This window comes from Eumetopias jubatus, unplaced genomic scaffold (genome assembly GCF_037043125.1).
Source record: "Eumetopias jubatus isolate StellerSeaLion01/CBP00866 unplaced genomic scaffold, mEumJub1_p1.0 scaffold_7, whole genome shotgun sequence".
Taxonomy (NCBI): domain Eukaryota; kingdom Metazoa; phylum Chordata; class Mammalia; order Carnivora; family Otariidae; genus Eumetopias; species Eumetopias jubatus.
Window position 1 is genome coordinate 81265084 of NW_028274813.1, and position 277417 is coordinate 81542500.

Sequence of the window (277417 nt, forward strand, 5' to 3'; positions counted from 1 at the left end):
AATTCCTCCTATTTGTTGCTTGGGGGATTATATTTCAATTCATCAGTGATTTTTAGAGCATATTTTCCAGAAAAAGTACTTTTTGATGATTCTCTCTTCCCTTAACCAAAATAACATCATTTTTTCCTATCTTGCTAATCCTTCCTTTCCTTCTCTCCTAGTTTTATCCTTCTCTACCTGGCCTTTAGATTTGGGGGGGCTGCAAGCTCAATCCTAGGTTTTGTTCCCTTTCTATTCTATCCTCTCCTCCTAGGTGACTAGTTATGACTATAATTTCCTCTAAACCAGTCCTCTGAGTGTCATCATCCATTTGATTCCTTCTCTGAGTCTCAAAGACACCTTGGGCTAATTATATCTAAACACATGATCTTTGTTTCAAACCTGGTTCTTTTCTAGAGTTCACCTTTTTTTTTAATTTCTCATTACTATTTTTATTTTTATTTTTATTCTTTTAAAATTTTTATTGTTATGTTAATCACCCTACATCATTACTTTTTGATGTAGTATTCCATGATTCATTGTGCATAACACCCAGTGTTCCACACAGAACGTGCCCTCTTTAATACCCATCACCAGGCTAACCCATCCCCCAACCCCTCCCCTCTAGAACCCTCAGTTTGTTTTTCAGAGTCCATAGTCTCTCATGGTTCGTCTCCCCATCTGATTTCCCCCCCTTCTTTCTTCCCCTCCGGCTAACTTCTTCTTTTTTTTTTTTTCTTAACATATATTGCATTATTTGTTTCAGAAGTACAGATCTGTGATTCAACAGTCTTGCACAATTCACAGCACTCCCCATAGCACATACCCGCCCCAATGTCTATCACCCAGCCACCCCATCCCTCCCACCCCCCACCACTCCAGCAACCCTCAGTTTGTTTCCTGAGATTAAGAATTCCTCATATCAGTGAGGTCATATGATACATGTCTTTCTCTGATTGACTTATTTCACTCAGCAGAACACCCTCCAGTTCCATCCACGTCGTTGCAAATGGCAAGATCTCATTCCTTTTGATGGCTGCATAATATTCCATTGTGTATATATACCACTCTTCTTTATCCATTCATCTGTCGATGGACATCTTGGCTCTTTCCACAGTTTGGCTATTGTGGACATTGCTGCTATAAACATTGGGGTGCACGTACCCATTCGGATCCCTACATTTGTATCTTTGTGGTAAATACCCAGTAGTGCAATTGCTGGATCGTATGGTAGCTCTATTTTCAACTGTTTGAGGAACCTCCATACTGTTTTCCAGAGGGGTTGCACCAGCTTGAATTCCCACCAACAGTGTAGGAGGGTTCCCCTTTCTCCGCATCCCCGCCAACATCTGTCATTTCCTGACTTGTTAATTTTAGCCATTCTGACTGGTGTGAGGTGGTATCTCATTGAGGTTTTGATTTGGATTTCCCTGATGCCGAGCGATGTTGACCACTTTTTCATGTGTCTGTTGGCCATTTGGATGTCTTCTTTGGAAAAATGTCTGTTCATCTCCTCTGCCCATTTCTTGATTGGATTATTCGTTGAGTGTTGAGTTTGATAAGTTCTTTAAAGATTTTGGATACTAGCCCTTTAGCTGATATGTCATTTGCAAATATTTTCTCCCATTCTGTCGGTTGTCTTTTGGTTTTGTGGACTGTTTCTTTTGCTGTGCAAAAGCTTTTGATCTTGATGAAATCCCAATAGTTCATTTTTGCCCTTGCTTCCCTTGCCTTTGGCAATGTTTCGAGGAAGAAGTTGCTGCAGCTGAGGTCGAGGAGGTTGCTACCTGTGTTTTCCTTTAGGATTTTGATGGACTCCTGTCTCATGTTTAGGTCTTTCAACCATTTCGAGTCTATTTTTGTGTGTGGTGTAAGGAAATGGTCCAGTTTCATTCTTCTCCATGTGGCTGTCCAATTTTCCCAACACCATTTGTTGAAGAGACTGTCTTTTTACCATTGGACATTCTTTCCTGCTTTGTCAAAGATGAGTTGACCATAGAATTGAGGGTCAATTTCTGGGCTCTTGATTCTGTTCCATCGACCTATGTGTCTGTTTTTGTGACAGTACCATACTGTCTTGATGATGACAGCTTTGTAATAGAGCTGGAAGTCCGGAATTGTGATGCCGCCAGCTTTGCTTTTCTTTTTAAATATTCCTCTGGCTATTCGGGGTCTCTTCTGGTTCCATACAAATTTTAGGATTCTTTGTTCCATTTCTTTGAAAAAGGTGGATGGTATTTTGATGGGGATTGCATTGAATGTGTAGATTGCTCTAGGTAGCACTGACATCTTCACAATGTTTGTTCTTCCAATCCATGAGCACGGAACGTTTTTCCATTTCTTTGTGTCTTCTTCAATTTCTTTCATGAGTATTTTATAATTTTCTGAGTACAGATCCTTTGCCTCTTTGGTTAAATTTATTCCTAGGTATCTTATGGTTGTGGGTGCAATTGTTAATGGGATCGACTCCTTGATTTGTCTCTCTCCTGTCTTGTTGTTGGTGTATAGGAATGCCACTGATAACTGTGCATTGATTTTATAACCTGCTACTTTACTGAATTTCTGTATGAGTTCTAGCAGTTTTGGGGTGGAGTCTTCTGGGTTTTCCACATACAGTATCATATCATCTGCAAAGAGTGAGAGTTTGACTTCCTCCTTGCTGATTTGGATGCCTTTGATTTCTTTCTGTTGTCTGATTGCTGTGGCTAGGACTTCTAATACTATGTTGAATAGCAGTGGTGAGAGTGGACATCCCTGCCGCATTCCTGACCCATTGAGAATGATATTCGCTGTAGGTTTTTCATAGATGGCTTTTATGATATTGAGGTATGTACCCACTATCCCTATACTCTGAAGAGTTTTGATCAAGAAAGGATGCTGTATTTTGACAAATGCTTTTTCTGCATCTATTGAGAGGATCATATGACTCTTGTTCTTTCTTTTGTTAAAGTATTGTATCACATTGATTGATTTGTGGATGTTGAACCAGCCTTGCAGCCCAGGGATAAATCCCACTTGGCCAAAGTGAATAATCCTTTTAATGTACTGTTGGATCCTACTGGCTAGTATTTTGGTGAGAATTTTCGCATCCATGTTCATCAAGGATATTCGTCTGTAATTCTCCTTTTTGATGGGGTCTTTGTCTGGTTTTGGGATCAAGGTAATGGTGGCCTCATAAAATGAGTTTGGAAGTTTTCCTTCCATTTCTATTTTTTGGAACAGTTTCAGGAGAATAGGTATTAATTCTTCTTCAAATGTTTGGTAGAATTCTCCTGGGAAGCCATCTGGCACTGGGCTTTTGTTTGTTGGGAGATTTTTGATGACTGCTTCAATTTCTTTAGTGGTTATAGGTCTGTTCAGGTTTTCTATTTCTTCCTGGTTCAGTTTGGGTAGTTGATACATCTCTAGGAATGCACCCATTTCTTCCAGGTTATCTAATTTGCTGGCATAGAGTTACTCATGATATGTTCTTATAATTGTTTGTATTTCTTTGGTGTTGGTTGTGATCTCTCCTCTTTCATTCATGATTTTGTTGATTTGGGTCATTTCTCTTTTCTTTTTGATAAGTCTGGCCAGGGGTTTATCAATCTTGTGAATTCTTTCAAAGAACCAGCTCCTAGTTTCATTGATCTGTTCTACTGTTCTTTTGGTTTCTATTTCATTGATTTCTGCTCTGACCTTTATTATTTCTCTTCTCCTGCTGGGTTTAGGCTTTATTTGCTGTTTTTTCTCTAGCTACTTTAGGTGTAGGGTTAGGTTGTGTATTTGAGACCTTTCTTGTTTCTTGAGAAAGGCTTGTATTGCTATATAGTTTCCTCTCAGGACTGCCTTTGCTGTATCCCAAAGATTTTGAACTCTTGTGTTTTCATTTTCATTGGTTTCCATGAATTTTTTTAATTCTTCTTTAATTTCCTGGTTGACCCATTCATTCTTTAGTAGGATGCTCTTTAGCCTCCATGTATTTGAGTTCTTTCCGACTTTCCTCTTGTGATTGAGTTCTAGTTTCAAAGCACTGTGGTCTGAAAATATGCAGGGAATGATCCCAATCTTTTGGTGCCGGTTGAGACCTGATTTGTGACCTAGGATGTGATCTATTCTGGAGAATGTTCCATGGGCACTAGAGAAGAATGTGTATTCTGTTGCTTTAGGATGGAATGTTCTGAATATGTCTGTGAAGTCCATTTGGTCCAGTGTGTCATTTCAAATCTTCATTTCCCTGTTGATCTTTTGCTTAGATGATCTGTCCATTTCAGTCAGGGGTGTTAAAGTCCCCCAGTATTATTGTATTGTTGTCAGTGTGTTTCTTTGCTTTTGTTATTAATTGCCTTATATAATTGGCTGCTCCCATGTTAGGGGCATAGATATTTACAATTGTTAGATCTTCTTGTTGGATAGACCCTTCAAGTAGGATATAGTGTCCTTCTTCATCTCTTATTACAGTCTTTGTTTTAAAATCTAATTTGTCTGATAAGGATTGCCACCCCAGCTTTCTTTTGGTGCCATTAGCATGGCAAATGGTTTTCCACCCCCTCACTTTCAATCTGGGGGTGTCTTTGCGTCTAAAATGAGTCTCTTGCAGACAGCATATTGATGGGTCTTGTTTTTTAATCCAATCTGATAGCCTGTGTCTTTTGATTGGGGCATTTAGCCCACTTACATTCAGGGTAACTATTGAAAGATAGGAATTTAGTGCCATTGTATTGCCTGTAAGGTGACTGTGACTGTATATTGTCTGTGTTCCTTTTTGATCTATGCTGCTTTTAGGCTCTCTCTTTGCTTAGAGGACCCCTTTCAATATTTCTTGTAGGGCTGGTTTCAAGTTTGCAAATTCCTTTAGTTTTTCTTTGTCCTGGAAGCTTTTTACCTCTCCTTCTATTTTCAATGACAGCCTAGCTGGATATAGTATTCTTGGCTGCATATTTTTCTCATTTAGTGCTCTGAAGATATGCCAGTCCTTTCTGGCCTGCCAGGTCTCTGTGGCTAGGTCTGTTGCCAATCTAATGTTTCTACCATTGTAGGTTACATATCTCTTCTCCCGAGCTGCTTTCAGGATTTTCTCTTTCTCTCTGAGACTCATAGGTTTTACTCTTAGATGTTGGGGTGTTGACCTATTTTTATTGATTTTGAGAGGGGTTCTCTGTGCCTCCTGGATTTTGATGCCTGTTTCCTTCCCCACATTAGGGAAGTTCTCTGCTATTATTTGCTCCAATATACCTTCTGCCCCTCTCTCTCTTTCTTCTTCTTCTGGGATCCCAATTATTCTAATGTTGTTTCATCTTATCGTATCGCTTATCTCTCGAATTCTGCCCTCGTGATCCTGTAGTTGTTTCTCTCTCTTTTTCTCAGCCTGTTTATTTTCCATCATTTGGTCTTCTATATTGCTGATTTTCTCTTCTGCCTCATTTATCCTAGCAGTTAGTGCCCCCATTTTTGATTGCGCCTCATTAATAGCCTTTTTGATTTCGACTTGGTTAGATTTTAGTTCTTTTATTTCTCCAGAAAGGGTTTCTCTAATAACTTCCATGCTTTTTTCAAGCCCAGCTAGTATCTTTAAAGTCATGATTCTGAACTCTAGGTCCGACATTGTACTAATGTCCGTATTGAGTAGGTCCCTAGCAGATGGTACTACCTCTTTTTCTTTTTGCTGAGGTGATATTTTTCATCTTGTCATTTTGTCCAGAGGAGAATAGATGAATGAGAGAACAAAATGCTAACAGGTTAACAACGTCCCCAGCAAATATACTCTATACAAATCTGAACAGACCTGAAACCAGGGGAAAAGAAAGGGAAAGAAAGAAAAAAGAAAGAGAAAAAAAGAAAAAGATAAAAAGAAACAAAAACAGAACAAAACAAAAAACCAGAATATGATCAAATATGATCAGGCTAGTGCATAGATCAGTGCTGCACACTAGATTTTGGGTGTATTTTGGTCTGTTAGAAGAAAGTGCCTCCTAAAATTTTAAAGGAAGAAAGACTTGTATATGTACAAAATAAGGTTGATACAATGAAGGGATGGAAGATGACTGTAAAGATGAAAATTATAAAAGGTTTTTTTAAAAGGAATTGATAAGATAAGAAGTTGTTCGAAAAAAGAAAGAAGATTTAAAAAAAAAGAAAAGAAAAAAAGAGAGAGAGTGTGATCAGGCAGGAGACTAGAACAAAGCCATACACTAGTGAATAGGGTATATTTTGATCTGTTAGAAGAAACTGTATCTCAAAATTTTTTTTAAATTTTTTTTTAGTAAAGATATTTATTTGAGAGAGTGAGAATGAGAGAGAGAGAGAGAGCACATGAGAGGGGGAAGGGTCAGAGGGAGAAGCAGACTCCCTGCTGAGCAGGGAGCCCGATGTGGGACTCGATCCCGGGACTCCAGGATCATGACCTGAGCTGAAGGCAGTCGCTTAACCAACTGAGCCACCCAGGCGCCCTGTAACTGAAAATTTTAAAGAGAGTACAACATATATATATATATATATATATGCCAAAAATAAGGGTAACTACTATGAAGGGATAAAATATGAATCCAAAAATGAAAAATAGAAAATGTTTTCTTAAAAAAGGGATTGATAAGATGTTGGTTGAAAAAGGGAAAAAGAAAAATTTAAAAAAAAGTTAAAAAAATTAACTTTGAATAACTAATGAATCATGGTAAAAAAAGCCATGAATTCTATGTGCAGTATTCCCCTAGCGCTGGAGTTCTCCCATTCTCCTTGATCGGTAAACTTGGTCTTGGCTGGATGTTCGTGCTGATCTTCTGGGGGAGGGGCCTCTTGCACTGGTTCCTAAATGCCTTTGCTGGAGGCGGAATTGCCCCGCCCTTGTGGGTCAGTGCTAAGCAATCTGCTGGGGTTTGCTCTCAGGAGGTTTTGTTCCCTGCAAGCTCTCGGTACAGCTTTGGAGGACAAGAGTGAAAATGGCAGCCTCCCAATCTCCCCCCGGAGGAGCTGAGAGCTCGGGGCCCCGCTCCTCAGTGTGCCCCCAGAGAAAAGCAGTCAGTCACTCCCGTCTCCCCGGTCTCCGGCCGCACTCCCTGCTCACCCAGCCTGTGATCGAGCGTTTCTATCTCTGGCACCCGACCCCATGTGGAGTCTCCAAACCCAGCAGATCCCCGCGGTGTGCTCCCATGCCGCTCCTCCCAGGGGAGGAAGGGGAGTCTCCCCGGATCTGCCACTTGTTGGGTCCTGCTGGAGGAGCAGTGGCCCGACTGGGCCGCGGATCACAGTTTATGGCCACACCGAGCTGAGAGCCCGCGCCTCGGCTCCGTCTCTGCAGCCGGCTTCCCCGCTCCGATACCTGGGAGCTCTGCCACACTCAGGCACCCCAGTCTTTCTGTGACCCCGAGGGTCCTGAGTCCACACTGTCCCGTGGGGGTTCCACCCCCAGCTTAGCCACTGGAGTGATGTCCCTCAGCGGAGCCGACTTCTAAAAGTTCCGACTTTGTACTCCACGGTTCTATCACTTGCCAGCAGCAGCCGACGGAGTCCCCCATCCCTGCCGTCTATCCTCCCGAATATTGCCTCGGATTCAGTTCTCCGCACGTCCTACCTTCCAGTAAGTGGTCGCTTCTCTGTTCAGAGAGTTGTTGCTACTCTCTTCTTCGATCTCCTCCTGAGTTCGTAGGTGTTCAGAATGGTTTGATCCCTATTCAGCTGAATTCCTGAGACCAGACGAAATCCAGGTCTCCTACTCCTCCGCCATCTTGCCATATCCTCTAGAGTTCACTTTTTCAATGAATCACACCATCTCCCATCTATTTGCACAAGCCAGGAAAAGTAGTGATCCTTAACACCTCTCTTTTTCTGGGCCTAATTCATCTCCAAGGCCTACTGATTTTAAATTTCTGGAGTCAATCTACTCTCAACCTCCATCATCTCTTTAGACCAACTGATCTTTATCACCTGCTGAAACACTGAAGTTCCCTAAATGCTCTTTTGAATTGCCCAACACCTGCTGCAATTCACATTTAACCAGTGATTAAAAAAAAAAAGTAAGTTAGACCAAGTCATATTGATTTTTGCTGTAATACAGAAAAACAACTGACCATATGTTCTTTTCCCTTGCCAAATTCAAGCTCAAATACCTGTTGGAGATTTTTTTTATTTTCTAGATGTACAATCATGCCATCTATGAATAAACAATTTTACCTCTTTCACAATTTGTATGTCTTTTATTTATTTTTAACTTGTTTTATTGCAGTGGTTAGCACATATAGTACAATGTTGAATACATATTGTAAGAATGGACATTCTTGCCTTGTTCCTGATCTTGAGGAGTGAAAGAAATTAGTGTTGCGTGATTACATATAATGTTAGATACCTATTTTTTGTAGATGTCCTTGATCAGGTTGGGAAAGTTTTCTCTGAGTTTATTGAGAGTTTTATTTATTTATTTTTTAGTCATGAATGGGTACTGAATTTTGCTTTTTCTATTTCTAAGGAGTTCATCATATCATTTTCTTTTTCAGGATGTTGATATGAAGAAATACACTGATTAATTTTTGAAAGTTGAAGTGATCCTACATTCCTTAATAAACTCTAGTTATTCATGATGTGTTATCTATTTTATGTGTTGATGGTTTCAATTTGCTGGTAGTTAAGAATTTTTGTGTCTATGTTCATGAGAGATATTGGTTTACATTTCATTTTCTTTTAATGTCTATGGTTTTGGTATCAGGTAATATTGCTCTCAAAAATGAGTTGGGAATTGTTCCCTTCTCTTCTATTTTCTGGAAGGGTCTATGTAGACATTTTTTCCCCTTAAATGTTTGGTACAACTCACTAGTAAAGTCATCTGGGCTTGGAGTTCTATTTTAGTTTTTGTTTACTGTATTATAATTGATGTATAATAAATAGTACAATATTTAATGTGGGAAGATTTGTTCCTACAGTTTAATAGATACAAGGCTCTTTAAGTTATCCATTTTTTCTTAAGTTTTATAGTTTGTGCTTTCTAAGGCTTTGTCCACTTCATCTAAATTATCAAATGTATTGGCATAAAGTACTTCATTATATTCTTATTATTCTTTTAATATCTGTAAGATCCATGGAACTTCTTCCTCTTTTAATAGCAGAAATTAGTAATTTGTGTCTTGTATCATTTTTTTCATCAATCTGACTAAAGAGTTGATCAATTTTATTTATCTTTTCAATGAACTGGTTCATTCCACAATTGAGCTATGCTCAAATTTATCTGACTGTTATAATGACTTTGAAGGAGAGAAAAGGAACATGTATTTTAAGTGAGGCTTTGTAACAAAAGAAATTTTAAACAAAAAAAAAATCTCCTTTGTTGAAGAAATACAGCAAGTCCACACATATATTCTGTGTATAAATGAATTACTCACAATGGGAAATTTGACATCCTTCTGATATTAAATCAAAGATAGTATCAATTAAATAGCCACCTCAATAATTTCCTACACTTTGCTAAAGACACCCTGTTATCATGGATCTGGGGTAACAGAGTAATTCAATATCACAACAGTAAACTCAATTCCATTTTAGGTTTTATGCTCTGCCTTTCAGCTAATTTCATACATTAAAAAATTGCTTTTTCCTCTTGAACTAAAATTGGAGCAAACATGAATTATACTAATTATAAACATATTGGGTTAAATAATATGGTACATATTTACCTATATGATCAACAAAAATAAAAGTACTATGATTCTCAACTTTTGTGAGGACACGGTAAAACTGGCACTCTTTTATATAATCAAGAAGACCATAACTTGCTACAAACTCTTTGCCAGGAATTTCAAAATAGGTGCTAAGAGCCCCCATGGTTGTCCTACCTTCTAAATTAATTCTTTCTTTTCCTGGAAATTATTCTGAGGAGATGGTTAAATATGTGAAAAAAATATGTATATTCAGAAATGTTCATAGGTCAGTTATTTAGCAGTTTAAAAAAGCTAGACATGATGTCCAATAACTGGGGATCAAATTTCAAGTAAATTCTACTAGGTTGAACCATGTCACACTGTCACTTCTGTGTAGATTAAAAAGATTAAATGTCAGCAATTTCATATACTTCAATCTAGTACAAGGAATAATGGAATATTATATGGCCACTCAACATCATTTATATAGTTTTTAATGATGTGAGTAAATGCTAATACAATGGTATATTATATAGGATTCAAATCCTATTTTCTGTAGGTCTTCCAACACACACACACACACACACACACACACACACACACACACACTCCCTCCCTCCCACCCTGAGTGGCCTGCTGTCATTCTTGGGTGGTGGGAAGTTTTTTTCTTGCTTATGTTCAACAACAGGATGGTGTTATTTTTACAATTAGGAATGGGTTATTATTAAACATAAATACAGAAACTATAACTTTCCCAAATAAAGAAGAAGCACCTGTAATCTCCCATTTCAAAGAACTTACAGAGTTAACTAATTCTTGACATTTTTGATCAGGTGCAAGGTAAAAGAACTGGGACCAAGCAGGATATATGGGAAAATTTGCTAGTATGTATGGAAAGGAGAAAATTCAGAGATTTCCAGTGGTGTCAGGTGACAAAACTCCCTAAGGAAACAGCTTAAACCCTGCCTCCCGACGTGCAGACTGAGCCACACTGAGATCAGCTGTGCCCCTGAATGCTGGAGAGCCCTTGGCATGCCAGCTGAGCAGTCTGAGGCTACTTCTGGTTCTTTCCCTCATTCAATAATCAAAGTCAGTAGTACCCAACTTTACCTGATGAGAAAAATAAATGATAGTGAGGAAGGATGGCACACTGAATAAAGAAAAAGAAAGACACCCCTTCTGTGAAAAGCATCCTGTTGCCAGCCTACTTTCAGTTTGTCCATTTTATCCTCCCAAATGCTTTGGAAAAAGTCAAGAACTGCATCAACCTTAGATGACATACGCTTTTTCATTCAGATGTTTTCCTTCTGTACATTTCCTGGGCTCACTCACTTGTATATAGTGTTATGACACTTGTGTGTTTCTGGATCCAATGGCTATAATCACCATTCCAATCATTTAAAAATGCCATTTGGGCATTGAGATGTGTTTCTAAGAAAATACCATAAAGGATTTGAATGATCAAATTAAGATTTCTAAAACTTCTGTAGGCAAACAAAGCTGCCAAATAGATTTTCAAAACCAAATCTATTTATTTTTGAGCTGGAAACTTAAATATTTTTGAACCCTAGAATGCCAGACCTATAGACAAGATGCTAAAGGATGCTGAGTTTACAATCTGAGAACAAGCATCCACTTATTTCCTTTAGGGGAGGTGTGCAGTAGGGGCTACCATGTCTGACTTTTTGGCACATTGAAAACTAAGAGGGAAGTTAGTTTCTTGAAAGATTTTTCACACTGGTGCAGTCTTAGAGAAAAATAATGTTTATTTTCAATTGACTTGGCTTCAGGTTTCCTTCATTTTCAGCCTTTAAACACACCAGCACAATTTTCTCCTCCTTCAATGGGAGCTAGAGCATGTAAGGACAAAGAGTTTGCATCGGCCTTAAAAATGGCCCTTTTGCTTAGCAGGTTTAGAAAGTTGTGCTAATGAGCCCAAAGCTGTAGGTTTAATTCCTACATGGAGCTTCAGCCTTCTCTATTACCTGTCTTTGAAGAAGACCTGAAAGGCAGTGGAAATTGGATAAATAACGTGTGAATGGAGAAAGCAGCTATGGAATTCCAAACTAAAAGATGTCGCCTTGAGTGTGACATGGTGGCAGGAAGACCCGTGTGGGCTAAGGATGGTACAAGATACCTGAAGGTGGTATCAGAAGAGGAGAGATGGACCACTAAGGCAAGGAGAAGGGGTAGAGTGATTGCATGATGTTTGCCTAAGGTGGTTGCTGTGGCTGGATCAGAACAAACCCATTCTTGTTACTAAGTAAACAACTCAGAGGGTGGCAGGACAGGGGCATCAGCGTGGGATTCAGAATTTCTTTGATTGCTGGGCGGGAAGGCCAGAAATCAAATGCTTATATAGGTACCCAGGCTATTGTTCTAGTTTTGAGAAAACATACAGTGTGGCATAAGCCTCTTGGAGTTGTAATCACAATATCATGGTGTCTTCTCCATTTGGCTCTGCCCTGGACAACACAGGGCAGCTACAGCTGCACATTCATTCAGGCCAGACTTACTCTTGGGCCCCTTTTCTGTCCCTAGTCCATGAGGACAGATTCTGCATGTTTTACATCTTGTTCAAGAGGACATGTTTTAAGCAATATTTGGTAAAAATTAAAAACAAGAATGAGAACATCCTCCCATTGTCATTTCATAATCCTGTTCGAGCATCATAACAACTTTCATCTCATGAAGGTGGGAATGGGGATTATGAAGAGTAAAGGGGTGAAGGTACCCTCTGTGGGACCTTTACATATTTCCCTGCTGTCAGATTCCATCCTCTTGGCTCTGTACTTGGATGCTCCTGGGTTCCCTGTCTCCTGAGTTATTGCCTAGTCTTCAGGGTACCCTGTCCCAAGCCAGATTTTGCTTGGATACGGCATGCCCATTAGAAACCAGCCCACCCAGACTTGTACTTCCCCGAGTGGGTCAACTGGATGCTAGGGTTGCTCCTAACACATCGCCCCACGTCCTACTAGACAGGAATGATTTCAGCTGGAGGGAGAAAGAGGACAGCCTAAACTAGATTAGTTACTAAGATTATTAGCACCAATAATACTCCTTTCCTTGGTCACCATGGCCTCTTGGCTGTTTTCAGGGTTGTGCAGGGAAGGCAGAGGTAGTAATGAAGCCATGATGCCTGACAGTCACTATTTGTCAGTAGAAGCTAATGCCTCCTTCTACTGCCATTCATAATCCCATTCAGCCACCTGAATAACCCACACTTCATGATGAGGTACAGGAGTGGGGTAAGAGAAACAGAACCATGTACCTGTCTGAGGAATCCTGCTTTCCATTTGAAGATGCTTCTCCTTGGATGTCTTCAATAATAGTTTTGGTCCAGTGGGCTCTTGACATCCTGTGACACAAAACGTAAATTAATGGATCAGAGGTGTATATGTGTTTCTTGATAGTTTAACACCAGACAGACCGCATTTGCAGCACCAGTATCATCAGATCAGTTAAATATCAATTTTATAAATCTTACATATTATCAGGGTGAAGGCAAAGCATTCTAAGTCATAACACTAAGTTATCACTGGGAAGATCTAACTAAGAAGATAAGAAAATTAAGAATGATAAAAATACCGAATCTAACAAAGAAAATCTCTTATTCACCAAATCAAATTTGACTCTTAAGTATTGAAGCCTTTTTCAAAAAAGAGTCACATGATTATTACACTTGCTCCCATCTCCTAATGAAAAATTTTACCTGTGAAGAGACATTAACAGTGAGTAGTCAGTTGAAAAGGAGATCTATCTACCTATAACTTAGTAAAACAACTTAACTTTCATGGGACCATATAAGTACACTTTTAGTGAATTATTTTATTTGTTTATTTAAAAACTCTTCCTTTACATTAAATCTCCAGCTATTTTTTTTACATGACCGTGATTGCACAATACCATAAAATACATTCGACTTCACTTTATTTACTAGATGCATTTCCAAATATTACCAGTGGAGGAAACTCATGTGTAATATTTTGAATCAAATATTCATCTCCATTTATATGTTTTAATTTGGGAAATACCGTGGTACAGAAACCATATCTACCCAGGCATGTAATAAAGACTGCAGATAACATTGATTCTAAAGAACTTTCTGAATTTATTTTTTTCTCATAGTTGTGTAGGAGAGTACAATAAAGTCCACACAAAGAAAATAATCCACAGTAGATTAAAACCACAGTATATTAAAATGCACCACACATATAGCATATTTGCTTGGGTTTCTCATAAACTCAAAGAGGCTTAACTGTGAGGTTGTCAGAGTAGTGAGTCCATTCTCTTAGGGACAGAGCAGTACTGTTTCAATAGACATTTTTTTTCTCTTCTTTTGAAATGTGTGGTTTTTTTGTTTTATTTTTTTTTTTTTTTGGTTTTTACCTATTGGTATTGGAAAGTGTTGTTCACTTACTTCCAAAGAAATATTGTTATTTTAAAGTAGCAGGTAGAAATGTAAATTAATTCAATATGTTTTTCTCCTGAAAGCCAACTAGAAATGTTGGAAGAATTTTACTTCACTGTTTACAAAGTGGTCTTTTATTTTTGTTTCTTTGTTTACCACCACTGGAGAGGAAGACAGAATAGACAGAGATGCAATGCAGGCTGGAGTCCCAAAGTCTGAGAAGGTGTAGCCCTGACATGCATATATTTAAATCAAGCTACCGCTATGAATCATAAAACACAGGAAAACAAAATCATTCTTGAAGGATATGTACCCAAGGTAATATTTATTTATGCATATATTTCCTGTGAATGCCTTCAGTATATGGGTTTTTTGAAAAAATATAATTTTTACCAAGAATTTAGAAAATTATCTCCAATTAATTGACATGAAGCAATTTAAGCTTCAGATTGGTACTTTAGATTCCAACCTGGGACTCCATGTTCAATGAAACCTCCTGAAAAACAAAAAGGCATTTTTTAAGCTTTTATTTGTTTTGTAATTTTGAAAACACTGTTTTAGGGCAAAAGACTCCTTGGTTCAGTCTAGATAAGCAAATAACCTAATTAATAAAATTACCTTCTGACTATAACATTTCTCATCCTACCTGTCCTCATCATTTTGAAAGAATGGAAGCCAGCATTTAAAAGCCAATGTAAACACCAGAAGTAAATGGAGTTATTCAGAAAGAGCTTCTGGTCACTTCTAAAGATGCAACATTTTTTAAAGATTTCATTTAGTCTCCCTGTTATAAGCAATTTAAAATTTTCTTATTCTTCTTTATGTGGAGTCACAGCTTCTGACTAAATACTTTTTTAAACAAAAAGTACACTTCATTAATGGGCAATTTAATTAAAAACATAGCTCCACAGTATACTTATGAACCACTGGACAGGAATGATATAGTCTAGTTTAGGAAGGAAACATTTATCTAACCTTTAAAGGTTTTCTTTCCTAACTATATTTACAGTTTGTATTTTTTTCATTAAAAACAATTAAGACAGGGTGAAGATTTCCCTTTATTTTTGTGTATATTTTATACAGAATATGTATACATATATTTAACACATTACAAGTAAGTTTGCTACATTATCTATCACTAATCATATAGGTATGATCTTAGATCTCCTTTCCAAAGTCTAATGCATAAACTCTTCCTGTCTTCACACCGATAAAATGAAAGGAAGAAACTCAAAATCATCAACTATTTTTTTAACTCATATGATCTCTATTTTAATAAAACTCAATCATATATATCTCCTTTAAATCTTGCAAAATAGTGACCCAGACGATCATCAGTTGCACTTGTACAATGGAACTGTAGATTAAGGTACTGGTTTCAAGCTTTCTGATGGAAACATCTAATCCCCAAGTCCCCCAATTTAAACCAAAACAAACACAGCAAAACAATGGGGCCAAAAATGTGCAGTTTTTCTATACACCAACAACAAGACAGAAGAGAGAGAAATTAAGGAGTTGATCCCATTTACAATCGGACCGAAAACCATAAGATACCTAGGAATAAATCTAACCAAAGAGGCAAAGGATCTGTACTCAGAAAACTATAAAATACTCATGAGAGAAATTGAGGAAGACACAACGAAATGGAAAAACATTCCATGCTCATGGATTGGAAGAACAAACATTGTGAAGATGTCAATGCTACCTAGACCAATCTACACATTCAATGCAATCCCTATCAAAATACCATCCACCTTTTTCAAAGAAATGGAACAAATAATCCTAAAATTTGTATGGAACCAGAAAAGACCCCGAATAGCCAGAGGAATGTTGAAAAAGAAAAGCAAAGCTGGCGACATCACAATTCCGGACTTCCAGCTCTATTACAAAGCTGTCATCATCAAGACAGTATGGTACTGGCACATAAACAGACACATAGATCAATGGAACAGAATCAAGAGCCCAGAAATGGACCCTCAAGTCTATGGTCAACTCATCTTTGACAAAGCAGGAAAGAATGTCCAATGGAAAAAAGACAGTCTCTTCAACAAATGGTGTTGGGAAAATTGGACAGCCACATGCAGAAGAATGAAACTGGACCATTTCCTTACACCACACACAAAAGTAGACTCTAAATGGTTGAAAGACCTAAACGTGAGACAGGAGTCCATCAAAATCCTAAAGGAGAACACAGGTAGCAACCTCTTCGACCTCAGCCGCGGCAACTTCATCCTAGAAACATTGTCAAAGGCAAGGGAAGCAAGGGCAAAGATGAACTACTGGGACTTCATCAAGATAAAAAGCTTTTGCACAGCAAAGGAAACAGTCCACAAAACCAAAAGACAACCGACAGAATGGGAGAAAATATTTGCAAATGACATATGAGATAAAGGGCTAGTATCCAAAATCTATAAAGAACTTCTTAAACTCAACACTCAAAGAATAAATAATCCAATCAAGAAATGGGCAGAAGACATGAACAGACATTTTTCCAAAGAAGACATCCAAATGGCCAACAGACACATGACAAAGGGCTCAACATCGCTTGGCATCAAGGAAATCCAAATCAAAACCTCAATGAGATACCACCTCACACCAGTCAGAATGGCTAAAATTAACAAGTCAGGAAATGATAGATGTTGGCGAAGATGCAGAGAAAGGGAAACACTCCTACACTGTTGGAGGGAATGCAAGCTGGTGCAACCACTCTGGAAAACAGTATGCAGGTTCCTCAAAAAGTTGACAATAGAGCTACCATACGATCCAGCAATTACACTACCGGGTATTTACCACGAAGATACAAATGTAGGGATCTGAAGGGGTACGTGCACCCCAGTGTTTATAGCAGCAATGTCCACAATAGCCAAACTGTGGAAAGAGCCAAGATGTCCATCGACAGATGAATGGATAAAGAAGAGTGGTATATATACACAATGGAATATTATGCAGCCATCAAAAGGAATGAGATCTTGCCATTGCAACGACGTGGATGGAACTGGAGGGTGTTCTGCTGAGTGAAATAAGTCAATCAGAGAAAGACATGTATCATATGACCTCACTGATATGAGGAATTCTTAATCTCAGGAAACAAACTCAGGGTTGCTGGAGTGGTGGGGGTTGGGAGGGATGGGGTGGCTGGGTGATAGACATTGGGGAGGGTATGTGCTATGGTGAGCGCTGTGAATTGCGCAAGACTGTTGAATCACAGATCTGTACTTGTGAAACAAATAATGCAGTATATGTTAAGAAAAAGAAAAAAAAGAAGATAGCAGGAGGGGAAGAATGAAGGGGAATAAGTCGGAGGGGGAGACGAACTTTGAGAGACTATGGACTCTGAAAAACAAACTGAGGGTTCTAGAAGGGGAGGGGTGGGGGGATGGGTTAGCCTGGTGATGGGTATTAAAGAGGGCACGTTCTGCGTGGAGCACTGGGTGTTATGCACAAACAATGACTCATGGAACACTACATCAAAAACTAATGATGTAATGTATGTTGATTAACATAACAATAAAAAATTTAAAGAAAAAAATGTGCAGTTTTCAGGTAATCCACTTCAATAACTAAAACACTGGTGGCTAAGGAAAGAAACAAAATTCTCAGAAGGAGCAAAGCACTGTAACAGAGTGAAGCTCCTAAGAGAGTAAAAGAGTAAAATAAATTATATATTATATAATTTACATATTATTATATATTTAAGACTTTCTTACATATTTAATATAATTGATAATACCTGTACTGCATACTACTACTGTGTATTATATATCATACCCTGTATATATCATACCTTATATGTGTATGTATATATAATATATATAATTATATAACATATAATTTAGAGAATAAGAAAGACCTATCGGAAATGAAGAATTGACTGTAGAAATGAATAATTCAATAGAATATTTAGAAGATAAAATTCTTCTTAACAATAAATGACAAAAAGAAAAAAAACCCACCAGACTGATGACACAGTGAGAAAGAGTTAAGCTAACACGAAACTTTCTCTTTTGTAACCAACCCTCCATTTTTTCTTTTTTCTAATTCATACTGAAACAAATGTGACAAATATGACTTAGTATTTTTTGCCGATCCTCAAAACTGGGCCAAACTTTATGATGCCGACCAGCCTTTATGAATTAGAAATTAGAAATTTTGAAGCACTGGCATAAAACATAATGCATATTTATGTCCAGCGAAATAAAGCACATCACATAAAAAGGGTCAGGATCAGAATGGGAAAGAGTTCTCAATGCAGGACCAGAAGCTAAAAGAAAGTGAAGTAATGCCTTCAAATCTTGAGTGAAAATGATTTTCATACCTAGCCAACCCTGTTAATCAAACATAAAAAAATGAATACATTTCCAATCTAAAAAAATCTGAAAAATCAACCACCAATACATGTGTTAAAGCAAAAAAAAAAAAAAAAAAAAAAGACAGGAGCTCCAGTGTAGGAGAATGACAAAATGGAATTCCCAGTCTGATCTTAATTTGCCTTTTCTTGAAAAATTGTAAGATCAAACCACACAGGTCATATATTCCAACATGGCTACAACTGGCTAAAGCCAAGTAGTGATATGGCATATTCTTTCCAACTTGCCACAGCTCACACACTCCTTGCTGTCTCTTACCTCTCACCTGTCTCATTCATTTATGTAATTTCCCATCCTTGTAGGTATTTGGGTTTAAAACTTGTTCCAAAGCCTGATTTCTGCACTACAACTCTACTGGAGCAGCTCGCTTAAAGGTTAACAATGGCTTTTTTTATTATTATTATGTTATGTTAACCACCATTCACTACATCATTAGTTTTTGATGTAGTGTTCCATGATTCATTATTTGCATATAACACCCAGCTCTCCATGCAGAACGTGCCCTCTTTAATACCCATCACCAGGCTAACCCATCTCCCCACCTCCCTCCTCTCTAGAACCCTCAGTTTGTTTTTCATAGTCAATAATGGCTTCTTTTTTGTTATCACTAGTGGCCTTCACAGAGAAGTCTTCCTTATATTTTTTGTGCTGGTTGAATCTGGGGCCACTTAAATGAGATTCCTGTTCTCTGAGAGGTAATGTACCTCCTATTATCCCTGGACCATCATCCCACAAATTTCTATGTCAAAGCAGTTCTGGTTGTACACCCTTTTGCTTGCCATTGAACTCGACCCAAGAATGTTAATTTTGCCCTCTGTAAATGTTTGATTTTTAAATATTTATTTAAATATTTAAATAGTGGTTTGTGGCTATTCCTTGATTTCACTTTGAGTTCCATTAAGGAACTGGCCTTCTGCCAGTCATTATAGGGATGTGGAGTGTGTGAGAGAAGAGGGACTGAAATGGTGACTAGGAGACATGTGAGTGTTTCTCCTTCACTGCCTAGTAGATGTGTGACTTTGGAAATGTTGCAACCTTTCTGAGATGTAAAATTGGGAGAAATAATTTCTTCATGGGGTTAAGGCTTTATCATTTTCAAGGAAATTTCCTGTATATTATCTCATTTTATATTGATATTTTACAAATGAGGAACATTCATGATAAAGTGATTTGCCCTGGATCATGGGACTAGTCCATGATAAGTACTGAATATTGATCTTGTTTCTCAAGTGCCTTGCAAAAGTAAAAATTTGGTGGGTGACAGGTTACTCAGTCTTCAGTGGGCTCCATTTTTCTCTTTTCACCCAGTGAGAGGCTTGCCAAAATAGAAACATGCCTGCCCATGCTGAGAAGTAGAAAACAGTATTTTTTATCCTGTTCCCATACCCATTGCCATCTCTTGGCTTTTCTGACTAGGGAATTGCAAAAGTGACTGGGATCTTGGTTTTCTAGTTACCAGATCTCTCTTTATTCCACCGGGCAACATGGCATTCCCCTAAAGACCCTGCCTTCTTTGAGGTGAAATGTTCTGTTTTTTAAAAAAGAGTGCATGATCTCTTTTATTTTCTGTTATAATGTATTTTTTTGGAGTTATCAATTTTTTTATTTTATGTTAATCACCACACATTACATCATTAGTTTTTCATGTAGTGTTCCATGATTCATTGTTTGCATATAACACACAGTGCTCCATTCAATACATGCCCTTTTTAATACCCATCACCAGGCTAACCCATCCCCACACCCCCATCCCCTCTGGAACCCTTAGTTTGTTTCTCAGTGTCCACAGTCTCTCATGGTTTGCCTCCCCCTCTGATTTCCCCCGTTCATTTTTCCCTTCCTGCTATCTTTTTTTTTTTAAACATATAATGTATTCTTTGTTTCAGAGGTACAGGTCTGTGATTTAACAGTCTTACACAATTCATAGCGCCCACCATAGCACACACCCTCCCCAATGTCTATCACCCAGCCACACCATCCCTCCCAACCCCCACCACTCCAGCAACCCTCAGTTTGTTTCCTGAGATTAAGAATTCCTCATATCAGTGAGGTCATATGATACATGTCTTTCTCTGATTGATGTATTTTGCTCAGCATAATACCCTCCAGTTCCATCCATGTCCTTGCAAATGGCAAGATTTCATTCCCTTTGATGGCTGCATAATATTCCATTCTATATATATACCACTTCTTCTTTATCCATTCATCTGTCAGTGGACATCTTGGCTCTTTCCATAGTTTGGTTATTGTGGACATTGCTGCTATAAACATCGGGGTGCACATACCGATTTGTATCTTTGGGGTAAATACCCAGTAGTGCGCTAAGTTGTAGGGTAGCTCTATCGTCAAATTTTGAGGAACCTCCATACTGTTTTCCAGAGTGGCTGCACCAGCTTGCATTCCCACCAACAGTGTAGGAGGGTTCCCCTTTCTCCGCATCCTCGCCAACATCTGTCGTTTCCTGACTTATTAATTTTAGCCAGACTGGTGTGAGGTGGTATCTCATTGAGGTTTTGATTTGGATTTCCCTGATGCTGAGTGATGTTGAGCACTTTTTCATGTGTCTATTGGCCACCTGGATGTCTTCTTTGGAAAAACGTCTGTTCATGTCTTCTGCCCATTTCTTGATTGGATCATTTGTTCTTTGGGTGTTGAGTTTGATAAGTTCTTTATAGGTTTTGGATACTAGCCCTTTATCTGATATGTCATTTGCAAATATCTTCTCCCATTCTGTCAGTTGCTTTTGGTTTTGTTGACTGTTTCTTTTGCTGTGTAAAAGCTATTTATCTTGATGAAGTCCAATAGTTCATTTTTGCCCTTGCTTCCCTTGCCTTTGGCGATGTTTCTAGGAAGAAGTTGGCTGTGGCTAGGTCTAAGAGGTTGCTGCCTGTGTTCTCCATAAACGTTTTTCCATTTCATTGTCTCTTCCTCAATTTCTTTCATGAGTATTTTATAGTTTTCTGAGTACAGATTCTTTGCCTCTTTGGTTAGATTTATTCCTAGGTATCTTATGGTTTTGGGTGCAACTGTAAATGGGATCGACTCCTTAATTTCTCTCTCTTCTGTCTTGTTGTTGCTGTATAGGAATGCCACTGATTTCTGTGCATTGATTTTATATCCTGCCACTTTACTGAATTCCTGTGTGAGTTCTAGCAGTTTTGGGGTGGAGTCTTTTGGGTTTTCCACATAAAGTATCATATTCTCTACAAAGAGTAAGACTTTGACTTCTTTGCTGATTTGGATGCCTTTTATTTCTTTTTGTTGTCTGATTGCTCTGGCTAGGTCTTCTAGTACTGTGTTGAATAGCAGTGGTGATAGTGGACATCCCTGCCATGTTCCTGACCTTAGAGGGAAAGCTCTGTTTTTTCCCATTGAGAATGATATTTGCTGTGAGTTTTTCATAGATGGTTTTTATGATATTGAGGTATGTATCCTCTATCCCTATACTCTGAAGAGTTTTGATCAAGGAAGGATGCTGTACTTTGTCAAATGCTTTTTCTGCATCTATTGAGAGGATCATATGGTTCTTGTTCTTTCTTTTATTAATGTATGGTATCACGTTGATTGATTTGCGGATGTTGAACCAACCTTGCAGCCCAGGGATAAATACTACTTGGTCATGGTGAATAATCCTTTTAATGTACTATTGGATCCTATTGGCTAGTATTTTGGTGAGAATTTTTGCATCCATGTTCATCAAGGATATTCGTCTGTAATTCTTTTAGATTGGGGTCTTTGTCTGGTTTTGGGATCAAGGTAATGGTGGCCTCATAAAATGAGTTTGGAAGTTTTCCTTCCATTTCTATTTTTTGGAACAGTTTCAGGAGAATAGGTATTAATTCTTCTTCAAATGTTTGGTAGAATTCCCCTGGGAAGACATCTGGCACTGGGCTTTTGTTTGTTGGGAGATGTTTGATGACTGCTTCAATTTCCTTAGGGGTTATAGGTCTGTTCAGGTTTTCTATTTCTTCCTGGTTCTGTTTTGGTAGTTGATACATCTCTAGGAATGCACCCATTTCTTCCAGGTTATCTAATTTGCTGGCATAGAGTTGCTCATAATATGTTCTTATAATTGTTTGTATTTCTTTGGTGTTGGTTGTGATCTCTCCTCTTTCATTCATGATTTTGTTGATTTGGGTCATTTCTCTTTTCTTTTTGATCAGTCTGGCCAGGGGTTTATCAGTCTTGTTAATTCTTTCAAAGAACCATCTCCTAGTTTCGTTGATCTGTTCTACTTTTCTTTTGGTTTCTATTTCATTGATTTCTGCTCTGATCTTTATTATTTCTCTTCTCCTGCTGGGTTTAGGCTTTATTTGCTGTTCTTTCTCCAGCTCCTTTACATGTAGGGTTAGGTTGTGTATTGAGACCTTTTTTGTTTCTTGAGAAAGGCTTGTATTGCTATATACTTTCCTCTGAGGACTGCCTTTGCTGCATCCCAAAGATTTTGAACAGTTGTGTTTTCATTTTCATTGGTTTCTACGAATTTTTAAAATTCTTCTTTAATTTCCTGGTTGACCCTTTCATTCTTTAGTAGGATGCTCTTTAGCCTCCATGTATTTGAGTTCTTTCCGACTTTCCTCTTGTGATTGAGTTCTAGTTTCAAAGCACTGTGGTCTGAAAATATGCAGGGAATGATCCTAATCTTTTGGTAGTAGTTGAGACCTGATTTGTGACCTAGGATGTGATCAATTCTGGAGAATGTTCCATGGGCACTAGAGAAGAATGTGTATTCCGTTGCTTTGGGATGGAATGTTCTGAATATGTCTGTGAAGTCCATTTGGTCCAGTGTGTCATTTCAAGTCTTTATTTCCTTGTTGATCTTTTGCTTAGATGATCTGTCTATTTCAGTCAGGGGGGTGTTAAAGTCCCCCACTATTATTGTATTGTTGTAGATGTGTTTCTTTGCTTTTGTTATTAATTGCCTTATATAATTGGCTGCTCCCATGTTAGGGGCATAGATATTTACAATTGTTAGATCTTCTTGTTGGATAGACCCTTTAAGTAGGATATAGTGTCCTTCCTCATCTCTTATTACAGTCCTTGTTTTAAAATCTAATTTGTCTGATATAAGGAGACTGGGGTGGCCCCCAGCTTTCTTTGGTGTCCATTAGCATGGTAAATGTTTTTCCACCCCCTCACTTTCAATCTGGGGGTGTCTTTGGGCCTAAAATGAGTCTCTTGCAGACAGCATCTCAATGGGTCTTATTTTTTAATCCAATCTGATAGCCTGTGTCTTTTGATTGGGGCATTTAGCCCATTTACATTCAGGGTAACTATTGAAAGTTAGGAATTTAATGTCATTGTATTGCTTGTAAGGTGACTGTTACTGTATATTGTCTGTGGTCCTTTCTGGTCTATGTTACTTTTAGGCTCTCTCTTTGCTTAGAGGATCCCTTTCAATATTTCTTGTAGGGCTGGTTTCGTGTTTGCAAATTCCTTTAGTTTTCGTTTGTCCTGGAAGCTTTTTATCTCTCCATTTTCAATGACAGCCTAGCTGGATATAGTATTCTTGGCTCCATATTTTTCTCACTTAGTGCTCTGAATATATCATTCCAGTCCTTTCTGGCCTGCCAGGTCTCTGTGGATAGGTCCATTGCCAATCTAATGTTTCTAACATTTTAGGTTACAGATCTCTTATCCCAAGCTGCTTTCAGGATCTTCTCTTTGTTGCTGAGACTCATAAGTTTTACTCTTAGCTATCGGGGTGTTGACCTATTTTTATTGATTTTGGGGGGGTTCTCTCTGCCTCCTGGATTTTGATGCCTGTTTCCCTCCCCAAATTAGGGAAGTTCTCTGCTATAATTTGCTTCAATATACCTTCTGCGCCTCTCTTTCTTCTTCTGGGATCCCAATTATTCTAATATTGTTTTGTCTTATGGTATCACTTATCTCTCGAATTCTGCCCTTGTGATCCAGTACTTATCTCTTTTTCTCAGCTTCTTTATTTTCCATCATTTGGTCTTCTATATCACTAATTCTCTCTTCTGCCTCATTTATCCTAGCAGTTAGAGCCTCCATTTTTGATTGCACCTCATTAATAGCCTTTTTGATTTCAGCTTAGTTAGATTTTAGTTCTTTTATTTCTCCAGAAAGGGTTTCTCTAATATCTTCCATGCTTTTTTCAAGCCCAGCTATTATCTTTAAAATCGTCATTCTGAACTCTAGTTCCGACATCTTACTAATGTCCATATTGATTAGGTCCCTAGCAGTCGGTACTACCTCTTGTTCTTTTTTTTTGAGGTGAGTTTTTCCATCTTGTCATTTTGTCCAGAGGAGAAGAGATGAATAAGAGAACAAAATGCTAACAGGGTAACAACAACCCCAGACAAATATACACTAAAAAATCAGAAGAGACCTGAAACCAGGGGGAAAGAAAGGAAAAGAAAGAAAAAAGATAAAAACAAACAAACAAACAAACAGAATATGATCAAATATGATCAGGCTGGTGCATAGATCAGTGCCACACACTAGATTTTGGGGGTTTTTGGTCTGTTAGAAGAAAGTGCCTCCCAAAATTTTAAAGAAAGAAAAGCTTATATATGTACAAAAATAAGGGTAAATACGATGAAAGGATGGAATATGACTGTAAAGATGAAAATTATAAAGGATTTTATAAAAGGAATTGATAAGTTGGTTGAAAAAAGAAAAAAGAGGATTTTAAAAAAAAGGGGGGAGAGAATGTGATCAGAAAGGAGACTAGAACAAAGTCATACACTAGAGATGTAGGGTATATTTTGGTCTGTTAGAAGAAATTGTATCCCAAAATTTTAAAGAGAGAACAACATATATATATATATGTTGTTAGTTAGAATTAGTGATATATATGTAACAACATATATATACATATATATATATATAATAAGGTTTACTACTATGAAAGGATAGAATATGACTCTGAAAAAGAAAAAAAGATTTTTTAAAAAAGGGATTGATAAGATGTTGGTTGAAAAAGGGTAAAAGAAAAACTCAAAAAAAGAAAGTTAAAAAAATTAACTTTGAAAGACTAAAGCATCATGGGAAAAAAGCCATGGATTCTATGTGCAGTATTCCCCTAGTGCTGGCGTTCTGCCGGTCTCATTGATCGGTAAACTTGGTCTTGGCTGGATGTTCTTGCTGATATTCTGGGGGAGGGCCCTGTTGCCATGGTTCCCAACTGTATTTGCTGGAGGCTGAATTGCCCCGCCCTTGCCGATCCCGGCTAAGTAATCTGTTCGGGTTTGTTCTTGGGAGCTTTTGTTCCCTGCAAGCTTTCCGTATAGCTTTGGAGGATCAGAGTGAAATGGCGGCCTCCCAATCTCTGCCCCAGAGGAGCCGAGAACTCGGGTCCCCGCTCCTCAGTGCACCCCCAGAGAAAAGCAGTCAGTCACTCCCGTCTCCCCGGTCTCCGGCTGCACTCTGTGCTCACCTGGCCTGTGACCGAGTGTTTCTATCTCTGGCACCTGACCCCGTGTGGAGTCTCCAAACCCAGCAAATCCCTGCGGTGCGCTCTGGCGCCGCTCCTCCCAGGGGATGAAGGGGAGTGTCCCCGGATCTGCCGCTTGTTGGGTCCCTGCTGGAGGAGCAGTTGCCCAACTGTGCCAGGGATCAGGGTTTATGGTGACCCTGAGCTGAGAGCCCACGCCTTGGCTCCATCTCTGCAGCCGGCTTCCCTGCTCCGACACCTGGGAGCTCTGCCACACTCAGGTCTTTCTGTGACCCCGAGGGTCCTGAGAGCACACTGTCCCAGAGAGGGTTCCACCCCCAGCTTAGCCACTGGAGCAACATCCCTCAGAGGAGCAGATTTCTAAAAGTTCTGATTTTTGTGCTCTGCTGCTCTATCACTTGCCAGAAGTGGCCGACGGAGGCTCCCTTACCCCCTAATCTATCTTCCCACATATCACCTCAGATTCACTTCTCCACACGTCCTACCTTCCAGAAAGTGGTTGCTTTTCTGTTCAGAGAGTTGCTGCTATTCTTTTCTTCAATCTCCTGTTGAGTTCGTAGGTGTTCAGAATGGTTTTATCCCTATCTAGCTGAATTCCTGGGATCAGACAAAATTTAGGTCTCCTATTCCTCCGCCATCTTGCTCCTCCCCCTCGCATGATCTCTTTTGTACCAGCCTTGATCTAAGCCCAAAATGACCTTCACCTACTGAATGAGAAACTTCGTGAGGAACATGGCCTTTATTCACCCAATTTTTTCTTCTTCCATTTTTCTTGGTCAATTTCATATTCTGGACCTTATCAGGGTTCACTCTATCACCACTGGTTGAACAATTAGTTAATAACATACCCACACCCCCAATCTCTGAATTAATTATATACAGCTGAGCAGAAAATTTATCATCCAAACCTGGTCCCTTTGGAGAAAAGAAGTGGCATTATTTATTACTCTTAAACAACATGTGTAAATTGGAACAATGTTTCTCTTCACTATATAAAGCATTTAAACAGTGCCTAGTACATAGGAAGTGTTCAATAAATGGTCATCTTTAAAAGGAATTTTATTAAAATAAGTGAAAAGTGTTGATAATTTATGAAAGAGCATACTTAAGAGTGGTTGCCTTCAAAAGTAAAACAGAGATCCCAGCGGACCAAGATGGCGGAGGAGTAGGAGACCTGGATTTCGTCTGGTCTCAGGGAGTCAGCTGAATAGGGATCAAACCATTCTGAACACCTACAAACTCAACAGGAGATCGAAGAAAAGAATAGCAACAACTCTCTGAACAGAGAAGCGACCACTTACTGGAAGGTAGGATGTGCGGAGAAGTGAATCCGAGGCAATATTCGGGAGGATAGATGGCAGGGGAGGGGGCCTCTGTCCGCCACTTCTGGCAAGTGATAGAGCCACGGAGGACAAAATTGGAACTTTTAGAAGTCAGTTCCACTAAGGGACATCACTCCAGTGGCTAAGCAGGAGGTGGAAACCTCACGGGACAGTGTGCCCTCAGGGTCACAGAAAGACTGGGGGTGCCTGAGTGCAGCAGAGCTCCCAGGTATCGGAGCAGGGAAGCTGGCTGCAGAAACGGAGCTGAGGCGCGGGCTCTCAGGTCGGGGTGGCCATAAACTGTGATCTACGGCCCAGTCGGGCCACTGTGCCTCTAGCAGGGACCCAACAAGCAGCAGAGCTGGGGAGACTCCCCTCCCTCCCCCGGGAGGAGCGGCATGGGAGTGCACCGCAGGGATCTGCTGGGTTTGGAGACTCCACATGGGGTCGGGTGCCAGAGATAGAAACGCTTGGTCACAGGCTGGGTGAGCACGGAGTGCGGCCGGAGACAGGGGAGACGGGAGTGATTGACTGCTTTTCTCTGGGGGCGCACTGAGGAGCATGGCCCCGAGTTTTCAGCTCCTCCAGGCAGAGAGTGGGAGGCCACCATTTTCACCCTGGTCCTCCAGAGCTGTACCGAGAGCTTGCAGGGAACAAAAGCTCCTGAGAGCAAACCCGAGCAGCTTGCTTAGCCCAGACCGACAACGACAGGGCAATTCAGCCTCCCGCAAAGATATTTGGGAACCACGGCAACGGGCCCCTCCCCCAGAAGATCCGCACGAACAGCCAGCAAGCCAAGACCAAGTTTACCGATCAAGGAGAACGGGAGAACTCCAGTGCTAGGGGATTACTGCACATAGAATTCATGGCTTTTTTTTACCATGATTCATTAGTTTTTCAAAGTTAATTTTTTTAACTGTTTTTTTTTTAAATTTTTCTTTTTCCACCAACATCTTATCAATCCCTTTTTTAAAAAAAACATTTTTTATTTTTCATTTTTAGAGTCATATTTTATCCCTTCATAGTAGTTGCCCTTATTTTTGGCATATATATATATAAGGTCTTCTCTCTTTAAAATTTTGATATACAGTTTCTCCTAACAGATCAAAATATACCCTAAATCACTAGTGTATGGCTTTGTTCTAGTCTCCTGCCTGATCACAGTCTCTCCCATTTTTTTCTTTTTTTTTAAATCTTCTTCTTTCTTCTTTCAAACAACTTATCAATTCCGTTTATAAAACCTTTTATAATTTTCATCTTTACAGTCATCTTCCATCCCTTCATTGTATCAAGCCTTATTTTCTATATATATAAGTCTTTCTTCCTTTAAAATTTTAGGAGGCAGTTTCTTCTAACAGGTCAAAATACACCCAAAAATCTAGTGTGTGGCATTGATCTATGCACTAGCCTGATCATATCTGATCATATTCTGTTTTTTGTTTTGTTTTGTTTTGTTCTCTTTTTGTTTGTTTTTATCTTTATCTTTTTCTTTTTTTCTCTTTCTTTTTTCTTTCTTTCCCTTTCTTTCCCCCTGGTTTCAGGTCTTTTCTGATTTGTATAGAGTATATTTGCTGGGGACGTTGTTAACCTGTTAGCATTTTGTTCTCTCATTCATCTGTTCTCCTCTGGACAAAATGACAAGACGAAAAAATCACCTCAGCAAAAAGAACAAGTCTGCGTGGGACCTACTCAATACGGACATTAGTACAATGTCGGACCTAGAGTTCAGAATCATGACTTTAAAGATACTAGCTGGGCTTGAAAAAAGCATGGAAGTTATTAGAGAAACCCTTTCTGGAGAAATAAAAGAACTAAAATCTAACCAAGTCGAAATCAAAAAGGCTATTGATGAGGCGCAATCAAAAATGGGGGCACTAACTGCTAGGATAAATGAGGCAGAAGAGAGAATCAGCAATATAGAAGGCCAAATGATGGAAAATAAAGAGGCTGAGAAAAAGAGAGAGAAATAACTACAGGATCACAAGGGCAGAATTCGAGAGATAAGTGATACGATAAGACGAAACAACATTAGAATAATTGGGATCCCAGAAGAAGAAGAAAGAGAGAGAGGGGCAGAAGGTATATTGGAGCAAATTATAGCAGAGAACTTCCCTAATGTGGGGAAGGAAACAGGCATCAAAATCCAGGAGGCACAGAGAACCCCTCTCAAAATCAATAAAAATAGGTCAACACCCCAACATCTAAGAGTAAAACTTACGAGTCTCAGAGACAAAGAGAAAATCCTGAAAGCAGCTCGGGAGAAGAGATATGTAACCTAAAATGGTAGAAACATTAGATTGGCAACAGACCTAGCCACACAGACCTGGCAGGTCAGTAAGGACTGGCATGATATCTTCAGAGCACTAAATGAGAAAAATATGCAGCCAAGAATACTATATCCAGCTAGGCTGTCATTGAAAATAGAAGGAGAGGTAAAAAGCTTCCAGGACAAAGAAAAACTAAAGGAATTTGCAAACACGAAACCAGCCCTACAAGAAATATTGAAAGGGATCCTCTAAGCAAAGAGAGAGCCTAAAAGCAGCATAGATCAGAAAGGAACACAGACAATATACAGTCACAGTCACCTTACAGGCAATACAATGGCACTAAATTCCTATCTTTCAATAGTTACCCTGAATGTAAGTGGGCTAAATGCCCCAATCAAAAGACACAGGCTATCAGATTGGATTAAAAAACAAGACCCATCGATATTCTGTCTGCAAGAGACTCATTTTAGACACAAAGACACCCCAGATTGAAAGTGAGGGGGTGGAAAACCATTTGCCATGCTAATGGACACCAAAAGAAAGCTGGGGTGGCAATTCTTATATCAGACAAATTAGATTTTAAAACAAAGACTGTAATAAGAGATGAAGAAGGACACTATATCCTACTTGAAGGGTCTATCCAACAAGAAGATCTAACAATTGTAAATATCTATGCCCCTAACATGGGAGCAGCCACTTTTATAAGGCAATTAATAACAAAAGCAAAGAAACACATAGACAACAATACAATAATACTGGGGGACTTTAACACCCCCCTGACTGAAATGGACAGATCTTCTAAGCAAAAGATCAACAAGGAAATAAAGACTTGAAATGACACACTGGACCAAATGGACTTCACAGACATATTCAGAACATTCCATCCCAATGCAACGGAATACACATTCTTCTCTAGTGCCCATGGAACATTCTCCAGAATTGATCACATCCTAGGTCACAAATCAGGTCTCAACCGGCACCAAAAGATTGGGATCATTCCCTGCATATTTTCAGACCACAGTGCTTTGAAACTAGAACTCAATCACAAGAGGAAAGTCGGAAAGAACTCAAATACATGGAGCCTAAAGAGCATCCTACTAAAGAATGAAAGGGTCAACCAGGAAATTAAAGAAGAATTTAAAAAATTCATGGAAACCAATGAAAATGAAAACACAACTGTTCAAAATCTTTGGGATACAGCAAAGGCAGTCCTGAGAGGAAAGCACATAGCAATACAAGCCTTTCTCAAGAAACAAAAAAGGTCTCAAATACACAACCTAACCCTCCACCTAAGGAGCTGGAGAAAGAACAGCAAATAAAGCCTAAACCCAGCAGGAGAAGAGAAATAATAAAGATCAGAGCAGAAATCAATGAAATAGAAACCAAAAGAAAAGTAGAACAGATCAACGAAACTAGGAGATGGTTCTTTGAAAGAATTAACAAGATTGATAAACCCCTGGCCAGACTTATCAAAAAGAGAAATGACCCAAATCAACAAAATCATGAATGAAAGAGGAGAGATCACAACCAACACCAAAGAAATACAAACAATTATAAGAACATATTATGAGCAACTCTATGCCAGCAAATTAGATAACCTGAAAGAAATGGGTGCATTCCTAGAGATGTATCAACTACCAAAACAGAACCAGGAAGAAATAGAAAACCTGAACAGACCTGTAACCCCTAAGGAAATTGAAGCAGTCATCAAAAATCTCCCAACAAAAGCCCAGTGCCAGATGTCTTCCCAGGGGAATTCTACCAAACATTTGAAGAAGAATTAATACCTATTCTCCTGAAACTGTTCCAAAAAATAGAAATGGAAGGAAAACTTCCAAACTCATTTTATGAGGCCACCATTACCTTGATCCCAAAACCAGACAAAGACCCCATCAAAAAGGAGAATTACAGACGAATATCCTCATGAACATGGATGCAAAAATTCTCACCAAAATACTAGCCAATAGGATCCAACAGTACATTAAAAGGATTATTCACCATGACCAAGTGGGATTTATCCCTGGGCTGCAAGGTTGGTTCAACATCTGCAAATCAATCAACATGATACAATGCATTAACAAAAGAAAGAACAAGAGTCATATGATCCTCTCAATAGATGCAGAAAAAGCATTTGTCAAAGTACAGCATCCTTTCTTGATCAAAACTCTTCAGAGGATAAGGATAGAGGGTACATACCTCAATATCATAAAAGCCATCTATGAAAAACCTATAGCGAATATCATTTTCAATGGGGAAAAACTGAGAGCTCTTCCCCTAAGGTCAGGAATGCGGCAGGGATGTCCACTCTCACCACTGCTATTCAACATAGTATTAGAAGTCTAGCCACAGCAATCAGACAACAAAAAGAAATCCAAGGCATCCAAATCGGCAAAGATGAAGTCAAACTCTCACTCTTTGCAGATGATATGATACTGTATGTGGAAAACCCAAAAGACTCCACCCCAAAACTGCTAGAACTCATCCAGGAATTCAGTAACGTAGGAGGATATAAAATCAATGCACAGAAATCAGTGGCATTCCTATACACCAACAACAAGACAGAAGAGAGACAAATCAAGGAGTCGATCCCGTTTACAATTGCACCCCAAACCATAAGATACCTAGGAATAAATTTAACCAAACAGTCAAAGAATCTGTACTCAGAAAACTATAAGATACTCATGAAAGAAATTGAAGAAGACACAAAGAAATGGAAAAAGGTTCCATGCTCATGGATTGGAAGAACAAACATTGTGAAGATGTCAATGCTACCTAGAGCAACCTACACATTCAATGCAATCCCCATCAAAATACCATCCACCTTTTTCAAAGAAATGGAAGAAAGAATCCTAAAATTTGTATGGAACCAGAAGAGACCCCGAATAGCCAGAGGAATATTGAAAAAGAAAAGAAAAGCTGGCGGCATCACAATTCCGGACTTCCAGCTCTATTACAAAGCTATCATCATCAAGACAGTATGGTACTGGCACAAAAACAGACACATAGATCAATGGAACAGAATCGAGAGCCCAGAAATGGACCCTCAACTCCATGGTCAACTAATCTTTGACAAAGCAGGAAAAAAGGTCCAATGGAATAAAGACAGTCTCTTCTACAAATGGTGTTTGCAGAAGAATGAAAGCCACATGCAGAAGAATGAAACTGGACCATTTCCTTACACCACACACAAAAATAGCCTCCAAATGGTTAAAAGACCTAAACGTGAGACAGGAGTCCATCAAAATCCTAAAGGAGAACACAGGTAGCAACCTCTTCAACCTCAGCCGCAGCACTTCTTCCTAGAAACATCGCCAAAGGCAAGGGAAGCAAGGGCAAAAATGAACTATTGGGATTTCATCAAGATCAAAAGCTTTTGCACAGCAAAAGAAACAGTCCACAAAACCAAAAGACAACCAACAGAATGGGAGAAAATATTTGCAAATGACATGTCAGATAAAGGGCTAGTATCCAAAATCTATAAAGAACTTATCAAACTGAACACCCAAAGAACAAATAATCCAATCAAGAAATGGGCAGAAGACATGAACAGACAGTTTTCCAAAGAAGACATCCAAATGGCCAACAGACACATGAAAAAGGGCTCAACATCGCTCGGCATCAGGGAAATCCAAATCAAAACCTCAATGAGATACCACCTCATACCAGTCAGAATGGCTAGAATTAACAAGTCAGGAAACGACAGATGTTGGCAGGGATGTGGAGAAAGGGGAACTCTCCTACACTGCTGGTGCAACCACTCTGGAAAACAGTATGGAGGTTCCTCAAACAGTTGAAAATAGAGCTACCATACGATCCAGCAATTGCACTACTGGGTATTTACCCCAAAGATCCAAATGTAGGGATCCGAAGGGGCACGTGCACCCCAATGTTTATAGCAGCAATGTCCACAATAGCCAAACTGTGGAAAGAGCCAAGATGTCCATCGACAGACTAATGGATAAATAAGAGTGGTATATATACACAATGGAATATTATGCAGCCATCAAAAGGAATGAGATCTTGCCATTTGCAATGACATGGATGGAACTGGAGGGTGTTATGCTGATTGAAATAAGTTAATCAGAGAAAGACATGTATTATATGACCTCGCTGACATGAGGAATTTTTTACCTCAGGAAACAAACTGAGAGTTGTTGGAGTGGTGGGGGTTGGGAGGAATGGGGTGGTTGGGTGATAGACATTGGGGCGGGTATGTGCTATGGGGAGTGCTGTGAATTGTGCAAGACTGTTGAATCACAGATCTGTACTTCTGAAACAAATAATGCAATATATGTTAAGAAAAAAAAAGAAAAAGATAGCAGGAGGGGAAGAATGAAGGGGAGTAAGTCGGAGGGGGAGAGGAACCATGAGATACGATGGACTCTGAAAAACAAACTGAGGTTTCTAGAGGGGAGGGGCGTAGGGGGATGGGTTAGCCTGGTGATGGGTATTAAAGAGGGCACGTTCTGCGTGAAGCACTGGGTATTATGCACAAACAATGACTCATGGAACACTACATCAAAAACTAATGATGTAATGTATAGTGATTAACATAACAATAAAAAATTTTTAAAAAAGTAAAACAGAACAAGGTGTTTCTGTGAAAAAAAATGTTTTCTTTCTTGATGTGGTGTGGAATGTGAAGTCTACTAGACTTTCCACCTAGGAATCAAACTGGGATAGTGAAGAGTTTTTAAAGGCAAACATACAGGTGAAGATATTTTCTAAGGAGATGAACTTGGGAGACTAACAGCCAGCGCCATAGTAAAATAATCATTATACAAGCAGGGAGAGTGGAAACACCTTACAATAAAATACTAGAATTCTGAGGTTCTATTTGTTTTTCAGGTTCCTATTTAGTCTTACTTTGTGAAATTGAGAATATTTTTAAAGTAGTTGGCTCCGAGTGATTTCCCAGGATTAGAAGACAGTGCTCCCAATTCCCGATGCCATATCTGGAGAACACATAACTTACTTTCTTACTGATGCTCTACAGGATTATCTGTAATGCCGGGCTGCCTTTGCAGACTATCGTTTTCCTGGGGAGCAGGCGTGCTGAGAGGCAATCCATCTTACTCCCTTCTTTCCAAGATGAGACTTGACCCTCAATTGCTGAGGTCTGATCTCTAGTGTTTCAGCACCAACTGCAACCCAATCCGTCGGTGAGCACAGCTGAGCTAAATTAATCTAATTTTTTTAGCCTTTGCACCCCAGATATCAATCTCCTGGGCAGTTAGCGCTCCCTGAGCCAGCCCTGGATTCCACAACTCCTTATCACTGCCCCCTTTGTACTTCAGCCCCCAAGCCGCAAACAGCTTTGTGGGCACCACAGAGCTACACAAACATTTGTCCCCACAGCCGACTGGCTTCCTCAGGCCAGTGCGCCTAATGAGCTGGCAGTTGCCCGTAAATCAAGTCAAGCATACACAGTTCGGGCTTTCATCAGGTGAGCCCCGTTCAGCAATGCCTTTGAAGGAGGGGCCCCTGTGGGCTGCAGAGGCTGTGTGCTGCCCAGATAAACACCCCATCTTAAAGATGTTGTTCTGTTTTGCAGACAGGCTTGTCGTTAGTGGGAGGAAGCGTGCTGGGTTGCCAAGTACCAGGAGCAGCAGACTGATGTGACTTGGGAGCCAAGGAAAAGAAACACACACACACACACACACACACACACTCACACACTCACACACTCACACACCCTCCCGAAGAGCCCAACTGGAGACATGAGGAAAACACAAGGCGTGAAAGACTCATACCCCATCTTCTGAGCCCCGGATGTACCATTACCAGGCAGTCAGTGGAGATGTCGCACGTGTGACTTAGATGAGACCTGTCGTGACGAACTCCAACAGTGCTTCCGACGGACGGCTGGCCAGCGTGGGGACCCTCCTCCTCCAGTGCCTTCCCATCTTTTCTCGCTGAAGCCTTCCCAGGCTCCTCTGTGTAGTGCCTTCTCCGCATTTGCCCTGTCTAAAATGTTCCACTAATTAGCTTCTGATCACAAAACAAGATGAAATTAGTATGTGATGATTTCTTATGCTTTTAGGGCAAACCATTTTTTACATTGGTTTAGAATCTCTCTCCACTTAGGATTTAGCAAGTGCTCAGTAAATTCTGTATTGATTTTTCAAAATTCTTTCATAATTGCTACATTTTATTTATTCATTAGCAATGATAATATTCAGTAAATATTTACCGAGTACCCAAAATACATCAGACATCGTTCTAGAGGCCAGGGATATATTGATGAACAAGACAAACACCTGTATTCTATGGGAGAGAACCAATCAACGGAAAAGCAAATAAAAACAGGATGCAATTTCAAGCAGTAATCAGTGCTATAAATAAAATCTAAGTGGGAGAGGGGATCAAGATTGGTGGTGGGGTTGATGGCAACGGGAGTGTTTTCAATAAGCCCTTTCAATAAGGGCTCTCTGAAGAGATCATGTTTAAGCTGAAGTTTCTTTGAGGTGAGGAAGCAAGAGACCTGAAGGTCTGGGTAAGAGCACCCCGGTAGAAGAGAATGCAAAATGTCCCAACGTGGGATGTGAAGGTGACTCTAGGGGGAGGAGAACAGGGAGGCTGAGTCACAGGCAGAGGAACTCACTGTAGGACATGGGGTCAGACAGGCAAGGAGGAGCCGTACCAACATGAGTGCTAAGGGGAGAGGGTGGGCATGGGATGCATCCTCTCCATGAAGGCCATGATCTCTCTTATCTCCTTTAACCCTCAGATAACCCCACAGAGATTGCATTAGTATCCTCTCTGTACTTATACAAACCAGGGTTCAAGGTAGCCAGGTGACTTGCTGGAGTTCATGCAGATGGTTAGTGACAGAACCAGGATTTGAAGCCAGGGCTCAGTTCTACACTCTTACTTTATCCACCATGGCTTCTGCCGACCCTAGCCTTAAAGAGATGACAATTTTGCTTGTGTGACAAAATTTAATCTTAGGAATAATGTGAAAACAGAAAATATAATTTATGCTAATCTGAATTGTACAGGGATGACAGTGGCTACTTTACCTTTTGTTGTTGTTGTTCCTCACTGACAGCCTCATGTTAGATGTGAAGACTGAGCAGATGGTATCAGGATCGCTGCACAGACTGGGCATTGTGCATGTAATACTAGGAGATATTAAAGTTAGTCTTGTTTACCTAAATCAGGGTTTTCCAAACTTTAGTCATTTGAAAAGCAGCTTGAGTTTTTTTTTTTTTGGCCATATTCTTGTACTATTATTTATCTAATATCTTCCTTAAAATTGACTGGACTTCTTAAATAAATTGGTCTACAAAGGAAATTTGGCATTTCTATTAGAAACATCAAGCCAGAATAGTTTGTATAAAAAGAAAGTATGTATCAATACAATTAAATAAATGGTATCTCCATTTTGTCTAAAATTATCCAGAGTCCCCTCAGCAGTGTGGGGTAAAGCCGTGGGCAACGCTGACCTGAATTATCCCTTTCTATAACAACAACAAAAAAAGGTTACAGCTAAGTATCTCTGTATAGAATGGTTAATGCTTTGTCCATGTACTTTATTTCATTTTTAACAACTATAGTTCCGGAGTTTAGTAAAATTTACTTTGCTGCCTTTTCATTTATGCAAAATATTAGCTCTATATCTGCACAATAATGGTAGTCGAGTGTCACGGTATGAAACACTGTGATCCAGTGTGGTATGCTTTCTTCCCTCTCAGCTGGTTTTAGTACAACTGCTCAAGACAAGGTGGAACTCAGTAATTAATAAAAGTTTACTACTGAAATCTTCTTCATCCACTTTCCTCCTTTTATATTCCTTTTTTCAAGACCCCTCCTATGGTTCCTTTAGTTTTCCAATTTTAAGCTACAGAGCTATCTGTGGAGGCAGAGAGGTAAAGGAAGGTATGGATCAAAGAGAGGAGACAATGACATATTTTTATTCTATAACTGTTCAGATCTATGTCCTTTCCTTCTCATTTCCTTTGTTCCCATCTTAATTCAAGTCCTGATGACTTCTCAAATTATTTCAAAAGACCTTAAAATGAATCTCTGGCTATTGCCTTTTCTCCCCCTGTCTACTCTGTGGTCACCAACATGTAGTAACACCACCAAAATATCACTCTTATTTTTATTTTTTTTGGGAGGGGCAGAGGGAGAGGGAAAGAGAGAATCTTAGGCAGGCTCCACGCCTAGCACAGAGCCCAATGCAGGGCTCGATCTCACAACCCTGAAATCATGACCTGAGCCGAAATCAAGAGTCAGAAGCTTAATCAACTGAGCCACTCCGGCACCCCTCACTCTCTTATTTTTAAAGGATTCATTAATTTCCTGCTGCCTCCTGAGGAAAAAACTGCCTTCTCTCTTAGACATTCAAAGACTTCCACAATGTTCTCCAACCTCCTTTTATCTCACACCTCTATACTCTGTCCTCATGTATACTGGGTGTCCTGAATCAAATAATTCCTGTAATAATAACTCAATAATCTTGATTTTATTCTCATTTATATAAATCCCTCCTTATCATCATTAACTCTCAAAATCCCACCCATGCCTTAAGGCCGATTCCAACTACTGCCTCTTCCATAATACATGCACATGGATTCAGATGTATACTGGGATATAATGCCTGCATTCTTCACCTTGTATCAAATTTCACTATGTGTTATAAAGCAGATTTTTTAAATGAGTGAAAGGACGTCAGTCTGTACACACATTAGTTCTACCGTCATGACTGCTATTACATAGGGGGCTGGTGTGTATTATTCTTCTCCAAATCCCTTGTAAGACCCAACAGAGCATTGGTAACAAGAATTTGAATGGCTGTGTTCTGTTCTGTTTTTACTAGGAGAGAAGTCAATGATTGAGAGAGTAAAATTTCACTGTTAGAGGAAAGTCACTGACCTCATTACTAACTCTCCTGAGAAAAGAAAAGAAATGGACTTCATTGGCCTCTGTTCTACTGCTCCATTAATCACTTTTGCTGTCAAATATTATTTCCTTTTGTCAAATTTACAGGGACTCTCATTAGAGACTTTCTAATGACAACTCCTTCCTTGTATATATTTCTTAGGACCATGAAACCCTCAATAATAGCGAGTAAATATGTCACTATCTTGAGATTGTCATCTGTATGAAGAGACTTGTGTAAGTGATAAACATTTTCTGTCAAGGGAAAGAACTGTGCGTGTTTCTCTGAAGTATGCCCCAGCCTGGATGCATGTGACAGTCAGTCAACTTTTCCCTGTGCCTCCAGCAGTAAGATGAGAAAAGACTGGCAAAAGTATGGAAGCTGATGTGAGGAGAACCAGGGGCTCATATGCTCCTTGAATCACAGTATCAGAGGCTGAATAGGTTTGATTTCTCTTAATAATGTCCTAGGGCTAAAACAGGGGGTTCGAGAAATATGAATGTTATTGTGTATTAAAAAAGAAAGTATGCTAAAACACAGTTATAATTAGGGATTATACTTAAGGCTTATATTTAACAACTTAGTTCTTTTTTTTAAAGATTTTATTTATTTATTTCAGAGAGACAGAGAGAGCAGGAGCAGGGGGAGGGGTAGAAGAAAGGGGGAAGCAGACACCTGGCTGAGTGGGGAGGCCAGTGTAGGGCTCTATCCCAGGACCCTGAGATCATGACCTGAACCGAAGTCGGAAGCTTAACCGACTGAGTCACCCAGGAGCCTCTAACAACTTAATTCTTAATTAAAAAAAAAAAACACAATCAATTGTGCTAGTCATAATATGCATACACGCAAGGGTGCAGAATTATTATCAGAATCGTTGGTAAGAAAAATTTGCTAAATGTACCAAGTATGGTACTTAATACAGGTATGACATTAGGTATCACTGTACCCATTAGATAAAAGGCATATTTGGAATTTTAGAGAGAGGAAACACACTTAGGGAAATATTCCCCTATTACAAAAATTGGCCACTTGATTGGCTGGAATGTCATGGAAATCAATGTAGCTCTTGGACAGAAGCTGAGGTGTAAAGAGGCTTCTGTGACCTGTCGTTGTGCTCCCCCCAGCTTTGTCCTCTCTCCTAGCAGTACTTGCCTTCTATTCCAGTCACGGATGTTTGTTTGTATCCTGAAAAGTGGCCTTTCTCTGCACATTCTAGGGAACAGTCACTGGCTGCTTTCAGACGGAATCCCTTTCTGCCCCCTGTCTTCAATCCCCAAGGCATGTGGCACCTCTGGTGGGAACCAGCTCCACTAGTTCTTGCTCAGACCTTCTGGGCGCCTCTCAAAGACCATTTGTGACAAGACTTGAGAAAAATAACAAAGCAGCTCTCCCCTGAAACTCTCTGAGGAATGTGAAAACCAGAGTGCGGACACATAGGCTCTTTGTAACCTCAGGTACACAGTGTCAGTTGCCGTCTCTGGCTGGCAGGGCTAAGTGACAGAATACAATGAAATGCTCAATGGGGCTGCATCAAGCTAGTCAGGACAGAGGATGCATTTTATTAAAGAAAGTAACATTGTGCCTCCTGCCAAACTGAGGTAATTTCCTTCCCTTTTCTATATTTCCCAGCATTCCAGATTTATACATTTTTACAGTGTTTGCCAGAGCTCACCTGAAGAAAGCAATTCTCAAATAAAAAACTTAAAGAAATATTTTTGTTCAGAGCCCAGACCCATAAAGAATAACTACCACAGGCTTAAAAAAATCCCAACCTAATTTTACAACTAATTACTTAAACAAACCAAATAAACAGACCAGGTTTGTCTCACTGAAAAAAAAGACGATAAGCATATAACCTGCCCCAGAGTTCGATAGATTCAAACGAATCCTCCATCTTCTTGTTGGACTTACATTTAGTCAGTTCTTTTGTCTCTGAAACCAAGATGCTTGTGTACATTTGAATACATATGTTTAATCATCAAACAAAAAAAACATGATCACTTTTCAATTATTAGAACTGCTAGGGATATTTATAGATAAAATCAGATCTTTCTTGTTAATGACATATGAGCCAACAAGAACTTTAATTTGATTCTGGATGTTCTACTAAAAATCAGTAAGGGAACACACTGCTTTCAGGTAAATTGTCTGTTCAAGAGCAACAAACAAGACCAAATAATAACTAACATGTAGCACAGGAGAGTCAGCATTTCTCTCAGGGTTACTCAGGTGGTGCAAAGTCACCAACTCATGAGTGCTGTTGATCCAGAAAACAAAGGGATGAGGGTGTTCGTTACCCGTATCATATCTATTGTATATTGGGCCCTTTGATGGGAATTTCACATACATAATCTCACTTGATTCTCTCCACACTCAATAAAACTAGCTCATATTACAGTTAAGGAAACTGAGGCTGAAAGAGATAGCCCCAAATTCCCAAAGCTAAAAACTGATCCAATATGTAGTAATACTATTGTCTATTTTATCGATCAATGTTCAATCAATTCAATTCAACATGCATTCACTTTTGTATTCTCTGGAGCCTAACATATATGATACTCTGTCATGAGAAATCACAGGAACATTCATTTATCCACACATGGTTCAACACTATAATTAATGATAAATTTCAATACTACTGTGAAGTAGGTCCTGTGTTGGTGCAGAAGAGAATGATTCATTCTACAATGAGTGTGTTCAGTTTAAAGCAGTAGCTCCAATCTTTTCCAGGTAAAGACCTCTTTTATTTGCCAAAAAGATTTGGGTGCCCCATGATAGGAATTGAGAATTACCTGAGAAAATACATACCTACCATAACTTGGTAACCATGTGATACAAATTTTTTTTATTTCAATAACCTCAAAATTTACTAATATTGGTAAAACTTAAATCCATGTATCAGATATTACATAGTGTCTAGAAAGAGTCTGGAGACATGGCCATAATAGCATTCTCCACCAAAGCATCCATGACCCACAGGTTCAGAACGATTGTTTCAAAGATCAACAAAGAAGGCAAATGTGGGGAATCAGGAGGCACTGATCTGTAGGTAGACTTGGAGAGGAGCAGTTCTAAGGAGATAGCTGCTTTAAAAAAGAAGACAAAGGGGGCTCACTCGGGATTGATGTAAAGTCATTTTATGGAGTTAATTTCCTCCTATAACAAATTACTACAAACCAGGAGGCTTAAAAGAGCAGAAATTCATTCTTTTACTCTCTAAAGACCAGAAGTCTTTAGAAATCAAGTGTCGGTGGGGCGGTGTTGCCTCCAAAGGCTCCAAGGGAGAATCTTTCCTTGCCTCTTCCAGCTTCTGGTGGTGTCAGGTATTCTTTGGCTTGTGGCTGCATCACTTCAGTCTCTGCCTCCATCTTCACATGGCCTTTTCTTCTTTATTAGTGTCTTCTTTGTCTCTTGTCACTTGTCATTGCATTTAGGTGAACCCAGATAATCCAAGATGATCTCATCTTGAGATCTTTACATGTGCAAATAACATTTTTTCCAAATAAAGTCATATTTATAGGTTCTAGGAGTTAGGATATAGACATATCTTTTTGGGGGGACCACCATTCAACCTGCTACACAGCCCAACACATCACTGATGGTTCCTGGTTTAATATAAGGAAAACTATGATGTCAAGAGGGTTAGAAAGTGATGACTTGTAAATTAGGGACAGTGCCGGGGACTGAGTTCAGGTGTGCTAGTGATCACTAAGCATCTCAATTCATCCAGCAGCTACTTTATGAGGCCTATAGAAAGGTACCTTATCTAGAAATACACTTTAAAACATGAGATAATTTCAGTTGCTTTTTAAAAAATTATGGAGGTCATTAAATATTCTTGAAAATATAAAAAAAAATCACAGAAAGAAAAGTGAAAATAAAAGAAGTTATTCCATAACTTAGAAAAAAGATATTCTGGAATGTTTCCCACTTCTGCTCTCTCTTACTTGATCCCTCACTACTAATATTAGACTCCATCAGTTAGACTCCACTTATCTAATGCGGTTAAATTATTTAAGTTTGATTTTTCAACATGTTTATTTTAAAATAAGATATTAACATTTCAATATATAATGACATTAACATCTATTTATGGGGTCAAGATTTATAAATTTTGATTTATTCCATCTATAAGATGGAATGACATTTTTTCATAAAACTTTCCATACTTGATCATGTCTTCATTATACTGATGCTCTCTAGTCATATATATGAGAGTATATATAATCTCATTTAATCATTACCATAGTACTCAGAGCTAGGCAGACTCTTAACAAATAAAAATAAAGCTTGAAAAGAATAAATCAATTTACTGTAGACCACAGAGCTGGCATGTCACAGAGGTGGGGTTAGAACACAGACCATATAATCTCAAAGGCATTAAACAATCTGGCTTCTGGGAATAGTAGTTACTGGGGTTTTTGATGCTTGGTGTTTCCAGACAATGTACACGAACATTCTCTCATGACTTACTGTATTCTCTTTATATACTTACATGCATACATTCTAACTTTACATATATTCTCCCATTTAATTTTTTGACTTAGTTTACAAAGTAAAATTTTTTATTCTCATTTTACTGCAAAAGAAACAATTTTTCCCAACCCTCATAACCCTGGAGATGCTGAGAAGAAATGACACTGTGAGATTGCCATTTAGGAGCCCAGTATAGCAAACCAATCCCCTAGGGCTTGCTTTTCTTCCATTATTCCTTTTCTCTCCTGATATTTCCCAAATGGTGGCAAATGCAGCTAATCTCACATTAGACTCAGAGGAAGTGTAAAGTAATTGAGTATTGATTTTAAAAAACATTTGATGAAAACATGTTATAGGGATACACAACATGCATTATATAAACATGCCATTATTTCATTTAAAAATTAAATTTCTTCAGTAGATAGCAGGTGTAGTTTCACCTTCCTAATAATTGACATCATTAAGAGTAAGAATCAGGAATGTTGCTTTGGTACATTTTCCCAAAGAGTATACATACATATAAAATTTGTAATTTATATATTACATATTAATAATATAATTAATATATGTTAATAATACAACCTATATATTAATAATATATTATGTTATATATACTATATATTAATTCTATACAGTTTGTTATATAATGCTTTTCTGTTACACATACCTCCTTTTTTTTTTACCAAATACTAGATTATGGACATTTCTTCATGTGTCTAATTTTTTAAAAAACTGTACATGACTAAATCACATTTCCTTTTATATAATTAACAATATTTATTTATCCACTTCCTATTGCTGAGCATTTAGGCTTTTTTTTTTTTTTGGTATTATAAACAATGAAGAAGAGGACTTTTTTGGACTAATCTTTGTCACCATCCCTAATTAGTTCCTTAGCATAGATTCGCATAAGTTAGATCTACTGCATCAAAAATTATAATCATTTTACAGCTATTTTTTTAGAGGAGGGGAAAGGGGATGGACAGAGGGAAAGGGAGATAGAATCTTAAGCAGGATCCACACCCAGCACAGAGCCAATTGTGGGGCTCAGTCTCACAATTCTGAGATCATGACCTGAGCCACAATCAAGAGTCCGTTGCTTAACCAACTGAGCCACCCAGGCACCTCTCATTTATAGCTCTTAATAAAAGTTGCATACTTGCTTCCCAGAAAGAGTTTACAAATTCACATTTCCAACAGCTCTTATATTCCATGTCCTTGCAAGAACAGAGTATTATCTTGTTTTTTAAGTGCTTGCTACTGTTATTGGAAGGAAGTGATACTTAGCTTTATTCAGCATTTATTATTTTTAAAAATAACTGTTTCTTAATGTTTTGCCTGTCCTCTTCTTGTGATTTGTTCATGTTCCTTGTGACATTTTCTACTGGGGTCTAAATGTCTTATTGATTTGAACTCTCTCCTCTGTCAATAGGCAGAGTGCTGTTTTAATACATACGTATGTTTTTACAAGGAAACAGTTCTCCATTTTTGCATGATGATAAAATGTTCCCTGTACTGCATTTGGCTTTCCCATGACACTTTGTGAGAAAACATCTTACAAATGATAGAGGTCCTAAAGGGCAATATTATGATGTAGGCTGTTGTTGATAATTTGAAAAATACAATAATAAAATGACAAGGAGCTTAGGCACCTTGAATTCATCCTGAAATAGTGTAAACAAACACTTCCTCCAAAGGAATTAATCCCAAAGAATATTTTCCAATATTTAGGCATTTCTTTTTTTAACTAATTTTAGGACATTCAGAGATGGTTATTTAATGGGAGACATTTTCCTAAGTGTTCTATGTATTTCCTCTAAAATTACAAATGCGTCTTTCACCTTCCGGGTATGGTAATAAGGAACATCACCCCCATATTAGTACTGTTTTTGGTATATGAAGCAAACTTTCTTATCAATGACACTTATTATTGTAATTCTGCACCCTGTATACTTTTCAAGTCTTAAGCTTCCATATATATTCAAATGTGAGGCCCTGGCAGTGGGACAAACTGGCTCCATCATCTGGGTTACTCATTACTCCCTAGCTCCTTCACATGTTTATAAGTCTGTCTTTTGTCACGGAGTCACAGGAAATCCCTCTTCTGTAAGCATGGAAATGGCAGTGTAATATATGAAATCTCCTCCTAAGCTAACAGTCTTCATTTCACAGGGATAAGCAAGGAATTAAACAAATATTGGTTGCTTTAGAACAAAGGGAAGACCTAAGACAGCATCTGGAATGGAATGAGACTGGCAAGATTGGGACCTTCCCAATAAAAGATTCCATTGTGGGGTCATAGGGCATGGAGATATGGATCACAGTACAGGGAATCGTAACTGTGGACCTGCCAACAGAAAGGCTCCTCTCTGGAGGTGGATTAGAAAGGCCCAGGAGGAGAAATTCCCTGAGGTAGAGCTCCATAGAATCTGCTCCTTTTAATAGGGGCTCAGTTTCTACTGTGGCTGAGCTGGATAGTAAATATGACAATTGGTCACAATGCTGACTTTGAGACTAAAATACTGAAGTGCTTTTTCAATCATTATAAATATATTTTATTACTATGCTTTATATTATGACATGTGGAGTTAAGACTATATTTTTATTTCAAAATCTTTAAACATACATGGATTCTTGACCACAATATATGGTTGTCTAGAACTCCTTACCAACCATGAGGGATAATAGATTTTACTGCATAGCTTCTGTCTCTTGCTCAGATTTTAATCAATTTAAGAGCAAAGGACTGATTTTTCTGCTTCCTTTGGTCTCCCAGCAGGCTGCAATTGAAAATGGATTCTGATGGCTTGGAAAAGTTAATCCATCTCTGAAAGGTACTGGAGACCAGCTCACTAAGCAGGAGCTGGCCCAGTGTGTCAAATCCTGTGGTGACTTGGTTCACCTTAAACTAAGCATACCTTTGGCACTAGTCTTAGTAACAGCACCTATCAATCAAGTCTTTGTGTAGCTGAGTCAATGATTTGACATGTTAAATGAATAATTATGGATTGGCTGACCTAGAGTGCATTTCAGGAGCCAAACTTCAACTTACTAATAGCCTTAGGATCAAGCTTCATACTGCACAGAGAAGCATGTCTGCAGACAATAAATGATGCCATTATTCTTGGTTTGGTATGATATTTATGATTGATCTTAACCCTTTGGTGAAAATGTGTTTTATATCCTCTCATTTGTTTTCAACCTACTTTAGGTATGCTAAGTTGCAAGACTCCACAGTCATAGTCTAACGTCTTGGTTAATTATGTTTTCTTTAAAACAAATCTGGGTGTAATTTTTAAGGGTTCATTTGTCAAACTGTATGATCCTTTAAAATAATATCCTGTGTGCCTAAGAAAGTTCTACATTAAAAATACCAACTTTTAAAAAGCAATAACAATCTTTCAAGAAATACTTTGTTTTTAAAGGCTTATTAAAATGTGTTTGTCTTAACTTTTAAGAGGGAAGGTGACTTTTGATAGTGGATTTGCCCCTAAAACATTGAGAAAAATAGGCTTATATCTTAGTAAGTAAGGTCTGAATTGGGAAAAGGGGAGTATTTTCTGGAGTATCCTTAGCATTCTCACACCTTTTAAACCACCTCCTAAGGAATATGCTCATGAATTTGCTCATATTTCCTTCATTACTCATGAAAATATTTTCATGGAAATTTCACCATATGAAATTACACTTGCCTCAAAATCTTATTTTGGCCTTGCAACATTTCTCTTTCAGACATGAACATTTCTGGGGAAATTCTGGTATATAGAGAAAACGTAGTGTTTTATTTAATAATTACTATGAACACTTCAGCAGGCAAAAGAAATACTTTGAGGTCAATCTTGAAAGTAGACAAAAAACCCTACTCACTTTATTATAACTGGAAAATTATACACATGATGGTATTTGTAATCTGGGTCCCACTCCAAGTCAAATTAAAACGGGTCATTTTGTTCATTTGGCTTACATTTAATTCCAGAGAAAAAGTTCTGGCATTTTGTTAAACAAATATTTGTGTTGTTATAATATATGTCTATATGCTATTAAAAATGATTGGAAGTCAAGAATTCTGTCAAAATTTGTCACTTTCTTTTTTAACTTCATACTGGACATTTAGGGTGATAAACAAAAGTCTATTATTGAATTAAAAATATTATTTTAATTTTTAAAATATATATTAGATTGAAATTAACCCACACAATAATTAAAATTATATAAATATATACATATATTTTTAAAAATTGAGATATAATTGACTTAGGACATATTATTTTCTGGTATATGATGTGATGATTCGATATTTGTATACATTGTAAAATGATTACCACAAGTCCATCACCATACATAGTTAAAATACATATATTTTATATAAATATACTCTACAAACATCTTAAAATAAATTCTCTAAGATTGTAAAGTAAAGGTTTCCCTATATTTAGAGATTAGAAAAGAAAAAATCTTCTTTTATTATTTTTTAAGTATTACAACTCAAACTTTAAACTGTATCAGTTCATTACCTACTAGATCATTTACTTCCTAGAATCCTTCCTGTGTTTTTCCAAAGCTATATATAGCTCAGGAGAAAGGAAACTTGATACCAATTACTTTAGCGTAGTGCTCTCTAACTTAGGTAGGCTCCAAAGTAGAATAAGAGAAAGTACAAGGGGCAACAGTAAACATAATAAAATTTGATTACAGATTAAACTGAAACAAATGTAATTTGAGAATGAAATTATACTGTAATAGCCTTTGAACACTGGCACTATGAGAAGTCCGGTGACATGGAGATCAACGTGGGGCACAAGAGTATAGGAAAGGGATGATGGCCTTAGACATTGAGAGAAACAAAGAAGAATATACTGTTGTAGGGTTCTTATATGAGAAATTGTAAAGAATTACTTACAGGTAGACTGTGATAAATAAAAGATGTATACTATAAATTTTAAGGCATTGACTAAAATAAGCCAAAGAGTTATAGGTAATAAGTCAACAATGGGAAAAACAGAACAAAAAAATACCTATGCAATTAATCTAAAAGAACACAGAAAACAAATAGCAAAATGATAGATGAAACTAAACTTTAATCAATAATCACATTAAGTGTAAATGGTTTAAGAACCCCAATTAAAAGGCAGATTGTCAGACTGGATTCTCAAAAAAGAAATAATTATATGTTGCCCATAAGAAACTCATTTTAAGGGCGCCTGGGTGGCTCAGTTGGTTAAGCGACTGCCTTTGGCTCAGGTCATGATCCTGGAGTCCCGGGATCGAGTCCCGCATCGGGCTCCCTGCTCAGCAGGGAGTCTGCTTCTCCCTCTGACCCTCTTCCCTCTCGTGCTCTCTATCTCTCAGTCTCTCTCAAATAAATAAATAAAATCTTTAAAAAAAAAAAAGAAACTCATTTTAAATATAAAGGCACATAAGTTTAAAGTAAATGGACGGAAAAACATCTGCAACTCCTATATGTTGCTGGTTGGAATGAAAACTGTTTGAGCCACTTCAAAAACAATGTAACAATTTATTAAAAAGTTAAACATATAATTACCACATGACCCATTAACCATACTCCTGGGTATTTATCAAAGAGATACAAAAACTCATGTTCACAAAAACAATAGTATGTGAATGTTTGCAGCAACTGTAGCAAATTATACAAAATTGATCCAAACTGAAAACAAACCAAATGTCCTTCAGTGGATGAATGGATATGAATGGTGGTATATCCATCTGACACAATGCTACTCAGCAATAAAAAGGAACATACGATTGGGAAATGCAAATTAAATCTATAATGAGGTATTACTATATACCTATTAAAATTACTAAAATTATACCTAATCATATCAAATTTTAATAAGAATGTATAACAAGTACAACTTTCCTACAATAGTAGTTGGACCATAAAACAATACAATCATGTTAGCAAACAGTTTGGCAGTTTCTTAAAAAGATAAGCAAACACCTGCCATATGCCCTGAACCATTTTACTTCTAGGAAACTATCCAAGAGCAATGGTCCACAAAAAATCTTCTACATTATTGTGATGGCTTCACAGGTTATACATGAACATCAATTATATCAAATTGTATTTGTTAAATATTATACATGTTAAATATGTGCAATATATTTTATATCAAATATGCCTTAAATAATACTTTAAAATTAAGTAAACCATAAAAACTTGAAAGGTATCTTGTGAGATGCAGCTAATGCAGTACTTAGAAGGTAATTTACACTCTTCGATACAAACATTTTAAAAATGCTGAATATCAGTGATCTAAACATTCATCTCAAGAACTTAAAGAATAACAAAGTAGATGCAAAAGAAAAGAAATAAAGATGAGAATAGAAATTAATGAAATACAAAAATACAATAGAGGGTATGAACAAAGTCAAAATGTCTATCTTATGAAATCTTTATAAAATTGATAAACCCACAGTGAGACTGATTTAAAAAAAAGAAAAAGGAAAAGGACCACATTAATTACCAAATTCAGGAATGAAAAAGCATCCAGTAGTATGCTATAGCAGGCTTGTACTGGTTCACTACAGCTGATTTTTTTAAATTTTATTTATTTTATTATGGTATGTTAGTCACCATACAATACATCATTAGTTTTTGATGTAGTGATCCACGATTCATTGTTTTTGTATAACATCCAGTGCTCTATGCAGTATGTGCCCTCCTTAATATCCATCACCAGGCTAACCCAACCCCCCCACCAAAACACTTAGTTTGTTTCTTGAAGTCCAGAGTCTCTCATGGCTTGTCTCCCACTCTGATTTCCCCCCTTCATTTTTCCCTTCCTTCTCCTAATGTCCTCCACGCTATTTTTTGTGGTCCACAAATAAGTGAAACCGTATGATAATTGACTTTCTCTGCTTGACTTATTTCACTTAGCATAATCTCCTCCAGTGCCATCCATGTTGATGTAAAAGTTGGGCATTCATCCTTTCTGATGGCTGAGTAATAAAAACCACATTGAGATACCACCTTACACCAGTTAGAATGGCAAAAATTGACAAGGCAAGACACACTATAGCTGATGTTTAAATTTTCAATCCAATTTTTAAGAACAGCTTTTACTGTTTTTAAGAACAGCTATTACTAAGTTAAATTATATACATTATACATTATATACATATACATTATACATATTATATACATGTATATAATATATAAATTATATATATTATATACATTTTCAACTAAGTTAAATTAAATAAAGGTAACAAATACTTAAAACTCATTGCTTTCTATATTTTACTAGTATCTATACTCCTAGATATCTATATCCTTTGTATCATGGAAACACTATATAATGGGGTGCTACCTACATATCTCTTACCCACAAGCTTTCCAAACTATCATCCAATTCAGCAATAATGTTGTTCACATTACGAAGAACAAGTGAAGTTCTTATATACAAAATGCTGAAGCTGAAAAAGGATTCAGTTTAATGAATATAATTTGTATAAAGTTGAGAAATGCTTTAACAGTAGATAATGTTAGATTTAATGACAATATATAATTTTGGAATAGATACAGCACATTAGAGTGCAACTCCATTTGCCAAAACAAGATTGATGTGTATTCATAGATTTGATATGGATATGGCAAAAAATCAAATAAAGCATTTAGCAAGATCAAATTTAAATCTGATTTACTACAATAAAGAATATTATGTAACTTCTGGGAAGATGGTGGACTAGAAAGATCCTAAACTCACCTCACTTACGGATGCACACAGGTAACGGCCACGTTAGTGCAACTAACTCAGAAAATGACCTAAAGAATGGCAGAGACAGTTAATCAAAGAGATGAGGCCACATTAAAAAGGGCAGGAGGAGCAGAAATGCAGCTGGGAACCAAACTCCCAACAAGACTAAACACAAATGGCAGGGACACCACAAACACGGAAAAGGGAGAGGAGCAGACCCCACATCAGGCACCCCAGGCATGGGGGACCTGCACTGGGAAGACTAGTTCCCATAAAATTTGGCTTTGAAGGCCAGTAGAGCTTAACATCATGAATTTTCACAATCAGCAGAGCGTACATAACCCCGAGTACTTTGAAAATCAGTGGGCTTAGCTCTGGGAGAGCCAGAGGATAAGCCAGCATAACAAACAACCCCACAGCGATGCAGCATAGATGCAGAGGTTTGAAAAGCGTCTGGAGTATATATAAAGGAGATATATTTACTCATCTCAGAATGTGCTGGAAAACAGGGATCTGGGAGAATTCTCCAAGAACAAAAGTGCTGGCAGGGGCCATTTTTCTCCTCCCTCCTCCCCTAGCCTACAGCATGAACACTCTCCACCTACTTTGCTAACACCACTGTACCTAGTGTGATTGCAACCCTACCAGATGGACTGAGGACAGGCATTTGGTCTGACAGCTGGCCTGGCCCACCAACAAAAACCTCTCAGGGGCAGCACAAGGTGAGAGCCCTGCACTTTGGTGTGAGTGCCGCCCTGGCAGATGGACTGGGAATAGACATTGGATGTGACTGCTAGCCCCACCTGCCAATGAAGGCCTCTCAGAGGGCACTATGAGGAGAGAGCCCTGAAATTTGGGGGACTGCAGTCCCAGCAGAGGGATAGAGCAGTCATCTAGTCTGACTGCTGACACCACCCAACTATAAGCCCACAGTGGTCCCAGATTGGCCCCTTAACAGCACAAGGATAAACCTTGCCCACAACAGGCAAAGTTTACACTGTGTCCAAGTGGACTAAAGGCAAACACAGCTCAGCCACAACAGTAGAGTGCACATAACCCACATATGAGATACCCCCAAACACCTGATTCTGGTAAACAGGGGGCATGGTGTTACAGGGGACTGCAGGAACTCTTCTTTTAAGGTCACTACATTCAGCATCAGGAGACACACCTGATACACAGAAATAAAAACAAAATGAGAAGACAGAGGAATATGTACCAAATAAAAGAACATGACAAAACCACAGCAAAAGAGCTAAATGAAATGGAGATAAGAAATATGACTGATAAAGAATTCAAAGCAATGGTCATAAAGATATGCATTTGACTTGAGAAAAAAATAGAGGATCTCTGTGAGACCTTTAACAAGGAGATAGAAAATATAAAAAAAAAAACAATCAAAGATGAAGAACTCAATAACTGAAATTAAAAATACACTAGAGGGAATCAATAGTAGATTAGAGGAGGGGCACCTATCTGGCTCAGTCAGTAGAGCATGTGACTCTTGATCTTGGGGGGTTGTAAATTCAAGCCCCATGTTGGGTATAGAGATGACTTAAAAATAAAATCTTTAAAAAAAAAAAAGAAAGGAGGTAGAAGAACAGATCAGTGACCAGGAAGACAGAGTATGGAAAGCAATCAAGGCAAACAGAAATGTATCTATATATCTATATAGATATATAATGAGAAGAGGATAGGTAAACTCAGAAACATCATCAAGTGGAATAAAATTTGCATTATAAGGACCCCTAAGAGGAAAAGAAAGAGAGATGGGGGCAGAAAATTTTGAAGAAATAATAGCTGAAAACTTCCTTAATCTGAGAAAGTAAACAGGCATCCAGATCAAAGCACAGAGAGCCCCCAACAAACTAAAGAGGTCACACCAAGACACTTAGTAATTAAAATGGCAAAGTAGTAATGATAAAGAGAGAATTTTAAAAGCAGCAGGGAAAAGAAAAGTGTTACATACAAGAGAAACCCCATAAGGCTATCAGCTAATTTTTCAGCATAAAATTTTCAGGCCAAAAGGGAGAAGCATGATATATTCAGAGTACTGAAAGGAAAACAAACAAACAAAACAAAACCAAAACCCTGCAACCAAGAATACCTTACCTATCATTCAGAACAGAAGGAGAGATAAAGAGTTCCCTAGACAAACAAAAGTTAAAGGAGTTTGTCACCACTAAACAGCCTTACAAAAGACATTAAAGGAAATTCTTTGAGTGGGAAGAAAAGTCCATAATCAGGAGTAACAAAATTATGAAAGGAAAAAACTTACAGGTAAATGCAAATATAAAAAAAGTAGTAGATTAATCACTTATAAAACTAGTATGAAGGTTAAAGCAGTAAAATCAATTATATCTATAAAAATTAGTCAAGAGATTCATAAATATACAAAATAAATAGATGTAAATTATGATATCATATACATAAAACATAGTGGGGAGGAGTAAAAATTTAGAGCTTTTAGAATGGATTCAAACATAGTGACCATCAACTTAATATAGACTGCTATATGAATAAGAAGTTCTACATGAGCATAATGGAACCACAAATCAAAAACCTATAACTGACACACAAAAAAATAAAAATAAAGGAATCCAAGGATATCACTAAAGAAAACCATCAAACCATGAGGAAGAGAGCAAGAGAAGGAAAGGACAGAGAAGAACTACAAAAAGAACTGTAAAACAAGTAATAAAATGGCAATAAGTACATACCTATCAGTAAGTACTTTGAATGTAAATGAACTAAATGCTCCAATCAAAACACATAGGGTGACTGAATGAATAAAAAAGCAAGACCCATCTATATACTTCCTACAGGAGACTCACTTCAGACTTAAAGACACATGCAGATTGAAAGTGAAAGGATGGAAAAATATTTAGTATGCAAACGGGAGCAAAAAGAAAAGCCGGGGGTAACCATCCTTATACTTTAAAACAAAGACTATAACAAGAGACAAAGAAGGACACTACCTAATGATAAAGGGAATAATCCAATAAGAGGACATAAAAATTGTAAATATTTATGTGCTCAATATGGGAACACCTAAATACCTAAAGCAACTATTAATAGACATAAAGGAAAAATTGACAATAATGTAATAGTAGTAGGGGACTTAACACCCCATACACATCAATAGATAGATCATCCAGACAGAGTATCAACAAGGAAACAGTGGTTTTGAATGACACATTGAAGCAGATGGACCTCACAGATACATTCAGGACATTCCACACAAAACCAGCACAATACACATTCTTCTCAAGGGCACATGGAACATTCCCCAGAATAAACCATACATTAGGGCAAGAAACAAGTCTCAATAAATTTAAAAAGACTGAAATCTGATCATGCATCTTTTCCAACCACAATGGTATGAAACTAGAAATCATTACAAGAAAAAAATCTGGAAAAACACAAACACATGGAGCTAAATAATATGCTATTAAACAATGAATGGGTCAACCAAAAAATCAAAGAGGAAATTAAAAAATACATACAGACAAATGAAAATGAAAACACAATGTTCCAAAATCTTTAGGATACAGCAAAAGCTATTCTAAGAGGGAAGATTACAGCAATACAGGCCTACTTCAAGAAATAAGAAAAATTTCAAATAAATAGTCTAACCTAATACCTAAAGGAACTAAAAAATTAAGGAATAAACAAAACCTAATCCAATAGAAGGAAGAAAATAATAAAGATTAGGGTAGAAATAAATGAAATAGAGACTAAAAAAATCAATGAAATCAGGAGTTGGTTCTTTGAAAAGATCAAAAGTATTGAAAAACCTTTAGCCAGACTCATCAAGAAAAAGAGAGGACTTGAAAAATAAAATTACAAATTAAGGAGGAGAAAAAACAACCAACACTACAGAAATACAAAGGATTATAAGAGAATATTATGAAAAACTATATGCTGACAAATTGGATAACCTAGAAGAAATGAATAAATTCCTAGAGACATATAACCTTCTAAACTGAATCAAGAAGAAATAAAAAAATTTGAACGGACTTATTACAAGAAATGAAATTGAATTAGAAATAAAAAAACTCCCAACAAACTAAAGTCCAGGACCAGATGGCTTCATAGGTAAATTCTACCAAATATTTAAAAGAGAGTTACTACCTATTCTTCTCAAACTATTCCAAAGAATAAAAGAGGAAGAAAAGCTTCCAAATTCATTCTATGAGGTCAGCATTACCCTGATACCAAAACCAGATAAAGACACTATGAAAAGAAGTAAACTGCAGGCCAATATCTCTGATAAAAACAGATGCAAAATCCTCAACAAAGTGTTATCAAACCAAATCCAACGATATATTAAAAAATAAAATAATTCACCACGATCAAGTATGCAAGGGTGCCTCAATATTCACATATCAATCAACAAAATACATCACATTAACAAGAAAAAAAATAAAAACCATACGATCATTTCACTACTTTCAGAAAAAGCATGTGACAAATGTACAACAACCGTTCATTATAAACACTCTCAGTAAGGTGGGTTTAGAAAGAACATATCTCAACACAATAAAGGCTTTATATGAAAAACGCACAGCTAACATTATACTCAATGGGAAAAAAAACTGAGAGCTTCTCCTCCTCTAAGGTCTTCAACAAGACAGGGATGTCCACTTTCACCACTTTTATTCATCATAGTACTGGAGACCTAGTCACAGCAATCAGACAACAAAAAATAAAAGGCATCCAAAACTGATAAGGAAGAAGACTACACCCTGTGCTGCCCCCGAGAGGTTTTTGTTGGTGGGCCAGGCCAGCTGTCAGACCAAATGCCTGTCCTCAGTCCATCTGGTAGGGTTGTAATCACATTATCTTCAGCTTTTTGAGGAACATCCATAGTGTTTTCCAGAGTGGCTGCACCAGCTTGCATTCCCACCAACAGTGTAGGAGGGTTCCCCTTTCTCCACATCCTTGCCAATATCTGTCGTTTCCTGACTTGTTAATTTTAGCCATTCTGACTGATGTGAGGTGGTATCTCATTGAGGTTTTGATTTGGATTTCCCTGATGCTGAGAGATGTTGAGCACTTTTTCATGTGCCTGTTGGCCATTTGGATGTCTTCTTTGGAAAAATGTCTGTTCATGTCTTCTGCCCATTTCTTGATTGGATTATTTGTTCTTTGGGTGTTGAGTTTGTTGAGTTCTTTATAGATTTGGGATACTAGCCCTTTATCTGACATGTCATTTGCAAATATCTTCTCCCATTCTGTCGGCTGTCTTTTGGTTTTGTTGACTGTTTCCTTTGCTGTGCAAAAGCTTTTTATCTTGATGAAGTCCCAATAGTTCATTTTTACCCTTGCTTCCCTCACCTTTGGCGACGTTTCTAGGAAGAAGTTGCTATGACTGAGGTCGAAGAGGTTGCTGCCTGTGTTCTCCTCCAGGATTTTGATGGATTTCTGTCTCACATTTAGGTCTTTCAACCATTTGGAGTCTATTTTTGTGTGTGGTGTAAGGAAATGGTCCAGTGTCATTCTTCTGCATGTGGCTCTCCAATTTTCCCAACACCATTTGTTGAAGAGACTGTCTTTTTTCCATTGGACATTCTTTCCTGCTTTGTCAAAGATTAGTTGACCATAGAGTTCAGGGTCCATTTCTGGGCTCTCTATTCTGTTCTGTGGATCTATGTGTCTGTTTTTGTGCCAGTACCATACTGTGTTGAAGACAGCTTTGTAATAGAGCTTGAAGTCCTCAAGTGTGATGCCACCAGCTTTGCTTTTCTTTTTCAACATTCCTCTGGTTATTCGGGGTCTTTTCTGGTTCCATACAAATTTTAGGATTATTTGTTCCATTTCTTTGAAAAAAGTGGATGGTATTTTGATAGGGATTGATTAAATGTGTAGATTGCTCTAGGTAGCATTGACATTTTCACAATATTTGTTCTTCCAATCCATGAGCATGGAACATTTTCCCATTTTTTTGTGTCTTCCTCAATTTCTTTCATGAGTATTTTACAATTTTCTGAGTATAGATTCTTTGCTTCTTCAGTTAGATTTATTACTAGGTATGAAGTTGCTAGTCTCTTAAAACCTGAGCTCAGAAACTGGCATGGTATTACTTCTGCCTTATTCTACTGCTCAATTAAATCATAGAGCCCACCTAGATTCCAGAGAACAGGAGCTATAACACCATCTCTCAAAGGGAATCACGTCAAATAATTTGTGAGCATTTTTAATCTTCTACATCTGGAGTGACTCAGAAGGATTTTTCTCTGCTTCCCTCCTTCATCGCGTCTTTATTTATTTATTTTTTTAATAATTTTTTATCATTATGTTAATCACCATACATTACATCATTAGTTTTTGATGTAGTGTTCCATGATTCATTGTGTGTGCATAACACCCAGTGCTCCACGCAGAATGTGCCCTCTTTAATACCCATCACCAGGCTAACCCATCCCCCCACCCCCTCCCCTCCAGAACCCTCAGTTTGTTTTTCAGAATCCATCGTCTCTCATGGTTCCTCTCCCCCTCCAACTTACTCCCCTTCATTCTTCCCCTCCTGCTATCTTCTTCTTTTTTTTTTCTTAACATATATTGCATTATTTGTTTCAGAAGTACAGATCCGTGATTCATCAGTCTTGTACAATTCACAGTACTCACCATAGCACATACCCTCCCCAATGTTTATCACCCAGCCACCCAATCCCTCCCACCCCCCACCACTCCAGCAAACCTCAGTTTGTTTCCTGAGATTAAGAATTCCTCATATCAGGGAGGTCATATGATATATGTCTTTCTCTGATTGACTTATTTCACTCAGCAGAACACCCTCCAGTTCCATCCACATCGTTGCAATGGCAAGATCTCATTCCTTTTGATGGCTGCATAATATTCCATTGTGTGTATATACCACTCTTCTTTATCCATTCATCTGTTGATGGACATCTTGGCTCTTTCCACAGTTTGGCTATTGTGGACATTGCTGCTATAAACATTGGGGTGCACGTACCCCTTCGGATCCCGACATTTGTATCTTTGTGGTAAATACCCAGTAGTGCAATTGCTGGATCGAATGGTAGCTCTAATTTCAACTGTTTGAGGAATCTCCATACTGTTTTGCAGAGTGGTTGCACCAGCAGTGTAGGAGGGTTCCCCTTTCTCCACATCCCCACCAACATCTGTCGTTTCCTGACTTGTTAATTCTAGCCATTCTGACTGGTATGAGGTGGTATCTCATTGAGGTTTTGATTTGGATTTCCCTGATGCCGAGCGATGTTGAGCACTTTTTCATGTGTCTGTTGGCCATTTGGATGTCTTCTTTGGAAAAATGTCTGTTCATGTCTTCTGCCCATTTCTTGATTGGATTATTTGTTCTTTGGGTGTTCAGTTTGATAAGTTCTTTATAGATTTTGGATACTAGCCCTTTATCTGACATGTCATTTGCAAATATTTTCTCCCATTCTGTCGGTTGTCTTTTGGTTTCGTGGACTGTTTCTTTTGCTGTGCAAAAGCTTTTGATCTTGATGAAATCCCAATAGTTCATTTCTGCCCTTCCTTCCCTTGCCTTTGGCGATGTTTCTAGAAAGAAGTTGCTGGGGCTGAGGTCGAAGAGGTTGCTGCCTGTGTTCTCCCCCTTAGGATTTTGATGGACTCCTGTCTCACGTTTAGGTCTTTCAACCATTTCGAGTCTATTTTTGTGTGTGGTGTAAGGAAATGGTCCAGTTTCATTCTTCTGCATGTGGCTGTCCAATTTTCCCAACACCATTTGTTGAAGAGACTGTCTTTTTTCCATTGGACATTCTTTCCTGCTTTGTCAAAGATGAGTTGACCATAGACTTGAGGGTCCATTTCTGGGCTCTCGATTCTGTTCCATTGATCTATGTGTCTGTTTTTGTGCCAGTACCATACTGTCCTGATGATGACAGCTTTGTAATAGATCTGGAAGCCCGGAATTGTGATGCCGCCAGCTTTGCTTTTCTTTTTCAACATTCCTCTGGCTATTCGGGGTCTCTTCTGGTTCCATACAAATTTTAGGATTCTTTGTTCCATTTCTTTGAAAAAGGTGGATGGTATTTTGATGGGGATTGCACTGAATGTGTAGATTGCTCTAGGTAGCATTGACATCTTCACAATGTTTGTTCTTCCAATCCATGAGCATGGAACGTTTTTCCATTTCTTTGTGTCTTCTTCAATTTCTTCCATGAGTATTTTATAGTTTTCTGAGTACAGATCCTTTGCCTCTTTGGTTAAATTTATTCCTAGGTATCTTATGGTTTGGGGTGCAGTTGTAAATGGGATCGACTCCTTGATTTGTCTCTCTTCTGTCTTGCTGTTAGTGTATAGGAATGCCACTGATTTCTGTGCATTGATTTTATAGCCTGCTACTTTACTGAATTCCTGGATGAGTTCTAGCAGTTTTGGGGTGGAGTCTTTTGGGTTTTCCACATACAGTATCATATCATCTGCAAAGAGTGAGAGTTTGACTTCCTCTTTGCCGATTTGGATGCCTTTGATTTCTTTTTGTTGTCTGATTGCTGTGGCTAGGACTTCTAACACTATGTTGAATAGCAGTGGTGAGAGTGGACATCCCTGCCGCGTTCCTGACCTTAGTGGAAAAGCTCTCAGCTTTTCCCCACTGAGAATGATATTCGCTGTAGGTTTTTCATAGATGGTTTTTATGATATTGAGGTATGTACCCTCTATCCCTATACTCTGAAGAGTTTTGATCAAGAAAGGATGCTGTACTTTGACAAATGCTTTTTCTGCATCTATTGAGAGGATCATATGACTCTTGTTCTTTCTTTTGTTAATGTATTGTATCACGTTGATTGATTTGCGGATGTTAAACCAACCTTGCAGCCCAGGGATAAATCCCACTTGGTCATGGTGAATTATCCTTTTAATGTACTGTTGGATCCTATTGGCTAGTATTTTGGTGAGAATTTTTGCATCCATGTTCACCAAGGATATTGGTCTGTAATTCTCCTTTTTGATGGGGTCTTTGTCTGGTTTTGGGATCAAGGTAATGGTGGCCTCATAAAATGAGTTTGGAAGTTTTCCTTCCATTTCTATTTTTTGGAACAGTTTCAGGAGAATAGGTATTAATTCTTCTTCAGATGGCTGGTAGAATTCCCCTGGGAAGCCATCTGGCCCTGGGCTTTTGTTTGTTGGGAGATCTTTGATGACTGCTTCAATTTCCTTAGTGGTTACAGGTCTGTTCAGGTTTTCTATTTCTTCCTGGTTCAAACTTGGTAGTTGATACCTCTCTAGGAACGCACCCATTTCTTCCAGGTTATCTAATTTGCTCGCATAGAGTTGCTCATAATATGTTCTTATAATTGTATTTCTTTGGTGTTGGTTGTGACCTCTCCTCTTTCATTCATGATTTTGTTGATTTGGGTCATTTCTCTTTTCTTTTTGATCAGTCTGGCCAGGGGTTTATCAATCTTGTTAATTCTTTCAAAGAACCAGCTCCTAGTTTCGTTGATCTGTTCTACTGTTCTTTTGGTTTCTAGTTCATTGATTTCTGCTCTGATCTTTATGATTTCTCTTCTCCTGCTGGGTTTAGGCTTTATTTGCTGTTCTTTCTCCAGCTCCTTTAGGTGTAGGGTTAGGTTGTGTATTTGAGACCTTTCTTGTTTCTTGAGAAAGGATTGTATTGCTATATACTTTCCTCTCAGGACTGTCTTTGCTGCATCCCAAAGATTTTGAACAGTTGTGTTTTCATTTTCATTGGTTTCCATGAATTTTTTTTAATTCTTCTTTAATTTCCTGGTTGACCCATTCATTCTTTAGTAGGATGCTCTTTAGCCTCCATGTATTTGAGTTCTTTCCGACTTTCCTCTTGTGATTGAGTTCTAGTTTCAAAGCATCGTGGTCTGAAAATATGCAGGGAATGATCCCAATCTTTTGGTACCAGTTGAGACCTGATTTGTGACCTAGGATGGGATCAGTTCTGGAGAATGTTCCATGGGCACTAGAGAAGAATGTGTATTCCGTTGCATTGGGATGGAATGTTCTGAATATGTCTGTGAAGTCCATTTGGTCCAGTGTGTCATTTAAAGTCTTTATTTCCTTGTTGATCTTTTGCTTAGATGATCTGTCCATTTCAGTCAGGGGGGTGTTAAAGTCCCCCACTATTATTGTATTATTGTCAATGTGTTTCTTTGCTTTTGTTATTAATTGCCTTATAAAAGTGGCCGCTCTCATGTTAGGGGCATAGATATTTACAATTGTTAGATCTTCTGGTTGGATAGACCCTTTAAGTAGGATATAGTGTCCTTCGTCATCTCTTATTACAGTCTTTGTTTTAAAATCTAATTTGTCTGATATAAGAATTGCCACCCCAGCTTTCTTTTGGTGTCCATTAGCATGGTAAATATTTTTCCACCCCCTCACTTTCAATCTGGGGGTGTCTTTGGGTCTAAAATGAGTCTCTTGCAGACAGCATATCGATGGGTCTTGTTTTTTAATCCAATCTGATAGCCTGTGTCTTTTGATTGGGGCATTTAGCCCATTTACATTCAGGGTAACTATTGAAAGATATGAATTTAGTGCCATTGTATTGCCTGTAAGGTGACTGTGACTGTATATTGTCTGTGTTCCTTTCTGATCTATGCTGCTTTTAGGCTCTCTTTTTGCTTAGAGGACCCCTTTCAATATTTCTTGTAGGGCTGGTTTCGTGTTTGCAAATTCCTTTAGTTTTTCTTTGTCCTGGAAGCTTTTTACCTCTCCTTCTATTTTCAATGACAGCCTAGCTGGATATAGTATTCTTGGCTGCATATTTTTCTCATTTAGCGCTCTGAAGATATCATGCCAGTCCTTTCTGGCCTGCCAGGTCTCTGTGGATAGGTCTGTTGCCAGTCTAATGTTTCTACCATTGTAGGTTACATATCTCTTCTCCCGAGCTGCTTTCAGGATTTTCTCTTTCTCTCTGAGATTCGTAAGTTTTACTCTTAGATGTTGGGGTGTTGACCTATTTTTATTGATTTTGAGAGGGGTTCTCTGTGCCTCCTGGATTTTGATGCCTGTTTCCTTCCCCACGTTAGGGAAGTTCTCTGCTATAATTTGCTCCAATATACCTTCTGCCCCTCTCTCTCTCTTTCTTCTTCTTCTGGGATCCCAATTATTCTAATGTTGTTTCATCTTATCGTATCGCTTATCTCTCGAATTCTGCCCTCGTGATCCTATAGTTGTTTATCTCTCTTTTTCTCAGCCTCTTTATTTTCCATCATTTGGTCTTCTATATCGCTGATGCTCTCTTCTGCCTCATTTATCCTAGCAGTTAGTGCCCCCATTTTTTATTGCACCTCATTAATAGCCTTTTTGATTTCGACTTGGTTAGATTTTAGTTCTTTTATTTCTCCAGAAAGGGTTTCTCTAATAACTTCCACGCTTTTTTCAAGCCCAGCTAGTATCTTTAAAGTCATGATTCTGAACTCTAGGTCCTACATCGTATTAATGTCCGTATTGAGTAGGTCCCTGGCAGATGGTACTACCTCTTGTTCTTTTTGCTGAGGTGATTTTCTTCGTCTTGTCATTTTGTCCAGAAGAGAACAGATGGATGAGAGAACAGAATGCTCACAGGTTAACAACGTCTCCAGCAAATATACTCTATACAAATCAGAAAAGTCCTGAAACCAGGGGACAAGAAAGGGAAAAAAAGAAGAGAGAAAAAAAAAGGAAAAAGAAAAAGATAAAAACAAAAAAAACCAGAACAAAACAAAACAAAAAACCAGAATATGATCAAATATGATCAGGCTAGTGCATAGATCAGTGCCACACACTAGCTTTTGGGCATATTTTGGTCTGTTAGAAGAAAGTGCCTGCTAAAATTTTAAAGGAAGAAAGACTTATATATGTAGAAAATAAGGGTTGATACAATGAAGGGATGGCAGATGACTGTAAAGACGAAAATTATAAAAGATTTTATTAAAGGAATTGATAAGATAAGAAGTTGTTTTTAAAAAGAAAGAAGATTTAAAAAGAAAAAAGGAGAAAAAGAAAAAAAAAGGGAGAGAATGTGATCAGGCAGGAGAATAGAACAAAGCCATACACTAGTGATTTAGGGTATATTTTGATCTGTTAGAAGAAATTGTATCTCAAAATTTTAAAGAGAGAACAACTTATATATATATGCCAAAAATAAGGGTAACTACTATGTAGGGATAAAAATATGACTCTAAAAATGAAAAATAAAAAATGTTTTTTTAAAAAAGGGATTGATAAGATGTTGTTTGAAAAAGGGAAAAAGAAAAATTAAAAAAAAAGGTTAAAAAAATTAACTTTGATAAACTAATGAATTATGGTAAAAAAGCCATGAATTCTATGTGCAGTAATCCCCTAGCACTGGAGTTCTCCCATTCTCCTTGATCGGCAAACTTGGTCTTGGCTTGCTGGCTGTTGGTGCTGATCTTCTGGGGGAAGGGCCCGTTGCCGTGGTTCCCAAATGTCTTTGCCGGAGGCGGAGTTGCCCCGCCCTTGTGAGTCCGGGCTAAGCAAGCTGCTCGGGTTTGCTTTCAGGAGCTTTTGTTCCCTGCAAGCTCTCGGCACAGCTTTGGAGGACCAGGGTGAAAATGGTGGCCTCCCACTCTCTGCCCGGAGGAGCTGAGAACTCGGGGCCCCGCTCCTCAGTGTGCCCCCAGAGAAAAGCAGTCTCTCCTGTCTCCCTGGTCTCCGGCTGCACTCCGTGCTCACCAGGCCTGTGATCGAGCGTTTCTATCTCTGGCACCCAACCCCGTGTGGTCTCCAAACCCAGCAGATCCCTGCGGTGCGCTCCCGCGCCGCTCCTCCCAGGGGAGGAAGGGGAGTCTCCCTGGCTCTGCCGCTTGTTGGGTCCCTGCTGGAGGAGCAGTGGCCCGACTGGGCCGCGGATCACAGTTTATGGCAACCCCGAGCTGAGAGCCCGCGCCTCGGCTCCGTCTCTGCAGCTTCCCCGCTCCGATACCTGGGAGCTCTGCCGCACTCAGGCACCCCCGGTCTTTCTGTGACCCTGAGGGTCCTGAGACCACACTGTCCAGCGCGGGTTCCACCCCCTGCTTGGCCACTGGAGTGACGTCCCTCAGCGGAGCCAGCTTCTAAAATGTCCGATTTTGTGCTCTGCGGCTCTATCACTTGCCAGAAGCGGCCAAGGGAGGCCCCCTCCCCCGCCGTCTATCCTCCCGAATATCGCCTCGGATTCACTTCTCCACACGTCCTACCTTCCAGAAAGTGGTCGGTTTTCTGTTCAGAGTGTTGTCACTATTCTTATCTTCGATCTCCTGTTGAGTTTGTAGGTGTTCAGAATGGTTTGATCCCTATTCAGCTGACTTCCTGAGACCAGACGAAATCCAGGTCTCCTACTCCTCTGCCATCTTGCTCCGCCCTCCCATCCCTAGTCTTTAATGAATGATTTCCATGTACTCAGTGAAGGCCAATGGGAAAGGTGTGGCACATGGGTGCAGAAATCACTTTTCCTGGGGGACCTTGTGATTCTAACCTTTCATGCCAGTCCTCACTTGATCCCTAAAAGCTTACAAAAAGTAAACTACTGGATCATGTGGCATTTCTATTTTTAATTTTTTGAGGAAACTCCATACTGTTTTTCATGGTGGTTGTACCAATTTACATTCCCATCAACAGTGCACAAGGGCTCCTTTTTCTCCAATCCTTGCCAACACTTGTTATTCCTTGTCTTTGATTCAAGCAATTCTGACAGGTGTAAATTGGTAACCCATTGTGGTTTTGATTGGCATTTCCCTGATGATAAGTGATGTTGAGCTTCTTTTCATGTGTCTGTCAGCTATATGTATGTCTTTTAAAACATGTCATTCAGGTCCTCTGACCAGTTTTTATTCAAATTGTTTGGTTTTTTGGTGTTGAGTTGTAAGTGTCCATTAGTAGATGAATGGAAGATGTGATACACACACACACACACACACACACACACACACACACAGAGGAATATTACACAGCAATTAAAAAAGGAGGAGATCTTGCATTTATAACAACATGGATGGACCTAGAATTTTATGCCAACTGAAATAAGCCAGACTGAAAAAGACAAATATCATATGATTTCACTCATATGTGGAATCTAAAAAACAAAACAAATGAATAAACAAACAAAAAGCAGAACCAGGCCTACAAATACAGAATACAACTGATGTTGCCATCAGGAAGGGGGTTGGGTGGATGGGCAAAAGGACTGAAGGAGAATGAAAGATACAGGTCTCCAACTATCGAATGAATGAACGATGATAATGAAAGGCATAGCATAGGTAATGCAGTAGATGATATTGTAGTAGCATTGGTTGGTGACAGATGGTAGCTACACTTGTGGTGAGCACAGACAGCATAAGATATAGAGTTACTGAATCGCTATGTTGTATAGCTGAAACTAATGTGATATTGTATGTCAACTATACTCAAATAAAAGGAAAAAATTCCCAAAATGTTTAGCTGATTTCTTCTTATCGGTGTGTATGTGAGATTCCTTTTATCTCTGGCAGCTCTACTAGCAATGAAAACAGTCATGGCTGTCTTCTCTCCCAGGAAGGGTTTGCCAATTTCTGGAATTTAGTGTATTTATATCAGTTTGCATCCTTGACTGCCTGGTGTTTTTTTTAAGCTATAATTTTGTAGCTTATCTGTCTTATTCTCATTGTTTGATTGATAGTATTGTCCTCATGACTTCCTACATTCTAACCAGAAACAGAAATATCCCCCCATATCTCGATTGGATTATAGAATTCCTGTTTTTTTCCTTTCTGATTTGCACTAGAAGTTTTTAAGTCCATAAGTTTTCTTCAATATAAAGCTATGAAAATATCCCATAATAATTATTGTATTCTCGGTATCATTTTTCTTTTCTAATGGATTAGTGATACAGGTGAGAGGAATGATCCCTTTAACCAGTTAAGGGGGGCCTCTCTAACATTTTAATTTTATTGTTATTTGTACTTACAAAACACATTATATGTCTTTTTCAAAATTTCAGTTCTTCTGCATAACTACATAACTGATGCTGATCTGGGGTTTTTCTTTGAAATGAAACTAAAATTATTTTTGCAGTTTTATTGTGAATTCAGAATCACAGTTTGTCTTTTAAGTCATCCCCTTTATGAAAGAGTGCTTCTCCCCTATCTTTCTCATAAGTATTCATTTACTTATAATCTCATTTGTGACCATGATAAAAATTGGAATGCTGACAAAGACAGGGCCTTTGAATTTTAGGATAGGTATAAAAAAGTACATATTTTCCTAAAACTTGTTTATGGGTTGAAAAATATTGGTAGAATACTTCCTAGGGTTTTTGATGCTTCCTTTCACCAGTGGATATGTATAAAAACAATTTGCATGGGGGGTACCTGAGGGGCCGCAGTCAGTTAAACAGCCGACTCTTGATTTCAGCTCAGGTCATGATCCCATGGTCCTAGAATGGAGCCCTGCATCGGGCTCTTTGCTCAGCAGGGAGTCTGCTTCAGGATTCTCTCTCTCCCTCTGCCCCGCCCCCTGCTTGCTATCTCTTTCTCTCTAAAATAAATAAATAAATCTTAAAAAAAAAAAAACAATTTGCATGGTTGAAGTACATCGTGGCATGTGATTTCATTTTCTTTCCAAATTATGGGTAGAGGATCAGGGATTGTTTCTGCCTATTCTCTGTCCTCCATGTTGCTTGAAGTAACTTTGCAGATTGGAGGTGACTTTTGCTACATCATGATTAAAATGTAGAATAACATTTCTATACTTACATTTGCAAATGGAGTTAAGAAAAGAAAGCTTAAAAGAAATGTGATTCATGATTTCAAATGAGAATGGTTTATCCCTACAATAATCTTTTTTTTTAAATAACCTACCACAATACAGAAATACTTCAGAAATAAGCCTTCCAACTTCTCTTCTCTCTGCCAACAAAGGACCCCTCTATATGTGTTAAAGTTTCCAAACAAGACTTCCCCATGAGCAGCCAAGGAGAGAAATACACAGTCATGCCAACATCTGGTTCAGTGCTGAAGAAACAACAGAAAACCTCACCTCTTACCTAATGACTGATGCTGGTGTTTTTACCCTTTCTACTACGGTTGGTGTTGAAGGACTGAAGGCAGGCCAAGTCCTTGTTCACAGAAGTCTCTTTCAAAAGAGAGCTACTAGCATCTTCCATTTCAAGCAGATGCCAAATATACATCATTTGTATTTTGTCCCAAGCTGAATAGGAACTTATAAGTTATCCCTTGTGTTGATGTTTGAGGAAAAGTTATGCCTGTGGAAGAATCTGAGGGATATAAAGTCTGTCTTCACTGGGACTATTTTTGCAATTCTGTTTTGCAGTAAGGATTATCTGTGAGAAGCACTTGCAAATTACTAAATTAATTTCATTGTAGAAGTAGCTATTATAATTAGCCACACACTTCCCCTAAAATCTTCCTTCAAGATACGGACACGTGTATAGGTGGTGTGTGTATGTACCTATATAAGGTTGAGAGGCACTGAGTTATGGAAATGGTTGGGATTGTGAAAAGCAGCTAACAGGAAGAAACAGAACGGGCCATCATAATTCTGTAGCAACACTCTGCCTGTGCCTGGTGTTTAGCTCCTAGTCCCAAATTCTACTCGTCTTTCACTCAAGTACAGCTCAAGATCCAGCTCAAATGTGAACCCTTCCCTTTTGGCCAGTGCCCACTCTGATGTCTGAATTCTGAAAACACATTTACATTCCATACTCATTTTAGCGTTCAATACCTAGCACTAAGAATTGTCAGTTGTTTTGTTATTGTTTCTTCAGTTCCACTTGTTTATTTGTGCTTTTGTTGCCTTTGCTTCTGGCGTCAAATCCAAAAAATCATCGGTAAGACTGATGTCAAGGAGCTTACCACCCATGTTTCCTTCTGGGAGTTTTATGGCTTCAGGTCTTATGTTCAAGTCTTTAATTCATTTTGAGCTGATTTTGGTGTACGGTGTAAGATAAGGATCCAGTTTCATTCTCTGGCATGTTTCTCAAATGTGCTTCGAGACTGTAGTTTTTGTTTTCCCTCAGATAATTCTAATCTTAGAAGTACTTGCTTTTTTTTTTTTTCCTTCCATGATTCCATGATGAAAAGGATAAAAAGAAAGGCTATATAAACACAGCCAAGCCTGGACCTAGACCCGTGGGTGTCTCCAGACTAATAATTTGGTACCATTTCAAAGTGAGTTTTAAAATATTATTCAAGATTTATTTAAAGGGGGAGGGAGACTCTGACTTCCTAATAATAAAAATGTATACAGAAATAAGTTCATTTACTGACTCACTTTGCTGCCCCGAACAGAGCCAGAAGTCTGAAAAAAATAGCAGACAAAAGTTTCCTGCTTTCCTACATCTCTTATTCTCTCCTCTTTTCTTTTGTGATTATTCAAATCAGACAACTTGTTGGCAAGCTTATTAAAGATTTAGATAATGAAGGAAATTCTTCAATCCTGTGAACAGCTTTGTGCTCTGCAGTTGTTTTATCTTGCTTTCAGCTGCCAGCTCTGCTGTTTTTTGGCTGGCTGCAAATTGCATATGTGTGTTGCAAAATTCTTCAAGAGAGACCTGTCCATGCTGGTGAGCACTCTTTCCATACTGTGCTTCTGCTGGATTTGTACAAATCTGTATTTCCGTAGTTACATAAAAAGCCACTTGAGAAAATCTAGCTCAGCAATCACTTCATTTCTAATTTATTCCATGGATATTTTAATGCCGCCAGGTCAGTGTCTTGGGCAGCAGTCTTGTCCGCCTACCCCTCAGTCAGATTCTGTCCCCACGATTTACCAGTCTTCTTCCCAGGGAATACTTTCTTCCAAAAACCAGTCACCCTGGCTGCTATATTATACATTTAACTTGCCTTTTTAAAACACGACTTTTTATTTTATTTTCCTCTTTATTAATTTTTGATCTATGAGAGGCAAAGGAGATCACTGTAAAAAGCACACATTTAGGAATCAGATGTGGCAGCACATTCTGAATTTGACACTGTCTACCCCTGAGAATCTCGAAAATCATTTAGCCTCCTTGACCCCAGCTTTAATCACTTGTAAATTAGAGATAATATTATCCCCCTTGCAGAGTAGTTAGGAATTTCAGCAGCACCTGCTCTCCCTGACGCTTTTGTGAATGATAGCTCATTTTATTGCTAACAGATACTATGAAATTTTTAGTTCAGCCTTCAACACACACTGAGTTATACAAAGAGGACTGACATCATTAGAAGCTCAAACAATATTGCTTGGAAAATCACCATCATCTAGATCTTATATATATTAATAAATTCCTGTGTTTCACAAAAATTATATTGGGTTCCTTTAGATGTCAGACATTTTAATTTTTACCAAAACTTAGATTTAAAAAAACATACCTAATGTAACATGATGAGTTTCTGGAAGTATTTGTGTATGTGTGTGTGCACATGTGTGGGTAAAATATTCATTCAAGATTGACTGTATAAAAAGATGGAAAGCTGGAAGTAAGCATCCCCTTCTCTTCTATTAGGCTGACCTTCACAGGTAACTACTATTAATAGCTTCTTGTTCATTATTCAAAATTTTTCATACATATCACTTTTTTCATTGAATATTTACTGAGTACCTATTATATAGCAGGCATTCTTGTAGTTTCTTGGGATGCATTAAGGGAAAATAAAAAACAAAACCCAAAATACATCTTTCTTTTCTTTCATCCCCTCCGTGTGTGTGTGTGTGTGTGTGCGTGTGTGTATGCAAAACATTTCTCCTTTCTTTATTGAGGTATAATTTATATATAGTGTAATGCACATATCATAATTTCAATGAGTTCTGATAAACAGACACTTTTCTGTATCCTCACAAATGAACCAAGATATGAAATATTTCCACCCCAGAAAATTCCATCATGCCTCTTCTAGTCAGTCCATGCTTCAACCCCACATCACAGGCCACTGTCTTCTGATTTCTAACACAAAATCCCTCCCTGTTGCAGGATTTCATATACATGGAATCACACAGGATCTATTTCATACAGTATCTTTTCTTGTCTAGCTTCATTTGCTTCAAAATTTATCCACTTTATTGCATTTATCCATTTAGTGGATAATTTTTTAATTTTTCTTGCTCCACTGTATGAATATACCAGAATTTATTCATGTCCTTCTTGATGGATATTTGCATTATTTCTGGTTCCAATTATTATGAATAAAGGTGATATGAACATTCATATGCAAGTATTTATTGTCGACATATGTCTTTATTTGCCCTTGGAGTAAAATTGCAGGTCATAGGTTTTATATATATATTTAACTTTATAAGGAATCGCCAGTTTTCCAAAATAGCTATGCCATTTTATAGCCCCACTAACAACATATGCTCCACATCTTCCTCACTATACAAATCTTCTGTGTGTATGAAGTGATCTATCATTTTATTTTAAGTTGCATTTTCCTGATGATTAATGATTTTGATCACTTTTTCATGTGTTTAGTGGTCATTCTGTCCACTGTTTCATGAAGTACATATTCAATTATTTTGACCACTTTTTAATCAGGTTATCTTTTCACTATTAAGTTGCAGGAATTCTTTATATTTTCTGGACACAAATCATTTTTTTCAGATATAAGTATTATAAATATTTTCCCCTCGGTCATGGCTTGCCTTTTCATTTTCTTAACACTGTCATTTTATGAGCAGAAGTTTTTAGCATTAGGAAGTACAATTGATCTTTTTTTTCTTTTATGGTAAGTGCTTCTCCTACAAAAATCTTTGCCTATTCCAAGTTTGCAAAGATAGACTCTTCTGTGTTCTTGATGTTTTTTAGCTTTTACATTTATGTTTATTATCCATCTCAAATTATGCTTTGAGTGTATTGTGAGACAGAGGTCAAGATTCATTTTTTCTTTAAAGATTTTATTTTTTATTTATTTTTGAGAGAGAGAGACTGTGCGAGCAGGGGCAGGGGAGAGGGAGAGGGAGAGAATCTCAGATTCCCCACTGAATGCTGAGCCTGATGAGGGGCTTGATCTCATGACCCCGAGATCATGACCTGAGCTGAAATCAAGAGTTGGACACCTAACCGACTGAGCCACCCAGGTGGCTCAGTTTTAAAATATGAGGTTCAGTTTTAAATATGGTCATCCAGTTACAGCATTACATTTGAAGGCTTTATTTTCTCTCTGAAGTGCATTTGGTGCCTTTTAAAAAACATAATGACCATATATTTTGGTTCTATTTTTTAGACTATTTGGTTCTCTTGATCTGTATGTCTGTATCACACTGTCTTGATTACCATAACTTTACAGGACATCTTATAATCAGGCAATATAAATCCTCCAACTTTGTTTTTCATTTTTAAGATTGTTTAGCTAAGTCCTTTCAAATTCTTTATACATTTTAGAATCAGTCTGCTAAAATTTATTCAAAAAAGCCTGCTGGAATAGTATTCACTATGGAGCTCTTTACTCACATATAGAAGTGCATTTCATCTTTGCATACTGGCCTGTTTCCTGTGACCTTGCTAAATTGACGTACAAGGTTTAGGGGTCTTATTATACATTCATTCCTTAAAAATTTTTATGTACATCATAATGTAATCTGCAACAAATATTCTTTTTTACTTTCCATTCTTTATATTAGGGATTTATTTATTTAGCCTGAGTATGCTGGCCAGAATCTTCAGCACAGTTTTCAGTAGAAATGGTGAGAGTGGATGTCCTTGCCTTGTTTCTCATTAAAATGGGAAAAACATTCAATCCTTCACTAATAAGTTTGATGTTTTCTGTAGTTTTAAAAAATTTATTTATTTTTAGAGCAGTTTTAGGTTTACAGAAAAACTGAGCATACAGAATTCCCATATGCTTCCACCCAGTTTCCTTATTACTAATATTTTGCATTAGAGTTGTATATCTAATGAATGTTTGTGTAACAGCCAATAAATGATTATTGACACATTATTATCCAAAGTCCATATTTACACTAGAGTTCACTCTTTGTGTTATACAGTTCTATGAATTTTGACAAATATATAATGCCTTATAACCAAACCATTAAATATGCAGAATAGTTTCATTGCCTTAAAATCTCCTGTGCTCAGCTGTGTTGTTCATAGATACCCTTAATAAAGTTAAGGAAGTTCCCTTTACTTTTAGTTTGCTAACAATTTTTATCATGAGTGGGGAGGTGAAGTATGTTATATGTTTTTTCTGCAGTTATTAAAATGACCATATGGAATATTTTTGGCCTTCAGTCTGTCGGTTTATATTGATTGATTTCCAAATGGTAAACCAATATTGCATTCCATGCAAACCTCACTTGATCTTGAGGCATTATGATTTTGATATATTGCTGAATTTAATTTGCTACTACTTTGTTCAGGATTTTTATGATTTATGCATGAGAAATATTTTTCTAACATTTTCTTGTTTTTCTCTGGATTTGCTATTAGGGTAACACTGATCCATAAAAGAAGTTGGAAAGTATTTCATCCTCTACTCTTTTGTGTAGGAGTTTGTGTAGGATTGGTGTTATGGGTACAAAGCAGTTAATAATATTACTTTATCTTTTTAATATATTTATGTTCTCTATAATGTCCAATTTTTCATTCACATACTAAATATTTTTCCACTTTTTTACTTTCAACTCTGTGTCTTAATATAGGTGAATTTTACTTCTTTATCCAGTCTGACAATTGTCTTTTAATCAGTGTTTACTCCATTCACATTTATGTAATTACTGATATGATTGAGTTTAAGCCTACCATTTTGCTATTTTCCCTTGTTTTTGTCATTTGTTCTGTTTTTTTCTCCTCTTTTTCCATCATCTTTTAGATTAATCAAATATTTATTGTTGTCTCATTTATCTATTCCTTTTGCTTTCCATTTTTAGTGGTTGGTCTTGTGGTTACAATATGCATTATTAACTTACCACAGTCTAATTTAAATTAAAATTTTATCTTTTCACATATAAGGTAAGAACCTTACTACATTTATCCTCTTTTTGTTTGTCACATATTTTATGTTTATCTATGTTAAAAACTAAACATTTCCTAGCCATTTTTCTTTTAAACAGCTAATGGTTATAAGGAAATTAAGATATTAAAACATCTTTTTATGTTTTTCCATATAGTTACTATATTTGGCACTCTTCATTTCTTTGCTGATATTCAAGTTCCTTCTAGTATCAGTTATTCTTTACACTGAAAAACTTAACATTTTTTATAGTGTAGTTCTGCTGGTTATGAAAGTTATTGTTAGCTATTCTTTATTTGAATATGTCTTCCTTTTGCCTTCATTTTTGAAGGATACTTCTGCAGGTTATGAAATTTTAGGTTAAAACTTGTTTTCCCCCCAGCACTTAAAATACAACATTTCATCGTTTTTTAGCTTGCGTTGTCTGTGATGAGAGTCAGTGTTTATTCTTATTGTTTCCACATATGTGTTGTGTCTTTCTCTGGCTGCTTTTAAATTTTCCCTTAGCCCAGATTTTTATCAATGTAATTATGATGTACCTCGTTTATTTTCTTTTCTTTCTGCTTTTTGTTTTTCTTTCTTTCTTTCTTTCTTTCTTTCTTTCTTTCTTTCTTTCTTTCTTTCTTTCTTTCTTTCTTTCTTCTTTCTTTCTTTCTTCTTTCTCCCTCTCTCTCTCTTTCCTTCCTTCCTTCCTTCTGCTTCTCTTTTTTTTCCTTTTCTTCTTTTACTTTTGGTTTTGTCAATGTTTTCAATTCTGTAGGTCGATATTTATCTTAAAATTTGGAAGAGTTTTTAGCCACTAATTTTTTCAAAAAAATATATTTTTCTGCCTCAATCTACCACTCCTTTCCTTGGACTCCAATCGCACACATTAGACTGTGTCTCAATATTGTCTCAGAAGTCATGTGTCCTTATTTTTTCAGTCTCTTCTCTTCTGTGTGCTTTATTTTGTGTAGTTTGCATTGAAAATTTTCAAAGAAATTGATACTTTCTTCTGGAGTGTCTGACTTTCTATTCAGCTCATTCACTGTATTTTTCATTTAAGATATTGTATTTCTTGGCTTTAGATTTTTTTCATCTTTTTCTCCTCTCTGCTGAAATTTCTGACCTATTCTCTTGTTGTATCTATATAATCTTTTCCTTTCAAAAATATTTTTCTCCTAAATTCTACATTATATCATTATGAGCATTTATGATTTACTATTTTTCCCCTGGTAATGGGTCATATTGTCCCTGCTTATTCACATGTTTAGTAATTTACTTTATCATATATTGAATATTAAGGATGCTATTTTTGTGAGGTCATTTTTTTCTTTCTTTGAATACTGGCTATATTTTATTTTGGAAATCAGTTAATTTATTGGAGAACCAATTCAATCTCAGCAAGGCTTGGTTTGTTGAGTTACTCTAGGATTACCTTTATGGAATGTTACAGTAGCCTTATTCCATGATTGTCCTTTGTAAAATCTCAATTAAATGCTCAGGGTATTCAGCAAGTTCTCTTCAGTCTTGTTGGTTGGAATTCCAACATATCTCAACATTGTGCAAGCTCCAGAATCTCTATCTGGCTTACAACCCATAGCTATAATTCCGGATTTTTCAGGATCTCATGGTAAATGCACAGATTAATATTCAAGGGTTCTTCTCTCTTTCTCATTCTTTGGCCATATCTATATTCTATACAGCTCCCTCCTCTCTAGTACTCTTTCCTTCAAATACCACCTCCTTAGCAGCCCTGAATTATAATCTGTCTTTCACTTAGATAGCTGGTTGCTTTCTGTTTGGTCTGAACTTCCTTGTGCCATAGTTGGTAAGGTTCCCTGAGATAAAAAGCTATGGTGATCTGGATTTCCCTGATGCCAAGTAATGTTGAGCCCTTTTCCATGTGTCTGTTGGCCATTTGCATGTCTTCTGTGCAGAAATGTCTGTTCATGGGCACCTGGGTGGCTCAGTTGGTTAAGCGACTGCCTTCGGCTCCAGTCATGATCCTGGAGTCCCGGGATCGAGTCCTACATCGGGCTCCCTGCTCAGCAGGGCGTCTGCTTCTCCCTCTGACCCTCTTCCCTCTCATGTTCTCTATCTCTCATTCTCTCTCTCTCAAATAAATAAAATCTTTAAAAAAAAAAAGAAATGTCTGTTCATGTCTTCTGCCCATTTCTTGATTGGATTATTTGTTCTTTGGGTGTTGAGTTTGATAAGTTCTTTATAGATTTTGGATACTAGCCCTTTATCTGATATGTCATTTACAAATATCTTCTCCCCACCTCACACTAGTCAGAATGGCTAAAATTAACAAATCAGGAAATGACAGATGTTGGTGGGGATGCAGAGAAAGGGGAACCCTCCTACACTGTTGGTGGGAATGCAAGCTGGTGCAGCCACTCTGGAAAACAGTATGGAGGTTCCTCAAAAAGTTGAAGATAGAGCTACCCTACGACCCAGCAATTGCACTACTGAGTATTTACCCCAAAGATACAAATGTAGTGATCCAAAGGGGAATGTGCATCCCAGTGTTTATAGCAGCAATGTCCACAATAGCCAAACTATGGAAAGAGCCAAGATGTCCATAAACAGATGAATGGATAAAGAAGATGTGGTGTATATATATATATATATATATATATATATATATGTATATATGTATATATATACATACACACACACACACACACACACACACAATGGAATATTATGCAGCCATCAAAAAAATGAAATCTTGCCATTTGCAACAACATGGATGGAACTAGAGGGTATTATGCTGAGCGAAATAAGTCAATAAGAGAAAGACATGTATCATATGACCTCACTGATATGAGGAATTCTTAATCTCAGGAGACAATCTGAGGGTTGCTGGAGTGGTGGGGGGTGGGAGAGATGGAGTGGCTGGGTGATAGACATTGGGGAGGGTATGTGCTATGGTGAGCGCTGTGAATTGTATAAGACTGATGAATCACAGACTTGTACCTCTGAAACAAATAATACATTATACGTTAAAACAAAAAAGATAGTAGGAAGGGAAAAATGAAGGGGGGGACATCGGAGGGGGAGATGAACCATGAGAGACTATGGACTCTGAGAAACAAACTGAGCGTTCTAGAGGGGAGGGGGTGGGGGATGGATTAGCCTGGTGATGGGTATTAAAGAGGGCACATATTGAATGGAGCACTGGGTGTTATATGCAAACAATGAATCATGGAACACTACATCAAAAACTAGTGATGTAATGTATGGTGATTAACATAATAAAATAATATTTAAAAAAAGCTATGGTGAGGGCGCCTGGGTGGCTCAGATGGTTGGGCGTCTGCCTTCGGCTCGGGTCGTGATCCCAGGGTCCTGGGATCGAGTCCCGCATCGGGCTCCCTGCTCCTTGGGAGCCTGCTTCTCCCTCTGCTTCTCTGTCTCTCTCTCCCTCTCTCTCTCCGTCTCTCATGACTAAATGAATAAAATCTTAAAAAAAAAAAAAAAAGCTATGGTGAAATGGAGCTCATTTAATGTGTTTCCTTCCTCTTAAAGATCACAAGCAACTCTGCACTGTCTAGTTGTCAAATTCCTGAACACAGTTGCTTTAAAATGATTTGTTCACTTTTACAGTTATCTAGGACAAATAAGGTAATCTGATGAATCATTTTGACTAATTACTTTTACATTTTGCTTGGAAATGGAGGTCTTTACAAAGCATTTTTAAAAATATAAATGATATCTCAAAAGTTTGCTATAAACTATTTTTTAAAGAACACATCTTAGAAATATTTCCATATCCACACACACACACACACATGGATCTGTCTCATTTAAAAAAAAAAAGTTGCATTGGGATGTCTGGGTGGTTCAGTCAGTTGAGTGTCTGCCTTCAGCTCAGGTCATGATCCCAGGGTTCTGGGATCGAGCCCTGCGTCAGGCTCTCTGCTCAGTAGGGAGTCTGCTTCTCCCTCTCCCTCTACCTGCTGCTCCCCCTGCTTGTGCACTCTCTCTCTCTCTCTCTCTGACAATTAAATAAAATCTCTAAAAAAATAAAAAAAATAAAAATAGTTACCTTGTTTTTCATTGAATGTCTTTACTGTATTTTATCTACACATCCCCATTAATAGATATTTGGTTATTTTTGCCATTATAGACAATGTTGCAATATTCATTCTTACACATAACTCTCGGCCTATTTGTGTGACTATACCTGTAGAATACATTTATGGCAATGGAGTAGATGGATCAAAAGTATAAATATTTGAAATTTTGATAGATAATAACAAGGTAACCTGAGAATGCCATTCCATACCTACTACCAGCAGCACAGAAGTGCTTTTGTTTCCCATACCCTCCCCTACACAGGTATTATCTGACAACGTTCTAAAAGAAAAAGAGGTAAAATGATTTACATCATTTGTATCAGTGGGAACTTCTCAATAATATTTTAAGCTAATCATTTTTGTGGTTTCTCTGGTGTTAACTTCTAATGTCTGAGGCACAGAAATTTAGTGAACAATTGTTGAAATAATTTGAATGGACATGGTGGATTTTTACACTTTTTAAAAAATAAAATCAAGTCAGAGGACTTACATTATTAGGAAGGCTGAGAGAATAAAGAACTCTGACATTAAAATGATTAATAAAGTTAACAGACATATCACTGACAAGGGCAGCTCCCAATGGAATTCCATGCAGGAACTGTCCGACTAACTGGCTGAGGTTTTATAAATCTAAACTCTGGTCTATATTTAGCCACTCTACCCTGATTATTTGCTCCCCTCTATTGCAGTGGCCTGGAATCCTGAGAAGCATGTTTTCACAACTGGTTGGAAATGAGAGATTATGTGGGTTAGATCAAACACCTATTCCCTGTGATCAAGGGAAGGAAACTGAGACCATTTCAAAACATACTCTTCAGATTAGCCATACAGTTTGGGATTTGTTCTAGTTGGAGAACACAACACCTCCTTTATAGACTCTCTTATGTCTACTCAGAGCCTTGAAGAAATTAAGTACAGAAATAGAAAGTTTTAAAAAAAAAGAAAGGAAAAGAAGACAGACAAGGAGGGTCACAGAATTGAAATAATATATGCAAACTACTTTAACACACCTGGATAAAATGTCCAAGATAATCCTTTATATCTAGTTACCACAAAAATCTAAAATGAAATTTATAAGCAGAATTACTTAAAACAAACATCAAAGACAAAAATACTCATGGGGAACACATGAAAAAAGGGTATACATCATTTGGACAAATCATCATACTTCTCTGGATCTTTTATTCCTTCTTTTTTTGGTTAAAAAAAAAAAAAGCTCCAGAGAAGAGGTATGCTTTGAGCTAATTCATGGGGGATGAGTAAAATTTGCTAGTTAAATAAGAAACAAAGGATATTCTAGGCAGGAAAGAGCATCCCTTTCATCAGGAGGCTCCCACTAACTTCCTCAGACAAGTTAATCTCTCTTTCCTCCAGGCTTCTGTTATGCTGTGTATTTATTTCTGATATCAGGAAATATTTCTTTGCATATGCCTATACCCTCAGTTTTTAACCCTGGGCCAGGCAGAGGCCATTATCATTGAACATCTCATAAATAAAATCATGAAATGGTGAAATGGAAGAGCGTATTTGGTGAAGGCTAAATATATTGTTTTGGCACAGTGCTACATAGAAAGGGGCTGATATTAAATATTTGAAAAAATCCAAAAGTTTATGTTCTATCTGTAAGGGCACCTGAAACATATGATACTATAAATACCACAGTGAGTGGCCTGAGGTAGAAATTTCTTCCTCTTACAGGCATAATGGGAATTAGGAAAAGAAAAGTGCTTTGGGAAAATTGCAGAAGGCTTTGTGGAAAAGGTGGACTGCCAAACAGACTCTGAAGGGTGGGTACATTTTGTGTGAAGGGAAGAGAGAAAAAGGTCTCCAGGAAGGGAGACCAGAAGTAAAGGTTAAGAAGCATATGGAGCATGTAGGAGGCAGGTAGAGGGTACAGCTTATTGCATGACATGAGCCATGTCAGGAAATTAAGGGGAATAAGGTAGATTATAGAGTCATTTCAAATAGCACAGACCACAAAAGTCAGGTAAGAGCATTTGTACTTAATCCTAGATTCTAGAGTATGAAAGTGAAATGGTGACAATAATGTTTAAGAATGCCTTGTATCAGTTCAGTAATAACAGCCAAAAGATTCTGAGCAAGTTGATGTCAGAGACTGAGTCTTATTCATTATGGTGTTTATTCTGGGACTAGTATAGTGTTAGACACATAGCACATTCTTAATAAAATTTTAAGTTATATTCCTGCCTCTAATTTCCCATCAGTTGAATGAAAATGAAGGAGGCTAGCCATAATTCTGGCAGAAGGTGACTACAACCGTGAATATGGTGGTCCCAGTACAAATGGATAAGAGACAAATCTCAATGACATTCCAAAGGAATAAATAACAGATCTTATTTATAGACTAGACATGGTAGATGAAGAGTTTCAAAATGATGTTTGGAGTTCTTGCTTGAAGCAATGATTGGAGCACTATATGAAAAGATAAGGCTATTCATTTCAAATTGATTTAAGAGAGAAGAGTTTGGGTGATGGAAATGTTGAAACTGGTGGGAAAACAGCTATCCAAGTTTCTTGCAGGCATTTGGAAATTTAAAGCTGGAATACAAGTAAGAAGTCAAGACCAGGATTGTTTCTGCGAGTGAAATGGGGAAAGGAGAAGAGATAAAGTTGGGCTTTGAGTAAAGAGATCTGGAATCTATGCAGGTTTCTAAAAATGTTGAGGAGTGTTTGAGATATGAGTTAAATCTGGAAAGACTGGTCACAGAATAAACACAACCAGGACCCTCACTGGAAAAATGCTCCTGTTTCTGTGGTTGCTCTGACATTGTGAAGGTTTAACGGTGTATACGTCTGTGTCCTACAGGAGTTGGTGTGAGAACTGAGGCTGGAAAGGAAGTGTGTTAATACAGGTCCACTGAACCTTCCTTCTTTGGGTTTCCATAAAATGGACATTTAGTACAAACAGGAAACTTAATGGCAGTGCTCATTAATGTACTATGGGTTTTACTATGCTTTTTATGCCATTAAAAAGGACGTTATACATTTCCCCATTGTTTAGGAGACATGCATATTGAGACTGGCTTGGAGGCTGTTCATTTTGTGTGGCAATGTATGTAAAGGACAGACTGTGGTTTTCTAGATGAAACATTGCAATGTTTTGTGCCACACCTGCTCTCAGGCTATTTGTTAATTTCCTTGGCTTCCTCAGTCACACCTCTAGAACAATGCTTTAAGCATATCTGGAATGTTCCTGGGGATAGAGAAGATTGATAGCTGTTTTCTCTCAAAAACATTTAGCAATTCCAGGAATCTTTATTTCTGATATGCCACAGCACCCCTCATCTGGCTTTCATATAAAAGATACCACAGATATCTCTTACACAACTTTTGGCTGCAGGGGAATGATCAAAATGGGAATTAGCCTCTGCTTCAGACACAAATAGGGTATTTATACCTAAGCCAGGAAGAATTTCAGAAATGTGTGCAAATGCCCACTGGTATCAGGAAACAAGAAAAATTAATAGAAGATTCCTACAGAGGCACGGTTTTCACGTTGCCTGATTTCAAGCTATATTACAAAGCAGTGATCACCAAGACAGCATGGTACTGGCACAAAAACAGACATATAGACCAATGGAACAGAATAGAGAGCCCAGATATGGACCCTCAACTCTATGGTCAAATAATCTTCAACAAAGCAGGAAAAAATATGCAATGGAAAAAAGACAGTCTCTTCAATAAATAGTGCTGGGAAAATTGGACAGCTATATATATAGAAGAATGAAACTCAACCATTCTCTAACACCATACACAAAGATAAACTCAAAATGGATGAAAGACCTCAATGTGAGACCGGAATCCATCAAAATCCTAGAGGCAGTAACCTCTTTGACATCGGCCACAGTAACCTCTTTCAAGATACATCTCCAAAGGCTAGTGAAACAAAAGCAAAAATGAACTTTTGGAACTTGATCGAGATAAAAAGCTTCTGCACGGCAAAGGAAACAGTCAACAAAACAAAGAGGCAACCCACAGAATGGGAGAAGATATTTGCAAATGACACTACAGATAAAGGGCTGGTATCGAAGATCTATAAAGAACTTTTCAAACATTTCTGAGGGTGATCCAGAGTAATGTATTTTATATCATGACCCAGCTCTGTGTGCATGTTTATGTGCACGCGCATGCACACACCCACACACACACCCACACACTGCGTCGTACAACAGAGACATAGTTTGATGAAACAATAGATTTTCCGTTACTTGGGTAATGCACTCTTCTACTCTAATCTAGTCTATCCCATCCCATCCCATTCCATCTCAGTAAAAATAATGCTGGTTGTGATTTACTAAAATAATTTTATTTTATGAAAAACTTTGCTAATTCATTTTTAGACCCTTAGGAACAAATTTATTGTTCTGAACTTGAAAATAGGTTGTAATTTTCATCCTAGGGGTACTTTGTAGATCATCTTTACATTTCTTTTTCCTAAATCAGCAGTTAGCTTTATTCAGAGTAGAAACAGGCTCTTGGATGTGGGCTGTTTCATTCCCATAGTTATCTTCAAAGAGGAGCTCTTGCTGCTGGGTCACTCATAGCAATCACCACCTCTCTGTCCTTGATCTTCCCTCAACACCATGATAAATTAGGGAGTGATTCTACCCTCCTATCCCACATAACTCCTACACATGTCACAGAACAACATTCCCATAATGATGCCAAATAATGGGCTGGCATTTATTTTGCCAGCCTCTTAGTCAAACAGCTCCAGTGACTCCAGAGGCAAAGGGATCTAGGAAAGATGGCACAAGAGCAGTAGTGGCCCCAGACCCCTATTAGGAGGGACTCAGGGCAGCCATTTGGTTGGAAGTTGCCAGGGGACTTGTCCTAACCTGTCACTGTACAGCCAGGTTACATATTTATCTGAGGAGGCCTGTTGTGTTGAAAGGCTGGGAGGTTGGGTCCTCTCAAGCCACCCCATGGAAGAGTCAAGAAACTAAGTGAAGTCATTGTGGAGAAATTAGTCTGAATTAAACTATCTTCAGAGAAAGGCTTTCTCAGAACAATCACTTGGTTTGCAACATGCTAGCAAAGAGAATCTCTCAGAAATCTCTTTCAGTGCCTATATAAGAATGATATAAAAATATGTGATTTCAAAGACTTACATAAAGAGTAAAGGAGTGCACAAAGCAATTCCACTCCTAGGTACATACCCAAGAGAATGGAAAACAAATGTCTACGCAAAAACTTGGACACAAGTGTTCATACCAGCATTATTCATTACAGCCAAAGAATGTAAACAGTTCAAATGTCCATCAGCTGATGAACAGATAAACAAAATGTGGCATAACCATATAATAGAATAGTATTCAGCTGTAAAAAGAACTGAAGTACTAATACATGCTACAACACAGATGAACCTTGAGAATATATCAAGTGAAAGAAACCAGACACAGAAGGGCACTACTATATGATTCCATTTATATGAAATGTCTGAAACAGGCAAAGCCATAGAGATAAGAAACAGATTAGTGACTTCCAAGGGATGGGGAAAGGGGGAAATTGGGTTAATTGCTAATGGGTATATAGTTTCTTTGGGGGATAATAGAAAAGTTCTGAAATTAGATAGTGCTGTGATTATATTAAAATCCACTGATGTGCACACTTTGAAATGGTAAATTCTAGGTTATGTGAAATACGTCTCAATAAAAAATGCCATCAAGAGAAAAGGGAGAGGCGCACCTTGGTGGCTCAGTTGGTTAAGTGTCCAACTCTTGGTTTTGGCTCAGGGTCATGATTTTGGGTCATGAGATTGAGCCCCTCGATAGGCTCCACGCTCAGTGTGGTGTCTGCTTGAGATTCTCTCCTTCTTCCTCTTCCCCTGCCCCTATCTCTCAATAAATAAATTAATTAATTAATTAAATATTTAGGAAAAAAAAGAAAAAAGGGAGAGTTAGGTAAATTCTAGTTTAGCTACCTTATGCATGATCACAATCATTGTTGTATGACTGCATATACCTAAAAATCTTAAAATTATTTTTATGTAGGTGAAACTTATAAAAATTATATTTTTGCTACTTAATTTGCCAAGTATTTACCTATTAAATGTATTACCACAAAGTCTAAATTAGGAAATCTTAAATAAAGTAAGTTCTATTGTTAACTAATCTACTCTAAGCAGTGTGTGAGGCTGTTTTTAATCATTATTTATTGAACCAGTACTTGCATGATACTGTGCTAAGTGATCAAGAAACAAAGACATCACTAAATCTTGACCTCTGTTCTAAAGAGCCATTCAGTTCATCTGGGAAACATAACTTGGCATAAAATTTAGCACCTAAAAGAAGGAAGACCAAGGACCAAGCCAAGTGTGAGAGTTTTAATGGTGAACACTATAGGCATTCTGAAAAGGGATAAAGAAAGTAAAGCCCCTGGAAGAGATGGGTCTTTGGATGTAAAAGAGAAAGACGTCAGGCAAAGGAAAGCAAAGACTCAGGGGTGGGAAGGCTGTGTAGAGTTTGCTTAGGACCTGGCCTCTGCAGAAATCAAAACAATTTCCTCCTCATCATTTTTCTTCTAACATCCTACTAGGGTCTCAGATTATTTATCCTGTTTTAGAGGTAGAACAACCAAGGCATGGAGATTTTAAGGAGGATCCAGTTAAAAGAAAAATAAACTATAGTATATTGAGGAATTTTTTGAAAGAAGAATTTGTGGTTTTCCTTGGAAAAGATGTTCTCTTGCATCCCAGGCTCCAGCCAGCTTTTGGTAAGATATGTCACTAAAAGGAAAATTTAAATTGTTTTTAAAGCATCAAATTTTCATTAGAACTTGTCTGAACTGCAATACTATAAAGATAGAGGGTTTGGGGAGCCTTTAGACTTCTTTATTTCCAGTGCAATGAGAGAGATAAAAGTCTTAAGCAATTTCCAACCAAACTTAATTTAGCAAGTTAAGTAATTCAGGAGAATATACCTTTTAGAATGTTTCCTGCTTTCTCAAAATAAATAAACAAATAAAAATTTGAAATGGTGTCCAACAGAGGGGTGAATCCAAATGTAGAAATTAAAAAATTATGTGTACTTGGATGTAGAAGAGTTGTGGCTTTACCTTATTTGGTGACCCCAATGGAGAATGCAACTGGTTTGGGAGTCTAAGAAATAGATGGCTCTCACCCTGTATTCACTGCTTTCTCTTTCTCTTAGCCTTAACAGTTGGCTCAGTTAAGCCAACAGCACACACCTACTATATGTGAGGCATTTTTCTCGACACAGAATGGGGAGAAAAAGACAAGTTAGGCATGGTCCATGATGTCAAACTACTTATTCTACAAATCCACATTTCCCAAAATTTGCCCCACAGAACATTGCCCTTGGAGTTCCTCCATAAGAAAAAAGTTGGATGTTTAAATTGGTTTAGGAAATTCCTATATCCCAGAGCCTCTTCTTAGAAACGGACAGTAAAAAAAGCTGCAGAAAAAAAAATGTTAACTCAGAATTCCCTGTACAGTACCCTCTATTAAGAGTCTACAGCTAGTGACCTGCAGAATACAGTGGGAAAAGTTGTTTTAGGTCAGTGCTGTTCAACAGCACTTTCTGCAGTGTTGGAAATATTTTATGTCTGTGCTGTGCAATATGGTAGTTAGTAGTCACACGAGGCCGTAGAGGACTTTAAATGTGGCTAGCACAACTAAGGAACATGATTTTTTAAACCTTATTAATTTTAATTAATTTAAATTTATTTTTTTAATTTTATTTTATTATGTTATGTTAGTCACCATATAAAACATCATTAGTTTTTGATTAAATAGCCACATGTGGCTAGTGACTACCACACTGAGCTGTGCAGCTCCATATCATTAAACATAAATCTTTTAAAAAGTCTTTTAATAGAAATATAAATTTTTCAATATTTTGCACACAGACAAAGGTGACAAACATTTTAGGAGATTTGGAGAGAGTTGATACTCTAGCAACACATGAGTCTGAAAGTTCTGACACCTGAAAATGCCTTTCCAATCTTTGTAGATATATTAACCTAAATCCTGATTAAGGCCACTTTTTAATCTCTACAACTGGATCCATATCAACAGGTACAACTCATAGGAAGAAAGGCAGCTCTGCTGCTCTGGGTAATTTGTCTTCCTTCCTGGCCTTCAGGTATGATGCGGAAATGCACACATACTCAGAGATGAGCCTCACATATGACTATGTGGATAATCCCCAGGCTTACCGTGGGATCCAGATCATTGTCCAACGGCTTGATATAATTCTCAAATATTCATTCTCAAAGGTTTCCTTCCTTAAAAGGTTTTATTTTTACATTTACTTGATCTTTCAAAACATGTCTTTTTTATTTTTATAGTTATGAATAACATTAATCCAATATAATATTTTCAGATTTCATAGAATTGGTAGTAATCCTGAGAAGGTTATAAAAATGGCAGCTTTTATTTCTTTATTCCTTTTCTTATGATACTTGGCTTTTGATGTCTTGAAAGGGCTTTAGAACACCTCCCAATTTTTCACACATTGGCTCATTTTCAACTTTTTCTGCAGGCGTCCAGAGCCCATGACGCCTGCCTCCACAGGCTTCATGCTTTGTGGCTTCAGCTTCACTTCCTGCTCACAAAGCCTGTCTGTCCTGCAGACGGAAAGGGGCTGGAAGGAACATCATACCCAGAAAAAGAACAACGTCGCCAACCCTGATAACAGCCAAGGCTCCCATCTCCACTATTAAAAGTGCTTTAGGAGGAGTTGGTAGTATGGCAAAGAAGCTGGGTATTCTTCTGAGTCATTTGTCTTGAATAACCTCGGGAGAGAAGCTGTAGATTTTCTTTATTCCATAAATGTATAGAAATTATTATCAATAAACACTGATAGAACTTGCAGCCTTTACTTGAGAAATCCTCTGGAAGGCTATGTAGTTATTAGACATCACTTTCTTTACTTTGTGGCTTAGGTCAATAAGGTCAGCTTAACTTCAGAATTAACACTAACTCTTGCCAGGTTGAGTGGGAATTTTTTCTGGACAAAACCCTGAATGGGAAATCTGACTTGCCTTCACCAGGTTTAGTTGGTTAAATTCTGGTGTGCCCACAGTAAGTTGTATTTCAGGGCCTTGATCCTTAGGCTAAATCACATAATGGATCCACATATGAATTCCATCAAATACTACTGCTGATTACTGTCAGTAAACCATTCTCCATTTTTCACCCAAGTAAGAACACGTTTACTATTCTGTAAATTAAAATTTGGTGGCACTGTTGGGGAAGAGGCAGCAAAAACTAAACAGCTCAGTTTAGTTTGAAAGTCTGAGTCAGGGTTTTTACTCATAAGCTTAATAGAAATAAAATAAAATCTTAGCCTAGGAACTAAATTTGACGGTGGAAAGTAAGAGGGAATGTATTGTATATGACATGACACATGTTTGGTTTTATTTATATAAACTGTAGCCTAGGAAAGTAGCCCTTGAGGAGGGGTAAATATGAATTTCATGGTGCTACTGAAACAATAGCTAATAGCATCAATAGCATTTTCCCAAATCTCCAGCAATCTTTTTTTGTTTGTGTTTAGAGAGAGAGAGAGAGTGTATGAATGGGGGTGGGAGAGAGGTGGAGGGAGAGGGAGAGAGAGAATCTTAAGCAGGCTCCATGCCCAGCATGGAGCCCATGCAAGACTCAATCTTGCAACCCTGAGATCATGACCTGAGCTGAATCAAGAGTCGGATGCTCAACCAACTGAGCCACCCAGGTGCCACCACCCCAGCAATCTTTTCTGTAGTGGCTCTCATGGCTGCAGTCAGAATTTGGGTAACTATGGATTCTTATCTCCCTATGAACTTAAGAAAAACATTTTAGGTTAGCTCCATAGTGCAAATGGTCATTAACTTATTCTGTATTTCTCTGACAATAATCCAAGGAATGGTATTGGTTGTTATCAGTCTTAAAATATTAACTGTGTTGCCCAAAACTCATAGCAGTCTGTTAAAAATGTATCATCTGTGAATTTATCTCAACCTTTTATATTAACTTGATTTTATTTTTTAGAGTATTTTGCTCACAAAAAGCTGATCATTTCATATGTTTACCTCTGACTGTCTGATGCATTCATCATTCATTACTGATCATTCATCCAGTTAGAGGCAATTACAATAGTCCACGAGAAGGACCCTGGTGGCCTGATCTGGCCTGGGACTATGGAGATGGAGAGAAGTATTGGGTTATAAACATATTAGGAGGCCAAATTTGCAGAATTTGTGCATGACTGGGGTGAAGGAGAAGCTAACTTTAAGCAACCTGCAGGTTTCTGACTTAGGTAACTGTATCAACTAACTAGGAATAGGATTTTCTGCAATAGAAATAGATTTGGAGTTAAATACAAGAAGTTCATTTTTGACCAGATGTTATATAGATTATCTTTGAAATGTCTCTGTGGAGTTGTCTTTGCAAGGTTCCTGACCATGAACCAGAGAAAGAAATATGTTTAATATCATAATCCCATACTCTCACACAAATGAAAAAGTTTCCTTAAATAATAATTATTCTATGTAAGTGTGAGGCACTCTGATATTTTCTATTCTATTCTATTCCACATTTCATTTTTCAAATGCTAGTCTCTCCTCAGTCAACTGATTTTGGACCCACTAATGGATTATGACTCACAGTTTGAAAAACACTGCAGTGCATACTTTTACCTACATGTCTATGGATGGCAGACATATCTGGGTTGGAAATAGATGTATAGATGAAATATCAGCACAGAGGTAGCTGGCAGACATATCTGGGTTGGAAATAGATGTATAGATGAAATATCAGCACAGAGGTAGCAAGTGCATCTACAGAAGTGATTGAACTGGCCTAGGGAGAGAATAAAAAGTGAGAAATGTAGAAGGTCAAAGACCTAATTCTGAGGTACAGGGAAATGGCACAGAGGAAAGAGGACAGTGTACGCTATAGAAGTCAAAGCAAGAGATGGTTTTGACAAAGAAGGAATAATGTTCAGTGCAGTTCAATGCTGCTAGGAGGTTGAACTAATCACTGAAGTTTCCACTAGATTCTGAGATGATGAGGTCACTGGTCACCTTTGTGAAAGACATGTCAGGCTGTTAAAGGGAAGGAACTGGACTTCTGTAGGTTGAAGAAAGAGTAGGAAGTGAAGAAATACAAGTAGAGGATTCCTCCAAAAAGTCTGTTTCTGAAATAAAACATTGAGATCAGTGGGAAGTAGAAAAGAAAATCAGTGGTAGGACAGAAATAGTTGTACTTCCTCTTATTTGTCATATAACTTCCTGTTTCCAGGTCAGGGCAGTTCCCTGGGGCCAGCTCTAGAGTCATGGGATTAAATGAATAAACCCATATTTGCCTTATACTTGCTCTCTTGTATGGTTGTGTGGTCTTTCATTCTGGGTATGCTTGTATATGAATAAAAAAAGTAAATTATATAAATAAATATTACTTATGTAAATTATATATAAATATTATATATAATAATATATAGGTATATATATTTTTTTCTTTAGTCTGAAAAGAACACATTTAGGTGAGTAAATCAGCAAGGTTTCTTTTTTTATATATGTATTTATTTATTTGAGAGAGAGCACGAACAGGGGGGAGGGGCTGAGGGAGAGGGAGAAGCAGACACCCCCTTAGCAGGGAGCCCAACATGGGGCTCCATCCCAGGACCTCGAGATCATAACCTGAGCCGAAGGCAGACACTTAACCAACTGAGCCACCTAGGTGCTCCTCAGCAAGGTTTCTAAGTTGTTCCTTATGTTGAAGGACCAAGGTGTTCCCGGGATACCTTTATCTATAATAGAACACCGGAGCTTTGGCTGGAGAATGCCCTAATACAAGGTGTATAATAGCATCAAGGCCTGCCCATCTTCCCTCTGGTATGATTCAAAGTACGGGCCGGAGACTTGACTTCTTTCAGTGGCAGAAATGTCATTCAAGGCTTTATTTGCACATGCCTTGAGTTTCAGCTTTAGGAGACAGAGAGTAAGAGAGTGATTATTATTTCAGTTTCGATACCCGTCCAACGATCAGCTTTGTCAAGACACATAATTGTCCCATATTTGAGTCATTGCCAATGGTTAGTAATAACCACAATCTCCTTGACATTTCTGTCAAAAATATCCTGTGGTTTCTAAATTAAAATCTGCCAACCTTAAGAAACACAGATAAAGGACATATTATAAGGTCACAGTGGAAAGATAGTTTGCTTTGGAACCCAGTTTCTCAGCCAGCAGGGCAGAATACTTATGTTAAACTCTTCTCTCTCATTGGCCTTTGGCTAAAGATGGAGTTTTATAAATCACTTTGGGATTTCAGGAGAACTGTATTGATTCTAAACCACAAGCTGTTATAAATATGACCTGACTTTTACACAGCTTAATTAAAAGCATGTGAAGAAATTAAGAGAATTAGGTGAAAACTCTACTCTCTAATTTCTCCTTTCCTGGTTATTTCAAAATATTCACAATCCTTCTTATTTGGAACAATGTTCCATACACAAACAAGATACTATGTCAGACAACAGGTCTAGACTCAGCTTCTCAGCTTTTCCTGGAAACCAGTGTTCTTTTCCAGGACTGGGAAGCTGAGGTGTCACACGGTCAAAAATGCTTCCATCTACTGGTCAAACTCAGGAATACACTAAGTGTTTCTCCACCTAAAATCACCAGTCCAGAGAACACAAAACACCCAAATTGAACAGAGGTTGGCTTTGAGGCTCAGATGCTCAAAACAATAGGTTCCTGCTGATGGTGAAGGTAAATTCCAATAAAAAAGCGGGCCACTCAGATCAGAGGTGGAGTAGAAGGGTAAGGTTAGAACTAAAAAATCCCCAGGGCTCTGTTTATATATTCTTTTGCCAACCTAGAAATAAATAGGTAATAGGTGATTGTGATTGCTTTGAAATATTCAGGTGAAAAGTGCTCTTTCTTCTGCATATTACCAGACTTAATAGTCTATGGAATTCTAAGTCTGAAACCAGTAAATGCAATGGCTTGAGGTCAACTGACCCTTTTCTCAGTGCCTAGTTGGGTCAGTGGCTCCCTCATGGTGAGTCATTTTAATTCATTCCTGTGGGTGAAAATACGTGACTGTTCCCCTTTCCGACTGTCACAGGGAATTGATTTGCCATGGTGAGCAGTCGCCAGAGAGGACAATGGAATTTGTCCCATTCCTGTGATGACTTGAGACACAAAATGCCAGGCTTCTTGGCCTAGGGGGAGGTGCTGTAATTTACAGGCACTGTGGCCCGGACTCTCCAGCATCCTTTGCTCCCGTTGACAGTCACCTTTCTGGGCTGTGATCTGGCTGAATTAATTCACAGCTGCCAGTTATCAGGACTTCATCTGCATTGTTAGCATTCCTTCTAACCTGCAGCCTCTATTCATTTAATGGTTATCTGATGGGGACTGATACTGGGTGAAGAGGAATGTTCAAATCATGCTGGCTTTGGCAATGGGAGCTCAAATAGCAGAACTTCAGTTAAAGAGGAGAATATTTGCTCACTGATATGCGATTTTTGTTAGTAGGATTGTGGAATGGGAGGGAAAAGGATTCCAGGGAAATATTCTGGCAAAGGGGATTTGGAAGAATGATGTTCCGTGTACTTTATTTATTTGACCAACAGATGAGAAGAGAGCAGCAAGACAGGCAGGCAAAGAACAGATATGACAGGAACAGATTTCTGCCAATTCGTGTTGGCCGTTTTCCAGGCAAACGTTCTGTAGTTGTAGTCTCATTGTTACACTCAGTTGAACAATTTATTTGCATTGAACTAATTTCAGCAAGAAATATTGTTTTTAGAAGACTCCATTTTTAAAGGAGAAGTTTTCTTGATGAACATATTTTTAAAGCATATTTCTGAACTCATGGGCTTTCTTTTCAGACTTCCAGGTAGATGAGAGAGTCTATGGAAAAATTGTATGGAAAGGGACCAAGCACAAGCAGAAAACTGTGCAGTGAAAAAAACACGGTTACTGTAACTAAAACTGAACTTCCTTCAGAATGGCACACTGGGTGAACACACTGACTCAAAAGCATCCTTTTTGATTTAGGGCTTGCAGCAGATTCACAGAGAAGTAAGAAGGGCCAAAATGAAACCCAGAGGGAAATGAGACTCCCAAGTGCAAGACTTATAAGCAACCTGAGAGAGAGGTCAATTTTACAATAACTTAAAATACTATATGTATAGCACACTATGCTGATAGTGGAGACATTTTGAATTTTATCCATTTAGAGAACATACGACTATGGAGAGGCATGGAAACATGCCTCAAGTGTGTTCCCAATTTAAAAATGCACTTGAAATACACTGACAACAATATTTAATGCCCACTTTTGAGAAAATACAATATCTGTGCTGGGAAAATTGGATATTCACATGCAAAAGAATAAAAGTGAACTCCTATATTATAGCACTCATAAAAATGAACTTGAAATGGATTGAGACTTAAATGTTAAGACCTGAAGCCCTAAAACTCCTAGAAGAAAAAAATAAAGAAAAAGCTCCTTGACACTGGTCTTGGCAATGATTTTATGCATGTGACACTCTAAGCACAAGCAACAAAGGTAAAAATAAACAAGTAGGACTACATCAGACTAAAAAGCTTCTGCACACCAAAAGAAATCATCAACAAAATGAAAAGACAACCTATAGAATGGGAGGAAATATTTGTAAACCGCATAACTGATAAGGGGTTAATTTCTAGACTATGTAAAGAATTCACACCCAAGTAACATAAACATCACCAAATAACTCAATTAAAAAGCGGGCAAAGGGCTTGGATAGACGTTTTTCCAAAAACGATGTACAAATTCCCAACAGGCACATTAAAAGTTACGCCATGCCACTCATCATCAGGTAAATGCCAATCAAAACCACAATGATATATCACCTCACACCTGTCAGAATGGCTATTATCAAAAAGACAAACCATAACAAGTATTGGTGAGGACACGGAGAAAAGGGAACCCCTGTGCACTTGGTGGGAATGTAAGTTGATATAGCTACTATAGAGAATGGTATGAAGGGTCTTCAAAAAAATAAAAATAGAATAATCATACAATCCAAACTTTCCACTTCTGCATATATAGCTGAAGGAAAGGAAACCATTCTCAAAGAGATATTTACATCTTTAATATTCACTGCATTATTTACAATAGCCAATATATGGAAATAACCTAAGTGTCCGTCAGCACATGAATGGATAAAGAAAATGTGACACACACACACACACACACACATAACACACACACACAGAGGAATATTATTCAGTCATAAAAACAAGGAAATCCTGCCATTTGTAACATGGATGAAACTTGAGGGTATTATGCTAAGTGAAACAAATCAAAGCCAGATAGACAAAGACACATACTGTATGATCTTACTTATATGTGGAATCTAAAACAAGCAAATTCATAGAAACAAAGAACAGATTGGTTGTTTCCAGATGCGGGGGTGGGGTGGGGTGGGGTGAGGGAAATGGCTAAAAGTAGCCAGAGAGTAGAAACTCCCAGTTAAAAGATGAATAAGTTCTGGAGATATAAATGTGCTGTATGGTAACCACAGTTGACAACACCGTATTGCATATTTGCAAGGTGCTAGAAGAGTAGATCTTAAAAGTTCTCTTCACAGGAAAAAATAACTGTACCTATGTGAGGTGATGGATGCTAACCAATCTTACTGTGGTAATCATTGTGCTGGGACACCGTAAACTTACACAGTGTTATATATCAATTGTAGTGCAATAAATCTGGAAAAAAATAAATACAATGAAATTCAAAAAAAGAAAGAAAATCTAATATCTGTAAGTAAAAACACTGTGGTGGTTCTTTCAGTGGCTTCTGGGACCAAACCAAGTATAAAACTGACACTTCCCAGGTATGTGCGATGTTGTCTAGCCTTGCTGTGCCTCAGTTTCCTCTCGTATAAAAAAACCTCACAGGGCTGTTGTGTGGGTTAAAAGTAGTAAACTATGCAAAACAATTAGAACAGTGTCTGGAGTGAGATCGAGTTCTGTGAACATTGCTGTTTGCTCCTTGCTGCTTGGGAGCACAAGGAACTTTAGTTTGGCTGCCAAGGCTGTTCCTCTTAGTGTTACCCCTCTGACCAATTATGTGCCATTCCTTCAGAGACTCTGTCATCCTCAAAGCACTTCATATTATGAAATATCTCCTTGGATGGTTGGGAAAAGGGGTGGACCGACCACTCTTAGTACAGGTCATAACTGATGGCCTGTACTACGTACGCTGCTCTCCCCCAGATCAGAAAAACCAGCACCTTTTCCTGTGGGAAGGCCAGTTCTGCCTTCCCCCCTGCTAAAGCAGGCTCTCTCATTTGTCCTTTATTCCCAAAACAAAAGCTTGATCATTTATTTTTTGCAGGGAGGGAAGCTGTCTTCAGGAAACCTGTATCACCACATGTATTAAAAATTGGAGAGTCTGGCATAGATAAAGCTTCTTAGAGTACAAGGCAAAATACCTCCCTTTCTTTTAAGTCTCCTATGCTAATGAGGGAAAATATATATTAATGTGAGAATAATTTCGTCTGCTACATTTGTGTTTATCTGTCTCCCCCACTAGATAGTAAACTCTGTAAAGGCAGCAAACTTGTCTTTTTCTGTATTTCACATTTATTAAATAAATGAATAAATAAATGTAAGTAGGGGTTTTACTTGGTAGCTGTGAAAATTTATCTTTTTTACTCTCTCACCCTTTCCCTTGGAACACAAACATAGGCAATGGTGTGCTGGTAAATGTTTAAAAACCAGCTCTCCAGACAGGTGGGAAAAGCCCTAATTTTAGCATTCACCAATTATGATGGTGTAAATATTCCTGCCAGAGGTGATTTCAAGCTACCAACGTGGAGCTCACAAAATTCTTGGCCATTTAACAATAGGCTCTCGCAAGCAGGTGCCAACTGGCTCTTGCAGACCACTGAAAACAGGTATTAGATTAATGTTACATCATTTAAAAAGGAAAACATGGTTTATTTAAGATGGATTGGAATTAAAATACAAATCCAAAAGTCATTCCCCTTTCTAGAGATATAAATACATGTATAAACACATAAAGGATAGATGGGGAGAAATGAGTTAAGATAGACAGCTATCTATAAAATACCAGCTTATAACGTTGGCCATTGGCTGGCATCTGGGAACTTGGATTTAGGGAGGGTTCTCACCATTGCCAGACCATAAGAGTGGCTCACTGTGCCCAAAGTGTTTACACAAATAATGTGGTTTATGGTGAATTCCTGTGTTCATTCTTGGAATATGAAATTTTTATACTTGCTAGGCAGAGGGTACCTACATGATTAGTCCCCAGTGAAAACCCTGGAGTCTCTAATGAGATTCGCTGCAACCCGTTGTCACAAGTCATCACTGGAGGAAATGAGCACATCCTATGTGATGACACTGGGAGAGGATCCTTAGAAGCTTGTGCCTGGTTTTCTATGGACATCCCCCCATGTGCCTTTTCCCTTTGCTGATTTTGCTTTGTATCCTTTCACTATAATAAATCACAGCCCTGAGTAGAGCTTTATATTCAGTCCTGTGAATCCTCTTAGTGAATTATAGAACCTGAGGATGGACCTGTGACCCTACCCCTACCCCAACATGGTAGGAAAATAAATAAATTGATCAGTGCTAGATACAACTAAGGCTACTATTATTTCAGAGCATTCAAGAGTCCACAGGGAATATGTTCTCTTCTCCTCCATACTGTCACAGCATGTTGAAAATGCTTTTGTTACAGCACTGAATGTATTACAGTATAAGTCCAGATCCCCTCAGCAACCCCCATTCTTGCTTCTACTCCAGGACAACAAGCTCCCCAAGAGCAGGAGCCACTGTTGTTGTTTTCACCTTTTCATCTATTCATCTTATAATGGGAAACATATTTCCCAGCACTTAGCACTTTCTAAATAAGTAGATAACACTGCATGGGGCTGTGGAAATTCTGAGTCAAGAGAGGGGCTGACTATAGGGTGAGGAATGAAAGACTACTTAGCTGAAGGGCCAATTTTGAAACTTTGTTGAAGGGGGGCAGGGGGAGGGCAGAACAGATATCCCTGCCCCACTCCAGACTTTTCTCCATACTGTTTTAATGACTGGGTTATGGGATATCCTACACACTCATTCCTCCTTGTGCTCCCAATGTCCAACATGCTATATATATATCGCTCTTTCTTACCACTCTAGGTACCTGACCAATTGTCCCAATTCCCATCTCACATTATGGCAGCAGAATGGACAGCTTGAGGCAGAGACACTACTAATGAAGAGGCATTTGAGAAGGGGTTCCTTCACTGGAAGATGACAACAAGATGGACACAAATCCTTAATTCTATGAAACACCAGATTTTCCCCTTATTGGCTATTAATTCCCTCATGTTTCATTAATACTGGTGTCAACACTTCCCAGTAACATGGAATTTAAAGGCATAAATTTAAATGTCTTCCATTTTCACTAATTCAGTCATACCTAACATTTTACTAGTAGACTGAAAGAATGCAAACCCAAACAGGACAGATGACTGGAACAATTTGGAATTATGCCTGACTTTTTTTTCCCTTTTAGGCTCATGTACAGAATGTTGAAAGCTTATTCACTTCTGGTAAATAAAGTTAACAGCAAGGAATAAAGAGATGAAACACCTAGAGAGATGATTCATATAAAATGGTATAAAAATGATGGGGTACTCATTGCATTTTTTATTTCCCAATGATGAACCATCACTTCCATTCCTCTTGCTCTGGAGTCAACATAATATAAACACAAATGAATTTAGTGCGAGAAAGTTTTATGACCTTTTATTATCTGGCCCAAATTCACAACAATGTCTGAAAAGATCGCCAGGAAATTTCTGTTTAGACTAATCAGAAAAGGAATAACTACTTATCAAGAAGGATAACTGTGTACTTTTTTTATTGGATTCAGCTCTTGGGCATAAATATAATAATGACTGTTAATTACTGTGCTTTATTAAATATGTTGTCCACCAGTTCAAAATGTGAATAGGCAACTATCTCTCAGTGGGTTATATGGAGGACCGACCATATGGCAGACTCTGTACTAAAAACACTGGGTACACAATGGTTAACAAAACAGACCTGGTGTTTGCCCTTATGTAGTTTAGAGATAAAGTATGCAAGAAAACAACCAAATGAATATTTAATCAAAAAGTATGTGCTATGAAGGCAGAGGGTGCTAGGAGAGAAAATTTACATTGAGTAGTTAGAAAAGGCTTCTCCAAAGGAATATACATTTAATCCAAGGCCCCAAGAGTAAGACAGAGTCAGCCAGGAACACATGTGCCTATTTGTAGGGATAGACAAGGTAGGGGTAAGTTTAGGCAGAGTGAACAGCATGTATGTAGCTCTTCGGCAGGAAAGACCTTTCAGAGACAAGGAACTGAAAGAAAGTCAATATGGTTGGAGCATAGTGAAGAAAGGACAGTGGTGTCTGATATTCACTAGAGTACCTAGCACAATGCCATGAGCACACTAGTGCTCAATACATTTTCACTGAACATGAATAAAATTCCTATAAAAAGAAACTTTTCAGGAGATTAAATTATAATGTCATCCCAAATAGCCATTCTTTTGTCTCTACCAAGAAGAGAAACCATTGGGTGGGGAGGGTACACAGTCTCCTGGGACAGCCATAGAATAATGTGGGGATTAAGAATTTTATGCAGAGGGTGAAAAAAAAGAATTTTATGCAGTGAAAATAAAATACGGCTAGTGAAGTGGTCTATTAGATTAACCAACTTAGTTCAATGGACTTGAACTGGGGTGGATGGATTGGTGACAGTTGGTAAGGGGGATCTGATGGACTTAGACAAAAACTGCAAAGATTCCATTACCCTTTCCTCTCTGGCCTCATCAACAACTGTATCTCTCGGGTTAAATCCAAAGCAAATGGGGCTGATAGGGCAAAACAAAACAAAACTGGTTTTTACTCTGTTAGTATTAGTGTGAAACTAAATCACTGACATTTTCCTGTCATGTAAACTTTAATCCAGGAAAGATGAGTCCAACCTCACTAGAAGTGCTGCCAAGACATCCTGAACTCAGATTATATTTCAGCTATAAACAACTGAGGAATGACTAAGCTACGAAGGAAATAAGCAGCACAAAGTATACTGCCACAACTGCTTCAGATGAAACTGATATTGAGGTAAAGGAAAATAATCAAGCGATGTTCTGAACATATTTCAACTCTCTGAAATTGGAGGTACTCCAGTCAAGTACACACAATTAGCAAAAAAAAAAAAAAAATCATTAACAGAGTCCTCTGCCTTCTTGGGCATTATTTTATCATCTTGGGGACCCACCTGAACGAGTTGAATCAATGTGAATTAGAAATGTATGGATTAAATCTCTCAAAATCACCACATGTGATTGAGGTTTTGACAAACTAAAAGACCCACTGAAAGGTATGTGGAAATGTTTTCAGAATCTAAGAACCACCGACCCTGTGAATATTATGATCCTCCTCATATTTTTATGTTTAACAAAATAATGCCCATCATCACTGTTCATAATTTTTAAGTATTTGCAAGTAAGGTTAACCACTCTTATTCGAAAATGGTGGAAGGGATTCTAATCTGGAATATCCTAAGATTATATGGGAGATGGTAAATCTGGAAGTCAGCTAGAGTATCATACCTACCAGGGTTCTCAGTAGCAAAACCAGAATTGACTCTAGTTAGTTTAAACAGAAAAGGAATTCATTAAAGGAAATCGGGAAGCTCACCAGTTTCCTTAGGGTCTAGAGAGACAGACTGAGGCTTTGCAGCTAGGAAGAGAGCCCAAACCACACTCCCAGAGCTGCCCTAGGAAAGAGACTTGCTGTGGCTGGTTCAGCCCAGACCTTCCAGACTGCAAAGATGATACTGGTGACTTGATGACAGAAGCTTTCCATTCTTGGCTCCAAAAACCAGGTGTGTCTTCTGCCACACTAACTGAAACATGGATTTTCCATACTCTCTCCTTACATGGATCAATTACAAATCAACGATTTCTATGGATGTATTTGATTGGCAGAACCCAAGTCACATGCCTATGTCCCACCTAAAAGGGAATCTCAGTGGAGAGATTCTGGCTTCTGCCTTGGAGAAGAGGGACACATCAGGTAGAAGTTTCTACAATCATAACAAGGGTGCTCATATGATTCTGGATGGCTACCACATGATGGATGCCCTTTACAATTTAGACTGTGTACTATTTCCTAGGTATCGATGACATTTCATAATCTTGTTTTGCCATGCAACTCATTATACATAAGCTCCTTATTTTTCTTCATGGCCATTTTTCTTATTAATTATATTAAAGACTCTTGTTTACTCAACATTTTGCAATCAAACACATTTTTTACCTGGACCACAAGTAGAAACAAAAGAAGTAAACACCTTTAAAAATCGGGGGGGGGGTGAGATTGGGATGCATGAAACATTATGCATTTGATTAACATGAGTATATTGTAGGCATTCAACTCAAGGCCTACTGATCCTTTATTTATTTTTTATTTTTTTAGTTTATTCTGTGTTATGTTCCCCAGCTTATAGAAAAGTTACTCATATACCTTCCACCTAGATTCATCAATTTTGTTTGCTGGAGAGTCCAGGACAGTTGTTTTTCAGAATGTCCCTCAATTTGGGGCACCTGGGTGGCTCAGTCGTTAAGTGTCTGCCTTCGGCTCAGGTCATGATCCCAGGGTCCTGGGATCGAGCCCCGTATTGGGCTCCCTGCTCCGCGGGAAGCCTGCTTCTCCCTCTCCCACTCCCCCTGCTTCTGTTCCCTCTCTCACTGTGTCTCTCTCTGTCAAATAAATAAATAAAATCTTAAAAAAAGAAGAATGTCCCCCAATTTGAATTTATATGGTTGTTTTCTCATGACTAGATTTAGATTAAACACATTTGGTAGAAATGCTACATAGGTGATGATGTATCCTCAGTAATTTCTAAAATAAGCCACGTGATACCAGTTTATTTCCTTATTGGTAATATTAAGTTGAATCAATTGATTAAGTTGGTGGACTCTAGGTTTCTTCTTTAGAAAGTTATTTTTCTTTCTGTGTAATTAAAAAGTGATACTCTGAGAACGTGTGAATATTTTGCTTCCTGACAATCTTTTCACCAATGATTTTAGCATCCACAGACAATTCTTTGCTGAATCAATTATGACTATGATGATCGCAAAATAAAGATTTTCACATTCTACCATATCTTCTACATTATTAGTTGGCATTCCTTTGTAAAAGAGGGTTTCCCCTTCCGGTTCATTGCTTCATTCATTCATTTGTTCTTATGAGTATCAACTCATTAATTTATTTTCTTATTCAATATGTTGTAATATATTACTGACAGTTTCTAATTTGGTGTTCAAAATTATCCAAATTTAGCCAATGGGAAGCCCTTCCAACTGACTCCTGTGTCATTTTGACATGGATCTATCAGATGTTTAGCATTCCCTTAATTTTTAGCTCAACACGATGTTTCAAGAACACCTAAAACTTGTCCTGCCCCAAGGCTAGAATCAGCATTTTTCCAAGAATCATTAGTTCCTTTTAGAGAAAAATGAAATGATGTTTAGATGCCAGGATGTAGATGCTAGTATGTTCATTCCTATTGAGAATCATTGCTTCTAGTTTCTTACAGTTGACAAAGCTGGGAAATATTTACATCTATATCTATCTGTATAGTTTGATAACTTTACTTCAATCTAACACCATAGGATTTTTCCTTTTCTACTCTCATTCCATTATTTTGCATGTTTTCCCACCTCTCTCTTTCCATACTTCAGCATAGGCAGAATAATTTAGTTTCTCCACAGAGGCACATTACATCCCCTGGCAGGGGGCTACATTGGCAGAACCCAAGTCACATGCCTATGCCCCACCTAAAAGGGAACCTCAGTGGAGAGAGTTCTGGCTTCTGCCTTGGAGAAGAGGGACAGACACATCAGGTACAAGTTTCTACAATCATAACAAGGGTGCACAGAGGTACATTACATCCCAGGGTTGGGTGAATGAATTATACCCCTGATGACACTACCTCTGCTGCATCATCCCTGGTAGCCTGATCATCCCAGTCTTGTACCCTCAAAGCCAGTCTTGACTTCTCCCTTACTCAGGGTCCCCTACCTGTGAAGTACCCTCCTTATCCTCATACACAGAAATGTTCAGGGTCCCCATGTGTTTATTGTTCAACCCTCTTTTGTCTCTTCTTCCCTTTCTGAGCTTCTCTGCCCTCTTCCCAAGCTGTGGGACAGCTGCCTCCCTATTAAAGTATAAAGCAATATTAACATCATTACTGCATGTGCGCTAAAACCCCAAGTTTTCTGTTCTTCTGGAATAGCATGTGTGGTGGAATAATCAAGTTTCAATGACCCATGTCAGTTACACAACAAAGCTAGACCCTATAACAAAATTTCACAAAATGGAAATTGACCTCGAATTTCTTTAGCACTGTGTAAATAAATCTGGGTGTATTCAACTTTGTCTTGGCAATTTTTGTATATTTGCAATATTTGGATTAGAAATAAAATAGACTGGACTTTGCTACCTGAAAAAATTATTTATCATAAAATTATTTATCATAATTATTAAAATTATGTATTAAAGTTCTTTATTAAAAATTATTAATTCTGGGGGTGCCTGGGTGGCTCAATCACTAAGCGTCTGCCTTTGGCTCGGGTCATGATCCCAGGGTCCTGGGATCGAGCCCCGCATCGGGCTCCCTGCTCGCCGGGAAGCCTGCTTCTCTCTCTTCCACTTCCCCTGCTTGTGTTCCTGCTCTTGCTATCTCTCTCTGTCAAATAAATAAATAAAGTCTTAAAAAAATAAAAAAATAAAATAAAAATTATTAATTCTGTTAAATACATTTTTATTTCAGACACTGTATTTTTCATCTCTAGAAGTTCTCTTTTATTATTGACTTATTTCTTTATTATGATCATGCTGTTCTTTAGGAACTATTGATCACGTTTGTAATAGTTGATTTAAAATAATTCTCTTTTAATTTCATCATCAACGTCATTTCTGGTTCTGCTTGTATTTTCTCCTATTTTGTGGTAATAGTTGGCTGCATCTTTGCTTATGTAGCAAATTTTTATCGAATATGATATGATATGATATTATGCATGTTACAATAATGAGTATTTACTGTTTTCTTCCCTTAAAGAGTGTTGAAATAGTCTTATTAAGTAATTAGATTACTTGCAAAGTTTGCATTTCCAAGGTTTTTTTTAAGCTTTATTGTTTGTTTTTAAGCTTTGTTAGGATTGGTTTAGAGTAGCCTTTACTCTAGGACTGATTTAGCCATAGTACCAAGTCATGACCCTTCTAGGTTCTTTATTGAATCTCCTGAGTGTTTGTTTGTTTATAAAGATTGTATTTATTTATTTGACAGAGAGAGATCAAGCACAAGCATGGGGAGTGGGAGAGGGAGAAGCAGGCTCGATGAGGGGCTCAATCCCAGGACCCTGGGGATCATGACCTGAGCCGAAGATTGATGCTTGACTGACTGCGCCACCCAGGCGCCTCTCTCCTGAGGGTTTAAAGAGATCTCTCTGCTCTAGCTGAAAAGAGTTTGAATATCTCTCAACCTAGTTAAAGTTCTAGGAGTTGTTCAGTTTATACTTACCTGATAGTTATTTTCCCCTAGCAGTTGCTTTTTGTGGAGTTTCACTGTATACACACAGAGTTAAAGGGATTTTTATGAATGTTTCTCTGCATAGATCGCTCCTCTCTGTCCTACAAGTTCTGGCTGCTTCAGCCTTCCTAAAAGCCAGTGTTTGTCTTTTCAGCTCAGCAAGCTCTCATGCACTTGCTGGGGATCTTCCCCCTCAGGCCATCTTCTATAGGCAGAAGTCAAGGCCAATAGCAGGCTTCATCTCTGTTTCCGTTTTCTCAGTGATCACAGCCTTGTTCTGCTTACTATCTCAATGTTTGAAAGAGTTATTTCATATATTTTATCTGGTTTTCTAGTTGGTCATGTAAGTATACTGGTTCTTTAGCAGTCAGAAGCAGAAACCAACCATAAATAGATTTTAAAGAAAGAGTTATGTCCCTTCTTTTTATCACTCATTGGCCAGAAGCGAGGCTACCTTTACCTACAAAGGAGACTAGACATGTTGCTTTTCTCTGGATTGTCATATGCCCAGTGAAAAAAATCAGAGAAGAGTGGATTCTGAGAAAGAATGAGCATTATCTACCATAATTGTATGGTTGTTAGGTCATTTACCAGTTCAGTAGTTCCCTGAGAGGAGGGTCACTGTTTTTTTGTTTGATTGTTTTTCATTTTGGTAGCCGATGCAGAGCCTGGTGCTCATGAGAGGTTCAGGAAAAATAAAATTGAAGGGAACATGGCTCTGAATACTGAACTCATAATTATCCAAACCACCAAAGAGAAAATTCGGCATGAGGAAAGAAGACAACGTATGCTGGAAGGAGAGAGCCTTGGGAAAAAAGTTGAAACTTACCTTGGAGCTCCAAATGCATTAACCCATAGATTATTTAAAAACTCTCTTGAGGAACTAGAGACTGCAGAAGCCCTGTTGCTCCCCTCACCTCCAATGTCCTTCTCTTGTCACCTATGTCAGACCATAAGCAAGCTACTAGATAAAGCCTTTTCGGACCACCCAGGCTACAGCAAACAGCTCTTTTATATCATGATTTGTATCAAGTTCTTAAAGTATATGATGATTCACATAGTTTATTTCTACCCTCAACAAGGTGGAATCTATTTGAAATGGCAAAATCTTTTTAAAATTATCTTTTATTTCTGTTAATTCTTTGCTTTCCTCACAGTACCCCCTACACTGAGTACAGAACATATTAAATAAAAACACTGTTTGAACAACTGATTGAAAGTTGTTTGACGGTTTCAAATCAAAAGACAACGAGCATGGGGATATGACCTGTCTTCTGACAAGCTGGGGTGATGGGACCACTTTCTCAGGGAGGTGGTCCTTGACTACTCTCTTGAAGTGGGAAAGCACACAATATCACCACATCCCTTATTTATTTTAATTTTTTCCCTCAACCTGGCACCATAAAACATACAAGATACGGTAAATATTTATTTTCTTTATTGTATTTTTTTTCCATTCAAATAAGGGCTGGGAGTTTTATTCTTATTTGTCCCTGCTATATTTTGAGTACATAAACATTAGTGGAATGAAAGAATGGAAGAAGGTAACTAAGGAGATAAGTGAGGAACTCATGGAAGTTACTGAGATGAGGTCTTCAAGTGAGATACGATGTTGGCTACACTCTACAGGACAAAGGGGGTTCTATTTGATGATAAAAGGATTTGGGTCTTCAAGGGCCATGTAAAAGGGGAAAATATGAAGATGTGGTAGAAGGGTTTTTCTCTACTCTATTTGTTTAATTCAGCCAATTCATATTTTGAGTTTGTATGAGAATCTTTCAATAGTCAAGATAGAAAATGACCAAATCAAAGAAAACGTTATGAAAATGTTTAGATTTGTAACTAAAAATTAAACAAAAAAAACCATAAGTGCATGCTCTAATTTTTATCTTCAATCAATGAATGTAGGTAGTCTTTTACATAAAAGGGATTTTTTTTGCAACAAGTCCTATAAAAACAATATTTTTAACAACTAGTCCCTGCCCCTGTTTTCTTCTACATTAGGGTTTGAAAATGGGTGTTTAGTTTGATTCTCCTTTTCTCATTTAGACTGGAATCCCTTTTCCATTCCTTGGACTCCATTTGAGCATGAAGGGGCTCATTATTGCAAAGTTAAAAAGCCATAAGCAAGGGGAGTTCATAAAGCAAACTGCAACAAGGGCGTAGCTATCATCTGACCATCATAACAACTCTGAATTGCTGGGTGGCACCAGAAAGCTCACTGGTACCTTGGCATATGGCAGTGGGAGCCTGGTAATTTGGATAGATTAAAAGGTGGTATGCAATTACCATTAGGCTTTCATCCAATTCTGAGATGAGTGTGTGTGTGTGTGTGTGTGTGTGTGTGTGTGTGTGTGTGTTGTGTTGTGTTGTGTTGGGTAGAGTCAGGAAAGGGGAAAGAAGTAAGGAAAGAGGAGAGAAGAGGAGAGGAGAGAAGCATGATAAATCAATCCTAGGCTCTGCTAACTTCATGTTTTAATTATAAACGACCTAGAGGGATCATGGCTCTACCTCTATAGTCTTTCTCTTTCCGTGGATCTCAGTATTTTATTGGCTGAAGCCCACCAACCTGGTTGATTAATTGGCTTTGCCCACTCTACTTTTTTATCAAAGGAGTATTCTAGCAGAAAGGTGGGATTCAAATTCCACAATGCATACAGCTTTCAAATGACGAAAGACATGAAAATAATGAGCAAAGGAGAAATGGAGGTTGGGTTCAGGAGGAGAGTGATGTATCAAAGAAGTAGTAGACCTTTCCTTCATTGTGAATTTGATTCACACATGTGCCCCACATGTTTCTGGTTTGAAACCAGGATCTTAGCATGTGACAGCATTCCAGGGTGTGTGTGGCTATCTAGAACAAGAGATCAACCAACAGAGCTACACTGAATTGTTCCTCGAAGAAGGCATGCATTGACAGTGTGAGAAAACATGACACCCAGCTTTCTCCCAACACAAACATCAGCTCTAGGTTTAGATAAGGTACCTAACCTTGTAGCCAGGTCTTGGGGCAACTGAACTCATTTACCCATATGAATGTTGTGTGGGGATTCAAAAGCTGAAATTTATAGAGCCCAGTGAGCTGAAAATTATAGGGCATTGTGCTACACAGGAGCCTAGTTTCATGTTTATTTTGAGATTTGCAATTTCAAATTTAGTTACGAATAAAAGATTCTTTACAAGATCATAGTCACTTGTTCCTCTTACACTCTTGGTAATAAACTTCGCAGGGCTGGCAAACCCACTAACCCTTTTGACTTAGATACAGAAACCTATGACCCAGGTGGATGGGTAATACTTGCTCACCCAGCAACTCCTGACATGAAGGTATCTTCTTTTTGCAAGAAGTACATCAAGGTCCATAAGTAAAGAACTGTAGATTGCATAAACTCAATGGTCTTCCTCCTGTCTGCCTCATGTCCCTGGGATAAAATAGAGAAGGGGGACTTCTTTGGTCCTTTCTGATCTCAGCTGCAGATGCCTCTGATGTCTTTTCCTGGCATTTATTCCTTCTCTTCCATCTGTGTCTATCACTGCATTTTTGCATGCCAGTTTAATGACTCCATTGTGCCTGCAAGAACACTTAGCCACTTTTCTCAATTACTTCTCTTGTATTGGAGAAAAAGAAAAAGCTCAACCTAATCTGGGCTTAGGCAATAAACACATTTTAGCACTGCAAACAAATTATCTAAATGTGTTGGGAGATATTCTGCTTTCTTGGTAAATGCTAACAATTGTACCATATGGAAATGTGCACGGCCAGGGAGGTTAAGAAAATAATGCCAGAGGACAGGGTGACAGAGGGAGGGTAGTGGTGCTTACCATGCACAAGGCTGTGGCTCTGTGCAATACCTGCTATGCTATGCCTTCAATGTGGGACTTCCGGATACAGGAGATACTTCAGCCAGCCTTGTGCAAACCCCTGGCTTCAAGATTGATGAGAAGAAATAAGAGCCTGCCTGACCCTGAGTCCTAATGATGAAGTCATCAGACTTATAATCTAAACTACACTAATAAACCTGAGCTTCAGATCCATCCACCATGGTAAAACAGGAATGACTCTCCTTCCTCTTCTCCTCTTCCCCTGCTCCTCCCTAGAGCTGTTCCTCCCATGACCTACTCTGTTCATTCCACGGGTTGCTGGGAGGATCAGGAGCCAATGCTGATGACAATGATCACAGCAGTGGCTGCCATTTGTGGTGCATGTTCCATGTACTAGACTCTAACACGTCCACCTCCATCCTCAAATAACCTAGGGACAGGAGCAGTGCTATCCACATTTATCCAGGAGGAGAGTGAGAGTGAGCACAGTGAAGGAAGTACCAAAGAAATAAAGCTAGCAGTGGTGGGCATCTCTGAAGGCCAGGCCTTCTCTGAGCTACTGTGTGTCATTTAATCTGTAAAACACAGTGTAGATGTTTGGTATTGGTTACAGTTCTCAGAGCCCTTTGCAACCATAATACTGGAACTGTAAATTCTCCTTGGTGCCCTAGGAAATATGTGAGCCAGGATGTTTAGAAAAAGATACCTGACAGGTTATAAGGGTAGCACCTCAAGGGATAGGCTTTTGACAGGATCTATGAATTCCTTTCTTTAGCTCACTTCCAAATTCACCATGGGAGGTAAATTAAAAAAAGGAAATGCTGAAAAACGATTGTTAATTCTCCTCTGTTAACACTTTGTGTCTCAGTCTCTCTGATGGCAAGTATTTTGGATCAAATAGTAATACATAACCTTTATATATAGGACTTAAAAATGTCCACATTTAAACTTCCATACAACTTGTCAACTACTATGTCAGTTTTACAAATGAGAAAATTAATCTGTTCAAGAAGGAATAAGTTGTATCTTAAGTCTGTTTGAGTATTTCCCAATTAGAAAAATCTTCCATAATTTGGGTAGCTTATATGTCCCAGTTTGCCTGGTTGTTCTAGCATAATTAACTCTCAAATTCATTCTCATAATTCACTAGTTTGAAGAATAAATTATATGGTCAACCTACCCAAAACCATGGAATTAAATGCAGAATTTCACTTGCAACTAATAGATCTTGATAACACGTTGAGATATGCCTTGGGCCATCAGGGACACAACTGTGCCTGTCCTGCACAAAGGTAATTCCTTAAGCAAGGTATATATTCGGGGCATCAGTAATTATTTTTTTTAGCTCTCTCTACCTATATACCTGAAAGCCCCTCTTTGGGTCAATCATGCAATGTTTGTTTCCCAGCCAAGCTGCACATTAGAATCACCTGGCGAGCCTTTTATATTTTTTTAAAGATTTATTTATTTATTTGTTTATTTGAGAGAGAAAGAGATGGGTGGGGGAGGGGCAGAGGGAGAGAGTCCTAAGTAGACTCCACACTGAGCACAGAGCCCAATGCAGGGCTCAATCTTGCAACTCTGAGATGAGGACTGAGCCAAAGCCAAGAGTCAGATGCTTAACTGACTGCATCACACAGGCACCCCCCTGGTGAGCCTTTTAAAATCAGGGCTGCCTCAGTTCCACCCAGGACCAATGCAGCTAGGATTTCAGGGGTAAGGTCTGGGAAACAGCATTTCTTAAAAGCTCTCCAGACAGACTTTTGACAGTGCAGCCAGAAATGATGATTGGCAACATGTGAACAAGTACAAGTTGATCCTGATGAAGTATATGGGTGCCATGGGGAAGGCACCACAAAGGAAAGATCTGAGTTGGGGAGTGTGCAGTGTTGCCAAGGAGTGGAAAAGAAAGGTATTTGTGGCTACCTTTTCTATTTTATGAAACCTTTATGTGTTTATCTCAATTTAATGGAGTGTGGTATTGTTAAAAATGTGATTTGTTTTGTTGAACAGATAACTGAGTCTAGTCTCCAACTCCAATACCTGTCTCTCTGTAACTTTATTTAGATCTGTTACACCTTCTTGCTTATTGTGTGTCTGTGTTTTGTGGAGTTACAATGGGAACAGGATTATTCAGAAGGAATTGTGGATGAAAATAAAACTTGTAACTGTTAGCATCATGTCTTCTAAGGGATAAAACTTTTGTCTTATTTTACTTATTTCAGAAAATGCTCACTGAGAAAGGAGAGGAGAAGTGCCCCATCGTACAGAGAAAGACATAGGGAACACAGAGAAGTGAGGGGCTGAACCAGGGGGGATCATGCAGTGAGGAATCCCAGACCTTGAATTAGCAGTCAAAATTTTAAACCATTAATTTAATTCTCTGTGAAACTTTAAGTACTGTGAAAGGAAGTTTCACTATTTTCCCAATCCATGAGAGTATTTTTAGAGTATTATTAGACCTATTTTATGGTTATTTATTACAATAAATGTTTATTTTTCTTTGAAGTGTACTAAATCATATCTTAATCTCTTTGATATAATTTTTCCATGGAAAGAAAATAACATTTCAGTTGATGTAATTTCAGTATGCTGGTTGCTGAGTCTCCTGTTTCAGGGCCAGTTCAGAACCTGTGCCTGGGGGTGCAGGAAGCCAGGCCAGAGACTTGTTCCTTCCTGGTGGAGGTCACTGCCGTGTAGAATTGCTGAATTCTTCACTGACAACTCAACTCCAAGTAACTCACATTCTTTCCTTTAGTTTTTTTTTTTTTTTTTCTGTGTAAATAATATTTAGTCCATCCTAGGATTCTATTCTAAGAGGTAATTTCTCAGCATTTCCTCAAGCTGCAACCCTCTCCAAACTTTAATCTTGAGTCTAATTCTTCAGTCTTTCCTCCCTATTCCCTGATGATTTGCCCTTATTTTCTCTGAGGAAGAAGGACACGCAGAAATGAGCAAAGAGCTTTCAATACTACATGCCCAAGAGGTGCTTTACCCCAAAACTTAACCCACTGTACCAGCCATTGTGGGTATAGGAGAAGGGAGGAAGGCACATGTTCCTACAGGCAAGAACTTTTGCTAGTCTTCAGTCAGCTATGTTAAGAGTAGAGGAAAGAGGTCTCCTGGGTGGCTCAGTCAGTTAAATATCCTACTCTCGATTTTGGCTCAGGTCATGATCTCAGGGTTGTGGGACTGAGCCCCATGTTGGGCTCAGCGCTGAGCGTGGAGGCTGCTTAAGATTCTCTCTCTTTCACTGCCCCTCCCCCCCAAAAAAAGAGTAGAGGAAAGAAATGGGGAATAAGACTCCTGCCACCCTTCTTTCATGCACTGATTATTCAGGAACAGGTAGAGTGGTAAGTTCAGGGCCATTCCTTAGACCCAGGATCTGGTGTCTCAGCCTGTGTAAAATAATAATATATAATATTATTCGAAGTAGAAGTAGGAAAATAATCCCCTTAATTTAGTTCCTGCAGACTGGTGGACCAGCAGAAGTAAAAATTAAATCCAAAGATGGTCCTTAATAGCCAAAACTCCTGCTGATGTTTCCCTGTAGAAGTCTTCAGTGGTCTCACGTTGCTGAGCAGAAGAGGTGATTTCCTCTTAGATAGAATCTAAGAGGAAAGACTGAAGAATTAGACTCAAGATTAAAGTTTGGAGAGGGTTACAGCTTGAGGAAATGCTGGATATGAACGAAGTCATGGGTGGAGGTGCTCACTATAAGTGGCTTTGTTAGCAGCCTTGGCTATGAGTTTAGGACTTTTGTTGGTGACCTCTCATCTTCCTTTGTCTAACCATACAGCTCATGGTGACATTTCAGAGCATGGTGCCACCAGCAAATGATGCTTACTTTTGGTCTTTTGAAGGAAGACTGCAGTTAACAGTTATATTGACTTTAAATTTAGCAGCATTGGGCAAGAATAGAAATGTTCTAATCCTGTCTTCTCCTACGGAATGTGAATTGTGGTCAGAGTAATATGTTTTTGACTCCTGTGATTTAGATCAAGTTTCATAAGCCAGACAGGGCGTAGGGAGCCAGGCTGCAGCAGCCACTCTCCCTGGTAAACAGTGTCACACCTCCTCTGGACAGCCTAGAGCACCATGTGTGCCCTGGCATTAGAGACACCTCGCCAGGGCTTGTCTGGTCTCCCTGCCTTATTTCTCTGCCCAATGTTCATGTGGCGCTTGGCTTCCAATTCTTAGAACTGGGCAATGCAATGATGTGCAGGTGTGAGAGGTACACACATGTGTACCTAGAGAAGGCTGCCCCAGAAAAACACACCAGGGCCTGGATGCAACTCAGAGTTTTAGGTTTCCACTTCTCATAAGGGAAAGGTCACTCATAAAACTTCCACTGGGGAAGCCTGAGTTGGCCTACCAGGGCAATGCCATCTGATGGGCCATTCTATCTCTGTAGAGCAGACCCAGGAAGGTGTCAGAAGGTCATGTGTGTAGACAGAAGCCAGCAGGAAAGTCTGCCTACCTTCATAGGCCACTAAGGAAATAGTTCCCCAGATGTCTGCTGGATTTAACACTGTCATCTCTCTTCCACCGTATGGGCTAAGCACCTTTGTTTTGAAACAGATGGGTCATTTCACACATTGTGCTTCAGCCACTGTCTCTTAAACATGCTTACTGCCATAGAATTCTAAATGCAATCAGGGAGTAGAGAGTTTTTATCTTCAGAGGAAAATACTGTGGAGTTTTCAGTCTTCCAGAGGACTTGCCTACAATTTTACCTCCCCTCTCACCTTGATAACATTAACAATTTAAAGGTATGATACCTGGCTAGGTAAATGCCTTTTGGGAATAGGAATTAGGATATACACCTAGGAAGGTGGATTTCAGAAGAGAGGAGAAGAGAATTAAAATGAGAGGTTTAAGAGGGTGCAAAAATAAAATTTAACTGATATATATCAATTTTGCTGAGTTACAATCATGTATTTTAAGGAATTCTATACAATCAGATAGGAATTCTTCACTAATTTCCTTTTTATTTATCCATATGTAATAATCCATATTAGCGAAGAAATAACCTCTACTTCCTAGGTCACAGATACTCAGCCTCTGAAAATATTAAGGTCTTATCAAAGTTCAGCTCAAATTCAGCAAGGGAATAAAGATCCATGGTATACTTAATAATAGCTAAACTTAGGGAGTCTTAAATTGCCTGCCCAAACATTCTCTTCTTGCCTCTGTTATCGTTAGTAAATGTGTACTGAGAATATTCATCAGATGTTCAGATTAATTTGGACTATAAGCAAGTTAATGCATGGACTCTATAGACAATTTTTAAAAGTAGCAATAATATCATATGTTAGTTTTCTCTTTATGTATCTACTCCTTGAACCTTCTGATTTATTATTATATTAGGTCCATCCTTATTAATTACCTTTCATTGGTAAGATCTCTTAGTATGTAAATGTAAAAAATATTTGATTTAACTAACTGGATGAGCATTTTAAAACACCCATAATTGATCATAAGTACTGAATTTTCCTTCTTTTTTTTCTTTGAGTTTCTTCTCCTTACTGAATGTTTTACCTCTAACCAGGTGGATTTTTTTTTTATTCTTAATTTTTTTTTAATATTCAGTGAGGCTTATTTTCTAATACTTTCTAAAGTCTACTCATTGGTAAACTACAGTTCTTGAGATACATGATATCTGCTAATAAATTTTTGTTCCACTGTTCAATGAAAATATTGTACTTGATTTGGTCAAAAATTATCCCCAGATTAGAGCTATCAGAAAGGAATTTGTTTACTCCACAATTAAACATTTGGTTTACACTATCAGCAAAATATTCTGTAATTAGTTACACTTGTGAAAAAATAACATAGCCCTTTTGCAGGGGCCTTCAGAATTTTAACATCTCACACCATCAGTCAGGCTCTTAAATGTAAATCTGTGATAAGACACATTGACTTCTGGCCTAATGTTAATTGGGGTGATATAAAAGCCGTGCAACCCAAACAGAATCTTATTTTCTCTGTTAGTAAGAACAGTCAAAATCCTTCCATAGAAGGGTGCGTCATTAATGGAAGCATTTCAGATGTCTCTATCAGAGAGTCAGGAGATTCCCTCTGGATTACCCTGCACTACCCCGCATACTGGAACTGGAATTCATATTGTGAGGAGGAAATGTGGTTTGGGTCAAGCGTAGGAGTTACCCTTGGAATCAAATCTAAGTGCTCCAGAAACTGGGGTCTATAAGTCTGATTTAATAGAATCTATAATCATCCCAATGTGGCAGATATAATAACATTCCTAGAAAAACTCACATTATTAGAGTTACTTAATTTATAGGCAAGTCTGGGATTCCCAGCAGTTAGGAGATACTCGAGGTGAGAGACATTATTGCCTGAGGCCACTCTAGTTTCCTCATGGTGTGTAAAATCATCACAGCCTCATCATTATTTAAAAACAGGCTTAGGGACATAAATATGTATATATATGTATATGTATGTGTATATATGTAAATATGTGTATGTGTACATATGTGTGTATATATAGGTATATGTGTGTGTGTGTGTGTACATATCTATCTATCTATCTATCTATCATTCAGGTATCCACTAAAGAAAAACAGACCGAGGCCAATGAAATTAATCCATCATCATCCTGTTGGCTGGCTCTACCTCCTACAGAAGCTGAGGCTCTTTTCCTCAGCTGGCTTGCCAGTGGGCTTGAGCCTCAGGAGATCTATGATTACCATGATTCACTGATCATGCAGAAGCCAAACTGGCTCCTTCTTTGTCCTGAGGCTTCATCTCAGGACCTTGGCCTCTCTTCTCTCTTAGCAAAGAGAAAAGGGCAGCAATAAATCTGAGGAACCAGATAAAAACACCAAGCTATGACCACCCTTTTAATATTACCATCAAAATTGAACAAAAACTCATTAAGAGTTTCAGCATTTGAACTAAGGATTTGAAAAAAAAATTGGCAGGAAAAGGCACATGAGCAAAGCAGAATGTTTCCAGAGGATATAGAGCTTATTTTAATGAGACCTCAATGATCTTCAGGAAATTTAATGGGAAACTTTATTCTAGCTGGTTTAAATTAGCTATGTTTTGAGAAGTTTCTTAAAACTGGGAATTAATAAACAGAAAAATAAAATCTATTCAAATTTTTGGAACTTATGCAATTCTTTATCTAGCTGTAAGAAAACAATTATTGGGAATAATATGTATCAGAATTTGGGGAATCTTTTTGTCTTGCCATGTTCCCTTTTCAAGCATCCTGCTAATCCTCAGAGGAGCCTGGCCAGCTTTTCATTTGTGGACATGAACAAGTTTTGTATCTAGCTTACCAAATGTGAAGCATAAGTAGTCCCTGTTCTCTCAGGAGATTATGAGAGAGAGAGACATATATTGAAATAAAGGAGTGAAAAAAGAAGTGTGAATATGAGTGGGGGTCAAAGCAGAGGTGAGAAGAAAGGCTCTAGGTAGTTTTGCCTAAAACCAACTTGCTGAATGATCACCTTCCCAAATGACTATCTCACTCAATTTCCTTTTAACTATTTAATTGTAGCTAATCAGTTTTATTTTACCTTCCTTACATTTGAGGAATGCTGCTCTGGTCTCTGCTGCCAGATACCTGCTCTAACGAAATATTGAGGGTGAAGAGAGGTGGAAATTGAGGGGTATATAAAGACATATTCAAAAAGTAAAAAGTTTTGAATATGAATAATTTGTACTAAAATTTTCATTATTTGTACATATTAAAAGAAGAATATATTCATAAGAGTTTTCATATTTAAGAACACAGCTTCCAGAAATATATTCTTATGGAGTATATCATGGGTATACCTGTCAAATAAATACTGGTTCAGGGGAAACATGACACAAACTAGGCCAATCAGAATTCTTCCCTGGGAACAACATACAGATATTGAAAGTCAGCAGCCCTGGGCTATGGAGTTCAGAAAACAGATATTTGGGACTGACAAAAGTGATCTTTGTTCTCTGTCTACAGACTTAAGCTGGCTAGTAGGAATAGGCAGAAATGGAGGAGGTATTGCCTTAGTCCTTTTGGGCTGCTATAACAGAATACCATAGACTAGGTGGCTTGTTTATAAGAAAATTATTTCTCACAAAATTTATTTCTCACAGCTTTGGGGGCTGGGAAGTGCATGATCAAGGTGCCAGCAGATTCAGTGTCTGATGAGAGCCCACCTGCTTCCTGGTTCATGGACAGCCATCTTTTCACAGTCCTCACATGGTCAAAGGGATGAGAAAATTCTCTTGGGCCTCCGTTATATGGGCACTAATCCCATTCATGAGGGCTCTGCCCTTGTGATCTAATCACCTCCCAAATGCCCTCACATTGGGGATTAGGTCTCAACATATGGATTTTGGGGGGATATAAACATTCAGCCCACAGAAGATATGGAGAGAAAGATGGTCCTGAGGGGATAAATATGAAACCCTAGTCCAAGTAGGTAGCCTTTTCTTCAATCCCTTGAGTTGACAAGAACTGTGAAGAGTCTGAGGTTTTTATTACTTGCAAGCTAAAAATTTGGCCGGCTAGTTTAATGGAGGCCAAGTAGAAGACATGAAACTCTTGGTTCAGAGACAAAGGATTTTTACTACTCACAGCCTTAATAGTAGCCGGATTGTCATGTGAGCATTTCCTTGTGCCTATCCCTCAAGTCCCAGTCCTCACATAGAGTAATGTAAAGAGGACCCACTGACCCCTATACACACTGTGAGTTGCATTACAAAAGAAACCTGAGCTTAGGGAACTCAGATCTTTTATAATGGGCAGTAATCCTGCTTTCCCTTTGTTCCAGAGTGAGACACTAGCTGTTCACTATATACAAATATTCCTGAAGAGGTCCCCCATAAAGTCAACCATTATTTCTGCTTACAAGACATGCAGACACCTGAGAGAACTATGAGAATTATCTCCAACCAGAGCTACCTGTGTACCTTTTTCAGTTCCATGAGTTAATACATTTCCCTTAAGCTAGCTACACTGTGTTTATGTCACTTCAATCAAGAATCCTAACTAACATACAATTTGGCAATAGGGGGTCCCTATTTTGGGTGGTCCCCCTCATTCTATTATGAAATCCGAATAATTTAATTTTATTGTAGAAGATTTTGTAAGTATAAAAGTATAAGAAAATCAATCCCTTTTAAATTGTGTGTGGGAGATTAGCTGGATTAAATTTGGGATCTGTTTTCATTTTGTAGCAGCTGACTAGACTCCTTTTATTTCTTTTTTTTTCATGAAGTGACAAAACAAAGCACATATTTTGGGTTATACAAAATATTTTAAAAGGTATCAACTGTTCTCAGTTAACTGAGGATCTTTGTAGACAGAAAATTATTAAACTGGTAATGGTTTCAGCTAGGATCCTCTGCCCTCAACTTCTAATTGACCTTACTTCTTTTTTATGAGTTCCTACTCATAAGACCTTGCTCCAGGTTAAGTGCTAACTAATACCATTAATATATCATCTGTATAATGATTTAAGACAAAGACCCTGCTAGAGAAAGTACTTATATTGTAATATGAGATTCTATAAGAATGTAAAGCCTTTAGGAAGGAATCAAAAGAAGCACTAATGGTAGAACTTAAGGCATCATAAGAGATGTCAGGTAGCTGGTTAAGGATTAGGAAAAACTGATAACCAGCATCCAAAACATACCATTTCAGGTGCTGGTTTTAAGGCCACCAGAAATGGCTTACCACCTAGGGGAAAGAGGTCCTACTACTTCTGTTCCTGGTGACTAGACTATGGACTCTTCAAGTCTCTTTAACACAGTGTCTGACACATAGAAAATACTTAATAAGCACAGTTTAATGAGTGGAAATAGGCCTCTACAGGCAAACATACCGGAATAAAGTGGTGGTCAACTCATCAAGAGCATGTGCTCACTCATCCAACTTCTTAGGAAGTTGAACAAATCCACATGGGCAACAACTCACAAATAATCAAAATAATCATGCTTGATCTGATGTTTATGCAAGTTACCATCTAAGGGAAAACTTTGGCTAAATAATTTACTTAAGGGAGATTTCCTCATTCCCAATAGGATTTCTTAGTAACAAACAAAAGTCCTTTTCCCTTCATTTGTGTGAAAATGTACGCATATTGTATTTGTAGGAGGGGGAGAAGATGGGGGCTGTGGAGAGGACATCCAACCACCTCTGTGGCTTATCCCCTCTAAAGGCAGCTGTTTTCTCCATCAGCGGCTGGTGGCAGACTTCTCCATATCCATTTGCCATGGAAGGGCGAGCAGCTGGAATGTCAAACCCAGATTTAGTCTGAGAAAATAAACTCCCATCCAAGGACAGATGTGAGGTTTCTAGTCCTTAACTGCCCTGGAAACATTTCACCCTGTGTTTGCCTTGTGTTTAGAAATGTGGAAGAATGTATATGTCAAATTTTGCTTGTTGTGGGCATCCCCCCACTTCCTCACAAAGTCTAGCAGGTCAAAAAGAGCAAGCTATGTGTAAATTCAGGGTTATTCTATAAAGTAGGGGGTAATTCATAAAAAGAGTGATTTTACTTATCCTGTGGATAAGAGTCAGGTTTCTCATTGTTGGAAAAGGAAATCACAATTACAAAAGGGGGTGAGGATGGAATGAGCCCTGTGGTATTGCATTGAAACTGGGGGTATCAGTATGAACTCATAATTTTACATATAGAAATAGATACACATATATTTACAGATATAAATGTATATATAACTTTTTCTAGCTATGTCTGTTGAGAGATCCTAACAGGAAAAGAAATTAAGAATACACACACACATACACACACACCTCTAATTCTCATATTTTGGTTTCTAAATATCATTCTTCACTGAAAGAAACAGAGTCCTTGAAGAAATGTTTGATTCCAGGCTTGTGGCATGGAAAGTGCAACATGGGCCTGGAACATTGTATTATGTTTAAAAAAAGAACAAGTGTTCAAAGAATGCTGGAGAAATGTCAGGAGGACCTAGGATCCAGGTTGCAGGGGCTCCCACTGGCCAAACATGAGACAACTGGAGAGTTGTCATATAATAATAAGAGAGTGAGAGACCAAGAGCAGAGAAGGGAGAGAGAAAAAAATTAAAGCAAATGTGGCAAAATTTTAACATTTGGGAAATTTGCCTGAAGGGTATATTGAATTATTGGTATTATTTTTGAAATTCTTCTATAAACCTATAATTATTTCAAAAGAAAAAGTTAAAAGTAAATACATGCAAAAACAGTTGTAGGGAGAGAGAAATAAAACAAGATCAGCAAAAATACTGAAAATTATTGAAGTTTAATATTAGTTACTGGGAAGTCATTGTACTATTTTCTCTAGTGGTATATGTGACTGAATCCTTTCTATAACAAAAAGTGGAAAAAAAATAAAAGAACACCTATGTGATTTTAGTTTAAGAATACACCTCCTATTTCTAGCCTCAGAGCATCATGAAATCCAGGTCCTTGTGCATGACCCATGGCAGTAACATCAGCCTGCTTTCTCTTCTCTGTCTTGAGTCTTCCTATCCACTGTAGTCCACCCTACTCACTACCAATCAGAGGAGTTGTTTTTCTGAAATATATCTTTTAATATTTTATCCATGCTCTAGCTCACAAATCTTTTACTCACTTCCTATGCCAAGAGAAAACACTGAGCTTTCATTTCTAAGGTCTCAAGGTCCTTTATAATTAGGTCTTGACCTACTTTCACAACCTCATCTTCCAATTGCTGACATGAATAGTCTTCATTAAACACTGTTTTCCTTGTTCTGTCCCAAGGGCTTTTTGGATATCTTTACCTCTGTGTTTGGCAGGTCCGAAAACATGCCCATAATCCTCTTTCTTTGTTTTGTTTTAAATCTTTACTATTCTTTAGGATGTCTGATAGGGATGACAGGGTTAGGGGTTGTTTCAAAAGGATGGGTTATGACCATTCCCTGTGAGAACTAGCTGTTTCTTTGGTGGGATTCTACCCTGGGATTGGGCTCTTTAAGGCTACTGGAGTTCCAGGTAAGGAGTGGGCTAGGTTTGCTGAAAGTTGTTCTTATTTTCTCATCACCAATTTTTTAAGAATCTAAGTCATGTCTTGTTCTATAGTGAGTCTGCAGGGAGGTTTCACTAACTCCAAAACACCCTATCTACTCTTCCCCTATTGCCTTCATCTTCACTCAACATTTGTCTGGTACTCCCAACTCTCTTCCAAGACTCTTAGACATATTATTTCATTGGTTAGATTGGACATAGTTAGCTTGTAAATTTGGGGAGGGCACTCTCTGTCTTCCCCCTATCTGACATTCTGTGATACATTTTTTCTACCTTTCACAATGATCTAAATGAGAGAAGTTTATGATTGACACAAAAACAACTATGACAGTGATTTTCATACATCTCAGAGCAAATTCTTGTACAAACAGGTGTCCAAATACTTACTGATGATCTGCAGAAACCGTATCATTTATACATAAATGTTCCAATCACATTGCCCTACTTCAAGAAAATGTGGAGCCGTGAAAGCAATTAAATAAAGGGACACAGAAAAAAACCCTAAATGGAGGCTCACTTATTCATCTCTCTTCACATTTTTGACAACTTCTAAATGCTTGAACATCATGCTCAGGGTCTCAACACTTTCTTTCTATGCTAATTCCAAGTACTTTTATATTTCAATTATGATCAAACCACTTTCAAAGGATGTGGATTCTATAACTAGGTTTTACTTTTTTATTATTTTATTTTTATTTTTATTTTATTCTTTTTTACCACGGAAGAGCACAAACACAGCCCCCCACTACCATAAATTATGCAGTCAAGTTTCCCACATTTGGGCAAATCGCAGGGGTCAGCACATCCGCAGTGAAATGGACAAGCCTCACCCTGGGAAAACCACCTGCTTGATTATGGTGTCTCCCCTGCCAGGTAAGTATTATAACTAGGTTTTAATAACCCTAACCTCCTTCACCTCTCACTCCATTATACATTTTGTAGGTAAGCTTACCCAACTGCCAACTGGCCAATCCCTTTACAAACTTAGCCTATCACCCCTGGTGCTGTCATCCTTCAACAGCTTCCTGGAAGTCTTTTAAACTCCAACAATCATTTGTTTGGGATCCTTAGGGAGCACTTATCTCATCATAAGAATAGGTGTCCTTTCTTGGTCCGCTTTGGCCTCTGATGCTACATCATCTTAGAAGGCCCTAGTAATAATAACCAGCACTCATATATGCTTACCACGTGCATGACGCTATTCTAAATGCTTTATCTGAATTAATGCATTGAAGTCCATTTTAATTTTTCAGTCTTTCCTCTGACTAGCCTCTGAGATAAACCTCCTCAGAAATATTTCAGGCAGTCCCACAACACTCATCTGCCAGAAATTTTAGCACAAGCTAGAATTGGAAATATAAATGAGCCAAGTCCGTGGTTTGGTAAGGCAGCCGTTGGCGATTAAAAAAAGAAAAAAAATTAAAGAAATGCTATTTCTATTATAAAAACAATATTTTCTAAAGTTCCAAAGAGAAAAACAATTATGACACTCCCAACATATTTTGGTGGTTGGAAAGTAGAAAATGGCTTTTAAAAAATTGGCAAAATACATCTTGCAACCATATTACCAGTGGCTTTAAATGGAAAGAATGACAGGCCAACCTGGGTACAAGGCTAGCATTTCATCTCAAAACCTTTTTCAGTTCTGTGGTCTCAAAACAGCTCCAGAAGAAGCATCCCCAGAACATGGTTCTAATACTAAATAAATACTACTCATTTTACAGTTTCAGATTTAGGGCCCAGGAAACATAGGATTAAGCAATGGCAGAAGTCTTGCCTGCTGGGAGCTCTAGCTAGAGCATGTCAGTCCATAGTTCCTAGTGCCCACCACTAAAAGATGTGATTGACAGTATCCAGAGGCATCTTTGAACTGCTTTCTTGTGGCCTTTCCAGTTTTTTATGTTTCTCAATCAGTGAGACCTTTGGCTTCATTTTCTCCCTTGACTTCTAAGACCCCACATCGTCCTGGATCTTCCTCCTTTCTAACAGCTTCCAGCCTGTATCTACTTGCTCCACTACTTCCATATCCCTAAGAGCTGGGTTTGAGGACTCTATTTTGTTAACATACATACAAGTTCCAGGCAAGTATGGAAACCTTCATTCATAACTTCTACTATTCCTGCTACACAGATTACTTTCAAATCATCATTCCAACCACAGATTCTCTCATGAACTTTAGTCCTAAATGTCTAACAGAAGTTAGACCTCTTCTCTTGGATTTTATGCCACCATTCTAAATCATGATCAACAGTGGGTGCCATTTCTTTTGTCATGAACCGAGAATTATGCTAAGCACTTTATTTCTCCTCTCATTACTCATTTCTCCTCACATTAATGGATGTTATGGCTACAAATTCATACTTACTTTTGAGAAGGTTACACAGAAAAAATATGAATGTTTCCTTCAAACTGATTTACTTTTCCCACACATTACTTTCTTTTTAAAAGATTTTATTTATTTATTTGACAGAGAGAGACACAGCGAGAGAGGGAACACAAGCAGGGGGAGCGGGAGAGGGAGAAACAGGCTTCCTGCTGAGCAGGGAGCCCGATGTGGGGCTCGATCCCAGGACGCTGGGATCATCACCTGAGCTGAAGGCAGACGCTTAACGAATGAGCCACCCAGGCGCCCCCTCCCACACATTACTTTCGACATTAAAAATTCTTTATACACTTTCATCGGTCATAGAAACCCAAAATGAATATTAACTCATTTGCCTCTTGTCAGTAGTATGAATTCTCTGAGCCCTGGTGACATTCCAGCTGTTGATGTCCCTCAGAGAGGGTGGGTTGTGAAAGATGTCAAATGTAAAGAAGTTTCTCCCCCAGAAGTATGGAAGCACAGGAAGCGGCATGTGGGAAACTGGATCTTTCTAGAGGTAGGGGCTATGGTACTAAGGCAAAATGAGAAAATTTTTACATTTCTGGGTTCTCCAAAAATCATTAGGATGGCGTGGTCCTGGCTGGGAGTGCTTATCTCCTTGAAGGTGTTAGCAGAGCCTGAATCCTCTCCAGGTGTCTACTAATCATGACATAAAATTCTGTCCTATTACTTAGGGGACTTACTCACTCTGGCAAGCTGTCTGCTTCCTTCAGGTGGCCAGTTGTGTCTGTTGCAGGCTCCTCCACAGAGGCAGGGAGCTGGTCTCAACTGCTAGTTCCTGCTATCTCTCACCTAGACACAAGTACCCAGGCAAACCCCTCCCCAGCTCCATTCAATATGCTGTGTTTCTTCCTTTTCCCTTCCACCCAACAAGGCACTCTCAGCCTTGTTTATCAAAACTGTTTCCTGACCAGTCTTCTTATCCTCAGCCTCCTCTCTGTTCTAAATCATTTCATGTGCCAGAGACAGATTAATCTCCTTCCTTCATTCCAGTTCACATCCCCAAAGTCTTTGGAGGTTCCCCAGTAAGATAAAGCACAAATTCTTAGTCTGGCTCTAACCCTATCTCTTTATATTTTAAAATCCTTATTATCCCACCTTTATTTCAGCCACACCAGTGAACTCATTGCTCCTAGATATGCATACCTTCTTCAGGTGCTATTTATGAAAACATCTATTTTGTCCTGCCATACTGAATTCTGTTAAGTGGGTGATGCCCTTGGACTTCACACCCCATGGAATGAAGATGAAACTCAGTTATTCTACAAGCCTTTAGGACAACCATCTTTGCACAATCATATTGGGCCTCCTGACTCTGCTCTAGGAAGAGATGAAAGCTATTTAAATTGCTCTGCACACTTCCTCTTTGCTGTTGTAACTGGTCTGTCCTAAGGTCAAACTTACATAATCTATAGCATCAAATTCCCAAAGCTGTACACATCACAAGTAAGGAAACCATCATTTTCTTCAGACTTGACATTCTGCCACCAGGACTCAGAGATGGTTAAACAGTTGGTGACCTTTATTCAGGTGTTAAAAGTTCTCATTTGCACTTGTGTTTTTAGACAGTTTCTAGGTCCTTTTGATGTAGACCCAGTGGCCCTGGATATGCTTCTAGCCATGGGCTATTTCTATTCTCTGTGCCTGCTTCCAGAGCTGCTAGGCACATAGAAACAGAGTCAGCCTCATTCCAAATCCTGGCTGTTCAACACAGTCCTCATCACTGCTATTGTTTTCCCTAAATGGCCTTCCATCCAAATATGTTTCCAGAAGCAGTTATTCTCCTTAAATTGCAAAGTAGATACAGGGACAAAATGAGAACACATTCTGTAAACTTTTTTACGTTAAGCTTCTCCCTTCTGTGGCTCATGATGAATTCTAAGACCAAGATTTGATAGGTATTTAGAGAAAAATCATGCACTATTATTTTTATTCATAGAAAATAAACATCCCAGGCTGGTCTGGAATTATAAAGGCCTTTGTCTGAAGCTCTGCTACATTTAAGGTAAGGGAATCAATAGCCACACCCCTAGGACCAATTTGCTTTCACCTCCAGTCCCACAAAATGTCTCTCAGCATCTCCCAAGAGCACTGTATAGACATTAGGAATTGTAGGCAAGGCTGTGATTTCATCAGATATCTGAACTGAAAGAAATAATAAAATTTACCTTACTATGTATGATATTATTCATCTGTATACTTTAATTATTATGACTAATATTTCAGAGATGGGAAACTGAGGCTCAGAATACCAAATCTGAGTACTTACTCTGTTCGTGGAAATGGACATTTACATTCATTCTCTCCTTTGAGCCTAATTAGCCTAAGATGATCAGAGATGGGGAAACTAAGAGATTAAGTAAAATTTCCCTGTGGTAACAGCTTTAGTAAGTGATAGAGCACAGATTTGAGTCTGTTTTCTTTTTTAGCAGCTCCTTGAAAGCCCTTGGCCCAAGAATGACTGACTGGACTATGAAAGCCCAGCTGCACTGTCTCAAGTTAAGACAAACTCTGTGGTGTAACACCCTCTGAGCACGCTCTGGGATCTGGTGAATGCTGGGACTCTGCCTGAGCTCACAGCCTTGCTTGGTTGCTCCCCTGCAGTGCTAAAAAGTGGCAGGGCTGGGACTCCCACACTGGTCTTCTCCCTTCTAGTCCAGGGTTCTCTCCACCAAAGAAGGCAGACACATCGGTTCTTTCAAACTTCAAAACATATCTAAAGAGTGACTGACACAAATACAAATGTGTGAGGCACTTTTCAAGTCTCTCTTGACACCTTTCTGGTCTCCTAATCTCAAAATGTTTGTTTGGTTAAGCTGCCAAATCCCAGTTACACAGTGGCACGTTATAAGCTGTTTATTCTATCACAAATTCATGCCTCATTTACTAAACTCCTATATATCATTGACATTATTTGGGGAATACTAGAAAGACAGGTTTTTGCTTGATGTTGCTCTTTGCACATAATGAGGTGATTTTGTTTTGTTTTGTTTTCCCTCAGAACATCCTTACTTGAATCAGGCAGCAGGTAGTAGAGGTGTGAGCCCTGGAGGAGAGAAAGCCCTACCTAATCTCTGCAGCAAAACTGCAAGGAAGCTAAGAATTGTTTTCAGCTACTCTAGATGTTTCTTTTATCAGTTACCATTCCACTTCTCACACTCTCCAAGTCAGATGTGCTGCGAATTCCTCTCCAAATCAATACACAACTATGAATGACTGGTGGCAGTTTTATGTGTACTCCTAAAAGTCAAGCACTCCAGAGTCAGGGAGGTTTGGGTTCAAATCCTTGATCCACTATTTACTAACTGATTGTCTTCGAGACCCAATTCCCTCCTTTCTAGTTGAGAGACAGTGCTCACCTGACAGAGGGGTGAGAATTAAATGCTTAGCAAATATAAATTCTAATGAGCTTAGGTCCTGGCACAAAGCAGGGTTTCAAATGTTGGTTCCATCTACCCCATTCCCCATTTTCCCCTGTCCCAGAAACATCTGCATAGTAATTATAATCTTAAGCAGCAGAAGGAAAGCTCAGATGGTTGAGTTTCAGCAGCCACTTACTAGTCAAGGAAGATGTGGGAGTCCTCACAGTCACACGGCATAGATGTTTGTTTCCTTCACAGGTGAGACCAGTCAGGGTGTGACTGTTAGTGCTGAACCAAGTGGCTTGTGCCTTACTCCTCATGAGTGGGTTGGTTTATGCTCATCTGAGGCTCTCTGAAGAAAGAAAACCAGGCCAACCTTTCTCCTCAGGTCTCCTTAGCAACAGAAGGATCACGTAAGACCCCAAAGCCTCAGACAACCAAAAGAAGGTCATCTTTAGGCATACTTCTTGGTATATGTGTTCTCTGGATGACCACATAAAAAATGTGAAGGCCTCTCTCCCAGGCAAAGATTATGAGCAGAAACAGAAGGAGGCAATCAGAACCCACAGTGAGTCACAGGGCACTTAACTTGTTTCTGCTTTTGATTTTATGAACTGGGGGAAAAGGGAGTTTTACTCTTTTCATCTGTTCCATTACAATAACTGTTCTGTTAACACACTCTTAAAGGTTCCACTTTAAGTCTGGGGCACTTCCTTAATGATGAGGATCCAGATACAATATGCTTGGTTTTCGAAAATAAACCCAGAACAGGATTAGTAATTCCACTAATCCTAAAGAGGTGATGCTTTGGTAAATGACATGGAGAGGGAAGCAGATGTCACCACCAGAGCTAGTTTCTTATACTTTGAATCTTACAAACCATAAGGAAACTATATGGGGTGAGGAGGGGGCGAACTGAAAATAAATTCAAGTCAACGTTCAGAATCAACCAACAAGGAGAACAGAAGCAACCTCAATAAACTGCAGTGCTGAGTTAGTTGGACTTGGGACTTACTTGTTAGCTATAATTTTTCAAAACAGACATCCTAACTCAGTTGTCTGTTTACAAATGTTCTTTGAGGTGACATAGGTGAGAGGGTGAGAGAGAAAACTTTGGAGACACAAGTGACCTTGAATTACTTAAATAATTTCTCCTTCCCATAAGAAAAAGATGACAAAGAGAAATAGTGTTTCCTCTCCCAACTGTAGGTAAATTGGATCTCATTCCTTACAGGTAGCCCCAATCTAGAAGAACAATCCAATGAAAGTACACAAACATTTTCAAAATGTTCACTGGTGGGTCTGATACAGGTCTGTCTTGTGGATTGATCTCACCAATCTGGTCATACACAACTTTATGTTCTTTATAGTGACTGTCAAAGAAATACGGGATCAGTGAGGATTATCCTCTTGGAAGGAAAGTGAGTCTCAGACCAGAGTCTGCCATGCATATGGATATTCGTTATGTAGATGTTTATTAACAAATAAGGAGAAATGGTCATAAGACCACTCTGGAGGCCTTCTTATCCTAAAACAAGAAGGAGTTCTGACTCTTATGTATAAAAGCTTCACTTGAAGTAGACACACCAAATGACTCAGAGTCATTATTAGGCAACCAAGAATCCTAATCTAGAAGCTACAATCAGGCTATGGAAGGGCAGGCCTTGGTACCCTTGGAGGGGTCTGTAGGCCTCCCCAGATTATTAGGCTTTTTACAGGCCAGGCTTGGGAGGCTTTCTCAAATGTTTTAGCCAATCCACATAGCTTTCATCTCACCAGTGAGAAGCCCAGTCTAACATTCATCATTTCATCAAAGAGATAATAACCACTATGTTAAATAAATCTGCCATGCCAATAAGAAATCAGCAAAACTTATAAAAAGGGAAAAATGTGTAGAGTATACCAGAAAGCTAGGAAGTATACATAAAGAGTTTAACCTCACTCATACTCATAGACAGGCGCATTAAAATAAGGTGCTATTTTGATCTATTAAATTGGCAAATAACATTGTGTGTATTTTGGTATGAGAAACTGAACTTACTAATATACAGCAATTGTTATACACTTTATGAAGCTTATCAATGTGTATCAAAGTATTGTATATATTTTTGGCAAAATAATTCCATTTCCAGGAATTTATCCTCACAAAATATATATCAAAACCTAGCTGATAGGATATTTGCTGTGGTTTTATTTATAATACTGAAACTAAAACTGAACTGAATTTCTAGTAAGAGGTGATGGTCAAATAAATTATGATAGAGTTTTACATTTAAATTAACTACAGACATCAAGAATCATTTAAAAGTCAGAAAGACCTTTGTAAACTTGACACTCAAGACAATAAAAGAAAAAATCATGTAGTCGATTAACTACATAAAATTGACTACATAAAAAATGTAAATATATGGTACATAAAATAATAAAATAAACACTTTATTCAATAGATATAAGTATATATGGTCACATTAATGGCAATATTAATGATGATATAGATATACAGCATAGCAAAGAAATACTAAAAACATATATGGAGACACACCATGCCTTCCTGAAGGGTTCAGTCTCTGGACTTTCTTCAGCTCATTTTTTTTTTAAAGATTTTATTTATTTATTGACAGAGAAAGAGGCAGCGAGAGAGGGAACACAAGCAGGGCGATTGGGAGAGGGAGAAGCAGGCTTCCCGTGGAGCAGGGAGCCCCGATATGGGGCTTGATCCCAGGACTCTGGGATCATGACCCAAGGCGAAGGCAGACACCTAATGACTGAGCCACCCAGGGGCCACTTCACCTTGCTTTTTCAAGCTAAATTCTGTTCTACAGGAAAAAATGAATTTAAAAAGTCATTGGAAAATACATAAATAAAATTTTTAAAAATTTTCTTACCACAAAAAAGAAATGGTAATTATGTGACAGGATGGAATTCATAATGCTATGGCAATAATCATTTTGCAATCTATAAATTATCAAATTGACATATTGTACACTTTAAACTTGCAAAATAGTGTATGTCAATTGTATCTCAATAAAGCTGAAAAAAAAAAGAAGTCATCATTGGATATGCTGTCATAAACCCATAGGAAAAGTCAAAATGTTTTTATCATCCAGGTTTCTGTATGTCATTCATTACATGACCCAAATGAGTGAGAAATCCCCAACTCCCAATCACATTAGAGGTTTATTTTGGTGAGTTCCTTATGGTAAAATGATCAAGGAAATCTAATTAAAATTGGGATTTTTCTGAAAAGAACTTACCCTAGAGTCTGAATGGGAGAGCAAAGCCATTTTTAATGAAAATTGCAAAACATGAAGATTAAAGCAAATTAAAATCAATCAAAGAAAAAATTTGTTAGAGAAAGCCAAATTCATAGTCAAGAAATCAGGCTGAGTCTAGAGAGAGATTTGAGCTTTTATACCTTAGCCCTGGTATTTACTAAATGCCTGATTGTGAACATATCATCTCTAAACTCCACTATGCTCCACCATTGATTTTGCTATTCTGGGCAAATTAATTTCTCCAAGCCTCAGTTCCTCAATTACAAAATGGGAGAAATAATTACTTATTTCATAGGGTTGTTATGAGTTTATAAAATGTTTGGAAGAATACTTGGGATGGAGTAACCAGTCAATAAATATTGTTTTGTATTACTATTAGCATTGTTATTTTTCTTATTACTAAATACTTCATATTTTTGTTGACTTGAGCCCCACATTGTACTTTCAAGTATGGACTTCAAAACCATTTTTTAAACCTGTTTATTATTTTTATTCTTTTAAAAAAACCCTTACTCATTTAAGGAAAAGACCAAGAAGGACATGATGTTGCTTAGAGTATTCAAGCATTGGAACCGTGTCTCCAGTTTTGTATCTAAAGCCAGGCTCTTAGCCAAGTTTTTCCAAGAGGGAATATACAGAGCAGAGAAAAGAACTGGGCTCTATTTACATGATACTAAAATAAGAGGCTAGTTCACCCATTTCATCAAACAACTGCTCCACTCAGAGAGAAACTACACATCCCACTCAGAGAGCTGGTTGTCCAGTCATAACTCATCTGAAGTTTATGAATGATTTTGAGGTTGACCATTTTATCTCATAATAAAACCAAATGAGATCTTCACCCTCAGATTAGTGAAGACATTCCAGATGTAAAGGCCAAAAGGAAGGGCTGTTCCAATGATGCTTCACCCTGAAGCAATCTTTCATTTCCCACAGCCCACCCATTGTGATATTATTGATTTTTGTTTTCGTTAGATCCAGCCCTTTTCTCAAAGAAGGCATGGGAACTTTCTCTGTCACTATTTCTGGATGTGGCTTTTGGTTATTTGGAGGAGAGGAGAAAAGAAATGGAGAATGAATGGCACAGGGTCAGGAGAGTATGGCTCTGATGCAACTTCGTGGGTTTCCCCTGAGGAAAGCTACCCTCTTTGCAATCTACAGATAACCAATCAGATTCTTTACGAAATGACTAATGAAACTCTGGTGAGAAAAAAACCAACCTGTGCATTGGTCATTATAAATATTTCAATGCATTCCTTATATTCTAGGGTTCAGATAAAGGATTAATTATCAGTCCTATCATAACAAATGAATTTTTTATAACAAATGATTTTTTAAAAACATGTTTTTTTAAATGAAAAATTTCAACCATACAGAAAATTATAGAGGATAGTGTAATGGATATCCATATACCCACCACTTAGATTTAATATAACGTTTTCCCTCTGCTTCTATTTTTCAAATTTTGAAGTAGTTCAAACATACCAAGAAATATAGGATAAATATTAACAAATAGATTTGCAAATAAAATACGTAAAGGGTTTGGAACAAAGCCTGGACCACAGAAAAACACTAAGTGCTATTCCCCACACCAAACTCTAACATTTTAACATTTTGCCGTAACTGTCTCAGATTTTTTTAAGAAATCAAAATACCAAGACACCTGAGGCCCCCTGTTTATCCCTCTTCAATACCGTCCCCTTCTCTCTCTCACTCCCTCTCATGACCCTCCCTCACTTCCTTGCTTCCTCATTCCCCCTCACTCTCAGTCCTTGCATAGAAAACCACTGCCCTGAATTTTGTGTTGATTATTCCAATTTTTATACTTTTGTATCAGATCATCTGGGTTATTGTATTCCCAAGCACTCTTTAATGTTGTTTTTATTATGTGTGTATATTATATAATTTACTTTTTCACTCAATATATTTTTGAGATTTATTTGTATTGATGTACAACTCTGGTTCATTTGTTTTAACTGCTGTATAGCATTCACTGCATAAGTATTTATTATCCAATTTTTGGTGATCATTGAGATTGTTCCTAGTTTTTTTATTATAAGTATTTTGCAATAACTCCTTACATATATATGCAAGGATTTATTTAAGGCAGTGGCTTAATACACACATGTACCCATGCACATACACACAGTTATATGTATACTGAAATCAAAACTTTACAAAACAACCTTCTATTGTTTTACTATTTTTATTATTTACCATTTATTGCATTTTATTCTATTCCATTCCATTCTTGTCCATTCCTGTCCAATCTACCCTATTCTAAAAAAAAAAAGCAAATGTGGGCTATGATTCACTATGTTGATTTTGTATTTTACTAATGAGTCTAAACTCATAGTTTGAATGATACCACTTTAGGTTGTATACTTGAAGATGGAATTCCTCAGTCATCTAGTACATGATATTTACTAGTTACTAGTACTGGCCCCCCCCCAAAAAAAACCCACTATTGATCAAGCAAAGCTTTTTCTTAGGCCTACTGTAGTAAGGAAAAATACTACCATAGCACAGTCTTAATAATACTTCAAGATAGGGAAATTAGAAGATGGTATTTATACAGTTTTAGGACCTGAGCTGGGTGAGTTTAGGGTATATCTTGCATGGCATGGAACTAGTTTGGATTGGGCAGTTTATAACAAAGGAGCTTTGGACTGATAGATTCCAAGAAGCAAGTCTCCTGAAGCAAGTCTTGATGGGCAAGCTGTTAGTCTGAGCTATTAGCCTATAGTCTTATCTTCCAGAAGAAAATATTTCTCTGAAGCAAGCAGCTAAGTATTACTTAGCAAACAGCAAAGTAGGCCTGATCTCAGACTTGCCTAACATAGGGACAGAAAAGTATGTTTGGTGCCATTGTTGTTTAACACCAGAACAGAGAATTATGTTGGATTTGGTTCTCGCTATACAATACCAAATATTCTTCAAGGTGGTTGTGTCAATTTACACTCCTCCCACCATAATTATATGAGAGCCCATCATTCTACATCCTCACCAAGATTTGGTATTATCTGATTTTTGCTTAATTTTGCCAATGTGATAAATATGAAGTATCTCATTGTCATTTTATTCTAAATTTCCTTGATCATTAGCAAGATTTAACATCTTTCTATGTGACCAGTAGCCATTTGGATTTCTTCTTTGTGAACAGCCTGTTCATATCCTTTGTCAATTTTTCTATTGTTTGTGTAACTTTTTCTTATTGTGTTGTTCCTATATATATTCTGAATAATATTTTGATGAGCTTAATCAACAAGCATTTCAAATATCTTCTCCAAGTTTGTGCTTTGTATTTATCCTAATATTTGACGTCTTTTTTTAAGCAGTTTTAAAATTAAATGTAGGAAAATTAATAATTTTTTTAAAAGATTTTATTTCTTTATTTGACAGAGAGAGAGAGCACAAGCAGGCAGAGGGAGCCCAACGCAGGGCTTGATCCCAGGACCCTGGGATCATGACCTGAGCAGAAGGCAGATGCTTAACCGACTGAGGCACCCAGGCATCCCAGAAAATGAATAATTTTTATGTTTTGTACCTTCTGGTTTATTCTCCAAAAATTCTTGCTTAGTTAAAAAAAATTTTGCTTATTTAAAAATATTCATAGCTTCATTTCATATTTGTATCTGTAAACTGTCTTGAATTAATTTTTCTGTATTGTAAGAGAACATTTTATTCAAATATCATCATAATGATACTTCTTATTTAAAAAATCCCCAAATCAGTGGACTGTAATAGAAAGCAATTATTTACATATCATGAATCTTTGAGTTCATTATAGTTTGGCTAATCTCAGCTGGGTTCAGCTGGGTTTGGTTCCAAGTTGTGAATTCAGGTCAAGTTTGCTTCACACACATGTTACATAATTCTGGAACCAGTAGGCTACCCAGGGCAATGGCAAAAGTGAAAGGGATCAAGCGCAACCTAGCTAGAATATTTCAAGTCCCTAATCATGTGACATCTATTAATATTCTAATGGCCATAACAAGGCACATGCCAAGCTCAGAATCCTTGAGATGGGAAAATGTACTCTGCCTCTAGATGGAGGAACTGCAAAGTCTCATGACAGTGGGTGTGGATGCATGGAGGGGTCAAACATTAGGAACAATAATGAAATCTACCACAGGCCACCCTCTTGGTTATAATTATTACATTTCTACCACACACAAAGTTCACTCAATCCTTCCCTATCACACCCAGAAAAACTCATCCAATAAAGGCACTGAGTTATAAATCCAGGACCTTATTATCTGTGTCACATTTGGATGCAACTCCAGTACTAAACAGACAAGTTATCTGTCTCCCACTCACTCAACATACAATGATGAAACATGTACCAGATAACTGCACCAAACTCTTCCATTCAAAAGAAGAAATGAGAAGAGACACACATCAGTCAATGGCCCCTAGCAAGTGTGCATCCCACTGAGCAAATGTTGCCAGGTCCATTTTCCTTGTGGCTAAGAAATATAAGTTGATCAACATATCCAGTTTCAAATCCTAGGGATGGCTCCCTAGTCCATTTTTCCCTATGGTGACTGGTTCAGCCCTCTCCTGTGTCCTTTTTCCACTATCTTCCTCAATCACTTCTGCAGAGGACACTGGAGAATATTTCTGCCTTGGCTACTAGTCAGATTTATCAGCCTGCTTCCTGGCTGTAGAAAATTGGAGTCCATGCTTTTTTTTTTTTTTCATCTAAATTAATCTCAGTCTCTCTCTGTTTTTTTAGAGAGAGAGAGAGAGAGCTCACACGCAAGGGGAGGAGGTCCAGAGGAAGAAGGAGAGAGAGAGAATCCCAAGCAGGCTCCACACACTGAGCATGGAGCCTAACACAGGGCTCAATCTCACGACCCTGAGATCATGACTTGAGCCAAAATCAAGAGTTGGATGCCTCACCAACTGAGCCACCAAGGTGCCCCAATCTCAGTCTCTTTTATTCTCAGGCTGATGACATTTTTGCCAAAACAACTCATAAAATTTTGTGGTTTTCTATGTGTTTTATTTTAGGTACTCTCATGTGCTAAAAGCTATCTCCATAATTCTTTTTGAGACTTTCCCTATTTTCTTTAGACTTAAAATTACAGAGAGTTTGGGCATATCAGTCTTCTTTGGGACTGTATACTTCATCTGTCTGGAAAGACTTTTGTCTGGTAGAGAAGAATTTTGTCAGAAGTCTTAACAAAAAATCTAACAGCCAAAATTTTAATATGGCCTTTACCCTGAGACTATGTCTTTCATTCTTTAAAAAACATAGTCTATTGTTAATTAAAATTACTCGTATATTTTATCAGTTTTTGCCCTATCTTCGTATCATGTGGTTTCTCTGGCTTAATAGTACTTTTAGTGAGGGCTAAGGGCAGTAAACTCTTGACTTTGTACAAATGAAAACGTTTTTGGTTTGATGTCATTATTTTGCCTTTGCTATTAAGTGACAATTCATTTGGATATACAATTATAGATTCCAAGTTTTTTTCCTTCTGTATTTTGAAGCTATCATCCTATTGTATTTTGACCTCTATTGTTGCCAATAAGAAATCTGTTTAAGTGTGAAAGTTTTACTTTATAAGTGATCTGCCTTTTCCTCTCTGGTAACTTTTTTTTTAATTTAATTTAATTTTATTTTATTATGTTATGTTAGTCACCATACAGTACATCATTAGTTTTTGATGTAGTGTTCCATGATTCATTGTTTTCGTATAACACCCAGTGCTCCATGCAATACATGCCCTCCTTAATACCCATCACCGGGCTAACCCATGCCCCCACTCCTCTCCCTCTAAAACCCTCAGTTTGTTTCTCGGAGTCCATAGTCTCTCATGGTACTTTTAAGGGTTTCTCTATACCCTTCATATTCTGCAGTTTCATAAGAATGAAACTTGATGTGGATTAATTTTATCCATCTTGATACTCAGAATGTATTTTCAATCTAAAGAGAGATTCATATTTCTTTTTAATTCTGGAAAAATACAGCTATTACCTCTTCAGACATTACTTCCCTTCTTCTGTTTATTTTATTATTCTCATTTGAAAGATCTACTAGATGCATGCTGGAGCCTCTTCATCTATCCTCCTCAGTTCTTTACTGTTCATTCACATTTTCATCTTTTTCTTTCCTCAGCTTCATGCTAAATGATGTCCTCTGTACTAGCTTATTCTATGTCTATGGTTTGCAGTTTAACCAGTTTATTGAGTGTTTGAAAAATCAACGACTATACTTTTTCATCCCAAGATTTCTATAATTAGAAATTCTTCCCACATTCATTTCTTCTTATTTAATTTCTCTTTTTGAATCATAAACTTTTGCTGATTTTAAAAGGGAATACTTCTTTCACTTACTACCAGAGTATGCTATATAATTATCTTAAAGTCATTGTCAAACTGTTACATAAAATTAATTTCGACCAAAGTGAATTAATGTTCTGATGGTTGATTTTTTTGGTTATTTTTCTTAACTTTGGAGTTCTTAATATGTTTTAGAATTTTGCTGTTAGTATAATTTTATTTCTTTATTTTTTAATTAAGTCCAATTAACTGACTTTTAGTACACCATTAGTTTTTGATGTAGTATTCAATGATTCATTAGTTGCATATAACACCCAGTGCTCATCAGATCACATGCCCTTCTTAATGCCCATCACCCAGTTACCACATCTCCCCATCCCCCCTCCCTTTTGCAACCCTCAATTTGTTTCCCAGAGTCCAGAGTCTCTCATGATTTGTCTCCCTCTCTGATTTCTTCCCATTCGGGTTTCCCTCCCTTCCCCTGTGCTCCTCTGTGCTATTCCTTATGTTCCACATATTAGTGAAACCATATGATAATTGTCTTTCTCTGCTTGACTTATTTCACTTAGCATAATGCCCTCCAGTTCCATCCATGTCAATGCAAATGGTAGGTATTCATCCTTCTGATGGCTGAGTAATATTCCATTGTATATATGAACCACATCTTCTTTATCCATTCATCTGTTGAAGGACATCTCAGCTCCTTCCACAGTTTGACTATTATGGACATTGTTGCTATGAACATTGGGGTACATGTTTCTTCTTTTCACTATGTCTGTATCTTTGGGTTAAATACCCAGTAGTGCAATTGCTGGGTTGCAAGGTAGCTCTATTTTTAACTTTTTGAAGAACCTCCATAGTGTTTTCCAGAGTGGCTGTACCAGCTTGCATTCTCACCAACAGTGTAAGAGTGTTTCCCTTTCTCCACATCCTCGCCAACATTTGTTGTTCCCTGTCTTGTTAATTTTTGTGATTCTAATTGGTGTAAGGTGGTATCTCATTGTGGTTTTGATTTGCACTTTCCTGATGGCAAGGTATGTGGAGTTTTTTTTCATGTGTCTGTTAGCCATTTGTATGTCTTCTTTGGAGAAGTGTCTGTTCATGTCTTCTGCCCATTTCTTGACTGGACTGTTTGTTTTTTGGCATGTTTTTTGAGAAGTTCTTTGCAGATCTTGGATATCAGCCCTTTATCTGTTATGTCATTTGCATATATCTTCTCCCATTCCGTAGGTTGCCTTTTAGTTTTGTTGACTGTTTCCTTTGCCATGCAGAAGCTTTTTATCTTGATGAAGTCCCAATAACTCATTTTTGCTTTTGTTTCCCTTAACTTTAGAGATGTGTCTTGGAATAAGTTACTGTGGCCAAGGTCGAAGAGGTTACTGCCTGTGTTCTTCTCTAGGATTTTGATGGATTCCTGTCTCACAGTTAGGTCTTTCATCCATTTTGAGTTTATCTTTGAGTATGGTATAACAGCATGGTCTAGTTCCATTCTTCTGCATGTGGTTGTCTAGTTTTCCCAGCACCATTGACCAACTTGGGTCTACAGCTTTTACCAGGAAGAGACTGTCTTTTTTCCATTGGATGTTCTTTCCTGCTTTGTTGAAGTTAGTTGACCATATAGTTCTCGGCTCTCTGTTCTGTTCCATTGATATATGCGTCTGTTTTTGTGCCAGCACCATGCTGTCTTGATGATCACAGCTTTGTAATAGAGCTTTAAGTCAGGCATTTTGATGTCCCCAGATTTGGTTTTCTTTTTCAACATTCCCCTGGCAATTTGGGGTCTTTTCTGGTTCCATACAAATTTTAGGATTGTTTGTTCCAGCTCTGTGAAAAATGTCAATGGTATTTTGATAGGGATTGCTCTGAATGTGTAGATTGCTTTGGATAGCATAGACATTTTAACAATGTTTATTCTTCCAATCCATGAGCATGGAATGCTTTTCCATCTCTTTGTGTCTTCCTCAATTTCTTTCATAAGTGTTCTGTAGTTTCTAGAGTACAGATCCTTTACCTCTTTGCTTAGGTTTATTCTTAGGTATCTTATGGTTTTTGGTGCAATTGTAAATGGGATTGATTTCTTAATTTCTCTTTCTTCAGACGTATTGCTAGTGTATAGAAATGCAACTGATTTCTGTGCACTGATTTTGTATCCTGCCATGTTGCTGAATTGCTGTATGAGTTCTAGCAATTTTGGGGTGGGGTCTTTTGGGTTTCCCACATAAAATATCATGTCATCTGCAGAGACAGAGAGTTTGACTTCTTCTTTGCCAATCTGAATGCCTTTTATTTTTTTGTTGTTGTTGTTGTCTGATTGCTGAGGCCAGAACTTCTAGTCCTAGTTGTTAGTGTAATTTTAAATAGAAATTTTTGTATATGTCTTTTTACTTTCTATCTTCTGGCTAAACTCCAGAGTGAAATACAGAGAGTAAGTTATTACTGAGGATATCACTACCCTTCTTTAGAAATTTTGCAACTGCCCCCACTTATCCATGGGGCTTGCCATAATGACATTTGGTGGCATTATGAGGGAATCTCCATTGTGTGGAATGTAAAGATGTCTTATCCAGTGACTAATCACACTAAGCAATGGGCACTGTGTTTCAGTGTGTGCACTGTTAGACTCTGTCCATATCTTCCAGCAATGATGGACTATATCCTGCTAAAAGCTGCAGACCCAAGTTGGTCAAATATTTCTTCTACCTTCTTTTATAAGTACAGTGTGGTTTTAAGCAGCTTATAGCTCAGTGCTCCCCTGTCCTACATGATAATTTTAGTCCTCTGTACCCTGCAGGAGACTAATTCCTACTATCACTATTTGCTTCTAGACTCAGAGCCTAGCACATCTGTGGCTTCCAGCCTTACTCACAGCTTTATGTATCAGCTCTGTTCCTGGTCCACAGAGATGCCTTTCTTGTTTCTAAAGCCACCTGTATTGTTTTGGTTTGCTACTTTACACACCATTGCTGTGTGCTTGGACTGGAGGGCTATGTTTTGAATCCACTGAAAAAAATTGACCAGAGGTTCATAACATTTGGTTTTTATAGAAAAATTCTAGCATTTATATTTTTTATTCAAATGCCTTCCTTAATGGCTACAAGCTACCTAACTTGTCTGAATATTGTTTGGGGGAATTTTTTAAAAGGGAAAAGGTAAACAAAAACACATAGCAAATAAGTAGAGCAGTAAGTTCATAGGTGAGTACAAGCGATCTGGTAACTTGTGAATTTAATATTTATCCCAAGGACATTGAGTTCTATTCACAGGTATATTCCAGGAGGCCCTATTATCTCTGGAGCCTGCCAATTGGAGCATTAGCATGATAAATGTGATAATATAATATTTACTGCTTTTCCTTAATTGTATGTCTTTGGACATACACTGGAACACTGTATGGGAAGATCACTGTTTATTCCTCAAGCATATAGGTAGAATGACTTAACTTTGTTCCACATCCTTTCTAAGAATTCTTTAATGAGGTTGCACACCCTTCCACTCTGTTTCCAATGTTCTATTCTCATTTGCAAGGAAAGTGTGTATGTCAAGGGCCGAGTCTGGGCTAGACAAGGACTCTCTCTGAATATCTTGTTCCCCGGGCTAATTTTTAGGCCCTGAGATGAACTAGATATCTTTTCCTCAAATCATTGTTAGATAAGGAGAAAAAAACATTGTACAAAAGTAGGCCAATCACCTGAATTTAATGTATGCATCAACTTTTGTCTACTTTAAGGATCTCCACCCCATAAATGTTCTCTTCTAATTCTTTCTTCCCTTTCCACTTTTGTCCTCCCTCCTTCTTTTCTAGACTTGGATCACTTGACTGTCTACTAATTGCAGAGAAAAACCATTACCTCTCCCCTGAACTATTGCAAAATCCCTATAAGTAGTCTGTCCACTTAAACTTTTAAACAATTCATTTCCTCAAGAGAAACTAAAATGATTTTCTTAAAAATAGTTTTAAAAGCAAAGTGATAGATAAAAAAATTTAAAAATAAACAGTACCAAAAGATACACAATTAAAGCCAATATTTTCCACCTTCACTTCTTGTCTCCCTCAGTACCACTCTATAAGAATAATTTCTATTTTTAGAGCTTATATTGGTCATCTCAGTGATTCTAAATATAGTGCTTTGTAAGAATATAAAATCATCAATTAAGCATTATCATTCTGCCAGTGACCTTTTAAAAAAGATTTATTTATTTATTTGAGAGAGAGAGTGAGCAGGGGCGAGGGGGTAGGAGCAGAGGGAGAGGAAGAAGGAGAGAAGACTCCCGGCTAAGCGCAGAGCCGGATGCTGGGCTCAATCCCATGACCCCAAAATCATGACCTGAGCTGAAATCAACAGCCAGATGTCCAAATGACTGAGCCATCCAGGCACCCCTCAAACAGTATTCTTAAATCCTCACTTCTGTATCCACTCACCATAGGCCAAGACTACCCAGTAGAACTTCCTGATAGTAGAAATGTTCATATATCTTCTACTAATATGGTAGTCAACTACTCACAGTGAGTACTTGAAATTTGGCAAGTGCAACTGAGGAGAAACAGAATTTTAAATTATATTTGATTTTAATTAATTTAAAATTAAATAGTCACATGTGCTATGGTGAGCGCTGTGAATTGTGTAAGGCTGTTGAATCACAGACCTGTACCTCTGAAACAAATAATACATTATATATTTTTTAAAAAAAAGAAGAAGATAGTAGGAAGGGTAAAATGAAGGGGGGAAATAGGAGGGGGAGACGAACCATGAGAGACTATGGACTCTCAGAAACAAACTGAGGGTTCTAAAGGGGAGGGGGTGGGGGGATGTGTTAGCCTGGTGATGGATATTAAAGAGGGCACATACTGCATGGAGCACTGGGGTGTTATATGCAAACAATGAATCATGGAATTCTACATCAAAAACTAATGATGTAATGTATGGTGAGTAACATAACATAATAAAAAAACCAATGATGTATGGTGATTAACATAACATAATAAAATTAAAAAAAATCAAATTAAAACAGCCACATGTGGCTAGTGGTAACTGTACTGGATAGAGCAACTATAGGTAGATAATATCTTTCAATTAGCTACAGGTTTTCTGGGCAAGGATATTAGCTCCCTTCATTTCTTTTCACCTCTTCTCATCCTTCCCTCTCACAACTTCAGTTATCTGTGGTTATATTTATATTGCCCAGATTTGTAATGTCGGCATGTTATTTGTAAATACAATTAAACCTTCTATGATATGTCTAAGGTTAATCCTAATGCTGAAAATCTGTAAACTATATTTATATTGCTGTGATTCAGCTCCCTTCATAGATCTCTTCATGATTTTAATGTTTTTGTTGATTAATTTATTGTCTCTTTTAAGTCTGATGAAGGGTAGAATCTTGCCCACCTTGCTCAGTATTATAATCCCAGAGCCTAATACAGTGATTAATAGAGAGCCTAATAGTCTCATAAATGTTGAATGGATGATCATGTTTCATTTGCTTTTCAGACATTTTGGTGTCATCTCACAGAAAGGAAGCTTAGTAATGCTCCTTGAAGGAATAAGTGTTGATAAACAATATTTTCCTTATCATTTCAGGCAACTATTATTACTCCATAAAATGTTTTATTTTTTTCTTCTTCATACTTAATCTATAATAGTGTTTGCAAACCTTTTTTGATGTGAAAATTCCTCTGCTAGTAATATATAATCTAAGAGAATAAATGAAAATGATTGGAAAATCATTTTGTTATTTTTATATGGTGCATGATGATGTGATTTTAAGTAAGTGTACTTCATTTTTATCAGTAGACCATTAATTATTATACCATAAAACTCATTTTAATAACTGCTTATGACAGACATAATATATAAGGATATATAAGGATTGTGTATATATCACAACATCAGTACAAAAATTTTCTTTTCAGGAATGGGTGAGATGGTGAGGATGATGATTCTTTATATGTATAACATTTAAAGATTAATTTTCACTTAAGTGATGCATATTCTTTAAGTCAGTTTTGTAAAATAAAATGTCATTTGATAGTATATGTTTTATTTTTTTAATTTTTAAAAAGATTTATTTATTTATTTTAGAGAGAGTGTGTGTGTGCACACATGGAATGAAGGGCAGAGGGAGAGGGAGAGAGAGAATCTTCAAGCAGACTCCCTGCTGAGTGCCGAGCCCAGTGCGTGGCTTGATCCTAGGACCCTGAGATCATGACCTGAGTTGCAATCAAGAGCCAGACACTTAACTGACTAAACTACCCAGGCACTGCTTTATAGCATATGTTTTAAAAAATAACATATAATGGTATATTTCAATTTGGGCTGAAGGTATATTTAAATGTAAGTTGAAATTTAACAATATATTAAAGTTTCAAAAACTTCATGTGGAAAATGCTTTCATGTTTTCTATTTTAATTATTTGCATTTTACATTTTGAACATCAATTGGTTTGTGTGTATGTGTGTTTGTGTGTACATACAACATACATGTAAGTCTTTCAAATGTTAAGAGAAGTTTCAGGATGGAATTTATAGGTAATCTTTTGCAGCTAATGGATTTTAGGAATGGATAATGTTCACTGCCAATAAATGAGAAGCAATTTTTTAAAATAATTGCTACATAATTCTTTTCTATTTAGCACTTGATTTTGAAATTCCAGATGTCCTACATAGGAATCCTTGATTTGAAAAATGAAACTACAAACCTGGTTTAAGCAGTGTATGGGGGCAGAATTTCATAATTACTATTCTTTCAACTTATATTATTCATTAACTATTTTGAATATCAGAATTCTATCTGCTTTCCTATCTTTAACCAATGCTTTATGATTAAGAGTCATAATGTTCAAAACCATCAGGGCTAGTAGCATGCTGAAGAAAGTAACAAACAAGTCAGGAACCCTCCTTCCTGATCACCTTTGACTACGGCCCATACTCAATATTCAAGACCTCTGAAGCTACAATAGTAAAAGAAAAAAAATGCTAAAATAATTATTTTACTTATTGACTTAAAAACTGAAAAAAAGATGCCATTGTTGAAAATGTTAGTCTCCGGGAGTATCTTTCCAGACTCTGGAGATTTCTGAATCATAAGTGGGAGCTACTATGATCATGATCTATCATTAGTTTAAAAAGCTGACTCCTTTATTCATTAAATATAAATAACACTATAGAGGACACAATTCTGTATCATAAGATGGACCTTACTAAACATGAGCCCAGTTAGCATTAGTAACTAAATCCTATACCTTCAAGGACTGGCACCATTTTGATCCAGAGTCACAATAATTCCCTCCTTATCTCTATTTCTTTGCATGCATGAATCCTGGAGTTTAACTGCAAAATGGCAGCTGGTACTGCTGTCTTGCCCTATGTAAACACCTTAGAGCTTCAGGGACTGAACATTTATTTGAGCAGCAGGCAGAGTATTCCACATTCCTCTCTTCGATTCCTGTTTTCTCTAGCCTTCATTCTAAACACAGAACCACACTGCAAAGTACATGACCATTTCTATTCTGCTCAGATTTATCTAAACTTATTTACCCCGAGTAACTGACCTCTTTGATCCTGTGTGTTCTCAACTAGCGGTGCTGTGGCAAGCCAAATCTTGCTAGGGTGATAATGCATAATAACATCTGATTGCACTGCTCCTAAAGCACTACATGTATGGTAACAATTTCACTCTTAAAGCAGGCAAGAGAGACAGCTCCTGCTCCACAGAGAGAGCTCCTGCTCTCCATGTGCGCTAGGTAAGAACACTAGTAAAGGAAAGCACTGTCTCTGCTTGCTCTCTCCTTCTAGGAACATTCTCCACCTCTTTCTCCCTCCCAACGCCCCCCCCCCCTCATAAATCAATCCTTTCCTTGATAGGTCTGAGAAATTCCCAGAGAAAAGCTATTATGATTTCTGTTGAGGACAAAGGATCTTGTAGATGTGTGAAGGTGATGAAATATAATCCTTGACCATTGTAATGGGTTGAATAGTATCCCCCCCCAATTCAAGTCCACCTGAAACCTTAAAATGTGACCTTATTTGGAGACAGGGTCTTTGCAGATATAATTAATCAAGGATGGAGATGACATTACATTGGATCGCACTGTAATGGTGTGTGCTCTAAATCTAGTGACTGGCATCCTTGTAAGAAAAGGAGAAGACATAGAAACACACAAAGAGAAGAAGGCCATGCGAAGACGGAGGCAGAGATTGCAGTGATACAGCTACAAGAAACACCAAGGATGGCCAAGAGCCACTAGAAGCTAGAAAGAGGCAAAAAGGGATTCTTCCCTAGGGCCTGTAGAGGAAGCATGGCTCTGACCATCCTTTGATTTCATACTTCTAGCTTCCAGAACTCTTAAATAATGCATATCTGTTATCTTACCTTTGTGTTAATTTGTCACAGCAACTCTAGGAAACTGACACAATCACCTAACCCCTCCTCTGGAGTTTTGGACGCTGCTCTCCTCTAACATTCCACCTGCCTCTGCAATTACCCTTCATTCTCTTCTGCCATCCTTTTCCTCTGCCCACTGCTTAAATTATGGCATTCCCCAGAATTCTGTCCTTGGCCATTTTCTCATCTCAAAGTGCCTGGGCAATCTGGTTCAATTTCATGGTTTTAATTATCACTCTGCCAATAACTCACAAACGCAAAACTCCAATCAGAATTCTCTCTTGAGATTTACTTTTAATATCCTACTTGATAACAAAAACCAATGTCAAAAGGCACAGATTCAAAAATTAATTCACTTTTTAAACCTCTTTTCCATACATTCTTCTCCTCCTTCATTTCTCCTACTCCTTCCTCATCCTTTATTCCCTATTTATTTTCATGCGCCATATTGGTCCAATGACAAAAGCCAGAAATCTTGAGTCATCTAAGAAGTCCCATGTTCCACCCCCAACAGCCCAGTATTTTAGCAAGCCGTTTGTTTTGTCACGTTAAGTTCCCCTGAATTAACTATTTTCCTAAAGCGGGTCCTCATCAACTTTTAATCTTACCTACTTGGAGTAGGTTTCTGTTGATCTCACTGCTCTCCAAACCATTCTGCAGTATTGCAGTCACCATAATATCTCTAACATCCAACTATGATAGCATCACTCCCCTGCTTAGAATCATTCTAGGATTCTGAAATGCCAAAAGGTAGAGTCTCCTTAGAATGGCTTGACTATCTTCATGCCTCATTATTTCCCCAAGCTCCCAATATGGATTTTAGTCACATGAACAATCTGCCATTCTCTAACTATATGCCATACTTTCCAACATTCCCGTGGCTCTGTCCATTCTGTTCTCTTTAAAATACCCTTCCATGAGAGACTCTTAACTATAGAAAACAAACTAAGGGTTGCTGGAAGGGAGGTGGGTGGGGGGATGGGGTAATTGAGTGATGGGCATTAAGGAGGGCATGTGATGTGATAAGCATTGGGTGTTATACACAACCGATGAATTATTGAACTCTACATCTGAAACTAATGCGGTACTATATGTTGGCTAATTGAATTTAAATAAAAATTTTCAAAAATATAATACCATTCCTCTTTACCACACTTATGTGGCTTACTGGGAGACTCTTGATATCTCCCACAAGACTTCTGAGTCTCCAATCTGTTTTAAAAGCCCCTCTGCTGGGTCACTATCACTCCCTCCAGAAGCACTTTCATCACTTACTATTGGTAGTTTTCATTGAGAAGTCTCATGCAACAATAAGTCCATGAGACAGGGACAGTGCTCAATTTATAGCCAATAACAATTTATAGCCAATCCTAGCTTCCAGAACTCTACTAATTTATAGTCAATTTATAGCCAATAACTATTTTAGAAATTATGAGAAATAAAGCTTATACATTAAAAAAATTAACAAATATACAGTATGTGTGTCTGTGTCAATGGATTTTTATTTAAATGTAATGATTTTAAAGGAAGCAGTTAAGATCAAAGTTGTGTAACTGGGATGAATACTGAGAAGAGATAAGACCTGAAGAAAGTCTTAAAGAAACAATGGGACTTACATAATTAGCCTGTGATATTCCGGACAAAATAAAAAAAGCAAGAACATTTTGGCATTGGGATTCAATAAGCTGATGGGTTTAACAGCAATTTGGCAGATAGTTTTGTTACCTTGACACCACTGATGTTGACTGGCTCCACCGAAGTGCCAGGCTGGTATGGCCTAATGCAGTTGCTGAGTCCATGAATGGAGGTGTTGTCCCTGGAGTACTTTTGGTTACAGAAGAAGTCTAAAAAAATAAAGAAAAGGAAACCATTTTCCCAGTGTCCTTGACAATGTTCAGATGAGTCAGGATCCTAAGTCATGATTTCAAATGAAACAGGTAGATGTATGGGACATTCAAGCTATTCCTTAGCATGTTAAATTGCTTCATCCATGAGCCATGGGAAATCAAAGTCAATTAGTATCAGCTGAGAAAGGGACTTGGGCATTGTCTCTGGTGGTTTAACTCGGGTTCCCAAATAGCAGTACTTCAGGTTTTTGCATCCAATTTCATACTTTACTTACTACATTAAGCCTCAAATAGAGCAAAACTTGAATTTCTTTGGACAAAACTGACCAAAACATCCAGTTGTTTGCTGTTGCTTCTCTTGTAAAAAAGCTGTATTTGGAAGCAAACTTGTCTAAAGGATTCGTTAGATGGTCTATTGGATGCCATTTAAAGATGGGTATTGTTAAAAGTATGATATTGTCTTGGACTCCTCTCAAGACACCATCTGATTCAATTACACTTATTCGTACCTTATACAGAGTCCTTTTGTTTGAGTAAAGTTATAGCAAGATTCTGAGGATTTAGGATATGAACAAGGTAATTATCACAAAATTTGCATTTTATGTAAGATAGACTCAAAGGAATACATGTTAAACTACTAAGAGAAGTTGGTAAGGTTGAAGTAGGTTAATTCCCCAGTGAATACATTCTGTAAGGATTTCCATGAATGGGCCAAGGGATCTTAGATGGGCATAACTTTCAACAAGGAGAACACAGACCAAGGAATGAAGCAAAAAGGAATTTTTTTAAAGATTTTATTTATTTATTCAACACAGAGAGAGAGAGTGAGAGCAGGAACACAAGCAGGGGCAGTGGGAGAGGGAGAAGCAGGCTTCCCGCCGAGCAGGGAGCCCGATGTGGGGCTGGATCCCAGGACCCTGGGATCATGACCTGAGCCAAAGGCAGACGCTTAATGACTGAGCCACCCAGGCACCCTGCAAAAAGGAATTTTGCTTCATTTTCCTTTTAATTTTTTTCTGCCTAGAAAGAGCTGAGTCTTCTATTTTTTAAAGACCACATGCTGATTATCTATGTAAGGATTAAGCCAATAGTTCTTATTCTTACTGTAAATATTAGGACCTATAAGAAAGAAACTGAGCGTTCTAGAGGGGAGGGTGGTGGAGGAATGGGTTAGCCTGGTGATGGGTATTAAAGAGGGCACATACTGAATGGAGCACTGGGTGTTATATGCAAACAGTGAATCATGGAACACTATATCAAAAACTAATGATGTAATGTATGGTGATTAACATAATAAAATAAAAATTAAAAAATTAAAAAAAAAGAATTTAGTCTGGTCAATTAACCAACTTAGAAAGTCATTTTCATCCTTGGTTTTCTAATAAGTACCAGCTACAATTCAATCCAGTTGGTCTCAAAGGAAACAACTAATAGACTTTGGTCTGATGGAATTCTGGGGGGAAATATTTGATATGTTCCAAGGGAAATAGGAGGAAGATAATTATTTCAGCTACTGAGATATGATGTATTTCTTACCAATAATTTTGCTGCTGGTGAAAGACTCTTCTGCAACTTAGTTCAATACTTCTACTTGTATGGGTAATTATTATGTATGGTTGGGGGATACTGTCCCTAAGCTGTTAGTATCACATCTCAGCACTCCTCATGGACTCTTATGTACCACTTCCCTTGAAGCTTTTCATCTAATATCATGTCAGCTCTCTTCCCATCCTTCCATCCAACCTCCCTACCACTTACCTATACCACACTTCCTAGTGAAATCTAGGATGCATAGTTCTCTAACCCTCTCTGTAGTTCTACTTCATCTATCATTATTCCCACTTTTCAAAAAAAGAAACTGATCTTGAACATCTCTCTATGTTAAGGCAGAAAAGACTGAAGAAACACTAGACTTCCAGCGGTTACACTGTTAAATCATGAGAAGGAGATTTTTGACATTTTCCCTCAGTTTTATAAAATTATCAAATTGTTTAAATCCTCATAATGTCAGAAAAATCAAAGCAGAACTCATATCAGGTTGCCATTTTTACTATACTTGAGTCCTTTGTTCTCATGCAGAAAATTCTTTTTCCACGGGATCATGTGGGGGAAAGGTCACTGGCTAGCAAAACCCAGACTGTTGCCAATACCTTGAGTTCCAATTATTTTTAACCACTGGGAGTGGGTGGGGGAGACTCAGCGTAGGCATCAATTATGACTGATTAGACTACAAATACTTGGCTGTTCTTACTGTTTTCATCAAAAGAAAGTCTGAACACACAGCATGGTGCAAAGAAGGAGACTTAGACTTCTGGGAAGAGGGAGCATAGGAAGTTAGCTCTAAAAATAATAACACTATCAACATATAAAGCTTTAATTTCTTTATTTTTCTTCTCTGAAGACATAAAGGACATTTAAGAAATGTTTTCTAACTGACTCATATAAGCAATTACCCTGAGATTGGTAAGTATCTCCTATAATGCCAGCTCCTTATTGCTTTTTAACATCATAAGAGGATGTGTATCCATTCAACAAATACATTTTGGATACCCATTGCTTTTTAGACCTTTTGTAGGCATATGTAAAGACTGCCCAAATGGCAGTGGAATAAAGATATGAAGGAGAACCCCAGACACAAAGGAACACATAAAGTTTCTATAAATTTGTAAGCTCAGAAAGGAAATTTTTTAAATTACAGTTTCAGTTTAGAATACTTTTTGTAGTGGGAAACAAATAAGTTTGAGAAAGAAAAACTGGAGGAAGACTTGAAAACTTGGGAGTTGATTTTATTTATCATCTTATGTAGATGAAAACCATTTTTGTTGGTTGAAGATAATAGAAGTGTTACTTGATTTGCTCATTGATGATCATACCCTGTGAAGGCACAGAATAAGATTTGAGAAATTTATTTGTGCAGAGAATTCTGATCCACTCACAATGAAAGATTCCAGTTGAGGACAATTTTATCTTCTGCCAGGAAATGAAGCAAACTATGTGGGACACAGGATGAGTCAAGATGGAAGGATAAGTTTAGTTTCTTTTCCTTGCAAATGTTGAAGTGCTCTCCTGTTGGGAGTTTATTTTCCTCTTCTCTTGAGTCATAATACCAAGGTTTGACTAAGGTTAAGAAACAATAATCTAATTAATACCAACCTTTTTATCCCCTATATCCTATAATACACTTTCCTATGACAATAATCAAAGATAGACCATCACAGGAGGAGTCTTAAAAAAAAGTGATAGCCCTAGGAAGCTGAATTTTTTTTGTTTTTTTTTTTAAGATTTTATTTATTTATTTGACAGAGGGAGAGACAGTGAGAGAGAGAACACAAGCAGGGAGAGCGGGAGAGGGAGAAGCAGGCTTCCCGTTGAGCAAGGAGACCATTGCAGGGCTTGATCCCAGGACCCTGGGATCATGACCTGAGCCGAAGGCAGACACTTAATGACTGAGCCACCCAGGCACCCCTGAATTAAAGACTTTGAAAAGAAATGTTCACTAGAGATAAACACTTTGGTCCCCAGGCCTCACTACTGTGTATGATAATCATGTCTCTGCAGTTGTAAGACGTTTCTTATTTGCTAACACTCTGAATACTCTACTATAAAACCTGGAATTGTTTTTTATTTCTATCAAGTACTGGGGGGGGTAGTTTATCCATTCCACATTTTGGGAAAGGAAAGACTCCTTTTATGCAATTCAGCTAAGAACTCTGGTGTGCCAGGGAGTGGAGCTGTGCATAAGATGAGGAAACTCTACAAGAAAGATCCTAGGGAAGGACCCAAGAAGTGAATAGAGATGCATGGGGTGGTTAAGATGACCCAGCCCCTTTTTGGTTCCTAGGGGGACATGAAGGATCTAGCAACCAGATCTCAAAAAAAAAAAAAAAAAAAAGGCAGAAGAAAGAAAAATCCATGGCATTGCTAACCACTTTGATCCTAGATCCTGAGAAGTTAGCTAGTGCTCATTTTCCCCATTTTATAAGTGAAAAGGCATGAATACTTCAATGGCTTTGGTTTCCCAACATTTCTCCTTTCTGAAGAAGGAGTCAAGCCTGCCAGGAAGTTACTGAGTTGGTCCAATGACCTATTAGATTACAGTCTTTTTTTAGAGCCCTTTAAAAAGTGACAGAGAATTCAAGGTTACCAAAAGCACAGATTATAAATGGCACACGTGGAATCACTCTCCTGACCTCATGAAAAGCAGAGCCTATAAAGTGGGCATGCCAAGAGCCAAAACCCAGGTGTGAACTGATTTCTCAAGAGCATTGTGGAGCAACTTGGGGAGCTTCATCTGTATGTGGAGCCTCAGAGACCAGAACTCCAAATCTGTCTAGGTTCTGGAGAGACTTAGAGGTATACATGCTGCAAAATATAACTTCCTGTCTCTACAGGAAAGAAACTCCTTTAACGGGGCTAATAAAATGAGCTCCTAATGAGGCCTCTCAGACATCAAATAGACAGAGTGAAAACACACTTTGATGAGGTAAGTGTAAGGGGATCAGAAACATCCCCTCACCCCCAAAAGAGTTTCCTTTCAAAGCCATGTGGACTGAAAAGTTAAGGATGCATCATACTTTGCCAAAGCCAAGATATCTGGAGCAAGACTTTGAAGATATTAAAGGATTAACGAGTACCTAATTAGGAACTAGCCAAAGTCACCCAGCCTTTGTGTCCGAGCCAGATTGTAGAGGTTTGACCCCATCCACCACCACACCCCACTTTCTTCAGTAAGCTTCAGTTTTAAAAAGAGCTGTTCTAAAACACCTCTCTAACAAGAAAGTGATTAGGAACAAATTTTTCAATCTTAAAATTTGTGGAGTCACGTAATCCTTTTGAATCTACCCATAATAGTCTGTACACAAGCACACATTCAGAAGTTATGACTCTAAATTAGGAGCTATGGGTTTAACATAATTGAAGAAGATTTAATCTCAGTACTAGGAAGAGTTTCTATGAAACAGAGTTGTGTTTAGGGAGATCGAAGGCAAGTTGTTTCAGAAGCTGGTGAGTGTTCTAGCCCTGGAACTGAGGCTGAGAAATGCCTGAAAGAAATAACAGAGGCCTAATGATATGATATTAACTGACATGACATTCAAATACACTGGCACTTGTATTTGACAACCTCTGCAGTTCCTTCCGATGCTAAGATTCTATCATAAATAAATGAGGGTACAACAGACCACTTTTAATGGATTTCACTCCTCAGGAAGGCATTTTCCAAAGAAATACAAATGGCTAATCAAGACATGGGAAGATGCTTGACATCATTAGCCATCAGAGGAATACAAATAACAACCACATAAGATCGCACCCACAATGGTAACTATAATCAAAAAGACAGATAATGAAAAGTGTTTGTGACGATGTGAAGAAATCACCACTCTCATATACTTCTGGTAGAAATTTAAAACAGTGCAGTTGCTTTGGAAAACAGTCCGGCAGTTCTTCAAAAGCTTAAACATAAATTACCATATGACCTAGCAATTCCACTCCAAGGAATGTAGCCAAGAGAAATGAAAACAAATGTCTATATAAAAACTTGTAAGCAAATGCTCACAGCAGCATTATTCTTAACATCCAAAAAATTGGAAACAACCTAAATGTCTATCAACTGATGAACAAAATGTGGTATTATCAATACAATGGCATATTATTTAAACATATTAAAGAATGAAGTACTGATACCTATGTGGATGAACCTTGAAGACGTCCTGCTAGTGGAAGAAGCCAGCCACAAACTGCACCACATTTTGGTGATAGTACTCATTGTGTGATTCCATTTTAATGAAATGTCAAATAGGCAAATTCATAAGGACAGAAAATAGACTGGTACTGCCAGGGACTATAGACGTTCAGGAGACATGGAAATTGACAGCTAATGGGTAGGGAATTTCTCTTTGGGGTGATGAAAATGCTCTAAATTGATTGTGGTAATGGTTTCACAACTCTATGAATATACTAAAAAACACTGAATTGTAAATACATGAATTGTATGACATGTAAACTCTATCCCTTAAAACTGTCATATATTTAAAAAAAAAAAAAAAAAAAGGTATCCGGAAAACCTGGCAGCAGAAGAGTTTAACAGACCCGTTGGGGCAGGACTCTGATCAGGACTGATGATGAGCCCAGACCTGTGGCATCTGCTGGCTTCAAGCCCTGTCGGGAAGCAGGCTGTCAGAAGAAAGGGGGCAGTGAGATGTGTCTCTGTTGCTCCGCATTTGCCACTCATACTAATCAAACGGAAAGAAGGAAACTCTTCCCTTAGCAGATAGCCCATTCCGGGCTGTCCCTCCCTGTGCCACTCTCAGCTGACAGTTGTATAGTCTGCCACCTAAAACAGGCTGATGAGGGTGGAACCCGTCCAAGAGAACACCCAAAAGCTTGCCTAGACATAGTATTAGCTCAGAAACCGCACTTTTACCTCAGTGGCTTAAGAATTTGATTCATTGGGTAACAGTTTATCTTTGATGATGTACAAATGCATGACTCAATTTTGTGGCTTTTAGCACTTCAGTGCTGGGAATCCACTGAAGTCCATTTTACTTATTCCAGAGACAGCCCTGGACTTCTGCCCAAACTTCTTCCTTCTTCCTGGCTCCCATAATAGGGAATTTCTTGTATGTTGGTCTTTCAGGAGAGGTGCTGAGATGCTATCATTTCACTGGTATAGCTCTAGTTTTTTGAGGCCAAATCAAAAATTGAGTTTTGGCCTTTTGAATCTTTTATTAAATTACAAATATCAATGATCAAATAATAGCTTTATCTAGGATTTTCAAGAATGGAAAATAGGTTTAAAAACATAATCCAAGGGGTGCCTTGGTGGCTCAGTTGTTAAGCGTCTGCCTTCGGCTCAGGTCATGGTCCCAGGGTCCTGGGATCGAGCCCCACATCGCTTCGGGCTCCCTGCTCAGTAGGAAGCCTACTTCTCCCTCTCCCACACCCCCTGCTTATATTCCCTCTCTCGCTGTGTCTCTCTCTGTCAAATAAATAAATAAATAATATTAAAAAAACAAAAAACATAATCCAATTTCCCCTCAAACTTAACCTTGCTAAGATCAGAGTGAAGTCAATGGATTTTGCTAGTAGGGATGCAACAAGTAGTTGACAAGACACCTTGTTAGGATCTGGTCTTCAGGGCTGTAGATCTACAGCCTCAAGGAACCTGAATTCTCTTTTGTCCACCAGCCTGCAGGCACAAATAATTCACACTGACATTGTGACCCAAAAGCTGCAGGCTTTTTGCCTTCACTCACATAATTTTAAGAACTTGGTCCTTTGAAAAGCCCTGCAATGTATTTCTGGCCTTCTCCAAAAAGCCTCACATGTGTTCAAGCAGGCCCTACACATGCTGCTGTTTCCGCTAGGCCTCTGCTCATGATCTCCTGACTACCTGGGCAATTGCTGCATCCACTGAGCTCTCACTCTGTCTACCAGCAGCACACCTGCCAAAGAACGCTGGCTAGCTTTGGGAGCTGTTTCCCACTGCTCAAAGCACCAACAGAGCCCGGTACCCCTTTCAGCCCTCATGATGGTCCATATGGAAGTGTTTTCCCATTCCCAGGACTATGTGAGATACCAGAATATATCTCTCCCAACATTGTCTCTCACTAAACTCACAAGTATCTGTGCACAAACCTTCATGTAGGTACTTCAGGCAAAGTGAACCAAAACCCAATCCAGACCCAACATTTCCAAGTCATAGTCATACATCCCTACAAAGCTCTCTGTATTTTTCAGGCTAAGCCAAAGTCAACTTATCTTCTTTAAACATATCTAACAAGGCACCTGGGTGGCATAGTCAGTTGGGTGTCCAACTCTTGGTTTTGGCCTGGGTCATGATCTCAGGGTCATGAGATCAAGACCTGTGTGGTGAGATCAATAGGGTTCCTCACCCAGCACAGAGTCTGCCTGGGATTCTCTCTCTCCCTCTCCCTTTGACTCTCCCTACCCACCCCCCACTACTCACCCTCTCTCAAATCAATAAATCTTAAGAAAAATAAACTTATCTAAAATTTAATTGGTGCTAATCAAATCCAAGAGACTTGAATACAAAAAAGTCTCATTTTCAATGTATTAGTTTAAAAGGAAAAAGTGTTACCAAGTTGGTATTCTCTCTCTTTCACCTAAGAAAAAGATAGTTTGGCGGGCAAGCCTTCATTTTTTTTTTTTATTATGTTATGTTACTCACCATACATTACATCATTAGTTTTTGATGTAGTGTTCCATGATTCATTGTTTGTGTATAACACCCAGTGCTCCACGCAGAACGTGCCCTCTTTAATACCCATCACCGGGCTAACCCATCCCCCCACCCCCCTCCCCTCTAGAACCCTCAGTTTGTTTTTCAGAGTCCATCGTCTCTCTTGGTTCGTCTCCCCCTCCGATTTACTCCCCTTCATTCTTCCCCTCCTGCTATCTTTTTTTTTTCTTAACATATATTGCATTATTTGTTTCAGAAGTACAGATCTGTGATTCAACAGTCTTGCACAATTCACAGCGCTCACCATAGCACATACCCTCCCCAATGTCTATCACCCAGCCACCCCATCCCTCCCACCCCCCACCACTCCAGCAACCCTCAGTTTGTTTCCTGAGATTAAGACTTCCTCATATCAGTGAGGTCATATGATACATGTCTTTCTCTGATTGATTTATTTTGCTCAGCATAACACTCTCCAGTTCCATCCACATCGTTGCAAATGGCAAGATTTCATTTTTTGATGGCTGCATAATATTCCATTGTGTATATATACCACTTCTTCTTTATCCATTCATCTGTTGATGGACATCTTGGCTCTTTCCAGTTTGGCTATTGTGGACATTGCTGCTATAAACATCAGGGTGCATGTACCCCTTCAGGTCCCTACATTTGTATCTTTGGGGTAAATACCCAGTAGCAGGCAAGCTTTCAGAAGAATTATTGGTGAAACGCTAAGAGTGAAGAATGGTTGAGACCAATAAAATACAGAAGCCTTTGCTCATGTATTTAAATTAGATTTTCCAAGTTTCTACTAGCCAAGTGTTTACAAACCAGTAGTACAGATCTCATCCTTTAAATTGAGTTGACTTTTGCTAATCTTAGTTGCAAAGAAATGCTCAAATTCTATTGTACCTTAGCTTCTTACCCTTCTTAAATCATAATCCTTCCCAGATTCGGGACTTAAAATAGAGAAAAGTTCTGAATTTAACAAGTAAGGTTTTGATAATCCCTTATTAATTAGGTTCTCTTCGTAGATTTCTGTATAATAAGACTTTATAGGAGTTGCCACTTTTATCTCTACTTATGTAACAGGATATTAAAATGGGACTCTTGGTTTTTCAGCTTTTTAAATGATACAAAAACCAAGAATGATAAAAGAAGTGCTGGATCCCCGCTTTTTCCATGTTCTAGAGTCAGGTGCTAAACCATCTAGGGAGAACAAGCTAAGAGATCATAAAAGCAGTTCTACCAAAATCAGCCCATCACCCACTTCTTCGCCACAAAGGAGAGGTTGAAGAGGTGTCTAAAGGAGAATGCTGTGGAAAGGTTTATGGTGTGCTGTGATGTCCATCCCTCCTGTGGGGAGGGGAAGGAAAGTCCTTTCTCTTATCTCAAGTCACCTGAAGAGAAGCTTAAAGAGAACCATGTGTAGAACCTGACATGTATCCCTTGAAGTCTGAGGACATAGGAACTGTATCCAGCTTTAACTTGGAAATTTCTAAATATAAGAGGCTGTGGCTATGGCTACCCTTGCAGAGAGTAGAAGTGGTTGCCATGGGAAGAGCCTGCCCTTCTAGTTTGATATCCTCCATGTGCCAGATATGGACTCTGAAAAGAAGAGCAAAATTGGGTCATATTGAGAGAGAGAGGCCAAGAAGTTTGCCTGGCTGGTAAAGTGACCCCAACAGAGGAGGGAACGATCAGGAACCAGGAATGGAGAGCAGCTTATAAATAACCCTTCGGAGGCATTGCTTTAATCACAGGAACTGTGGCTCGAAAGTCCCAGTGATGAGGTGGGGTTTTTATAAAATCCACAAACACATCAATGAGAGAGACAGCCTTGGACATCTGCCAAAACAGGAGTTACCAGAAAATCTAAGGAACCTGTCCAAGGTTTCATCTGGAGTGGGGAGAACAAGTTGAGAGGGTAATTGAAATAGGCAATAATGAGAAATAACAGTCACCGTTATTCAGTTAACACAGTGGTTACTGTGTTCAGAAACTTTACATGTATTAGTCCATAAAACTGCTTTCTACTTGTTCTCTAGCAATGTTCAATAAACCAGTTACACTTATTTCCTATCATTTCCACATCTAACAAATATACATTAAATACCCATAATGCACCACTTTAATGCTGAAAATGTAGTGGTGAACAAAATAGATATTTTAATGAGAGAGACAACATCCAAGCAGACAAATAAGAACGAATTGTGGTAAGTGTTGTAAGACAATTAACCTGGTGCAGCAATGGAGTAACTAAAGAAAGTCAACTCAGACCATTGTCTAAAGGAACTTATGAACATCAGTGTGTGATTCAACTTCAGTTACCTCATCGAGTTAGCCACAGAATTCCATCATAGGAAGGGAACCATCAATCACAGAGCTCATCTGGGTCAAAAGATTCTGTCATTACATATGTTAACATACCTGAAAGTCCACCTTTCACCCTAACACTGGCCAACCATAGCAGAGAGGACTGTTCTTTAATGTTGTTTCTATTCTTTACTGAGACCCAACCGAGGTGTGAACTTCAGCTTTACACTCTTTTTATCAATCAAAATACCAGTGAACTATAAGCTTCCAATAACTTTTAATAACAAGAGGCTAGGCTGGGCAAAGGAATCTAGCATTTTAGAATATGTGTCTTGGAATCTTGCTAAGAAGCAAAAACGACGGTTAAATACGCCTTCTCCCCTGTTCTTGTCAGGTTATGTGTTTCAAAAATCCACTGGAGGATCCTCAAAACCAGAAGCCCCTTGTGAGGACTTGGAGACTTGACATTATTCCCTCTGTTCCTTCTAAGTCTTATATGATCAGTGTCCCTCTTCATATTCATTTCATTTTTTTTTTCTACACTGGTCACTGCCTCTGTCCACTCATACCTTCTGCTTGGTGATTTGTTTCTAGGTTATTCTCTATTGTGGTCCTATCTCAACTCTGCATGTGCTTAAGGCTTCAGTTCCCATTCTTAGTTACTGTATCACTGCAGTTCAAAGATGTCATTGATTGTGTTACTGTATATATTATATGTTTTTAAAATTATACAGTGACATATATATAATATGATATTATATAATTATATATTATATAATTTTAATAAAACCTAGTAGGGAGAGAAGGAAATATAACACATTAGATATATATAGAGATTGTGTGACATCCTATTTTCAGATATGTAAAATGCAAGGAGGGAGATGAGCACCCTCCGAGAATAAAAAAAGTAGAGTGACTGCTAATTTGGGCAGCAGCTGATTAGGGCTGCTCATCTTCTATACCAACTGAATTATGATAAAGTGCTGGTCAGCCTGGGGCCTGCTACTAGCTTTGGTGCTCATCCTTGGTCCAGTCAGCTGTGGCTCTACCCAGAGGCTGAATGGCTCCTAACACAGTGGCTTGAGCTGCTGTCTCTGTGAGAACTGTGGCATGGCAGCTCTCCTACAAGATGCTGGGAGTAGGTAAGAACTGACTTGCCAAGTGTCATTAAAAAAGAAGAATGGTCAACCCCCATTGTCCTGCACTCTAGTATTTTTTCTATCTTACCAACACAATGCTGTTTCCAGACTATGAAATCATAGCCCTATTACAACATGGGAAATCACGCCCACATTTGGTCAGTTCTTGTCCCTTATGTCATTTGTTTAGCCTACTGTCTTTGAAGCCTAAGCTAGTATAAAAAAGAAAAGCCTGCATAATCCATACCAGATTGACTTAAATTTCCAAGGAATATTTAACTCTCTCTGAATTGTGAAGTCACATAACACTGATGTCATTTTTCAAGCATGGTCACGGCCTTAGAAGACCTGAGGGTGTCAAAGTGGGAAAGGTTCAAGGTCTTTTCCCTGCTGCCATTCGACGAACAATTCTCATTTTCCTTTAGAAAAATCAGCCCTGAGACTGCCAAGAGGCTGCTGTCAGATGTAGTTTATAGTAAACAGATGGCTGGTCTGTAATTAAATGCTTGTCCGTGACTGGGCCCTGTGCATTGTGAATGGTGCAGGAGGTTTTGCCAGTAATGAGTGTGGACCACTTCCAGGATGAAGGTCAAGAAAGGAAAAGTGTTATGTGGGCTTTCACATGAGATCACTAGAGAGATGACCAGTATCTGACCTATTGATTGTTGACAAAACCCAGTGGAAAGGAGTGCTGAATTATTCGAACACTAGTGGATCGAGAAATGGGGGACTTCTTTACATGGGTAAGCAGGAGAGATAAACATTTAAGGTGTGTTTCAGGCTCAGACACAGAACACACACTTTGAAATGGAGTAACACTGGTGTCTATATCAACACACTGCTTTGACACAACTAATTTTTTTAAAGTAAATTTAGAATGTCTGGGACATGGATTTCTTTCCATTTACATGCAACCAAATAGCTCATATGGACAACTAAGCATTTCCTTTTTCAGCTGAAGGTTTAAAAACATTTAGAAACAGCTTTAAAATTTTGATGATAGAGAAATCCTCAGATGCCACAGAACTACCTTTTGGTTGGTGTTGGCTGAACTACTACAAAGAACAGAGATTCCCTCAGATTACAGTAATGAGAGGACACAAGCAGAATCCAGAGCTTGTGTCTTAGCTCTAGCTCCTTGACAAATTATAACATAAAGCTGTTACTTCCCCCACATTTATAAATTATAGTACAAGTTTGTGTACAGAAAATAGAAATAATGACTTTTGTAGTTAGGGGCCTAAAACTGTATGTGCAGTTTAAAATGTCCTAATATGTCTAAAAGGAGAAATTAGAGGTAAGATTGGTTCTCAGATCTGTCCAAAGTCGTAGGGCCAGGCTTGCAAGCCCCAGATAATAGTTTACCTCCAACTAAGCCAAATGAGAACAGGTCCTTTCACCTTTCAGTGGCCAGCAGGGCAGCTGTGAGCCAGGACTGGTGGGCTTGTATTCACATAGCTGATCCTATGGCTGGAGCCTGCCTGCCTCCTGCCTGATCACTGGCCTGTAGACAGTCTGCCCAGGCAACATGCCTCACTACCTGTCCTTCATAGTGTCCCTTTCTCAGTCACATGGGTTACACTGAGCTGCTGCTAAAATGTTTGCATCTGAGCAAATGCAGAAGTGATTGTGAACTGTTTTTATTGGCAATGTTTTTTCTAACCCTCCTCCCCAGTAGAGTGAACGAAGACTCTCGAGACAAAAACTCAGTGAGGTTTGGAAGATTACCTGAATGGGGCGGGGGGGCGGGGTGGGGAAGCAACACAGGGAGTAATAGCTCTGGCTTCTGGGCAGGCTGGCCTATAAAAGCTTACTGGAAAATATGCTTAACCAATGAAAACCAAAGAGGGGAGAATCTCCAAGCTAACTGCAGCTTATTGCTTTCCTGTTCCTCTTTCTCTTTTGTTTACACCAAATCAAATGTCTAACAGCAGTCGATTTGTCTTTTTGGGAAAAAGAACCAGATAACTCAGCTGATTTAAAAAGACTGAGCATGCTCACTCCCACTGTTCCTAACACCCACACCAATGCATTCATAGAGACCGCTTCCCAGGGAGGGCTGCAAACAAGCAGGTGTCATGTGCCTGAGTGCAGTGGGTGCTTTTCAGTCCAGGATTCTGGAAAGGTCCTAAAGAAGGAGATGGTAGGTAAGCAACAGAGGGTGACTGAAATGCTATTGGAGGAGCCAGACCCTCGAAATATCCTGGGGACAGAAGGACCCTAATATAGCCCAAAGTCCAGGGACTCTGAAAGCAAAGCAAACTCACCAAGTGCAGTGTCCTATGAGGACTTTAACCCGAAAAGTGAACTGAGCTTGGGCAGGTCAATCACACTTTGGACAGCATATTTATACACAGCTATTTCTGTAACTGGAATTGAGAGCAGACATGAGTATTCCAGTTTACTTGAGTTCCTGTGCCCTCAAGCACACATACTATCACACATATTTATGTGTTCTGCATGATGTGTGTGCTGGGGGATGTGGCATAGTCGTATATGGACAGAGAAGCCATCCTGATTTTCCTTTCTAGCCTTTCAGCACATCTCCTTCAGGGTCCACTCATTAATTCCTAAACCCTTAGGATTGGCATTTGTATGGCTCCACAGGAATTCTCTCTGGCAACAAGTTGAAATAGACAGTTGAAATAGACATTTTCAGGTTCTACCTGAAGGTTCAGAGTTAGCAGGGTTAGGTTATACCCTGGGAATCTGTATCTTTACAATCTCCCCAGGTGATCCTGATGCCTTGTTTGAAAAGCAAGGGTCTGAAAAGTGAAAAAATACACATAGAGAAGTTCCTTGGAAATATTTATTTTACTATTTCCCCAGACCAGAGATTGCTCAAGTCTAATTTATTTGACCAAACTTATTTAAATAGAGACACACTTTCCAGATAGCTACATCTAGTCAAAAGAATGGTATTACAAAACAAATAGGGTCAGATTTTCAAATTTAGAGGCTCACAAATCTCTTCTTTTAGACTTTTTCTTTTGATAATGATCTATTCCAGGTAACTATGTTTCTAAAGTGGCCTAGGTATTTATTTTGAGCTGTTATAAAGAGTTTGGAATGACTATACTCTGTAAATAATAATGGTTTTACTTAAGCAGAGATGATGCTGAATAGACAGAGACCACCTGGCTTTCACTCCACCAACTGTTGTTTTGTTTTGTTTTTATTAAGTATCTACAAATGGTTTTTATAATATAAACTTCTATTTGTCTTTGCTCCTAATAACCTTTCAAAATACATTAGATGTCTTTTGGCATTAAAAAGTGCCTTCTGCAGAATTACAGAACTATTGATCATCCAGAGAATCATGAAAACAAAGGAAATGGGGATCTAAACAGTAAGGTTCCATAAAATCCAACTGGACATATGAAAATAAATGCATGGGAAAGCAGATGGAAGCCAATAGTGGGTCCAGGGAAATGTAGCAGCCTGCAGGTATGCATGAGTGGGTAAGAACTTTTAGAAAGGAATGATGTTCTTACTAAGAGATATTTTTTTTTGCAAAATAATTTAAATTGAGCAATGCGCCTGCTTAATTTCTCCTTTGCTTCATAAGAGATATTTTCCCAGTCATTATTTGTTTCTATCCACTCTATCCTTCTCTATGTCTCTGCATTGGAGTGTGTGTGCGTGTGTGTGTGTGTGTGTGTGCGTGTGTGATGAAGTAAGATAAAAGAAAGCAGGGATTCCTCTAGAATGCCTTAGATTGGGTATTAGAAAACCCAAAAGAGAAAAATAATTTTTGTTTTATAGAAGACAAGTAACATTTTCCACAGTATTAAAGTGAATATAGGAATTTTAATACATCATTTGATATTATTTCTCTTGGTTACATATAATGCCTCACTCTGATTTATGGTAACCTCAACAAATCCAAATCCTGAGTCTGTTTTTTTCAGAACTACTGATCAGCTCTTATGACAAAAACAGTGCATGAGCCAAATATTAGAAACAAAATAAGATGATGTTATTGTTCATTATGCTAACTACAAAGGAAAAAAAGAAAAGATCGCTAGATTGCTAACAACAGGCATTGGTTACTGAAGCCACACAGCACTACCCAAACCAAGAGGGGGCAGTGTTGTGAAGGGGGAAAGGGAGGTGAATACTAGAGGAAGAAAAATTAAAAAGAGAGATAGAGGGGCACCTGGGTGGCTCAATTGGTTAAGCATCCAACTCCTGATTTCAGCTCAGGTCATGATTTCAGGGTCATGAGATTGAGCCCCACGTGGGGCCCCGTGTCAGGCACCGCTCTCCCTCTCCTTCTGCCACACCACCCCACTCTGCCCCCCCACTCTCTTTCTCTAAAATAAATATATAAATCTTAAAAAAAGAGAGAGAAGAGAGATAGTAAGGGCAATCATTAGAAAACAGAAGCGGTATAGATTAGAAAAGAGGCAACGAACCAGAGATACTTTGACAATGATGGGACAAAGGTGACAAATGACTTGGAAGGTGGGGTGGAGCTGAAGAAAATTAGAAGCTCCACCCTGAGAGGCAAGCCAGCACTCAGTAGGACCCCTGTGCCATATATAAAGTATGGCTGAATTAGGAATAAGATTGAGGAAGGGAATAATTAAGAATGTGATTTATGGTGGATTTGGAATTCAAAGGACTTACTTCTGTATTCTCTACATTATTACATTTTAACACAGTACGATAACTCAAAACAAGTTGAATATATTAGTGGACTCATGTTTAAAAGATGCCATCTATATGACAAAGTCCTAGAGATCTATTGCATAGCTTAGGTGTATAGTTAATAATACTATTATATATTCTTCAAAATAACATAAGGCCTTATGTTAAATGTTTCTTTCACAAAAAAATTAATAACAAACAGAGTTAGAAGGAATGGGTATGTTTATGGCATATATTGTGGTGATGGTTTCATGGATGTCTACTTATCTCCAAACTCATTAAGATGCATATACCAAATATGAACAGCTTTTTGTGTGTCAGTTATACCTCATTAAAGTGCCTTAAAAATACAAAATTTAAAAATTAAAGGGAAAGATGTGATCTATAGAGCAATATTTTACAAAACTGGCAGAAACATAGATGTTTGCGGGGAATCGGAAAATCCTTGCCTCTTTCATAGCCACGCCTTTAAAATGTGGGATCTATAAAATACACAGGCTTCTTAAAAATACTCCTACATGACAATATGAATGCCAGAGATACACTCCTTAAGTCTTCTGTCCTGTTAATAAGATAACATGCTTATCTGGAATTCTAGACAGACTAAATTGAAAGCTGAGATCCTGAACCAGTAAAACTTCAAATCCTAAATTATGTGGTGACATCTCATGTGAATGGGTTGATGTTTTAGGGACTTTGTTAGTAGTTCAGCTGTGGGTTTTCATCCATATTTTAGAGTTTGGCCAACTCTCTCCTCTCAAAATTATGTGGGTTCTTATTTATTCATTTATTCATTCATTCACTCATTCATTCATTCATTCATTTATTTACTGTTAACCACCATCACTCAAACTAGGGGTTATTTATTGTTCTTAACTAATATGATAATTACCTCAACAGAATCACTATATGTGTCAGCAGAGATTGGTTATAGTTTGCAATATATTTGGTTTAGTGTCTTGCATTAATTCACCATATTTTTACCTTTGAAATTTAGTGATTAATGAATCTGTATTCCCTAATCCCTTCCATACACCCAAGACAAGGAGTTGGTAGTAAGTGCTTTGATGGAAAGTGGCATGTAAATCTTTAAGGGGGAGGTAGGTGAGGTATTTCTACACAAGTGGAATGATGTTACAGAAAACAGCACATTAATTATACTTCCAGCTGTCTCAAGCAATAAGGCAGTGGTGGAAAAAATTATAAGCTGGGTGTGCAGGAGGAAACTGAGAAATTAGCTTGTGTCATTTGCAACATCAGCGGGTTTTACAAGAAGTCATGGGGGCAAGAAATTAAGATTATCAAGGAAGAGAGAGGAAATAAAATATACTGACACTTTAAAACATTTTTCCAGTATCCCTTTGGATGGCAAGAAAATGCTATTTCCCTGGTTTCAAAAAATGAGCGCCCACATCTTAGGTATTTTGAGTGGCAGATGCCAAGGTTTCTGTGGTATGTACACTGCTGAGTATTTAATATTTATCTGTGGACAACTTCAAGGACCTCCTTGAAGACCCTTTTTAAACAGACCAAACAGCATACAATAAGGACTGTTCTGAATACACGCTAGATATGGAAGAGGTAGATATAGAGAAACTTCCTGGGTAATCCCAGATATACACAAACTATCAGGTTGCCACCATACTCTCTTGGCCAAGCCACGTGTAATAATAATAAAAACAATAACAACAACAACAATTACAACATAATAGATAAAATGTATTGAGCATTCATTATTTATCAGGCAGGATGCTACCTGCTTTACATGCATTGTCATTTAATTCTTATAGCAACCTTAAAGGCAGATATTATCATTATGGCAATTTTACATATGGGGAAATTGAGGCTTTGGAGAGTACTAAGTAATGTGGCCTTTCAATAATAACGGATGCAGCCAGTAGAAGCCAGGATCGCAGGACTCTAAGACCAGGGTATTAGCTACCAGATTCCACTGCATTTATATAATAGCATGTACCAGACAATTAGCCAGGGCATTTAAAATCTGTAAAACATTGATGAAAGAAATTGAAGACAACACAAACAAATGAAAAGGTATTCCATGCTCATGGATTGGAAGAATCAATAATGTTAAAACGTCCACACAAACAAAGCAATGTACAGATTTAATACAATCCCTATCAAAATACCAATAATATTTTTTCACAGAACTAAAACAAACAATCCTAATATTTGTATGGAACCACAAAAGACCCGAATAGCCAAAGCAATTTTGAAAAAAACAAAACAAAAACAAAGCTAGAGGCATCCCAATTCCAGATTTCAAGTTATACTACAAAGCTATAGTGCTGGTACTATAGTGATATAGCATGGTACTGACGCAAAAATAGACATACAGATCAATAGAAAAGAATAAAAAAACCGAGAAATAAACCCACAATTATATGGTCAATTAATCTTTGACAAAGCAGAAAAGAATATCCAATGGGAAAAAGACAGTCTCCTCAACAGATGGTGCCAGGAAAACTGGTCAGCAACATGCAAAAGAATGAAACTGGACCACTTTCTTAGACCATATACAAAAATAAACTCAAAATGGATTAAGGACCCAAATATGAGATCCTAAGCCATAAAAATCCTAGAAGAGTGCACAGGTAGTAACTTCTCTGACATTGCATAGCAACATTTTTCTAGATATGTCTCCCAAGGCAAGGGATACAAAAACAAAAATAAACTATTGGGACTACATCAAAATAAAAAGCTTCTGCATAGCAAAGAAAACAACCAACAAAACTAAAAGACAGCTTACTGAATGGGAGAAGATATTTACAAATGACATATCTGCTAAAGGGTTAGTACCCAAAATATATAAAGAATTTATGTTAAAAAATCAAATAATCCAATTAAAAATGGGCAGAAAAAATGAACAGAATTTCTCCAAAGAAGACATCCAGATGGCCAACAGACACATGAAAAGATGCTCAACATCACTCATCATCAGGAAAATGCAAACCAAATCCAAAATGAGATATCATCTCACACCTGTCAGAATGGCTAAAAGCAAAAACACAAGGAACAATAAGTGTTGACAAGCAAGTGGAGAAAAAGGAATCCTTATGAACTACTGGTGACTATGAACTATGACCTATGCAAACTGGTGCAGCCACTATGGAAAACAATATGGAAGTTCCTCAAAAAATTAAAAATAGAACTACCATATTCTCCAGTAATTCCATTATTGAGTACTTATCCAAAGAATATGAAAACACTAATTCAAAAGGACATATGTACCCCTATGTTTACTGCAACATTAGTTACAATAGCCAAATTATGGAAGCAGCCCAAATGTCCATCAATAGATGATTGAATAAAGGAGATGTGGTGTATATATATAATAGAATATCATTCAGTCATAAACAAGAATGAAGTCTTGTCATCTGCAGCAACACGGATGGATCCAGAAAGTATAATGCTAAGTAAAATAAGCAGTCAGAGAAAGACAAATACCAGATGATTTCATTCATACGTGGACTTTAAGAAACAAAACAAAGGAGAAAAGAAACAAACCAAAATAAGACTCTTGAATATAGAGAACAAACAAATGGTGACCAGAGGGGAGGTGGGTGGGAAGATGCATGAAACAGGTGAAGGGGATTAAGAGCACACTCATCGTGATGAGCACTGAGTAATGTATGGAATTACTGAGTCACTATATTGTACAACTGAAATCAATTTAGCACTATGTTAATTATACTGGAATTAAAATAAAATTAAAAAAACATTAAACTAATGATGTACTATATGCTGGCTAACTGAACATAATAAAAATAAATAAATAATAAACAATAAAAAATGGATCTTAAAAATGAAAGATATCACAAAAAGCACAGTATATACAAGGCTATTAAAAATAATTCCTCTGAATTCTCCTCCTTTATAAGAATCTCTTCCCCAAGTAGATGGGGTAAGAATTTGCACCAATTGTGAAGAAACATTCCTGAAGAAGAACTAGTAAAATCACTTTAAAAAGTTTTAATGATCTCATCACTCCATTTACTGTAATGTATCACTCACCTTCATGTCTAACAATGAGTTTGTATTTACTTCATATGTTTAAATGAGTTACCTGCCACTTGCACTTATGACACTCAGACAAAATGGAAAGCTACAAACATGGTGAAGATCGATGGTATTAAACATTTTTTGGAAGGAGAACCTTGATTTTCTCATGAAATAGTATGCACCAATGGGCCAATACTTAAATAAAATGACTCCTTCCAGACATAGATGAAGATTTAGGAGGTAAGATTATAGTCTGGATTTTTTTTATACCTCCCATTTGTACACTTAATGGGAATTAATTTTTTCTCATTTAATGAGAAATATGAAGCTAATTCAAGTATATTTCTCTCATTATACATGATGTCATAGGACTTGGGGCATGCAAAATCCAGAGTGCAGATTAACCACAAGGACATTCCCTACCATGTTCATGAACCATGGAGGAACTCTTTCAGGGTATGAGCTTGGGAATTTTATTTACAAGGTCAACTGGTATTAATTCAGCTACATTCTCTGAAGACTCGACAGAGTCATAAAGCAGTGAGCTCTTTAAGAAAAAGAAATGTGCTGGGGTACCTGGGTGGCTCAGTCGGATTGAGCCCCATGTAAGGCTCCGTGCTGGGTGTGGAGCCTGCTTGAGTTTCTCTCTCCTTTCCCTCTGTCCTTCCCCTGCCATCTCTCTCTCTCCTTCCCTCTCTTAAAAGAAGGAAAGAAAAAAAAAAAAAAGAAAGAAAAGAAAAAGAAATGTGTTCACTTTGTTTCTATATCCCTTGAATTTATGAATTCATATGTGATTTAATGGATAAATAAACGATAAGGGTGAATAAATGAAAAGAATGCAATGATTCATCTCTAATCGCTGCTAATAAGGAGTTAGCTAGCATTTCTACTCCTGTGAACATTAAAACCACATAATCTATATCCTGATTTAGGATATAGATTAGCTGTAAAATTACACATTTGAAAATTTCCTACGTGTTTTAAATTTAAGTGGGTAGAGAAGGGCATTACTCAGAGCCAGAAAAGGCTCACTACTGGTGTATAAAATATCATGTTGTTAATTTGTTCATCTGTTCTATGTTTATATAAACAGTTAAAATTTATCTATATCATTTGTGCATGTGCACATACACATAGAGCATATGCCTTTATTTATATTCCCATCTTATTCCAAAAGAATTTAAAAGAGTTAATAGAACATTACATGCAATATCAGGTTAAAAACAAAAATTGGGGGCGCCTGGATGGCTCAGTCGTTAAGCACCTGCCTTCGGCTCAGGTCATGATCCCAGGGTCCTGGGATCGAGCGCCTCATCGAGCTCCCTGCTCCGCGGGAAACCTGCTTCTCCCACTCCCCCTGCTTGTGTCTCTCTCTGTCAAATAAATAAATAAATAAATAAATAAATAAATAAATAAATAAATAAAATCTTTAAAAAAAATTGGATTTAAAAAGCAAAAGAAATACATGGGTAAAAGGTATCAGTCAGGACTAAGGCTGAAAGATTGGCTGGCTTGGAGGAATGAGATATGACATAGAACAGAGAAACCCATGGGTCAATGCTAGCTTCCACATTTACTTTGAGGGTTTAGCACTGCCTTGTGCAGTAATTCAGGGTAAGGTGAGATCAGAGTCCATTTCTCCCTGTTTACAATTTGTTACTGCTTTTCTTTTCCCTTGCTGTGTTCTTTGAGCCAGCAACACTTCAATAAAGGAGAAAATATTTTGTTAGTGATTCTTTCCAGAAATTCTCCCTTACCTAGCTTACTCATCTCATTAATATTATCACTAAAAAAAAAAAAAAAAAGCATACTCTCCAGTTGCCATTTAAATACAAAGGTGGGAATGATTAAAGATATTTCTAGTGATAAGAAATGGTTTCACGTCTGGAGATGTTAATCAGAAAGGCAAACAATAATCCCCAAGGAAGACATGTTCACCTCGGCACCTGGAGGCTCCTGAAACTAAAGCCAATCTTACTGCTCAAAGAATTGGGTGTTGTGTGAAATTGGAATGTGTGGGGGTAGGGTACTGGGGAAGGTCAGACAGAAGCAGAGCGCAGAGAATGCAAAGTCTTTCAAAAGTCTGAATCTCCAAACTGAAGGAATCAAATCGTGGGTCACTGGTTCAGCTTCTTTGCATGACCTTGAAGAGACCAGTCCGAATTCAGGATGAAACAGGACACCTGTGGGTCTGCCCAGACTAGGGTTCCTTTCACTGCTCCCCACTCAGCTGCCCTGGAGGTACCAGGCAGCTGTCATTTCCAAACACACCCCTGGATCCACTGCTTACTTTGATAGTGGGAAGTGGAAAGTGAGAAATCTCTCTGGGCTCCTATTCACTTTAAACTAGTCAGACCAGTGAAGGGAAAGTAAGGTGGTTTACTTTGTCTCCCACCCCTCCCTTGTGGTTAAGCAGTTTAACAGAAAGCAAATCCCACTGACTCACAAATATCCAAAGCACAAAGCAGACCAGAACTCGAGTCAATTCTGCAGGTCATGGTATAGAAAGCAGTATCAAAGACCGTTATTCTCTGAGCGTGGAATCAAGGAGCAGGTCAGCATGGTGAAGGGAAATGGCAGACAGGGTTCCTTTTCTCAACACTGTGACCACTGTAAAACTGCAAAGTATTTCTTTAACTTTTAAAGCCTCAGGACAATGGAAATTCTAAAAACGCTGCTCTGTGGAGGCATTTTATTCTCAAAGGGAAAGAGCAAACATTGACTTCCTTTAAAACATAATCAAGAGAATTAGCAAAATGTTGAATATCCAGAAAGGTCAATAAGCTTCAAAACAGTCTGAGTGTGCAGTGCTCAGATTTGATTTCAGAAGGATGTATAAATGTGCACTTGCGTCTGGAAAGCAGTGTGGGGAACTGAGAAGAGCGCTAGACTTTGGAATTAGTATCTCATCTCAGTTACTGGCTAGCTAGTTCTTGTCACGGGCAAGTCATTTCGCTACTCAGAGTCTCAATTCCTTTTTTTTTTTTTTTTTTAGAGTAAGGACAGAGTTGTTAAAAGAGCATTAAATGGGAAAATGTACGTCACAATGCCCATCAAATTTTTTGGCACCCAGTTTCTCAGATGAAACCAAAGTAGACAATGCTGGGTTAGAGGTAACCCAGTGGGCCACTTGGTGCTTACTTCAAATAAAACCATGAGGCCATGGCATAAACCTGGCCTGTCCTTCTAAAACTATATGCTGCTTTCTCCAACTCCAGCTCCTTTAGGGGAAGGGAGGGGTCAAGGGTTCAATGGTGAGTTCACACTTAACAATGGAAGGGAGAAGGTGTGGGTGAGGTTGATTCTGAAACCAGGGCCCTTTACTGCAACATGCCTTCTGCTGCATGTGCCAAAAAATCTCACATTTACACTCATGGAATCCTTCTCCTCAAGAATAGTTAGCGGTGGGCTGCTTTGGCACTCCTAATCATGCAGAACTCATATGGTTCATACTAGTATGACAATGACTTTCTAGCTACATGCTTAGGCAGTAAAACATGGTGGTGACAAGCATAGGTTTTAAAGCTGAGTCTAGAAATGTAAACTTCGTTAAATTTTTAATTTTTCTAAGACTTTTTCATCTGTAAAATGGAAATAATAATATTATTATTTATAATGTATAATAATAACACCTACCCAATAGGGTTATGGTAAGGATTATGGAGATTAATAAATTTCAGTTGCTTGGCACCTGCCTGGCACATAGTAATTAGTGGAAGAATTCTGACTACTATTAACATTACAGAGGTCAAGGGTTGTATGATTGGAATCACTATTAGGTATGGGTACATATAGCAAAAATGTGATGCATTAAATTTTTTCTAAAATTGGCTTTAATGATGCCTGAAATAGAACAACAAAAGCTGATTACACACTACCTAAAATTCTGCATTATTATACAGTAAGAGCTATGATTTTCTTCAACTATCAAACTTTCAAAGTAAGCCTAAAATGAGAGACCAGACTCCAGATATTTCTATATTCTTGAATTTTGCTTTAACTTAGTTGGGAACTCATTCATATTTTGATGCAATATAGTGGATATGAGTCTTCTCCCAATGAATAACACAAAGGATTTAGTTATAGGAAAGAAGTAAAAACACAAAACAACTGCATTGTAATCATCCACAGGCAGAGGCTGTATCATTTTTACACTTGGGTACCTGATAAATTCTGTTATTTGATGACATCAATAGAAGTCAAAACAGTATTATCTGTTGAGTACAAGAATGGACAGCAGCAATCACCTGTGAGTACACTATACTAATCACCTATACTACACTCATAGCATTTTGAAGGCTAAAATGGGGAAAATGGGTCATTTTTCCAAAATGACAAGTCCATTGTTGTTGCTAGAAGAAACTCTCTAGTGATGGGTCAGGATGGTAAAGGCAAAGAATGGTTTATTTTTGTGGTTACTAACATGAATGCTGAGGGGGCTTCACTGTAATTTCCTCTGTGGCCATGAAGAAGCACTGTGCACAAAGCCTCGAGTGACAAACACAGTGAGCCAGGTCTGTCTTCACAGCAAACGTCATTCCTCTGAAGAAATTTCTAGGATTCTTTGTGAAGAACCTGAAGGCATCGCTGAATAAGCTGCTGAGGCTTTAAACACAAGTTGGTATCATAATGTTCACTAAAAACTCTCTGCTGTTCAAAGGGTCTCAAGAAACTTCTTTGTCTTAATACTTGTCCTCCGAACTGAGGAAGGGGCATGCCAGGAAGGTTTTAGACAATTTTTACTCACAGCGGAGAAGATAAGTAGTCTGACAAATACTTTCACCTATTCTACTTTTCTTCTCCTAATATATGTGGAAAGAACATGACACTAATATTTAGCAAAGCTGGTCAACACACGTTCTGACTAGTAACTGTGGAATAGCTTGACAGCTAATGATAACAAAATGTTACACTGTGTTACTCTCTAATATCCAAAGGAATGGTCCCAAATACGACTGTGTGCTCAGCCTCTGTGTTGCATTCACTCCCAAGGTATCCATCCAACTACAGTGAGTCAGCACCACATCTCAGGCATTCCCATCAGCCTCTGGTGTGAACAGTGACAGCTTTAGTATGTTTCCTCCAAATGAAGAAACCTACGTTAACACTCACTTCGCCAAAATCATTATTGGAGACCCATCACCAGTGGGAAGGATAAGCAATCATTAGCTTAAATATCATCATATACTTTCATGAGAGTTTTCCTTTTTATGAAAATGCTGACAAAGGATAGGCTTCTGCTGGACTACTCAACCAGTCCACATGTACTTATACATTTAAAGCTTAGCATCACTTCCTGACAGGATGTCCTGGCTGTAATAAACTAAGGGAAACTCAGGCAGGATATCTGACAGTAAAAGAATATCCAGAACTCTAGTTAATTAGGCTGTGAAAAGTTACTGCCGGTCTGGGGACATTCTTTATCTGTGACCTATATAGGAGTGAAATGTACATGTTTTCATTCTAAATGTTTGTGCACAAAATAGTGATTTCTCTCGGAAATAGAAAAGACTAAGATTGAGACATTTGGCTTTCCTTTTGAGGAAGAGTATAGTTCCCAGGGGCAGGAACCATGGCCAAAGCTATGTCCATGTCCAGAAAGTACAGAGCTGCTGGCAAGCTACCAGGTCAGCCAGAGACTTGGTGGCTAGAAAGGAGCCATTGATAAGGAGCTGGTAGGAATGAACATGAGGACAATGGTATTTGGCATCACCACAGTGAGGGAATTAAAAGCAATGAATGATCCAGCTAGCTGGTGGAAACATACATATCTTCACACCTTTTCTCTTTCAAGGAACCTCTCTAGTTGTTTCTCCTTTACACATAAATTGCACAAGACCATGGAAATCTTGTCCTATTCCCCACGTTACTGAGAAAACAGAAATGAGCATCTTTCAGAAGGAATATTCTTCCTTACGGTTGGAAGGATAGAGATGGTGGGAAGGTACAGAAGAGTCGTCTCTGTGTTTTATTCGTTATCACAGCAGAACCAGGAATTATCTGGGCTTACATATCTCCCACTACTCATTTCTTCGCATCATTTAAATTAGCGAAATCTATTATTTTACCTCAGAAATCTCTTTCAAAGTCACCTTCTCTTTTCCACCTCCAATCACACTTCCTTACTTTAGTTGCACATCATTTCTTAACGTTTCTTACTGTAGAACTCCCTTGATTGGATACTCCATTGTTTCTCCATTATAGCTCATCTTTCACACTGTAATCAAGTCTCTTTCTAAAACAAAATCTGACCATGCCACCTCTTTGCTTAAAAAAGCATCCCCTAGGGGTGCCTGGGTGGCTCAGTCGTTAAGCGCCTGCCTTTGACTCAGGTTGTGGTCCCAGGGTGCTGGGATCGAGCCCCGCATCGGGCTCCCTGCTCGGTGGGGAGCCTGCTTCTCCCTCTCCCACTCCCCCTGCTTGTGTTCCTCCTCTCGCTGTGTCTCTGTCAAATAAATAAAATCTTAAAAAAAAAAAGCATCCCCTATTGTGTCAGAGTTTCTGATTTCAGTACAGGATGTAGCCTTGGAAATTATATTAAAAAACAGAAATCCACAATTAATCTCATGTACAGCTATTACTGAGAAACTCTGAATTATGTATCTATGTAAAAGGAAGCAGAATAGGTGTGACATTGCTCTGATAAGATCCTCAAAATTCTTATCTAAGAGAAACAAAGGAAATGGACTGTTTTTTTCCTAGTATATGTCATATAATTTAAAAAATGTCAAACTAAGTAAATCCCCTGGTGATAACAGATGCAGTAGCTCTATTTTTCCTCTTTAATATAGTTTTATCTAAAAAGAGGAACCACTGACATGAAAGATCCACCAGAACCACCGAGTTCCAGGCTGACATTTATCCAAATAAAAACTGACTCTCAAAGCAATTACATACCCTGCCGCTCGCTCTGTCAGCAATTCCAGGTCATCAGAAGTTCTACTAGAAGTCCTCCTTCATTGTTTGCTAAGAACAACTGAGGATGGGGGAAGAGCTAGAATGGGGAAAGACAAAATGACAATTCCAAGCAATTCAGCACTGGGAAGAATTAAGCGGAAAAAACTGATCTTTATGCCCCCTCTTGTTTTACTTCTCATTTTAGAAATAAACATATAACAGTAAAGAAAAGAGATAATAAATGCTCATGTACACATTAAAGTCAAAATTACCAACTCATCTTCAGTCTTGTTTCATCAATACTCCCCCCCACATACATATTCTTTTCACTATACACACTGCATTATTTTGTAGCAAATCTTAGACATTGTTTTATTGTTCTATTGTACTATGAACTTGTAAAAGATGAAAACTTTTAAAACAGAACCACAAAATACTTAAACTGCACTGTATGTTTCCTATTGCTGCTGTAACATATTACCACAATCTTAGTGGGTTAAAACAACACAAATTTATTCTCTTATGGGAGAATGCATCTCTTGCGTCTTCCAGCTTCTAAAGTCTAATGGCATTCTTTGGTGTCTGGCTACATCACTCCAACCTCAGCTTTGGTCGTATTGCCTTTTCTTCTTTGACATTCTTGCCTCCCTCTTCTGAGGAACCTTATGATTACATTTAGGATATACCCTGATAATCCAGGATACTATTTAGCTTAATTACATCCGCAATGTCCCTTTTACGATATGAGGTAATGCATTCACAGTTAACCAAAATCTAGGACATGGATATCTTGGGGTAAAGAAAGTTCATTATTCAGCCCACCAGACACACTTAAAAATCAACAATAGCTCCTTAGTATCATCAAATATCTGGTCAGAATTCAAATCCCCTTGGTCACCTCACAGTTTCTTTGGTTTGAATTTATTTCCAGGTGGTTTGACTAAGTCAGTACACAATCAAAGTCCATATGCTATAATTGATTGTCTCTTTTAATCCACAGAGTTTTTCTTACCCTTATTCCCCACCACCTTGCAATTTATTTGGTTAAGAAACTGGATTGCTTTAGCTGTTGAGTATCCCACATTCAGGATTTTGCCTATGGAGTCATTTAACACATTCATTCCTTTGCCTACTTCTCCCCATAAACTAATAGATCAGTAAGCATGACCAGATGCAGGTTGTATTTTTGACAAAGAGATTTCATGATACCTCTCATTCCATTTAAGCATTATTCTTTACATCCCTCTTTCTCTGACCAAAACCTTTCTCTCCAAGAAGAGTCTGTTATATCCTGGCAGTCGTTATGCTTTAATATGAATTAGCTTAAAGGCTCTAGTACAGAGCTTCAACACAGATTTTGACTTTATTTTTGGTCTACCCAGCCCCGTCAATAAAATCCAAGAGGTTTCAGTCATTCCGACCACATCACCAAGTTGACACTGTTACTGACTAGAGTGACTCAGATTTTCAGCCAGAACAGTTCTAAAAGAAATTCATCTATTAACTGTATAGACTCAGCCTAAGTTTGAGGAATGACCTTAGGTCCCAGGATAACTCATGTGTTACATCTTCAGAGAATCAACAGGTGAGACCATGTGCATGACAAATTCAGGCGCTGAGGGAATACTAGGAAGCAGAGATGTGGCCTCTTGAAAAAGAAAAGAGATTCAGAAATTAAGGTACTAGCAAGAACCGATTCCTGGTCAATGTTGACTCTCTGTCTTTCTGTCCCAGTCCTTATAATCAGATAGCTGATCTCAAGGATTGGATAAAAGAGGAGGTAACTACAAGACAGAAAAAAGTACTCACAGCTTATCAGAACAGGAAAACTAGGACTTATAACTACTTCCACATTGCTGATTTAAAAAAAGAAGAAAAGGGGCGCCTGGGTGGCTCAGTTGGTTAAGCGACTGCCTTCGGCTCAGGTCATGATCCTGGAGTCCCGGGATCGAGTCCCGCATCGGGCTCCCTGCTCGGCAGGGAGTCTGCTTCTCCCTCTGACCCTCTTCCCTCTCGTGCTGTCTATCTCTCATCCTCTCTCTCAAATAAATAAATAAAATCTTTAAAAAAATAAAAATAAAAAAAGAAGAAAAGAAAAAAAGGAAAGGCACCTGATTGGAAAAGACAAGCAGACTTTTACAGCCATATAATGTGGGATAAGGACTGAATTATTTGTCCTGAGTTTGGCAGCAAACACTACCACTAACTGGCTATGTGATTTGGGGGCAGACTTTTAAACGTTCTGGATTATTGGTCATCTTTAAAATGCAGGTGTAGACTAGATACTCTCTAAAGCCCCTTCCAGATTTTTTTTTCCAGTGCATGTCACTGCTAATGTTAAACATAAAATGTACATTCACTCGTTGATCTCATGCACTTCATAGAATTTTAACGGTGAGCAGATTTAAAAATAGGCCTTTGCATAACACTTCAACTGATTCTTACAAGCATGCAGATTTCCCTCACAGGCCCTACCCCCAAGGGAGGCTGAAACACACTAAAATATCTTAACACAGCTGTGTTGTTCTTGTCACCTATTCCTGCCCACTTCTCTCTCTTCTTGGAGGAGATTGTGGGCATACCTGGCATATCATTGGTATAAACAAGAACTGCAAAGACACTGTCAATACTTTCATACCGAAAACACAAATGACTGGCACTTGAGAAAATGGGGTACAATGTAGCCATAAGGACTCATCCACATTACCCTATTTGGTGACTGCCAATTTTGTTAGAATGAGAGAAGAATGGGAATGGGGAACATTCCATTTAAGGCCATTTCTTCTCTGATCCCTGAGAAGCATGAAAAATAGCAATATTTGCATTCCTGCCAATCAATTGAATAAAATCTCTTGACATCAGGTGGGCAAAGTGAAGGGCTGATTGGCAGTAGTAGTAGTCAGTATGCAACTTGGGCAATTCAGGTGTAACATGACAAGAACTCAGGAAGACGGGTCGTTACAAGCACGATTGCTTCCCTGACAGCACCTACACAGTGGGTAAATAGATCATGAGGCAGGTGGATCAGTAGGAAAGTCAAACCCAATACATTTATTTTAAAATAATCATTTGGGGCGGACATAAATAGTCTCTCCACTTTTCATGGTACAGTCCACGCATTGTGCTCTACCTGAAATAAAGATCAGATGGTTATTGAAAACATGTGAATCCCTCACAATGTGGTTAGAGTAACATATGGTTTCAATAACCAAGTAGTATTTGTTTAACATACAGTAACTTTATTATTAAATGTGGTATGATTATTTAATTTCAATGTCAAATATTGAAACCAGCCTGGCTAAAGATTAACAGCTAATACCTATTAATGTTAAATATTCAACAAACGCTTTTAAATACAGAATTACTTCTTAACTGCTTCAGGCCTAGAGATTTTCTTCCAACTTACCTTATTATTCCACAATCCCTATGTGTTAAAACCTTAGAATCGCACTGCCTTAGCACTACAATGTCCTTACAGAGCTTTCAGCCCATGCCTTTGTCCTTACCTACAGGTGAAGAAAAGGAGACCCAGAGAGGCAGGATAACTTATTAGAAGTTTTAGTAACAGTTTTCTACTTTCCAAGCCAGTGCTTTTTATGACACCACACTGCTCATCTCATGAAGAATTAATTACAGGAGGATCAGAGACTCAGCGTTTTCTGAAATAGATCTCTGTAAAACCAGTACATGGCCAGTACAGAGCAATTTTTCCTTCCTAATCTACGTCCTCCCCCTCTCCCCGCCCCCCACCAATATTTCCTGATGGTGGGACCAGCAGCTCCTCCCTGGCTTAATGCCTAGAACGTGAATTCTATTCCGCAGTCCTAGAGATGAAGAAATTTCCTACCTCAGATCAAGAATGGAACAGAACCCAACTGTCTTACAAAGGAAGAATGATGCCAAGTATTGAAAATCCAAGGTGGGGAGCAAAATCATGGCAGGGGAAGCCAAGAATTTCCAACCTAACAGCAGGTCAGGATAAAGCAGGGAAGCTTGTATATACCTAGGTGTGATTGTGATTTGTGGGTGGCTGAGGCCAAGAGTGGAGGGGCCCACCGAAACTTGAGCTGAGCTGAATAATTGAAGAATCTGGCATTCTATAAATGGGAGTTCCCCAAACCTCTCACTCACTCTCACCCCTCCTTGCTAAATTGAATGTAGGAACGAGGCTTACTCAAGTATTTTTAGAGTGGGCAACCAGAATGGTGAGCTTCCCATGGTTCATCACATAAAAAACCCATATAATAACTGGGCTCATCCTACCTGGAGCAAACAACAGAAAAGCGTTTGAGTATGTAGTATGTGTGCTGTGTCTGTGTGCACTGCAAGGTGAGGAAGAAAGAAGGGAGTTGCTGCTTTAGGACTATCTTCACATATTTTCTCTGTCTTGTGGAACTAAAAACAGACCATTTTCTGTGTAGCTTAAATAGAAGAACTAGTCTCAACAGTAAGAAATATACAGAAGCTGATGCTGCTGATAATCAGAAATATTTTTTAACTATCGGAGTTGCTCAGCGATAGAATGGTAGAAACAGACAAAGTTGTAAGCTCCTGGTTACTGAGAATTTTTGAACAAGGAGACACTGAACTGCCCAGGGCAAACCTTCAGTGAAGTGATCTCTGGATATCTTTTCTGTTTCAACTCAAGTTGCCATAAACCGGCTATATAAGCTTTGGATTCATTTTTCATGAAGCAGCATTTCCCTGCAGATCCCTCAGGTACATTTTCCTTTGGGAAAAAGTGGTAAAGCCAAGAGGTGTATAAGGGAAATAGAGAAAAGGAAGAGGGAGAGCCTGAAAAGGAGGAATTGGCCTAAAACAAGGAAGAAGAGACTTGCTCAGTTACCATTAGATAAATGTGTCATAGTTCCTATGGTGATATGAGAGAAGAAGGAAGAACCAGGACAAAGTACACTGGATTAGGGTACAAGTCAGAGGCAGGAGGGTGGAGCTCTATGTAACTCAAACGTCAGCTGGGGCATCCTCATACTTCAGAGACCTTATTAAATTTGAACAAAATAGCAATTGCCCACAGCTCTTCCCCTCATTTCCGTGCATTCCCACATTGACTTTGGAAACAAGGGTCAGCCTTGATATGATCTCTGGTGACCTTTTTTGGACAAAGATTGTGAGGTCTAGACAAACAGCTTTCGTTTGCATGTGAAAATTTTCCTAACAGAGCAGTACGAAGATGGAAGAGATAACTGTTGGCCAGAGTAAGGTTTCATTCTCAGGGCTGGGAATGTTGGGGGGGTGGAAATATAATTACTTTGTCAAACCAGACCATGCTTCTAAACTATTGGCAATGGTCCTAAGAATAGCTGCAGGAATCATGAAGGACCTAACACTTATTACAGGAAAATCAGGAGACATTTTTTATAAGACTGTCAGAAAATAAACTATAATCTGGAGACTTTTAATATATCTCTTCTCCCCCATATATGTGGTCATATAATATCTTTTCCACCATCAAATTTAGTCAGTGGGCCCTTACATTTTTTACCAGTTGCAACCTATGTTGTAACTTTTAAAGACCTTTATTCAAAATGCAAAACACCAGACTGACAAGTCTCATTAATTGGGAGGTGTTTTGCCTCTGCATTGGTTGTCGATGTAGTTTTACTTCTAACACACTATGATGGCAGGAGGCAGTTAAATAAAAACCAGACCTGCTGACTGCTCATCAAGAAAACGACTCATGCTGAGAGTGAGGGTTCCTTTACCTCCGCTATGTTTATACACATCTCCTCCTGGGCCCAGGGCTCTGAGACCTGCCTCTAAATGTGGTAACATGGAGCAGAACTTTCCTGACTGGCTGGTGACCAAGCACTGAGTGTTGAGCACTGATTTCAAGTTTATGGCATTCTTGTCTGCTGTCCCCTGTACCCCCATCACCATCCCAAAGAATAGGGAGGAATTACTCAACATCTTTCCTTCCTTCGGTACAAAAAGCACATTATTTCTTATCCTCTCACCATAGAAGAAAGGAAGCTTTTCCCACCATTAAGATAAACTCACTGTAGATTATTTAAATAAGCATAGGCTCTAATCTCTTCCCAGTTCGTTATCAGCTTCCTGCTCTAATTTCTAAGACCATAAGCTCTTGAGGTTGAACTGGAGCACTTACTACGTTTTAAGGGCCAGATCCACATACGTTCTCCGTGTGGGAAAAACTTACATTTTAGGGGCGCCTGGGTGGCTCAGTTGGTTGGGCAGCTGCCTTCAGCTCAGGTCATGATCTGAGGATCCTGAGATTGAGCCCCACATCGGGCTCCCTGCTCAGTAAAGAGCCTGCTTCTCCCTCTCCCTCTGCCTGCCACTCTGCCTACTTGTGCGCTCTCTCGCTCTCTCTCTGTCAAGTGAATAAATAAAATCTTTATATATATTTAAAAAAAGAACGTACATTTTAGATTATGGGCACTCAGCCTCCTCTCCCAAATCCAAACCAAAGATCCCAAACGGGCTATTGCCCACTGGACTCCCTGCCCTCACTCTGCCACCCACGCATATGCTCACATATGCCACCAATTAAAGGAAGCATACCCTGCAAAAGAACAGCAGTGTCTTGCTGTAGTTTTCCATCTATCCCACTCACGAGGCCCCATTATTTTGTTCAGCTTTGAGTCACACAAGTCTTGACACCTTGGAAAACTGTTTTGTGACAAGAAAACAAAAAATAGAATTCTGAGAGACCTCCAAAAAATATGAGGAACAGTTGAAGGAATCGGGAATGATTTTTTTTGGAGACCAGAAGTTTTGATGGGGTCAGGATAGCTAACTGACTTTACAGAGCTAAAGAATTATTTGCTGTGACTCGGAAGGGCATGGTTAAACCAATGGAAAAAAGCTCCAGATGGGTTTGAGGATAATTTTGGCTTCATATGAAAATTTTAAAAAAACATAGTAACAATTAGAGATGTTTAAAGAGGCAGTAATAAGCTGCCTTAGAAGACAGAGCATTTCACGTTCCCGCAGATACAGTTGTCAAGCAGATGGCTTTAAAAAAGAAACAAGAGATCAACTGTTTATGTTCAGACAGTTTGTAAGCATGCCGTATGCTTTAAAAATCAAAAAGATGAAGACTTTGTGACATGAAGACCATTGGTGTGATGCGGAGGAAGCTAGACTGGGTTGGAGGGAATGGGGAGGAACAATTTGATTTCAGCATCTGATCTTGTCTCGGGCCTCCGGAACTCCACACAGATTCCTAGAAAGAGAGGCTAAAGCAAAAGCTCACATGCTATCCCTTTTTTGAGGAGTGTGGGGGAAGTGGGGAATATGGCACAGAAAAGAGAAGAGCAAAAGTAATGATGTGCTTAAGCCATGTGGCCCCTGCTTGGCAGCAAGCATTGCTGATGGCTTAACCGGGCAGGATACCATCATAGAGACAATCTGAGATCAGACTGTCCATGAGGCAAAAGAGAGAAGAGTCTGTCCCATTCCCTGCATTCCATCACTCAAGGTTGCCTTCATGGAACTCCTGCCCTTTCAGGCAGTATCTCTGGGCTATCCAGAAAAGGGCTACGGAAGCTAGAGCGCACAGCGCAGTCTGGTGAGTGTGCAGGAAAAGCATTCTTCTTTGCCCTGTAGCAGGTCAGGATGGTAGTGATGAGCTGGCTCCACAGCTACACAAACAGCATGGAAGCCACTCAGGCTAGAGTCAGGCAATTACATAGGTGGAGGGCAGGGAGCACATGAACTGTGTCCAGCATAGCCCCCACTCCAGATTCATAGCACTGTCTGTGAATATGGATGTGGTCTTTGGTCAAATCTACTCTGCCCTCCATGTGCTGCAGCTATGGGAATTCATGCTAGAAGAACGACTTTTTTTTTTTTTTCTAAGACAGAAATACCCAGACATACCAGACTAGAGGGTGGGTGACAGGTCATCCATGCCTCTCATACCTCCAACTGACAAGGGAAAAATCCCCTTCTCAGAAATAATTCTCCTAGACCCCAGAGAGGGCAGAGGCCTCTTCCTCTCCATCCTGATTCAGAAATTATGCTTTTTGACATCCTTTCAGAGGAGGCACTTCATAAGACTCATAAACAATTTTTCCTGGGGCTGGTTAAGTTTGTAGAGAAACTATATTCTGGGCCAGGCTCATTTTAAGAGATGACTATCTGGAGCTTAATTTCATTTTGCAGACACATGATTCTCTCCTCTTCCTACTTATTACAATCTTGATTTTTCAACTGCAGAAGAAACAGCTTCACACTGAAGAAAGAGAACTTGGGAGTTCAAGGACGGGGGTGAGTTACTGGGCCTATCCCTTATTCACTGGTGATCCCAGGCAAATTTCTTAAACTCTCAGGCTAGTTTTCATCTTCTAATTCTTCTATAATTCCAGATAAGTGCTGCATGAAATTGGCATGTACGTTATTATTTCAGAGTCTCCCAAAGTGTAGGCGCTGAGGCAGTAGCATATGGAAAGATAAATGGCGGCTACATGGATAGTCTGATTACATTGGCCCTAAAAGGAAACCTTGTGAGCTTAGAAAGGCGAGTGTATGGTTTTAAAGAAGCCACTGCTCAGGAAGATACCAAATCAAATATTGTACAGAATATTCCTTGATCCTGGTTCCATCGAATGGGAAAAGATACTCAGAGGCTAGAGAAAGGTATACCCAGAGGAGAAAAGACTGAGATTATTAGAAAAATACAAGGAGGCAGCTATAAGGTATGGAGGCCATTCTGTTGGGAAATTTCAATGTAAGTCATAACTAAAAAGAGGTCTTTCTTTTTGCTAACACTTCATTCAATTAACAAGTGTTTTGTTGTTGTTGTTGTTGTACCCTGCATATGCCCAGCACTGTTAAGTAATGGGTAGAATATACAGAGAGTAAAAGTTGTGATTCTTTCCCCCAAAGTGCATGAAACCCAGCTGCTGTGTTAAGATATCATACCTGGGACAATAAAAGAGAAAAGCAACTCAATAAAATACATGTAGTAAGCCGAGCAAAAATAGGCCAGTAACAGAGATAGCTAATATAAAACAGGGCCTTCTTCCTGGGCAACGAAACAAAGAGGATAATCATAATAACAGATAATATTTATGGAGCATTGACTGTACAATAGGGTCCATTCTAAGTCCTTACATGTATCAACTCATTAATCCTCGTAATAATTGTAAAATTAAGAAAGTAAGGCACAGAAAGGTTAGGTAGCTTGCCCAATGTCACACAGCTACTGAGTGACAGAGACAGAAACCAAACCCAGGAAGTCTGACAAAGAGATCCATGTGGTGAGTAGACAAGAAACTTAAAATTTATTAGACTATAAATTACTACAGGTTGTCCTTGTGTTCTCAGAGTCAGGCACCTACTAGTTAGTCAACGGTTACTTGTTGAAACAAAAGGAGCTGAACTGAACGAGCTGGGAAAAGAGAGGAAAAGAAGCGTCGAGGTCACTACAGTCAGTGGAACAGCAGAGGCAGAAATGGGCACGCCTCTGCCTCTGTCCCCAGGGCGAGCCCTAGGTCCCATTCAGGGAAGAAGTCCAGGGCATGACACAGCTTTGTGAGGCTGCAGAGAGGACTGCAGAGCAGCAGCAAGCTGGTGCACAGACCAGGGCTCTGCAAATCTCCCCAGAGAAGACGGCATTCATGTATCACAATGATGCCATGAGCAACAGGCGTCCTCTGATTTTGTGACTCGTCTTTGCTCTGCAAATACAATAAGCTACTGTAATGGCTAAAAATGTATTTTGGATTTGCAGTTCAAATGGCTAAGTAATGTGGCCTCCAATGTTTCTCAGGAATGCTTGCCATGTTTAGACAAACCAAGAGAATAACCGGGTAACACCCTGAGATTTGGCGCTCTGAGAAACACCGACAGCCGGTGCTCTGGGCGCTTCTGCGTGACCACTTCTCACAGTTCAGAATGTTCGTACACCACATCATGAAATGGCTGAGAAAGATTCCTCCATCCGCCTTTTCAAGGGCATTCAACTCTTCCACTTCCTCACATGGCTGTCTCACTTTGGCTGCTTTGATTTTGACTGTTTTTTCCTCCTCACCTTCCCACCCACTTCACAGAGCCCATCTTACTTTCCATCTTGTGTATACCCCAGTGAGAGAAGCCAACATTTTTTCCAACCATCAGAGTGGAACTGGCCATCAGGATAAACTTTTTCCATCTAGTAAAATGTTCATCTGCTATTTTAATGTCTTAGTCATATCATATGGCTGCCACAGCCAATGCCCTCAGGGCAATAGGCCATATTGATACAATTAACCTACATACTCTTCCGTTCCTGGAAGTGCCTTTCCTTTATTACCCTTGAATATCCACAGTTTTTAATTTCCGAAGACAGGGCATGTAATCTAACTCCCAAATCCCACGGTGAAGAGACAATCTGGCCCCCACCCACTCGCACATTCCCAGCAAATCCCACAGACTCTGCTTCTTTACAGTTACACTGAGACTGAACTTTTCAATTATACACTTGGTTGAAGCCAACAACATTTGTTTCTACCATATCATGTTTTTAGTAATTAGAAAGTAATTCTCTGAGGCAGAGAATACATCAGGCTTGCCAAGAATGAGCTCTGCTGATGACTTCTGAGTACTATGAATGATTTTGCTGTGACCTCCATCACAAAAAAAATCACTTCACTGACTACAGAGGCAGGCCATTTTTTTTTTAACTTGATCAGCCATTTTGCCTAGCAATCTCCTAAAAGAATTTCCCTTTGAAAACCAGAATTTTTCATATGACTTATAGTCAGATCTAAATTAGCTAGAAATAACTAAGACTTTTCTGACCATTTTCTAAATTTTAAGTGTTGGAATCAGTGAAGTAGGGTGAGTTCATTATTGCTTATCAGAGGGTATGAAGGTCATGAAAAAGAATCAAATTACTCTTCAGTTTGACAAACGATGGTTTTCCCAGCCCCCCAAATGATCATTTGTCCATTCCAGATATTATATTAGAGTAAGAATATGATTATTGTCAATGTATACAGGTAACTAGTGTTAGTTTCACATAGAATTATGAAATCAAGCAAAGCTGGCCTTTAGTGTGCCTCCCATTCTATATTTTTCAATGGCTTTCTGATATCCCTTCAACTTTCCTTTTGAGATTATATCCTGAGGTTTTCTATTAGGAAAAGTGCTTTCAGAAAATACAGGAAAATGTTAAGTGCTGATATTCCATTAGTGATCTTAGAAAAGTAGATTTAACCTAATGGGATTTCCAAAGGTGTATGGATGGAATTCTAGGCACTAGCCATTAGGGGGAGCAGTTGTGGTTTCTGTGGTTTCCTATGGGTGGGCCTTCCTAGTATCTGTGAAATCAGAACTCAACAGTTTCCTAGTGTCCTAATTTGCCAAAATTTAGAGCTGGAGCACTAGTTACCTGAAGAAGGACAAGGCTGCAACTACTGTTCTTTAATGCTGATGTGGAGTATCTCACTGTCACTAGTAGTTAAAAATGGTCCCTGATAATGACTTAACTCTTAAGTTCTGACAAGTTTCAGGCCTTTGAGACCTAAATGTTGGGTAGTAGTCACTAGATAGATATTACTTATAGAAGTCTGAGGTCAACAGTGAATAAGGGGTGAAGACTAAGTTATTACAAAGATGTATGTAATATTTGAGAAATTCTGAACTTATGGCAGACATTGCCTTGAAATGTAATAATCTATGTATCGATAGAAGTTTTCATTATAAGGAATTCAAATATATTACAGATATTATTAAATTAGCTTCTATAGGATCATAATATCTAAGATTTATTGAGTACTTCCTATGTGCCAGAAATTATAAACACTTTACATTGTCAACCAATTTAATCCTTATGGAAATCCTAAGAAGTAGGTATTATTATTATCGCTAAATAATAGAGAACTGAAACACAGAGGAATTAATAATTTGCCTAAAATCACAGGCAAGAATTTGAACTCCACAAGTCAGAATCCAGAGCCTGAGATCTTAGTAGCTCCAAAGATCATATTAATTGCTTTAAAAAGTATCAAGTCAGGAATTTTCTGAAAAATGTAAGTGGTCAAGCTGAGATGGAAGAGTAGTTTTTTAATTTCCAAGCTAGAAGTTATTTTACTGGTCTAGCCCACTGAAATCTAGCCAAGGATTTCTCCTTATGAGAACAGTAAGGAGACTTCACTGACTGGGGTTTTGCTCCTCTAGCCCTGACCCCTTTTAGCCTGAGACCCCTAAAATGGGAAGTTGCTCAATTCTGCTTCCTCAGATTTTGATATTGACACAACAATCTGACTTTGCTTATTCTCCTTATTTTTCACTGACCCTATATGTATCCCATTCGTCCTTAACAGACCTTGATATTAGGCCTTGGTTTTTAAATCTCCTCCTTTTACTCAGTGTTTTAGGAAAGACATTCTTGACTTTGGACCAAACATCACTATTACTAACTCAGACCTGAGACACTTCTTCTGGTATATAACATTATTTAATAGATTTCAAATACTCAAAATTGGAATTTCTTTAACCTGATCATACATCAGAATCATGAAGTTTTTAAAAAATATGGATTCTGAAAAAAACATAACCTTGGGATTGGCAAAGATTTCTAAAATAATAAACAGAGAGTATTAAATATAGAGCTAAAATAGGTAAGTTGGACAACATAATTCATAATTAAGAACTTCTGTTAATCAAAAGTCACCACTGGGGAATAAAAAAGAGAAGTCACAGTAGAAGACATTTTCAATGCATATAAAGTCAAAGAATTAATACAAATAAGTAAGAAGAGAGACCACCAGTACAAAAGTAGGCAAAAGATTTGATCAGAGTTTTTACAAAGGAAGGCTATCCAAATGATCAAAACTATGAAAAGGTTCTCAACATTCATGACAGAAACTCAAATTAAAATCATGATGAGATGCCACTAACACCCACTAAGACAGCTAAAATTAAGAAGATTTATATTACCAAGAGTGGGGAAGGATGTAAAGCAACTGGACTCTTGTTTACTGTTGCGAGTAAATTGGTAGATCCACTTTGGAAAACTGACCATATCTGCTAAAGCTGAACACATGCATACCATCTGACTGAGCAGTTGTGTTCCGAGGTATAGACTCAACAGAAACGCATATATTTTCACCAAAAGATATACACAAGAATGTTCACAGCAGTACTATTTATATAAGGAAAAAAAACTAAAAAAAGTCAACTACAGAGAAATGGATTAATAAATTATGGTACACTCCTACAATAGAATAAGGAAATGGGAATGAACAACTACCATAGAAAATAAGATGTATGAATCTTGTAAACGAAGATTCCAAGCAAAAGAAGCCAGAAACAATGCATACTGTATGAACCTATTTACATATTTACATAAAGTTCATAAACACACCAAGATAATCTATGGGGTTAGAGGTCAGGATTGTGATTATTTGGGGGAAGACAGTACCCGGGATGCAGTAAGGGACAGAGCTAGTAATGTTCTATGTCTTGTTCCAGGAATATGGGTTACATGAGTGTTTACACTTTGTGATGATTATTTGAACTATATGCATTTAATTTCATGAACTTTTCAATGTGTTATTCTTTAACAAGAAGTTTACCTAAAAAAAAGTACATTTCCCTGGGGCTTTTCTTCAGGCCTAGTGAATCAGCAACTTCTGGGTTAGAGCCCAGGGAATTTTGTTATTAAAATATCCCCGTTATTCTGATAAACAATTAGTTTGGGCAACAACCAAGAGTGACTCCTGGAAGAGCAAAATATTAAACTAAAAATTTAAGGCCAGGAGATTTATTTCACACAGAGATATTTCTAGATATTCTAGAAAACAAGTAGACCAGTGAAGGGTGCACTTCACTCATAAAAAGTCACATGCCCTGCCTAGGTGAGCAGACAGAGAATACAGATGATGTGGGTCCCCACTTCAGGCCAGTTAAGTGCCACCTGCCCTCTCCCTCAACTGCAGACCACAGCTCCATTGTGGGGAAAACAGTACAGCTGTGGAATGTCACCAGAGAGCCCCTTTACCCACATTCCTGTCCTGATGAGTCATTCAGTAAATACAGTAAATAACCTTTGTGTCGAATCTCAGCCCCTGAAATCACAGAGCAGACCCATTCAGTTCAGGGGGAAAAAATCCTTCCTTCCCTCCTTCTGTGGTGGAGGTAACTCTGTCGTCAGCTCCAGGAGTCTCTCCGTGCCAAGTGAGAGAGTTATGGGGTTTCCGGTAAAGAGAAGTTCACTTGTTTGGATCAAGTTAGACTGATGTGAATTTTGAAAAGGCTGAACGATTTTGTAATGCTATCTGTTTAACATTGCTGCACTATGTTATCCTGACAAAGAGCTGGGCAAAGGCTTAAAATAAAATCAACCAGTTTCAGTGCTCCTGGGTGGCTCAGTCGCTAGGCGTCTGCCTTCAGCTCAGGTCATGATCCCAAGAGCCCTGCACTGGGCTCCCTGCTGGGCGGGAAGCCTGCTTCTCCCTCTCCCACTCTTCCTGCTTGTGTTCCCTCTCTCGCTGTCTCTGTCTCTGTCAAATAAATAAATAAAATCTAAAAATAAATAAATAAATAAGTAAATAAATAAATAAATAAAATAAAATAAAATAAAATAAAATAAAATAAAATAAAATCAACCAGTTTCAACTCTTCCAGGTTGGGAGAAGACAAAGGTCCATGAACATACTAGTCATTAAGATGTTCTTTCTTCCAGAAAAATGACAAAACCATCATGATATGTGCTTTATTGTTGGGCTGAACTGGATTTAATCCCAGCACTGCTAACTACTATACTTATGACCTTCCTAAGTCTCAGTTCACTCTTTAGTAAAGTAAGTATAATCAAACCTATTTTAGAGAATTATGTCAAAATTAAAAGAGATTTGTATAAACTACTTAGCATAGTCCTAGCACATAGTAAAGGCTCACTAAACAGAAGTTATTATTATTGGTAGTGGTATTTTGCAAAAGCACTGAGGCTCAAATAAGGTTGTTCTAATCCTAGTCACTAAGAAAAGTGAATGAAAAATACTGAATTAGTAAAGCTTCCTTGTAGATCTCTGATCTAGTTCACTCAAAACACTGCTGGCAAAATCAGTATTTTGTCTTGCATTTATCTTGTCACCTTGAGGGTTTATTCTTTATTCTTGAAAATGAAAACAATGGGCTATTTTGAAGAAAATTGCCAGGTGAACCATTTTAATTGCTGACTTTTTGATTTTATATAGATGAATTCCCCATTTATTTCTTCAACCTAAACCTTCTCCCTAACACCCAAGCTGATTTATCCATCTGTCTAACTCAACAGCTTATACTCAACTTAGTATATCCTAAATTCTTGATATCCTGTTCTTTTGCTGTTTTTCAAACTTGCATTTCCCCCAGTCTTTTCATCCCATGAGTGGCTCCACTCTTTACCCTAGGAAGTCAGTGAAAAAGCCGAGTCATCCTTAACTTCCTCTCTTTTTCTGATACTCAGTGTATAATTCATCAAGCCATTATTATCTCTTACCTGGTATAGCTGATGCTGTTCTGCACTGCCCAGAGAGCTGCCTTTAGAATCAAAGTATGCATTCCACGTTATTTCCAGGGAAGTGCTGTGCAGGGAGCATCAGTCATCCCATCATTGGCCACCCCAACACTGGCACAATGTGTATATTAATGGAATAGCCAGGGTCACAAGAATGGAGGCTATGCGTGGGCTCAACAGTGTAGAATTCCATTCATCGAGGCTGGTTTGCCTACTATTGCCACTGAATTCCTAGTCTGCCAGCAATAAAGACCAGATCTGAGCTCCTAAGATGGCACCATCCCTCGATGAGACAAATCAATCACAGGCTGGCAAGTTAACAGCATTGGTTCCCTCCCATCTAGAAAGGGGTATGATTCCCTTGAGTCGAATTAACTCATAATCTGGTTACATGTTTCTTTCCTGCCTGCATGGCCTCAGCCAATACCACAGTCAAAGGCTTAGAGAGAGTCTGATCTATCAACCTGGCATCCAATATCACATGGTATCAGACCAGGGAATCCACTATACAGCATCGGAGTTCTAGCCGTGACACAATGACCATAAAATATGCTTTATTGTTGGGCTGAAGTTAATTAAACCCCAGAATTGCTAATTACTACACTTGTGACCAAGGGATCCACCAGACCTATCACATGTCACGGAACCCAGAAACTTGAGAGGACTATGGACAGTCCTTGTAAAGGTGCAACTCTGGTGCCAGCTTGCAGATAAGGAAGAAGTATGTACCTTAAATCAACAGTCATTATATGGTATCATATAACAAAAAAGGAGAATATGTGGATTTAGGGACCACATGATAGTAGTAAGTGTAGTTCTGCTTCCCTTCACTCCCAGCGACCCAGTGAGAAATTTGTGTTTTCCATCAATTCAACCATAGGTTTTGTGGATCTGGAGGTCATGTTTCCCACAGAAAGAATATTTCTACCAGGGAAATGGTTTTATTAAACCTTAAGGTATGGCCACTATTCAGTCAGTTTGGGCTCCTTGGTCAACAGACCAGTAGGCAAGGAAAGAAATCAGTACCCTAGCAGAGGTAACTGAACCTGACTGTCAGAAAGAAGTAGGCTGTTTGACCACAGTGAAGTCAGGGGAGAATACACTTGACACCTACATGACCCACAGGGCACCTCTTGGTTCTACTCTGCCCCATTTTGACAGTAAACAGTCAAGGACAGCAGAAGGGCATGATGACTAGGGCTCACACCCCTAGTAATGAGGTCTGGGGCACCCCACCACATAAACTACTAGTATCAGCCAAGTGTGGAGAATGTAGAATGTATATAGTAAGGAGGGTGAATTTCACAGTTGTAGCCATGAGACCAGTCTTTTCCCCAGAAAAAGAAACAGATCAGAATCCTGGAGAAATCGTTGCTGGATGCACTAAAGAAATAGGAAGCAAGTGGATATGGATGACACAAGGGGTAGACTGGTATTGATACCCAGAGGCCCCTTTATATTGGTAGCATGCATTCCCCTCCTTGCTGGAAGTGTGGCTTGCTGACAGTTCATGACTTAGTCCCTTTTCAGAAATCAGCTTTCATTAAAGGGAGCTGTCTCACTCAAGGTTATGCCCCTTCCCCAGGGGCAGCCAACATCTAATAATTGTTTGATGAGGGATACAAAACCCCAAACCCCCTTTGCCTCAATTCCAGACATTTCTGAAGGTCCAACCCTGCTGCTGGTGGGATTGGCTGAGCCCTTTGCTGCAAGGGAGTCACAGTTCAAGTTCTCCTCTGACCAGTCCTGCCTCCTTACCCCCTTACACATGCTGTTTCTGAACACACTTCCCTATAAATCACCTGCACTCAATCTATCCCTGAAAGTCTATTTCCTGTCTGATATGAGGCTTATTGCAAAAACCTCCTATGTGGTTTCCTTCTTCTACTCTTGCTCCCTCAAGTCTTTCCTCAATTCAGAAGCCAAAATGATCCTCAAATATAAGTCAGATAATGTGTTCCCTCTGCCTGGAGTGCTCTTCCTCCAGTATACATATTCTATCCAACCTTCTGTCATGTGGATCTTTGGTCAACGTCATCTTATCAGAGGGAACTTCTATGTCTACCCTAACAAAACTGTACTCCATCCTTATCTGCTCTACTTTTCTCCATAGCCCTTACCACTATTCTATTAGCATCATTCTATTATTGATTGGTTGCTGATTGATGATTTTTTTTTTGTCTTTCTTTCCCATTATACTGTTACACCCAGGCAAACAAGGATTTTTCCTTTTCTATCCAGTACCTAGAACAGTATCTGCTTATGTTAGGAAACATTCAGCATCAATGGATAAACTAATGGATGAATAAATAGTACACTATGAGTCCACATATCCAAGCACACAGGTGTTCCAAACAAAAGAATAAGACAATCTAAAACAATGGTGACAATAACCCTGTGTGGTAGGCAATCTCAGTCCAAACTTGGGCCATTCATAGGAGTGGGGCATTGTGGACTCAGATCTTTTGATAGTCTTCAGAAGCTAATGAAGAGTCCAAATGATTCAGTTAAAACACAAAAGTCTTTTAATGTGTCTGGTGCTTCATTTCTGCTGAGCTTTGTGAAAGGACAGATTGAATTTTGATGTTTATTGTTGCTTGTTTTTTTATTGTTTTGTTGTTGTTTTTTTATTACAATGCCCAACATATGCTTACACCTGTTAGTTAATAAACAGGACATGAGCCATTTTGTCTAAAATCTCTAGCTTCCACATTAATGAAGTTAAAGGCATTGAGAGAGCTCAGACAAGCATTGTATTACTCAGGGTTCAGTGCAAAATAACTGGAAACAGTTCCACATATTTAAACAGAAGAGATTTCATACAGAGTAACAGGTACCTACAAAATCCTTGCAAGGACCAGAAGACAGAGATCACTTTGCGCCCAGGTAACATCCTCACGAAAATGCTGAGTTCTGGAAAAAGCTGCTGCTGCTTCCACTGTTGTTCGTGCCATATCTACCTGACTCTCACAGATCAGTCAGCTGATCCTGGAATGTGGAGTCCAGCTTCCAAAAATGCTCTTCCTCCCCTGACTTTGCCTGCTAGCAGAAGGCTGACAGCCCTTGGGCTCTCCCGGTACTGAGTGAGCACATTTCACTGGTAGAATTATATCATATCCAGGACTTAGCTGTGCATTACTCTGCAAAATACCACTTTTAGCCTTCCAAATATAAGTAGATAAAAGAAAGAATAGGAATGGCTGTGCAACAGATATCATCCAGCAGATGTGCTAATGGGGGAAACTCCAAAAGGGGAAGTTCCCCTGTTCTGCAAGTAGCTAGTTCAGAACCGGGATGGCTTTATTTTGGAAGAGAGAAGAAAATTCTATCAACAGCAATAACTTTCGTGTAATAAGTGCTTACTTTGTGCTTGGCACCATACAAAGCACTTAACATTCATCATCTCATCTACCCATCTCAGGAACTCTATAAAGCTAGTATTAATATTATTTCCATTTTATAGATGAGAAATCAAAGTTACCCATCTCAGGAACTCTATAAAGCTAGTACTATTATTTCCATTTTATAGATGAGAAAATCACAAATCCATTTATAGATGAGAAAATCAAAGTTTCAGAGGTGTGCCAAGGACATACAAATCATAAAAAGCAAGAGCAAAGGTGGGATATAAACTCAATGTCAAAGTTCTTAACCACTAGGCAGTATCACTCCCAACACCAGGTTACACCACCTATTCCATCAACACAAACACACTTCACCATCTGTAGCCTCTTCTCCCTCCCTCCCTCCCTCCTCCTCCACCACCCCCTCCTCCTCTTTCCCTCCCTTTGCATTAGCTCTCCTGCTTTCTCACTTTCTCACTCTCACCTTTGCTCTAGCTTTCAGCAAGTGACCCCTTCTTATGGATGCATGTATCTATACCTCTACTTATTCACTATCATCATGGGGCTCAGTAGTAAAATCCATACTTATGAAGTTTCACTACTCTAAAGAGATTACATCATTTCCAAAGATAAGCTGCATAAGGAAGGTCTGAAAATCCTTTGAGAAAAGGCACAATTCTTCAGATGACAGAAGTGAGATCCTGTGGGAAATACCAGTATCCCTAGTAGGAAAATTTATAAAACATTTCAAAATTCTCTTAGTCATGCATCAGGGAGTCTTGAGAAAGACCAGTCACTGTGGCTATTTTTAATCTTTACTAAGAAAATTTAAACACTCCTATATTTGTTTTGTGGTTTCCTAGGTTATCTTTTCCAGAGGTCATTCTGGATTGTAATTAAGGGCGGATGAACTAGAAGGGAACACAGATGAAGCAGAATGACATGCACATTCTCTTTCTGCTGAGAAATCCCTGGGTCATATTAAAAAGCAAAATGGCAGGGCTTGGCATTGTTGTAGTGAATGTGTACTAAGCATAGACTCTTCTGTGCTGCTACCTAATTTCATCCTCACACAAATCCTATACATAGTAATGACTTTGTTTAATTAGACCAAACCAAGGTTTAATAACTTGTCCATATTCATACTGACAGAAGGTGGCAGAGCCAGGATCTGAACACAGATCTCTGGGTTCTTCTTACTGAATCACCTCTACCCCCACATTCCAGACTTTCCTTTGCTGGAACTTCTATTTTCTGTTCTTATTCAACTTAAAACTAGTCACAAGCAAAGAAATGAAACCATCTTATACCATACACAAAAATTAACTCAAAATGAATTAAAGACTTGAAAAAAAGACCTAAAACCATAAAATTCCTAGAAGAAAAACATAAGCAGTAAGCTCCTTGACAGTGGTCTTAATGATTGATGTTTTTGTGGATCAGACTCCAAAGGCAAGGGAAACAAAAGCAAAAATAAACAAACTGGACCACATTAACTAAGAAATTTCTTCCCAGAAAAGGAAACTATCATTAAAATGAAAAGGCAATCTACTAAATGAAATAAGATATTTGCAAATCACATATCCAATAAGTGGTGAATTTCCAAATTATATAAAGAACTCATAAAACTCAACAACCATAAACAACCTGATGACAAAATGGGCATAGGATCTGAAGAGATATTTCTCCAAAGAAGACATACAGATGGTCATCAGGCACATGAAAATATATTCAACATCATCAATTATTAGAGAAATTGCAAACCAAAACCACAATGAGGTATTACCTCATACCTGTTAGAAAATCCATTATCAAAAAGACAAGAAATAACAAGTGTTAGAGAAGATACAGAGAAAAGTGAACCCTCGTATACTGCTGGTGGAATTGTAAATTGGTGCAGCCACTATAGAAAACAGTAGGGAGGTTCCTCAAAAACTTAAGAATAGAACTAACATATGATCCAGCTATTTCACTAGTAGGTATTTATCTAAAGAATACTAAAACACTAATTTGAAAAGATATATATACCTGCATGTTCACTACAACATTATTTACAATAGCTAAGATACGGAATATGGAAACAACCTAAACGTCCATTGACAGATGGGTGGATAAAGATGTGATACACACAAACACACTGCAATACCATCCAGCCATAAAAAAAGAATGAAATCTTGCCATTTGCAACAACATGGACGGAATTTGAGGGTATTATGGTAAGTGAAATAAGCCAAAGGAGAAAGACAAATACTGTTTTCACTCATATAGGGAATCTAAAAAAAAAAATCCAAAACAAATGAACAAAGAAAACAAAAACAAAACTCAGAGATACAGAGAACAGATTGGTGATTACCAGAGGAGAAGGGGATTGAGGGATGGGTAAAAGGGTGAAGGGGCTCAACTGTAGAATGACAGATGGTAACCAGACTTTTGGGAGTAATCACTTTGTAGTGTATGCAGATGTCAAAGTATAATGTTGTACACCAAAACTTATATAATAAAAATAATATTCCATATGTCTTCTAGGCAGAAATCCAGTCCATGACAGCTTGGTCATAATTAATTTGAGGATGTGTATTGTGTCTTATTGCAATAAATGTGTCTATTGTAATAAATATACGAACTCCAAAGTGCTTACAAAAAATCCTGATATAGCTCATGAAGCAATGTGTACATTTATGTAACTGTGTATCTGTGTCTATGTGTGTGTTTAATATAATATTACTGCCATATAGGTATTGAAATGGTTATTTCACTAGTGGTGTTTGTCAGAATAAATGAATTTCTTTTTAAAAGGAAAAAGAGCCTTGAACAAATTTTTTTTATATATCAGTCTGAAACATATTAGGAATAAAACAGATCAATACTGTGGCTGGATCAACACTGGAAAATCCCCCCTCCCCAAAGGAGGAACACCTTTATAAGTGAATAAACACAGCAAGAGTTTTATAAAACCTCAAGGTATGACAATCACCCAGTCACATCAAGTACCTTGGCCAAGAGACCAGCAGGCAGGGAAAGGAATCACCACCCTACTAGGCATAAATGAACCTGGTAGGGCTGCTCTACCACAGTGGAGTCAGGGAAGAATACATTTGGCATCTAGATGATCCAGAGGATATCTCTTGGTTTTCCTCTGCCCCATTTCAACAGTGCATAAACAAAGACAGCAGAAAGGCATGATGAGCAGGATCTTAACACTAATGTCGCCTAAAAAAAAAATTTATAGAGTTGTGGGTAATTAGCAGCAGTTAGAACAAAGACTGGCACAAGAAAGTGCCACGGTTGGAGATGGGTAACATAGGACAATCCATAAATAGCAACTTAGGAGTGTTTCCTTCTGATTATGGCCACTTTTAAGGGGTCTCTGGCTATCAGCATATGAACCTTACTCAGATTCCCCTAATTTTGGTCATAAAGATGAGAAGAGGCTGTTAACTCATAATTGTTTCTGGACATTGCTGGAGTTTGTATATCTCTTGTGGTCTGCTTCAAAAGCCAGAACCAATGAGAACTAATGTGTAGGTCTGTGCTCTCATATCACTGAACTCTCCCCACCTGAACCTGGTTCACACTTTTTTCACATTTTAAATTCAGCAACCTATTGTAGGAACTTGAGAAGCAGCTTGAGGATTTTACTTACTTGTAAGCAAGTAGTCTTCTCTTGACTGTTAAGGTGACAACCAAGGGGCAATATTCCACAAAATACCTTTTCTATTGTGCCTCTCAATAACATAGCTTGCATTAAAAACCAAAAACAAATGAATAAGTGAATAAGTAAGTGATGACTTGCTCTCTCATACCTGGCTGAGAATTCCATTTCCCAAGTGGTAGGAGGGAACTCATTGTTTTCAAAGGGTCAGGAATAAGCATTTTAATACGTTGATTTATTCAATAATTGATTCATTCCTTCATATTCAGTAAGTGTCTGCTATTTGTCAAGTATTGTGCTACAGGTTAGAGATCAAATATAAATATGGCCTACTTGTACCCTTGAGAAATTGAAAATTAAGTAAAAGAATCACAAAGAGTACTATTTATAGACTAAGTGCTACTGCAGAATAATACACATTTTTATTTCTAAATACGACAGGCTATTAAGATTAAGGAAGACAAAACAGAGAAGCTGGTAATTGAGCTGGGCTCTACATATATAATGACTAGGTGAATACTAGGTAAAAATGAGGAGGAAGGCCATTCCAAGAGAAGTCTATCATGAAAGTTGTGTCTGGGAAGCATATGGTTAGAGCAGAGGGGTGCGGATGAGTGGCTGAGTGAAGCGCACACCAGTTTCATGTATAGTTTATGTTCTGCAGGCAATGGGGGTCCACAGGAGCCTGATGTGATGATATATGTGTTCTCACCTTCTGTGTAGCTAACCTCTAAATGGTCTCTCCCTACCAGACTAGCTACATTAAGCCTTTACTATGTATGTTCTTCCTAACAACAAAATTTACTATGTATGTTCTTAACTGTGGCCAGGGCCCAAAGTTGACATCTTTTTCTCTCTCCTTTCCTGATGAATAATTCCTGTCTCTAACTTAACCGTCACTCTCTGTTAATAACACAAATCTTATCACTTCTCTGCATCTAACAGTCATTCTGAGTCTCTTTTCCCCACAACCTACAGGATCATCTCCATTGGAACGTATGATGGCTTTGTGATTGGCAAACTTGGCTAGGACGAACTGTGTTCCCCACACTCCTTTCTAGTATGTTTCTGATTAGGGGAGGCTACAAGGAGAGCCGGCTGGCGGGGGAGGGAGGGAGACAGCAGCCATTTTGCTGTGTACACACATACCTTCTCCCAGTTATTCCATCTAACTACTCAAACTGTAGCCTAGATACTGCAGGGAAGGGATTTTACAGATGTAATTAAATTCCCAAATCAGTTGATTTGAGTTTATCAAAAGGAAGACTATCCTGGGGACATGGGTTGGGAGGGAGGCTCACTTAATTAGGTGGAAGCTTTCTTTTTTTAAACAAGTTTTTAATTTTAACTCCAGTATAGTTAACATACAGTGTTATATTAGTTTCAGGTGTACGGTATAGTGATTCAACAATTCTGTACACTACTCAGGGCTCATCATGATAGTGTACTCCAGTCCCCATCACCTACTGAACCCATCCCCCCTCCCACAACCATCAGTTTGTTCTCTATAGATAAAGAGTCTGTTGCTTGGTTTCTCTCTTTCTCTCTGTTCTTTCTCCCTATGTTCATTTGTTTTGTTTCTTAAATTTCATATGTGAATGAAATCATATGGTTTTTCTTTCTCTGACTTATTTTGTATAGCGTTTTTTCTAGATCCATCCATGTTGTTGGAAATGGAAAGATTTCATTCTTTCTTATGGCTGAATAATATACCACCTTTTCATTATCCATTCATCTATTAATGGATACTTGGGCTGCTTCCTTCCATAATTTAGCTATTGCAAATAATGCTGCAATAAACATAGGGGTGCATGTATCCCTCTGAATTAGCGGTTTTGTATTTTTTTGGTAAATACCCAGTAGTGTGACTACTGCATTGCAGGGCAGCTCTAGTTTTAACTTTTTGAGGAAACTCCATACTGCTTTTCACAATGACTGCACCAGTTTGCAATCCCACCAACAGTGCACAAGAGTTACTTTTTCTCCACATCCTCACCAACATTTGCTGTTTCTTGTGTGGTGAAAGCACTTTAAAGAGGGAATAGGCCTTCCCGGGAGATCAGCAACACCAAGCATGCCTGCATGCTTTCCCTTCCTCTGGACTTCCCCTTCCTGTGGACTTCAAGCTTCAGCTGGAGCTCATGGGATTTCTGCCTGCTTGTGATCTCCTCCTGAATGCCTGCTCCGTGGACTTTAGGCTTCCTTAGCCAGTCTCCACAACTGTGTAAGTCAATTCCATACAGTAAGTAATATATATTTATAATTATATATGTATAAAATTATGAGATTCACATGTCTATATATTTATATGTATACATGTATGTACATATGCACATACAAATATAGGAATGATGATATATACGGATGTGAGAGCTATATCTCTCTCTCCTACTGGTTCTACTTTTCTGGTGGAATGGTTGAATCCTGACTGGTACAGAATGTTCCACACTCACTTTCAATTATCCAGACTTCATGAGCCTTTTCCTTCTTCATCTAACTCATGGGCACAATTTCCTAGAATTTGAGAAACAAGGCCAGTTTTGTCACTTCTATCTTCTCAATAATAGCAGTAGCATCCCCTAAGTCCAAATAGTTTTCCTTTGAAGCCTCTCTCTTCTGTTCTAAACCGGGCTCTCCTTGTCTCATGCTGGAGATGGTTTTCCTACTTACCAAGATTCTTCCCTGTCTGCATCCACACTTGCTTTCAATATTGTCTGTCTAAAGGTCTCCTTGTATCTTACCACTTACTGCTCTTTTTTTCAAATGGGCATACCATTGCTTACAGGTTAAAACCTAAGGGCTTTTTTTTTTTTTCAGATGACATTTAAGGCTCTCAAAAAAATGATCTCATAAGTAACAGAGTAAAAATGATAGTCATAACAGAGTAAGCACTTCTATGCAAGGCAATCTGAGAAGTGATTTTTGCAAGTTATCTCATTTAGCACTCACCGTAATCCCATTAAATGGTTATAGTTATTAGCCTCATTTTACAGGTGCAGCACTGAGGCAGAAAGAGGGTAATTCACTTCCCAATTCATACATCAACTAAGTGGGGCATCAGGGATTTGAATCCCTGATCTGACTCCGGAGCCCACCACTCTCAATTCCCCACATGAATTCTGCATTCTAAACCAGCCTGGAGTCTCACTGAACTTGAATCTATGGTGTTCATTTTCTTACCTGTTCATCTAATTTCCCTGTAAGGGCCACATCTCCTCCCTGCTCTTCCTTCACCTACCCAACTCGTGGGTCTGATTTGGTCCACTTTCTCTAAATAACATTCACCCACTGCTACGAGCCATGCACATTTCATAGTTTTCTCAATGCCTTCCTCACTGATTTGGGTGAATACCTCTTTTCTCCATGTAGACTATGAAGGACCATGTTTACATTTCTTTTACACAGCTAAGGAGCTCTCCACAAAATGACATTTTATTAGTACAGCTGTGAAGGAAGAAACAAACACACACAAACACTGTTATCCCCGGAATATTAAAACCCTATTTGTCGAGTAGGTACCAGATAATTTGGATCTATTCATCCAGTTTTTAGGGTGACTGTTGAAAGTTTCTTCATGGACAAGGCAAAAGCAAATTTCCCTTATTTAATTAAAAGGCCTAAGCATGTATGTTCTGACTAATTTGATGGTCTTGTGAAAGAGCTGGAAGTAAAAATTCAAAATTTCCATAAGTGTGTCTGATTAGTGGGAGCCTTGCTGAATAATTTCACAGTTCTTTGCCCTTAGAAAGTTATTCCAATCCAAATGGGGCTCTGCCAGATTTTACATTTGTCCATGATCTATGCCAGTGTTTTACATGTCTCTGCTTGTGTGTATTCGGTCTAGTTTTATTTTGATGGGAAGCGTTGAGTAGAAAGAAAAAGGAACATTGTCTCTGCCAGAGAAACTTGAGATGGATGGATTCTAACACAGTTGTGTATCCCTAGTGCTTGGCATATAGCTGCAAATGTTTGTTGATTGAATATTTTCTCCTGGTTTAAAAGATTCTTTGTATATTCCCCTATTATAATATTTACTGAAATAACATTAGTTATTTTTATCTCTTTTTTTAAGATTTTATTTATTTGAGAGAGAGAGAGAATGAGAAAGAGAGAGAGAGAACATGAGAGGCGGGAGGGTCAGAGGGAGAAACAGACTCCCCACTGAGCAGGGAGCCCAATGCAGGACTTGATCCTGGGACTCCAGGATCATCACCTGAGCCATCTCTCTCTTTAAAGGACCAGGTGTCTTAGTAATTTTTTTAGTATCTAGCACTATCCCCAAAATGGCTGTCAGGTGAGTTAAAGGAGGAAAAAAAAAGTGTTTAATTTTATTTCCTAGGAAAGCATAATAATCACTGGTTTATAAGCTCGGGATGTGGTGGTTTTTTTTTTTCTCACTCTTTTATAACACCTCAGTTGCAAATATTCCCCTGAACCATTCAATGAGGAATGGTCCTTTAATTTGAGCAATATAGTGGAGACTCTTGTGGCAATGGAACTGTTCTGTATCTTGACTGTGGTGCTGGATTCACATCTACTACACGTGATAGAATTACATAGGACTTAATACATACACAAATGAATGTAAGTAAAACTAGGGAAATCTGAATATCAGAGTAAGGTCAGTGAGTTGTGTCAATGTCAATATCCTGGTTGATATTTAACGACAGTTTGTAGAGGTAACATTTGTCAGACATTACTATCGGGGGAAACTAGGTGAAGGGAACATGGGACCTCTCTGTAGTATTTCTTACTAATGCATGTGAACCTACAAGTATCCCAAAATAAAAACCTTTTTAAAATTACCAATTTCTTTACCAGGGGTTTCATAACGCCTTGGGCTTAGTGCAAAAGCTACTAGCAGGATTAATCAGTGATGCCGTTAACTCTCCAGGGTATGTTTTGAATACCCAATTTGAAAAGAATGCCCCAAACCCAAAGTGGTACAGAGGAAAAGCTATGACAAAATGACCCCTGGCTCGAGTGTTGCTCAGAGCTCCTTTCCACTTTCTCTCTTCCACATGTGCTAGAGTTGCACTGCTGTGAACCTTGAGGAAAGTGCGAGGGCAGGACGTTCAAATCTGATTCCACATTCCTTCTCCGTAAGGCGGTAGAGATGTTACTAAGGTTTCCCTTTGCCTCCTATCAACGAATAAGAAATAGGCTTCCAAATCAGATGTTCAAACTCCAGGAGAATGCTTGAAATCTCGAGTGGTGCTGATTCCAATTACTGAATAATAGCAATAATAACAGTAGCATCCGTTGTTCATGTTGTCAATACTGTTACTGCACTGAGGGCTTTCCATGCCATCTGGAACTGGGCAGTGTGTGGAGCCAGAATCTGGCCAGAGCACTTGTTATCCAAAGAAACCATTTTTCTGTGAACTGTCTCCATTAACATCAGAAAGCTCCACTACATTGGAAATGGCGAGGGGAAGGCCCAGGAGGACAGTCAGGCGGGTGAGACAGCTGCCCTGCTCCGCCGGTGGTGATATAGGCACAGCTCTGGGAATGCCAGTTCATCTCCTGTGAGTCCCCAAGTACAAACAGGATCAGAAAACAGTCCCCCCAGAGACAGTATCAGGAGCCTTCACAGAGAAGGCAGACTACCGCGGAGCAATGGCCCTTTTCTACTGAGAAGGGAAGCCCGTGCTTATGTGCCTATTTACTTCTCTCTGGCCTCTCTGATCCTTATCAAAACAAAGCTCTTTTCCTCTGAATTTGAGCTGAATTGAAGATGAACTGGATCCCACTTACAGTATCTGTGGGTACTCCAGAAGCATACTCTCTTTCCTTTCCATTGGAGGTCCATATAAGGCAATGGCATCCAGCCTTAAAGAGTTGTGGTCAAGGGCAGAAGCAGAGCTTCCTGGACTGGACACTGGCCATCATTAATCATGAATCAAGCCTTCATCTCCTAAGGGCACTGGCCTTTTCTATATATAGATTGCTTAACCGGAGCTATACTTATCCACTGGGGAGGGGGAGTTGCGTAGAGAGCACTGAGTTCTTTTTCTGTACTGACACCTAATTACTATGTTTTGGAACAAGCAATTTATTTTTTATGACATAATTCTACAAAATTGATCATGCATATATATTCATGTGTGGAAAGGAAAAACAGAATTAAAACATGTGGATATACATATTTAATTCTATTTTTCCATTCCCCACTACATTCCTGACTATTACTCCCTTCTTTCACATTAACTCAATGACACATCCGATCGGCTTCTTTTTATGTCTCTCTTCCTACTCCTGTATCACTCACACATGTGTTTGGTTCCCAGGCATCTCTGGCTCATGGATTTCTTCATCCAAACTTCTTATCTGAAAATCTCGTAACACTTCTTCTTAGTAGTATTTCCTTGTATACATTCTCTCCCTCGACATCTGTCTCTGTCTCTGTCTCACACACACATATATTCACATGAACCCCCCAGATCCCAGTTCAGTCTTGGTTCCCTGGGCCGGCAATTAATCTTCAGTAAGTGTGGCTGCTGATTTTCTTGCTACCTATAGCCACAGGCATAAAACAAAAGTGGGCTGAGGCTAGATGGAAATAAACTGTGGTGGGACTGATAGAACACTGGGAAGAAGGAAGCCTCCTGAGTGCTGTCAAATGGGGGCCAAGGATGTGCTGACGTAGCAGGAGGGGATGAACAAGTATGTCCTACATTAGCAGCCTGAGCTAGTGAAAGCTACTGAAAGCTTAATGTGTATGTATGTGTGCGTATGGGTATGTGCGTGTTTCGGGGGGAGTAGAGGTGTCACAGTTGGGAGGGTGTTGGAAGGACACTGAAGGAAAGTTAAAAAGAAACATTCATGAACTGGGTACTTGTTATGGGTTAGGCACTGTGCTCTGCATTTTCAGATGCTTCCTGTTGACGTTTTATAAACGTCTGAAGGAGCTGACTGTTATTGTGCAGATGAGGAAACTGAGGTCCAGAAAGGCTAACAATTTACTAGATTCGTACATTGTAAATAAAGATTTACGCTCACTTCTTCTTGGAGCAGCCATTTGAATATATTTGTTTTCATTTGATATATTCTTGTTCCCATTCATATTTGTTTTGTGCTGGGGGAGATGGGAGAAGAGAAATGCTGTGTCTTGGTAATGGCAGGTAGTATTTGAGAACCGTCAAAGCCTCTTCAGTTGAAGAATAGAAGCTATATGCAAACTCAGGGGCAGAGCTGATATCCTACTATGTAAGCAAAGATTGCTCTTTTTAGCCCCTGCCTTCCAGATACATACCTCCTGAAGAGCAAAGCACTATTAACAAAACAAACATACAAAAAAACCTTCAGATGAGGTTTTTGTCCATGCTTAGTCAAGACTTCTAAAGTTGACAATGACCTGGAGGTTGGAGCTGAGATGTGCAGAGTGACACCAAAATTGGAATATGGAAGAAAGGGTGGTTTAGTGACTCCCTATGCTCCTGTGGCAAAGGCAATACAAACGTTGCATTAAAGCTATCACTCATCGGATTCCAACTCAATTAATGGAAAAGCTACCCAACAATTGTAATTTCTCCAGATGATGTCAAGGAACTAACTCAAATTGTTTTAGACTCAACCTACCAAAGAAATCCACTGTTCTGCCATCAATTTACCCTTGAGATAAATTTCTGAGCCCAGGTTTCAAGGTATCAATACATGAGAGGACTACACACGGCCTGCATATCCTAGACTTGAAGTTAGATGTGGTGGGTGGGCAGAACTTTGGATTGTCTCCTTGAGGAAAGAAGGAGTGTGCTGTATGTATGTATATACATGTATATATATGTATGTATATACGTGTGTGTGTGTGTGTGTATTATATATATGTATATATTTTATCCAACCAAAACAGTCCTCTCCTCTCAGGATCCATAAACAGATTATGACTGGATTCTAACGCAACTGTGGCCTTCAAGCACTTTCCTTTCCAAGCTTGATAAAGATGAGCACTATGATCTTGGAAGTCATCTGTTAAAGAGAGAAGCCACAAGATGGAAAAAGCCATGGTCGCTAAATCACTGCTTGGAGAAGAAAGAGCCTCCTATCAATAGAAAACTTTTGGATTTTATGAGAAACAAACTTCTATCATGTTTGAGCCATTTCTTTATAGTGGCTACATTTATATGTTTTAGGTCAGACAGATACATATTAAGATTAAGCACTCGAGTTTAAAGAAAGTACTAGAAAGTAGAAATGTTCAGAAGGGATACCGTCTGTGACACACCTAACTGATTTTACAGAATTCTATTAGCAGCCAGGTCCTGCATCATCCAGGATCTATCATAGGAAACTGTTCCTTCAAGCTTTGGGGCATTCCTCACTGATCTTGATATTTTTGTACTCTATGGATACTGCTTTGCTTTGAACACACAGAATGGAAAACGTGATCAAAACTCCTCTAGAATACACAGCCTGCTCTCCTTAGGAAATCACAGCTCTTGAACCAGCTGCAGCTGGTTCTTTTGGCAGCTTTGTGTTCAACTGTGTTCTGAGGCCACATATGTTGGAGAGATACTGTCCCCAGTAAACCTCAGATTAAAAAACAAATGCGAATTTGTTCTGCATTTTTGTAAGATGCTTCTGTCTTCCAATACTTCCTTAAAGCTGATGCCTCCTAGGAAGGAAATCTGAAAATAATCTATACTTCTACCTAGACTAGAGCTGTCTAACAGAAATAGGAAGTGAGCCACATATATAATTTGAAATTGTATAGTAACATTTAAAAAGTAAACAGGTAAAATTAATTTTAATAATATACTCAACCCAATGTATCCAAAATATTATCACTTCTACATCTAATCAAAATAAAATTATTGAGATATTTTATCTTTTTTTCATATTAAATCTTTGAAATCTAGTGTGTTATTTCACCCTTACAGCACATCTCAATTCAGACTAGCCAATTTAGTAGACATATGTGGCTAGTGGCTGACATACTAGATGACATAGGCTTAAACTTCTGCTCTTTCCTTGGGTCCACAGTACATTTCTTTAGGGTACCACTGCACAGCGTTTGAATTTTTTTTTTTAGTGGAATCTACTGCTCTGAAAGGAATCATCATTAATCATAATACATGCTATGAGCTAAAAAGAAATACAATTTCTTCTAGGGATTTAAATTTTTCTCTAGAGATTCTTATGTACTGAGGTATGGGAGTAAAACAACAGATCATTTAGTCCATCTTAACCATTATATTAACAAAACATTTCTTCCTTCAAATTTCCATTTGAATGCACACATTATCTTTCTTGCCTCCTTTCTTCCTTCTTCCTTTCTCTTTCTTTCTCTTTCTTTTTCTTTCTTTCTTTCTTTCTTTCTTTCTTTCTTTCTTTCTTTTTTTCTTTCCTTCTTTCTTTTCTTACTTTTTCTTCTTTCCTCTCTCTTTCTTCCCTCCCTCTCCCTCTTCCTCCTTCTTTCCTTCCCTCCCTCCTTTCTTTTTTCTTTCTTTTCCTTTTTCTTTTTCCAGGCATGTTTGATATAACTTCTGCAAGGAAGTTGGAAGACCAGCAAAGTACGATTAGACAATGTTTGGTATCAGATATTCTAGCTATGCCCACCTAACTGCAGTCTGGCTTTGGGTAACCTCTCTGAATGTCTGTTTTCTCAATTCTAAACTGGAAATAGTGATGTCATTTTGCAAGGATTTTGTGAGGAATGACATGAGAGAGTACTCATCATGGGCCTACTACAGTGCCTGGCACAGATCATAAAGGACCTCATAAGCCATGCTAAGAGGTTCAGTTTTATCTTATAGGGAACAGGGAGACAGTGAAGACTGAAAATGAGAAGTGATTTGATCAGATTTTCCATTTCTAAGGCAATTACTCAGAAAAAAACTGAAAATGTTTTTTTTTTCTTATAGCCAAGTTTTGTCCCAGAAAGAAGTGTTTGCTTCCAAATCTTTCAAATCTTTTCTTTGTGTAAAAAAGAATCTTGGCTAAGCTTCAGACTAAATTCCTCCATATACCCAGAGGTTTCTTTGAATGAATAGATTTAACATCCCGTTAGGCACTTCTACTTCTTGCATTTAGGAATATGAACTTTTCTTAGGACAATGTACACAATAATATTATAGGCATGAGTTAAAATATAACTTTATTCTTCTTCTTGGTGTTGCTTTATCTCTGATGGGTTTCAATATATCCTTCTAGACCCCTTGAATAGAGAAATGATGACCCTAGACAAGATGGTTCCAATGACCTTGTCCATTCAGTCCATGGTCTCTCCAAGAAGCAATGGGGATTACATTAAAGATAACTTTAAAAAATTGGAATTGATAACTGAAATATAACAATTAAATGGATTTACTTTCAGAATGATCATGCCAGGAAAACTCTAGTTGAAACTTCCACTTGTTGTTTAGCAAAAATCGTAGCAAATAAATATGTCTCCTCATTTGGAAGAGCTTATTCTTTTTAAGATCTTAACACTGGAGAAGTTTACCAGCTCCATTGCCAAATGTTATAGAGAACGGGAGGAATCTGACTCTGGATATATCCTATTCTGTTTGTCTGCAGCAACAAGGACCACCCCATGCCTAAAGCCAAGGACATACACAATCTACTCATAGGTACAGGCTGTATGCAGATCCAGGAGGAATAGAAAATGTGATAATGTCAATATCTGACTATAGACTAGCTGGAGAGATAGCCCTCATGTAGTAATTTACAGACTACTTAGGCACCTGCTACATAATGACAAATATGAATAAACTATGTACAGTATTTACAACTTCCGTGCTTAAACCAATAGTTAAACTTAATCGGATCTTAGAAAACATCCAAATCTGAAATGTCTGCCCATAGAAAACCAATGAGCCCCAGTTAAAGACGTATGAGGGCCAAGACAGATCATCAAGATTTTAACTGTACAAATCAACATTAGGTAAGTAGAAGAAATTTAAAAGTATAAAGTACTATTTAAACTTGAGGGGTTACTATTAAATAACTCATTTAATGACAGCACCTTGCAATGAATGCTTTTCTCTGGGAGATTTGAATCATTTGACCTTTATCATAGTAAACTTTAGCAGAATCTGAGAGTTGGCCAGACCTGAGAAGCCAGAGCCCATCATAAAATTCCACTACATGTCTTATAGCAGTAAAAGTTTTTCCTCCATTCTTCTCAAAGTCGGGTTAAAATATGAAAGGATACCATGCTTTTATATACACACACACACATATACATACATACATATATATATACACATACATATACATATATATGCTATCCGTGTGTGTATGTGTACACATATATATGTACATATTATACGTATATTTAAAGCTTCAGAATCCAAAGTCCTTCAGAAAATGAAAGAACTCACTCTGCTGCAGTTTATCCTTACAAAGTAATTTGTGCTTATTCCAAGAACAGAAATAATCAGGTATTAAAAGAAATAGTTTACTGAAAATAACAATTTCACTTGCCAACACTGTGCACAAGGATGTTTTCTTATGGCCAGTGGAGGTTTATGAAATGTCTTAATGTGCTTTTGAAAATAAGCACAGAGTCTTCACGCTGTCTTGACTCCTAAGACTTTTTCCCCATGTGAGCAAAATGCATATTCATGCAAATCAATTCCAGGCCCATTTGCCTATAAATCCTGAAAGAAATCATTCTGGAACTAAAATAGGTTGTGTTTATTCAATATGGAAATTAGTAACAAAAGCTCTGTATAATACCTATTGCTAATAATTAACCAATTAAAAATTCTAAACTTGTATGTATAAGATGCTTAACACTAAAGAATTCACCACAAAATATACACATTTTCCAGGCCATCCTACCTGAAGGATAAAAATGAGAAAACAATAGTCACAAACTAGTATTTCCTTGGTTCTGACCTCTAACATTTTGGGAGAACTTGAAACACCTCTCAAATTCCCCAGACATTAACAGAACTCCTTAAAGGGTAACTACCAGGTGATTTGTACAATGAGCATCTGGGCTATACATGGTGTCCGTTCTCCTCCTCTCCAGACCTAAGCCACAGAGCTGGGGTCTCTCATCTCCACCTGCCCAAAGCCAGCACAGAGACTGCTAGTGCTCAGTGGTCTGGAAGGCACCCCCAGATTCTGGCACTTAGTATTACTAAAACCCGGAACACTCAATAGACATAAGAGACTTCGGTAAACAACTCCTTGGTTTTAGCTGCTTTGTTTTTTGTTTGTTTATTTTTTATTCAAAATCATCCTAAGTTTTAAGCCTAGAGGAGCTGAAAATCTGTAGTATAGTTACAGTGTTTAGAATTATTGCTGCTCTTGATATGAATTCAGTATATCCTACTTCCCCTTTTTCTTAGGATGAGTTCTTTCCAAAGGGGCTTCTTGGTCACTTACGCAAACAGACAGTTGAGGAACTTGCACCATTGGTGTCTAGGCAGGCCTGATTTTAAGGAGAGCAGTTTTGGCTCCAGCGTGGACCTCATTAACAATAAAATCCAACCTTTCTTCAAAGGCCATACAAACAGTCTACATGTGATAGGCACATCAACTGACTATTATTCCAATATACCGTGCTAACTGACATAGTGGAGGAATATCTTAAGAGTCATTTAACTACATTTGGAGATTCCCAATGCATTTCCCAGAAGACAGGATGCACAATTAGAGGCTTAAAGTATGAACATGTTATACTTCCATTTCATTTTTACGGATGCCAAAATTTCCCTCCCGATCAATCAATTAGAGAAATAAGTGAAATGACAGTCTCAGAACCCCAGGGCTCCAGTTTCTGGAAATGAGTTGTGATTGCCATAGAATGACTTGGGAAAGACTAACAAAGTTACTTCAGGACAAACTCCTAGCAGGTGCTGGGCAGACAGTTACCTTAAGCCTTTAGCTGAACTTTTCAGTCTTATCTTGAAGTTTAGGAGTCCTCTGTGGACTACTGTTACACTAGGTTGAGAGATTCTGATGAGATGTGTGGAGTTTGGTTAGCAGCATCTCCATGGACAAGGGGCGAGGGGATGCAACAGGAATGCCAATATTTTCTCGCCCTGTCTTACTTCTGAATAAATTTCAGGCCACATATTTTCTGGAAGATTCATCAGCCAAAGTTGGCCTCTACTCCTATTATTTCCCCAAGACTTGATTCAGCAGTTGATTTAAACACTTAACAATGAACCTATAGCCCAAGTGGTTTTATAGGGGAAACTTGGGAATCCTTCAGAGTTTGCTAAACTATAAAAGAAATATATAGTTTAAAGGAGATAAATGCTTGTATTTTGACGGAGCTGTCTTTTATTTCAAAGGTAGGCTGGTTAAAAATATAGCATACTCTAACCCACTGAAACATAGCTAACTTGTTAACATAAAACTATGAACTATTAAATGGACTATTATGGCAATTATAAAGTGAATCTTCTACAACATTTTGTTTTCTGGGAGGATTAGATTGAGTTTTAGTTCCATCCATATAGGATGGAGGAGGAAGGTCTGAAGTGTGGAGTACAGGCTCAGTACAGGCACTAACCTATGGCACCATCTCCAAATCTTAATGTGAAACCCTTGTGGAGGAGACTCTTCAGAAGCAAAACTAAGGAACGAAGCATCTCTGAGCCCTCTATATATATCCAAACTAAACTTCAGCCAGTTTCCATTAGGATTCTGGTTCTTATTTTTTACCTTCTTAAAATCAAACACACACACACACACACACACACACACACACACACGCACTATCACTCACACAGAGCCCGTCAGAGCAGTGAGAAATATCTGGTCTCTAAAAGACATTCTGTTAGAAACAGGAAGAGGGAACCCAGCTTAGGAAACAACATATAGAGAAGTCGCTGTGTTAACAAATTCAATCTACTGGGCATGTTTCCATTGCCCAGGAGGAGGTCCAGAAAAGGAGACCGATTCCACAAGATGGAAGGTTCACTGGTGTTTTGTTTTGGTTTTTCTCAAGATCATTACTCTCAATGTTGCAAGAGCATGGTTGGAAGTAAGCTGCCCATCCGTTACTCACCTCCTGTCAGCTGTCACCCAGCTCATGGAATGGAAAGAACAGTAGGACACTGGGTCTAAATTGGCCAAGGGGTAGGAAACATGGAACGGTCATAAATGGAAAGTATTCAGGCTCAAAACATGTTTGTAGGGGGAACTATACAGGAATCTGCGTGAGGTCGCCTAGAAATATTTACATAAAAAACAACAAAAGTGGAGCAAAAAGGAGCAAAAACGTCCAAGCTCGTGAATATCCTCAAATTTGAAGAGGGATTTCGGCAATTAAATGTTTAGCAAGTGTCTAAGAGCCAGGAGTGGGAAGTTCTGTGGTCCCAACCAAGAGACAGATATAAAGCACTTCCAATCTAAAGACGGAAAAAGTTAAAATTAAAAATGGTGTTGGGGTTGTTTTAAACAAAGGACTTTGAAGTCATTTCTAAAAGAATCAAGTCAAAACAAAGCATAACAACCGCAAAGGATTCCTTTAAACCAGGTAAGTTCTTGTGGCTTTATTGTTGTTTCCTTTATTTTACCCCTGGTATCAAACAGGGGTCAAACAAATCTGTTTCCTTAGTTATTTTCCCAAATCAGAAAGAAACAAATATAGATATTAGAGAAATATACGAGAGATGACATGTGCTTAGGGGCTCTTTTTAGAAACAGGGCAAAGGAACAGGAAACTCCCTCCTAATAATTTACTCTAACGAAACATCATCTTAATATTTGTCATTTTAGTTATTTTAATACACTGATGTCTTTTTTTAAGTTCTGGCTTGGAATAATTATTATAATGAGTAACATTGGAATGTTTACTATAATTGTCAAAGCAAACTGAAGGGGTAGGTACTATTTTAGTCCTATTTCACAAGGAGGGAACTGAAGTTAAGCAACTTTCTTGGGATCACACGGTTAGTTAAGAAGCAGCTGGGGCTTGAACCCTGGTCTATCTCTTACCAAAGCACATGCAATTAACCATGGGTCTAAAAGTTCAGTCAAAGCCAATGCTTCCTAGTCTCATTTGAACCCTCCTTGACTCTCCATACCCATAATATATATTTAACCTTTTGGAAACACAATGAAAAAAAGTTTTTGTTGAAATTGCAAAACAAACCTTCCTCTAGGAGGTAACATTTGAAACCTTCCAGGCATTGGCTGCTAGAAGTGATGCTCATTAATGAGTGATAGGCAGGATACTATGGCAGCCAAGCAAATGCCATTCTCTTGCCTAATACACTGTGCGTCTCTTTGACAACATCTGTAACCTTTATTTCAGGGCCTGACATAATGTGGGCTGCCTAGTAGGTGTATGATACGCATTTTTTATTCAGTAGGTATTTTTTAACTGAAATGAACATCTTCCATGAAATATTGGCTCAAGAATCACCTGAGCTCCATGAAGCCATCTACACTAGTCCTATTAGTCACGTGTGTCTCAAATAATTCTAGGCTTTTTTCCATTTGGCCCTTTGTTAGCTCTAACTTATCTCATGAAGTCTAAGGATTACGTGAGATTTGCATAATTAAAAATATTCTGGAAGATAGAAATTTCTATGGTAATATTAAGATTATTATTGTATGTATTGACACATCCTTGGTAGTCATGCTTAGGAGTCTCTGTGTGTATTTAACATACATTGAGGCCATACTTTGGGCCAAACAAATAACATTTGATTTAATCTCATGGCAATCTTCACAGGCAGTTATAACTTTGCCCGGCTTTTACCAATGAGGACTCTAAGGAGTGGAGAAGTCATGAATATTGATCCTATAATCATTTTGAGGAACTGACTCACCTAGGACTTATCTCTGACACTGAAGCTCATTCTGAACCACCTTTTCTTTAATTCTCTATATATTATTTTCCTATTTCTGCTACAACAAATTACCTGATACTTAGTGGCTTAAAACAGCACATATGTATTATCTTATAGTTCTGGAAGTCAGAAGTTGGAAATGACTCTTACAGAACTGAAATCAAGGCATTGGCATACATATTGTTCCTTCTGGAGGCTCTAGGGGAGAATCTGTTTCTTCCCTCTTCCATTTTCTGGAGGTCACTCACATTCTTTGGCTCATGGCCACATCACCCAGCCTTCTGCTTTAGCTGTCACAGCTCCTTCTCTGTCTCTGGCCCTCCTGCCTCCCCTCTTATAGTGACCCGTGTGATTTCTTTGAGCCTGTCTAAAATATCCAGGATAATCTTCCCATCACAAGACTCCTAACTTAATCTCATCCACAAAGTCCCTTTTGTTATGCAAGATAACGTATTTACAGATTTGGGGGATTAGGATGTGGACATCTTTGGGGGACCATTATTCTGTCTATCACACACTAAAACATGCTTCATATGTTGTCAGGAGGAGCAGTAGGGTCACTTTGGCTTACAGATGTGGCTTTGCATTTCTTTTTGTTTCCTTAACTACTATAAAGTAAGCTCTTTGAGAAAAGAGCCTGCGTCATGTCAGCTGGCTGTATCTCCATGACAGAACCAGCTGTATGTGTGTGCTTCCACCCACAGGATGTGAATTCAGGAGATCACCCTCTTGCTTCTGTCCCCTCAATGCCCAACCCTACTACTCCACAGGAAAAGAAACTCTCCAACCATTACTGGGGGAAAGCCTTTAACTCCATCATCAGAGATCAAGCTACAAAAGGTAAATAATCTTGGAGGCATAATACTGACCTTAAAATTACACAAATAGCAAAAATATCCAATTGTCACCAGTTCTGATGGTGGAAGAAAAGGGCCCTGGGTAACTGAAGTGGCCAAGGAAAGGAGTAGGGAACAGCAAAGATAAAGGACACTGAGACAGGAGCACCTAAAGAGAATTTTCTGCCTTTACAACTTTGCCAAGGTCCAGGCCCATTGTCAATAAAACTAGTAATTACTAGTATTTTTCAATGATATTTCCAGTTGTCTTTCTTTCTGGCACATGGTAGGATCAGAGTTCCCAAATGCTTGAAGTTAGATGTGGCTAAGTAACTTATTATGGTCAATGAAACCTACTGGCACCAGGACAGGCAGAGGTACAAAATGAGCAGAATTGACATGTGTCCCATCCAGGTGAAAGCCTTGAAGAGCCAATGCACGAATTTCCACAATGCTGGCCATAGTAACTGATAATGCTCTGTTTTGTGAAGCCTCCATTAGCCTATATAACAATGTTTATTTCTCACCCACACCTGCAGCCATGATTACATGTTTTCTTATTTTGTAAGTCCATCATATTTACTCAGTTCCCACCAAAAAAAAAGTACATACTTACACTCTATGTAGGTAATTCAAAGAGATCAGAGACAACTTCCTAATTTATGTGTCAAAAAAATATACGTGAGGAAGACTAAGGCCACTTGATAGAATATATACAATTTAAAATAAGTGCTTCTCTCTTATCCTTTTTATTATTCATAGCCTCCACACATATTATAAAAGAGAAAGCTCTGTTCTCCTGTGCCATGTACACAGAAAGTGGAGAACAGCATGGGATTAGCAGTTTCCTTGCAAACAGACAGGGTTGCCACTGGGCAACGCCTACTACGTCCTCCCTTTGCTCCTCTTGGCACCAGGATGGGCAGAGATACACAAACTCTGTAATTGTTTTGTTCATGGCAACCTTTTTATAAGGAATAAACTTGAAGCTTAGCAACGTATTTTTTATTGGAATGTGACATTATTAAATCTTTCTAATCACCATGCCTACAAAATTAAGAAATTATAAGCATGTTTCCTAAATGGAAATTGAAGTATATAAGAGCTTATTAATAAATGTTTAATTTTTAAGTCCCTAAAATTAGAAAAAAAAAGACAAGCAATGACAGTGTAAACTTTTTTTTTTTAAGATTTTATTTATTTACCCGACAGAGAGAGACACAGCGAGAGAGGGAACACAAGCAGGGGGAGCAGAAGAGGGAGAAGCAGACTTCCCGCTGAGCAGGGAGCCCGATGCGGGGCTCAATCCCAGGACCCCGGGACCATGACCTGAGCCGAAGGCAGACGCTTAACAACTGAGCCACCTAGGCACCCCTGTAAACTCTTCTTTTTATTATTTAGAGGGTAAGGCCAGCTCAGCATAGCTAGCCTGTTAGGAAGAACAGTCATGTTAGAATTTGTGGCTCTCACCTATGGTTTCTAGCGGAAAAAGTCTAGATGTAGTTTCTGGAGGCAGGGGTTGGAACTTGGTCTTTTAGCTTCTGATCAGCCCTATTGCTACAAAACAAGGAGTAAGCAGGATTTTCTCCTTGGGACCAGTATTTCTGTTCATCCTACTTAGTAAGTCTCCTCTATAAAGAGTTTTCAGAGCTTCAGGCACCCTGTGAGCTATTTCTCATCCAAGAACCCCTTTCCTAGAGGGGACTACAGGCCCTGTACAAGGTACAGCCACACCACACAGCATTGTCAAGCTTACAATGGTGTTCCTCATTAGTTTTACCTCAGGCCATTACAACTTTCTTATTATCACTCATCCTTCAGGAGAAATGTCCTCTCCCTGATTTTTCGGACTATTCTCTTCTTGACAAGGTCAACTTCCACACACACCATCCACGCTCTTCCTTTCTTGATCCAACTCACTCTCTTTACTTTACATTTCTCTGGCTCTTTCTTGAGATTGTTTTATGTCCCACTGCTTCATTCTGTCATGTGCCCTGATATTCACACACAAAGTAAATGTTCACATTGACAAAGCGACAGCATTTCTATGAGTAACTCCAGTCATAAGAAAGAAATCATACAGACATGCCACGTTCTTTTCTTAAGATGCACTCATGATCCTTGGAAATGTTTTATGTACTTATACCCTCATTTGTTCCCAAAAGGATTCAGGGCAGCATCTTTAAAAATAAAACCCATGCCTTCTTTGGAGTCCAGGAGAGTCTATGTTGCTGGTATTTGTGAAAAGAAGTGGCAATCCTTACCTTAGTAAGGCACCCTCCCATTTTTATATTAAGAAAGCAAAGAATATTTAACTTGAAAATGTTCCTGAAACCTTGTGTAAGTAAACTTGTCCCAGAAAAATGATCTGTATCTCAATTTACACTAGATTTTTGAGAATTCTCACGTGCAAACCCTTTCTAAGTGAGACCAAAAAAAAAGGAATATTCTGGAGAGACTCCAATAGGAAGGAGAGATACGGTAACTGCTACAGAAAGAGCTTCTAGTCTAGGGTTGTCTGGGGTCCTGCATCATCAAGATTGTCTGAACTCTGGTTGTTTTCTCTGCTCCTATAGCTTGGAGAGATTTGTTGAGATGTCCACTGTTCCACATTGGATACAATCATGTCCCATAACTGGACTATTCATGTTCAGTGAGGCCACGAACCCAGGCATGTGATTTCAACTGTTTAATAAACAGAAAGCAATGAATAGTGCTGGGGGTTAAAGATCACTGTGATGAGTTTTGCTTGCTCCTTTGGGAGACATAAGCCAACGTGTTCAACAAAACCACAACTGACTGACTTTCTCTGGGGTTTAGAACATGGATATCTCATTTCCACAGCTCACTCAATCATCCCTTAAATTGAATATAATGTTTGATTTTGCAAGGTCATTTTGCCACCACGAATTATTCCCAAACTCTTAAGTAGAGACAATATAATCAGGGAAAGTGATCAGCCCACTCCTTCAAGGAAACAGTTTTCAGAGCAGAACTAGCAAGACCCTTGTCAGCACTATTAGGAGTTAGTGAGTTTTTATTATTGCCTCTTTTCTCTTTCCCACATTTGATCACTGACTAGAAGTAAAATAAGTCCTTCTCAGGGTGGGGCAAGAGGACTTGGTTAAAGACTTGTTTCCTTACAATTTGTCTTTCATTTACTTTCTATAGTTCTGCAGCCAGCTCAAAGGACTCCAGGGCCCTTGAGACTGAAGCACAAGATCTTGACATACTACAAATAAAGTCAAATGCAGTGAGTAATCTCAGCTCAGCACAGCTGAGAGGGCACAGGTCAGGCCTGGAAGTCATTAGATGAAAAAATCAGACCAAAAATTAAGATGAAAATATTGGCAGCTGGTATAAACACCAAAAACCCAGCAATTTGTTCCTTTAGTCTTCCATGCCTTTCTAGACCATTAGCTCTCACCCTGCATTCAACACTGCAAGGGGATCCTCCTCTATGCACAAATCATATAGGATCTTGGGTACTTGCTAGAGTATATAGCATGGCATTCAACATGACCCACCTTCTCCTTAGGGCACGAGCGGATTCCTCACAAACTCTAGTGATACGCTCGTCTAGATGAAGCGAGTCATAGTCCAAGGAATCAGACCCACTGACACACCTCAAAAAATCTAGGAAAGGGCTGGATACTTACAATGTATCAATACAATACAATACAATATCAAACAATAGAACCATTTAACATCTCTGTGTGCACATAACCATCCAGAGGATATTTCAGTGAGAAAAGATAAGGGAGGTTGCTTATGCAGTCTCAAAAGTCAGTGAAGGTTGAGCAAGGATAAAGGGAGGTTTCCCTATTAGGACATGGAGGGAAAAAGGGAAATTCCCTAAATAAGAAAAAAATTGGAACAAGGCCACTCAAGTAGGGAGACAGCCCTAAAAAGACTGGCCAATGTGAGCTGACACTGGAGTACAGACTAAAAGAAAATGCCAAACTCTTTCCCAGAGGTCAGCTGGTGCCTGAGGCCTAGCATTGGGGTTATTAGGCCATGGCTGGAGCCTCCCTGGCTCAGCTTCTGTCCCCATGGGTACTCTTGCTACTCAAGAAGCCAAGAGCTGCTAAATCCAAATGAAAAAGGTAAGTTATGTAATCTTTCTCTCTGGGGATTTTATGATCAGGGGAGATGTGTAGAGAGACCTCAGGAGGCCCACCTTCAACTTAGATATTGGTTTAGTATTCCCTCTCTCATAATTTCAGAAATTATCTCCTAGATAGAATTCACCTGATTTTAAGTGACAAAAGAAGAGAGATGGCCTGAAAAATACTCAGAGAGGCTGTAGTTAAGAAGAGCTAAAAGTTTCAGCCTAAACTACCCTTTTCAAATGCAGACCTTAGTGCAGCCAAAAGAGAATGATTCCATTCTAACAAATCTAAAGATATTTACCACAGTTGGCAAAACAGAATTGTTTCTTCTCAGTGAAATTATTTTATTCCTCTCTCAATGTTTATAACAGTAAGATCTTTAAAAGGCTAACCTATAAAATATTATCCCAGAGCTGAACACCAAAAGTCATCAAAATCAAATGGAAATACATGTCCCTGGATTATTACAGCAAACAAAGATAAAACTAGCTTTTGCTGATGCTATCTGGCACTGAAAAGTCACCCAGCTAATACACAGCATCAGTGGGATGCTGACTACAAGCCTGCAGGAACTGACTGTGCGGGTCTCTTCCCAAGTCTGCATTCAAAGATCTGACTTGGCAGTGTAAAATTGGCCATATTCAGAGTCTTTACACCCAGGAAATTGGCAAAATCCACAAATCACGATTTTTCCACCCTCCACCCCCTGCCACCAGCCAGTTGTTAAACGTTTACTGACATGCCATGGCACAGACTTCTACTTCAATCATAACTAAGTCTAATTTTTAAAAACCAATCTCATGTATCTGTTGTATGTCATTACACCAATCCATAGGTTCATCAAGGAGATAGGTCCCAGCAACAATACTTCAATTCAGAGATGAGCATGGAGATAAGCACGATTCTCTCATGGATGACCCCATGGGTATCTCTCAGTTTATTGAGAACAGTTAGCCTGGGCTCCTCCGTCAGCAAGAAGGAGGATATGCAAGACTTAACTTTTCATAGACTGGAGGGTCCTGAGACCTCTGGATGGCAGGCAGCCGGCACTTTAGAACTCCTCTTTAAACAGCTGGTACCTAAGCTCAGTCTGCCAGCAGCTTGAGCCCACAGTCCCTGCAAGGCTGCTCTCAAGCTCACCATATAAAAAAGAGAGCAACAGAACAAGCCCAGATCTTCAGTTTGTCCAGCTCTGCTCCAGCCCAAGCATCTCTTTTCTGCAGGAAGCCAAGGGACCAGGGACCCAGGTGTGCATTGGCCCTTCTGCCAGCCTGTGTCAAATAATGGTGTTCACCCAGAGTATGTGCATAACAATGGGGAAACAGAGACACAAGGGCCCTACAACATTATCTTTCACCCACTGAGTCTGCACAGTCACTGTGAATAGCACCTACCTGCCTACTTACAAAGAAACCTATTCACAAAGAAACCACCTACAGACAGAGCCTCCTTTTAAATTGTTTCTCACCCCTTTTACTCCCCAACCTGGCAGTGCTTACCAAATTGTTAACCAAAGTATTTCTCTAATGAGAGAGTAAGGGAACATTCCTATATGATAGTCTTCAATAAGCAAAAAGAAACAAATTTAGTATAGGGCCCTTTGTTGGTTTTTGTTTTTGTTTTTAAAGGATATTGCCTGCACCACTAGGCAGAGGGCAAACAAATTTTCTGTCCATGCAAAATAAGCATAACGAAGAATCTCTTTGTAAGGGAAGACCAAAATAATCTAAGCATTTGGTGTTACCAACAGATAGCTTTCATTTTCCTGCAAATAGTGCAACCCTGCCACACATACACCACAAATTCACATGCAAAATTAGATTAAAAAAAAACTGATGCAGATCTGAATCATCATGTCACTTTTTATGCATATAAAAGCTTATAATCTAAAAGGGAAATGAAGGGAAAAATACAGAAACAAAATTTTTAAGCACCTGGAAGTTAGCCATGAAATGTGACTGACATTAGAAAATGAGTGTTCAAGCTCTTGATGTAAAAGCCTGGCTGTAACCAGATGTGAATCAAAAAATCTCCATGGAGATGAGCAGGCAGATGCCCAGTGGTATTTTCATGTCTACATTTAGAGGGTGAGAATTTCAGTGGTTCATTGATTCCAACTCTTTGGGGTTAAACTAAGAATTTTATCTAACGTGAAACTCTTGTACCATCTCTAAACAATGCAGCCTGACTTTTTGTTGGGCTGACCTCAAAGGACTCCTTCATTTCTCCATAGCAGACGATTCCCTGGTCTTTACCTCATTGTGAAGCTTCCTTCAATATGCTCATAAAGTGAGAAATATAACCCTAAACCAACCTAAAAGCTAGCTTGCTGTGTCCAGTGTTTCAACATGGACCATCTCTTGTCCTGCTGATTTTATGTCGTAGTAACTAATGCTACTTTCTTCATTGACAAGTATTCAAGTAGGAGTGAGATTATTGCTATTTGACAACCTTTTAAATCTATTTTATTATTTGTGGGAAAGTAAATGCAACCCAGAACATTAGCATTGACACTTAAGACCAAATAAAACCAGGTTATAGGCAAGAAAAATGTTCCCAGGAATCCTAAAACAAAATTTCAAAACTCCAGCTAGTCATACCTGGCTCTTGAATGTCCTCTGATTTAAGATACATCATCGAGATAATCCTGGTGATAAAAAGGAACATGGTAATTGTTATTTTAATGCTAACAGGTTAAAGCCACAAGATCTTTCACGTGAAATGAAGCTACCCTCTGTTTTCTCTTCCACTGTCCATTTGCAAGCCATGACTTCCATATGTGAAAGACTTCAGAAATGTTTAAGAGTTTGCAAAGGGGTATGTTAAGATGGGCATTCTCATGTAATGCTCATGAAAGCATAAATTGGTACAACTTTTTTGGGAGGCAATTTGGTAATATGAAACAAAAGCTTTAAAAATGCTAATTTCTTTGTCCCAGCATTCTTCTACTAGAAATTTTTCCTAAAAAAATTAGTTCTGATAACAAACAAAACAAACATCTTAAATGCCTAAGTATAAGGGAATGATTAAATAAATAAAAACATATCAACAGGATAGTGTTATTTTTAAAATGGTAGAGTTTTTTTCAGAATCCTTAAAGTTTGGAGATACAGTTATATAACAATATGTCAGTGAAAAAGACAGATACAAAGTTGCAAATACATTATATCCTCAATGTATAAATAGGCACACAAATAAACATAAACAGATGTAGTACATAGAACACTGGGAAGAAAGATGCCTGAGTATTTAAAGTGGTTATTTTAGGACGGAAGAGAGGAATAATGATAAAACTCATTCATTTTTATTTATACTTCCTTATACTTTGCAGTGGTTTACACTGAGCATAGATAACTTAATTTTTTCCAGATATACATTTATAATTGCAAAAGTGATAGAGAAATATTGTGCAACTGTAATTGTATAAACTTCAAGAATTACTGAAATGTATGAATTAAAAGATGGAAGCCCTTTCCCTATTAATTCCCCATTGTCATATAGTTGAAATAATACAGTATGTAGCCTTTTTCAGATTGGTTTCTTTCACTTACTAATATGCATTTAAGATTCTTCAATGTCTTTTGTGGCTTGATAGAATGTATCACATACAGCTGAGAGGAAAGTATATTTGGCTGTTATTAGGTAAAATATGTGTGCATGTCTGTCAGATCCAATTAGTCTACAGTATTGTTCAAGTCCTCGATTTCCTCATTGATCATCTGTCTGTTGTTCTTTTATTTTAATTTATTTATGAGAGAGAGAGAGAGAGAGAGCATGGGGGGAGGAGCAGAGGGAGAGGGAGAGAGAGTCTTAAGCAGACTCCACACTGAGTGAGGAGCCTGACGCAGAGCTCAATCTGATGACCCTGAGATCACAACCTGAGCCGAAAGCTAGAGTTGGATACTTAACCAACTCCACCACCCAGGCATCCCTCATCTGTCTGTTGTTCTATCCATTATTAAAAGCGGAGTATTGAAGTATTTCTCTATTATTTTGTTGTTATTTTATCCCTTCAGTTCTGTCAATGTTTGCCTCATATATTAGGTGCTCTGGGGTTTACTGCATAAATATTTATAATTGATCTTATATTTTACTTTAAATACTTAATTTTTTAAAATAAACTTTATTGGTAAATAATAACATTCATCAATTTTAAGTGTTTAAGAATATATAAATTCATGAATTTATAAGAAAATGTATTAATTTTAAATGTAAAATTTGATGAGTTTTCTCTCAATCTCTGGTTTAACCTTTTATTTACTTAATGGTATCTTTTATTTATTTTTTTTTAATTTTGAAGTGGTGTTTTTATTGAGTATTGAAATAATACCACTCTAACAATTTTATTTTTTTAAATTTAAATTCAGTTAGCCAACATATAGTACATCATAAGTTTTTGTTGTAGTGTTCACTGATTCTTTAGTTGCATATAACACCCAGGGCTCATCACATCACGTGCCCTCCATTTTAATGCCCATCACCCAGTTACTCCATCCCCCCACACACCTCCCTTTCCACAACCCTCAGTTTGTTTCCAGGGGTCAAGAGTTTCTCACAATTTGTCTCCCTCTCTGATTTCTTCCCAGTTTTCCCTTCCTTCCCCTATGATCTTCTGCACTGTTCCTTATATTCCCCATGTGAGTGAAACCATATGATAACTGTCTTTCTCTGCTTGACTTAATTCACTTAGCATAATACCCTCCAATTCCACCTATGTGGATGTAAATAGTGGGTATTCAACCTTTCTAATGGCTGAGTAATATTCCATTGTATATATGAACCACATCTTCTTTATCCCTTCATCTGTTGAAGGACATCTCAGCTCCTTCCACAGTTTGGCTATTGTGGACACTGCTGCTATGAACATTGGGGTGCATGTGCCCCTTCTTTTCACTACATCTGTATCTTTGGGGTAAATACCTAATAGTGCAATCACTGGGTCGTAGGGTAGCTCTGTTTTTAACTTCTTGAGGAACCTCCATACTGTTTTCCAGAGTGGCTGTACCAGCTTGCATTCCCACTAACAATGTAAGAGGGTTCCCCTTTCTCTACATCCTCGCCAATATTTGTTGTTCCCTGTCTTAATTTTTGCCATTCTAACTGGTGTAAGGTGGTATCTCATTGTGGTTTTGATTTGTATTTCCCTTATGGCGAGTGACGTGGAGCATTTTTTCATGTGTCTGTTGGCCATGTGTATGTCTTCTTTGGAGAAGTGTCTGTTCATGTCTTCTGCCCATTTCTTGACTGGATTATTTGCTTTTGGGGTGTTGAGTTTGATAAGTTCTTTATAGATCTTGGATATTAATGGTATCTTTTAAAGAGTAAAAGTTTTTGCTTTTGATGAAGTGCAATTCATGAATTTTTCTTTATAACCTCTATTTCTTGTGTCCTAAGAACTCTTTTCTTTTTCAAGATTTTATTTATTTATTTATTTATTTTAGAGAGAGAGCACATGAGCAGGGGGAGGGGCAGAAGGAGAGGGAGAAAATCTCAAGAAAACTCCCCACTGAACGCAGAGCCCGATGTGAGGCTCAACACAGGGCTCAATCTCATGACCCTAAGATCATGACTCTAATATCATGACCTCAGCTGAAATCAAGGGCCGGATGCTTAACTGACTGAGCCACCCCCTAAGAACTCTTTTCATAACATAGGTTCACGAAGATTTTTCTCCAGTTTTATTCTAGAAGTTTTGTGATTTTAAGTTTTAAATTTATTTTTTTAAAGATTTTATTTATTCGAGAAAGAGAATGAGCAGTGGGAAGGACAGAGGGAGAGGGAGTGGGAGTGGGAGAGAGAGAGAGAGAGAGAGAGAGAGAGAGAGAGAGAGAGAAGCATACTCCCCACTGAGCAGGGAGCTGATGTAGGGTTCAATCCCAGGACCTGGAGATCATGACCCAAGCCAAAAGCAGACGCTTAATGATTTGAGCCACCTTGGCACTCCTAAGTTTTAAATTTAGATCAATGATCCATTTTAACTTAATTTTTTACTGTGGTATGAGGTAAGGGTTACAGCTGGTACTTTTACATATGTCTATCTGATGTTTTCAGTACCATTTATTAAAGGACTATTCTTTATCCACTGGATTGTCCTGGCACCTCTGTTAAGTATCAGTTGGTCATATATACTTGGGCTTATTTCTAGACCCTTATTCAGTTCCACTGATCTACATGTTCATCCTGATGCCAATCAAATATAGTCTTGGTGAACTTTATAGTGAGCCTTGATATCAGTTAGAAAAGTCCTCCTACTCTTTCCTTCTCTTGGAAAATTGTTTAGGATATACTAGGTTCTGTGTGTTTCCAAAAACTTTTAGGATCGGAACATCAGTATCTACATGAAAAATATGTTGGAATTTTGACTGAGATTGTATTGTCTCTACAGGTCAATTTGTGGAGGTTAACATCTTAACGATGTTGAGTCTTCTAATTTATGATCAATGGTAAGTCTCTCCATTTATTCAGAGTTTACTTTCTCTTAGCAATGTTTTGTGCTTTTTAGTGTATCAACCCAGCAGCAACTTAAAACAAAATCTTAGTTTAAGGCAATAGTTCTCAAATGTTAGCATACACCAAAGTCAAGTGACTGGGTTGTTAAAAACAGATTCCTGAGCCCCAACCCGAGTGTCTGATTCATTTGGTCTGACGAGGGGTGCAAATTTGGCATGTCTGACAACTTTTTAGGTGATGTGGTACAGTAGCTTCAGGGGCAATATTTCAAGAACCACTAGCTTAAGGGTTTGTTTGTTTGTCTTTGGTTTTGGTTTTTGGCCCCACACACAGGACAAATTAGAGCTTCCAATCCATCTGAGGAGTTTTTGTAGTTATGGAATCTTTAGGAAAACTTACTTTTTTTCCCTCAGTTTACTGTTCCCAATGGGTGAGTGGTGAATTTTTACCAATTCACTTCTATATTAATGTCACACCATTTGAGGTATCATGTTAATGGGAGGTTGTCTTCTATAAGATCTCCACATTATGGCAGTTCCAAGCTTGTTCTCTTTTCTCCTGCATCTTGAGAGACTGAAAACTGAAGTTGTTTTACAGATTCACTGGAGGCAGAACCAGCTTCAGTGACCCACCTATCTTTCTGGATTCCCACTTTCACTTAGTTTTCACTGTCTAGGAATTTCATACTTTGTTGTTAGTTCATTGACTAATTCTTATGAAGAAATATCTATGTTTTATTCAGCATATTTCGTTGTTTCTAATGAAAGGATCAGACAAGTTATCTAGTCAGTCATACTGTTAGAGACAGACATCTTTAATTCTTAAATTTCATGGCAGTATAGTTTTCAACTTTTTAATATAGGCTTTTTTTTCTGGTAAGTTTTATTTCCCTGTCATCTGTTTTTTCTTATTTCTTTCTCACTCCCACACCCTTTAAAAATTCTAAATTCTGTGATTTCCTTTTGATTGTTAGTCATATATGAATGAGGTGAATTCTGACTAGACCATTTATTTCATGTTTATGTAGATATGTGGCCATAGTTCTGTTTCCAGGAAAAAGAAAATGATTTCTTTTTATGGCACATGGTATTTGAATGACTGAATATTTTTAGCCTCTAATTCTGAGTAAACTGAGAGCTATCCTGCAGGACTACTCACAGTGTAACAAATCCTTCTTCTCTACTGCCTCATTTATAAACTGCTCTGATAAGTGTGCCTTCTCTGTATAATTCCTTGTTTTGTCACATTGCCTTATATTTTTTAGGTTTCCCACAAAAGAAAATCCAGGGAAGTCTCTGTCACCATCTTGTGTACTTCAGTCCCACTCTGGCAAATGAATGCCTGTTGTTTTTCTCTTCATGCTGTGCCACAGGAAGGAGAACTATGCTCTACCCACTTCTCCTGTAAAGTTTGCAGTGTAGGCAGGCTCCACACCTCCCTATGTCTTTATTGCCTATTACAGTTTTTAGGCAGCTTTTCATCCTATTTGTGGTTCTGAGTTTTAAAAGTCTGTTATTTTAATCAGATAGATTCAGCATGTCTGGTTTTTTATTACCCTGTTGCTTTGGGGTGATTTCTGGGAGATGGGGAAATGTCCAGTGCTGTCCTGTGATTTTAAAACCAGATTTGAGTAGGTTTTCAAAAATTCTGTAGCCATTTGTATTTCTTCTTTTGTAAATTTTATGTTCACTACCTTGCACCTTTTTTTTCCCCTTTTAGGTATGTTCCTATTTACCAAAATGTCCCATTTGTCAAGAAAAAAAAGAAAATTAAGAAAAAGTTTTCTCTAAGAAGAGTACAGTAACCAAGATGTAAGTAGCCAAGTCAGAGCCAGTGGGAAGATGCAGGCTTTAGTTCAATGGAACGGTCTTTGAAATGTTCCCATTGAGTCCCTGGTCCACAAAGTCTTCTTTGGTGAGAGTCCACTAGGCTCATTCGTGGGCCTAGTTCATCATCGTGTTATTTTAGGTTCCATTTAAGAAAGATAATGAGAGAATGAGGGATGAGAAGGGTAAGCTTCCCTGAGTGACCATGAAAATTCTTCTATGACATCTGTTTTCTTCTCTTTTCTTTGCTATCTCCCTACCATCAACACAACTGGCAAGGGCTACTTGCTTTGTCACAGCATTTGAAGAAAAGGATTAAATAAAACTCACTTTAATTTGGAATGATTTGAAGCTTAGATACACTCAGGGCTACAGTTTACCTCTTTCTTGCCTTGCTATTCAGCATCTAGAACAGGCAAAGTGAGACAAACCAAAACAAAAATCTGCCCCTGATCCAGGTGTGCAAGGGTATCAATGAGCTGACGTGCATGTGAAATGATGTCTCTTTTCTCTTTCCACTTCTATAACTTCCTCATTTGGGCCAAAATTAAATAAATCTAATCACTGACTGCAAACAGAAAGTTAGACATATTAAAACTTGCCTTGTAGCTCTACATATGTGCATTCTGCAAGCAGACATGGAGTTGGATGCCACTTCCTCTTGATAAGTATAAATTGGGGAGAAGGCATTTATTTAATATTAATATAAATAATTTACATGAATATATAACTTTAATATTAATATTTTATTTATTTATATTTATTTTATATTATATATATTTTCTATTTATATATTTATTATTTTATTTATATTTATAATATTTATTATATATTTATTTAATAGAAATATTTTATTTAAAAATTTAAATTTTAAATTGTGGACTATCTCAAACTATTGACTGTAAGAGGACAGGACCAACAACAAGGCTGGTATTATTTGGGCGCCTGGGTGGCTCAGTTGGTTAAGCGACTGCCTTCGGCTCAGGTCATGATCCTGGAGTCCCGGGATCGAGTCCCGCATCGGGCTCCCTGCTCGGCGGGGAGTCTGCTTCTCCCTCTGACCCTCCCCCCTCTCATGCTCGCTCTCATTCTCTCTCTCAAATAAATAAATAAAATCTTTAAAAAAAGAAAAGACTGGTATTTTTCACTACTGAATGCCATCAACTACTGAAGTATTTATCCTCAAAAACAGAAAAGCACAATGTTGTAATTTTATAATTTCAAGACCTTGAAAACAGATGGGAGACAGTATTTTCAATCATCTCCAGACAGTGGGAAGGGACTGAGGAAAAGAATAGGACAGACTGAGACGTCTCAAAAACTCTTAACAAGTCATAGATGGATTAATCACATTACTTCCCTACAAAAATGTTTGTTCTGCATACAAGTGCCTTGTTTACATGCGATTAACACACATTAAAAGACATTCTATAACATAAATTACTGTGAATCTGCTTGCCTGACAAATTTGGCCAGACACTAATTGATTCTGAAGTCACTAGATTTTCTTACCATTTCAAAATCAGTTTGGCAAAAATTAGGAAAATGTAATGAAAAGCAGAGGAAGATACTTCCAAAACTACATAAAAATGCACTTGGAAGTTAGCTTGGGTGATTCAAGATAAAAAGTCTCAGAAAAATTAGCCTTTGTATCATGGAAAACATTTTTGAAATTTTGGTGACACCCCGTTCTTCATGAAGAAAATTAATCATAGGAGTGATGGAGTGGAAAACACAAGGGAATTTTCAATGAAATGTTTTCTTTCTTATTCACTGACGCAATATTTGAAATGGGAGCACAGGGCGTATTTCTAAGCAAAGTAGTTGTCAGCAAGCATGACTCTCTTCAGCAAATCACCTGTGGTCGTATGAACAAATAATTTTGGACATCAAATTAAAAGATAAGAACTCAGTATCTATTCTCAATTGAATGGTGGTCTTTGTGACAGATTAAAAAATTTTTCCGTCTTTTTCACCTTCTTTCATCTCCATTCAAAGCAGCCTAATGAGAATGCTTAGGAACTGTTAGGACACTGCCAGAGTTCACGAATCACTAATTATCTCTGTCATCTCAGTAGGAAGGTCTGTGTCCACTTAACAAATGGTAGAACTGGTCTTGGTCACTGAAGTAAATCAGCAAAGAATGAATTCTGTTGTTCTCTAGACAGGGCTCAATGTGCTCTTCTTCTTTTCCAACAAACACACTTGTTTCCAGGAAAGAGGTAAAGAGCCTTTGTTGGAGTCACACAGAGTCCAGATCAGAGCTGGGACCAGAGCCCAGAGCACCTCCCTGCCAACCTAGAGGCTACCTCTTGGCTATATTACTTGACTTGTTCTTAAGCTCTCTGCTCTTTAACCTGGTACTGTGGAAAAACTCTTCTGATTAGCACAGCTGGAAAAAGCAACCCACTGCTGTATGAAAGGATTTTGGTCAAGTAGAGCTAACGGCTGAACATGACACAGACTTCTATCCAAAGATAATGATTGTTGGTGGTGTCCCATGCAGTCCCACTCTCTGGCCCAGGAGTTTTACATGAGCTTCCACTTGGTCTGCAGGGCTAATGGGATAGTTAACCTCTATGGGACACAGCTCAAGAACTAGACATCCTGGTTCACAGGCAGTCCGCAGGGAGAAAAGTCATGCAGCAATAGTGAAACAATCTTTGGACACAGAAGCCTGTGATTAAGCGCACTTAGGCAAATATTATTTACAAATTGAGCAACATTCCTACTGGTCATGCTATTGATGACTAATATACCCAAATCCACGTGGGAGCTTCAAAATCATTCATCAAATAACAGAAAAGGATTTATTATTCCTTCTCATTAGTTTTTCCTATGACCCCTTCTCTGATGTTCACCAATACATGGCAAATCATTTCAATTTGTAGAAAGTTAGGCATAAAGAGATAGGTAGGTGAATATCCAAATTGACTATTTCAGCTATGGAAGTGAGCTAGAACTAAGGTGTGTAATTCCAAAACAAAAACTGTCTTTAGTCTCTCAGCCCAACTTTTTTCTTTGTGCCAGTAAAATGCATCTTTCAGAAAACAGAAGAAAAAAAAAGTATTTACCAACCCCTAAGATTTATATCCTTCTTCTTTTACACAGTCATCTCTCCCTTTCTCTTGTACTTGTTCACCTTCTTCCATTTTCCCCTCTTCCACATCCACTCTCTTATTCATTTATTGCTCGTTCCTTGAAAAAAATAGTTACTGAGTCCCAAATGATAATCTAGGAGTTTGGTGTTCATCAGCGATCAAAGTAAACAGAAATCGTTGCCTTGCTGAAGTCTGCACTCTCCCTTTGCCTGAATGTTAATTCTCAGTGCTGGGATAGTTCTGGGACTTCTAGAAGCCTCTGTTCTGTTGCTTTAGTTCACAAATTCTGTCCCTCCTCCACAGCACCTGTCTTTTCTCTGCGTGGAGGTAAGGGGCATGCCTGGGGCAAAAGGTGACCTACACACAAGCACTGCAGAACATGGGGATAGTGGTAACAAATTCTTGATCCTGTGAAAGGACAGCACAACCAAACCAAACCCAAGTGCGATAATACAGCCCTTTCTATTCTTCTAGATTAAGCCAGAGGTTATTGGTAGGATTCAATTTGGCATTAGGAGAAGAGGGTAGGATCCAAAACCACACAAAACTGGGGATGTGTTTTAGTTCTATGGCCCCAGGGTAGGGCAAATAACCCCTTAGGTCTCAGTTTCCTCTACTCTTAAGTGAAGTTAACAGCATTTGCCTTGTGGGTTCTCTCATTATTTTATTCATTCATTCATTCAATGAGTATTTGTTAAGCACCAACTGCATACTAGGCCTTGTTGTAAATACTGGGGATATAACAATGAAGAGACAAAATTCTTGCCCTCATGGAGCTTACATAAAGAGAATATTGTCTATTACCATCAAAGTCAAGTTATAACCCCTTGCTTCATTGTTGTTACAGAAAGGCGGCACATCCAAGACTTTGATTCACATCCAAGACCATATTGAATACATACGTGCTGGGTGCATGCTAATTTCTAATGCTACTTGGTTATTCTTAAAGTAGCATTAGAAATTAGCATGCACCCAGCACGTATGTATTCAATATGGTCTACGTGGACTTGCTACACAGATGAGCTCAGCCAGGCCAAGTACAGCGGAGAAAACAGCTTCAGTTAGTGATGTTTTTCATAAACTACAGTAAAATTATCTCGTACTTCCTGGAAAAGATGTCACATGAGTGTAAATAAGAGCAGAGAAGCTATCAACTAGTTATGATACTTCCTGCTGGGTGTTCAGTGAGGCATAAGATTTGATAAAGGAACAAGCCTGGGGAAGACTTTTGGGGCTGGGTGTCAGCTGTACCACCAAAGTAGCAAGAGGCTATCCAGTGCCCAGAACCTCTGACTCCACCACTGATGGATGCCATCTTACAGTTTCATGGCCCCTTCAGTGCCTGGTACATATACAGTGCCTGGTATACAGTAAATGCTCAGTATATACTGACTGTTGAGTAGGTTTAAGTTTTTAATTTTAGATGATGATAGCTAATACTTAGCACTGAGTATGTATCAAACACTCTTCTAAGACCTTCACACATATTAATTTATCTAATCCTCAAAATAATAATACCCTGAGAGGCACAGAGGGGATCCAAATTTGTTCCGGTTTTAGTGACAGAAGCAGAATTTGAATCCAGGTGGTCTGGCCCTCAATCTGTGCTATTAACCACCTTGATCCTACTGAATCTCTGGGTTGGTGTAATTTTTTAAATTAATTTAAAATTTTATATTTCATTTAAAATATTTTATTATTAAATTTTTATTCTTTTATGCCTGTAATATATATCACATTTATATAATTCAGAATCCAAAAGGTACAAAGAAGCATAAAACTAGGTATCTCCCTCCTCATTCTAATCCTTTAACCAATGAGTTCTCTTTCCTAGAGGCAGCCCATACGCGGCTTGAGCTCTAATTCTGGCTCTGCACTCTCTAGATATGTAACTTTGGGCAGAACACTTGACCCTTCTATGCCTCAGTTTTCTTGTCTGAAAAAAAGGGAATAATGACAGCTCCTTCACAGAGTTTTTATGGATTAAAAGTAAGTTAATATACGTAGAACGCTTAGAAGAGTAACTGGCACAAAGTAGACGCCAATAATTATTTGCTGTTATTAGTCTTAGGTATCCTTCCAAATATCTCATTCATATACAAGATATATACATATATACATACACACATATACGTATTCCCTCCCTCTCCCTCCCCCTCCCCCCCACCTATTGGGGGGAGGGGCAGAGGGAGAGGGAAAGAAAGAATCTTAAGCAGGCTCCATGCACCTCACAACCCTGAGGTCTTGACCAGAGCCATGAGTTGGATGCTTAACCAACAGAGCCACCCAGGCGCCCCACCTCCCCCTTCTTTTTACAACTAATATTCTGCACCTTGCTTTTTTCACATTACAATCTTAAAATTTGAATTAAAAATAAGTTCATGAAAACATTTTCTTACAAAGTAACCCATTCTCAGCCTTTCTGATGTATCTCTGTTTAAAGAAAGTTAACGGGTTTCCTACTACTGTTCTTCTATCAGTTCTCATTATTGACAGAAAGTGAGGAAGGACAGCTATTGTAGGGGCAATATGGGATTGCCAGGCATTAACAGTTAATGAAAAGCAAGCGATGGTATAGATTCTGAACTTTTGAAACTGGTTCTGATCTCTGATCCCGTGGCTCTGGCAGCATCAAGAATTTCTACGTCATGGGGTTGGATGGCAGTGATCTGGTTGGAAGGTGGGGCCAGGTGATGTGTCTTAAAGTTGTATTTGCATAGTAAGCATGCTGTTTTCTCCTGGATTTAATATTTATTTAGGGTAAGGGTGTTTGCTGAAAATTATGGGAGAGAAGCACCAAACCCTGTCTTCTCCCTTTTCTGTCAAGGTACTCTTTGGCCCTAGCCATGCCAGATGGCACCGTTGCCCTTGGTTCTACCATTTGGAAAAACAAAACAAAATTTAAACAAAAACAAAAACAAAACAGAGAAAGCTAAGACTGATTTGCCCGCAAGGCCTCCTGCCTGCAGGAGATGAGCTATAGCTTTGGCCCCTTTGGGAGAGCATTACAAGCCCAGGGAGTCAGCTACTGAAAAGACAGAGAGGGGTTAGTTTTAATTGTGACTGAATTTTTATGGGAAGGGTAATTGACTCCTAAATGGGCCAGAGAAGCGCTTCAGGGAATGGGAAGGTCTAGACACTGGCTGTTGACCAAATCCCCTCAAATTTGCTCTCTGTGGTAAGAGGAATCAGGAGGAGGGGCCTACACATGATTGTAGAGGCATCCTGTCCCGAGGAACAAAAAGTCTGCAGCTGCCAGCAGAGAGCACCACAGACACTGAAATGGTGAGGCCTGCACCTCCCACCTCCCGCAGGAACGGAAGTGAGGGCGGTGGTGAAGGAGAGTAGAAACCTACAATCACAGATGTCTGTGGACTCTCTCAGACCCCGTCTTGGGTCTTAGAAACAGAAGGAAAGTTGCAGGGACAGCTCAGCACTGCCTTTAGTCTCTGGACTAAAAGTGACCCTTACAAACTCCCCCAGAGATCTAGGCCAGGAACAATTTGTCTCTCCAGCCAGTCTGAATGGCTTTTAGATCCCAAGTCATCCAAGACTGTCAGGGAAACCCCGAAGCTACACACTGTCTGGTGATGAGGCTTCGGAGATGCTGCGCTACACCATGTCCCACACTGGTAAGCTAGAGGCCACAAAGTAACCCCAGGCCCCTGGTTCCCGGCACTCAATCTTCAGGCGCTTCTGAATCAGACTTCATCCCAAACTCAGCCCTCCTCACCTCTTCCCAAATCAGCACTGAAAGCCTCCTTGCGCAGCAGGAAGTCCCCAGGGAGGGGAAGAGCAAGGCTGGGACAGTCTCACCTTCAGGGAGTGCTGCTTCACTGGCTTTGGGGACACAGAGGCTGTTTCCCATGGAGTGCGGACACTGAGTGGTTTCCTAACTGTTTCAGCTGCTCTGAACAAATGAGTTCCCTGCTCTCAGAGAATCGAAACTACACAGTTTCACTCTGTCCTGTTGTGTTGTCAGCTGGCTTTCAGCATTCCCCTGTCCCCACAAAAACCTCAACACAGATCCCTTGCATGGATGTTGTACAATAGGAGCTTTCATTCCTGTTTTAGCACCTGCAACCCTGGGTTAACAAGTGCCATGAAGCAGAGAAAGCATTTACCAGTGTGGTGCTGGGGACCCTGCCCCATGCAGCTGTAGAGCAGAGGCAAGTAGGAGTAATATGCACGCTTGCAGAAGAGGGAGGGGGGTGGATCTTGGGGACAATATTCCTGCTGCTACCCCAAGTGCTCTGAATGCCGACTGTGTGTGCACTGTGCCAGGCACTAAACGTAACACCCCGTCTTTGTCCTTAACGTGTCTGGAGCTTCCAGGGGGAAAGAGATCACAGAACCAAATGTACCAGTCAAGGTTTCTGCTTACAAGCCACAAAGTCTATCTCTAATAAGAAGCCTAGCTCTGGAGCCAGGCTCTAAGGTCTCCATTCTGTCTTTCTCAGTTACTAGCTGTAGGGCCTGTGTGGCAATCCTTAACCACTCTGTGCTTTAGACTCTCATTTGTCAATGAGGTCTCTAGTAGTATGTGTCACTTATAAGGATTACAATATTGAATATATGCAGACTAATCGGAGCAGTGCCTGAGTCATAGTAAACATTCAGGAGAGGTTAGCTATCCTCTTCAATTTATGTGCAATTAAAAGGCCATGGAAGCAGATTTAGAAGACGAGTAGTCATCAAGAGAGATGGAAAAGCACGATTCATACCAAAGTTGATGCTGTTAAGAGCAGCCTGATTAGAACACTACCCCCGGCACTGCTGCCCCCCACCAGCTGGCCACTTCCACGGCCACTACTGAACATCACTGTCATGAAATCAACTATAAGTTCATTTTTTCCCACTGCTCTGAATTCAAAGTCCTATATGGAAGCAAACAATTGCCACGGCCCAATTTACTTGAGACCTCTGTGTCAGGGCTGGGCAGAAGTTGCAGGGTCTACCTCTGTTTTCTGCACTGGGCAGTTGTGTTCCGTCTCCTATAAAGGCTCACACCATGGTGGATTCAACATCAACCGGAAAGAAGGAAGGAAGGAAGGAAAGGAGGGGGGAAAGGAGGGAGGAAAGAAAGGAGGGAGGGAGGGAGGAAGGAAGGGTAAGAAAAAGACAAATGTCCTTACAAAATGAGAGTCCTGTAGCAAAGGTATGAAGCTAGGGCCACAGCAGTCACTAACTCTTCCTGGAGGAGTCTGGAGCTCCCTCCTAAGCCTGGTCCTCCTTCAGGGCCCTCCTAGTTTAGTGGATGGCCTCTTCATGCATTCAGCTGCATAAGCTAGAATCCCAGGCATCTTCCTTGACACCTTCCCATACTTACAGTCCATCACTGTATCCATTCCATTTCACTGCCTAAACATCCCTGAAATCCACCCACTTTCCTTCATCTTCCTAATCCAAGCCCCCAATATTGTGCTGTTAGATTATTACATTAACCTCATTTCTGATCTCCCTATATTGACTCTAACCTCTCTTTAGTCTATTCCCCTATGACAGCCACAGTGGTCTTTTCAAGATACAAATCTGGGGCGCCTGGGTGGCTCAGTTGGTTGGGCGACTGCCTTCGGCTCGGGTCGTGATCCTGGAGTCCCGGGATCGAGTCCCGCGTCGGGCTCCCTGCTCGGCGGGGAGTCTGCTTCTCCCTCTGACCTTCCCCCCCTCATGTGCTCTCTCTCTCTCTCTCAAATAAATAAATTAATTAATTAATTAATTTATTAAAAAAGATACAAATCTGAGACTCCATCAGCCCTCCAGTTTTTAACCGTTTCATAAATTCTTAGGTTAAAGATGAAACTCATTAACATGTGCAGAGTCCTGCTTGCTTTGGGTTCTACCTCCTAATCTCAATTCAAGTGTGCTGTGCTCTCCCTCCTGACCTCACTCCACTCAACCCAGTGCTCTTCTTCTAATCTCTAGTAACCATATGCCCTCTCTTGCCAAAGGCCCTTACCTATGTAGGGCACTTTCCTTCCCTCTTCTCTTTTTATCCCCATCATTATTCAGTGCTTACATCAAGTGTTACATCCTCATGGGAGCCTCCACTGACCCTCCTGACCAGGACAAAGTCTCTCACTAAAACTCTCACAGCATCCTGAATCTCTTCCAGAGGGACATTCGCCACAGTTGCCAACTTTCATTTGTGTGATTATTTACATGATGCATGAAAATAGGAACCATGTATGATTCAGTTCACCACTACCTAGCATCTCCCATTTGTTGAATGAATAGAAGGATGAAAAATGGTTCCTCATTGAAGGTACATAACCCTGATCTTGAGGGATGAATAACAATTTGTTGAATAGAGGAAAGGAGGAATTAAAAACACTCCAGAAGAGGAAATAGGATAGTCAAAAGTTCCAAGACGGGGCGCCTGGGTGGCTCAGTTGGTTAAGCGACTGCTTTCGGCTCAGGTCATGATCCTGGAGTCCTGGGATCGAGTCCTGCATTGGGCTCCCTGCTCAGCAGGGAGTCTGCTTCTCCCTCTGACCCTCTTCCCTCTCGTGCTCTCTCTCATTCTCTCCCTCTCAAATAAATAAATAAAATCTTTTAAAAAAAAGTTCCAAGACGAGGGGCACCTGGATGGCTCAGTGGGTTAAACATCTGCCTTTGGTTCAGGTCATGATCCCAGGGTCATGGGATGGAGCCCACTTCTACCTCTCCCTCTCTCTCTTCCCCTATTCCATCTCCGCTCATGCCTGCTCATGTTCTCTTGCTCTCTTTCTCTCTTAAATAAATAAATAAATAAATCTTAAAAAAAAAAAAAAAAAGTCCCAAGACAGAGCACCTGGGTGGCTCAGTGAGTTGAGCATCAGACTATTGGCTTCAGCTCAGGTCAGGATCTCAGGGTCATGAGACTGAGCCCTATGTCAGCCTCCAAGCTCAGCGAGGAGTCTCACTGAGATTCTCTCTCCCTCTCCCTCTGCTCAACCCCCCCTCAAATAAATAAATAAATCTTTAAAAATACCCCCCTTGAATATAAATAAATAAACCTTTAAAAAAAACAAAGTCCCAATGCATGCAAGGGAAAAGTATGTTTAGAGAAAGTTTAGCATGGATGGTATAAAAAACAAGTGATGGGAGATGGGGGGAGATGGATGATGGAAGAAAAGATGGAAGAAAAGCAGCAAATAAGGCTGGTGAGGGTTGGTGCCTGATTGCAAACGTCCTTGAACACATGCTAAGGGATTTAGACCTGCTTTTCTCTGTGAATGTGGAGGATCTGTATGTCTAAGCAAAGAAAAGTCATAATCAGAAATGCACAATGAGGGTTGAAGCAAGAACATACCCTCTGTCTTTAAAAATTTTAGTATCATATTAACAACTATTTGTACTTCCAGAGCAAAATTTTACTCATTCATTATAGAATCAGAGAAGTTAAAATTACAAAAACACCTTGAATAATGTTTCAAATAAGTACAATCTTAACTATCAGATATTTTTCCTATTTCCAATGATTGTCCCCCAGATGATTATTAATCACATTCCAGTGAACAGATATCATATGACCAGTGGGGGGAAAAAAACTGACTACACAGAAAATTGGTTACCTGATCACTCAATAGAGTGCCTCTAATTTCAGCTCAGTGTAAGTTATTCCTACTACATTGATTATAATAGCTAAAGTAGGATTTAGTTTTATGTAGTTCTTTTTTTATTGTTATGTTAATCACCATATATTACATCATTAGTTTTTGATGTAGTGTTCCATGATTCATTGTTTGTTCATAACACCCAGTGCTCCACGCAGAACGTGCCCTCTTTAATACCCATCACCAGGCTAACCCATCCCCCTACCCTCCTCCCCTCTAGAACCCTCAGTTTGTTTTTCAGAGTCCATCATCTCTCATGGTTCCTCTCCCCCTCTGACTTACTCCCCTTCATTCTTCCTCTCCTGTTATCTTCTTCTTTTTCTTTTTTCTTAAAATATGTTGTGTTATTTGTTTCAGAAGTACAGATCTGTGATTCAACAGTCTTGCACAATTCACAGCGCTCACTGTAGCACATACCCTCCCCAGTGTCTATCACCCAGCCACCCCATTCCTCCCACCCCCAACCACTCCAGTAACCCTCAGTTTGTTTCCTGAGATTAAGAATTCCTCATGTCAGTGAGGTCATATGATACATGTCTTTCTCTGATTGACTTATTTCACTAAGCATAACACCCTCCAGTTCCATCCACTTCGTTGCAAATGGCAAGATCTCATTCCTTTTGATGGCTGCATAATATTCCATTGTATATATATACCACCTCTTCTTTATCCATTCATCTGTCGATGGACATCTTGGCTCTTTCCACAGTTTGGCTATTGTGGACATTGCTGCTATAAACATTGGGGTGCATGTACCCCTTCGGATCCCTACATTTGTATCTTTGGGGTAAATACCCAGTAGTGCAATTGCTGGATCGAATGGTAGCTCTAATTTCAACTGTTTGAGGAACCTCCATACTGTTTTCCAGAGTGGTTGCACCAGCCTGCATTCCCACCAAAGTGTAGGAGTGTTCTCCTTTCTCCACATCCCCGCCAACATCTGTCGTTCCCTGACTTGTTAACTTTAGCCATTCTGACGGGTGTGAGGTGGTATCTCATTGAGGTTTTGATTTGGATTTCCCTGATGCCGAGCGATGTTGAGCACTTTTTCATGTGTCTGTTGGCCATTTGGATGTCTTCTGTGGAAAAATGTCTGTTCATGTCTTCTGCCCATTTCTTGATTGGATTATTTGTTCTTTGGGTGTTGAGTTGGATAAGTTCTTTATAGATTTTGGATACTAGCCCTTTATCTGATATGTCATTTGCAAATATTTTCTCCCATTCTGTCGGTTGTCTTTTGGTTTTGTGGACTGTTTCTTTTGCTGTGCAAAAGCTTTTTATCTTGATGAAATCCCAATAGTTCATTTTTGCCCTGGCTTCCCGTGCCTTTGGCGATGTTTCTAGGAAGAAGTTGCTGCGGCTGAGGTTGAAGAGGTTGCTACCTGTGTTCTCCTTTAGGATTTTGATGGACTCCTGTCTCACGTTTAGGTCTTTCAACCATTTGGAGTCTATTTTTGTGTGTGGTGTAAGGAAATGGTCCAGTTTCATTCTTCTGCATGTGGCTGTCAATTTTCCCAACACCATTTGTTGAAGAGACTGTCTTTTTGCCATTGGACATTCTTTCCTGCTTTGTCAAAGATGAGTTGACCATAGACTTGAGGGTCCATTTCTGGGCTCTCGATTCTGTTCCATTGATCTACGTGTCTGTTTTTGTGCCAGTACCATACTGTCCTGATGATGACAGCTTTGTAATAGAGCTGGAAGTCCGGAATTGTGATGCCACCAGCTTTGCTTTTCTTTTTCAATATTCCTCTGGCTATTCTGGGTCTCTTCTGGTTCCATACAAATTTTAGGATTATTTGTTCCATTTCGTTGAAAAAAAGTGGATGGTATTTTGATGGGGATTGCATTCAATGTGTAGATTGCTCTAGGTAGCATTGACATCTTCACAATGTTGGTTCTCCCAATCCATGAGCATGGAACGTTTTTCCATTTCTTTGTGTCTTCTTCAATTTCTTTCATGAGTATTTTATAGTTTTCTGAGTACAGATCCTTTGCCTCTTTGGTTAAATTTATTCCTAGGTATCTAATGGTTTTGGGTGCAATTGTAAATGGAATCGACTCCTTGATTTGTCTCTCTTCTGTCTTATTGTTGGTGTATAGGAATGCCACTGATTTCTGTGCATTGATTTTATATCCTGCTACTTTACTGAATTCCTGGATGAATTCTAGCAGTTTTGGGGTGGAGTCTTTTGGGTTTTCCACATACAGTATCATATCATCTGCAAAGAGAGTTTGACTTTGTCTTTGCCGATTTGGATGCCTTTGATTTCTTTTTGTTGTCTGATTGCTGTGGCTAGGACTTCTAATACTATGTTGAATAGCAGTGGTGAGAGTGGACATCCCTGCCGCATTCCTGACCTTAGGGGAAAAGCTCTCAGCCTTTGATATTCACTGTAGGTTTTTCATAGATGGCTTTTATGATATTGAGGTATGTACCCTCTATCCCTATACTCTGAAGAGTTTTGATCAAGAAAGGATACTGTACTTTGACAAATGCTTTTTCTGCATCTATTGAGAGCATCATATGATTCTTGTTCTTTCTTTTGTTAATGTATTGTATCACGTTGATTGATTTGCGGATGTTGAACCAGCCTTGCAGCCCAGGGATAAATCCCACTTGGTCGTGGTGAATAATCCTTTTAATGTACTGTTGGATCCTATTGGCTAGTAGTTTGGTGAGAATTTTTGCATCCATGCTCATCAAGGATATTGGTCTGTAATTCTCCTTTTTGATGGGGTCTTTGTCTGGTTTTGGGATCAAGGTAATGCTGGCCTATAAAATGAGTTCGGAAGTTTTCCTTCCATTTCTATTTTTTGGAACAGTTTCAGGAGAATAGGTATTAATTCTTCTTTAAATGTCTGGTAGAATTCCCCTGGGAAGCCATCTGGCCCTGGGCTTTTGTTTCTTGGGAGATTTTTGATGACTGCTTCAATTTCCTTAGTGGTTATAGGTCTGTTCAGGTTTTCTATTTCTTCCTGGTTCAATTTTGGTAGTTGATACATCTCTAGGAATGCACCCATTTCTTCCAGGCTATCTAATTTGCTGGCATAGAGTTGCTCGTAATATGTTCTTATAATTGTTTGTATTTCTTTGGTGTTGGTTGTGATCTCTCCTCTTTCATTCATGATTTTGTTGATTTGGGTCATTTCTCTTTTCTTTTTGATCAGTCTGGCCAGGAGTTTATCAATCTTGTTAATTCTTTCAAAGAACCAGCTCCTAGTTTCGTTGATCTGTTCTGTTTTTTTGGTTTCTAGTTCATTGATTTCTGCTCTGATCGTTATTATCTCTCTTCTCCTGCTGGGTTTAGGCTTTATATGCTGTTCTTTCTCCAGCTCCTTTAGGTGTAGGGTTAGGTTGTGTATTTGAGACCTTTCTTGTTTCTTGAGAAAGGCTTGTATTGCTATATACTTTCCTCTCAGGACTGCCTTTGCTGTATCCCAAAGATTTTGAACAGTTGTGTTTTCATTTTCATTGGTTTCCATGAATTTTTTTAATTCTTCTTTAATTTCCTGGTTGACCCATTCATTCTTTAGTAGGATGCTCTTTAGCCTCCATGTATTTGAGTTCTTTCCGACTTTCCTCTTGTGATTGAGTTCTAGTTTCAAAGCATTGTGGTCTGAAAATATGCAGGGAATGATCCCAATCTTTTGGTACCGGTTGAGACCTGATTTGTGACCTAGGATGTGCTCAATTCTGGAGAATGTTCCATGGGCACTAGAGAAGAATGTGTATTCCGTTGCTTTGGGATGGAATGTTCTGAATATGTCTGTGAAGTCCATTTGGTGCAGTGTGTCATTTCAAGTCTTTATTTCCTTGTTGATCTTTTGCTTAGATGATCTGTCCATTTCAGTCAGGGGGGTGTTAAAGTCCCCCACTATTATTGTATTGTTGTCAATGTGTTTCTTTGCTTTTGTTATTAATTGCCTTATATAATTGGCTGCTCCCATGTTCGGGGCATAGATATTTACAATTGTTAGATCTTCTTGTTGGATAGACCCTTTAAGTAGGATATAGTGTCCTTCCTCATCTCTTAGTACAGTCTTTGTTTTAAAATATAGTTTGTCTGATATAAGGATTGCCACCCCAGCTTTCTTTTGGTGTCCATTAGCATGGTAAATGGTTTTCCACCCCCTCACTTTCAATCTGGGGGTGTCTTTGGGTCTAAAATGAGTCTCTTGCAGACAGAATATCGATGGGTCTTGTTTTTTAATCCAATCTGATAGCCTCTGTCTTTTGATTGGGGCATTTAGCCCATTTACATTCAGGGTAACTATTGAAAGGTATGAATTTAGTGCCATTGTATTGCCTGTAAGGTGACTGTTAACTGTATGTTGTCTGTGTTCCTTTCTGATCTTTGCTGCTTTTAGGCTCTCTCTTTGCTTAGAGGACCCCTTTCAACATTTCTTGGAGGGCTGGTTTCGTGTTTGCAAATTCCTTTAGTTTTTGTTTGTTCTGGAAGCTTTTTATCTCTCCTTCTATTTTCAATGACAGCCTAGCTGGATATAGTATTCTTGGTTGCATGTTTTTCTCGTTTAGTGCTCTGAAGATATCTTGCCAGTCCTTTCTGGCCTGCCAGGTCTCTGTGGATAGGTCTGTTGCCAATCTAATGTTTCTACCATTGTAGTTACATATCTCTTCTCCCGAGCTGCTTTCAGGATTTTCTCTTTGTCTCTGAGACTCCTAAGTTTTACTATTAGATGTCGGGGTGTTGACCTATTATTATTGATTTTGAGAGGGGTTCTCTGTGCCTCCTGGATTTTGATGCCTGTTTCCTTCCTCACATTAGGGAAGTTCTCTGCTATAATTTGCTCCAATATACCTTCTGCCCCTCTCTCTCTCTCTTCTTCTTCTGGGATCCCAATTATTCTAACGTTGTTTCGTCTTATCGTATCACTTATCTCTCGAATTCTGCCCTCGTGATCCTGTAGTTGTTTCTCTTTTTCTCAGCCTCTTTATTTTCCATCATTTGGTCTTCTATATCACTGATTCTCTCTTCTGCCTCATTTATCCTAGCATTTAGTGCCCCCATTTTTGATTGCACCTCATCAATAGCCTTTTTGATTTCGACTTGGTTAGATTTTAGTTCTTTTATTTCTCCAGAAAGGGGTTCTCTAATAACTTCCACGCTTTTTTCAAGCCCAGCTAGTATCTTTAAAGTCATGATTCTGAACTCTAGGTCCGACATTGTACTAATGTCCGTATTGAGTAGGTCCCTGGCTGACGGTACTACCTCTTGTTCTTTTTGCTGAGGTGATTTTTTTCGTCTTGTCATTTTGTCCAGAGGAGAATAGATGAATGAGAGAACAAAATGCTAACAGGTTTACAACGTCCCCAGCAAATATACTCTATACAAATCAGAAAAGACCTGAAACCAGGGGAAAAGAAAGGGAAAGAAAGAAAAAAGAAAGAGAAAAAAAAAAAGATAAAAACAAAAACAGAACAATACAAAAAAAGCAGAATATGATCAAATATGATCAGGCTAGTGCATAGATCAGTGCCACACACTAAATTTTGGGCGTATTTTGGTCTGTTAGAAAAAAGTGCCTCCTAAAATTTTAAAGGAAGAAAGCCATATATGTACAAAATAAGGGTTCATACAATGAAGGGATGGCAGATGACTGTAAAGATGAAAATTATAAAAGATTTTATAAAAGGACTTGATAAGAAGTTGTTTGAAAAAAGAAAGAAGATTTAAGAAAAAAAAGGAAAAAGGGAGAGAATATGATCAGGCAGGAGACTAGAACAAAGCCAAACACTACTGATTTAGGATATATTTTGATCTGTTAGAAGAAACTGTATCTCAAAATTTTAAAGAGAGAACAACATATATATATATGCCAAAAATAAGGGTAACTACTATGAAGGGATAAAATATGACTCTAAAAATGAAAAATAAAAAAAAAATTTTTTTAAAAAGGGATTGATAAGATGTTGGTTGAAAAAGGGAAAAAGAAAAAAAACAGTTAACAAAAATTAACTTTGATGAACTAATGAATCATGGTAAAAAAAAAAGCCATGAATTCTATGTGCAGTATTCCCCTAGCGCTGGAGTTCTCCCGTTCTCCTTGATCGGTAAACTTGGTCTTGGCTTGCTGGCTGTTCGTGCTGATCTTCTGGGGGAGGGGCCTGTTGCTGTGGTTTCCAAATGTCTTTGCCGGAGGCGGAATTGCCCCGCCCTTTTCGGTCCGGGATAAGGAAGCTGCTCGGGTTTGCTCTCAGGAGCTTTTGTTCCCTGCAAGCTCTTGGCACAGCTTTGGAGGACCAGGGCAAAAATGGTGGCCTCCCAATCTCCATCCGGAGGAGCTGAGAACTCGGGGCCCCGCTCCTCAGTGTGCCCCCAGAGAAAAGCAGTCACTCCCATCTCCCTGGTCTCCGGCTGCACTCCGCGCTCACCCGGCCAGTGACCGAGCATTGTTATCTCTGGCACCCGACCCCGTGTGGAGTCTCCAAACCCAGCAGATCCCTGCGGTGCACTCCTGCACCGCTCCTCCCCGGGAAGGAAGGGGAGTCTCCCCAGCTCTGCCGCTTGTTGGGTCCCTGCTGGAGGAGCAGTGGCCCAACTGGGCCGCGGATCACAGTTTATGGCAACCCCGAGCTGAGAGCCCGCGCCTCGGCTCCGTCTCTGCAGCCGGCTTCCCTGCTCCGATACCTGGGAGCTCTGCCGCACTCAGGCACCCCCAGTAGTGGCCGATGGAGGCCCCCTCCCCCGCTATCCTCCCGAATATCGCCTTGGATTCACTTCTCCGCACGTCCTACCTTCCAGTAAGTGGTCGCTTCTCTGTTCAGAGAGTTGTTGCTACTCTCCTCTTTGATCTCCTGTTGAGTTCGTAGGTGTTCAGAATGGTTTGATCCCTATTCAGCTGAATTCCTGAGACCAGACGAAATCTAGGTCTCCTACTCCTCCGCCATCTTGCTCTGCTAGTTTTACGTAGTTCTTAAAATAAAACTATGCTTCTCAAATTCTTTGGTCTTAGGGCCCCTTGACACACTTAAAAATTACTGAGGACTTCAAAGTACTTTTGTTTATGTGGGTTACATCTGTAAATATTTACCATACTAGAAACTACAACTTAAAATTTTTTTTTAAGATTTTATGTATTTATTTATTTTAGAGAGAAAGAGAAAGAGTGTGAGCAGGGAGAGGGGCAGAGGGAAAGAGAGAATCTCAAGTAGCCTCTGTGCTGAGCTCTGAGCCCAATGCAGGGCTTGATCCATGACCCTGAGATCATACCTGAGCCAAAATCAAGAGTCAGATGCTTAACCAACTGAGCCACCCAGGTAACCCAACAACTTAAAAACTTTTAAATAACCTATTTTCTAAAAAAAAAATAAAATAAAAAATAAAAGAAGACAGCTGGATTCTCTTAGTTTAATCTGACGTTAATCTATATAACATTTAATCTGCATTTAATCTGTTCTAATATGTTGTTTTGGTTGAAACGAATGAAATCCTGCCTCATACAGATATGTAGTTAGAAGAGGAGTGTTTTAATGCCTTTTTCAGATAATCACGACAGTATCACAACCTGACAAGGAAAAGTTTCTTTTTTTAATATTTTATTTATTTATCTGATAGAGCACAAGCAGAGGGAGATGGAGAAGCAGGCTCCCTGCTGAGCGGGGAGCCCGATGCAGAGCTTGATTCCAGGACCCTGGGATCATGACCTGAGCCAAAGGCCATCGCTTAACCAACTGAGCCACCCAGGTGCCCCAACAAGAAATAGTTTCTTAAAGATTAGCTGCAATATGGAATATGAAACCATATCAATGAATCTTCCATGTGCTGTTACATTAAAATTCTGTCACCTCTTGGCACTTTGAATGGAGCTTTTACCCCTACATGTTTAACATCACGCATTGGTCATATGGAAAATATCAGTTCACTGAGCTGTGCAGGTCTTCCAAATTTTTACACATCTAACATAATCTGTATATATTATACATAAACATATTATATACATATCATATAATGATATAATGACACCATATCAAAAAATCGCATTCATTATATCACCACTAACCTTATCAGAAAATATTTTTAATACTGGGAAGCTGTCAAGCTCCTGGTAACAGACACAAGATTTCAAAAATCTACTTTTACTAGAAAGCTTAAATTCTATCATTAAGAACAAATTCCACCGTTGTGTTCCTTGAAGTGACAGGCTCACTTTGTTAATTTTGAGACAATGTCTCCCAAATACCCAAGCCTGAATAACTATAACTTGTCATTTTTCAATGAAAAGTGTTCTATTAAAAGCATATCTAGTTTAGTTTGAACTCAAAGAAGTGCACACTTTCTTTTTTAGACAACCACCACACTTCAGTTTGCAGCAGAAGCACATTATCCATTACTTCCCATTTTGTCACATAGCACAGAAAACACACAAACCAAAGTACTCAACAGTCAAGACTGAATAAGATTAATCATTTCTTCCTACTTCATTAAGACAACTTTATGTGAAAGCAGAATCATTTTTTTACGGCAAGTATGTGGTGGTGAAGAATACAATAGCTGCTAGCGTGTTTTGGTGCTCTGCCTTGATTTTTGCTTAGGCACCAGCAGTTTTACCCATCACTGCTTTTGTACATTCAATGAAAATGTCAACAGAGACCAAAAGGCAAATAATATGTTAAGTATTATTATGAAAAGCGTTTTGGCTCCGTGAGCCATGCAGAAGAATCTTGGGACATCCAGGGATCTGTGAACAACACTCTGAGAACCACTAATATAGAAATTTAGCACCCTAATGGTTTGCTTTACAGTTAACAATGGGGCTCAGCCTATAGCCTAATCCAATTCATGGTTTTACCGTGTTCAAAAATGTCTACCTTTGCATGTGTTTTCACTACTTCAAGAGCAATATGGTATGAGTAAATGATGACAAGTCAAATGAAAATTTAAAAAAAAAAAAGCTTTCTGGTGACTCATCAGTTTTGGTCATTGCAAAGGCTACCTATTGCTTGTAGGGCAAAGAGTCATTTACCCCAAGTCTATCTATGGTTGCTGTCACCAAATGATCCATTTAGGGACTCTCTTCGCAACCAAGGCCAGTGACAGTGGGTAAGCAATTTTGGAAAGTTTTGTTAAATGTCATTTCCCTAAATACCTTTTCAGATAACCAGAGCTGAAAAGAAAAGTAAGGGGGTGATGTAGGCCTTCCCTTCATTAATTGAAGAAGTAATACTTCAAACAACAACATCAAAATACTTTTCTTCTCTAGCAATTGACTTCATAACACGTTTATTCTGACCAAGCAGGGCCCAAGATTTCACCTAATACCTTATCAAAGTGATATGTAAACAAAGTCAGGCCAAGGCTTTTCAAAGGAATTGCCCAGCCCATGCTGAAAGCTATAGGGAAAGTCAGCTGATTCATTCGAGGCATTTTGGAACTTGCCAACAAGCAGAGGCAGGAGGAGTAGAGCATGTGAAAAGCCATTTGAGAATGGTTCTGCCAACAGGGCAGGCACAAACCATGTTGACTCTTATTGTTTCTTCAATTCATGTTGGAGCAAGGGCTTGAACCTCAGTTCCACAGAAATCCCCACTGGGTGGATTTCTATGAGTTATGACCATATGTGAATATAATAAGGCCACCTGATCTGTCCATAGTTACAATGAAAGGAAAGGAAGAAATATTTTTCTATTTTAATGGCATAAGAGCATAGGAACCATGCTTCAGTGACTGATCCCTAGAGGATAACCAATGGCAAAGCATGAGTATGCAGCCCCAGTGCAGAGAGGAGCATTTCCTTCGATTGACTGATTTTTATTTAAAATCATCTTATTTGTCCACATGTTTGAGCTCACAGATGTACAGGCATGGGGGTGTTAATGTTAGGCTCTTGGGCACTTCCCTTACCTATTTCTCAGTATAGTTCCAACCCCCTGAACTGCTGCTCCTTATGGTAGGTTTATCCCAAAAAGTCAAGTTATTCAATAAATCCAGCACCATCTGAGTCAGTATGACCGTCTTAAGAAATATCTAATTGTAAAACACCAACCCTAACAAAAAAAGCCCAATTTGTTACCCTGGCATAGGCCTCTGTAACCAAGACCTCACCTACCCCTCTAACTGCATATCCCTTCATTTCTTCATAGGTATCATAGGTTTCAGAATCTTGGAAGTGCCGGCAGTATCCTGAATGCCTTCTTGAACACCCATCCCCAACCTTCTTCTTGGCACTTGCTGTTCTGGAATGCCTTCTCCACTTTTCTGGTAGAATTCCTCATGTTTTTAGACTTGGCCAGATCTGGGTACCAACCTTCAACCCCCATAGTATTCTGTGCCAGCCCTTCACGCTACCTTGTCACTTTGTTTGCTCATCTGTCTCCTCCATTACTCCGGGTTCCTTGAGAGCAGAGATTTTGTCATTAATGTCCATGAATCTAGCAAAAAAAATGAACACATGGTAATATCCCAATGGATGCTGGCCAAATACATGTAAATATAAGTATCGGATTGTAATCATCCCTTTTACAATCATCTTAAACAATCAATTTGAGTTTCTCACTATAAATGAGTCCTTTCCTAAAATACAACTTTATCCATAATCCCAAATCACCATGTCCTTCGATAGTTGATTCTTGAACAATACAGGTTTGAACTTTGTGGGTCCACTTATATGGAGATTTTTTTTTTAATAAATACCGTACAGTATATAAGTGTATTTTCTCTTCCTTACAATTTTCTTAATAACATTTTCTTTTCTCTAGCTTATTATAAGAAAATGGTACATAATACATATACCATACAAAATATGGGTTAATGGACTGTTTATGTTACTGATAAGGTTTCCAGTAAATAGTAGGTTATCAGTAGTTAAACATTTTAGGAAGTCTAAAGTTATACAGGGATTTTTGACTGTGCATGGGGTTGGCGCCCCTAACCTCCACACTGTTCAAGGGTCAACTGTACTTTCTCTTTTGGAACGGTCTCTCTTCATTTCCAAAATTAAAAGATCTTTCTTTATCTCCTCCCACCTCACTTACATATATCACTGGTCATTATCCGCCTTCTCAAGATATAAATAATTGAGGTTACTGCATTTATGGGTGTGCAGAGCTAAGTCTCTATAAATAGCTGAATATTTAAAATATTTTTTTCTTAATGATCTTAAAACCATAATCAAGGCAAGTTGTGGTTTGGGATCAGAGGAGGGCAGGCAGGAGGAGAATGGGAGTGGGCTTGCCTTCCAGGCAGTCTGATGAGTCTTGGAAAGATTAGGTTGCCACCAGAATCCAAGCTCTGACTTTGGGCATGTCTTTGGCAGCCTCTCTTCTCTGACTTTCCCCCCTAGCCTCTTCAGGTGGGCCTTGTTTGGGTCCAAAAAAGCACAGAGTAAACGTTAATTTGAGGCAGCTCATCCTAATGATGGTAGCCGTTATGACTTCGATTTTCCTTTTAAGCCTTTTTGAAAGACATGAATGTTATAGATAGAATAGATTTGAGGCTTTTTTGAGGAGGAGACTGAGCCCTGGGGAGGTGAAGTAAATAGTTTGACTACAAGTTCTCCTTAGAAGGAGAGGAAAGGAGTAAACCAAAAAAAAGCAAGAGAAAAGACCTGTACAGCAATGAGCAACCCGTACCCCTTTAGCTGTGTGCACTTCTTCCAGCCATAAGGAGAAAGGATGAGAAAGCTGCCTTACACTGTTTCTTTTTAAACCTACCCAAATGTTAATATTATATAATATGTAAGGAGCAATGCCTGAGTTCTCATTCAAATTCTCAGATTCTTGAGTTAGTAATCTAAATTATAAGAATATTCATTTTTTACAGAATTGAATAAAGTTTTTATTTTAAATGTAAAAACACATGGCTCATAAATATTTTATTTTTCCTGAACTAACCTACATGTCATCATGTTTATCTTCACTGGGCTGGAAAACTGGGGAAACTTTACAGAAATATTTGACTAGAGGTACATGAATATCTTTTCTATCTGTACTGGATGCCCCAATACAACAGTACTACCTAAATCTTAAATTCTTTAGGTTGTAGACATCTTATCTAGACACCAAACTTGTATTTATTTTAACCATTTTTACCAAGGACACCACTTCTTCCTTCATTTTTCTTTCTTTATGTCAGTGGACATGAGCATAATATCCAAAAATAGCTTTCCAGGCAAACACATTAGAAAAAATGTAAAAGAGGATGAGCGTATTTTATACCTGTAGTCCTTAATGCTGATGCCTTTCAGGCCTGCTTCCTGATTTCTGCCAGGACTTGGCTCCCTATGCCAGAGAAATGTAAATTTTCAGAACGGGGGTGATCACAGCCCTGGCTATATAGTGTTTCACTACAGTGGTGGAATATATGCAAACCAAATGTTTTTTTCAACTCTCCAGTACTTCTCATAATCCAATGTGAAGGAAGGAGGTCAAGAAGCATCAGCTCCAGGCTGAACATCTGTTGATGTTTCTCAGTAATGACAAAGAATAAATTCACCCTCTCCCTGTGAGATAGGAGTCTAAGACTTTGTCCCAAGAGTGGGTGTTCTCATACAAGAGGACTTGCTGGAGAGGCTCTTGACTCCTATGATAGTGTAAAGCCTTCTAGACTAATTCTGAGGGAAACAGATGCCCTCAGTAAAGGAGAAGAGAAGCCTCAGTAGCAGGAAGGAGCAGCTTAGAGCAGCTGTATGGATAATTCACACAGAAAGAGATCCAAACACTCATTTCATCGGAACAGACTGTAAGGTTTAACATCACTTAGGTCAGGAAAATGTCAGTATTTCAAATCTGGATATAATAGTATTAGCATCGAATCAAGCAAAAAAGGTCAAGCAAGTCAGGAGTAAATAGGTGAATTGTGTCTGAAACAGAACTTTTGAAGAAATCAGGTTGACTCAGTACAGAGATTTTAAATATTTAACCCCAATCTTGTTATAAATGTAAAACAGCTGCTTTTCTTCTTTCCTTAAAAAAATTATTTTTATCAAGCAAAACAATTCTAAGAATGCATTTTCTAGCAATTGAAATGATTAACATCAACATTCTATTTATAATATATAACCACACAGAAAAAAATAGCATAACGGCAGGATAATTTACTTAATTCACAAATTCTTTGTTATTTCCCATAGAGTGAGCCTCACATCTGGAAAAGCTCATGCAATTAAATAGTTTGTCCAAAAAAAGACTATCAGAAGAAATTCCAAATTGATGCTTTTTTTTTTTTTTTGCATTGTTGGTTGTATCTAATGGAAAGCTTTTGAACAAAATAATATATTAATAAAGGAGAAAAGAAAAACCACATTCCGTGTGATAGCTTCATAGGACCTGAAGAGACTGAAGTCTGTTGGAGATTGTTTCCTGCCCTAAATTTAGGATTGCACCAAAACAATTCTAGAGAGTTCACCGCCTAACTATTTAGGAATGGAACTCTAGGTTGCCAAGAGTCATGTGTCCTGGTGATTCTTTGCAGCCATGAAGGCTTCCTTTGTTCATAACTTGAATCCATCCCATTGTCATTTAAGCCCATATTTTCTCCCTGAGCACAAAGCCACTAGACAACGTCACAGAGTGAGCAGCCTCCTGCTGCTTCTCCTAATCCCTACAAATGCAGTGGTCACCACCAAGGGAACTCATCTTTCTGCTCTATAGATGAATGAAGATGAAGACACTCCATAGATGCTCTGTAAATGAAGTGGCAATAGCTTAGAAGTGAGAGAAGTTAAGGGAAAGAAGGAGGAAACTGCTTTTCCTCATCAAGAAAGACCATTTCATGGCAATGCCACTTCACAAAATTAGCTAACACGTCACAGTAGTTAATTGCATGGCTTTGGAGGAACGACTGTTTTAGGCATCTTACTCCCAGTCTTAGGAGAGACCAGTATTATGATTTGGCAGAGGAGGAGAGAGACTGTATTCACTTTGCAATAGTGATGGGAATGACACCAGGCAGAGGCTTATCATTTTTGCCTTCATGATTTTTCCTGACCACCCTATCTATGTATGGCCCTACCTTCACCCCACTGTTGTTAATTAACATAGCACTGGGTTTATGTTTAACATTTATTGTGATCTGTAATTAATTTTTTTAAATTGGTTTTTGCCTCAGCTTCACCCTAGAATATTACTCCAGGAAGCAAGAACATTATATGTTTATCATCTTTATATCTGCATCGCAGGTTGTACCTATTCTTAAAAAATATGAAGAGAGGGCGCCTGGGTGGCTCAGTCGTTAAGCGTCTGCCTTTGGCTCAGGTCATGATCGAGCCCCACATCGGGCTCCCTGCTCGGCGGGAAGCCTGGGATCGAGCCCCACATCGGGCTCCCTGCTCGGCGGGAAGCCTGCTTCTCCCTCTCCCACTGCCCCTGCTTGTGTTCCCTCTCTCGCTGTGTCTCTCTCTGTCAGATAAATAAAATCTTTAAAAAAAAAAAAATATGAAGAGAATGAAAGAATGAATGTACAAACAAATACCAGTCCTTAGGACCCATTTCTCCTCTACTCTGTGGCTTTGGAAACTTCATCCTCTCCCCACCCATCTCTCTGCAGCAGGAGTCCTGGGAATCATACCAGCCTGCACTGCCTTTCATCCACAGAGAACTGCAGACAGAGCTCGTCCTCCAGGTCCCCACGGGGTGTGTCTACCCAGCCAACACCAGCATTCACTTGCTTGCAGTTTCTTAGTGTTTCATTCTGAGCACATCCACAGTCTCAGGTTTCTGTTTACAAGGCCAGACCACAAAAATTAAGTTAATTGAGGCATTATGGCAAAAGGATTTTTCTTCAGGGATGTTTATAAATTTCTCCTGTCTCGCGGACTGGCCGTCCTTTAAGCCTAATCCTTTCCTCTCCCTCTAGACAAAAATGAAGGAAAAATGGTCTGCTATGGAAGAGAGAAACAGAGGATTGTGTGGGCATTTGATTATTTCTTAAGGTGGAAGATGAACTAAAAACCACATAATGTCTTCCTCTTTAAGTAAATGATATAAATGAGAAGCTGAAGCTGAAACCAGTAAGTCCATCTTTCAGAAAAGCAAGCTGTAACTTGGCGTTAGCAAATAGTCTGCCATAGCTTGTGGAATATTTAAAAAGCACATGGTGAAAGTAAACAAAGTAACATTTGGATCTCAGTGTGATCTATTGGTTAGGAATTGTTAGTGTCATTTTCAGGCACTGACTTAGGTGATGCTTCTATGTTTTCCTATCTTTATTTGCAAGCTGCAGTGTATGTGCTATAGGGAGAGAACAGGGGACATGGCAAACAGAGAGAACTTGAAAAATCTCTGGTAAAAAAATAAAAAGTCAAGTAACAAGAGTGTTGTCTCAATGCCACTTACATGTGACCTTGGGAAAATGATTTAATCTTTGAAAATCTCAAAATCCTAATTTGTAAGATGCTCTTCTCTGCCCAACTTAGAGTTTGTGGGCAAAATCCAAATGACATAATGCATATAAAAAGATTTTACAAATTATAAAGGAGAATTTAAATGTGAGGTATATTATTTTTATCATTATTATTTTGTAAGGAAATACATTATGAATTCATTGAGTTCCTATTCAATAAATACCCACCTAAGTAAAGGACAGAAACTAGGCATGGTACTAGTTTTGTCTTTTCCCCAATTTTTGGTATTCCATAATTTTAGAAGAGTAATGCTTTTATTTATTTATTTGAAATGATTATCGCTCATTTTATTTTGCCTATTAAAGGAGTCTGTTGGCTAGTAGTAATTGCCAAAGGTAAGCTGACAGCAATCTCAAGAAACTAAAGGGAGTAATGCACTTTAATTGTAAAAATATAAACAAAACAAATGAATAAAAAATGTTTAAGTCCATTACCTATTCCCCATTCTAAGCACACTCTCAAGAACAAATTCAATCTGCAGTTTGATGTGCAATGTTACTGAGCTCACACAGTATGTACACCATATAAATTGCATATATTACTTTTTCAAAAATCTAATCACATTATGCATATTGCTCTGCACGTCAGTAAACGTGCAGAGCATATCCTGCACGTTTAGATATCCTTCCCTATCTGAATATAGATCTGCCTCATTGTTTTTAATGGCTTCATAATATTTCATAACGCCATTTCTCTCAATGAGCACAGCTGATGACTCTAACAATAAAGTTGATTAAATCATTTTAGTGAGATTAAGGGTATGAGGGAGAAATACTATTTTTCTAGCAGGAGTACTATCGGCATGACTAGCATCCTATAGTCTCAGAGGAGATTCTGTAACTTCTTGGTGGCCAGCCTCAGGGAGAACAGCTCTTCTTCCTTGTGTCTCACTGGACTCTCTTGTTCAGATACTGTAAGAATGTTTACAAAATACGATTTAGCAAAGTTTCCCGGATAAAGTATTAGGTGGAACAATCAGTCCTGGTTCCACCTGATGGTTTGATGTGAGAAAAAAGTCAGAGTTTCCCAGTATCATACTTTTTCCTCTTTTTCATAATGGCGTCCACAGATGCTCTTAACCCCCTCACAGGACTACTGTGAGGCTCAAGGAGACCACGCAGTTGAAAGCCATTGGGGCACATACAGAGAGACACTATGAGAATCCTGGAGATTATCTTCATAGTTAGGAATGTCTGTGGAGCCCATTTGTCTCCATGCTCTCTGTAAGAGTCTGCACATGAACACCTCAGCAGACCTATAGGGAAGTATTATTATCTCCAGTTTAGAAGGACACTGAAGCCTAGAGAAATTAAGAAACTTGCCTAAGACCCTACTCTTCTTCAGTGGCAGTGGAGGGCTTCAAACTCAGATCTGCCCAGCTCCAAACCCTGTGTCCAGCTGTCAGAATCAAGGTGTCCTCCAGCTGGTGACAGTTTCAGGTAAAGTTCCAGGAATTCTACCCTCAGGGCTGGTGACGGTGCTTCCTGTCTAGGGCCTGCACTGAGCCCAGAGTGTTTTCCTCAGTCTGACAGGGTTCAAGGTCTTCCAGGAGGAATAAGTGGGTTTTTACAAGTTTTTGTCATGTTGTGGCCATTCTTAATCCACACTGGAGGTCCTGGCAATGGACGTGAGGGGTCATATAGGTTTTGTGGAGCTTTAGCTCTTTAACCGGATTTTGCCAAGCACAGTACAGGAAGTACTGTCCTATTCTCAAAGTGTCTCCTTCTGGCGTTTCAGAAGCCTGGTCAAAGTCATGAAAGAACATCTGAACCCACAATGGTGACATTAGAGGCAGTGTTCTGGATTAATCAAGACAGATACTTCTTTAACTCCTCTCCAAATATTTCCTGGTACTGAAGGCATGTTCCAGGTTTAAAGAAGCAGAGGGATTCCCAAAAAGCAATCTGGTAGTTTAAGTAGACCCCCACAGGCTGGTTAACAAGGGCACGAAGGGGTCTCCACCACTAGGCACATTGTTCGTCTATGAACTGAATCAAATTGTTTTGTACAGTTCTAAGGAAGGCGGGGAAGGGTGGAAAGGATGCATACTGACAACAGCCCAAGGGGGTTCTAGCACAAAAAAATCCACAAAGGGCCAAGAATGACACTGCGTCATTCCTGGTTTTGCAGACAAGCACAGCACACAGAGGACACACAGGGTAAGTATAAGCCCAAGGCTGCCAAGCCGTCATTTGACCTTTGACACACGAGCATGGGGCTTTCTGCCTTCAGGTTAAGGATGCTCCATGCCTGCTTGTGACTGTCAGAGCCTGTCATGGTGGCTGGATAGGCCTCCAGACCTCCAAGGCAGCATGAGAGGGAGACTGTCCTTAAACTGCCACACATGTCTGACTCCTGCAAGCCGGTACGCACCCACAGCCACTGGGGGCCTGGCCGCCAGGAGCTCCTTGTACTGCTCTGCGCCTGCTATAGTTTTCCCACCTCCTCAAACATATCCATGGCTATCGAAATACCTTGCAGGGAACCCCGCACTGTATATCATCTAAATTTGCGCATGCTGTCTGAAGAATATGCATTCTCAGGGGCGCCCGGGAGGCTGTCATTTAAGTGTCTGCCTTTCAGCTCAGGTCATGATTCCAGGGTCCTGGGATGGAGCCCCGCATCAGGCTCCCTGCTCAACAGGAGGCCTGCTTCTCCCTCTCCCACTCCCCCTGCCTGTGTTCCCTCTCTCGCTATCTCTCTCTCTGTCAAATAAAATAAGTAAAATCTTTCAAAAAAAAAATGCATTCACAGGAGCTGAATGAGCACAAGACAAGTGTTATCATGTGTATCATCTGTTCATGCAAATCATTCGTTCATTCATTAGCATATATCTGCCAAGTGCTCACCACGGATGCAAAAGGCACTCAATAAAAATTAGTAAACAAAGATGTTTGATTTGATTTAAAAATATATTTAGGAGACTTTGGTTAATGTTTTCATGTTTGATTTTTACCCACTCCAACCACCATTCCTACAAGAATATTCACCAGTTGGTGAGCTGGAAAATGCTCTCAATCTTCCAGGTTTTCCATTTCGAAACTGTAAAGAGGGTCGTGCCTCACAGCATTGTTGTGAGGCTTCAATAATTCCATCTTTGGAAAGTTTATAAATTGCAACACAATATGCAAAGTCGTTTGTTAATGCTACTAACAACCATATGTCTAGTACTGTATTGTCCCCACTTTGTCCAACATTATATTTACAAAAATAAAGATTTCTCTCTTAATCTCAGGAAACAAACTGAGGGTTGCTGGAGTGGTGGGGGGTGGGAGGGTTTGGATGGCTGGGTGATAGACATTGGGGAGGGTATGTGCTATGGTGAGCGCTGTGAATTGTACAAGACTGTTGAATCACAGATCTGTACCTCTGAAACAAATAATGCAATATATGTTAAGAAAAAAAAAGAAGAAGAAGATAGCAGGAGGGGAAGAATGAAGGGGAGTAAGTCGGAGGGGGAGACGAACCATTAGAGACGATGGACTCTGAAAAACAAACTGAGGGTTCTAGAGGGGAGGGGGGTGGGGGGATGGGTTAGCCTGGTGATGGGTATTAAAGACGGCACATTCTGCGTGGAGCACTGGGTGTTAGGCCCAAACAATGAATCATGGAACACTCCATCAAAAACTAATGATGTAATGTATGGTGATTAACATAACAATAAAAAATCAAAAAAAATAAATAAAGATTTCTCCAAAGAGAGTTATACAAATCTCTGCACTACTGGCTGTGTCTTTTGTCAGATTTGTTTTTCAAGATATCAAAACAGATAAAGGGAATATTGCTTCCACAACGGATTCCTCTTACAGTCTGTTCATCAAGAAAAAAGATCTGTCAAGACCAGCATAAGATGACATGTAGCTAGCTTTTCCTTACCTTCTCTTAGATTCCATCTCTGTGAACAAGAATCATTCATGGTCCAAGCTGTATGTGCTCAATTTAGAATGCTGATTCCTGATGCTTTTCCTTGCACTTCACCATAAAACTTGGGCCTCTGGAATATCCTCCTGACACATCAGTAAATAATTCTGAGTGGGATAAATAAGTATTTTGATCCCCTCTTAATGGTCTGTAACTACCTTTTTCATAGAGTGTCTACTTGTACTTATGGGACACAGGATAAAAAAATTTCCTTGATAAAAATGGAAGCATTTTATTGTCTCAATAAAGAGTTGCCTTTACAGATCATTTTATTATCTATTTTATGTATTTTCAGAAAGAAAAGTTTGGGCCAACTTCTAAAACCAAAATTATTTTTCCCAGGTGCTTCCTAAATTTAAATGCTGTATATCCAATAATATTATATAAGAGGTAAGTGTTTGGCAAGTTGGACAATTTTGCAGGATGTCACTTAAATTTAGAATCATCTAGAATAACTCCATAGACAATGACATGCTTTTTTATTGTTTGCTGATAGCATGGATTTTGCATCTGATTCTCTCTTTTTGCTTTGGATCCTACTTAAGATTTCAGTGTTGTTTAGCAACTTTATGGTCCTCTCTGCCTGATAAGTTCACACCCCACACTTCTTCATCCACTTTCTGCTCCTGAAGACAGATGGCCCTGTGTAGATAATGCGAACTGCTCTCAATCCCCTTGGTTTCCAATTCTCTCCAGTTAATGGGAAGAGCCAGCAGGATATGGTAGGGAGGAAGGAGAGTGAACTCAAGATATTTATTTCCCCAGACCTGTCCCAGTGAGGTCACCTCAGTTTGGCTGTGTCTCTTAACAGAGGTCTCTGGTCCTCCCAAGGACCTCTTGAGACAGCCTGCTCTACAGATTCTCTTCTCTGGGTTGTAGCAACCTCCTCCTTCTCTCAAATCTTCCAACTTAGGAGTAAAACGTCCTTGAAGTTTCACCTGCAATCCCACCTGTTTAAATTCTCCTTAAATTATCTACTTTGAATTGGTCATCTATTTTCCAGTAAGACTTTGATTGATACAGACCCACTAGTTCACACTTCTGCTATCTTTTACTCTGGCTCCCTTTCTTCTTGTAAATTTTCTAATTCCATTCCTTTTTCTTTTTAAAACCACCTTAAATATAAAATGTGTGTGAGGTGCGTGTGTGTGTGTGTGTATAACGTATATATAAAGTAAAAGAACTTTAAATATATTTCATACTATTATATAAAATATATAAATATACTTTATATATTTCATAAATATATAAAGTATATTTATTATATATATTATACATATATAGCCTTTAATACAACCTTAAACCTCACAATTTTGTTTCTACTTCACCTTTAAATGAGGCAGTATAAACAAAATAGACAAAACAAGATTTTATTTATTATTTGCAACCTTTTAAGGGATGTCAAATTTTTTTAAAAATGTGGTAGAGATGCCATCAAGTTAAAGGAAAGAAAAATGGGAAGTAAGAAACAGAGTCCTTCACTGTGAGTACTGTCAAGGTCATTATCCTCACTACCATTGACAAAAACACTGAATGCTCTTTTTATGTAATATAGGCTCTGAACTAAGTTATTTACATTCACCATTTCATGGAAGCCTCAGAACAATCCCATGAAATAGACATGAATCATCTCTCCATTTTACAGATGAAGAAGGTGAGGGGCGGGGAGGGTGGTGCGCTAAGTAATTTGCCCAGAGGCAGGAATTCAACTGAATTAAGTCAGACTTTGTATTCAGATAGTAATAATCATGACTTCTCCACATTTTACATTTTGAAATGTAGCACTTTTGAAAACTAATCAGTAAAGCAGATAAAGATATTTTGGAGCAAACTGTCAAGCAAATATCAATACTACAGTTTTAGATACTTCTCAGTAATCTTGATCATTTTCTTTTTCAAATTCCCTGCGCCTTGGCTTGGAATCAGAACCTCTTTTTGGCCATTTGTGCTTACTCCTTTGACCAGCCTTCCATTCGAGTACCTTTCTAAGGGTCCTATCTCTAAGCTTTCTGCTCTACTCCTTTTTGGCTCCGTTATTAGAGATCTATTTCCTCTGTTAGGTGATGCAACCTTTTCAAATAACAGCCTTTGGTTAGTCTAAGACAGAACTTTTCTATTTCCTGCAACCACAAACAACTGAAGGTACAAAGAAATTTGTTTTCAGAACACAGATGCTGACCAATCAGAAGCCAAAACTTTTCAACTTTACTTCCTTTCTCCTTCTCATCAGATTTCTCTCTTATATTAGTTTGAAATAAAGATCTTGAGTTAATAGGAGTCCATCGCAGCTGACCTCCTTGAGAAATACCCTGACAAGGACTTGAGCTCAAAAGTACCTCAGATACAAAATTTGCAGCATAATTCAGAAAATGCCACTCACAGTAAAGGACAGTTGACCATAGTTCTAATGAGGTTTTTTAAACACCAATTTAAATGCCTTTCATTATAACCTTATTAGGATGACAGATGTAACCCTGAAATTTTGATAGCTAACCATACAATTCACTAGCAATATTCAAGAAGACTTTCCAAACATCTGCTTCTATTTATCTCTTTATTTTTCTCAGATTCTCTCTGCACTCATTGGCTGACCTTGACATCACAGCCAAACCCTAAATCAAAGCATTTTATCAATGTCCATTTTTTTCCCAAAGAAGGTCCTGAGTTTTTATTATCCAAGCAATAACAGATTCCATTTCCAGGACTTCTTATCTTTTCTTTAGCCACATCATAAATAATGGGAATTTTGTGTTGACAAGAAAAATTCTGTTTTACATTTTGGGAAGAAACAGAGTCAACAAGTTGGATAAAGCCTTTGGTTACTCTCTATAACATGTTGGTACATCTCCTTTCCGCACTATATGGCAGGTAGAAGAAGACTGGCATATCACATTTGAGTTGTAAGTTATCAAAATTTGATCTTCAATAATACCAAGGGAACTGTCAAGTTTGAAAAGCAGTCAGAAGTCCTTGAAAATAATGATAATCTGATTATATGTATGGGAGGGCATAAAATTCAGGGATCTCAGAAGGTTAACCACAGAGGGATCACATGGTCCTAAGGAAAAAGTATCAAATGTGTCTTTCAACTGTTGCCCCCAAAGAAGTTCAATGATTTATCCAAGGTCACATAGATGGATTTCTGCATAAGTTAACCTTCTTCCTGTTTTCCTAGGCACTGTGTCTAAAAACTGAGTGTCTGACTCACTTCTTTCTAAGCCCTAAAGGGACAAAGTTATGTAATTCTCCACAGGTATTTTGGCAGCTTCTTTGGACATCTGACTCAGGGCTCACCTCCATTCTTCTCTGAGGAGTGAATACAATTGCTCTATCAGGCATATCACACAACCAGAGCAAATGGTCACTCCCAGAGCAAGATGATAGCCTTGGGAGACTGAAAGAACAACAGTCTACAATCCATTTTCAAATTACCTTTCCTGAGCACCTACTATGCTTCAGGCACTAAGCAAGATCTTCCTATAGGGGCCACCTTCCTGAGGTCAGGAGATTTACAGATCTGATCTAACTCTACCACTAATTAGAGACCTTGGACCAAACTTTTGAGTCTGTTTTCTCTACATAACTGGAGAAAAGTTACTTGCCATTCTTACCTTCTAGAATTGTTGTATGGGTTAAATTAATAAATGTCAAAACCCTTTTTTGAAATGTTGTTACTGAAATATAATGCACGTACAGAAAATCACATAAGCATAAGTGTATAATTTGATACATTTTCACAAACTAAACACATCAGTGTAACCAGTTCAAGAAACTGAGTATTATCCCAGAAGCCCCCTATAGTGCTCCCTGATGGCCATCAACCTACCAAAGGGTAACCCCCATTCTGACTTTTAACAGCCTAAAAATTCATTTTGTTTTTGTATCGTGTGTCAATGAATTCATATGCGCTATGCTCTTTTTATGTAGTTTTTTTTGTTCAGCATAAGCAAACATAAGCTCAAACACAAGTGTGTGAATTTTATCCATGTTGTGTTCTTTTGTAGATCCTTCATTCTCATTGCCAAAGGATTCCATTATATGAATAGTCAACATTTTATTTATCATTTTCATTGTTGATGAGCATTTGAGTAGTTTCCAATTTTGGTCTACTACCAATTATAAACATTCTAGTATATATCTTTTTAGTGGACAGATGTACTCATTTCTGTTGAAGAGTAGAATTGCTGGCTCATAGGGTATATGTATATTCAGCTTTAAGAGATACTGCCAAATGGCTTTCCAAAATGGCAGTTTCAATTTACACTCCCAACAGTAGTGCCTGAAAAATACCAACATTTGGTATTTTCAGAATTTTTTTCATTTTATTTTATTTTTTTTAAAGATTTTATTTATTTATTTGACAGACAGACAGAGAGAGAGCACAAGCAGGGGGAGTGGCAGGCAGAGAGAGAAGCAGGCTCCCCACTGAGCAGAGAGCCCGACGCGAGGCTCGATGCCAGGACCCTGGGATCATGACCTGAGCCGAAGGCAGATGCTTAACCGCCTGAGCCACCCAGGTGCCCCAGATTTTTTCATTTTAATTAAGTAAATTACTCTTCACGTAACCTAAGTATCATCACTTTGAATGACTAAAGCCTTTTCATCTCAGAGCTCATATTACCACACATTAAGATTTCATATTTCCATACTATACGTCTGAGGAAATTTTTCCTATTTAACTTTGGTATATGGAGAGTCTGGATCTGTGAAAGTTAACTAAAGTTAGAGCCACTGGAATAGAATGTCAATATTTAGACCATTACATAGCATAAATACCATTATGTCCTAGCAATGGTATTAAGAAAGAGTAATGTAACTAAATAATTATTTAGTCTGGCATCACAAGAAATAGAGCTTTGGTTTAAAGAGCTTCTTTAGAAGGTAAACTTCTAGCTTGAAGGAGTCTTATAGATCCCCCCAGCCTATACTCTTATCTTAGAGGTGATAACACTGAGGCCCAGGAAGAGAAGAGACTTGCCTGAGATGCTGGAGGTACTTGGTATCACAGCCAAGACCAAAACCTAAATCCCCAGAGCCTTTCTTGACCTCATTCCCTTCTTCCCTGCTTCAAATTGACCAAGGTTTCTCCAACAGCTGAGAAACAACTCATACAATTGTATGCTACCACACAACATATGGCCACAGAGAAAACTGACTATGGACAGAGCAGTAGAGGAAAAGGCTGAGGTGAAGACAGTGAGGAGAGAACGCTGACAGCAGATGAGGGCTCAGAGAAGCCCTGGGGAAGAGAGACCGTACAATATTTGATGTGGTCACACCGTCAGGCTGCCCAGAATGATACAGGAAGAGTACATGACAACAGTCTCTGTCAGTCATCTATCCCTAGTGCAGCAGCTTTCTGAAAACTTCCCCACAAGGTTCAGTCTCCTTCCCACCACAAGGTTTTACCCTCTGCCCAGACTCCTCCCACAACATTCCATTGCGCCACTTCTCCCTTCACCCAACTAATTCCTACACATCCTTTAGATCCCTGAGGCTTCTAACTTCAGAGCATATACTGAATACCACATTATTCCTCCCCCCGTGTCCGGCACTTGGTAGGTACATCAGTAGCGATTGATGAATGAATGATGATGCTATCCAGCACAGTTTATACAGTAACAGAGATAGAAATCCTTGCCTTGGTCAACTCATTTTCACTTCTGTTCTTGGCAGCGGGGTGGTGGTGGGGTGGATAAGGCGGGAGAGGAGGCTGTTGTTGCTATTATTTAAGTCATTTAAAAACTCTCTCCAAGTATTGATCCAAACATTCAACCAGAGTTGATAACCATCAGGCTTGAGTAATTGTTATTAATTCTGGTTGCACATGAGAATCTTTATTTTTTAAAGAAATTAACAATGACTTTATAAAACTAAAATGCAATGTTGTATTTTTTAATTTTTAAATAATCTGACTAACATAATAGATGTACATAAAAGTTACAAAGAGAGATACATTTCTACTGTAAGAATAAGTGAGAAGAGGTCACTTATTTATAACTATTTCAGAGCCTAGTGTGGTTTTGCTTCTCTACTCTTTTCTGCAAACCACTGCCTACCATCATCACCCCCCCAAAAAAATTGGAGGTAGAGAGGACAAAACAAAAACAACTTCCATTACAGTATGGTAGAATGACCAGGGAAAAAAGGAGGCAGTACCAAGCTAAAGGGGAAAGAAAAAAAACAAGGGGATTAGATGACATCAATGCAGTGGTTTTGCTCAGGAGATAAGGAATGTTGGAACATGAATGGCAAATTCCTATCCTGAGGTACAATTTCAATTCTGTAACTGTCAAGCATGAAAATATAATAGGGCTTAATCTTACCAAATATAGACCCACCTGTAGCCAAGTAAAGGTAATGTACTTTTGTACAATGGTTGGTTTGCCTTTCCCTGCCCACTGTTTTCCATTATCACATAGTGAAAATTCTTCCTGAGAAACAGAAAAGAATAAAGTACAAGGGGAGTTAATAAATTAGATTCTTCTGACATAGCTTAAACAGTTCCTTCACCATATTCAGTAAACATCCTATTGGTTTGAAGGAGTTCATACATTTTGATATAAGTATCAAGTGGCAAATGATATGCCAGAGAAGTCTGGCAATTTTTGATGCTCTGTAATGTTAAGCATTCAAACTAGTTACTTTCTTTTTAGCAGAGAGGGAAGAAGAGCAAAGGGTTAAGAGCGCTGGCATCCTGGCCACTTAGTTCTGTGAACCTGGGCAAGTTATTTCACCTCCTTGTGGCTCAGTGGCCTCATATACAAACCAGGAGTAGTACATACTTCACAGAAGTGTTAACAGAATTTAATGAGTTAATACATGTCAAAAGCTTCAAACTGTTCCTGGCATGTAATAAGGGTTCAAAATGTGTAAGCTATGATAGCTGGGCTTACAGATGGTTCTGCTACACAGCACACACTTGTTTTGAAAATGTAAATTTGGAGCTATTGTAAATGGAATTGATTCCTTAATTTCTCTTTCTTCAGTTACACTGTTAGTGTATAGAAGTGCAACTGATTTCTGTGCATTGATTTTGTAGCCTGCCATGTGGCTGAATTGCTGTATGAATTCAATACCATTTACAACAGCTCCAAAAACTATAAGATATATAGGAATAAAGGTAACCAAAGAGGTAAAGGATCTGTATTCTAGAAACCACAGAACACTTATGAAAGAAATTGAGGAAGACACAAAGAGATAGAAAAGCATTCCATGGTCATAGATTGGAAGAATAAACATCGTTAAAATGTCTGTGCTGCCCAGAGCAATTTACACTTTCAATGCTATCCCTATCAAAATACCATCGACAATTTTCACAGAGCTGGAACAAACAATCCTAAAATTTGTATGGAACCAGAAAAGACCCCAAATTGCCAGGGGAATGTTGAAAAAGAAAACCAAAGCTGGGGGTATCACATTGCCTGACTTCAAGCTATATTACAAAGCTGTGATCAGCAAGACAGTATGGTACTGGCACAAAAACAGACACATAGATCAATGGAACAGAATAGAGCCCCCAGAAATGGACATTCAACTCTGTGGTCAACTAATCTTCAACAAAGCAGGAAAGTACATCCAATGGAAAAAAGACAGTCTCTCCAATAAATGGTGCTGGGAAAACTAGACAACCACATGCAGAAGAATGAAACTAGACCATTCTCTTACGTCATACACAAAGATAAACTCAAAATGGATGGAAGACCTAAATGTGAGACAGGAATCCATCAAAATCCTAGAGAAGAACACAGGCAGTAACCTCTTCGACATTGGCTACAGCAACTTCTTTCAAGACACATCTCTATAGGCAAGGGAAACAAAAGCAAAAATAAACTTTTGGGAATTCAGCAAGATAAAAAGCTTCTGCACAGCAAAGGAAACAGTCAACAAAATAAAGAGGCAACCCAAGGAATGGGAGAAGATATTTGCAAATGACGTTACAGATAAAGGGCTGATATCCAAGATCTATAAAGAACTTATCAAACTCAACACCCAAAAAACAAATAATCCAGTCAATAAATGGGCATGAACAGACACTTTTCCAAAGAAGACACACAGATGATAACAGACACATGAAAAAATGTTCAACATCACTAGCCGTCAGGGAAATACAACTCAAAACCACAATGAGATACCGCTTTACACCAGTTAGAATGGCAAAAATTGACAAGGCAAGAAACAACAAATGTTGGCGAGGTTGTGGAGAAAGGGAAACCTTCTTACAGCTGTTGGTGGGAATGAAAGCTGGTATGAAATGAAAGCCACTCTGGAAAACAGTAGGGAGGTTCCTCAAGAAGTTAAAAATAGAGCTACCCTATGACCCAGTGATTGTACTATTAGGTATTTACTCCAAAGATACAGATGTAGTAAAAAGAAGGGGCACATGTACCCCAATGTTCATAGCAGCAATGTCCACAATAGCCAAACTGTGGAAGGAGCCGAGATGTCCTTCAAAAGATGAATGGATAAAGAAGATGTGGTACATATATACAATGGAATATTACTCAGCCATCAGAAAGGATGAATATCTACCCTTTACATCGACATGGACAGAACTGGAGGGGATTACGCTAAGTGAAATAAGTCAAGCAGAGAAAGACAATTATCATATGGTTTCACTCATATGTGGAACATAAAGAATAGAGTGGAGGACCACAGGGGAAGGGAGAGAAAACTGAATGGGAAGAAATCAGAGAGGAAGACAAACCATGAGAGACTCTGAACTCTGGGAACCAAACTGAGGGTTACAGAAAGGAGTGGGGTGGGGGGATGGGGTAACCAGGTGATGAGTATTAAGGAGGGCATGTGTGGTGACGAGCACTGGGTGTTATACGAAACTAATGAATTGTTCAACACTACAACAAAAACATGATGTACTATATCCTGGCTAACTGAACATAATAATAAGAAGAAGAAGAAGAAGAAGAAGAAAACCTAAATTTGTCCCAACACAATCAATATATCAGGGAACAATCTGAGCAAATTTCAAGTTTGTTATGTGCACCCATTTGAATTGAGCTATGGAGGAATACACAAAACATACACATGTCCTCACCTAGTTTGTGCCTAGAAGAGCTACCAGCTAACTGCAGTTCACCATGTGTGTGATGAACAACATCCATCCACATACATTGTTACAACTTTTGTTCTGCTATCGGTAACTTCCTTTCTCCCACTTCCCAATAATTTGTCACCTGTAACCCTTTGGATGCTCACTTCTATGAGCAAACTTCAGTCTTTTTCATGGCAAAGTGATGTATTTATTTTAGCATACGTGTTTTTTTTAACCATTTAACATGTGTAAAACTGATTTACTATTATTACTAGTAAATCACTATTACTAGTAAATTTACTATTATTACTATTATGTGTCACTGATGGAGTTTCTGAGTGTTGTAGCCCTAACCCCATTTTTCCTATAAACCCTGTGGTTTTTATTGTGCAACTTTGCACAATGCTATAAGAACACATACGTTGTGTTAGAGTAGAACTGACTGTCATGAGCATATCTGCCATTCCACAAATCAGTGATGTAATTAGCTAAACAAAAAATAAATATATTTTCTACTTACTGTATTTGAGTTAAGTAGCATCACAAAGACTACTTTATTAATACAACTAAACTCAAATAGTATCACAAAAGATATATAAAGATCCTTCCTATGAAATTTTTAGACCAAAATCTGACACTGCTCCACTAATATGAATGCAGTTTCATATGTGTGGCTTTACTCCTAGGCCTAACTGGATGCTTCGTTCTCACTTACTAGGAATCCTTATCCAGGTTTCAGATTTCTGCCACTGTATACCCACAAGTTTCTTCTTACAAACATACTCACTGAAGGAATCATTTCTGTGATTTTCTACATTTATTCATTCAGTAACACTGTACAGCCCTATTAGGTCCCAAGTTGAGCATGAGAGGAAAAAGAGGAATTGAACACAAAGGTGAGTAAGATACTTTTTTACCTAGACAAACTCAATGCCTTCATATTCCCAATAGTTATTCCCAAAAGCATTCAGTTCACTCATGTCATTGAATTAAGCAAATAAATAAATTTTTAAAAAAGTAATTTGGCAAAAACACCTATTACTTTCCTTTTTTTTTTTTTTTTGTTCCTACTAAGAGGCATTTACAGTAATAGCTACTGGCTAAATAGCTTTAAAAAAAAGAAATATAATAATTCCCCCATCAACTCCTTTACCACCCATCATAAGATTTCAAGTACTAGCTTGTTGTTTTTTTTTAAGATACTTTAGCTTTAATGGTTGGAAATTACATATTTTTTTACAGAATTTTAAATAGAATGTCCTATGTTAGAACGTTAACACCTGTCATATAGGAAAGAATTGTTTCTTGAACAGAGGTTACTGACCTTTCTCACATCTCTGTTTATACCTGAACAAGAAATATATTTAATTTCCAAAGAGGTGGAAGGAGGATCAGGATAGGGGAAATGAATGGAGAACACCTTTCCAGTAGGGAAAGTGGGAATATCGTGAGGGTGTCTTGAAGAGAGTATTCCCAAGAGCTTTTTGATATCCATCTGGTTGACAAGACTAAGACCTCATCCTGTGTAAAGGCAGAGGAAGGCATTCTTAGACCACCGGATGGACTGTGTCTTCCTGTACTCTATTTGTTTTTGTTTTTTTTTTTTAAGATTTTATTTATTTATTTATTTGAGAGAGAGAATGAGAGAGAGAGAGAGCATGAGAGGGGGGAGGGTCAGAGGGAGAAGCAGACTCCCTGCTGAGCAGGAAGCCCGATGTGGGACTCGATCCCGGGACTCCAGGATCATGACCTGAGCCGAAGGCAGTCGCTTAACCAACTGAGCCACCCAGGCGCCCTCTTGTACTCTATTTGTATCACTTTAAAGTTCTGAGTCAAATTTCAGGGTTTCACACACGATTATAAAGTGAGTCATTTCTACTAACTGAGTTCCTAGGAGGAACTGGAACTGAGGCTCCTGGAATTCAAATTTTCTTTTCATACAATCTTAGATTCAATAGATTATAAATTCTACCTAATTACTTTAGTCTATGGTGGAAATGGGGATATTGAGCAAGAAATCACTACTTTTGAGTCTTCAAACTTTTATTAACCCAAAGTATGAACTTTAAATGTCTCCAATTTCCCAAAGTTTCAGAGCTGGTAAGGAGGTCTTTGATATTCTGTACACCACATTCTGCCATACAGCATGCCAGGTGGAGAGAAGTCCAGAAACCTAAGTGAGTGGGAGCACTGTTTAGTTGGAGTGTTTACTGGCAAGTTCCAAGGACTGGGAAATGGTGTCAGGAAGGAGTCCTGGAAAGCAAGCTCAGTAAACAGGAAAGACAAATCTTCTGTCGGTCCTCATTTCAATGACCTGCTTGCATGTTTCAATGGCCACAAAGCAGAACGCCAATCCACCGGAAATACTGTGTTATGTATAATGACAGAACTGGAAATTAGGACCTAAATGTTGAGTAATGAACATACTAGACCTCTCCTCTGAAAATATACATAGACTGAGGTTAATAAAATTAAAACAGGTCTTAGCCACAGAAGAATTAATCCAGCCTTAAATTTCTGGATAAAATTCAGTGAAAAATATGTGCAAAACAAAATTGAGATCATTCCTGAATAACCAAGTTAAATCTTTTGAGACACTGAAAGAAAAACACTCTCTTTCTATCTTTTTGTCTCTCCCTCTCACACATTCCTCAAACCAGTATCAAAAATTACTAAAAAAAAAAAAAAGTACAAGCATTTAAATTATACAAAATAAATTCAAAATATATCTGGAGTGTAAGGAATTCTGTTGATACTGAAATAAGAATGCACGAAGTCTAAGCAAAGTTCTACCCTCATCACTTCTCCAAATATAGTTTTTATGAGCTGTGTACAGATGTTAATTAGTGGGAAGAAAGTGCCACATGGATCAGAAACCTTATTTTAAAATATTCAAGTAGAAAGAATGCTTTTCCTATAACTAAATAGTACTGAATTCCAGCCATCCAAAAAGCAAGTAAGGGTAAAGAGAGTGCACAGCCGAGGAGGGAAGGCCAAGACACTACCACCCTGATCGTCAACTGGTCACTTCTTGATGTCTCACTTAAACAACATCAACTTGCATTGCTTTGGATTTTCTCAGAAGATAGAAATGAAAGTATCCATCCAAAATTCCTGAATCCCTACAATCCATACACACACCTACCTAATTCTCCCAATACTCCAAGTTTTATAAGGAACAGTTTCATTCTCATTTAACAAACGAGATTGTGTAAATTCCTGCCACCTGCTGCATGTTATGCTCAAATGCCACACTCACTGTCACTGCCAGAGATGGTGGTGGTGGGAGTGGAGAGGCGGCTCTGCCCCCTCTGAATCGAAGGCTCTAATCTGGCCTTCTAGCTACATTTGAGAGCAGTCTTAGCATGAGCTCTGGGAGCTGCCCGACTATGTTTAGAGAAATAAGTATCAGTGGTACTTCTTAGGTGGTACCCAGGCAGGCACCCACTGTTCTGAACTTAGCTTCTTTGTTCACACCATGTGACATTTAACTCCTTCTCTGAAAGGAAAGATGTGTTATGTCAAGAATCAAAATGACCACAGGAAATAGCAGTCACCCTACAATCAGAAATGGCCAAATTCCTGGAGGTTGAAGGTCTACTGAGGCAGGCTGCATGAGACCATCTGTGGGAACACACAGCAGGTGAAAAGCCAAAGATAAAGCCAGTGGTGACCATGATTATTGGAAATTAAGCTGACGGACAGGACTCATTGGTCTCAACTCAAGCCTAGCTCTAGAAAATCACTCTCAGGGAAAGATAAACTTGGGACAAGATTTAGCATGAAAAGAATCCTAGGCCTTGGATGTTCTTCTCTAAATAGAGTTCAGATGAGTCTTAAAAGTACTCCTACTGATAGACAATCACAATTGTGACTACAAGGCTTCTCACAGTGACACTGGTCAACTCAGAAGAGAATGGGTCATTAAAGCTGAACAACAAGCATAGACTTCATCATTAAATATCCACCGAGCCTTTGCTCAGTCCTTGATTTAAATGTAGAGTCTCCAACCTAAAGCACACTAAATGGCAAGGCCTTCTCCTCATTCTTCCTAACTCCAAGCTTCCTAACTCCACAATTCTTCCCCCTCCAACAATTTCTCTCAGGACTAGTGGCCTTTGTACAGTTTTTGTCAGGCCCTAGTTCTGCTTATCGACAGGTCCTGAGATCCTTAATTAACAGTCACCTGTGCCTCATTCCTGAACCAACTGTGATCAAGACAGGGGTCCCACCAGCACATGGTACACAGGAATTTGTCTTTCGCTGTCAACTAGTAGTTCTCAACTGGAGTGATTTTTTTTCCACCCATGGATGTTTGTCAGTGCCTGAAGACATTCATGGTTATTACAACTAAGGGAGTATTACTAGCAACTAGTGGGTAGAGGTTAGGGATGCTGCTAAATACCCTGCAATGCACAGGGCAATCCCCCACAACAAAGAATTATCTAGCCCCAAATGTCAACAGTGCTGAGCCTGAGAAATGCTGCTGAAGACCTAGACCCAGGAAGGGGCCATGGGAACTCATGCTCCCACTGATCTAAACTTCACCTTAGCCCCCTATTGTGTTCTCCCTATTGGTTTGATTTCTGCCTCATATACCTGCTCCATGCTCTGGTTCTTCCCAGCTGAATCCAGAATCTTGCCCCGAACATTGCCAGTTTGATTCTGGTCTGACATACCGGCTTTTGCCAGGCCCTTCACCTGAACCTTTAATTGGAGTTCTATCCATATGGACCCACAAAATCATCAGCAATCCAATTTTTTAGTATTCCTGCTGCAAGAGTCCCTACTGCCAATCCCTACCTACCAGATCATCCATCAGAACAAGAACAGTGAAGTCAGCCTTATTCAGGCTGTATTCTAGGCTGTTAGCTGGTCTTCTCAGGGACCATTCCCAAAGCTTAGTCAAGTCATTCAACCTGGGTCTCATTTCTCTCCCATCCTCCCAAATCTGTGTCACTGAGGTTCCAGAGTGTCTTAGAAGGGTCAGTCTCATATTCTGCCAGGGTGTTGTGCTGCCCACAGGCACAGTATACAAGCATACCCATGCCTCCCTGCCCTGGCAGAGAAAGGAATTTCCAAGGCAAGTTTGTTCTAGACTGAACCAAAAGACAAAATGAGGTAGACAAAGCAGCAGATGGAGAATAGCTGACAGGGATTATTCAGTCCACAAATAAAAAATAAGTATAGGTTTTCAGGCACTAAGGTACTTATTTAAAACAGGTGGAGATGATAGTTCATCAAACCGGGGCAGGGAGCAGCATGAGACTGCAAGAACCATGACCACTGTGCAGTCAAATCAAGGTGTCAGTTGTGGGGCCCAAAGGCTGTGGAACGTCATCCTTCCCAGTTTCAGCCCCTGTTCTTAAATATGCATTGCTGCTTAAAATACTAGTTCTACTGGGTTCTGAAGATACTCTGCAAGGGAGGTTCTCAAGGAGTACCTTAGGCACAAGAAATAATCATCACAACTCATCCTTCCTAAATACAGTAAAATCAATAATTTTTACAAGGAATCTGCATCACCAGAAATCCTCCCTGGAAAAAAAAGTGAATAAACATAGAGATAAAACCTAAAACATGACAACTATTTGAAAGGTTCTGTAGATCTAAATTAGTATCTTCGTATTTTTAAATATAATTTTAAATAGTACAAAGCCTCCTTTTGGGGCATCTGAGTGGCTCAATCAGTTAAGTGGCCAAGTCTTGATTTTGGCTCAGGTCATGATCTCAGGGTCCTGGGATCGAGCCCCACATCAGGCTCTGCTCTCAGCATGGAGTCTGCTTGAGGATTCTCTCTCTCTCCCTCTGCTCCTCCCCTGCTCACACATGCTCTCTCCCCCTCAAATATGTAAATAAATCTTTAATAAATAGCACAAAGCCTCATTTTTTGTTTTGTTTTGTTTTGTTTTTTAACTAAGGGCTTCACAGACCCAGCATTTTTAAAAAAAAAAATTTTTAAGATTTTACTTATTTTATTTGAGAGAGAGAGAATGAGAGACAGAGAGCACGAGAGGGGAGAGGGTCAGAGGGAGAAGCAGACTCCCTGCCGAGCAGGAAGCCCGATGTGGGACTCGATCCCGGGACTCCGGGATCATGACCTGAGCCAAAGGCAGTCGCTTAACCAACTCAGCCACCCAGGTGCCCCATTCTCCTAGATTCATGGAGAGATGGCTCCCAGCTTAACATCAGTTGAACACACATGTTGTATAGCTTTTTCAGTGATGGTGATGGATTTCCCTTAAGCTATCCAAACCATTCCACATCAACATCCTTGATTTATGTTGGCAAAAAGTGGCTTCCCAGGGTTTTGGTTCCTTCTGAGCTCTGTCCTACTACAGAGCCCATGTGCACCAAGGAGTTATAGATACACAAATGTGAGCAACATAAGTTACTCTCAGATCACCAGAGAATACAGATGGGCTAGGGAGGTGAATCAGCAAACCATGAATAAACTTTCAAGCTGTAGCTGACAATGAAAATATCACTAGAAGACTTGCAGTGCACAACCGATAAAGTGCTTTTCCTATGAGGGCGAAATCCAGATTTACCAAAGGAAGCACATCAGCTGTAAACACACTCTTTTACCAGCTCCATTTTAACTGGTTCCAGATTCTTTGGGAATTGATGAAGCCATCACTGGCCTCACTTGCTACACACTTCTGAGCTCAGAGAGTTCCACATGAATTGGCCTTCACACTTCAGCTTATCTCTTCACTGTACAACTAAAAGAATGCAGGCCAGGAAATCAAATTCTATTTAAAAATAGGCCAGTCTCTTCTGAATATGTTCATATGAACCACGAAAAACAAAAATTAAAAGCTAGTCTTAGAACTGAGTTTTATGAATGAGTTTCATTCAATTTTATCTTTGTATCCCATGAGGATTCTATGAATGCTGTGTGTACTCCAGTGTCATCTCCAATGGGGTCTTCTAGGCAACTGTGAGTTATGTCCCTTTTGGTCATGTCACTTGTATAACAATGCCTATATTTCTGCTTTTTTTACATGAATTCATAGTTTATTCAGATCACAGTAAAAATTAATCATCACTTGACTGGTTATTTCAAAGCTTTCTTTCCACTACAATGGGTACATTTTGATTAGGTCTAACAAGTGGATTTCAGAGGAACTGGAAGTCCCTTGTTCTATGCAATCTGAAATGGCCTGTGTACCATAACCATTGCACGCAACTAACCTGAATAGCATATGTAACTTATTGCCTGAGTTGAGACTTCTTTACCATGTCAATCCAAGCCAGGCTTTTACCTGCATCAACAGAGAAAGCTTTACCAGCTGTTGATACTTCTTCCCATGTGGAGGAATGCACACTCTCACTGCACTCCTGGATTCTCTCCATACCCTCATTCGCTCTTCCCTTGACAGCACATACAAACCACACCCTCTAATGTCAACTTTATAAGTCATAAGAATGATGTTTTCATCTATCTTTGCCTTATTCCTTTGTCTTATTTCTCAAGTGTGTTTGAATTTGGGCAGGAGAAAAGGATTTTCCCTAGCACTACCCAACATTTGGTGCACTGGTGGAGAACACTGAGAAATAAATGGCTGGAATGTGGAGGAATAAAATAAACATGTTAAAAAATCTTGAGGAGCTTTGGCTTTTTATGTATGGGAGAGATGTTCTGACCTTAGTGGGCTGTGGAGGCTTTTATTGGCTCACAAGGTTGATCTTTGCACTTGGCTTTTTTTAAAAATCTGTGACTTGGAACAGGAGCCTTAAGCTTTAGATCACATATTCCAACTGTGATGGATGATTATAATTTATCCTGCGGTTGCTTTCTATGGACTGTTTTTTATATGTGGCTCTCTGTTTCTTTCTTTTATGGACTGTTGCAACCTAAAAACAAAGTTACATGGCCCTCAGCAAAGACACAAGTCTCAGGAAAAATACCAGGAAAACTGGTCCTCAACAACATGGTGGCCAACAGTCTCCAAAAACCTGAGGCTTAGTGAAGGTCCATGGATAGGAATGAGCTCATCAACTGCAGAGAGCCTAGAAAAGGCCTAGACTTCCGTGGGCACAGGCAATCCCACTGTGAAACTTTGGCCTTAAACAGTACAAGCACTGGTATAACACACATTTGCTGGTGATTCAGGGACCTCAGCATATGCTAGTTGGCCTCAAGGCCATACATTGAGAAAGTGGCCACTCTGGGATTGAATGTAGGCTGGTTCTGTGCCAGAATTCGTTTTTTAAACAACTTGTATTAGTTTTCTTTTGCTGCTGCAACAAGTTTTCACAAACTTAGTGACCTAAAACAACAAAAATGTATTATCTTACAGTTCTGATGGCCAGAAGTCCAAAATAGGACCTACTGGGGCTAAAATCAAGGTGTTGGCAAGGCCGCGTTCCTTCTGGAGGCTCCAGAGGAAAATCCATTTCCTTACCATTTCCAACTCCTAGAGGCCACCAATATTCTGTAGTTGCTGGCTCCCTTCCTCCATCTTAAAGACAGTAGGATAGCATCCTCAAATTTTCTCTGACACTGACCCTCCGGCCTTCCTCTTATAAGGACCCTTGTGATTATATTGGGCCCACCTAGATAACTGTATCTATGAGTTCCTTTTGCCATATAAGGTAACATCACAGTGTCCAGGGACTAGGATGTATACATCTTCGGGAGACCACTATTCTCTCTACCACACCAGCACACACTCTGCCACTCCTTCACTTAGACCCTGCACTTTGGGCCATGGTCTTTGAGGGCATACAAAGTCCCATATCCTGGGAACATCATTTTTTCTGAAATAATTGCTTTAGGGATTGGAGTTTGGCTTCTCTTCAAAATGTGATGGGTGTGGTCCACCAGTAAAAATACTTTTTTGAAACTTTTAGCCATTTAAATCCTTAAGCAGTAGTCCAGCACTGAACAGTATATTTTCTGCAGGAACCACAGCGGCCGCAATCAAAGAAAGCCCCAGCTACAAGCACCAGCAGAACCCCACACTCTGCCAACAAGAAACCCCTCAATCCAGCACTTGGAGAAGAGGTCAGGAGGACATTAGTTACTTTGGACTTTTAATTCATAAGAGCAACAGAATCTGATTTCAGACTTTAATTCCTTTGGGTTTTTTCATTTTAGACTTAAACTTATAAAGGGATTAGTGTTTGGATTTTCATTTTTCTGAGGCAATTACAATGGCACGAAATTACATTCAAATTTAAGGCATCTCCACATGGTTAGCATTTTGTTAATTGAGTACCTTTCTGCACTTCAATTTTATTGCAGAACTTCTGATAGGCTCTATTGGACAGCTGTAGTAGCACAGGACTTGGGAAGAAAAATAAAATAGAACATTTTTGGCCTTGAAGTCAATTTAATGAATGCATTGTTCTAGCCCATTTCAAGGCCTCCTGCGGCAAACTCTCCTCCCTGAGGAGACCCACCCAAACCAGCCCTGCTGGGTAAGCTGTTGTAAGTCCAGGCAGGGCTCAGTGTCTGCGGTCCCATATGTGAAGCAGACTGCAGCAGGTTACTGTGGCGCTGAGTGTGTGCTCCAGGACTCTGGGCGGGGGGGGGGGGGCTCTTTCACTTCAATCCACTCAAGTGGAGCCCCCTGCAGTTGGAGCAGTCAGAAAATAAGCCACATTTTCTAATAACATGTTTGTTAGCTAAGAAGGTGATGTTTTGGACTCCATTTGACCTATTCCTTCAGTTTTTTTTTCAGTTGGATCTAAATGTGGGAGGAATACAAGGGTGTTAGTCATTGAACTCCCTGAACCCCCAGCAATTCTTTTCTCTCTAGATTGCCGTATTTGTCTTCTAACTGATCTCTCTCTTTCCAGTCAGTCCTTGATGTTACCTGCCTGTTTTGTAGGCATTTGAGTTTGCTCTAAAGCAAGAGATATTAACCCTTTTAGTGTCTGGAAAATCTGTGGACCCCTCTCATAATAATGTCTTTACGTGCATAACATAAAACACTGAGGATTACAAAATTAATCAGACTAAAACAGTTTTCAAAATATGTTGAAAAATAAATCTGAGATATAATGAATATGTATCTTTTAGTGTATTATATAACAGTATCTAGTAGTCAACCAGTAAGTACTGCAATTTTTTAAAATTTTTTAAGATTTTATTTTTTTAAGTAATCTCTACACCCAACATGGGGCTTGAACTCACAACCCCGAGATCAAGAGTCACACGCAACTCTAACTTAGCCAGTCAGGCACCCTAGCACTGTAATTTCAATGTACTGAACAACACAAACAATACTTTAAGATATCTCTAACCACTATAATAGAAAACAGACATATCTGTGACATATATTGGTGACAAAATTATAGGTAACAATAATTCTGATGTTATATGTTGTTTCAAAAATGAAAGAAATGCCACATTTCAGTAACAAGTTAGTGAAAATAAATATGCAATTTCTTCCTTTTCAAATTTATGAACTCCCTCCATGGAAAGCCAAGTTATAAACCTGGGCTTAGAGTGGCTGCTTACTGCTTATCTGCCATATAAAAATCCAAGTGCTCTACCGGCTCTTAAAGGTCCTCCACAGATCTCATTCTGGCCCTTACACCTCATTAGTCTCATTCTGTATTGCTCCTCACTTATCTGAAGCAAATCAGATTTTTAACATTCATACACAAAATTCAGATTTGTGCATATGCAATTGCTTTAAGCAATAACTCCAAGTTCTGAGCCCTATCCATTATGCATTAAATTGCACATGGTTTTGTTAACACTCTTCAGTCTCCGTATGTATGAAAATGCAATAGCATGTCATCTAACTGAATAGATGTGAAGACCCACTGAGTTTTCATAGAAAGGTAAGCTTGGCGAGAGCAGAAATTTCACCTGTCTTATTTATCTTTGTATCCCCAGTGTGGGCATATGGAAGGGGCTCAAGAAACATTTGTGGAAGGAATGACTGATCCCCTATTCAATAATAAACTCAGATTTCCTAGAGAAGCAAATACATACTAAACAGGATGAGTTATCCGGCAAACGAGAGCGCATTCTTGATGAAGTTGCCTTTAATTCTTGGAATGTCTATTTCCTTATTAGAAAATATAAAGGTTTCTCCTTGCAAATGCTGCCCAAATGCACAGAATGAACAATCACCTTATTTTTTGCTTACAAATGAAGTGAAAGTGTGTATCAATTCCCTTATTGCCTTTAATAAAGATAAACAGAAAGTCTGCCCTTTGGGAACTGTTCCAGACAGGGTCTTCATAGCTACCTCCTGTTATGATGTTCCGTATGCTTTAATAAGCATATTTGCTCACTGAATCATGTTAGCCTTTGCTCCTTTCATATTATTCAGTAGCTCAGGACTTCACTATTTTTTCCTGAAATATAGAGATAATTTTTCAAACACACAAAAATATCTAAATTTTATTTAGATTTTTTTATTTTATTTTATTTTAAACACACAAAAAAGCTAAATTTTATCTTAAGTGTTTAAAATATGTACAGATATTGCAGTTGTTTTTAAGTGAGTGGGGATTGGCAGAGATGGGTTTGTTTCTTGTGTAGTGGTAGAACACAACATAAATATATCATAATTTGTTTGTAAGACCTTAAACTGTTTCTTAAACTGCAGACTGAGGTCCATCAGTAGGCTGTGAAATCATTTTAGTGGGTCAAACACATTTTTAGAAGTAAAACAGAACAAAGTAGAAAATATCAGAATGCATTATACATAGTAAGAGTAAGTAGTGTTTGGTGAAACTTTTAGTGTGTGTGTGCATGTGTGCGTGTGCATGTGTATGTGTAATGTGTATGATGTATAATGTGTTTCTTACTATGGGTCATAGTCAAAACATTAATTATGACTGTTTTATTGAGTTTACAGATTAAGAAAAAACTGTGGCTTTAATACAACCCCGTGAAAAGTCACAGGGTTGTAGACAATTAAAGGGGTATTCTACCTCCTAACTCTAATTCCAATCCAATGGTCTCTCATATGTAGAGGACCTTATTTCTGTTCGAATTTTTTTGTTTTGTTCTGTTTTCTCCAAAATGAACCAATTATGGAGACAGAGTTATCTGGTTAAATCATACAAGAGTTCTTACCAGCTCAAGTTGTTCTTATCACCTTTTGCTTTGGTGTTTGTGTTATTCAGCTAGCTGAACTTTATTATGGGCATTGAAGTCCTGTATGGAATGTATTTGTAAAGAGTTTCTGGAAATTCCTGTATTACAGAGCTATTATAGGAATTAAATGACATAACATGTGAAAGCAACCAGCACAATGACTGACCCACTAGAAATGCCCCATAGATATTCAAAACTAGACTTCTATATCCTTAAGTTTGCCTTTCATGGATATTCAATAGGACAGGCAACAGCATAAAAATATAAAGTTATTTTGAAGATTACGATATCCTTTATTCTTCAAATGTGACAAGACAAGCAAAGCCCTTCTAATATGATAAATGCTATTCTGCTAGTAATGTATTTCAATGCAATCAAGCCTATTATGTATAACAATACATATAACAATACTTATTATTTATGTTGTACCTAATTATATTATACATAAATATGATTTCTTATTACCTAATGGAGAAAAAACATATTTGAAATACGGGATATCAGGATTGAGTTTAGGTATGAGAAATAATTTTCTGATAAAATGGTTCTTAAGCAACGGGAGAGAATTCTGTGGCATTCTCTTAACTTTTTGTTTTTTAAGAATTACTATTTAAAACTGACTCATTCTGCTAATTAGAGATTAAGGGACAAATGCCATAATATTGTTTGTCCAAGTCCACATTCTGTTGGTCATCTTTAAATATTTTTCAATTAAGCTTCAACTTTTAGTGTTAGTTTCTATAAGGACACATTTATAAGTTAATTACATTTAAATTAAAAAATTAAGATTTCAGGGCACCTGGGTGGCTCAGTCGGTTAAGCAAACAACTCTTAATTTTGGCTCAGGTCATGATCTCAGGTTGTTGAGAACAAATTCAGCAGGACGTCTGCTAGAGATTCTCTCTCTCTCTCTCTCTCTGTTCCTCCCCTACCCTCTCTCAAATCAACATCTTTTAAAAAATTAAGATTTCTACATCAGTTTCAACAGCATCCTCACCCATCTACCTCAAATGTCTTGAGGCGAGATAGTAGTTAATCAACCAGGAAAATGGTTTTCTTTCTTATTGGCAGATACTACTTAGGGTAACTTACAACTTCATATTGTAGCCTGTTTCCAGGTTTAATAACTATTACTAGAAATAACATATTTCACAAGTATAATCAAAATCTCTCTTTCTAAACTCTAATCTGGATTCTGTCATTAATAAACATGTACATCAAACACCCACTTGGTTGTTCTGAAGAAAGACAAAAGACAGCTTTGTGACTCTAGATGTGTTGAAATCCATGCATGGATGTACGATGAACAAGAAAAATATTTAGTCAGGAACACTGTAGTGGGACATGGTTTCGGGGGGTAATTGGAAAATCAAAGTAAGAATTTGAATCTTACATTCATTTTTAGCTTCCAGGGTATAGATGTCACCCATGAACTCTAGAAAGAACTAGGCAAAAAAAAAAAGGGAGGGGGGCGGGGGAATGTCCATAGGAGATCTATGAATCTAAGAAGGACCTTTCTGAATCAGTCCCCTGTGTTCAGATCATATACTGTTGCATGCTACTTGCAATCTCAAAACAAAGAAGAAAAATCAAAACGCCAAGATTATTTTCTCCATAGCTGAAAAGCTCATCTTCTCCTTGAACTCGAAGATGATCTCTTGCACCGTTCCTTGACAAGCAGCAGACTGTGGAAACAGGGCAGTGTTTTTCCAGAGATAAACAAGGTTAATGGATATTCCATGATGGAAAGCTGCCGATTCTAGAAGCTGCCAGCTCCCATTCAAAGGAACTTCCAGAAAGATTGTCTGGCTTTCACTCACTTCACCCCAAGGCATCAGATTAGATTACCCAATACAGGCAATAAACGTACCTCTTCTTTGTTTTTCTGACTGCCTAAGCTCTTTAATGGGGAATCCTGAACTAGAGGCCTACTCCTGCCACTGCTTAAAGTCTCATGCTGCAGAGCCCTACCTGATCACATGCTATGATTTGGTCAGGAGGCTCCAGTCCAAACTTGCTAAACTCAAGGGGAAATGGTAGAAATAGGCAAGCTTCTGCCCCCATTCTTAAATTGTTTGAAAATAACAATAGCCAAAAACCATGAAGACTCCATCAAAAGAAAAACAAAACACTGATGATGCACTTAAGTCCATTATTGCTAAAGAAGCACCCAACAAGTTGCTACTAATCCATTCCACCAGAGTGAATTATGTATCCAAACTATCCTACTTCATCAGCCAGAGGGTTACTGGGAGACCCTTAGGGTGATTTTGCTTAATGCCTGAAAAACAAGCAAAACAGTTGAGCCTTTTATTAAAACTTTAGTCTACCTGTCCAAATAAATCAGATCTGTGATAAGAAAACTAAGATTCTCAGCCACCTTCAAACCACAGCCATGAATGTAAGCAGAAGAAAAAGAAACATAAAGATTATGCTAAGTCTGCCATACAAATTACCCCTTGCCTGTAAACTCCAGATTGCATAAAGTATGTTGCTTTGAATTAAAACTGGTCTATAAGTCCAAGGAAGATCTGAGAATGAACAAAAATTCCAATCAATCTTGCTCACTGTGGCCATTTTAATAGTGTTAGGTGCTCACTAAATATTTGATGAATGAATGAATGAATGACTCTACTGGTGGGAACCAATGCATATTTACATATGATTGTGTGAACAAAACATTCATTTGGCAGACTGGTAAACTTTACGCAGCCTTGTTTGTTCCAACTCTTTGAAAGGCACAAACAACTAATATGTCAATATTAATGTGCAATCAACACTAACCCCGAGATTTGGTTCTGCTTTGTTCTTTAATTCTAGTCCTTCTTGTAATTTAAGTAAATGGGAGACAGGAAGATATGAATGTTTTGCAATACTTCGCTCAAAGGACTAAGCAGAAAATCCTTTTACACTAGATCTTGACCACGCTTGTTTCTGAAAAGCCACACAGCTTTAACCAATTGCATAAAGAACAAAAATTGATGCCATGTTCAGTATGACAACGTGGGCAGTCTTAATATCATAGGTAATGGTGTAACCTAATCTTTCAGTCATCACTTATTGAATACTCGCTGTATTAGTCCCAATAGGTTAGGTTATGCTGCAGTAACAAATAAGTCACCAAATCTCAATGCATTATCCCCAAAAAAGGTTTGTATCTCAATCACACAAAGTACTTTGTAGTTCCAATGATTCACCAGGGCAGCTTTTTATATCCAATAACACAAGTATCAAGGCTCCCTCCACCATATGAGGTCTTCATCTCAATGTGTCATCATCTCTAAGGTTTTTGTACTAGGATAAGAGAGAAAGTGAGGAACTCACCTACTCTTAAATACTTAAGCCCAAAGTGACACATAACATTTTGGCTCATAGCCAGAGCGAGTCATATCACACTGTATAAATAAAAAGAAGCACATGGATGTAAATGTCTTTTATAGCTACTAGATCCAAGAAAATGAGATAAATGCTGGAGGATGTTTAGGCATACAAAAAAGAACACACTGACACTGTTGGGATTTCTAACCACTTCTAGCACTCATCTCTAGCATCTTTTCCTTTCATTCATTCATTCATTCATTCATTTGCTAAGTCACTCATTTATTTAGTATGCATTTATTCAGTACCTATCTGTCAGAATTTGTGCTAGGTGATGGAATAAAAAGATGATTAAAACTGATCTCTTTCATCAAGAAGTACACAGTCTACCATGCAAATAAGTGTATAAACATTACCATAACCATAACTCAGTGTAAGACCAGCTATGACAGAAATGTGTATTAAGTGTTACAGAAATATTCATTCACCTACCCATTCAGCCAATATTCCACTTTAACATATGCCATGCACCATGCTAAGCAGAGAAACTAAATAATTTTTATTGGCTACATGGAATTAAAAGAAATTATAATCGAATTGATCACTGAAGTGTGAGTATAAGTTTTCCCTGACCACAAAAAGTCTTTATTTAGGTCTTCAAGTGATAAAATGTACCCAACCAATCCCTTGCTGCAGGATCTAGTAGTAAGAGTGCAGGCTACAGTCACTTGCCTGCTTGCAAACGTTGACTCCTCTACTTATTAGCCATTTAGTAGCTACTGACTTAAATTCTTTCTCACTTGTAAAATAACAACAATAACTACTACACTGGGTTGTTCTGAAACTAAAGTAAGAAAATACATGTAAGCCTTAACAAGAAATAATAGATATAGGCTATTACAATTATTATTGTTCTCCCAGAAGAGGAAAGATTGTGTTAAAACTACAGTGTCTGTAAATGCTCTTGCTAACTGGATCAGTTTCCAAATAGATTCCCACCTGTGCCTCTGAAGAGTGGCAGCTAAAACAGACGAGCGAGATTTCCTGCAGTCCTCTGAGTGACAATATTTATTATTTTTATCCTGTGTTACAATGTAAGCTATAGGATACTTGTAGCTTGTAAACCTGAGTGATACTGACTGACGAGTGCTAAAGTGTTAAAACCTGGATCAGAAACTGAAAAGTCCTCTGTCTAGAACAACTTCCAAACTTTCCCTCACCCTGACCTTTGGTCTTCCTCTTATAGGTGTCAGCTTAGATATTACCTCTTCCAGGATGCCTTATCTTGCTTATCACCCCAACATGACTTTCTTATGCTCCCTCTGACCACCTACCAATCTCCCTATAGAAATACTTAATGAGATATATTGTAATAGCCCATTGACTTGTCAGTCCCTCCCATTCAACTCTGAGTTCCATGAGGAAAGGACCACTTGTCCTAAATTCATCTTTGTATCCATAGGGCTTAGAGTAGTATCTGGTTCAGAGTAGGTGATTAATACATTTTGAGGTCAGAAAGCATAATTATACCAGAAATGAAAGAGTGTAAAAGGTTAAGATGGAAGTTATGAGTTGAGAGCTTCCATGAGATGATGAGCCCTTAGCTGAGGCTTCTAATAGTTGAGGTAGTGAAGAACAATAGGTCATAGAAATTATGATTCGAATCAGGAGAAATTTCAAGGTTAGGCATCATGAATATGAATGTTGAAGTCACTGAGAATCACAGTTATAGGACTTCTCCTGTAAGTATGTCAACTTGGTCATATTCAAGGGTCTGATGATTTGTTGAGCCTTTCAAGAAAATTCTGGTGAGAAAATTCCCTGACTACTTGGTCCTGTTCTCAGAGATTTGATATACTTTTTCTTTTCAAATGGAAGTTGTAAAG

At 38.7% G+C, this 277417-nt stretch overlaps 2 long non-coding RNA genes and 1 other non-coding gene across 6 annotated transcripts; 1 reads left to right on the top strand and 2 right to left on the bottom strand.

Annotated features, from left to right (window-relative positions):
* Nucleotides 1-35259: 35259 nt before the first annotated feature.
* On the bottom strand, nucleotides 35260-188177 carry LOC148163932 (uncharacterized). 2 transcript variants are annotated; one of them, XR_015768635.1, is made up of 4 exons: nucleotides 187963-188177; nucleotides 142300-142418; nucleotides 36391-36492; nucleotides 35260-35335 (listed from the first exon to the last, which is right to left on the bottom strand). It is a non-coding gene; the product is annotated as an uncharacterized LOC148163932 (long non-coding RNA). The 2 variants fall into 2 exon arrangements; XR_015768634.1 differs by having other exon boundaries at nucleotides 187959-188177.
* LOC114221476 (U1 spliceosomal RNA) lies at nucleotides 117600-117763 on the bottom strand. The gene has a single exon (XR_003611738.1). It is a non-coding gene; the product is annotated as a U1 spliceosomal RNA (small nuclear RNA).
* A 6078-nt stretch (nucleotides 188178-194255) lies between the features above and the next one.
* Nucleotides 194256-242433, top strand: LOC114221458 (uncharacterized). Of its 3 annotated transcripts, XR_015768636.1 has the most exons (5): nucleotides 194280-194341; nucleotides 208586-208721; nucleotides 219215-219272; nucleotides 220999-221090; nucleotides 241910-242433. It is a non-coding gene; the product is annotated as an uncharacterized LOC114221458 (long non-coding RNA). The 3 variants fall into 3 exon arrangements; XR_003611736.2 differs by lacking the exon at nucleotides 208586-208721 and having other exon boundaries at nucleotides 194256-194341; XR_015768637.1 differs by lacking the exon at nucleotides 208586-208721 and having other exon boundaries at nucleotides 194280-194359.
* The last annotated feature ends 34984 nt before the right edge of the window (nucleotides 242434-277417 follow it).